This window comes from Leucoraja erinacea, chromosome 3, assembly GCF_028641065.1.
Source record: "Leucoraja erinacea ecotype New England chromosome 3, Leri_hhj_1, whole genome shotgun sequence".
NCBI classification, from domain to species: Eukaryota; Metazoa; Chordata; class Chondrichthyes; order Rajiformes; family Rajidae; genus Leucoraja; species Leucoraja erinaceus.
In genome coordinates, this window is record NC_073379.1 from 43,227,453 (window position 1) to 43,515,810 (window position 288,358).

Genomic DNA, 288,358 nt, shown 5'->3' on the forward strand with positions numbered 1-288,358 from the left:
TTGTTCTGACATTTTCTCCCCTCCAGTTTATCTCCCCCCCTCCCCTTTACTCTCAGTCTGAAGAAGGTCCCAACCCGAAACGTCACCTATTCTTTTTCTCCCGAGATGCTGCCTGATCCGCTGAGTTATTTTGTGTCATACTTGTTGGTTGGAATGTCTGTGGCCTTTTTCCACGGCACCCTGTGGCAAACTGTTCCATCAGATAGCCCTTTTGCCTAGAATAGGAAAACATATTTCCGATACCTCTCAAGGCTGTGATTTCTGCAGCGATTTCACAATATTAAACTGGAACATTAAATCCTGCAAGGTTGTATCAACATTCTGGCATGTCCATTCAAAATGGAAACATGTTACCATATAATGAGCAACATCCTTGTCACCCTGCACAAAATCCCCACACTGCATCTTGCCAGCACTGATTTACTCAAACTTTTCTTTTATTACTTTCAGCTTGATTTTTGTTTTAAGTGCTTACTAAAGTATGTTGCTCTATTAACCAGCTGTATCCCTGACATAATTTTTACTTCAGGGTAGATGGGTACAGATTTGGGAGGAACAGACAGAATCAATTCCATAACATTTAAGGATAAGGGGGAAATCTTTTAGGACCGAGATGAGAAAAACATTTTTCACACAGAGAGTGGTGAATCTCTGGAATTCTCTGCCACAGAAGGTAGTTGAGGCCAGTTCATTGGCTATATTTAAGAGGAAGTTAGATGTGGCCCTTGTGGCTAAAGGGATCAGGGGTTATGGAGAGAAGGCAGGTACAGGATACTGAGTTGTATGATCAGCCATGATCAAATTGAATGGCGGTGCAGGCTCGAAGGGCCGAATGGCCTACTCCTGCACCTATTTTCTATGTTTCTATGTTTCTATGATAGGTTATGCATGACTTGGTTTAATTCCTTATGGTTGACAACCAATTTTGTAAATAGCAACGATCTGTGAAAGATTTATTTCTGAAGAGAAATATGAGATATCTGAAGAGTTTCACACATGTGCTATACCTGGCCACTGGAATAGTATACAATGTGAAGTATACTGAAGCAGAACTGAGTGCTGGGCATTTGGACTCTTTTCATATATTTAATATCAAGTGACTGTACCACACCAGAACACAAACAAAATAGGAGCAGGAGTAGGCCACTCAGCCCCTCAAGCCAGCCCTGCCACTTACGGTCCAGATTCCCCCTCCCCCGACCTTCTTACCCTTTCCCTCTACCCTCAATCTCCCATTCTTTCAAAAAGGCTAGAAAATCTACCTCCACTTTATATATTTCTAATGATTACGTCATCACAACTCTCTGAGGCAGAGAATTACAGACATTCAGTATCATCTACAACAAGAAATTTCTACCTAATTTGATTGTCAATGACTTGTTCATGAAATTAGGATCCCTCAATGAAGATTCTCTCAAGACTGAAAGGATAATCTTAGGGGCCCACAGCATGAAACTAGCCCTCTGGCCCAACTTGTCCATGCTGACCAAATTTCCCATCTATGCCTGTCTCATTTGCCTGCATTTGACCCATATATCCCTCTAATGTTTCCTATCTATGCACCTATTCCAAATGTCTGTTGTCTAAAATGCAACAACTCACACTTATCTGAATTAAATGTTTAAGAAAGAACTGCAGATGCTGGAAAAATCGAAGGTAGATAAAAATCCTGGAGAAACTCAGTGGGTGAGGCAGCATCTATGGAGCGAACGAATAGGTGACGTTTCGGGTCAGTCTGAAGAAGGGTCTGCTATATTTAAGAGGGAGTTAGATGTGACCCTTGTGGCTAAATGGATCAGGGGGTATGGAGAGAAGGCAGGTACGGGATACTGAGTTGAATGGCAGTGCAGGCTCTATGTATCTATGTATCCATGACCTGAAATGTCACCTATTCCTTTGCTCCATAGATGCTGCCTCACCCGTTGAGCTTCTCCAGTATTTTTGTCCACCTTATCTGAATTAAACTCGATTAGTCACCCTCGATCCACTTGCCCAGTAGATCAAGATTGCTCTGTAGTCCTTGCTAACCATCTTCACTGTCCATGATTCCACCCATTTTAGTGTCATCTGCAAAATTACTAATCGTAATCTACTTTTTTATGAACCAGCTATTATTTTCAGTATGGTAACCGATAGACCATTGCATTCAGTTCAATCTCACACACACTGAACATGGAACAGTAGAAGATAGTATAGTACTGTACAGGTTTTAGGAACAATCCCTTTGCCCATAATATCTGTGCTGAACATGTTGCCAAGTTAAATTAATATTCTGCTTGCATGGAATCCATATCCCTCAAGAGATGATTTTATTTTATGATTAAAAAATATTAAATCAGATATTGTTGAGTCGAAAGGAACAGCTGTGCAATGTGGATTTTGGGTGATGCATGAGCAAGAAAACCCCAAGACATTTCCCCCCAAACAGCTGCATTGGCTGCCCAACCCTGAATTCCTGGAACTCACCAAACACATCAGTTGACTCCATGAAACCCGAGCCTGGAAGATCCAGCAGCATTTGTGTTCAATATCCCTTCATCTGAGTTCTGAAGGGTAATTGAGCTGAAGAGTTAACTGTTTCTCTCTCCATTGGTCATGCAATGAGACCTTCCTGTTTGTATTTGAAATTTCCATTGTGTGCACACTAGGAAAATCACCGGAACAAATCTATTGCAGCATTTTAGCGGCCTCTTTATCTGACATTTGCGTTGTATTGTCCACAGTATTTGAGTTCAAAGTGAAGTGGTGCATAATGAGGATTACACCTAGTTTTATCCGGTGACTCATAAGGTCATAAGGTCATGTGATAGTAGGTGATAAGTGATAGGCCATTTGGCCCATCAAGTCTACTCTGCCATTCAATCATGGCTGATCTATCTCCCCCTCCTAACCCCATTCTCCTGCCTCCTCCCCATAACCTCTGACATCTGTACTAATCATGAATCGATCTATTTATTCCTTTAAAATATTCACTGACTTGGCCTCCACAGCTTTCTGTGGCAAAGAATTCCACAGATTCACCACCCTCTGACTAAATAAATTTATTCTCATCACCTTCCTAAAAGAACATCCTTTAATTCTGAGTCTATGACCCCTAGTCCTAGACTCTCCCACTAGTGGAAACATCCTCTGCACATCCACCATAACCAAACCTTTCACTATTCTGTTTGTTTCAATGAGCTCCCCCCTCATTCTTCTAAACTCCAGCAAGTACCGGCCCAGTGCCGACAAACACTCATCATAGGTTAATCTACTAATTCCTGGGATCATTCTTGTAAACCTCACACTTGGAGGTTCAATATCACATCAAGTCAACAGACAGGTCCAGATTACGTCACCAACTTCCACTTGGACCTTCTCCAATAAGTTGTTTAAGTAAATAGTCATGTATAATATCTATATTTTCCCATTCTATGATACAACTCTCAGATACCTCCTCCTACTTATCCTTGGACCATGACCCCACAGACGAGCACCAGGCCACCATCTCGAGCACCATCACTAACTTCATCAACTCCGGCACCCTGCCCTCCCAAGCCACCAACCTCATCGTTCCCCAGCCCCACACAGCCTGCTTTTACCTTTTCCCCAAAATCCACAAACCTGACTGTCCTGGCAGACCCATTGTTTCTGCCTGTTCGTGTCCTACCAAACTTATTTCCACATACCTCGACTCCATCCTATTCCCCCTGGTTAAATCCCTCCCTACCTATGTTGAAGAAACCTCACTCGCTCTTCATCGACTCATCTTCACCATGGACGTTGAGTCACTCTACACCTCCAATCCCCACCAGGAGGGTATCAAAGTCCTCCGTTTCTTCCTCGACCGGAGAACCAACCAATCCCCGTCTACTGATACTCTCCTCTGCCTAGCGGAGCTGGTCCTTACCCTTAATAACTTTTCGTTTGACTCCTCCCATTTCCTCCAAATACAAGGCGTAGCTATGGGCACGTGCATAGACCCTGCCTATGCCTGCCTGTTTGTAGGGTACGTCGAACAATCCTTGTTCGAGATGTACTGTGGCCCTCTCCCCGAACTCTACCTCCGCTACATCGACAACTGCATTGGTGCTACCCCCTGCACCCACACACAACTCACTGACTTTATCCATTTCACCACTAACTTCCATCCGGCACTCAAATACACCTGGACCATTTCCGACATTTCCCTACCATTTCTTGACCTCACTATCTCCATCGCAGGCGACAGACTATTGCCCGAAATCTACTATAAACCCACTGACTCCCATGGCTATCTGGACTACACTTCTTCCCACCCTGCTTCCTGTAAGGACTCCATCCCCTACTCCCAATTCCTCCGTCTACGCTGCATCTGTACCCAGGACGAGGTGTTCCACACCAGGGCATCGGAGATGTCCTCATTCTTCAGGGAATGGGGGTTCCCCTTTTCTACCATAGATGAGGCTCCTACCAGGGTCTCTTCTATACCCTGTGTCTCTGCTCGCTCTCCCCATTCCCCCACTCATAACAAGGGCAGAGCCCCCTTTGTCACCTTCCAACCTACCAGCTGTCACATACAACAAATAATCCTCCGACATTTCCGCCACCTCCAACGTGATCCCACCACTTGCCACATCTTTGCATTTCCTCCCCTGTCTGCTTTCCGCAAAGACCTCTCCCTCCGTAACTCCCTGGTAAATTCGTCCCTTCCCACTCAAACCACCCCCTCTCCGGGCACTTTCCCTTGCAACTGCAAGAAATGCTACACTTGTCGCTTTACCTCCCCCCTTGACTCAAGGACCTAAGCAGTCTTTCCAGGTGCGGCAGAGGTTCACCTGCACCTCCTCCAACCTTATCTATTGCATCTGCTGCTCTAGATGTCAGCTGTTCTACATCGGTGAGACCAAGCATAGGCTTGGCGATCACTTCGCCGAACACCTCCGCTTGGTTTGCAATAACCAACCTGATCTCCCGGTGGCTCAGCACTTCAACTCCCCCTCCCATTTCGAATCCGACCTTTCTGTCCTGGGCCTCCTCCATGGCCAGAGTGAGGCCCACCGTAAATTGGAGGAGCAGCACCTCAAATTTCGCATGAAAGTGTGGCACTCGGAATTGTTCAATATACTCCAGTTGTGGCTTAAAAGGCCTGCTCCACTTAGGCGATTTTTTAGGCGACTACAGGCGACTAGGCTGTCGCCACATGGTTGCCGGGGTGTCACTTGTATGGTCGTGAGTAGTCTCCTCAGTCGCCCAAAGAGTCGTAGCGTTTTTCTGGTCGCCGCTGGATTTTGAAATGTTCAAACATTTTTGGCGACAGTCGGTGACAGTGGGCTTGACGCCAAAAAGTCAAAGTCAAAATATCCCAATATTTAATTCGTCACATGCACATCACATGCAGTGAAATGAATTTCACTGTATCACTCTATGCCAATCAGTGTAGCTTGACTTCTCCTGACGTAGGTGCTGTCGTAGGTTGTCGCCAGGATGACATAGGTTGTCGCCGGTGCTGACTTTGGTGAATTCCATTGGCGACCACCTATGTTAACCTACGTCAACCGGCGACAGGTACTGAAGACAAAATTGTCTTAAGTTGTCTTCAGTTGTCATCGACAGGGTCGTAGCTTGTCCTAGCTTGTCGCAGGTGGATGTAGGTGTGGTCGTAGGTGGACGTCCTAATGGGTCACCGGTTGTCGGTAGCTTGCCGTAGATTGATGTCGACTAGATGGTAGTCTTGTTGTAGCTTGTCATAGACATTGTCATAGACATTGTTATAGGGGGGGGGTCCAGTCTCCGGTTTCTCGACGACCTGCTACAATTATGACAGTCGCCAACAGCCAACTTGTAGGTACATGGAACTACAGATGCTAATTCGAAGAAGGGGCCCAACCCAAAATGTCTCCTATCCATGCTCTCCACACATGTTGTCTCATCCTCTGAGTTACTCCAGCATTTTGTGTCTTCAATTCCCCTTCCTCACCTAATTATAACATTTCTTGCCCAAAGTAGATGAATCAAGGACCAGAGAACATAGGTTCAAGGTGAAGGGGAATATATTTAATAGAAATCTAAGAGGCAGTGTTTTTATACAAAGGGTAGTGGGTGTATGGAACAAGCTGCCAGAGGAGGTAGTTGAGGCAGGGGCTATCCCAATATTTAAGAAATTGTTAGACAGGTACTTAGATAGAACAGGTTTGGAGGGATATGGACCAAATGCGGGCAGGTGGGACTTAATGTATTCGGGATATGTTGACCAGTGTGGGAAAGTTGTGCCTAAGGGCCTGTTTCCACACTGTATCACTCTATAACTCTATGACTCTATACCCAGCATATGGATCAGGATGGAGGCAACCATCTTAAAATTGTACCCTTTGATTCGTGTTACCTTTTCTCATTCCTCTTGGATGAAATAAATAATTTACATTTCCTGTGTTAAAATGTAATCTGTTCATCTCAATCCTCCTTCAGTCTTGTGGTCTCTTAATTGCAGATGAAATACACCCATGCACCATGCAATAAACTGTATCGTTTATTGAAATGTTGCAATACAAATAGAAAAGCAATAAAGTTTAAGTCTGCTTCAAGCATTGGAAAGGTGGGAGAGAGAAAGCAGGAAATTATAGAGAAGTTAGCCTGACATCAATGGTGGGGAAGATGCTGAAGACAGCATGGATTTACGAAGGGGAAATCATGCTTAACGAATCTTTTGGAATTTATTGAGGATGTAACTAGGAAAATGGACAAGGGAGAGCCAGTAGATGTAGTGTACCTGGACTTTCAGAAAGCATTTGATAAGGTCCCACAGAGGAGAATAGTGGGCAAATGTAGAGCACATGGTATTGTGGGTAAGGTACTGATGGATAGAAAATTGGTTGGCAAACAAGAAACAAAGAGTAGCGATTAACGGGTCCCTTTCAGAATGGCAGGCAGTGACTAGTGGGTTACCGCAAGTCTCGTTGCTGGGACTGCAGCTATTTACAATATACATTAATGATTTAGAAGAAGGGATTAAAAGTAACATTAGTAAATTTGCAGATGACACAAAGCTGGGTGGCAATGTGAACTGTGAAGAGGATGGTATGAGGATGCAGTGTGACTTGGACAGGTTGGGTGAGTGGGCAGATGCATGGCAGATGCAGTTTAATGTGGATAAGTGTGAGGTTATCGACTTTGGTGGCAAAAACAGGAAGGCAGATTATTATCTAAATGGAGTTGTTGGGAAAAGGGGAAGTACAACAGGATCTGAGGGTCTTGGTTCATCAGTCAATGAAAGTAAGCATGCAGGTACAGCAGGCAGTGAAGAAAGCAAATGGCACATTGGCCTTCATAACAAGACGAGTTGAGGATAGGAGCAAAGAGATCACCAGGTTAATTCCCGGGATGGCGGGACTGTCATATGTTGATAGAATGGAGCGGCTGGGCTTGTAAATTCTGGAATTTAAAAGGATGAGAGGGTATCTTATTGAAACATATAAGATTTTTAAGGGTTTGGACAAGCTAGAGGCAGGAAACATGTTCCCTATGTTGGGGGAGTCCAGAACCAGGGGCCACAGTTTAAGAATAAGGGGTAAGCCATTTAGAACAAAGATGAGGAAAATATTTTTCACACAGAGAGTTGTGAGTCTGTGGAATTCTCTGCCTCAGAGGGCAGTGGAGGCTGGTTCTCTAGGTGCTTTCAAGAGAGAGCTAGACAGCGCTCTTAAACATAGCGGAGTCAGGGGATATAGGGAGAAGGCAGGAACGGGGTACTGATTGTGGATGTTCAGCCATGATCACATTGAATAGCGGTGCTGACTCGAAGGGCCGAATGGCACCTATTGTCTATTGTCTATTGAAAGTTTATATAGGTATACGTTTCTTCTAGTGTCCCAAAGTAATAAATAGTAACATTTGGCATCTTTTATCAGCTCATTGTGAGGTTTGTGCCAAAGGAAAGTTGCTGTGGTCGTATGTTCCAGGCCAGTGCTTTGTTCTGCATAGCATAGATCTAAAAACATCATGTTGTGCCTATATCTGTTTAAATCTTTCCTTATATAGCATGCTTACCATATTTGTTAGAAATACAATTCTCTGGCAGTGAAAGTGGAAAATTGTGATTCTCTAGTCAATAATTTTTAGCAATCAGTAGGATACTGGGGGGAAAATTCCCAGAATTATTATTATGTGAATTCTGCGTAATTCACAGAACGCAAAGAGTTCCAACATTTTCAAAAGATGCATTACATGTATGCTACCTCCGGAGAAATAGCTAGAGGAAAAAGTAAGTAGAGATGATGGAAGAAAGGAGGCAGGTAGATCGATGGAAATAGAAATAAGAATAGTCATAGAGTTATACAACATGAAAATAGGAGGGCCTACCCTCTCACTAGTACAGGGCCTCGTGAGACCATAGCTGGAGTATTGTGTGCAGTTTTGGTCTCCAAATTTGAGAAAGCACATATTGAGGGAGTGCAGCGTAGGTTCACAAGGTTAATTCCCAGGATGGCGGGACTGTCATATGCTGAGAGAATGGAACGGCTGGGTTTGTATACTCTTGAATTTAGAAGGATGAGAGGGCATCTCAGATTCAGATTCAGATTCACATTTATTGTCACATGCACCAGTTAGGGTACAGTGATATTTGAGTTACCATGCAGCCATACAATTTAAAGACCACAACACAATTAAAAAAACCGATAGAACTTAACATAAACATCCACCACAGTGATCACTGTGATGGAAGGCAATAAAGTTCAGTCTTCCTCCTTTTGTTCACCCGTTTTTGGGGCTTTGACCCTCCTCAGTCGCCGCTACGGATGGCCGGATGTACAAGCCCTCTCGTCGGGATGATCGAAGCTCTGATGTCGGGACGGATGGAACACACTCCGCAGCTTGGTGTGCCCGAATCGGCCACTTTCTTACCGGCTTCTCGATGTTATAGGCCCCAGACAAGCCAGAGGTCGGAGCTCTTCTCCAGCGATCCCCGGCAAGGGATCCCAGGATGGTAAAGTCCGCTGCACGCATGCTGCTAGAAACTCCGCAGACCGTGGCTTCACAATGTCAAAGTCAGCAGGCCGGGAGTCGGAGCCTTTCTTCTGGCACCACGATGGAAGTGCATGCCGCGCCTGCTGCTGAAGCTCTGGGCCGTCTCCAGGAAAGGCCGCTCCAATCCAAGTTGGTAGGCCGCGAGGGAGGGTGAAAATACGACTAAAAGTCGCATTCCGCTGAGGTAAGTGACTGGAAACAGTTTCCACCTTTTCCCCCTCCACCAACCCCTACATAAAAACACACCGAAAAACATTAACACATACTTTTAGACATACTAAAAAAGCAAAATAAGTCGAAATGACAGATAAACTGCTGGCGAGGCTGCCGCACATGGCGCCACCCGATGACGTAACATATAGATTATTAAGGGTTTGGACACGCTAGAGGCAGGAAACAAGTTCCCGATGTTGGGAGAGTCAAGAACCAGGGGCCATAGTTTAAGAATAAAGGGTAAGTCATTTAGAACGGAGATGAGGAAACACTTTTACATATATAGAGTTGTGAGTCTGTGGAATTCTCTGCCTCAGAGGGCGGTGGTGGCCGGTTCTCTGGATACTTTCAAGAGAAAGCTAGATAGGGCTCTTCAAGATTAGAGTATAAGAGCAGGGAGGTCCTACTGCAGTTGTACAGGGTCTTGGTGAGACCACACCTGGAGTATTGCGCACAGTTTTGGTCTCCTAAACTGAGGAAAGACATTCTTGCCATAGAGGGAGTACAGAGAAGGTTCACCAGACTGATTCCTGGGATGGCAGGACATACATATGAAGAAAGACTGGATAGAGTCGGCTTGTACACGTTGGAATTCAGAAGACTGAGGGGGGATCTTATAGAAACTTTCAAAATTCTTAAGGGGTTGGACAGGCTAGATGCAGGAAGATTATTCCCGATGTTGGGGAAGTCCAGAACTAGGGGTCACAGTTTAAGGATAAGAGGGAAGACTTTTAGGAACGCGATGAGAAAATCATTTTTCACACAGAGAGTGGTGAATCTCTGGAATTCTCTGCCACAGAAGGTAGTTGAGGCCAGTTCATTGGCTATATTTAAGAGGGAGTTAGCCCTTGTGGCTAAAGGGATCAGGGGGTATGGAGAGAAGGCAGGGATGGGATACTGAGGTGGATGATCAGCCATGATCATATCGAATGGTGGTGCAGGCTCGAAGGGCCGAATGGCCTACTCCTGCACCTATTTTCTATGTTTCTATTTTTCTATGTAAGATAGAGTGGTGAATCTCTGGAATTCTCTGCCACAGAAGGTAGTTGAGGCCAGTTCATTGGCTATATTTAAGAGGGAGTTAGATGTGGCCCTTTTGGCTAAAGGGATCAGGGGATATGGGGAGAAGGCAGGAACGGGGTACTGATTGTGGATGATCAACCATAATCACATTGAATGGCGGTGCTAGCTCGAAGGGCTGAATGGCCTACTCCTGCATCTATTGCCTAATGTCTTTTGTCTATTGTCTCTTGCCTACACCAACCAACATGTCCCATCTACGCAAATCTCACCTGCGTGCGTTTGGCCCATATCTTTCTAACCCTATCCTATCCCTGTACCTGTCCAAATGTTTTTTAAACTTTATGATGGTACCTGCCTCAACTACCTCCTCTGGCAGCTCATTCCATATACCCATCACCCATTGTGTAAAAAAATAAATAAATAAATAGAGTAGAAGATTGGGGTTTGGCGTGAGATTTTTATTTATCAATCGTGAGAAGAATAGAGAGCTAGTTTCGGGTAGGATAAGAGATTTGGAGGGAATCTAATAGGCCTATCCCACTTTTTAGGCGACTGCAGGAGACTATGCGCCACATGGTTGCCACATGTTCACAGGTGGTTGTCGAGGAGTCGCCTTCATGGTCGCGAGGAGTTCCTGCAATCTGGGAACTAGTCACGACCTCATATTGGTCGCTGTGAATTTTTCAACATGTTGAAAAATTGGCGGCAACTAGATTGAAGACTCCAATGGGAGTAGCGAGATTTCTCGTGCCGTAGGTGGGTCGCCAGGAGGTCCTAGTGGATCGCCAGGAGGTCGAAGGTTCTCGATGGTTCTCGTAGGTTGTAGCCGGTGCCGACCGGTGAATTTCATTGGCTTATTGGGGGAAAAAAACGTAAGCAGAACGAAGGATACCGACCGGTAATGTTAAATGTCCTCCAAGTTTCACAGCCGTGTATCTCTGGCTTCTTAAAAGTTGTCTCCACTCCTACTCCCTCCTTCTCCCCCCTTCTTCCCCTTCTGCCCCCTTCCCCCTCTTCCCCCCTCCCCCCCTCTCTCCCTCACCCCCTATCTCCCCTCCCCCCCTCCTCTTCCTCGCTCTTTTCAAGGACATACCGTACGCTGTGCTTACGGCGCCAACCTTCCTGTTCATCGCGGTGTGTGTCTGTATCACATTGACTTTGCACCGTGTGAATTTCACTCAGACAGCGCTCCCCCGCTTGCCCTATCCCCTGCCTGCATAACGGGCTGGTGAAGTAAGCGATGTGTGTGCATGTCTATGTGTTCCACTGACAGTCGCCATTCCAGTTGCTGGTTTTTCAGGAGACTGCTGGAAATTTGACAGTCACCGGCAGTCTCCTGAAAAATCACCTAAGTGAAAGACAGGCCCATATGGGAGTCTTTTTTCATCCAAAGAATACACTGCTGGGAAGAGTGGTAGAAGCAGTCATTGCCAGTATTTAAGAAGTGTCCAGATGAATACTTAATTGACCTAGACATAGATGCTACAGGATAAGTGCTGGAAGATGGAATTAATACTGGTTGACATGGTCTGTGTGGGGTGAATGGGCTGTTTCCATGCCAGATGATCCTATGATTTCATAAAGAGAGGTGACTAAAGAGTGAAAGAAAAATGTAAGGGTGTGTGTGTGAAAGGAAAAGCCAGATAGAGAAAGAGCGAGATAAGGTAGAGAGAGAGAGAGAGAGAGAGAGAGAGAGAGAGAGAGAGAGAGAGAGAGAGAGAGAGAGAGAGAGAGAGAGAGAGAGAGAGAGAGAGAGAGAGAGAGAGAGAGAGAGAGAGAGAGAGAGAGAGAGAGAGAGAGAGCGAGAGAGAGAGAGAGAGAGAGAGAGAGAGACACAGACAGAGACAGACAGAGACAGACAGAGAGAGAATCAATTCCTGGGTCTATTTAGCTATAGTTATTAGTTGTGTGGAAATAAAACTGGACTGTAGTCAATTTCTGAAGATAAAAATAACTGACTGTTTTTTGTCGAGCAGCCATTTGATATTAATAGCTGCAATGACCAGACTCAAGAACTATTTACAACGCGCCCAACATAATGCTTACTGTCAATTGGATTATGATGCATTAAGGCACAGAACATGGAATTGCTCTGAATTCACACAATTGTTCCATTGTTACTGCACTGGTTTTTGGGACCATTTCTACGCATAACTGCGGACACTGTAAAACAAAAAGCATGCTGAGTTTAGAAACAAACCAGATAATTGCTGCCCAAAAGATTGATTCCAAAGTTAAAAGCATCATTGTCAGAATCGTCCAATCCAGTGTGAAGGAGGCAAGCGATAATCGGGAAGCCAAGCTATAATCTCTTGAGGGAGCACCTCATTCCCTCTGACACTGAGCGCACTTTGTAATGTTGTGCATCCTCCTAACCATGCAGGTCAACTACATGTGACATTATATATATATATACGGAAAAAATTATATAGACATATAATTTTTAAACATATTTATTTCTTCAAAGAATTTCCAAATAAATGCAGATAGATGGGGTTAAACAGTCACATATTTTTGATGACACTTTCTCTTCTGTATTTAGGGGTGCCATTTACTGAGACACAGGTCACCCACATAAATGTCACAGATGCCACGTGCATCATTTTCAACAATTATGCGAGAAGTAGGATGAACAGATGTAGAATTCCCTGAAGGAGGCTTGACCCGACACATTGGTGAAGGTGATTCCATGGTTAGTCTTCAGTGCTGGATTCATGGACGGAAATCCCGGGGGGGGAAGGGGGCCACATCCGCTCCATGTTTTGAGAGGTGGGGGACAATCCCCCCCATGTGTTGTAATCCGGATTTTGAAATTCAGTGAAATAATCTATTAAAAATCTCCGCGAAACAGTGGGGGTGGGACTGATTCAGATTCAGATTCAGATTCAGAAAACTTTATTGTCTGTCGTAACAGAAAATCTTCTTTGACGTGGCTCAACATACAGACAGGACAATGTACTGATAAGCAGTCATACAACACAGATTTCTGCGAGCACACACAGTGTGTATCGATCTTAAAAGCAAATATAAAGATTAAAAACTGTAAAAATAGACAAGATAAAAGTTGTGGATACGTGTAAAGTAACAATGCGTCAGGGTTAATTTGTCCATTGTTCATTTTTTATTTAAGCTGTTTATGGAAATGGGTATGAATGAGTTTTTGTGGATGTTTTTCTTGGATAGGGGGACTTTATATCGGCGGCCTGATGGCAGAAGTTGGAAAGACTTGTGCAGGGGGTGGGTGGGATCATGTGTAATGAGATTGGCTTTCCTTTTAACTGCCTGGGTGTGGAGTACTGATAATTGATTTTGAGTTTTGCCAGTTATTTTGCTTGCCTGATTGATGATCCAGGAAATCTTTGATTTGTCTTTGACAGAGATGAGGGTGAACCAGGATGTGATGTTAAAGGTGAGTACAGATTCTATGTGATTTATAGACAGCTGTTGAAATGTCCTGTCTGACATCAAAGCTCCTGAGTTTCCTCAGCAGGAACAGGCGTTGATGATCGAGGGCACCGATTGGATGAGAGAGACGTCGGTCAGCAGGCAGTAAGGGGGGGATCATGATTCAGAGCGATGATTGGAGGAGGGAGGTGTCGGTCCGAGTCGGATGTAGGGGGTGGGACTGAGGATAGAGCACGGTGATTGGAGGAGGGAGACGTCCTGGTGGAGCAAAGATCATAGAGCGGAGCTTGAATTGGCCCATTCGCGGGGCCTTTCATCGCCTGGTGTGGCTTAAAAACGTCCGTGGTATCTTCCACTGCCCCACGATGACTCAATCGCCTCGACGCAGCAATTTGACCGCGGGGCGGTGGAAGATCCCACGGCCATTTTTAAGCCATGCCGGGCGATGAATGGTCCCACGAACGGGCCGATTGTAGCCTTACGATTCGGGGTGGATGAAGCTGCTGTTGCTGGTGTTAGGAGCCAGTCACCAACCAGGTCAGCGCCCGATGTTACCGTCCACAGGGCCCACGGCTGAAGACTCCGAAGCCTCGCATGTGTGCGCATGCGCATGCGGGCACCAAGAATTTGTGTTCCTCCCCCCATGTTTTGATAGCGATTTCCGCCCCTGATTGGATTCCCCAATGGCCCCTTTAAAATGCAATCAGGAAAAGTATCACCACCTTCAGAAAGCCTGCTCCCGTATTCACAGACCACGTTACATCTTCAGCACCCATGCCTAAATCAAGTAAATTAAGTTCAAGTTCAAGTTTACATTTATTGTCAAATGCACCGATTGGTAGCAATGTTACAACATTTTGAGATTTTAAAAATTAAGTCTGCAATTTATCCCATCAGATAAAGCATATAAAGAAGTTTAATTTGACACCTAATTTCACATTCATATCTTCAGTATTAAAAACGTTATGGGCATTTTCATACTCGGAAATTAGCATCTTGTTCCCTATTGCTTTTCCATTGAATTAACACAAAAGCTGTGATTGAGGACAGTCAAAAGCCCATAACTTTCTTAAAAAATGTCCAGCGATTTTGTAATTAAAAAAAAATGGGAACGGAAGTCCGATCGATTTTTCTCCATCGACTAGCAGCCCGAGGAAATTCCTCTCCGACAAGTGATACAAACCTGCATTTTAATTCTGCCAACCCCCCCTCAAAGGCACCAAAGTCACGCACACGGCCAGTGGCAGAACTGCAGCGCCGCTGAAGGTAGGTTTTGTAAGATCGCTACAATTGGTACAGCAAAATTTGAGTTACCATACAGCCATACAAATAAAAAAAACACAATACACAATATAATTTAACATGAACATCCCCACACAGTGGAATCAATGTTTCCCACTGTGAGGGAAGGCAATAAAGTTCAGTCATCGTCCTCTTTGTTCACCTGCGGTCGGGTCCTTTTAAGCCCTCCGCAGTCGCCACTACGGCGACCCGATGTTCAGGCCCTCTCGCCGGGATGACCGGAACTCCAACATCAGATTGGAAGAACATTCTCAGCGGCCACTTCTTACCGGAGACCGCGGCTCCCGAAGTCCACAGGCCGTGCTGAGCAGAGAATCACACTGGCGGCCTCGGCAAAGGAATCCCAGGACTCCGCGATGTTAAAGTCAGCGCCGCCCGTGGATAGAAGCTTCACAGCCACAGCTCCACGATGTTAAAGCAGCAGGCCCAACACTCCGGAGCTTCAACACGGCGGAGGCATGTGGTAAGGTATCGCCCGGACCGTGATGGTAAATCAGTGCCTCGCCGCTGCTGAAGCTCTGGTCGGTCTCCGGCAAGAAAGGCTGCGCCAATCCAGATGGTAGGGCACGAGGGGGGGGCGAAGACGCGACTCGGAGAATAGTCGTATCCTTGACCAGGAAGTGACTGAAAAATGGTTTCCCCCTTACCCTCCTCACCTCCCCCACATAAAACGACTAAGAATCCTCCAAAAACATACTTTTAACCAGACTAAAAATAACAAGAGATGAAAAAACAGACAGACTGTTGGCAGAGGTTGCCAATCGTACGGCAATCCTGGTGGTAAAGTGTAACTATGTAGAGAAGTCAATGATTTTCCAGCAGCCTATGGATCGGGGCAATGAGTCAGGAAGTCATGTTGCAGCTTTATAGGACTTTGGTTAAGCTGCTTTTGCAGTATTGTATGCATTTCTGATCACTGCATTACAGGATGGATGTGGAGGCTTTGGAGCCAAGTCAAGTCAAGTCAATTCGAGTTTATTTGTCACATACACATACGAGATGTGCAGTGAAATGAAAGTGGCAATGCTCGCGGATTTTTGTGCAAAAGACAAACAACAAAACAACCAAAAAAATTATAAACACAATCATAACACACATATTCTTTTACATAATAAATAATAGAAGGAAAAACGTTCTGTAGAGTTAGTCTCTGGTGAGATAGGCATTTACAGTCCGAATCGCCTCTGGGAAGAAACTCCTTCTCAACCTCTCCGTTCTCACCGCATGGCAACGGAGGCGTTTGCCTGACCGTAGCAGCTGGAACAGTCCGTTGCAGGGGTGGAAGGGGTCTCTCATGATATTGTTGGCTCTGGAGTTGCACCTCCTGTTGTATAGTTCCTGCAGGGGGGTGAGTGAAGTTCCCATAGTGCGTTCGGCCGAACGCACTACTCTCTGCAGAGCCTTCTTGTCCTTGGCAGAGCAATTCCCAAACCAGATGGTAATGTTACCGGACAAGATGCTTTCCACCGCCGCTGCATAGAAGCACTGGAGGATCCTCGGAGACACTCTGAATTTCCTCAATTGCCTGAGGTGGTAAAGGCGCTGCCTTCCCTTACTCACGAGTGCTGAGGCTTGTGAGGGTGCAGAAAAGGTTTACAAGAATGTTACCTGGATTTGAGGGCATTAGCTGTAAGAAGAGATTGGACAAACTTGCCTTGTTTTCTTTGGAGCATCAGAGCTGACGGGAGACTTGACAGAAATATATCAAAGTATGGTAGACAATCAGAACCTTTTTCCCAAGGTGTGAATGTCAAAAACTAGAGGGCATAACTATAAGGTGAATGGAGCAAAATTTAAAGGAGATGTGCAGGACAGATTCTTTACACATAGGGTGACTGGAACGTGTTGCCATGGGTTATAGTGGAGGCAGATATTATGGCGGGCCTATAATAGGCTTGGATATGCAGGGAATGGAGAGGTATGGATCGTGTTCAGGCAGCTGAAATTATTTTAGCTTGGCATGATGTTCATCACGGATATTGTGGGCCGAAGGGTCTGGTCCTACGCTGTATTTTTCTATATACTATGATCTCTGCTCTATGCACGTGGGTGTATCATGGGTGCACAGGGTCGCTGGAATGGCATTTTACAAGATACCTAATGAAGGTCTAATCACATTTTACAATCAATATTCACCTTCAAATGAATTGCCTTGTGTATAAAGAAACATGCATCATTCTGTATAATTTCGAACTTATTCAATCTCACTTTAAATATTAAATGATCTGTTTTTATTTCTAACAATTTCATTTTTCTTTAAAATTAAACTACATGACAACAAAAGCCTTGTGGACCTGGGCTATTTTCTATTGTTGTGTGGTTGTGGGAATTGTTAATTATTTATTGGGCTCTAAAAAATATACATTTGATTAGAAAATATTGAGTTAAATATTAAAATGAGCAATTATGAATTAGTGACTGATTGCCAGGCAATGCATATTATATCAGATTCATTCTAAACCAGAGTACTCCCGAATATAGTGAGCCACGGACAAATATCAGTTAGTGATTGATCGCTAAGCAAAGTGTTATATCAAAGATCATATTGTATTAGTTTGCTACAGTAAATATTGATTGCCACTGTAAGGTGATTAATTGCTGAACATCTTGTGTTAGTTCAGAGGTAGCTGTATTGAGTATTATAGTGAATGTTTTGTGTACTTTCCTAATTAGAACTTGAAATATAATGAGTAATTTGGCATTATTTGAAAAGAATGAGTTGATTGTAAATTTGAATTGCTCTGCACTGTAGAATATACTACTAGGCATTCACTGTAATGGACGTGTAAAATCATTATTACTATGGTCATACAGGGTCGGCTTTGACAAAAAAATCCTTTTGGTCACAACTTATCGTGAGCTCACAAATGAAATTAAATTTTACCACCTTTTGACAGCTTTTTGTTGGAATTGTCACTCCAACTAAGTCTATACAAAATTTACAAAAATTTTACAAAACCACTTTACAAAAATTAATCTTCTCTGTTTTTAAAGCTGTGGTCTCGATCTCAGATAGTTCCTGAACCAAAGTCACCCTTGCTCCGAAGATACTTCACTGAATGGAATATATACTAACTTTTTACTTCCCTTTGTTATTGATGTTTTGAAATTGATATTCCACTTTCATTGGATCCCTACATTTTTGATAATGTGTGGATATTTTACACTATTAGAAGATTTGAGCAAGGAACTGGTTAACACAAAAGGACAAGTAGTGCTGGAATAACGCAGCGGGTCAGGCAGCATCTCTGGAGAACATGGATGGATGGTTTTTCAGGTTTATATGAATGCAAGTTGTTTTTTATCTATGTATCATTTATTCAGGATCTGGCCTTCACTGACCAGGCCAGCATTAATTACACCGCCCTAAACATCCTTGAGGAGACGGTGCTGAGCCGCCCTCTTGAACTACGACAGTTCTCCTGGTGGAACACTCTCACGATGATGCAATGTGCAGGGAATTCCAGGATTTAGCTTTAACTGTGATATAGGACTGGTAATATATTTTCTCGTCAAAACAGTGCACAACTTGGAGAGATTCCATATGCCTGCTGTCGTCTTGGTGGAGGATTTGGGAGGTGTGGCTTGAGTAGGTGAGGCGACTAGTTTTAAAGTATTTTTTAGTTTTGTTTATTGTCACATGTACCGAGGTACAGTGAAAAGTTTTTGTTGCATGCTGACCTTCAGCCTTCAACACGATAGTCCCCACCAGACTGGCCGGGAAGCTAATGGAATTGGGGCTCAACACCTCCCTGTGTGCCTGGGTCCTGGACTTTCTCACCGCCAGGCCCCAGGTAGTCAAGATGGGAGGGAATACATCAAAGTCCCTCATCCTGAGCACAGGATCGCCCCAGGGTTGCGTCCTCAGCCCCCTATTGTACTCCCTGTACACACATGACTGTGTGGCTAGGTTCAGCTCCAACTCAATAATTAAGTTTGCTGACGACACTGTGGTGGTGGGCCTGATCTCAGACAACGATGAGAAGACCTACCGGGAGGAGGTGGCTGGTCTATCACTCTGGTGCCAGGATAACAGCCTCCTCTTGAACATCAAAAAAACGAAGGAGCTGATCATGGACTTTAGGAGGTCACATCATCCGAGGACGTACACTCCATTGAGGATAAATGGGGATCCTGTGGATAAGGTGAACTGTTTTAAATATCTGGGAGTCCACATCTCCGAGGATATGACACGCCTCAGCACTCGTGAGTAAGGCAAGGCAACGCCTTTACCACCTCAGGCAATTGGGGAAATTCAGAGTGTCTCCGAGGATCCTCCAGTGCTTCTACGCAGCGGCGGTGGAAAGCATCTTGTCCGGGAACATTACCATCTGGTTTGGGAATTGCTCTGCCAAGGACAAGAAGGGTCTGCAGAGAGTAGTGCGTTCGGCCGAACGCACTATGGGAACTTCACTTGCCCCCCTGCAGGAACTATACATCAGGAGGTGCAACTCCAGAGCCAACAATATCATGAGAGACCCCTTCCACCCCTGCAACGGACTGTTCCAGCTGCTACGGTCAGGCAAACGCCTCCGTTGTCATGCGGTGAGAACGGAGAGGTTGAGAAGGAGTTTCTTCCCAGAGGCCATTCGGACTGTAAACGCCTATCTCACCAGGGACTAACTCTACAGAACGTTTTTCCTTCCATTATTTATTATGTAAAAGAATATGTGTGTTATGATTGTGTTTATAGTTTGTTTGGTTGTTTGGTTGTTTGTCTTTTGCACAAAAGTCCGCGAGCATTGCCACTTTCATTTCACTGCACATCTCGTATGTGTATGTGACAAATAAACTTGACTTGACTTGACTTGACCTGTCAGCTGAAAGAGTATACATGATTACAATCAAGCCATCCACAGTGTTCAGATACATGATAAACAGAATAATGATTAATAGTAAGATTAAACGAGAACTTGCCAGTTTGAAGTTTGATCTTGATTTTTATGAGGAATAACGTTGAGGGATTACGTGAAGAACCCCACTAGGACGCATGCGTGTCATTCTTCAAAGCAGTGGTGTGGAATCACAGATAACTATAATGACTAAACATAGTAAGATTACAGAAGAGATACCAGTTCAGGATATGATCAAGGGTGGGAGCGGAGGGCACGTATTCCCTCAACGTTCCTCCTCATAAAATAAAGATCAAACTTCAAACTGGTAAGTTCTCGTTTAATCTTACTATTTTACTTCGGAGTCACGTGAGTGACTATGTGAAGATTTTAAAGCTCTGTGATGCTATGCCGTGGAACGAGTCCATGCCTCACTTCTGCCTTGATTGTGGGGAGAATAGTGTTAACATCATTAGATATCAATACGATCTTGAAACAACAACAAACATTTTTTTTATTAAATCCAAATCATATTTATGGGTAAATCATATTACAGAACTTAAAAGTGTTTCTGCAAATGTTCCAGGTTCTATGCCCGGTTTATGATAAAATCGTTGAAACGTTCTTTCCGTTGACCATCCTGCAGTCTTGAGGATTTGGTCCATAGGAACATCCAACTGTTTTGCTGCTGATGTAGCTGCAGCCCTGGTGGAGTGAGATTTTAAAACGTTAGTATCTACTCCTGCCTTCATTAGGACCTGTTTTAGCCATCGTGAGATGGTCTGGGCTGTTACTTTTTTATGTGGCTGTTTGTGGCTAATTAACAGTGCCATTTCTTTCCCTCTGATGATTCTTGTCTGTTCAATGTATAATAGTAAATTAGTTACTACACAGAGGCGGTCATCCGTCGGGTAGGCCCTGAATTCTATTTTTTATCCTGCTGTTCCCGGTCTGTTCTGTTTTATTAAGTCATGGATAAGAAAAATCAAATTCCCAGATGAAGTGGTCAAGTTGTCCAGCCTTAGTTTTTGTAGCGACTGGACCCTTTGTGCCATGACCAAAGCCATCAGCATGACCATTTTCATAGTTAGTTTCTGTAGGGACGGAGCTTTTGGTGGAGACCAGTTTCTCAACATGGTCAATACAATGCTCACGTCCCAAATTTGGGCGTACCTGGTTCTTGGGGGATTCGTGTTGAAAATGCCCCTCATTAGTTTGGTTACCAGGGGGTGAGTCCCTACAGAATGCCGCTCTGTTCCTTGCCATAGGTAGTTTGACAGAGCACTTCTGGCACAGTTGATGGCACTGTAGCTGAGCCCCTCATCGTAGTGTAGACTGGCCAGAAATTCCAGAACAGACGGAATATTGTCTGCGATTTGTGTTGGCCGCCTGGGAGGTCCGTAGGGCTGATATTTTTTGCCGAAGTATGTTTTGGAGGCTGCCTTTATGAGCCCCAGCGTTTTCGCCTCTTTATCCAGTTCCTTAACTTGTTTGGGTAAATCCACTCCAAACAATAGAATTGACGGTTTGGAGGTTCCTGGTTTACAAAGGCTGGCAAATTTGGGGTCCAATGCTGGTTGGATTGCACTTTTTCTAATGTTATTCAACTCATACTGTGAGTTGCACAGGAGAGCCAGTGCATCCTGGTGGTCTTGGGTCATATCTTGTTCCTTCAAAGTACGGGCAAAAGCTGTTATTCCTGCCATTAATGCTTTTAGGACCTTTTGAATTTTTAAATCACTGGTTCGAATTGCTATCCCTACATGCTTCCAGATGCACTGGTTTACACTCGGAACATGTAATGACTTGCAGTTACCTGGAGGTAAATGCCGTGCCATGGTGTCTGATAGAGCCTGTGTCTGTAATTGATTAAAGGACATGTAATCAATGCTAGCCGCTATCTTAGGCTCCAGGTCTTCCCCGGTTTGGTCTGGTTGGAAGAACTGGGTTACCATGTCCAGCATATTTTCTTTCACCCCAGGCTTACTGGGGGTATGTTGTTCCCTGCCCTGTTCAGGGTCAGCCCAGAACTCATCCTCCGTGTTCTCCTCTGATGAGGAAGAGACACAATGCAGCCCACTATGCAGGGGTACCGCTGTGGGGCTTATTGATTGCCCACTGTGGCTAGCCTCCATCACCCGGAGTCTGCCACTTTGGAGGATCTCCTCCAGCAGCCGCTCCAACTGGCTCTTATGCTCTCGGGCATAGGCCACTCGCGGCTGCTCCAATTCCTGCAGCCGGTCCAACCGGCTCCAATGCTCTCAGGCACTGGCCGCTCCCGGCTGCTCGTTATCCTGCAACCGCTCCAACCGGCCCTGGTGCTCACGGGCACTGGCCGCTCGCGGCTGTTCCTCGTCCTGCAGCCGGTCCAACCGGCTCCAACGCTCTCAGGCACTGGCCGCTCCCGGCTGCTCGTCAATCTGCAGCCGGTCCAACCGGCTCCAATGCTCTCGGGCACTGGCCGCTCCCGGCTGCTCGTCATCCTGCAGCCGCTCCAACCGGCCCCGGTGCTCACGGGCACTGGCCGCTCGCGGCTGCTCAAAGTCAGACTCGTCTGAGTCTGGCATTCGATCCGTCTTTTGCTTCGCTTTCCCGCCCGGCCGAGGAATGGATTTGGCCGGTGCGGGAGCGAAGTCGGGCACAGCTGATCCCACGTTGGGAGATTGGCGTGCTGTCGGCTGCTGCTGTTGCTGCTGGCTGCCCGCAACTCCGCGGTTCTCCCCCTCCAGCTTTTTCGCAGCCTTCCTTCTAGTCGCTCTGTCCATTTTTCCACCTGCAAGGTAAGTTGGAAAAACGCAGTCCCTTACCTGCTGTTGTCGGCTTTTTGATTCTGCCGCTAAAGGGGACGTCCTCCCCCTGCTGTGACTCGTTGCAATGCGTGTAGCGATATGACATGCATGCGTCCTAGCGGGGTTCTTCACGTAGTCACTCACGTGACTCCGAAGTAAAATGCCAAATAAAGTCCAGTAAAGTTTGATTAAAGATAGTCTGATGGTCTGCAACCAGGTAGATGGTAGCTCAGGACCGTTCTGTAGTTGGCCATAGGATGGTTCACTTGCCTGATAACAGCGGGGGAAGGAACTGTCCCTGAATCTGGAGGTGTGTGTGTACCTCTTTCCTGATGGGGAGAAGAGGGAGTGACCAGAGTAAAGGGGTGAAGTGTAAATGGAGTCAATGGAACGGAGGTTGGTTTGTGTGGTGGTCTCTGTCCACAATACTCTGCAATTTCTTGTAGTCTTGGTTGGAGCTGTTCCCAAACCATGCTATCATGCATCCTGATAAAATACATTCTATGGCGTATCTGTAGAGGTTGATGAGAGTTGATGTGGGCATGCTGAACTTCCTAAGCCTGCTAAGGAAGACTAACCAGAGATGTAACTACTAGTATTAGGTCAGCTCTGCAGAATAAATTATTTCATTAAATAAATGTAACTAAAATAAACACGGATCAGCCCTTTGTTGCTTTTACCTTTCACTTGCCAGTCTCTGTCGTTATCTCCACCTTCCTCCTCCCCACCTACCACTTAATTTCTCCTCACCTGGATCCATCTATTGCTTACCAGGTCTTACCCCGACTCTCCCCCTTACCTTTTTATACTGCTTATCTCCCCTCTACACTTTTAGTCCGGATGAAGGGTCTTAAGCTGAAACATCGACCATCCATTTCACTCCACAGATGCTGCCTGACTCTCTAAGCACCAGAAGTTGTTTTTTTTGCTCCATGTTACAGCATCTCCAATCTCATGTGTCTCAGAGATTAGATTTAGTCAGAAATTGGTTTAAAAACAAAAATGGTGTGGTCTTCTGTACAAAAGAGAGTGCAAAATGAAGACTGGTGGAATATACTAATTGTTCTTTGGCTATGCAAGAGGCTATTGATAATATGGGTACCATACTCCAGTTCATTGGTCCATACTAATCATAACATTGTTGCAATATGCTGTCCACAGAAAACTCACTCAGTGAACCCAGTCAGATGGACTGGCTCCAAAAAATTGAAATGTCACAGTGGATCAGTTTGCGACCAGTTACTCGGACAATGCGTCCCAGCCTAGAAAGAGATGCTGGTGTCAGGCAGCACATGGATAAGGTGACGTTTTGGCTTGGGACCTTTCTTCAGACCCAGACCCAAAACGTAATTGATCCATGTTATCCAGAGATGCTGCTTGGCCCGCTGAGTTACTCCAGCACTTTGTGTCCTTTTGTGTACGCTTTTCTACGCTTCCAATCTTTGGAATGTTTGATGGTCATGCCGGGTGCTAAAAAGCAGGGAATATTCCTGCCCAGTGGAAATCAATCACTTTTCTTGTTCCTAATTGTTATTTGACCACTTCTACTGGAGAAGGCAAGTCTTTAGATGTTAAATGAAGACAGGAATAGCCTTTGGTGTTCAACAAACAAACAGCGCAACACAGCACCTCTTGATGGTGCCTTGCTCAGCAGAAATGCTGATCAATTGCAATAAGTAGAAAAGTGTGGCCATATCTGCAGCTGCCATAGAAACATAGAAAATAGGTGCAGGAGTAGGCCATTCAGCCCTTCGAGCCTGCACCGCCATTCAATATGATCATGGTTGATCATCTAACTCAGTATCCTGTACCTGCCTTCTCTCCATACCCCCTGATCCCTTTAACTACAAGGGCCACATCTAACTCCCTCTTAAATATAGCCAATGAACTGGCCTCAACTACTTTCTGTGGCAGAGAATTCCACAGATTCACAACTCTCTGTGTGAATTTTTTTTTCTCATCTCGGTCCTAAAAGATTTCTTATCCTTAAACTGTGACCCCCTTATTCTGGACTTCCCCAACATCGGGAACAATCTTCCTGTGAAGCTGTCAGAGTGGTGTTCTGCGAACAACCTGGCAATTAATTTCAGCAAAACAAAGGAAATGGTCATTGACTACAGAAGGCACAGAGCGGACCATGCCCTGCTCTACATCAACGGGGACTGTTTCGAGAGGGTTTCACCTTCAAATTCCTGAGAACGCACATCGCGGAGAACCTCTCCTGGTCTGTCAATACTTCAGCGGTGGTAAAAAAAGACCCAGCAGCGATTGCATTTCCTGAGAGTGCTAAGGAGGAGAAGCTGCTAGTGATCTTCTACCGCTCCACCATCGATAGTGTGCTGGCATATTGTATCATGGTGTGGTATGCTGGCTGCTCAGCAGCAGAAAGGAAAGCACTGCAGAGAGTGATCAAAACTACCCAGAAAATCGTCGGCTGCCCTCTGCCTTCCCTGGAAGACCTCCAACTCTCAGTGCCTCTGTCGAGCCAGGAAAATAATCAAAGACCCCTCCCATCCTGGACAGTTCCTGTTCAACCTCCTGCCCTCTGGAAGGTGGGATAGGTGTGTCAAAAGCTGGACAAACAGACTCAAAAACTGTTTCTTTCCCTGGGCCCTTTGAATAATTTTCTCAAATATCCACACAACATGAGAATTTCTTCTTCATTTTTAACTCTTTTAAAGTATTTATTAAATTTTAAAGTGCAATATTCTTCCAGTGCAATGTTCTACCTAGGTGTGATAATTATAATGTATCTACTATTTTAAGCAGTTAAATAACGTATTGAATGTATTGGATGTGTTTTTGTCTTGTTTAGACTTGTTTTGGTTGCACTGATCAGGAGTAGCTCTCCTAATTTTGTTGTATTTCTAAGTACAATGACTCTAAAGGCTCATCATTATTATTATTATTATTATTATTATTATTATTATTATTATTATTATTATTATTATTATTATTATTATTATTATTATATTGAAACCGAGGGAGGGCATTCAACACTTTAGACTTGTTCTGCCCTTCAATAAGGTAATTGGCTAATCTGTGAGCTACCTCCATTTACCCACCTATCTGTGGGTGGTTGTGGCCAGTGCAGGTTAATGAAAACTTATCAAACAGAGATGGTCCTAGAATATGTATTTCTTCACAGAAGGTAGTCATTAACGTCACTATTCTGTGGATGTCGAAGTGTTTCCTAAGGAGTTTTGCTCTAATTTTCAACCAGGACCTCTAATCTTAATCCTCCTCACCAGTGGAAGAAGTTTCTCTCCATGCACCATATACGAACCATCAATAACTTGAATCTGCAATCACTAATCTTTAATCCTTCCACATTCAAGGGAATATGTGCGTAGTTTTAGGATTCCGGCTCATAATTTAAACATTGGAGTTCATGCAACATTCCAATGAATCTGTATGCCTTTCTCCATGATTTTTTGAGGCACAGAACTAAAAAAAAATGTGAATGCCTCAAATGTGGTCATAATTATCTCCCTGAAAAAGTGCATGATGGGAGAAATATCCAAGTGGGGGATTAATATAAATATTGATAAGGTATTGGTCTTTTATGCTCTTATCTCATGTTCCAGCATACAAAAAAACATAGATGTTGAAGAAAAACTCAAGGAAACTGTGAGGTATTTTTTGCAATTAATTTCCAAGTTAATTCAAGTGATTGCTTAACAGCAAAGGCAAGCCGCCAGAATCTAATTCTATTTCTAAAAGAGAAAATTGTTAAAGGTTTCCAGTGCCTCATGTAATGAACAAATGGTATAAAAGGTCATTAAGTGACGTGCAATTCTATGCTTATTCTTCTCATCCCATACTGTATCCATGCCATCCAGTAATAGTGTAAGCAACCAAGAGCTAAAAGGAACATAAGGGGTCATTTTTCTCTTTGGAATTTGATCATAAAATTTGAACATTGGGACTGTCGGAACAAACCATGGATTATTATCCATTGAAACTGACATACATGCATTTTCCTGATATCTACTGGCAGTTAATGACATTTGCACCTTAATAATGCACAAGTGGTCTTCATGGAACATAGTACATAAAGATCAAATGTAACAAAATGTAAGGACACAAAGTGCTGGAGTAACTCAGAGGGTCAGGCAGCATCTCTGGAAAACATGGATAGGTGATATTTCGGGTCGAGACCCTTCTTCAGATTGCAGTGTAAAGCTGAAGGTAAATCTGAACTAACAACTCTCATATAATGCATCCCAAAAACTCAGATTTATAAAGGTATAAATCTAAATAACAACTTTGATATAATGCATACAGGTCAGTTAGTCAGTTACTCAGCAAAAAGACACATTGATGTTTCAGGCAAGGTCTTCTGAACATAAAGCAATCATGCATAACATAGAAATCAGGAAAGGGGGAGAGGAATAGTGTTCCAACAGTATGCACATAATGAGTTCAATCACAGTGCATCAAACACATGGACTGGATTTTTGACTTTTTGTAAATGGCAGCAAACTATGGCAACTCGTGCATGTATGATCTATGGTAAAATAATTTCACTGGGTGGTGCACAGCTGACAATAAAGCACCATAGAAGCATTGAAACACACAACAATTAAAACCATGTGTTGTTAAAGGATAAAAACACCATCCCAATTTGGAGGCCTTTAATAAAGTGATTATACAAATATCTAAAACAGTGAATTGGCCACGAAAAAAGGTATGAATGGAAAGTGAAAGGCTTGGAAGAGCTTGAAGACAGAGGTGTGAAGAGAACTGCTGGAAAATCAGGCCACATGCAGCGGCTAATGCCAAATCTGTAGATGTTCCCATACCATTTAATTCTGGGTCATTGCAAGAGCTATTAACTCCCACCTTGTGAAGTGCTGATCCACCAGAGCGCAAATGTAAAATGGGCAACAATCACTTTCTAATTCTAGTGCAGCGGATTGCGTTTGGTGGCTTCACGAATGCCTTGCAGCTGGCAGGTTGCTTTGGATAATTAACAGCAGTGGGTTGCTATGGAGTGTAATTGACTGGATCTGTTGGCCTCGAGGAGACACGCAAACCTTTGTGCTCTTAGAGGAGAGACTAAGAAGGCGGGTCAACGTGTGTGAGTGTATGTGGGAGAGTGTGAGGGTGTATATGAGTAAGCGGTTAGATGCATCTTCAGTCTCAAATGTGCCTGATTATTTCATTCAACGTGTTGCCATAAGGCACAACCCGCAAGTGTCAAACGACAAGAAATGGAATTCAATAGCACCTGAGTTTTTGAATAGAGCTGGTGGATTTTCATTTCCATTTGAGTTAGAAAGTATGTGAATATGAACTTTAGTATGTTCTCACTCCAACAGACCCAGATGTATCTTTGAAATAACCTGCTTATCAGGTTCCCAGTGGACCTTTTTTAAACCTAGTAGCGTGCATGAAGCCGGTTTAGTCAGATAAATTAATACAATATTGTGAAGCTTATTATCCGAGTTTGCACAATGCTTAAAGATATCTCCTGACAGGTTAGAAAAGGATTGGTTTGAATATATGGTGATGGCCTTGGAGCCCTGCCCTGCCCTACCCTGCCCTGCCCTACAAAATAAAAGAGAATAATAGGAAAGATAATTAGCAAAGGCAATCAAATCAAATAAAAGAATGAATAATTTACATTCCTTAATAATGCCATAGAGCCAATGCTAATCCAAACATTTAAGAAATGCAGCTTAGGGTAGCTTTTAATGTAGCTTTTAATCTGGATTTTTAACTTATAATTGTGTTTTTTTTTCCTAAATATAAATTATGATGGTTTTATAAGTGACTAGACCAAGTGCAAACCCATTGGGTCTGTTTCCCTAACGGTGTTTGCGGGGGGGGGGGGGGGGGGGGGGGCTGCGGCATCACGCTCACATTAGCCACCCCCCAAACACACAGGTGGGGGGAGGGGAGGTGAGAAGAGGGGAGGGAGGGGAGACGAAGAGGAGGAATCGGGACAGATTTGGGAGGGAAAGGAGAGCGGGGTAGGAGGTGAGAGAGGGGGATGGGGAAACATAGAAACATAGAAACATAGAAATTAGGTGCAGGAGTAGGCCATTCGGCCCTTCGAGCCTGCACCGCCATTTAATATGATCATGGCTGATCATCCAACTCAGTATCCCGTACCTGCCTTTTCTCCATACCCTCTGATCCCCTTGGCCATAAGGGCCACATCTAACTCCCTCTTAAATATAGCCAATGAACTGGCCTCAACTACCCGCTGTGGCAGAGAGTTCCAGAGATTCACCACTCTCTGTGTGAAAAAAGTTCTCCTCATCTCGGTTTTAAAGGATTTCCCCCTTATCCTTAAGCTGTGACCCCTTGTCCTGGACTTCCCCAACATCGGAAACAATCTTCCTGCATCTAGCCTGTCCAACCCCTTAAGAATTTTGTAAGTTTCTATAAGATCCCCTCTCAATCTCCTAAACTCTAGAGAGTATAAACCAAGTCTATCCAGTCTTTCTTCATAAGACAGTCCTGACATCCCAGGAATCAGTCTGGTGAACCTTCTCTGCACTCCCTCTATGGCAATAATGTCCTTCCTCAGATTTGGAGACCAAAACTGCACGCAATACTCCAGGTGTGGTCTCACCAAGACCCTATACAACTGCAGTAGAACCTCCCTGCTCCTATACTCAAATCCTCTTGCTATGAAAGCCAACATGCCATTCGCTTTCTTTACTGCCTGCTGCACCTGCATGCCTACCTTCAATGACTGGTGTACCATGACACCCAGGTCTCGCTGCATCTCCCCCTGTCCCAATCGGCCACCGTTTAGATAATAATCTGCTTTCCCGTTTTTGCCACCAAAATGGATAACCTCACATTTATCCACATTAAACTGCATCTGCCAAACATTTGCCCACTCACCCAGCCTATCCAAGTCACCTTGCAGTCTCCTAGCATCCTCCTCACACCTAACACTGCCCCCAGCTTAGTGTCATCCGCAAACTTGGAGATATTGCCTTCAATTCCCTCATCCAGATCATTAATATATATTGTAAATAGCTGGGGTCCCAGTACTGAGCCTTGCGGTACCCCACTAGTCACTGCCTGCCATTGTGAAAAGGACCCGTTTACTCCTACTCTTTGCTTCCTGTTTGCCAGCCAGTTCTCTATCCACATCAATACTGAACCCCCAATGCCATGTGCTTTAAGTTTGTATACTAATCTCTTATGTGGGACCTTGTCGAAAGCCTTCTGGAAGTCCAGATACACCACATCCACTGGTTCTCCCCTATCCACGCTACTAGTTACATCCTCGAAAAATTCTATAAGATTCGTCAGACATGATTTACCTTTCGTAAATCCACGCTGACTTTGTCCAATGATTTCACCACTTTCTAAATGTGCTGCTATCCCATCTTTAATAACTGACTCTAGCAGTTTCCCCACTACCGATGTTAGGCTAACTGGTCTGTAATTCCCCGTTTTCTCTCTCCCTCCCTTCTTAAAAAGTGGGGTTACGTTTGCTACCCGCCAATCCTCTGGAACTACTCCAGAATCTAAGGAGTTTTGAAAGATTATTACTAATGCATCCACTATTTCTGGAGCTACTTCCTTAAGTACTCTGGGATGCAGCCTATCTGGCCCTGGGGATTTATCGGCCTTTAATCCATTCAATTTACCCAACACCACTTCCCGACTAACCTGGATTTCACTCAATTCCTCCACCTCCTTTGACCCGCGGGCCCCTGCTATTTCCAGCAGATCATTTATGTCTTCCTTAGTGAAGACGGAACCAAAGTAGTTATTCAATTGGTCCGCCATATCCTGGTTCCCCATGATCAACTCACCTGTTTCTGATTGCAAGGGACCTACATTTGTTTTAACTAATCTCTTTCTTTTCACATATCTATAAAAACTTTTGCAGTCAGATTTTATGTTCACTGCCAGTTTTCTTTCATAATCCATTTTTCCTTTTCTAATTAAGCCCTTCGTCCTCCTCTGCTGGTCTCTGAATTTCTCCCAGTCCTCCGGTATGCTGCTTTTTCTGGCTAGTTTGTACGCATCATCCTTTGCTTTGATACTATCCCTGATTTCCCTTGTTATCCATGGATGCACTACCTTCCCTGATTTATTCTTTTGCCAAACTGGGATGAACAATTTTTGTAGTTCATCCATGCAGTCTTTAAATGCCTTCCATTGCATATCCACCGTCAACCCTTTTAGAATTAATTGCCAGTCAATCTTGGCCAATTCACGTCTCATACCCTCAAAGTTACCTTTCTTTAAGTTCAAAACCATTGTTTCTGAATTAACAATGTCACTCTCCATCCTAATGAAGAACTCAACCATATTATGGTCACTCTTGCCCAAGGGGCCACGCACAACAAGACTACTAACTAACCCTTCCTCATTACTCAATACCCAGTCTAAAATAGCCAGCTCTCTCGTTGGTTCCTCTACATGTTGGTTTAGATAACTATCCCGTATACATTCCAAGAAATCCTCTTCCTCAGCACCCCTGCCAGTTTGATTCACCCAATCTATATGTAGATTGAAGTCACCCATTATAACTGCTTTGCCTTTGTCGCAAGCATTTCTAATTTCCTGTTTGATGCCATCCCCAACTTCACTACTACTGTTAGGTGGCCTGTACACAACACCCACCAGCGTTTTCTGCCCCTTATTGTTTCGCAGCTCTACCCATACCGATTCCACATCCTCCAAACTAATGTCCTTCCTTTCCATTGCGTTAATCTCCTCTCTAACCAGCCACACTACCCCACCTCCTTTTCCTTTCTCTCTATCCCTCCTGAATATTGAATATCCCGGGATGTTCAGCTCCCAGCCTTGGTCACCCTGGAGCCATGTCTCCGTGATCCCAACTATATCATAATCATTAATGGCTATCTGCACGTTCAACTCATCCACCTTATTACGAATACTCCTTGCATTGAGACACAAAGGGAGAGAGTCGTTTAGCTTTTTATCGCCCTTGGTGGGGGGAGAGAGGGGGAGTGGGGAGAGAGAGAGGAGGGGGGGAGGGGAAGGGGGAGGGGTGATAGGGTGGGGAGGGAGGAGGAGAGGGGTAGGGGAGTGATGGAAGAGGGACAGAGGGGTAGGAGGAAGGGGGCGGGGGGAGAGAGGGAAGGGGGGGGGGGGTGGGGTAGAGAGGGAAGGGGGGTGGGGAGAGAGGGAAGGGGGTGGGGGAGTGATGAGGAGAGGGTGAGGGGGAGAGGAGGAGGGGGGAGGGAGGGAGGGGGGTAGGGGTAGAGGGGTAGCGGGAGTGGTGGAAGAGGGACGGGGGAGTGGTGGAAGAGGGGCAGAGGGGTAGGGGAAGGGGTGGGGGAGAGAGGGAAAGGGAAGGGAAGAAGAGAGAGGTGGAGGAGGAGGAAGAGGGATGGGGTAAGGGGAGAGAAGTGGAAGAGTGGGGAGGGAGGGGTAGGGGAGTGGTGGAAGAGGGACAGAGTGGTATGGGGAAGGGGGGGCGGGGGGGAGAGAGGGAAGGGGGTGGGGTAGAGGCGGAAGGGGGGTGGGGGAGTGAGGGATGGTTGGGAGAGGGAGAGGAGTGAGGAGGGGAAACATAGAAATTAAGTGCAGGAGTAGGCCATTCGGCCCTTTGAGCCTGCACTACCATTGAATATGATCATGGCTGATCATCCAACTCAGTATCATGTACCTGCCTTCTCTCCATACCCCCTGATCCCTTTAGCCACAGGGGCGACATCTAACTCCCTCTTAAATATAGCCAATGAACAGGCCTCAACTACCTTCTGTGCCAGTGAATTCCAGAGATTCATCACTCTCTGTGTGAAAAATGTTTTTCTCATCTCGGTCGTAAAAGATTTACCCCTTATCCTTAAACTGTGACCCCTTGCTCTGGACTTCCCCAACATCGGGAACATTCTTCCTGCATCTAGCCTGTCCAACCCTTTAAGAATTTTGTAAGTTTCTATAAGATACCCCCTCAATCTTCTAAAATCTAGCGAGTACAAACCGAGTCTGGGGCTGATTCTACGGGTGAGATGCCAGTTTTTTTTAAAATATTTGGTGGGGGGGGGGAAAGGATTTGATTAAAAATGTGTACATAAACACGACGAAATGTAATCAGGAGTTTCTATAAGATCCCCCCCCCCCCCGCAATCTTCTAAAATCTAGCGAGTACAAGCCGAGTCTATCCAGTCTTTATTCATATGAAAGTCCTGACATCCCAGGAATCAGTCTGGTCAACCTTCTCTGTACTCCCTCTATGGCAACAATGTCTTTGAGCATTGGGCATTGTGACATCACACAATGGAACGTTCACCAGGGGCTGGGGCTGGTGCTGCTTCTATGGGTGAGAAGCCAGTTTATTTTTGAAATATTGGGGGGGGGGGGGGAAGGATTTGATTAAAAACGTGTACTTAAACACGACGAAATGTAATGAGGAGCGGATACTTAGAAAGAAAAGTGAAATCTCTACCGAAATGGAAAAGATGTCGGCGATTCTGCGTCTGGTTTCGGAGTTGCAGTGAATCAAAGGAAGAAATGCAGTTGGAAGCCGTACATGTAAATGCATCCATTCCGATTGGACATCTGCGAGCATTGGGCATTGTGATTGGACATCTGCGAGCATTGGGCATTGTGACATCACACGATGGGAACGAATCAAAAGGCAGAAAGGCAGCCGGACTGCAGGCACACAGTTTTATATATTAATAGAAATAGATAGATAGATAGATAGATAGATAGATAGATAGATAGATAGATAGATAGATAGATAGATAGATAGATAGATAGATAGATAGATAGATAGATAGATAGATAGATAGATAGATAGAATAGATAGATAGATATACCAAGATTTTATATGTATTTTATGATATTTGATATGAAATGCATTTTTAATGTATGTTGCCCCTTGTCTGGACCTTGTCCATAACATAGTTTATTATTATTATTATTATTATTAGGGTATCTCAAGTTAATTATTCCCAGGCCTATAATCAAAATTACTGGAAATTTTAATGTAGTCACCGTTTTATAATTGTGTCTGCAACAGGCTCCCTCACACTAATATCAGAATATAATGAAGGCAACCCCCATGCTGAAACCAATTTCCATACTGCTTCTTCCCCAAAGGTCCGCAGCTATCTTTGTTTCATGTTGTCACTACATGTGGCAAGAATGCTACAGAGCCCCTCAATGGGGCAATGGGGCTGAGATCCTCTCTTCAGCTTTATACTTCAGCTCCAAAGGCCCTGGCTACAACTCAAGACATGAAAAGGTGCCTTGATCTGATCTTATTGCACACCATTAGCATTGTCCTTGTTTTGTTAATTAAATTCATTTCCCAGGGCCTGGGACATCACTGTTGAGGTCGGCATCTCTTTCTTTTAATTAATCAAAATGAACTTTACTATATATATATCTGATAAATAACTTTTTAATTGATTAGTTTTGTTTAGTTTAGTTTAGAGATACAGGAATGATACAGGCCCTTGACCCCACCGAGTATGCGGCGACCAGCAATCACCGTACACTAACACTATCTCACACACACTAGGGACAATTTGTAATTTTACCAAGCCAAATAACCTACAAACCTGTACATCTTTGGAGTGTGGGAGGAAACTGGAGATACCAGAGAAAACTCATGCAGGTCATGGGGAGTATATACAAACTCCAGACAGACAGCACATGGAGTCAGGATCTAACCCAGGTCTCTGGTGCTCTAAGGCAGCAACTCTATCGCTGCGCCACAGTGCAGACCCTAGTGGAGGTTTATTTTGGAGTTTACAGAGTTCTATGTTTACATATCTGTTGTGCTGCTGTAAGTAAGAATTTCATTGCTCTGTTTCAGAACATATGAAAGTAAAGAACTCTTGACTCTTTACTCTCTTAACTGCAGTGCATGTGATTGGTATATGTACAGCGTCCAGTGCTGGAGGGGTGACCGTTTAGTGTGGTAGATGAGATGCCTATCGATCAAGCTACTTTCTCATGGAACATAGTACATAGAACAGTGGAGCACAGGAACAGCCCTTCACCCGATGACCTCTACGCCAAACATGATGCCATGCCCAACTCCTATCTGATTGCACATAATCCATATCCCCCCATTCCCTGCATATCCATGTGCCTATCCAAACGTCGCTTAAATGTCCTTGTCGTATCTGCCTCCACCACCACTCCTGGCAGCGTTTTCCAGGCAATCACCACCCACTGTGTAAAAATCTTGCCCCACACATCTCCTTTAAACTTTGTCCTTCTCGCTGTAAAGCTATGCCCTCTAGTATTTTATATTTCCATTCTGGGGAAAAGGTTCTGATCATCTACCCTATCAATGGCTGATAATTTTATATATTTTCCCTCAACCCCTTACTGATGTGTCTCATAACCCCTACACTCCAGTGACTGTAGATCAGTATGGCACTCCTGAATTCTCTCCTCATGGTGGGATTCGCACTTGGAACTCACCACACAGACTCAAGGACTTCTGACCCTTGAATGTGTGCTGGGGCAAAGACAAAGAAGGAGTAGAAATTTCACCTTGCCGACAATTGGCTCTATGAGGAGAATCCTTTCTACCCACCGCTTACATCAAACACAGCCAGCCTTCGTACTCAGACGTGTGATAGGTTTGTTGTCAAGCCCCCCGTTCTCACTACAACAGATCCACTGCAACAGGACATTAATAAGGTCTCAATTATCATTGGTTTGTGCATCTGCTCTTTGTGGGAGTCTTTGGGAAGACAGCTACTGCTGATGTCGGTGTCTGCAGAGCTGGGGGAGGGACATTGATTTATACAGCACGGAAATAAGTCCTTTGGCCCAACTTGTCCATGTCAGCCAAAAGGTCCATCTAAGCAAGTCCTACCTGTCTGGATTTAACCCCTGTCCCTCTAACCATTTCTTATCCATGTATCTGTGCTGGTGACTTTTAAATGGTGTTATTGAACCTGTCTCAACCACTTACTCTGGCAGCTCTTCCACATACGTATGTTCCTCTGTATGAAAAAATTGCCCCTCGTGTTTCTATTTAGTTCTGGAGATACAGTATGGAGGTGGATGCATCTGACCATTCTATCCTCCTTGGACTTACAAGGTGTATGACTATAGATTCAAAAAGTTATACAGCACTCTTATACAGTAAACAGATCCTACAGCCCAACTCATCCTTGTCCCAACTGTATCCAGGGATGTTCTGCTGGTCATTGGGTCCAAGAACCAGATTTACTTCCCAAGCATATGATTTATTCATAACATTATACAGTGAGTACAGTCAGGTCACATCTTTCTCTATGTTCTTTGCACAATTAATCCAACATGTTTCTTTGCAATGCACCAACACCACTCCTCTGTCCTCAGTAGGCATAGCATCTATTAAGCGTTTTAGAGACTGTTGCATATCATCAGCCCCAACCTGTCGAGTGGCTGTAGGACCTTAGACTGTGGTCCTTCTCCGCAAAACATTTGCAGTGGCTTAATTGAGTTTTAGTGCATCCCTCAACATGTACCCTTGCACCCTGGAGCGTGCCAGTTAGAAGCTTTCACTTTCAGACATCTAACATGTTTCCCATATCTACAGTAGCTTCTTTGCTTTATGTTAGCTAGTGCTGGTGCATCTTGCAGGAGCTATTTAAGTGGAGCTATCCACCTTCATTAAGACCACAGTATATTTAATTTATTTAGCATTAATGTTTCAATTAAACAATGTCAGTTGATATATTTTAATTATTTTTTTATAAGTTACAATTTTTAAAACATATTTTTCAGTTGTTCCTATGTGTCATGTCAGTCATGATCATGTTTAACCACAATGAACATTTGAACGAAGTGCTGGTGGAACTCAATGGGTCAGTCAGCATCTGTGGAGAGAATAGAGAAGTGGCGTTTACTGCTGAAAGGATCGACGCTGTAACAAATGAATGAAGGCATAAATAACTGTGCGAATGAACAGGTAAATGAAGACAAGGATGACAGAATGAAGAGAAATGAAGAAAGAAACATGCCAATGAGCGCTCTGGTGATTATAATGAATGAAGCTATGAAAGAATTTTATGAACGAGTGAATTTAAGGCTTGTCGATTTCAGAGGGACATCTGAGATGAAGCACATTGGAGTCGCATGTTGACCAGGCAGGTAATGACAATGGAGTTACTCGCCTCAATGGACAATGAAAATCACTCATCAGAATGATTCAGTTTCTCCGAGAAGATGATTTGAGTGCTTCAAAGTCATTTCACAGCTGAAGAAGCCGCATTCATTGCAGCTATTTATCTCATCCCTCCAAAAATCCGAAAAACCCTTCAGCTCTAGTTAATGCAACGGGGCAGAGTCAATGAACACCACGAGAAGTTGCTGGAACACTTGCAACAGACTCCGAGAAATAGCCTGTCTCCCAGCGCCACCTGTTGTTCGCATGTTGGTCCCGATAGCATTCCTTCCACATTTCAGGACCGGAGCCCACGGTCTTCTGCCGCCTTCAGGCGCCTTTGAGAGTTATTTTTTTGAGCAGCGGTACTTAAAACATTCACCTACATCCATTGCTCTTTTCCAAAACGAATTCGTCCAAATGAACGAGTGAAAGACTGAACAAATGATAAACTAGATGAAAGAAGTATTAAATAATGTATCAGTCAATTAAATATCACGTAATGTATAAATAAATATATACACAACCATATATAAAGATGAGTAAATTAATGAACAAATTATATACATATAAATGAATAAACACATGTATGTATTGTTGAATGGATGTAAAGATGAATAAATTAATAATTACAATTTGTAAATAATTCGTGGGAAAGAATTATGAAGGGCCAATAGATGGATAGAAGGAAGACAATAAATAGGCAATAGACAATAGGTGCAGGAGTAGGCCATTTGGCCCTTTGAGCCAGCACCACCATTTAATGTGATCATGGCAGATCATCCACAATCAGTACCCTGTTCCTGCCTTCTCCCCATATCCCCTGACTCCACTATCTTTAAGAATCCTATCAAGCTCTCTCTTGAAATTATCCAGAGAACCAGCCTCCACCACTGAGGCAGAGAATTCCACAGACTCACAACACTCTGTGTGAAAAATAATTAATAAATAACATTGAATATATGAATGAATGAATGAATGAATGTATGAATTAAGGAACATTTTGCTCAATGAGTAGATGAATGGAATTATGAGTTAGAATACTGCTGATTAAATGAATGATATTAAAGTCCATGAACAAGTGAAATGGGGTGGGAGATTGCAACCTTCACCCTGTTTCGACGAATGCAATCAACCTGACGTGCACAATCAAATCAGATCAAATAGAATAAGTTGTCCTACAACTTTAGGCTGTGCACGCCATACGCAAGAAGAAGAACAAGTGAAATAAGAGGAAGAATGGTTAATTAAACGAATGAGTAAAGAAATTGCTTGATGATAAATGAATGAATGACTGCATAAATTGATTAATTAATGTATCAGTGAACATGTGGAATCCAATTAATCATTTCATATCCACATGACCAAATTAATGAATAAGTACATCATCATGCTGCTGAATGAGTGTGTATATGAAATTATCGGAACATATCAATGAATTAATGAACAGGATAATTAACCAATAAATAGATGGTTGAGCAAAATGTGGATGGATGGATGAACAAGTGAACTGATTGAAAAATGAATACTGGTATTGTCAGATGAATGAAAAAATGAAGTTACTGCCAAGAGAATAAATGGTTGAGTGGTTGAATTTGTCAATGACACTAGCCTCTTAACTATTGTCTTTATGAGCAGTCATAGCATAATTGGCCAGATTGATATTGGCCTCAAGTTCTTGGCCTCAAAATCTCAGTGATTTCTAATGTTATTTCATGTGATGTCCATTGTCAGCTGTGCCATCGAGCGCCACCATGCCGTTAACCTCCAATTGATTGTGTGAATTATCAAATGAATGATCATAGCCTTGACCAAATTAACTAAACTTAATTAAAGCATAATGATGAATTTTAAAATGCCAGAATGAATGAGTGAATGATAAAACAGGCAATCATAACAAATGAACAGAAAATAATTAAGTAAATGATTGAATGGGAAAAAGAAAGAATTGCCATGCGTGAATGAGGAAATGAAGGAAGGTAAGCAGGAAAAAGAAAGAAGAAGCAAGTAAAATAGTAAGATTAAACGAGAACTTACCAGTTTGAAGTTTGATCTGTATTTTATGAGGAGTTACGATGAGGGATTACGTGAAGAACCCGTTCAGCACGCATGCGCGGCATACTTCAAAGCAGCGGTGTGGAATCACAGATAGACACAGTTATTGAAGTAAACATAATAAAGACAAGGAGACAACAGTTTGTGAATTTGACCCATATTATTGAGGGTGGGAGTGGAGGGCACGTAATCCCTCATCGTAACTCCTCATAAAATACAGATCAAACTTCAAACTGGTAAGTTCCCGTTTAATCTTACTATTTTACTTCGGAGTCACATGAGTGATTCCGTGAAGATTTCAAAGCTCTGTGATTTCAAACCGTGTAACAGTTATTACTACATCACTGTCGAAGTCTTTGAGGGAGGAAGTGTGTTATCGTAATCAACCAATGAATCTGTGTTATGAAAAACAAAAACGGTATTTATTAACAATAACAATAAAAACAAAATTGCTCCCCCGGGCTTAAATTAAATATTTGCAGACTGTAAAATTGTTTCTGCATATAACACAGGTTTTGCCAACGGCTTGTGATAAAAAGTCCTGAACGTGGTTTCCCTTGCCCATCCTGCTGTAGCCACGATGTGGTCCATGTGGATGTGGTTCATTCTTTCCGCCTTTGACGTGGATGCTGCCCTGGTGGAGTGAGATGTATACAAATTAGTGTCAATCCCGGCAGCTTTTAGCACCTGCTTGAGCCATCTCGAAATGGTTTGGCTCGTCACCCGACCATGAGTTTTTTTATGACTGACCCACAAGGCGTTTTCACTCCCTCAAATATTGTTAGTTGTGTCTATATAAGGTAGTAGGTGGGTCATGACACATAACCGTGGTTCTGGTGGGTAAGCCCGGAATATCACGACTGGACTAGGCGTTCCTGGCCTGCTCTGTTTGATCAGTCCCTGGATCATAAACGAGATCTGGTCTGGAACTGTAATCATGTTGTCCAGTCGTAACCGATGTAGAGACTGGACCCTCTGTGCGGATACAAGTGCCATTAGCATGAGCGTTTTGAGTGTCAATTGTTCCAGGCTGAGGGATCTGGCTGGTGGCCATCCCCTGAGGTAAGTCAGGACCTCACTGACATCCCATATATGGGTGTACCTTGGTCTAGGGGGGTTGGTATTGTAAATGCCTTTCATTAATTTTACCACCAGCGGGTGAGATCCCATGGCCTGTTGTCCTGGTGCTAGTGTTAAGTAGGCAGACAGGGCACTTCTCACTGTGTTGATGGCACTGTAGCTGAGTCCTTCTTCATAGTGAAGTTTGGCCAGGAATTCCAGTACGTTGGTGACTGATGCAGTTGTGTAGGTAGTCCCTGTATCCAGGCAGTACTTTTCCCATTTTTTGATATTGGTCAAGTACTGTTTTTTGGTGGATGTTCGGAGGGATGCTGACATGGTGTCGACAGTTTGTTCTGATAATCCCAGTCCCAGCAATGGTCTGTTCAGAATCTACAACCCAGGAGTTTGATTTCTTCATGGCATGGGTGGCTTATGCCAGACACTGGGTGTTTTAATAATTCTGGGTCCCTGGGAAATGTCATCGGAGTTCCAACAACCATGTCATGGAGTATCGGGAACCATGGCTGCGTAGGCCAGTCGGGTACTATCAAAATACCTGAAGCAGAGTCCATTTGTATTTTGCGTAGTACCCGACTAATGAGGCAGAAGGGAGGAAATGCATAGAAGAAGAAATTTCCCCAATCCAGCGCGAACGCATGTACCGCTGCTGCCTCAGGGTCTGGTTCCCAGGCGACATACATAGGTACCTGGTGATTTAGCCGATGCGAATAAATCGATATCTGGCGTGCCATATTGCTTGACAATTTTTGCAAATATTTTGGGGTTTAACATCCATTCGATGTTGTCATTAAATTTACATGACCTGGTGTCTGCCACTGTATTTAGCTTACCTGGTAGGTAAGTTGCTGATAGCCAAATATGTCTTTCGACACACCATTGCCAAATTGTGTTAACCAACTTGTCGCATGATAACGACTTTATGCCGCCCATATGGTTAATGTAGGCCACCACCGTAGTATTATCTATTTGTAACCAAACATGCAAGTGATGCATATTTGATGCATATGCTTTTAAACCATAGAAGGCACCCAACATCTCTAGATAATTTATGCCCAGTGTAAGTAGTAATGATGACTTAGAGTTAGTCCATCTACCACCTGTGCTGGATATGGCATTATTTGCTCCCCAGCCTTGAGCACTGGCATCTGTTTGGATAACTAGCGTAGGGTTAGTGATGATAATAGGGCTGAAACTATGCCAAATGTTTTCTGCCCACCACTGTAGTTCTGATATTGCTTCAGTGGGTAACTTCATGACACGATCATAATGACCTGCATGTCGTTTTAGTGCCTGTACCTTTGCTATTTGTAAGTTTTGACAGTGCAAAGGTCCGAATTGCGTAGCCGGAAATGCTGCTACAATTTTCCCAATTACTCTTGCTACTTGTCGAATAGTTGGTCGTTTGTTGACCATTAGATTGTTGCATGATTGTGCCAATGCAACTGTTTTGTCTCTTGGCAAAGTTACAGTCATATGGACTGAATTAATTGTGAAGCCCAAGTAGTCCATAGTTGTGGATGGCTTCAACTTAGATTTATCTGGATATTAGACAATTCCCAAGGTTTCGAACAACTGTTTGGTAGCTGATACAGCTGACATAGTCAATTCCATGGTTTTGCCTACTATTAAGATATCATCAAGATATGCCATGACAATATGTTTTTGTCTTCTTTATATTGCCAAAGCTGGTTTTAGTATCTTGGTGAATAATCTTGAGGCTGATGTTAACCCATTGGGTAACGCTTTAAACTGCCATTATTGCCCGATCCAGGTAAACTTCAGGTATCTGCGATGATCCTTGTGAATAAGTACTGAATAGTAAGCATCTTTAAGATCAATGCTTGCCATCTAGTATCCTTTGGAAATTAGTTGTTTGGCAGTAACAAACGTTTCCATTTTGAAATGTATATGCTTAACAAACATATTTAGTGATGCTAAGTCAATGATGATGCGACATCCACCATCTTTTTTGGTTTTAGTGAGTATATTTGATACAAATTCCAAGGGTTCATGTTTTGTTTTTTCAATGATACCCTTTGTAATTAGTCTCATCAGTTCAACTTGTCCCTCTCGTTTTTCTTTCACTGAGAGGGAAAATACCCTTTGGGGTAAATGTTGAACTGGTGGCAATTTACCTGTTATGAATTGTATTTTGTATCCACTAATGCCATTGAGTATATACTGATCACTCGTGATAGACTCCCATGCTGCTTTAAACTGGTGTAATCTCCCCCCTGTTAGTATTAAGCCCCTTATTTCTATATGCTGGTAGGAACCAGACCCGCCTACCTCCACGGTTATGGGTATTTCGTCTGGTTCCCGCCGGTCCCACGAGGCTTGCGTGTTGTCTGATGTGGCATTGACGTTGGGGGGTGGCGCATTTTCTATGGGATCCGCTCTGGGCCCTGGTCTAAAAAAGACTTACGGTGATAGAATGCGGACCCCGAGCTTTCACCAGTCCTATATGGTGGACGTCGACTGGTGGATGTGACGGGGTGCTGCCACTTGGTGTTTATTGCTCTAGGTTTGCTCATCCCATGCCCTGCCTTCATGAGACCGTGAGTTTTTGAGGCCTCAGCCATATCCTTCATTCGCTTAGGGAGGTCATTGCCAAAGAGCAGTATGTCTGGCTCAGAGGCTGGGGTTTTGCACAACCCCGCAAATTTAGGATTGAGGGCAGGTTTTATTATTTCTTTACGCAGGTTGTTAATTTCAAATTGCGTATTGCACAACAGCGTGAGAGTATCCTGTTGAGTGGTGGTCATCTCGGTGTTGTCCACGGAACGAGCAAACGAAGTGATGGCCGACGTCAGGAGCCTGAGGATCCGCTGCAGTTTTAGCTCGTGCTGTCGGATGTTTGTCCCAACTTGCTCCCAGATTTGGCTGTTTACAGCTGGCACTTTGAGGGACTCACAGTTCTCTGGTGCTGTATATGTTTCTAAAGCATCATTGACCACCTGCTCCTGTAGAGCCCTGTTGGAGAGGTGGTTGATGCTGGCCGCTAGTTTGGCTTCTAACGGTCTTCCTGCATGTGGGGTTGCCACGTAGCGGTCCACTATACCAAGCAGCTCTTCCTGTTCCTGCACCCCTTGCATACTCCCGAGATCTTCAGCCATTGCCCCTCTTCTTGACCAGCCCAGTCCTGGTCACCAAAGCTATCCTCTGGTAAGGAGGAAGCAATGGACAGTGCACAAGGCACTGTGGAGGGAGGGCCTGACCTCCCTCTGCGAGAGCGCCCCTCCTGGGGCGCACCTCGCTGGAGCACCTGCTCCAAGAGCCGCTCCACGCGGCTCAGGCGGCTGTCTCTCCCCCGCCCGGGTGGAGAGACGTCCCCATCCGACGTGTCGGAAACCACCGGCCGGACTCTTTTCCCTGTAGCTTTCCCTCCAGCCCGCTGCTCAGGCGCTAGCGGGGCTGGGCACGGCACGGTGTCGGGGATAGCGGAGCGCTCGGTTAGCGTTCCTACCGCCTGTTGCTGCCCCCCCCCTGATGGAACGCTCCTCTGGTGGTCGAACGGGGGACAGATTTCTTTGAGAGTGCTGTGGATCATGGTCCATTCTGTGCTGAGAGAAAGAGCCAAAGGATGCAGGGTTCACAGTTTGGTTTTGTGGTGAGAAGACCACAAGGAATCAGAGAGGGGTCGACTATTTGGCCTTTTGAATATGTCCAACAATTCATTAAGATCATGGTGATCTTCCGTTTTCCAGCACCCTGCCCATCTCCTTTGATTCTTTAAAAATCCTTCTCTGTTTTGAATGATCTAATTGTTTGAGCCTCTATAACCTTCAGGGTAGAGGTCCAATCAGTCACCAGGCTCTCATTGAATAAATCTGTCCTCATCTCAACCCTAAACACCTTGTTTGTGCCTGTGACCTGGTTCTATATTACTCGGCCAAGAGGGACTAAGGGGAAAAAAATTTGTTCGGCATGGACTTGTAGGGCCGAGATGGCCTGTTTCCGTGCTGTAATTGTTATATGGTTATATGGTTAAGAGGCACATCCTCCCTAGAGCCAGCCCTTTAAGCCCTGTGGAAATTGTTTGTTTTCATTAAAACTTATTTTATTCCAGAGAAAACAAACCTTGATTATTCACTATCCCCTCATAGCAAACATGGCATACCTAGAATCAATCAAGTGAATCTTTCTCCCTCTGAATAAAGTCTAATGTTCCTTAGGTAAGAAACTTGCACTGTACAGAGTACTGTAGGTACAGTCTCATGGAGACCCTGTATAATTCCATTGCCCGGGAGTCCCCAGTGACTGACTCCACCAAGATGACATGTTCCAAGTTCTCTTGTAAAGATTCAAAAGGAGTGTTGCATGAAGAGTTACATCATTTTGTACATCTCTGACAGAGAAGGTGCATCCTAGTCCCAGGGGAATTGGCACCTGGGTACACTCAGTTAAATATTCCATGTGACATGAAAAGACTTGTGAGCGGTTGTTGTCGTGTTCCACTTGAGGAAAATATTGGGCAAGAGAGTCAAGTCAAGAGTGTTTTATTGTCATATTTTCCAAAAATGGAACAATTAGATTGTTACTTGCAGCAGCACAACCGATATGTAAACGCTACAGCAGATGACAAAAAAGTTCAGTGTGTATATATAACATTTATATATATATTTAATATAACCCAAGGCCCAGATTCGATCCTGACTACAGATGCTGTTTAATTCTATTTGCCATTTCTCGGCCTACTTGCTCAGCTATCCAAAATACCTCCGTAATTATTGATAATCATCTTCACTGCCTATAATATCACCTATTTTTGTATTGTCTGAAAACGTATTAATTAATTAAGCTTTATATATTCTCATTTAAATCGTTGACAGCAATGGGCCCAGCGCCAATCCTTAAAGCACATCACCAGTCACCGACCTCCAGCCCAAAAATCAAACCTCCACCACCACCCTTTGCTTCCCACCATGAAGCCTATTCTGTAGCTGGTTTCTAACATTCCTTGGATCCCATGCAATATGACCTTTCAGAGTAGCCTACCTTGCGGAATCTTATAAAAGGCTTAGCGGAAGTTCATATGTATTACATGTAGGGCCCTACCCTCATCAACCTTCTTGGCTACTCCTTCAAAAAACGTGATCAAATTTGTGAGACATGATCTCCCACACTCAAAACTACACTGACTACACTAATTAAATCCCATCCTTCCAAATACATGTATATCTTATCCATCAGAACCCCCTTACAATGGAACAATGAAAGTTCTCAATGAGGATAAATATTAATTGAGAACCTTCCCTATCTCCTGTGGCTATGCGTATAGACGGCTTTGGTTTCCAAGGCACCCTATTCTCTCTCTAAATCAGAAAATAATTATTGATGAAGTGTGAATGTGAGAAGGAGCATTAAGTATGAAATTCCAAAAATATTTAGCTCCAATTGTGGCCATGGCATCAGTTGAGGTTTATTCAGGAATTATAGTGCAGAAAGGAGGTATTTATTAAAATAAGAACCACTCTTCAATTGGCAAAACAACCTGTTCACAAATTAACTTGCAAAAATATGTTAAACCTAATGAAACCATTTATCAAGCGTGGGACATTCCGATCAGTATCACCAGTGACAATAGATGAATACTCATGTTAATTGCCTCCATGATGAGATCAAGAAAAACATTAGGTTGCCATCTCATGCATTACAAAGTAATTGAGGTAAAGCTTGGACTAGTCTTGAGAGTAAGAATGATGTAGGAGATGCTGGCAATTTGTAGGTTTGTAATGTGTATAACTATAACCCAAGAGCATACATACTGGGACGTATGATGGGGAAAGAAGCCAACATAGTGAAAGTAATCAAGAAGAAACTGCAGATGCTGGAAAATCGAAGGTACACAAAATTGCTGGAGAAACTCAGCGGGTGCAGCAGCATCTATGGAGCGAAGGAAATAGGCGACGTTTCGGGCCGAAACCCTTCTTCAGACTGATGGGGGGGTGGGGGGGGGAGAAGGAAGGAAAAGGGGAGGAGGAGGAGCCCGAGGGCGGGCGGATAGGAGGGTGGGAGGAGACAGCTAGAGGGTTAAGGAAGGGGAGGAGACAGCAAGGGCTAGCAAAACTGGGAGAATTCAATGTTGATGCCATCCGGACGCAAGGTCCCCAGGCAGAATATGAGGTGCTGTTCCTCCAATTTCCGCTGTTGCTCACTCTGGCAATGGAGGAGACCCAGGACAGAGAGGTCGGATTGGGAATGGGAGGGGGAGTTGAAGTGCTGAGCCACCGGGAGGTCAGGTTGGTTATTGCGGACTGAGCGGAGGTGTTCGGCGAAACGATCGCCCAACCTACGCTTAGTCTCCCCGATGTAAATCAGTTGACACCTAGAGCAGCGGATGCAGTACATGAGGTTGGAGGAGATGCAGGTGAACCTTTGTCGCACCTGGAACGATTGCTTGGGTCCTTGAACGGAGTCGAGGGGGGAGGTGAAGGGACAGGTGTTGCATTTCTTGCGGTTGCAAACCGCATAGTGAAAGTAAGTTAGGTGTCATGTTAGGACAGGCAATTTGGCACTTTCCGCGGAGACCGCGGCTTCAGGATGTTATAGGCCACAGGTCGGCGGTCGGAGCTCTTCTCTGGTGATCCCGGCAAGGGATCCCAGACCCCGGACGGTAAGTCCACTCCACGCCCGCGGCTAGAAGCTCCGCAGACCACATACCCATGATGCCAAAGTCACGAGGCCAGCGATCGAAGCACTACTCTCTGTCGACCCCCGGAAAGGGTTCGCCCGTTCCGCAATGGAAAAGTCCATGCTGTGCCTGCTGCTGAACCTCTGGGCCCAACTCCAAGGGAAAGGCTGCTCCAAACCAAGCTGTTAAGCCGCGAGGGAGGCGACACGGAAAAATTCGCCTCTCCGTCATGCAGGCGACCAAAAAGCCGTTCCCCCCTTTCCCCCCCCCCCCCCCCCCCCCCCACTACCTCCCACACAAGACACACCAAGAAGAGACACCTAAACTAACATTAGGCACACCAAAAAAAACTAAGAAAATCGAAATAACAAACACGCTGGTGGCCGGGCAGCTGACTCACTGCACTCCCACCGACCTCCATACTGACAATTAATTTACAGACAGGTTAAACACACAATTCACTCCAATAGAAGGTGTGGCTGAGGTGAAGCATAGAAACTAATCTGGATGGATGGACATTGAAGTGACTAAATGATATTGGTATTTAATTTTCAGTATGGTCTGAATAAATAACCGTCCAAGATGTATTCAGGAAGCATGATCAGTTACTAGATCACAAGATATTGTGAGCAATTTTGTGCACCATATCTGAGGAAGGAAATGCTGGCTCTGAAAAGGGTCCAGAGGAGGCTTACAGAATTAGTAGGTTACCACATGAGCGTTCGTCAGCACCGGGCCTGTACTCGCTGGAGTTTAGAAGAATGAGGGGAGACCTCATTGAAACACACAGAATTGTGAACGGCTTGGAGAGAGTGGATGTGGATAGGATGTTTCCACTAGTGGGAGATTCTAGGACTAGAGGTCATAGCCTCAGAATTAAAGGACGTTCTTTTAGGAAGGAGATGAGGAGAAATTTATTTTGTCACAGAAGGCTATGGAGGCCAAGTCAGTGGATATTTTTAAGGCAGAGATAGATCGATTCTTGATAGTACAATTGTCAGAGGTTATGGGGAGAAGGCAGGAGAATGGGATTAGGAGGGAGAGATAGATCAGCCATGATTGGGCGGAGTAGACTTGATGGGCTGCATGGCCTGATTCCTATGACCTTATGACAAATGTTCCAAATCTTTGAATTGAGCTCTGACGTTCTTTATTTTTGCTGCCGACTGATTATATTTGTGGAGGATTCCCTGCTGATTTCACCTGCCCTAGCACTCCTGCCAGCTTCCTCCCTCTTCATTGAGATACTAGATTACGCTCCTCCTTTCAAACTCCACCACCAGGACCTCCAGTGCTGCAGATAAAAACCTGGGTGCTTTATATCTCTCAATTAATTAAAAACAAATTCAAAATAGACTTTATTCAGGTAATAAATATATACAATACATGAACCGTGAGAAAAATTCATCCGACAATTTCGGAGGCTATACAAATTGTTCAATACAGTGTAAACATTTCTCAAATTTCACAAATCTGTCCCCCACCCGTGCCACTCATGTGGCCCCCTGGCGTGGGATACCTTCCCTTATTTTGAGGGGCGTCTCCACCATACCGTGCCCCCATGTACAGCAGCGGAAGGACCCTAGACTGTGGTCCTCCCCCTCCGACCCATGGCGCTGGCTGCACCGAGCTTCAGTGCGTCCCTCAGCATGTACTCCTGCAGTCTGCAGCGGGCCAGTCGGCAACATTCCCTGACGGACATCTCACTCTGCTGGGTGGTGAACAATGCTCGGGCAGATCAAAGGGCATCTTTCACCGAGTTGATGACCTTCCAGCAGCACTCGATGTCAGTTTCTGAATGTGTCCCTGGGAACAGTTGAAGACGAAGAAAATAAGAGCAGATGTGAGCATCCAGGCACCTCAAGCCTGTCCTATAATTTATTATGACCATGGCTGATCTAGGCTGGTCTCAACTCCTATTCTCTGTCTGTCTCCCTAGCTGTCAATTCCATGACCTTTCAAATATTTAACTATCCCCATTTTAATTACCTGTTCACCATCATCCTTCGGTAATGAGAATGCAAATATTTACTGCCTCTGTGAGAAGGAATTGCTACATATCTGTTTTAAATGACTGGCCCCTTACCTGACAACTGTGTCCTCTTTTCGCTCCCTTCACTCGTTCCAAGGTGAGTTTTAGTTGCAAAGTTCTCCCAGCAGCTGTTCAGGCTGTAGTGAATCTCTCCTCCCCTTTAAAAAATGCAGGCCAGCTTTAGGTAGTGGATAGACACAAAAAAGCTGGTGTAACTCAACGGGAGAGGCAGCATCTCTGGAGAGAAGGAATAGGTGACGTTTTGGGTCAAGACCCTTCTTCAGACTGATAGGAAGTGGATGTTGCTAATGATAATGGGGCTCCTGCTGATATGTGCAGCCAATGAACAGGATGAGTGGCACTAGCTGCCTGCACAAGTCAATTAATTTGAGCAGGTAGCACATAGTAGGTAAATTCCCACCATCACGTTGAAAGGAGACAAAATCAAAGTGCTGCAGAATTGAACAGGCCAGGCAGGAACTAGGACAGACGAGGTTTTGGGTTGGGACCCTTAATCAAACTGATAGAGCCGAATGTTTTTTTGTGGAAACAAGAAACTGCAAATGCTGGTTTCCATAAAAGAACAGAAAGTGCTGGAGTAACTCAACAGGTCAGGCAGCATATCTGGAAAACATGAATTGGTGATGTTTTAGCTCAAGACCTTTCTTCATACTGTTTTTACGTCCTTTTCTCTCCATAGATGCTGCCTAGGCTGCTGAGTTCCTCCGGCACTGTTGTTTTTTTTCTCTCCTCGCATCATTCTACGGTCCCTGGTGTCAAACTGAAAGGACAAATTTGCATTGCAATTCATGCCTACATTAAGGGCTTGTTCAACTAAACCGTCGCTACACTGATATTGCAATGACTGAAATAGATTGTGGGTTGAAAAAAATCCTAGTAATTGATTAATTGCAGCATCAGATCCTGATTACATTGTTCTTAAATAATACAAAAAAACAAAAGATGCATTTAAATACTTTCGGAAAAGTGCAACCGGCGAAAGTGTTAAACAGCTTGTTCAATGGAGCTTTGACTTAGACCAAACAAAGTGGTAATCTTGATAAAACACACAAAACACAGCTGTCTCAGTCATGCTGTCTGTTCTTCATGACCCCTAAACCAGTACGCTTGTGTCGTTAATTAGATGAAAAGCAATGACTCTCCCCATTACCACCCTGATGTAAAGCCATGAAGGTGTTGTCACAGCTCTGAGAGCACAGAGCTGGGAGGTGCTTTGATCTGCAGTTTTGCTGTTTATCTTCACTCCTTTTCCGGTTAGATGAGCTTTTTAAACTGGGAACCTCTTCAGGGAGGCCCCACACAGTTCTTGTGCTCAGCCACAAGACATTCTGATAAGCAACGCTATGTAAAGAGCTTCAGTTTTCCACTTGGCATATGTGGACTGCAGTGTCTGAAGTGACCTGGAGAGCAACGTCTTACTGGAGAGCTGTGGCAAAAGGTAAAACAAAACTTGGATCATATTTGTTAATAAAAGTTTCTCCTCTTTGTTGTATGGCAAAAAGCATTCTGTTCCACCAAGTTTAAAACTAAATGCAGAGCAATATAATGGGGTAAAAGAGTTTTATTTGTGTTAAGCAGTATTAATTCAAAGAGAAATTGGGTTGACCAGTCATTGTTTGTTGTGGTTGCTAGTCTCTCAATGTAATCTGTAGAAATCCTTCTGAAAGACGGAAGCTCATTTTAACAGCTACCTTCCAAATGAACTGAATGACATGGATTTAATCGACTGTGTATCTGATGGTGTGTGTACAGAAGGTATTTTTAAACAGTTACGTGTGTCACAATAAGTATTGTTTTCAGTTGAAGTACTTTGTTCGATGGCTTGGTGGTACATAAGTCTGGTCTGGGATGAGAAATATTTTAATTATATTGTGCTTAAAGTTATTACTGAGGAATTAAATCTTGGTTAATTGTGTATGTGTACAGGACTGTAATTTATGTGATTTGGATAAAGTCAAAAGCTATATATTTATTGTTTTGGGTATAAAGGAGGGTAATTAAGCAGCAGTGGGGGGTTAAATTTGATAGCCCCGGGAATGATATGGGGGTTAGTGAGACATGATTAACACCCTCCGTTGATTACAATGTAGGCAGTCTGCCAGCTTCATGCTGAATGCTCTTTTCAATGATTTCAATGTCCAGCCTGACTGGATGTATTAGCATCTGACATGGTGAGTAGTTGACTCCATTTAGCTTAAAGCCAGCCTGCATCTCTTAAAGCAGAAGTATTGTGACTGAAACAGGTTGCCAGCGACCGTGCTGATCTGAGAAACATTGACAAGTGGCTTTGTCAAAGACATTAAGAGACAATAAGACATTAAAATACATTAAGAAGACCCTCAAGAAATCATTTGACCTATCCTTGCTAACATAGATGAGAAGATGATCCAGATTTTCTACACAATGAACTAAAGGCCTTGGTTGATGAGATACAAAGTTGGGGAGAGCTGCTGTGATATAGGAGCTAGGATTCTCTCAAGACACATTCAGAAGACCATGTGATTAATTACCCATGAAAGTAAATGTCATGAGTTATGAGCAGAATTAGGCCATTCGGCCCTTAAAGTCTACTCTGCCATTCAATCATGGCTGATCTATCTTTTTCCTCTCAACCCCATTCTCCTGCCTTCTCCCCATAGCTCCTGACTCCCTTACTAATCAAGAATATGTCAATCTGCACCATAAAAATACCCAATGACTTGGCCTCCACAGCCGACTGTAGCAATGAATTCCACAGATTCGCCTCCCTCTGACTAAAGACTTTCCTCCTCATCTCCTTTCTAAAGGTACATCCTTTTATTCTGAGGCTGTGGCCTCTGGTCATAGACTCTCCGACAAGTGGAAACATCCTCTCCACATCGACTTTATCCAGTGCCAAGATCACACGTCATTATTTAGTGAGGGCAATTCTGATACAAGAGTAACAGTCATGCACCAAATGACCATGGGACCCTGGGATTCTTGTTGTCCCTGAATTCGTGATCAGTGATAAGTTCAGTGCAAACTGCAGAAAGAAAAGTAGAGATTCCTTTCCCCTTTCCCACAAGTCCTATCTCTCCCCTCACCCCAACCTATCCCTCACTCCCATCTTCCAAACCCCATGGGATAAGTCTTTGAAACAGTTGGCTGTTTTTCTGAGGCAACGTGAAGTGTAGATGAAGTCAATGGTGGGAAGTCTGGACTGGGCTCTATCAACAACCCTCTGAAATTTCTTGTGGTCTTGGAGTGAGCTATTTCCAAAGTTGGAAGCAGTTCACAAAATGTTTACTGCACTGATACCTGGAAGGGACAGTTTGTCTTACAAGGAAAGGTTGGTCAGTGTAGGTTTGTATTAAATTTACCCAACCTGATTTAGGCTCAGTTCTCAAAGGCTAATGGTTTACTTTCTTCCTGGGCTCCTATAGAGTCACAGATTCATACAGCATGGAGTCAGGCCCTTTCACCCAACTTATCTAACCTGATCAAGATGCCCCATTTTTCCTCGTGCCACTTGCCTGCGTTTGGCACATATCCCTCCAAACCTCTATCCATATCCCGGTATTTATTCTGCCTATAATAAACTGGACTCAGAAGAGGCAATAACTTGTAGCAATACAAGATTGACTGCACTCTTCGAAGATTATTATGCATGGTATAACAAGGCAAATTTAGCAAGAGGGAACATACCGTTTTCCCACATGTCGTGAATATTATCCCCTGCGCAGCGTTCTAATCCACAGTTGAAAGCTGAACAATTCCTCTTGATGTGAATGTAGTGGAAATGAGCCTGCAGTGCTTCTGGGATTATTGTTTGTTTTGATCATTATAATTAAAGTAGAAGTTCCAGTAAGTGTTCTTTAAATAAAAATAACTCCTTATTGCCTGGTATCATTTCTTTCCTTTCCTGAAGCCACTGAGCTTAATTTCCACCTTCAACTTCAATGGATTCAATAGAAAAACACTGGGGGAAAAGATGGAAACGGCCTACTCGACCGCACTCTTAGGCACCAAAGTTAAGAGCAGAAATCCTGTCAAATAAATCCCTGTGGAATTTCAGTCTAAAGTGTACACGAAACATTAAAGAGACAAAAACAAACAGAGGAAACTAAATTTAAACAAGCCGATCAGAGTTAATGATAATCCTTTGTAAATGTTTGATGTTTAAAAGAGATAATGATAGTGGAGCTCCCTCTTTAGCAGCACATCTGCTCTCAACTCTGAAGTAACTGTATTACATGACAACACAAAACTTCATTATCCCAAATCCTTGGGGATTCATTCAGTTCCAGTCCTGAGGAACTTGCTCATGCTCCTTATTTAAACAGAAGCTGGCTTCTGCTTCCCAGAAAGAAAAGTTCAAGTAGTTTGAGGCCCTACACAGATCTAGTTAAGATTTCATTTAGATCTTAAGAAAATGAGAGGTTGAAATATTCTACCTATGTGAATTTCTTTAGGGGAAAATTAGAATGAAAGTCATCAGTACCATCCAAAATGTCTCTGACTGTACTCATATTGATCTGCTTTCATGTGTGAAATAGCTCATCTACAACAATCCATTTGCCTGCATGATTATCATATCTTTCTGTATCTCATAAGGTCATAAGTGATAGGAGCAGATTTAGGCCATTTGCCCACCAAGTCTACTCTACCATTCAATCATGGTTGATCTATCTCTCCCTCCTAACCCCATTCTCCTGCCTTCTCTCCATAATCCCTGACACCCATACTAATCAAGAATCTATCTCTGCCTTAAAAATATCCATTGACTTGGCCTCCACTGCATACTGTGACAAAGAATTCCACAGATTGACCACCCTCTGCATAAAGAAATTCCTCCTCAGCACCTTCCTAAAGGGACATCCTTTAATTCTGAGGACCTCTAGTCCTAGACTCTCCCACTAGTTAAAACGTCCTCTCCACATCCACTCTATCCAAGCCTTTCACTATTCTGTAATTTTCAATGTGATCCCCCCTCATTCTTCTGAACTCCAGCTAGTACAGGCCCAGTGCTGTCAAATGCTCATCATATTTTAGTCCACTAATTCCTGAGATAATTCTTGTAAACCTCCTCCGGATCCTCTCCAGATCCAGCAGATCTTTCCTCAGATATGGTGCCCAAAATTGATCACAATACTCCAAATGTAGCCTAACAGGCTCCTTATAGAGCCTCACCATTGCATCTTGCCTATTTAAGTGTCGGTCTGAATGATTCTTAGGTTGGCACAATGGCGCAGCGGTAGAGTTGCTACCATACAACGCCAAAGACCTGGGTTCGATCCTGACTACGGGTGCTGTCTGTACGGAGTTTGTACGTTCTCCCTGTGATTGCATGGGTTTTCTCCCACACACCAAAGACGTACACGTAGGTTAATTGGCTTCTGTAAATTGTAAATTGTCCCTAATGTGTGGGATAGTGTTAGTGTACGGGCTGATCACTGGTCGGCGCAGACTCAGTGGGATAAAGGATCTGTTTGCACACTGTATCTCTATAGCCCATCTCTCAAACTGATCTAGATCCTGTTGTAGGCATGGATATCCTTCACTGTTCACTTTTGCACTAATTTTGGTGTCATTTGAAAAATTACTAATAACGCTAACCACATTGATGTCCAAATAATTAATGTAGATAACAACAGTGGACACAGAAGTGACCCCTGTGACACTCCACTGGTCACAAGCGTTGAATCGGAAAAAAACAACCCTCTATATCTACCCTTTTTTTTAGTCCACAAATCATGTAGTTCAATAGTGGGTAGTGCTGTATGCATGATGGACTAGGCCGAGTCCACCATTCTCTGCAGTTTCTTGCATTCCTGTGTATTGGAAATGCAAAATTGGTCATGGTGCAAGCGGACTGGATATTTTCTACAGCACATCTGTAGAGGTTTGTTAGAGTATTTGGTGACATGCTCAATCTCTTTAAACTTCTAAGTACACAGAGGAAAACTGAAATGAATGGGGCCACAATGGATGCTCCAGCAATGGCTGGCCTAAAGCTGGGGATCCCAATGAGGTGGTATCTAGCCACAAAGCTTCAGTTTTCATAGAATGTCCCTGAATTCAGTGCTGGAACTGAGTGGGAGCACTGGTGCATCAACACCTAACTTGTAGCGTCCTCAGTATTCAGCGATCTTCAAATGGGTGCAGATGTGGGGAATGCACAGATGCGCATGTTGCAGCAAGCTGTATTTTCCTGCAGACTTGGCTGCAGACATATCTGCCAACCTGTTCAAATCTATTCCTCCCATTCTGAACCAACTTCCGTTGCATATCGTAAGCTCTCACAGTTAATGAGATGGAGGTGGTGTTTTCAGAGACCTCCCGTTTCTCATTGACAACTTTCCTGAATCACTGCTGCACCTCTTATGACATTGCGCGTGCAGAGAGCAATATCTCCCACCTGCTGTGAGCCATATGAGGAAAATGCCTGACAATGCAGCACAAGGTCGAGATGCCGTATTTGCACACGGTCAGGCCACAGTGGTAAGTACCATCTCTCCAGAACAAGAGGTCACACACATCCTGCTCCACAACTGTTATTGAGGCATTTAATAGGATGTCCCACAGAGGAAGACTTAAGGGCCTGTCCCACTTGGCCATCATTCGCGCGCAATTTACGCAACCTGCTAACATGTGGGTAGCATGTGGGTAGCGTGTGCGTAGTGTGTGGGTAGCGCGTGGGTTGCGCGGGATGGGCGCATGGAGTGGTGTGGAGGAGTGTGGACTTCGTCCTGCACTAAATCCTTGCACGCCACCAGCCTGTCGCGTAACTGACGGCCAAAGTGGGACAGACCCAAGACCCTGGCGCGGCGCAACGTCTCACCTCCAACAGCAGCAGAAACAGGCAAACGATCGCCGAGTTCGGCCTGGGGTTCACGGCCGTTGGGGATCCGGATCCGCCCCCACTCCTACTCCCAGAGCTGATGATTGGAGATAGACACAAAATGCAGGAGTAACTCAGCGGGACCAGCAGCATCTCTGGAGAGAAGGAATGGATGATGTTTTGGGTCGAGACTCTTCTTCAGTCTGAAGAAGGGTCTCGACCCGAACCATCACCCATTGTTTCTCTCCAGAGATGCTGCCGGTCCCGCTGAGTTACTTCTGCATTTTGTGTCTATCTTCAAATGACGTCTCGCGCTCCAGACGGCTGTGCGGACGCGCATGGACACGCGCAACCATCGCGCATCAATCACTAATGGCCCGTCGTGTAAATGACGGCCAATTGGGACACGCCCTTTCGAGCTTGCCTGATGAAATCCATATAGTACCCGAGTGAAGATCTGAAAATTGTTGAAAGTAAGAGTGATTCCACTTCTTACCTTGCAAGCAAATGTGAAGATATTACTCCCAATGGTGGTCAGTTCCACCTCACTTGTGGGTGAGATGGCTAAAGTGTCATTGTCTATTGGTGCACAGGGATCACCTGCAGAAAATCTGACAGCTGTGCTCAGACTGCTGCCATGCAAACTCAAGCTACTGCTGTTCGTGGCTTGGTAAACATGCAAAGTATCGTTGAAGGTGTCATGGTGCAACTACAACCCACTCTCCATTAAATGACAAGGATTTCAGGGCTTCGGAAGCAGTGGTTTAATGGTGCGTGAGCCTTCTGTCTCCCTCAGGCCCATGATGTACACAATCTGGCACTCAGACATGAATGTAGCCTGAAGCTAACTCCCCACAGACTGGTGCTGGCTGCAAACCTCTCTGCTGGTGTCTTGTCCATCTTGGATAGTCAGGGGGGTAGCACTGCATAGAAACAACAATATATACATACACACACTCACAACCTGTCACACTTGCCATGCCTCCAGACTCTTGAGGCTCTTTCCACACACCTCTCCTGAGCTATTAGGAGTTACACCTGCATTTAATCTGCTCCCCTAATCTATCACTTGGTATAAATACCTGAGATCATCATCAATTGGGTGTTAACTAATCAGTTCTGTATTCTGTCGGTTCGATAGCAGCTCTGAGTTTGGTCGGTTCCAGGTCTATATCTTTCGGTTCCATTCGCGTTTGGATTTGGGGTTTTCTTCAGTTCTTCTCAGTGAGCCTGCATTTGAGTCCTTTCCATTTCTGAGCCTTCTGACACAACCAAAAACATGCAGAAACTCAGGCACACAACCCCTCACACTCTCTCACACACTCTCTCACACACTCTCTCACACACACACACACACACACACACACCCACACACACACACACACACACACACACACACTCCCACACACACACACTCCCACACACACACTCCCACACACACACTCCCACACACACACTCCCACATGCACTCACACTCGCACTCACACTCGCACTCCCACACGCACTCACACATACATTCTCACACGCACACTCTCACACACACATGGTCTCACACATTCACAGACACTCAATCACACAGACCTTTGAAAGATTCAAAGAATTTCCTTGAATTACCATGGACGAGACAGAGAAACAGCATATATTACTGAACCAATATCACCACCCTTTCCCAAGGCAACATCCCAGTACTGTGGCTCTAAGTACATGGTTGCATCTGACTGCAGGCTATATCATCGATATTGCAGGCATAGCCCATCCCAGAAGCTCAGAACAGACACTCTATTCTTAATTCTGTCATGGCCGGAAACAACCAGGGGGACAGAATAAAACACACCATGGATATTCCCATAGCCTCCTTAAGGGAAAAAAGGAACTATCCCACTCACTCATGGTAACCTTTAGCCTTTCAAAACAGGAAAGGAACATGTGGGATGGCACTAAAAACATGGGTCAGATGGTAACTCCATGAAAGGAAGGAATGCATCTCAGCTCCGCTGTATTACTCACCCGCCTGCTCTGTCAACCTCCGATTCCTCTTGTGGCTGAGCTAACAGGTTCCACATGGGCTCATCAATTATTCAGGTCCCATACCATTAGAGCCTTTGAGTCACAGAGTCATACAGCATGGTAACAGACTTTTCAGCCAAACTCACCCATGCCAACCAAGATGTCCCATCTACATTAATCACACGTGCTCGCGCTTGGCCCACATTCTGCTGAACTTTTCCTATTCATGTACCTATTCAAATGTCTTTTGAACTTGTGTTATGGTACCTGCCTCAACTACCTCCTCTAGCTGCTGGTTGCATAAACTGTGTGTAAAAAGTTGCCACTGGAATTAGCGTTGAAGCAAGCCATCCTCGACTTCCAGTGACTGCCCATTATTGGAGGATGCTCCAACAAAGGGGCTGGCATCAGAATGTAGAAACAAAGAACTGCAGTTGACAAATGGCAGATCTTCAGAAGATAGACTCCAAAAGCTGGAGAACGTCAGGCAGCATCTCTGGAGAAAAGGAATAGATGATCTTTTGGGTCAAGACCCTTCTTCTGACTCGGTTCAGAACCCAGTCTGAAAAGGGTCCCAACCTGAAACATCACCCATTCTTTCTCTCCACAGATGCTGTCTTATCTATGGCCTGGTACCAGATTCTGAAATTCACATGGAAACTCGTTCTTATTTCATTTCAAAATTAAACTTTATTCATAATATCTACATAATAAATACAATCTGTCCATCTCTTTTTCTCAGCTCAGCAATTCAGTACATTCCCTTGCAATGAGTCAAAGCCACTCCTGTTTCCTGGTTCTTTCCTTGACCTTCACGGTTGGAAGCTGTTTGGCTGCTGGTTTTGGAACGGCCACAATCTCTTTCAAAAATAAACTTTAGTCCGAAAATATAAACACAGGAAATACAATGCAATCACTGCATTTTTTTATTTGCATTCCTCGTGTCATCGTCAATACATTAATTCTGCCATCAAACCAATACTTTGGCTCAGTGCTAGTTTTGTACCCAAGACGGTGTATATCAACCAAAAATCAAGCTACATTCAAATCAAGAAACAATTTTCCATCAATATACCCCCTCTTCTATTTTGTTTTTGTGACCAATTAACTTATATTTTAATTAATAGAACAGTTGCACAGAGGTAGTGTTGCTACCTTACAGCGCCAGAGACCCAGGTTTGATTCCTGACAAAATTAGTATGTTCTCCCTGTGACTATGTAGGTTTTCTCCAGGTGCTCTGGTTTCCTCCCACAGATTTGTAGGGTAATTGACTTTGGTTAAATTGTAACTTGTCCTTAGTGTGTAGGATAGTGTGAGTGTACTGGGTGATCACTGGTCGGTGCAGGCTCGCCTGTTTCCGTGCTGTATCTCTAAAGTCTACACTAATAACTAAAGAGTATAAAATCAAATTATTATTTTTTTAATTGAAAACCTAGCTTTTAACTTTTTAGAAGTGCTGCACACATGCACTATAGGCGGTGTGTACCGTCACAAAAAAGCACTGCTTTCTCTTTACAATGTTTCTTTTATAAACCATATACCAATGAAGAATTTGAAAGGCTGTTACACAGGATCCAGCTCCTCAATGTCCAGTGACCACTGGACTCTAGACTGTCACCTCCCCCACAGATCCTTTGTGTTGGCCGTCCCTCAGCATGTACGCCTGCACCTTGGTATGTGCCAGCCGCCAGCATTCATTTACAGACAGAAACAGAATATGCTGCAAGAAGTCAGTCAAACAGCATCTGAACTCTGACTGAGTTCAACAGCATCTTTGGGAAGAGATGGTTTTGACTGACTGAGCTATTCTGAAGATAGACACAAAATGCTGTAGTAACTCAGCGGGACAGGCAGCACCTCTGGAGAGAAGGAATGAGTGACATTTTGGGTCGAGACCCTTCTAACTAGCCAGGGGAAAGGAAAACGGTTTTGTTTCAGATTCCAGGGTCAGTAATTGTACTTGTTTTCCTTCACTTGCACACAGCTTGCACACTGGAGAACCAATATGTTTCAGGCCCAGAAGCCAACGCATACTCCTGTTGCTACCAGATTTGTATATGCATCAGCCAAGACAGCCACTCAGGAGATAGATGGCATTTGGGAGACTAGAATAACAACCAAAACCCACGGAAAAAGTGAGGGCGGCTTGAAAGCATGAAAAATAGCACATACTGAGAATGTGTGTGTAGCCTAACATGATAACATGAGCAGCTTCCCATGACTTGGTGTAACAGTGTGAATGTACACTGGCTCTGGCGGGAAAATCAGTTGTAAATTTGCGGGTTTGCTAAAGAATTTGTGAGTCACAAGCTACTAATTTAACCCTGATGGTTTCCAAAAATACAAATTAAAGCTTTTGCACTTTGAAGTTTCAAAGCCTCATTGAACTTATACGAGGGGGTGTTTGCTAGTTATCTGTGAGTACACTAAAATTGTGAATGCCAGAGATGGTTACCATTCTACTGTGTTTGCCACTATGGTTTTCTTAGTTGATTTAATTCTCCTTTCTTTGTGTGCTGTTTCTTTCTCCACCATCCAACTCTCATCCACCTTATCTTTAGCTTTATCTCTTCGTTACTGATCTGGGAGTTGATTTGCGTCATAACCAACTTCTCAAAGCACTTTGTCACAATGGACATGAGTGCCGCTAGTCAGTCGTCATTGAGGCATATCACCTTTGTCTTCTTGGGCATCGATATTACGGATGTCTTTTTAAAGCAGGCTAGGACTGTTGATGCAGTATAGAGAGGTTGAAGATGCCCTTGAAAACTCCAGCCAGTTGGCCCACTTAGGTTTTGAGAATGTGACATTGCGGAATGCGACCATCAGGGCCGGAGGTTTTCGGAGGGCTCACCTTCATGAAGGATCTTCAGTTGTTGGCCTGGTAGGCTGAGATCACAGGGTTGTCAAGGTGCTGTGGGAGTTTGTGAAGGTACGTTGTTGCTCTCCCTTTTGAAGTGAGCAAGAAACCATTTAGAGTTGTATATCTTTATTGTCATTTCCTGAGTATTCACATACCCAGAGGAAACAAAAAAAACATTGCTCAACCAGTGTCCATTCAGTGTGCATTAAAAATAAATAGAAATAAAAATACATGTATCATGAACAAATTTAACACTCTACTAAACATTCAACAGGCGTTCCGATCGGCAGCGGCACAACAGTGGCTCTGCTGCAGTGTGTCCAGGTTGGTGGTTGGTGGTTAGCTCATCCAGGAGAGATGTGTTGTCACTTGAGCTACTCGATTTCAGCATTTCACCATGCAAGCCCTGCCACAGTTGCCAAGTGTCCATCTAAGCCTCCAGTTTAGTCTGCAAGTGGCCCTTGGGTTCATAATAGCTTTCTGGAGGCCGTACCTGGACTTCTTGTACGACTCTTGAATGCCTGATTTGAACCCCATAAATCTGATCCTCAGCAGATTGAAGAAAGATAGTCAATGAAATAATGCAACTTTGAAAAATTCTTCTCATATTCCTTATGGTTCTTGCTTGCAGTACACAGCCCACTAACCTTCCTCTGTCTTTCTGGATGAAAGACGCAGAACATTAAAGCCTAGGCTGAGGAAACCCGATACATAACAATTATGCCTATTGGTCCCCAGCACGTCTATCAGCATCAGCAAATGTTTTCTCTAATAGTCACCCATATAATTATCGTCTGTGTAATTACACTTGTTATTTCATCCTTGGATCTGAGGGAAGAAAACAATGGTAATCTTTAAAGGAAAATCCTCCAGTATACTGCTTTGAACCACCAGGAGATTTTTGGGCAGGAACCAAGACGTGGATTAAGTTGCAGAAGTCTATTTCAATCAGAGCTCCATTACCCCATGATGGGGAAGTTTTTGGTGTTCTTCCAGCTCGGGTGTCACATGCTAAACATGCACTAAAAGCTGTCCGACTGCACAGCAATTCAGCATGTCATCTTGTACAGGCTTGGGAATGATTTATCCCCATTCTCATTCCCCCTTCAGTTAGATAAATTATTAAACTTGAACTCTTAACTGGTTTTATCTAGCTTAATCTTAGATGTATTCTGTCATACCCTATTCAGTATGGCCCATCAAATTAATTGAAATAATTTAAGGGGAATTATCTTGTGCTTGATTTTGACATATATATCCCCGACATATGACAATAAAACATTAGTGAATTGAATAACATCAAACGAAACATAAGACTGATATGAGAGATAATTACTGAAATAATTACTCCATTACCTCACATGGATGTGCAGGGAATGGAGGGACATGAATCATCTGCAGGCAGATAAGATTAGTGCATCTGGGCATCATATTCGGCACAGAGTTGCGCTGAAGGGTTTCTTCCTATGCTGTACTGTTCCAAGGGCAATAAAAGAGAGGAACCTAATTTTGCCATTCATAGTAACGAATATATGTTCATACCTTGGACTTTTGAATTTAGTAGCGTCATGGGAACTGTCAGTCGTTTGTAACCCAGAGAAGGCCTGTATTTCAATTTGTTTGTCATCCCAACTTTATTCCAACTCCAATTATTCCCTTCAGAAAGATTATTGAAGGTAAACGGGAGCGTGAAGTTGAGCTTGCAATCAGATCAGTCTTGGTCTTATCAAATGGTGAAGCAAGTTCAAGGGGTCGAATGGCCTGCTCCAGTTTTGAATTTGTTTGTTTGCATCTTTTAATGGTCTGTGCATTGTAAGCAAGGACATCATGTGGTGCAGAGAGATCAGCAGTCCCATAAGATAAAGGAATGCTGGAGTGCAGGCAGTTGTGGGGACATTGGACCTTTGACTCAGGACATATCTTTGACGAGACTGCATCTGCTATTTCCTTGTGCAGTAATGCAGAGTTCTGTGACTGGAATTTGTTCTTGCACAATATACCGAACTGTGGTTTAATAGCTGTTTAGATTTTAGACATTCCTTTACTCTCTTCAAGTCAACCACCAGAAGAGAAATGTCTCCTTGTGAGACACAACTGTAAGAAAACTGTGGGTGAGAATTTACGATTCCAGTGATTACATAGCTGTACGTAAGTCCTCATCTTTCCAGAAATCTGTGGTGACTTCAGGATTGCGAATTCAGGATTTTTGCAAGGAAAAAGCTGAAGGTGGGTACCCAAAATTGGTGGTATTCATGCAGCGTCCCTTCACAGCCTTCAGTGCTCTCCTTCACTGTCAAGTTGAAACATTTTAACTAACCCATTTACAAACCGCTTCCATTGTAAAACAGCTTCAACAGCTTAAACCACCTAGACCTTTAAGGGTCTTCCTTCTCCTTTCAAATCAATATGAACTATTTCATTCACCTCCTAATAATAATGATTTCCAGGACAAGGGGTCACAGCTTAAGGATAAGGGGGAAATCCTTTAAAACCGAGATGAGAAGAACTTTTTTCACACAGAGAGTTGTGAATCTCTGGAACTCTCTGCCACAGAGGGTAGTTGAGGCCAGTTCATTGGCTATATTTAAGAGGGAGTTAGATGCGGCCCTTGTGGCTAAGGGGATCAGAGGGTATGGAGAGAAGGCAGGTACGGGATACTGAGTTGGATGATCAGCCATGATCATATTGAATGGCGGTGCAGGCTCGAAGGGCCGAATGGCCTACTCCTGCACCTAATTTCTATGTTTCTATGTTTCTATGATGCGCAGTTAGCTTAAGATGCAAAAATAGACACAACGTGTTGGAGTATCTCAGTGGGTCAGGCAGCAGCTCTGGAGAACACATATAGGTGACATTTCGGGTCAGGACCCTTCTTCAAACTGGTGGGGTGCAAAAAGCTGGCAGAGAGAAGGGGCAGAGCAAAGCTGGTGAGTGATAGGTGGACACAGGTGAAGGGGAGGTTTGATAGGTAGATGATGGTTGGACAAGGAAATGAAAGGACAAAAAGTGTGAGATAAAGATAGACGAGGTATGAATTGTGAAGCCAGATGAAGGAATATATGTAGAATGGAACTGGGGTCAGGTGGTGAAAGATGAGAAATGGGTACACATCAAGGTAGGGCACAGGGAAGAGAGGGAAGAGGAGGGTTGTTTGTAGATGAGTGAAACAACCCCTCATTTATCCCTCTCTTCCCATCTAAGTCTAGTTTAAGATGCAGGTGCATAGCAGCATTGGAGCACTAGCTGCGGACCAGTGGCAAACTATATGTATACATTAATGTGCAAGGTCTTCCTGACATTGCGTGCTACTATAACAGAGCACATGGCAGAGCTCTATTATAACAGAGTGCAATCGATCTTGCTCACGAAGAAGTACGTCTGCATCTGTGAAGTGAAAGCACCTGCTCTTACAATTGGAGATGCCGTCTGTAGCTGGTAAGATGCCATCTCACCACAGGCACTTCCAAATATGTTGTGAGTTTATGAATGTATTCAGAGCTGAAAAGCCCACCTGTACTGTGCTAGTTTTTATTCAGAGTTTGTTTTTTCTTCAAAAATAAACTTTATTCATAATATATTAAGAGGCAGAAATAAACCTGGCATTATAATAAATATTCGACAGGTCAGGCAACTAATTTTGTTTTCATTTCAGATTTTTAATACCTGGAGGTTTTCATTTTTGAAAGAAATAGAAGATAACATTTGGAAGTAGAACTGTGTAAGACTGGAATATATTCCTGAACATGATATATTGATCACTAATCTACAATTTGATTGAGATGAATTATAGAGAATTGATTAAACACAAAATTCAATATTTAATAATAGGCAATTGTTGATGAGTAGTTAATTGGACCTATCCTCTACAGCCAAAGATCATGGGTAAATTTGGATTCAATCTGTTTTTCTCTTTTCTAACTTCCCATGTGGTCCATCAACTTGTGTGAGCCTTTGTCCCACGGTCCTCACTCATCGGTTTTAACAGAGTCCGCAAATGCATTAGCTTCCTGGCGAGGACACGACTATTCTCCGAGTCGCATCCTCGCTCCCCTCTTTGCGGCCTGCCAACTGGATCGGAGCGGCCTTTCCTGCCGGGAACCCGGACTAGAGCTTCAGCAGCGGAGTCGCAGCGCTGGATTCACCGTGGAGCGGAGCAGAGTGATGCCTACCTGGATCGCCGTTTGAAGCTATTTAAAACCACAGCCAAGCTTTTAGCTCCATACTGTACACCAATTGTTTACTGTTTTCAAAAGTTCAAAAGTTGGCTTCTCTATCTGGTTAACATCTCTATCTGGTTTGGAAACAGCTCTGCCCAGGGCAGGAAGGCTCTGCAGAGAGTAATGCGTTTGGCTGAATGGGAACTACACCCCCCCCCCCGCAGGATCTATACACCAGGAGGTGCAGATCCAGAGCCTGCAGGATCATGAAGGAACGGCAACCCAGCAACCACCCCAGCAACGAACTGTTCCAGCTGCTGCGGTCAGGCAAGCACCTCCGCTGTCACGCAGCAAAAACAGAGAGGCTGAGACGGAGTTTCTTCCCACAGGCCATCAGGATTGTAAACTCTGATCACAACAGGGCGTAAATACTGTTGCGCCTTTTTAAAAATGCAAATACTGGTTCTGTTCTGTTATGTACTGTTCTCTTGTTTTGCACAATCCCGCGAGCATTGCCACTTTCATTTTACTGTACACCTTGTATGTGTATGTGACAAATAAAGTTGACTTGACTTTTGGAGTATTGTGTCCATTTCTGGTTACTGAATTTCAGGCAGGGTCTAGAGACTTTAGAGAGGGTGCAGAAAAGGTTTGCTAGGATGTTGAGTGAATTTGAATGTATCAGCTAAGAAGACAATCATAGATTGTTTTCACAGATTGTTTTTACAGGCTGAGGACTAACCTGATGGATAAATATAAAATTATGAGTCATATGTATGGTGGATGTTGGAATCTTTCTCCCAAGCTAGAAATGTCAAATACTACAGGGCATAGATTTAAGAGTTGAGGGGCAGTTCAAAGGAGATTTTTGAGGTAAGCTTTTTTATATTAAGTGTGGCAGATGAGGAAGACATTGTCAGGAAGTGTTGCAATGATTAAGGGGCATTTGAACAGACTCATGAACAGTCATGAATTGGAGGGAGATGGACTTTGTTCAGGAAGATAGAATTAGTTTAGAATGGCATCATGGTTGATGTAGACCAAGGGCTGAAGGTCCTGTTCTGGTGCAGTACTCTCCTATGTTCCATGTTCTAATAGAGTAGTCAACTCGTTAATATCACTAAAAGATAACTGCATATAAAAGCTACCATCCTTGTCTCTATTCAAATATCGTGAAATGCTAGAAAAACTCAGCAAGTCAGCAAGTCTGCATCTTAGCAATTCAGCCAGTTAGCTAGTCCAGGTCTGTGATATTTTGCCAGACTTCTGCTCATTTGTGGAAGGAGGAAACATGTTGAAGAACCTTCTGAAACGTTAACGCTGTTCCTTTTCCCACATATGCCACTTGACCTGCTGATTGTTTTCAACATTTTATGTCTTTGTTTTAAATTTCCTCTTCTGCACTTCTTTTGAAGTGCAGAAGATAGGAACTAGTTCTTCCCACTAGTTCCTATCCAGAGCTACATGTTCATGACCCAAACCTCCTTTTCCCTGCCAATTTAGTAACCAGATAGTTTGGTTCTGTTTTATTTCTAATCATTCTGAATAATAAACATCAGGCAGAGTGGGTCAAAGAGAAGTTGGCGTAGATCAGGTAGTCAGTAGGTTTATCATGGCACTCTTCATTTATTTATCCAAGCTACCTATCATGCCTTAGAATTACAAATTTACAACTACTTGCAAATTAAAGATCAGGAGGTGTTTATTCAACATCATGTGTAGAATCGATGAGCTCATTTCATGATCTCATTTGTTTTGCCACCATAAGTCTTCTGAGACCACTTGCTGGTGAGTGCAGACTAATAATGGCTGCATTCACACATGTACACTGCAGCAAAAGAGGTAATGTAATGTTTAATTCGCTATACCTAGCAATGTTACAACATTTTGAGATTTTAAAAATCAAGTCTGCAATTTATCCCATCAGATAAAGCATAAAAATAAGTTTAATTTGACACCTAATTCACTTTCATATCTCAAGTATTTAAAAAGGTTATGGCCATTTTCATACTCGGAAATTAGCAACTTGTTCCCTATTGATTTTCTATGGACATAACAAAAAAGATGTGATCGTGGACAGTCAAGGCCCATAACTTTCTTAAAAATTAAGAGAACTGAATGAAATTTTCAGTTATCATAGATTGAAGCATTCTGAAACAAATATAAAATAATCTTACTTGGATGACCTGAAATTAAAGCATATAATTAGTTAGTTACCTAATTGTAGCTATCCATTTCTTAATAAATGATTAACATTTTTAAGTAGCCTAAGTGTCCAAATAATATTCACAAACAATTCACAATAAAACATGATTTTTAAATCTCATTTACATTAATTTAGAGGCCAAATGGAAGGAATTTAGTGTTTAATTGCTGTAAATTAAGTCCATTTAAATCAGCTTTCTAGTGGGATCCTGTGAACGCGCTGGTTTAGAACGTTCACATTGCGGTAGATTTGTGCCCTCAAATGCCGAGAAAAATACTGCGGGATATAATGGACCCAAAATTAGCTACTCGCAACATTAAACTTTGTATAAAGGGATCTTAAGAAGCCCTTTTTAACGTAAAAATAAACAGCCTACCTTCCGTTTTCCCCTGTATGAGATCTGGCCCGTTGTCGGCGGTCGGGGGTTTAGAGGTTAATTTTTAACCTACTATAACAAGTAAATAAAGCTCTTAAAACTAATAATAGCTCAAGCGAGGGAATCTTTCAGAGATTTTTCGTTAATAATTAACTAGGCTGAAAAACCTCGATTTGAACAGCCTAGGGAAAATCGCGTTTTAAACCCGCCCCCCTCTAAACGGCGCCAAAATGCACACACGGGCTGGGACAGATTTTCAGCGACGCTTCAGGTACGTTTTGCAACATACCTACTATACCCACACATGCACATGTGTGAACAAGCACACCATTTACACACACACACACACAAACCCAAGCACACACTGACACTATTTTGACAGCCATGCCTGCAGTTATGCTAATTCACCCACAGTTCAAAGCCTCTTCATTATCCACAGTTTGCCCACACTGAAATGTCAACTGAGCCAAAGCAGTTTGTTGTTAAGGATGAAAGCAGAAAGTGCCGCAAACATTCAGCAGGTATGGCAGCATCTGTGGAGGGCAAAACCATTAATGTTTCAGGTATGAGACCATGTAATGAATCAGTTGCTATCTGGGAATTGACTATACATGTTGATCCACGTTTGTGTAGTCAAGTCGAGTTTATTGTCATATGTACGTATGATGAGGTACGGGGGGTTAGTGGGCGGGGGGGTTAGTGGGGCAGGGGGTGTTTGGGTGGGGGAGGGGGGGTGTGAGAGGAGGAGGGGGGTGGGACCGGGGGGTTGTGGGGGAGGGGCTGTGTGGGCGCGGGAGCGGGTGTGTGGACGTGGGGGGGGGGGGGGTTGTGGGAGGAAGGGGGTGTGTGGGCAGGGGGGTTGTGGGGCGAGAGGGGTGTGTGGGCGGAGGGAGCAGAGAAACGACGGGGGTCGAGTAATGGGGGAGAGTGGGGTATCACGGGGGAGGGGGGCAAGAGCCAGTGAGGTGGACCAGAGGGGTAGGGGTTGGGGAGTCACAGCGATGCGATGGGGACTCACAGCGGTGCATTCCTTCCTACACAAATGAATAAAATATATGCAAAAAAGTAATGATGATAAAGGAAGATGTTGGTATGCTGTCATTTAATTGACTGGTTTAATTTATTGATTTATTGATTCTTCTGCCATATTTTGGGACGTATTTAAGTAGGCTGCTGGCCAATCTTATATTTCATCGGGAGATTATGGCACTAAGTGCATTTTGTTGTATTTTGATGCACAATAACTGAGTAGAGAAAAAGAAGATACTCAAAACATTTCATTTTGACTCATTTTTTCTTTCAAACAGTGAGTTGCCAATGTTCCTTAAATGGGTGTGCAGTACTTATCTGTTCAGATGAATAAAGGCCCATTCAGTAATAATTTAACTTGGCCCTTGCAAAACTTCAAGAGTCTGTGCACACACTGATAATGGAAAAGCAATGAAGTGACTGAACCACCCCCCCCCCCCAAGCCCATCCTCCCTAGACTATATTAAGCCAGTCAAAGGAACTGAAAGAAGCAAGGGAGTGGGGATAAAATGAAAGATGATTGCCAAAGTAAAAGGCCTTGCACAAGCTGCAAACAAGTGAAAACATCTTCAGAATGCTGTTATCATAGGAACTCACAGGCTGGTCTCCATCCAGACAACTTGCCGGAATACCTCAGGAAAATAGTCAGACACAAAGCAGAGGCTAAGCAGGACATTAACTGTGTGGATGTGTGCACAAAGGGATCTGAAAGCAACCCTGAGCCGCAAAACAAGAATTTCTACCGTGCTGCATCAACAGATTGATGGTGGCTTTTATCTACTTACGCTTTTCACAGCTCGTATCCCATCTGTGTGAATTCCACATGTTTACTCCAGGTGAGACCTCTCAACATTCGGGAAAACAATCCTTTGACAAGTCTGCCCCGCAGTGAGGGCTTTCTGATGACAGCCCTGATCTGCAAGCAGGCACTACCTTTTGTAGTTAGCTGTGATTCTTTTATTCCTCTCTGCTGTGACTGTTTGCTGGGTGGGCCTTCAATTGTTTGACGGAAATATGAGACGTTGCCTTTAGATTTGTAGAACCTGAGGGACAACTTTTTTTGCACAAAGGGTGGTAGCCATATGGAACGAGTGGCCAGAGGAAGTTGTTGAGGCAGGTACTATCACAATGTTTAAAAAACATTTAGACAGATACTTAGATAGGATAGGTTTGAATTGATAAGAGCCAAATGCAGGCAGATAGGACTAGTGTAGATGGGGCATGTTGGTCAACATGGGCAAGTTGAGCTGAAGGGCATGTTTCCACACTGTATGCCTCAATGACTATAACTCTGGCATTGTTGCCATTAGATAGTTACCCAAATTTGTGAACTATAGCCATGTCTTGTCAATTAGTATTTTGGTGATGGATTTTGTTCCTTATGAACACTGAAAAGAAGCATGTAAGGTTTTACAGTGCTGTGTTCAACTATAGTCGGTAATGGCTTGTATCTTGTGGCATCTTTAATATAGGAAATCTTTGAAATCTTTACAAAGCATTCCACAGAGTGTTAACAAACAATGTTCGAGTTGCTGTCAGGAGCAATGCAAAGTAGAATTCAACGGGGGGGGGGGGGGGGGGGGGGGGGGGGGGGGGGGGGGGGGGGGGCGGGAAGGGCAGGGGGTTGATGGGGATATGGGGAGAATAAAATCAGATTACTGTAGGAACATACGGATTAGTATCAGATTAGTGTTCGGTGCTCAAACTGGGCCAAAGTGCTTGTGGGCCAAAGGGCCTGGTTTTGTCCTGTATGGTTCTATGACTACATTACTCTTGGGCTTTTTGTACATCTTGGTGAAATACAACACTATAGTGCATCTATATATGCAAGCATCCAGAGCTATTTCCCAATTGAAAGTTATAACTATATAGTCTTTCTATTCCTGATCATTCATTATTTGCCTAAATCTGTGAGCTCATAAATGTTTTGTAATGTTTTTTAAATAATGTTGTGGGATTATATTTTTATATCTGATACTTAAAAGTCAAACGCAATGAACTTTCTTCACATAAAATAGGATAACTGTTTCTAAGCCTTCTTTCATGTTTATCTCAGACTTTTTTTAACATAAAGTTCATTCAGAGTTCAGTTTGCATGATCATTTAAGTTAATGAATATAAATTGATAGTGTTGGCAGCAGTCTTTACGGAGAAAGAAAGTTGCCAGAAAGGTTACAGGAAAGTTGCCAGCATGTATATTTGACAAGGGTGGTAGCATTCAATGGAAGGTATCGTATTAGCCTAATGTTCAGATCCTTTGTTGTCAATGGAACGGAATATCAGGTGGGCAAACAACAAGAAACTAGTGTCTGGTTTTGGACAGTTACTGATGGTAACTTTGCACTAAGGTTTTCTTTAAAAACAAAATTAAGTGTTTTCACAATGCTGAATTTATTGAGAAATGTAACAGGAAGAAGCCATTCAGCCCATTTATGCCTCTGCTATTCAGTAACACCATGGCTAATCTTTCAGAACCAATCTCCTGCACTAACACCATGTTGACTGAATTGATTGAAAATCACAATATGGAAACAGGTTCCTAAGCCCACTGAGTCCATGCCGACCATCGATCACTTGTTCAGACTAGTTACATGTTATCCCACATCCACTCACTAGGGGCAGTTTACAGAGGCCATTTAACCGACAAATCTGTAAGTCTTTGAGATGTGGGAGGAAACCGGTGCACACAGAGGAAATCCACGCGGTATGAGGGAGAACATGCAAACTCCCCACAGGCAGCCCCAGGGGGTCAGGATTCTGGTATTGTGAGTCCATCAGCTATGCCATTGCACTGCCCCAAATATCCCTGATTCTCAATATTTAAAGATCTCTCCATCTCCGTCGTCTTGATTCTCAATATTTAAAGATCTCTCCATCTCCGTCCTCAATTTACTCGGTGATTGCACCTTCGCCGTCCCCATCGGTAGCAAATTCAAAATATTTACTAAGGTCAATGTGAAAAATGTATTTTCCTCTGGTTTTAATCTTGAAGGAGTAGCCACATGCATCTACCCATTCAAGCAAGAAAGTAAGAATGCTCTACATTTAAATGTAATCACCACTAGTTCTTCTGAACTTGCATTGCCTTGTTTCTTTACTCACTCAACATAGAACATCTACCATCTCATGAACAATTGGGTGAACCTTCACTGCACTCCACTACTGCAATGCATTATACATCCTTGTGATGTGGAGGGGCTGCTTTACAAGAAAAATGTCATATCGTGAACTTTTGATAAAATTTGATGATATATAATTGACGATATAGCAACAATCGATACGTTGGAGAAACGTGTCAGGCTGAGTAGCATCTGTGGAGAAAAGGGAATTGTCAGCATTTCAGGCCGAAACCCTGCATCAGGATTGATTTAATTTGTCCCACGCATGCTGCGCGAACCACTCAGTTTGTCCAAATGGTTGTTTGTTGTTCTAGATTCCAACATCTGCAGTCTCTTGAGTCTCCTTTGTTGTTCCTTTTACATTTTATGTTTAATTGGTTATTACTTTCTCACATAAATTCCATGCGAGTGAATTTTGAGTCTGTACCTCAGAGGAGCGCAGGTCTCATGGGTCTGGGGGGAGGATTCTAACCAACTAAGGGCTGCTGGTCAGAAAGTCCAGAAGCTAGTTGCAGATGGATAATCCAAGACCAAGATCCAGGAGTTTAGAGATGAGCATATTCAGTATTATGATTTTGAAGGTTGAGCTGTGAATGAAAGACATCCTGATATGTCAAAGGAACAGAGTAAGGCCATTCAGCCCATCGTCGACTATGCCATTCAATCATAGCTAATTTATCATTCCCTCTCAAACCCATTCTTCTGCCTTCTCCCTATAACCTTTGCATTAGATATTGTTATTGTCAGCATCTAGAGTTGAATGTAGTACAAAGGAGATATTTTCTTGTATACAAATTGCAGGGGGTCTAGATTGTCTGGAAGACTGGCGCAGATGTGGGTCATCACCAGCCTTTCAACGAACCTCATGATGATCAATGATAGTGCTACTGGGTAGTAGCCATTGGGACAGGTCGCTTTCCTTTTCATGGGGACTGGAATGATTGAGATTTCCTTGAAGCAAATGTAGACAGTAGACTGATGAAGTGAGATGTCATCGAAGGCTGTGGCTAGTTGATAGGTGCATGATTTCAGAACACGTACAGTGAGTCCATCCATGATGATCCGTGCTTTCCAGGAGTTTTCCCTCATGTATGCAGATCTGACTCCTGTCACCGAGATGTATAGGACAGAGCCAGCATGGGATGGGGGAAAGGGAGGGGATCACTCGTGCCTCATGGTACTTTGTTTGCCTCATCAAAACAGGTATAAACGACATTGAGCTCATCCAATAGAGGTGCACCATTGGCAGAGATCGCCCCTGATTTTGCGTAGTAGCCTGTGATAGTATTCAGGCCCTGCCACAGATGTCTGGCATCTACTTGTGTAGGGAACTGGTCACACCACTGGGTTGTAAGCTGATAGGTGGAACCAGGTGAGCAGGGGTTAATGGCCAGTTGGGGGTGGGGAAGGGTGGGACGTGGGACATGGCATCAGGGGCTGAGAGGTGATCAGTGGAGACAACAAGGCACTGCTGATAATTAAAGGTGAGAGGAAAGGAAGGTGGTGAGTGGAACCAGGTACAGGAGGGAAGATGGACATATGGAAATTGTGTGAGAAGAGGATATGGGAGTGTTTGGGTGCATGGGTGATAGGCAGAGAGAAGCAGGTGTGGGAGGGGAAAGAAACAGTAACAGAAGGCTGGGTGGGGGACTTGGAAAGAAAGGGTCTGAGTTGATCAGAAGGAGAGAGGAAAGGAAAGGAGGGTGGGCAGGCTACTTGAAATTGGATAATTCAATGTTCATGCCCTTGGGTTGTAGACTACGCAGGCAGTGTATGAGGTGCAGTTCCTCCCGTTTGTATTTGCCCTCACCCTGGCATTGGAGCAGGCTGAGTCAACGAGAGAATCAGTGTGAGGAATGGGAGGATGAGGGGCTAAAATGGCTGACAGCCTGGAGCTCAAGATGGCCATTGTGGACAGAACCCAGATAGTTAGCAAAGCAGATACATAATCTGTGTTTGGTCATACTGATATGTCATGTGACAGGATGAAGATGATCTGACTAAAGCCTGTGTTTATCACCCTCCTGCTTTATGTTGCCCGAATAAAGAGCTGACATTTCTATTACTGCTTTACATAAATTACACATTTTTCCCATTGACATACAAATTACAGTGTTGGTGTACCAAATGGCAGAAATCTCTCTTTGATTTCACTTAACTTGACTGCAGCAATTTCTTAAAGGAAATGAATTGAAGGTCACTATAATTTCCACCTCCTCAGTTGCTGTAAATAAATTAAATAAAATCGAACATCAGAAATTTTACTTGGTAGAATTTAGGAGCATGTTGTCTGAGCTGATTGATACATCGGAAGATGAGTGCAGAGAATCACAGTAGTTATTGGGATGTTTCCTCCCACCTGCTTGTTACTCATCCTCAATCCCTTGGAGATTTTTCTCTTTGAAAAATAAAAGTTATTGCTGCAAATGTGCACATACAAAGCACCATTGACTGCAGCCTGGAAACAGCTGGGTGAAATCATTAAGCTGAGTTCCTGCCTTAGAAACACATCACAACAAAATGACAATTAATTCCACTTTTTTTCAGGGCCAAAGAAACTTTCGCCTGAATTTGCTGAAGCAAATTGACTTCCAGGACCCGCATAAGTCGAGAGAAATCTTCCTCAGACCCTGCTGCACATTGACAGTGAATAACATGAATGTCAGTTTGTGAAGAACTGCGGGAATTTCAAGGTCTTATTACTGATGCTTAATTCTGATGTGATGAAGCAACGCTGGATAGACTCTACCTTCCTCCTGCAATTGGTTCTTTGGAGGTGCATCGCAACCTCTTTTGTTCAAGTGAATCATGATATTACAGTTCCCAAGGGCCTGTCTGTGTTCCTGTCAGAGAAGAACCTGGTGTTCAACATCCCGAAGGATAAGGACAGCTGCAAGGTGGAAGTGGTGATGAATGAACCAATAACACAGCGGGTTGGGAAGCTTACCCCTCAGGTATGGTATTGATGACGAAGTGATCCATTCCAATACGGTATCATCACCGTAATATGTCGAGCTTGGGGAGTTTGGTTGGTTCAAAGTAGTGGCTCACAAAAAATGGAAGCACAGATGCTGGAATTTGCAGCAAAGCACAATGTGGTGAAGTAACCCAGCGGGTCAAACAGCATCTGTGAAGGGATAGGTGCCTGTAAAAGAGTCCTGACCCGAAGTGTGGTGCATCCATTCCCTCCTGCTCTAACAAGGACAGGCTGTGGTGCAAAGGTAGAGTTGCTACCTTACAGTGCCAGAGATCAGTGTTCAATCCTGACTAAGGGTGCTGTCTGTATGAAGTCTGTATGTTTTCCCTGTGACCACGTGGGTTTTCTCAGGATGCTCCCTTTTCCTCCCACACTTCAAAGATGTCGAGCCTTGTAGGTTAATTGGCTTTGATTAGTTGTAAAATTGCCTCTAGTGTGTGGGATAGTGTTAGTGTGCAGGTTGGTCGGTGCAGACTTGGGCTGAAGGGCCTGTTTCTGTGCTGTATGTCTAAAGTCTAACGTCTAAAAGCAGCAGGAAAATATTTTACAAACTGAATGTTATGGAAATTTAACATCTATATTTGTTTATTGTACAAACTTTTTCAGGTTTTTGATTGTCATTTCCTACCCAACGAAGTTAAATATTCACATAATGGATGTCCAATTCTGGATGAAGATCAAGTCATGCTCAGAGCTTACAGGTAAGTGAAAAGCAGTGGAAGCAGAAACGTTTTTTAACATGGAAAGATAAGGCTAAAGCTTTGATGCTGGTCACCCAATTGATCATCTAAGGTCATAGCAATTTTAATGAATGGCAGGAGAGATTTTCTTCAGTTCAGAGATGGTTCCATTCTTGATTAGTTAAGGTTATTGTCATGTGTACCGAGCATTTTTGTTGTGTGTAATCCAGTCAGCGGAAAGACTATGCATGATTACAATTGAGCCGTTCATACTGTACAGATACGGAATAAAGGGAATAATGTTTAGTGCAAGGTACAGTCCAGTAAAGTTTGATTTTAAATAGTTTGCGGGTCTCCAATGAGGTAGATGGGAGTTCAGGACTGCTCTCTAATTGTTGGTAGGATGGTTCAGTTGCCTGATAACAGCAGGAAATAAACTTTACCTGAATCTGGAGGCAATCATGACGGCAGAGTGTGTGGACAATACACCTGAAAGTACACTGCAATAGACAGTGAAGATTTTTATACTTGCTAGGTATTCCAGGTTCCTTCCAAATCGCAGGTTCCTTCATCACCACTTGATCCGAATGTTGGAATCCCATACTCTACAACCCTATAGGTTTTAGGTGAGGGGGGAAATATTTGATGGGAACCTGAGGGCTGTAACGTTTTGGTGGGTGTGTGGAATAAGCTGCTGAAGGAGGTGGTGGAGGCAGATACTATTCGCAATGTTTAAGAAACATTTAGACGGGTACATGGAAAGGGTAGGTTTAGAGGGATATGGGCTAAAAGCAGGCAGGTGGGACTAGTGTAGGTGGGGCGTGTTGGTCCGTGTGGGAAGTGTGGGCTGAAGGGCCTGTTTCCACGCTGTATCAATCTCTCTCTAACCGTGTTGTACCTGAATTCCACAATATTACAAACATCCCATTTATTTCCTCAGCTTTTTTTTTACTTCCCCCACTCCTGCAACTTAAAATATACTTGTTTTTATTTTTCACTTTTCCACATTCAGATGAAGGGTTATTAAATTGGAATCATAACTCTGTTTCCTCTCCCTAATTGTTTGCAGAACTGATGAACTTATTCTAGATGTCCAGCATCTGCAGTTTCACTCGAAGGGCCACAGCAGTTGAAAATGTTTGACACCTTCCCCAGAATTAATGATCGGAGCAATAAATGCCGGCCAAGCCAGCAAAACTCAAATCCAGTAACATTCATGAATAAAATCTATCTGTAACATAGCATTAACTGACCAAGGATTGGTGTTCAGCAATTGCAACTGATATGGTTTAACCTATTCTGCATCGGACTAGGGGGAAAAGTTCCTAGACTCTTGCCAAGGCTAGTTATCACTGGCAAAATGATCTGTTAATGTCCTTAAGAATCTTTAATTGTTCCAGAATTAAGCATCAACTCCCTCCCCATGCTACTTTTCGTGCTTGCCATTGCAGGTTTACAGAGAATGAAACTTTTACAGAAGCATTCACCCTCCATGTCCGGTTGCTTGACTCCGACTGTAACATTGTCCAAGTGGGTGCAACAGCATTGGAAGTCCACGAATTTTATGGTGTATCCAATCTAGTCGACAGAAATGTACTTTCATTTGACTTTGATCAGTCTTCGAATCTGGACTGTATGGTGCGTGTGGCGACTCAAGAGACGTTTCTCCCAGCACATGGACGTCTCGTCATGGGGAAACTCTCCATGGACCAGGCACGTGGTGACAATCCACACAAATCAAGTAAGCTTCCCTTCGCTGTTATGTTTTGGTTTGCCTTTAAGCTGAAATAGAACACTAATGAAAATGTAATGTCTTTCTTTAGGGGAACTGTAACGTCTCTTTTTACAGAAAATATAATATATTTTCTCTGGAGAAAGGTTCATATTAACATGAGCATGACAAGCGTCCACTTTCAATTGTACTCCCCTCCCCATATTTATGTCCAATGGATCTGAATGTGTAGAAGTGAGTATGATCAATGGCTAATATCCTTGCCAACATTTAGCATTTTTACTGAACAGAAATTTCCTCAACAAAGAACTTGTGAAAATTATGATTTAAAAGAGTTACTGCAAAGAGGAAACTGAGACACTGCAGATAAGGAAACTATTTACCTAAATCCATGCATCAGGTGCGTGGAGTTCGATTTTTATGTACAAGCTCTTCCAATCCGCATTTACCCCATCAATTCCATGTTACCTCATTGCTTCGCTCCCAGTTTATTTTCTACGCTGCACATTTTTATTTGCCGCTTGTTGTCACCCCAATATTTCAGATACAATCCACTTTTCTCCTCAAACGCATGGTAAGTTATTTGTAGTTATTCTCCTTCATCATCTCTACACCGATAATCCCTCCCTCAGCACAACTGTAGACCTGACTGGAGGTTTGCACTTTTGTTTTAATTTTTACATGCATATTTGATCTATCCATTTATTTTCTCCCCTACCATCCATCCCTCTAGTAAATTGCCTAAGGGGGTTCGTAGTGTCATAGTCATATGGCACAGAAACAGGTCCTTCAACCCAACTCATTTATGCCTGTCAAGGTGCCTCATGCATGTTCAAGAGTTCAAGAGAGTTTATTGTCATGTGTCCCTGATAGGACAATGAAATGTGAGCTAGTCCCATTTGCCCACATTTCTTAACCATCCTATCTTTGCACCCATCCAAGTGTTCGTTGAATGTGCCCATGTATCATAGTCCAGTTTGTGTTATGAAGGATATTCTACAGCATTTAACCAGAATGTTTAAACAATTATCCTGTTCATTTGATCTATGTGTTTATCTAGCTTATACTGAAATGTGGCAATGAAATTCCTCCAATTGTTTCTTGGAGAATTGTTTGTTGCACATCCTACCAATCCAAGGAGAAATAAATATCTCATAGGTTCCACTAGATCATCTATATCACTGTTTCCCCCACAAAAGATTATTATGTATCTTCTAATCAAATTGATATGTGGTTATACCTGAAAAGAGGAGCAAATGGGGGGAAAAGATATTCATTTCAGACTGGAATTGGTACTGCATTTTTTTTCCCTTTTCAGAATCTTCTTATCGAGTCCACATTACAAGATTAGAAATTGTTCAGCCAGAGCTGAATAAACTTCTCAGCATCTGCATACAATGACATCTTGCGCTTCTTGTGCTTCTTCTGCGTAGTGGTGGAAAGATTGGTGGAAACAGTGCCGCAACGCGAACGCTCTTTCCTTGACCCCCTTTTCAGAAAAATGTTTTTTTTCCCCTAATGTCTAGTTTGATTTCATTCTTTGCCCATTCCAGTGCTACAATTGATCTCTGCAGTTGCACAAATAACTATGACAATCTTCTCACACAAACATAGCTAAAGTTAGTGGAATTATTCTACATCTTCCCTCCCCCCCCCCACCCCCCACCCCGCACCAGCTATTTGAGTGTATTTCTTCAGTCAGCAAGTTTTAAAGGTATGGATTTTAATCACCATATTTATCAGAACACTGTATTTGTTCTCATCAGAGTGGAATCTAGAAACGAACCAGGAAGATTTAAAGGAGCTGCACACTTTTAAAGTAAGCTGTGATGAGTTTCTTACAATGGGCCTTCGCTACCATCATCTCAGGCCCCCTTCTCCTGATGTTGACTACATCGCCATAAGATTGGAACTGATCGACCGCAGAAGCAAAAATGTGCACAAGGTACTTTTTGTTTGTCTGGAGGTTTGTTTTTTTTATTAGATTATTTTACCTGCAACCTTTTCTGTCTCTAATGAAGAATGGCAATGTTACTGTTATGAGTTTGGTTAATCATTCATTGGGTCTGTCTCCTTCAGCTTTATGGTTCACTGCCTTCCCTGTGAAGAAAAGCTTGCAATGTCTTTGCCTCCCTGAAGAATATAGGTTGGATTTTTTTTAATGCACTTTATTATGCAAATCATGATGAAATATGATAAACTTTGGAGAAAAAATATATTTCCTTTGAACAACACTTGTACCTGTTGAAGAAAGATAAAAAAAAGCTGGAGTAACTCAGCAGATCAAGCAGCATCTCTGGGGAAAAGGAATAGGTGCAGGCTCAAAAGACCGAATGGCCTACTCCTGCACCTATTTTCAATGTTTTTTATGTAACGTTTCAGGTAGGAACCCTTCTTCAGACAGAGCTCCTGAGTTACTCAAAATAGCATTTTGTGTCTATCTTTGGTATAAACTAGCATTTCACAGTTCCTTTGTACACATATTGTACTTACTTGCTTACTGTATCAACCAAAAACTCTTTATGCTTTTGTGGTCTTTGCAAATCAATTTAACAACATGATGAATAAAACAAAGGACTCTGGACCTTTAGTCTAGAAATTCATGAATGCCCATTCTGGGCGTACAGAGGGGAATACATATTCTGAAGATCCAGAATATTAAGCCTTGGATTCCTGTACAATAGAACTGGGGGAATGCTGTGATGGGGGAGGATGGTTAAATGTAAGACTGGAAAAATAATTCTTGACACATCAGGCTCCACATTTAATTATTAATTATCTTCTTGTTGTAAACAGCTTCTGTCTTGGAAAGTGGATCACCAATGAGCTTTTGAGTCCTATTTACAGTTGTAAAGACCTCAATACCTGTTGCTATTGCTAGTAAAATCTGCCTCTTCTTCAATAGGTCAGTTACTACAGTTCCAGCCAGATGCACCAAAATTTTGTATTTCTCAATGTGTGTAATTAGTGGATCAGTGCCAAAGAAACATGAACAATTTCTAATCTAAGTATTTTCAGCATCAGAAAAGTCAAACGGGGCAGTTCTGTTCCATAGATCAGCTTCGCACCAACACATTTACAAATGTAAATTAATGTAAATTTATACATCTCTGAACTTCTAACTATTGCTTGACAAAAGCCAGGAGATCGTATAATGGGCTGGATTTCTAAACACTTACATGTACAGGTTCACCTCGGATTTTCTGCCAACTGATGGTCTGGCGCCTCCTTTGATTTGGACAAAATCACGAGTGCAATTGAAATACCTCCCTCCCCCAACAAGTCCCCATGAAAATGTGGCGCTTAAACTCGCTGGAGTTTAGAAGAATGAGGGGGAATCTCATTGAAATATACAGAATAGTGAAAGGCTTGGATAGAGTGGATGTGAAGAGGATGTTTCCATGTGGGAGAGTCTAGGACTAGAGATTATAGCCTCAGAATGAAAGGACGTTCTTTTAGGAAGGAGATGAGGAGAAATTTCATTAGCCAGAGTCAAGTCAAGAGACAAGAATGTTTTATTGTCATATGTCCCGGACAATTAAATTCTTACTTGCTGCAGCATAACAGAATATGTGAATATGTAAACATTGTATATAACGGGAAAAAAAAGAAAAAGTTCAATAAATAACAAATATAGTGCAAATAACAAATAATAATATAGTCTGATGCAGTTCAGAGCTCATAGCTTATCGTTGTGTTTAATAGCCTGACGGCTGTGGGGAAGAACTGTTCCTGAACCTGGACGTTACAGTCTTCAGGTACCTTCTTCCCTTTGACGGTGGGGAGGTCAAAGCCGGTGATGGACTAGGCAGTTGTCACAACTTTTTGTAGTCTTTTTCGTTCCTGGACGTTCAAGTTGCCGAACCAGGAGACGATGCAACCACGAGGGGGGTGAATCTATGGAATTCTTTGCCTCAGAAGGCTGTGGAGGCCAAGTCAGTGGATAATCTTAAGGCAGATATAGATAGTTTCTTGATTAGTACGGGCGTCAGAGGTTATGGGGAGACGGCAGGAGAATGGAATTAGGAGGGAGCCATGATTGAATGGTGGAGTAGACTTGATGGGCCGAATTATTTAATTTTACTCCTATCACATGACCTTATGGCCTAGGCTTCATAAGCCAGATGATTTCGACCTCATCAGCATTTCCGCATCGAAAAGCAGGTTGATTTGCGGCAAGTTCCAGAGTCCTCTGGAATCCGGCCTGGCCGATGCCAGTAGATCTGTTCCCATAGCCGATTTTCAAGGCCAACCTTGCGGGCCGGTATCTCGATCCCTTGATGGCCTCGACACACCTCTCAAAGGCCATGACCTCTATTGGTCTGGAAAAATGGATAATCCAGAAAAGCTCTGGAACCAAGGGTGCCAGAAAATAGATGGTGGACATGTACATACTTTGGCCCTCCCTGAGCCTTCAAGAGTTCAGCAATCAGAATGTGTGGTGAATTCAACACAGTGCAAACATCAAAATACACTATAAAGACAACATGACCACACTCTGCATGAGCTGACGACATCAGTTTTTAAAGGCATCTCCCCCAAATTTAAGAACAAAAAGAGTTTCTTCAACATCCATTTCCATGTAGTGAGACAAATATAATGACTACAGTGAGGAGAACCTGAAAGGTCCCTGATCAACTACTTATCTGCTGTCAGCTCTCTGACAGTTTCTATTTTGTTGACTCACCATCATGTTATCCTGTGGTTATACACAAATAAAGCACATTTATTGATTAATGCTTTCATTTACTTTAGATAAATGATTCTTTCAATATTTAAGATGGGCAGGGGTTCTCAAAGAGACATTTGCCAAGCACAAGAGTTCCTGACTGTGACTTCCAGCTACAGTCTGTCTTGGCCTTTAGCCAGATTGTCAATTGGACCAGATGGCAGGTTTAGAAATAGAATAGAAAATGACAATGCTGTCTTGCTGTGAAATTTGGGGTCGGCTTTCTGTCCTTGATGCATCCTTGGTTATTTTTGGTCTTCTCCACCTCCCCGTAATTATCCAGTATTTCATGTCAAATGTTCAAATATTTAAGCTAATTCAGATTTACTAAAACCAATGTCAATGTAAATCAAACCCACACAAATTTGCAGGTTTCTAATTTGGAAACAAATTTAATTTAGAAGATCTAATTTAGCATAGGCCAAGCTTTTCTTTGAAACTTAAAGTTGATATTAGAAGAACGTTCTGCTTTGTAGAATTCATTCTGTTTTGTTTTAGGTTTAATATTGTCACGTGAACCGAGGTACAGTGAAAAGCTTTATTTTGCAAGCTATCCAATCAGATCAGATAAACTATACATAAATACAAACGTCAAACTCAAGTACAATACAAAGTGCAAAGAGTGCCCTCAGCATTGTAGCACAGCTGTTCCATAGACAGAGTTCAATGTCCAGGGTGGGGTAGAGCTGAATCAAACAGTACTCTAGTTTATGCAAGTACCGTTCAGAAGGCTAATTACATCTAATAGTGTAAGTTAATGTTAGTGAATGGTTATAGCATACATACATCTTTTTCTTAAATTAAAATGTGAGGTTGATTCTGAACATTCTCCGAAAAAAAGATGCAAACTTTCCTATCAACAATATTAGGGCAGCACTGTGGTGCAACAAATAGAACAGTTTCTGTCAATATTCAGTTGCGTTCTTAGGTATTGTCTGTGTGGGGTTTGCAGCTTCACTTCTGGCTGTGTGTGTTTTCCCATGGGTGCTCTGTCTTCCTTCCACAGCCCAAGGTCATATAGGTTGCAGATTTTGACTTTAGACTACTTTAGACTTTGGACATTAGAGATACTGTGCAGAAATAGGCCCTTCACCCCACCGAGTCCGCGCCAACCTGCAATCACCCTGTACACTTGCACTATCCTACACACTATGGACAATTTACAATTTTATCTTAGCCAATTAACCTGGAAACCTGTATGTCTTTGGAGTGTGGGTGGAAATCGAAGCACCGAGAGAAACCCACGTGGTTACTGTGAGAACATACAAACTCTGTACAGACTGCACCATAGTCAGGATCGAACCTGGGTCTCTGGCACTTTAAGACAGCAACTCTACCACTGTGCCATTTAATTGGCTGCGTAAATCTTTCCTTATGTGTTGGCAGGAAGTAGAATCTAAAGAAGTTTGTTGGAATGTGGGAAGAATAAAACGCGATTAGTGTAGGGTTCCTGTAAATGGGTACTGATGATTGATGTGGTCTCATTGGATTGTGCGCTGTGTCAGTCTATAACTGTGCATTTCTCTCCCAATCTCTTTCAGACAGAGAATGCCTGGATTCCAGTCAGAATCACAAATGCCTTTCCCAATCAGTCTCCTAAAGTGAGTTTTATGGCGATGTTCATCCTGGATGTAGATCAATTCATTCTGACCTCCATGACCACAGGGATCCTGGATGGAGAAGACAGCGAGACGCCAAAATCCCAGCTTGTGTTCAATGTCACCAAACCGCCTCAGGAGGGCTACATCACTCATTTATCTGACCACACCAAATCAATCACATCATTCACTTGGGTTGACCTGCATGACTTGCTGGTCGCCTTTCAGCCACCAAACAGCAGTCATACTGAAAGAAGGAACTATGAGGTATGTGATGCAACTGACTGATGAAGGCCAAAGTGCCAAAAGCCTTTGTGACTCGACCTTCAAGGAACCATGCACCTGTACCCCTACATCCCTCCCTGGAAAATTACCCGGGGGCCTACCATTTACTGTGTAGGTCCTGCCCTTGTTCGACATCCCAAAATTCAACACCTCACACTTTTCTGTATTAAATTCCATCAACCATTCCTTCATCCAACTAGCCAATCGATCCAGATCCTGCTGCAATTTTTCACAACCATCTTCACCATCTGCAAAACCATTAACTTTTGTATCATCAGCAAACTTGCTAATCTTTCCCTGTATGTTCTCAGCCAAATCATTGATGTAGATGACAAACAGTAATTGTCACAGCACCAAACCCTGAGGCACACCACTAGTCACAGGCATCCAGTCTGAGAAGCAACCTTCCACTATCACCCTCCGCTTCCTTCCACGGAGCCAATTTGCTATCCATTCAGCTATCGATCTAACCTTCCAGAGCAGCCTACCATGAGGAACCTTGTTGAACGCTGCACTGAAGTCCATGAGGACACCCTTCTTCCACACCTTCTCCCCACTCGGTTGCTCCAGTCCCTCACCGGGTACCCCCAAGGCCAGTGAACAGTGATCGCACAGCCTCCCCACTTTCAAAAATGCTACAATCCAATTTAAAGCATATATATTGCATTCAAGTGTAAGTTAAAAGACTCGCTACACTATGCACCATATTGCACAATTTCAAGCCGAAAAATGCAAATGTTCCATACCAATGGGAGGGGGCCACTCTCCTCCTCCCTCCCCCCCCCCCCCCTACCCCCCCCTCCCCCCCCCCCCCCCCCCCCCCCCCCCCCCCCCCCAGTCGCTATGCTCCCTCGGGCTTGGTCTCTCACAATTTCACACTCCCAACTCTCACCCAATGCTGGCAGCCCTGGTAGTAACCCCTCCTAGAGAAGGGGCAGTGCTGGACCTCCTGTTAGGAAATGAGACAGGTCAGGTGGCGGAGGTATGTGTTGGGGAACAGTTCGGGACCAGTGATCACAATACCATTAGTTTCAATATAATTATGGAGAGGGTCAGAACTGGATCTAGGGTTGAGACTTTTTTATTGGAGAAAGGCTAACTTTGAGGAGATGCGAAAGGATTTAAAAGGAGTGAATTGGGACTTTTTGTTTGATGGGAAGGATGTGGAGGAGAAATGGAGGACATTTAAAGATGACATTTTAAGAGTACAGAATCTTTATGTCCCTGTTCGGTTGAAAGGAAATAGTAAAAATTAGAAAGAGCCATGGTTTTCAAGGGAAATTGGACACTTGGTTCGGAAGAAGAGAGAGATCTACAATAATTATAGGCAGCATGGAGTAAATGAGGTGCTTGAGGAGTATAAAGAATGTAAAAATAATCTTAAGAAAGAAATTAGAAAAGCTAAAAGAAGATTATGAGGTTGCTTTGGCAAGTAAGGTGAAAGTAAATCCAAAGGGTTTCTACATCTATATTAATAGCAAAAGGATAACGAGGGATAAAATTGGTCCATTAGAGAGTCAGAGTGGACAGCTATCTACAGAGCCAAAAGTGATGGGGGAGATATTGAACAATTTATTTTCTTCGGTATTCACCAAGGAGAAGGATATTGAATTATGTGAGGTAAGGGAAACAAGTAGAGTAGCTGTGGAAACTATGAGATTCAAAGTAGAGGAAGTACTGACACTTTTGAAAAATATAAAAGTGGATAAGTCTCCAGGTCCTGACAGGATATTCCCTAGGACATTGAGGTAAGTTAGTGTAGAAATAGTAGGGGCTATGACAGAAATATTTCAATTGTCATTAGAAACGGGAATAATGCCGGAGGATTGATGTACTGCGCATGTTGTTCTATTGTTTAAAAAGGGGTCTAAGAGAAAACCTAGCAATTATAGACCTGTTAGTTTGACGTCAGTGGTGGGCAAATTAATGGAAAGGATACTTAGAGATAATATATATAAGCATCTGGATAAACAGGGTCTGATTAGGAACAGTCAACATGGATTTGTACCTGGAAGGTCATGTTTGACTAATCTTCTTGAATTTTTTGAAGAGGTTACTCGGGAAATTGATGAGGGTAAAGCAGTGGATGTTGTATATATGGACTTCAGTAAGGCCTTTGACAAGGTACCTCATGGAAGGTTGGTTAAGAAGGTTCAATTGTAGGTTATTAATGGTGGAGTAGCAAGATGGATTCAACAGTGGCTGAATGGGGGATGCCAGAGAGTAATGGTGGATGGCTATTTGTCAGGTTGGAGGCCAGTGACTAGTGGGGTGCCACAGGGATCTGAGTTGGGTCCACTGTTGTTTGTCATGTACATCAATGATCTGGATGACGGTGTGGTAAATTGGATTAGTAAGTATGCAGATGATACCAAGATAAGGGGTGTTGTGGATAATGAAGAGGATTTCCAAAGTCTACAGAGTGATTTAGGCCATTTGGAAGAATGGGCTGAAAGATGGAGTTTAATGCTGTTAAATGTGAGGTGCTACACCTTGGCAGGACAAATCAAAATAGGACGTACATGGTAAATGGTAGGGAATTGAAGAATACAGTTGAACAGAGGGATCTGGGAATAACAGTGCACAGTTCCCTGAAGGTTGAATCTCATGTAGATAGGGTGGTAAAGAAAGCTTTTGGTGTGCTGGACTTTATAAATCAGAGCATTGAGTATAGAAGTTGGGATGTAATGTTAGAATTGTACAAGGCATTGGTGAGGACAATTCTGGAGTATGGTGTTCAATTTTGGCCGCCTAATTATAGGAAGGGTGTCAACAAAATAGAGAGAGTACAGAGGAGATTTACTAGAATGTTGCCTGGGTTTCAGCAACTAAGTTACAGAGAAAGTTTGAACAAGTTAGGTCTTTATTCTTTGGAGCACAGAAGGTTAAGGGGGGACTTGATAGAGGTCTTTAAAATGATGAGAGGGATAGACAGAGTTGACATGGATAAGCTTTTCCCACTGAGAGTAGGGAAGATTCAAACAAGAGGACATGACTTGAGAATTAAGGGACAGAAGTTTAGGGGTAACATGAGGGGGAACTTCTTTACTCAGAGAGTGGTAGCTGTGTGGAATGAGCTTCCAGTGGAGGTGGTGGAGGCAGGTTCGATTTTATCATTTAAAAATAAATTGGATAGTTATATGGATGGGAAAGGAATGGAGGTTTATGGTCTGAGCGCAGGTAGATGGGACTAGGGAAGAATAAGTGTTCGGCACGGACTAGAAGGGCCGAGATGGCCTGTTTCCGTTCTGTAATTGTTATATGGTTATGACAGGAATGTATAGTTGGAATCGTTATCAGATCAAACATCATCTGAATATTCAGTTCCAGCTCCTCATTCATATTAGTTTAGTTTAGATTAGTTTAGTTTAGAGATACAGTGCGGAAACAGGCATTTCAGCCCATCGAGTCCACTCCGACCAGGCATCCCCATACATTAGCACAATCCTGCACACTAGGGACAATTCACAATTTTACTGAAACAAATTAAACTGAAATCCTGTACATCTTTATGGTGTGGGAGGAAAACTGAGCACCCGGAGAAATGCCTTGTTGTCACAGGGAGAATGTATAAACTCCATACAAACAACACCCGTCGTCAGGATCGAAAACTGAGTCTCTTGCGCAGTAAGGTAGCAATACTACCCCTGTGCCATCTTGCCGCCCTTGAACATATATTAATAACTAGTGGGACCCGTTGGGAGGCTTGGTCCCCCAACGCAATATTCCACCACTCACCCATAGCCCCCAACCGCACAGGCGCAGCTCATTTCCCTTCATCCCGTGCACTCTCTCCCCCTCCTCTTCACTCTCCCTCTTCTTTCCCCTCTCCTCTTTCCCTCCACCAATCCCTCCTTCACCTCTCTCTCCTTCTCATTTCCCCTGCCCTCAGTCACTCTCTCCCTCCCTCCCTCATAACTCCTCTCTCCTCCCTAACTCTCCCTATCCCTCTATCCCCCACCTCCCCCACTCCTCATCTCCCCCATTATCATTCCTCACCTCCCCCACAGCCCTCCCCTCCATCTATTCCCCCCTACCTACTTCCAATTACTCCCCCCTCCTCTTCCTCTATCCCTCTCCTCCTCCATTCTCCCTCCTCACCTCCTCCCTCTTAGTTAGTTTAGGGGGGGAGAGGGGGGGGGGGGGGGGGGGGGGGGGGGGAGGGGGGGGGGGGGGGGGGGGGGGGGGAGAGTGGCCCTCCCATTGGTATGGAACGTTTGCATTTTTCAGCTTGAAATTGTGCAATATGGTGCATACTGTAGCGAGTCTTTTAACTTAAACTTGAATGCAATATATATGCTTTAAATTGGATTGGAGCATTTTTGAAAGTGGGGAGGCTGTGCGATCACTGTTCACTGGCCTTGGGGGTACCCGGTGAGGGACTGGAGCAACCGAGTGGGGAGAAGGTGTGGAAGAAGGGTGTCCTCCCTCCCAGGGTAGGAACATTTTGAAATTTGATGTATTAAAATCATGTTTTAGTGCACTGTAGACGTATGATTTCAATGGTTTTTGTATGAAGTATTTTTAAGAGGTGATTTTTTAAGGGGTAACTTTATCCACACAAAGGGTGATGGATGTATGGAACAAGCTGCCAGAGGAGGTAGTTGAGGCAGGGACCATCCCAACATTTAAGAAAAAGTTAGACTGATACATGGATAGGACAGGTTTGGAGGTATGGACCAAAAGCAGGTAGCGTAGCTGGGACATGTTGGCGGGTGTGGGCAAGTTGCGCCGAAGGGCCTGTTTTCACACTGTATCACTCTATGACTACATTTTACCTCCACCATGCATGAATGCTTCAAAATCAAGTGATCGAGTTTTATTGCCATATACTCAAGCATAGAAACATAGAAAATAGGTGCAGGAATAGGCCATCAGCCCTTCGAGCCAGCACTGCCATTCAATATGATCATGGCTATTCATCTAAAATCAGTACCTCTTTCCTGTTTTTTCCCCATATCTCTTGATGTCGTTAGCCCCAAGAACTAAATGTAACTCTCTTGAAAACATCCAGTGAATTGGCCTGCACTACATTTTGTGGCAGAGAATTCCAGATTCACAACTCTCTGCGTGAAAAAAGTTTGTTCTCATCTCAGTCCTAACTGGCCCCCCCTTTATTCTTAAACTGTGACCCATGGTTCTGAACGCCCCCAACATCGGGAACATTTTTCCTGCAGTTACAGTAAGTGAAAATCTAGCAGGCAAGCAGGATGCTTTCTCCAACCACACCCATTTGAAGTCCACTATCTTCCACCGTTTCTACCCAGTGCTTGGTACTTACTTCCAGCAGCCACTGGTTAGGCGGTCTATAATACACCCCAATAAGTGTTGCTACACCTTTCCCATTTCTCAGTTACACCCAAATAGCCTCCCTAGACGAACCCTCTAATCTATCTTGCCAAAGCACTGCTGTAATATCTCCCCTGACAAGCAATGCAACACCTCCACCTCTTGCCCCTCCAATTCTATCACACCTGAAGCAAAAAAATCCTGGAATATTTAGTTTCCAATCACAGCCCTCCTGCAACCATGTTTCACTGATCGACACAACATCATGCTTCCAGGTGTCAATCCAGGCTCTAAGCTCATCCACCTTTCTTACAATGCTCCTAGCATTAAAATATACACATTTAAGAAACCCACCCCCTCGTATTCTCGGTTTATTATCTTTTACTTCTTTCTCCCCTACATTTTGTGTCCGAGTGCTACCCTTCTCTGCCTCCTGCCTCACACACTGACTACTAGCTTTCCCTATTTGAGTCCCTCCCCCCAACCATTCTAGTTTAAAGTCGCCTCAGTAGCCTTTGCAAATCTCTGCAGTCTCTGTCTTACTGCAGTAGACGTTCACCTCTTGCTTATCCTCTATAACTCTGCCTTAAGAATATTCAAAGATTCTGCTTCCACTGCCATTAGAGGAAGAGAAATTCCAAGACTCATGACTTTCTGAGAGAAAAGAAATTCACAAACTCTATTTGAAATGGCAATCCTTATTTTTAAACTGTGATCCCCAGCTTTAAGAAAAAATAAATAAAAACTAACAAACTCAGTGGGTGAAGCAGTATGTGTGGACGCAGAGATATTCAATGTTTTGGTTTAAATGTTGAATCAGGCGATTCAATTAATTGATTAAATAAAATAACTCATTGAGTTAGTTTCTAAGCACAAAACTAATTTCTAAATATAAGAGTGGAATTTTACAAATGCTTCCATTTTGAACAGAATCTTGATGTGCATTGGGGGAAGCCAGTTATAATTCAATTTTTATTTTATGAATGTAGAGCATGTGCTTAGATATATTAAATGCAGTGTGATAACTTTGCATTTAGATCATGTTAATTGCATAATGTATGCAATGTTTTAAGCTTGGTTCCTTCACAATGACGCAGCCTTTGGGAAGAGGAAATGACTCTTTAACATCTATATTCATCTTATTATTATTCTAGTGCACCGCACTTTGAGCTTTACCTTTGCATTGTTTGTGATTTTTCATCGACCTTGACCATATATTTGTAACAGGTCGAATTTGAAGTTCACGATTTCTACTTCAGGAACAGTGCACCAGTCACGGTACACATTTCAGTGAGGACAGCTGATACCAATGCTCCCAGAGTTTCCTGGAACATGGGTAAGCTTCATTCTGATAAATTGAATTGTTGGAGAGAAACTGAGTTGGAGCGAGTTTTTCCGACTGAAGGGCTTAGTTCACAAACGATACAAGCAAAGACTGGCAGATTATTTTTGCTCAATTATAATCAAACAAGCCTCTGATCAATTTAGTGATGCTTACATAAAGTGTGTGCAAAGTTATGATGTTAAACCATGCCAATGTTCATGAATATAGCAAATCCCATTTGTGAACTATTTGATTTATGGTTGAGGATTATCAAAGTCCATCTTCTCACAAATTTGAAAGTCTTTTTGTGTTTGGGATTTTTTTTAATATAAAAGACCTAAAGAGAATAGACACCAAGTTACCAAATGATTTCAAAAAACATAAGAAAAGGCACTTATGTAGGAAGGAACTGCAGATGCTGGTTTATACCCAAGATAGACACAAAATGCTGGCGTAACTCAGTGGGTCAGGCAGTATCTTTGGAGAAAAAGAATAGGACAAATGGGCGGCACGATAGCGAAGCAGTAGAGCTGCTGCCTACAGCGCTAGAGACACGGGTTCGATCCTCACTACGGCTGCTTGTCTTTACGGAGTTCGTACGTTCTCCCCGTGACCTGCATACTGTAGGTTTTCTCCAGGTGCTCCGGTTTCCTCACACTTTCCAAAGATGTGCGGGTTTGTAGGTTAATTGGCTTCTGTAAATTGTCCCCAGTGTGTGGGATAGAACTAGTGTGTGGGTGATTAATGGTCGGTGCAGACCTGGTGGGCCGAAGGGCCTGTTTTCACGCTGTATCTCTAAACATATTTATAGAAATTATGTCAATAAGAACATGTGGCTGTATCTCCTGTAGTGAACACTCGCATTTTAAAATCTTTCTACCATTTTCAAGGCACAAGTCAGAAGCATAAATAAATCATAACCATTTGCCTGGATGAGTGCAGTTCTGACAATTCTCCCCACAACTGCTTGATTTCCACCTCATTGCCACGCTAAACATCATTCCCTACTCCACCAGTGTACAGTGGCTGCAGTGTGCAACATCTACAAAATGTGTCACAGTTACACACCAAGGCTATTCTAAAAACACTTCTCAAATATTTGAAGATGGAAACAAAATAATGGAGCAACTCAACAGGTCAGACAGCATCTCTGGAAAATACGGGCAGGCGACATTTCAAGTCGGGGCCCTTCTTCAGATGAAAGTATAGGGTCTGAAGTAGAAGAAATGAAGAAGACTGAAGGATTTGAAGAAGGGTTCCAACCCATAACGTACCCCATTCTTATTCTTCAGATATGCTGCCTGACTGACTGAGTTACTCCAGCACTTTGTGTCTAGCTTAGTCTTAATCAGCAACTGCTGTTGCTTTCTTCATATCTCAAATATTTGACTTCCAATATTGAGTAGGACAAAGGAGGCAGGAACATGGGATATTGGCTCCTGCAGCTTTTCCTCCAAATCACCATCCTGCCTTGGTTCATCAATTGCATTGATTGTAAGGTACAGCATAGAAACAGGTCCTTCAGTCCACTGAGTCCATGTAGACCATCAAACATATATTAATGTTATCTCATTTTCTCATCCACTCCCTGCACACTAGAGGCAATTCATAGAAGCCAATTAACTTATAAACCTGTGTTCAAGAAGGAACTGCAGATGCTGGAAGATCGAAGGTACACAAAAATGCTGGAGAAACTCAGCGGGTGCAGCAGCATCTATGGAGCGAAGGAAATAGGTGACAGTTTCGGGCCGAAACCCTTCTTCAGACTCTGAAGAAGGGTTTCGGCCCAAAACGCAACTTATAAACCTGCATGTCTTTGGGATGTGGGAGGAAACCAGTGCACCATGTCATCACAGAGAGAACGTGAAAACTCCATGCAGTTAGCATCCGTGGACATGATCAAACTCAGGTCTCTGTGAGTCAGCAGCTTTATCAGCAGCACCACTGAGCTGCTGGTCTTTCATCATTATTGGGTCTAAAAACCAAGAACATTCTACCAATTGTGGGACTATCCTCACCTGAAGGGGTGCAGCAGTTTGAGATGGTGGCTCAACACCTCTTTACCAATGGCTATTAGGGTGAGAAACAAAGGCTGGCTTTGTCAGCAATGCCCAGATCCCAAAACATTAAGTTTGTTCAAAAGAGTACTCTCCTTACTGGCAAATTGTGTTTTCACATGCATCATTGTTATCTATTGGCTAAAATAAACAATATTTCATCACTAAATTTCTCTCAATTCTCTTTCTTTCTTTGCTTAGATTTTACCATCTAAAAATGATTTGGCAAATTATTTAATGATTTCTAATAATTTAGTCCGCACACAAAGATATATTTGTATCTGTTGAATATTTTGGAACCTGAGATTACAAATGAATAAATATACACGTGTAAGCATTTCATTGATTAGTTTAGTTTATTATTATTGTCACATGTACCGAGGTACAGTTAAAAGCTTTTGTTTGCATGTTATCTGGTCAAAGAAAATAATATACATGAATACAATCAAGCCATTCACAGTACACAGATAAAGGATACAGGTACCACACACATTATAGTATAACATAGAGTGCAAGATATAACATTGTAGTCCGAAAAAGTCTGATGAAAGATGGTTCAAAGGTCTACATTGAAGTAGACCTCATAGGCCATAAAGTCACCACTTTCAGCAATGATAATGAGCTAACATTCACCATGTTTGATTCTGTTTTGCAGGACTTGATCTATTGGAAGGCCAGTCTCGACCTATCACCTGGGAACAGTTTCAAGTCGTGGACAATGACGACATCACTGCAGTTCGTTTGGTTACGGTGGCCGGCTTACAACATGGACGGTTAACAGTAAGAGGTTAATATCCTTTCACCAAACTGGCGAATGGACGCCCTGAAACTCACCAAAGGAGAAATTCCTTTTCCCTGGTATAATTAATAATTTGATCCATAATTTTAAACTGTGGGACCCGGCTTGATGTCTTCTATTCCAAAGTAGAATCTACCAGATTGAGATGCAACACCGCAAAGTCACTGACTGTAATTCCCAATTTGTAGGTTGGTGGTTCTTGGCCAAGTGGGATTGGGAAGGAGAATTAAGGTGTTTAGCAACTGGAAGATCAGGTAGTTTCAGGCGGACTGAGCGAAGGTGTCCAGCAAAACGATTGCCCAGTCTACGTTTGGTCTCGCCAATGTATGAGAGTCCACATCTGAAATGTGCGTGCATATATATCGTGAGTCAATGGTCAAATATGATGTGCAAAACCATTTACATATAAGAACCCCAGTCACAGCCCTTTTTAAAATTAATTCCCAAGGGAAAGTATGATGTCATATTAATGCACAGAAGTAATCCAATTTGTGGACTAACCTGACTAATTTATGTTATTTGCAGGTGGAAAAGGCTTCATGTTTACAGTCAATGACATCAAAGCAGGTGTTGTCCGCTATCATCATGATGACAGTGACACTGCAAATGATTTCATTGTATTCAGAATTTTTGATGGTCTTCATAGCACCCGACACAAATTCCCTATCAAGATCTTACCCAAAGATGACAGTCCTCCATTCCTTATCAACAATGTAATCTTTGAACTGTGCGAGGACCACGAAATGCTGATTGAGAAGTTTATGCTTCAAGCATCAGACATGGACTCAAGTGATGACTACGTCTTGTTCAAAATCATCAAAACTCCACAAGCTGGAGAGATCATTAAAAGAACAGCTCCTGGTCTGACAGGTATCTTTTAACCCAGCCTGATGATTAAAACATCAATCACTTTCTTCTTCCCAGACTTTCAGTTTTGGTTGCTTCCTTTACTCTGGCTCCAAAATACATCCATATCCTTGCCTTAATTCAAAGTCCCTGTTGTATAAGTGTGACACTTTTTGCCATGGTAAGGCTGCATGATACTTGTTTTGCAAAAGTCACCAATATTGGTGGATGTGTTAAACACTGAGTCTACTTTAGAATTAAATTGAACTATTCACCAATAAAGCAGAAAACCTGCTGTAATCTGTAATCTTGAAACCAAATGCCAACAAATTCAGAAAAAAATCCTCTTCCCCGCTGTTATCTGACTCTCGAAGAGACCTCACATATGCTATGGATGTATTCATGATCTTCCAGTCTATTCCATTGCGGCCATTAATTTTTTTAACCTGCATTTTCTCTGTAACACAATATACTGCACACTGTTCAGTTTTTTGCACTACCTGCTGTGCTCATGTATGATATGATCTACCTGGACAGTATGCCGTAGCACATTTTTCATTGTATCTCGGTACTATAATAAACCAATACCCAATACCACTGTAGTTAGGTTAATTGGCAATTGTAAATTGTCCCTAGTGTGTGTAGGTGAGTGGCAGAATCTAGAGGGAGTTGATCAGAATGTGGAGGTAATAAAAATTGGGGTTAATACAGGGTTAGTGTAAATGGGTGGTTGATGGCCAACATTGACTCGGTGGGCTGAAGGGCCACTTTACACGCAGTATTTAACTTTGTGGGAGGAGGGTGTCCCTCCTCCCATTGGTACAGAACTTTTGCATTTTTCAGCTTGAAATTGCGCAATATGGTGCATACTGTAGCGAGTCTTTTAACTTACAGTTTAATGCAATATATATGCTTTAAATTGGATTAGCTATGAATAAGGTTAGACTAAATTACATTCCTAATTACATTCCACAGTAGAGCCCAGGCTCTGATCAACACGTGCAGCACATGAATGATCTTAGTGTATTCATGTATGGAAATCAGGTTATAATCAAACACTTGGCCTATGTTGACCAACCTAAGTCTCACTGCACACCTGGTACTACTGGCCCTGACTCCAGTTGCATACCTTCTCTCATTCCTATCCCTGAGTCCAGCCTTACACCTGGCCCCCTATTCTGCCCTGATCATAGCTGCTTACCTGCTTAGGTTCCCAGTGCTGAACACTCACCTGTTCCCAGCTTTGACTGCACACCTAGTACTATTCCAGACCTTGACTCTGGTTACACACTTGGCCTTACTCCTAGCCAATATATCTGGCACACACATAAAGCCCCATAACCTATTACGTTCAAGTCCACGGATGCTTATCTAATGCATTAATCCTTTATGGGGCACTTCACATACCAAATTATGGATAACAAAATTTGCTACATTCATTGGCTTCCTTGTTATCTAATATGCCCCGGTTCCACATAGGAAACCTGAACGGAAACCTGAACGGAAACCTCTGGAGACTTTGCGCCCCATCCAAGGTTTCCGTGCAGTTCCCGGAGGTTCCTGGAGGTTTTTGTCAGTCTCCCCACCTGCTTCCACTACCTGCAACCTCTGGCAATCACCTGCAACCTCCGGGAACCGCACGGAAACCTCTCTCCTCTCTCTATTTCCTTCTTCCCCCTCTCTCTCTCTCCTCTCTCTCTCTCCCCCCCCTCCCATCTCTCTCGCCTCTCTCTTTCTTTCCCACTCTCACCCTAGTATATCTCCCCCTCCCAAACTCTTCCCCCTCTCTCTCTCCCTCTCCTCTCTCTCTCCTCTCTCTCCCTCTCTCTCTCTCTCTCTCTCCCTCTCTCTCTCCACTCTCTCTCTCCCTCTCTCTCTCTCTCCCTCCCTCCCTCCCTCCTCCTCTCTCTCTCTCTGCCTCCCTTTGAGAGTCTCTGTCCTTTGGCACAGAGACTCTCACGGCAGCGGCGCAACGCTTCCGACGCCTCCGACGGCCCGGGAATCTTGCACTGAGGCTGCTCCATGGCCGGAGCTGCAGCGAGCGACTCGCCAGCCCCACAAACACTCGTCAACCCGGCAAACACTCGCCAACCCCAGCTCCCGGCATCTGTCCCTGCTGCTCGTTCTGCTTCCATCCCTCCCTCAGCCCCAGCTCTCCAACACCCGCGGCCCATGCAATTTATCTGAGTTTTGAAATTTTCGTAGATCACAGAATTTCTCGCGACAGAGTGTGAGAAATTTGTAATCAGCGTGAGAGCTTGAGAATTTGTTCAAATGCGTGATTCTCACACTCAAATCATGAGAGTTGGCAGCCCTGATGCTTGTACGAGGACCATTTTGGTCCATCGCCTTTGCCTGCTGATATTCTTGGGAGCGAACAAGGAAATTAAATCTGTAAACTCAGCATGGGTCATGAACTGAATCCAGAGCAGGACTCTCAAGATCTGTGTATTCAATGTGAATCAGTGTCACTATCTGGACCACCCGGCAACTAGTAATAATGATAATTTATGTTCTCTCTGTCATTCACTATTAAAATACTTTGTTTATTGTTACTTGCTTTTATCAGGCTATCCTATCAACAGTTTCCTTCAGAGAGACCTCTTCAATGGGGCAATCTACTATCGTCACTTGGGAGGAGAAATGTTTGAAGATTCCTTTGAGTTTATTCTGCTTGACAGTCATGACCCTCCAAACCTTTCAGAAACTCAGGTATCTGTCTGTATCCAACCACTGTGTGGTCACAGGAATTGTGATAATGTGATGGAAAAAGAGATGAAAACATCTCTCCTGAAAAACAGAAAAAAATAGAGAGGATATAATGAATGGTTTCAAAACCATGAAAGCTTTAGGAATTAAGAAACATAAAATTAGCTTATTGTTGATAATTGTAGACTGCAAAAAAATTCAAATAATGCCAGCAATTTACTTTTCTATGGCGGCTCTGCAATTTTCTCTGCATATATATATTCAATTCCCTTTTAAAAATACAATTGAATTGAAGAGAGAATCAATCAGGAAATTCCAAATGTAATTACAAATGTAATTGGCTGAAGAAGGGTTTCGACCCTAAACGTTGCCCATTTCCTTCGCTCTAAAGATGCTGCCTCACCCGCTGAGTTTCTCCAGCATTTTTATCTACCTGTAATTACAATAAGCACATTTTAATCTGATTTTCATCCCAAAATAAATTGACAAAAGTAATTTGAAGGATGAATTTGCAGAATGCATTTGAGAGAGTTTTCTATAACAGGATGCCATGAAAGCAATTAGGAAGCATCTTATCTCAGAACAAGTTGTTTAAGAGATAGAATTGATTGATTATCCGATCATTAAGGATCCTTGAAGGAAAAGTAATTAAAAATTAGACAATTCTACAAGCAGTCAGAATGAACCAGTCAGAGAATAGATTTTTTTAAATAATGTCAAAATGTTGGGTAAATTGGGTCAATTAAGAAATTAGATTAGATAGTTTTCTGATGTGTAAACAACAGCAAGCATTTAATGATACAGTTAAAAGTCTCAATTAATTTATGTTCCATTAAGCAGTAAAATATTCACCAGAAAAGTGGCCAAGTATGGAAGTTAAATATATTATTACTATAAGGGCAAAGTTATGCTGGCCTTGGTATGTATGCGGTGTGGTCACTGTTAATTACTGAAATGAAATAGTCACGCTGAGAAGTGGTTGAGAAAGAACAGCTCTGCTCATTACTATTTAGAAAAGTGAGTCATACAAGAATGCGGGCTGGACTGTGAGATTAGATGCAGGGGAGTTGTTTCCTTCAACTGCCAATCCATTACTACGGAATTAGATGTACGCTTTTAGGGGCCACACATTTTAAGTTGAAATGTGAAGAAATATTGTTATAGAGGTCACAGGTTATAGTCATGAAACCACATGTGACGTAAATAGGTCCCTTCGGCCCAACTCATCCATGCTGACCAAGTTGCACCATCTAAGCTTGTCCCATTTCTGTGCACTTGCTCCCCCATATCTCTCCATCCCATTCCTATCCATGTATCTGCCCAAGTGTATTTTGCATGCTGTTATAGTACCTACTTCAACTATCTCCTCTGGCAGCTCATTCCATATACACACTACTGTCTGAGTGAAAGAGTTCTGACAGAAATAAGATACTCTCATTTTATTTCACTTAATGTTTTTACAAAAACATGGACAGTCACATGGGACTAAAGTAGAAATTGATAAATATAAAATTAAATATATATATATTTTCATTATTACTGAAGCCATAAAATTTTAATATGTTGCTATGAGAAACTTGTGTGCTAAATATTTCTAATTAGTTTTCTGGTCTTGAGATTGTTCAGAAGAAATACTGTCTTATTACATTGCCATAAACACAATGATACCACTCCCTGGTTCTGAAAGGGAGAATTATGCTTAAAAAATAGATGTTGACATCAAATTATTAATTCAGTGATAACTGCACATGCACAGGTTGTGGAGAAGCAAGGGATTATGGTCAACAACCTCTCTGTACACTGTACAGCTCTACTGTCTGTGTGAAATTTACATGTTCTTCCTGTGACTCCGTGAGTTTTTTCTGGGTAGTCATGTTTCATAGTAGAAACATAAACACATAGAAAATAGGAGTAGGAGTAGGTCATTCAGTCCTTCGAGCCCAGCACCGCCATTCAATATGATCATAGCTGATCATCCAGAATCAGTACCCCGTTCCTGCTTTTTCATATCCATATCCTTTGATTCCGTTAGCCATAAGAGCGATATCCAACTCTCTCTTGAATACATCTAGCGAATTGGCCTCCACTGCCTTATGTGGCAGAGAATTCCACACTCACAACTCTCTGGGTGAAAAGGTTTTTCCTCGACTCAGTCCTAAATGGCTTACCCCTTATTCTCAAACTGTGACCCTTGGTTTTGGACTCCCCCAACATCGGGAACATTTGTCCTGCATCTAGCCTGTCCAATTCCTTAAGAATTTTATATGTTTGTATAAGATCCCCTCTCATCTAAATTCCAGTGATTACAAGCCCATTCGATCCATTCTTTCATCATATGTCAGTCCCGCCATCCCGGGAATGAACCTGGTGAACCTACGCTGCACTCCCTCCCATTTGTCAAAGAGGTGTGGGTTTGTAAGTTAATTGGCCTCTACAAAATGCCTATATTATGTAAGGAGTGGATGCAAAAGTGGGATAACATGGAACTAGTGCGAATGGGTTATTAATGATCGGCATGGACTCGGTGGGCCCAAATAACAACCTGTCAGGTTTAGCGAAAGTAAACACCAGCAGTGTCAGCGTCATTACAACAATGAATACCAGGGCCATTAGGGGGGGAACTCACCTTTGATTGCCAGCACAAAACAAATGCTGACAGCTTGTATTCACTTCCCTTAATTCAATTAAATGATTGTCGAGATCTTTGCAGATATTCAAAGCTAACCTGCAACAAAGAATGCAAGTCTTTCCTGGGTTATAAACGTCCGACTCATGGACACTATACATACGAATGAGCATTTTGGAATCTGGCAAGATGGACAGGGATGGATATACTAGCTGCTGAAGGGTGCAGGCATCTTTTTCCGGGTGGAAATGGAGCACTTCTGCAGGCCTCACTCCCCACCCCAATAACGAGCCGCAATAATCGGGTGCTGGATCGAGCCGAACAAAGGTGGGAAGCGTGGAGCAGACACACTCGCTCACTCACTAAGTCAGTGAGGCAACTGGCGGCCATTCTTCCTGTGCTTGCTTGCTCTCCCATTATAACTGTTTCTGTGATCATCTCCCACACACTTTTTTTTTCATTTCTGACTTACAAACAGTTCGGGTTATGAGCAGTTCTCTGTCGTAAACCTATGGACTGCCTGTACCTTTTAATCTTACCTGAATGACAGCAGTAGATCGTCTGACCTACAGCGATCTTGCTTTACCCCTCCACCCCTTAGTGTTTTGAAGATGTGATTATATTCTATCAAACTAATTCACCAAAGGAACACATAATTGACTCACTGAGCGGATGCGACCAGTGGTGTACCTCCCTCATGGCCAAACTTATTGAATAATGGGGACAGAACTTGCTGTGATTTCCCAAAAGTTCAATCATTGCAGAATGTTTCCCATTAACCACACATGCTTATTAGCATAGGCAGTGTTTTAAAAGTTGACCCAGAACCTGCAGTCAGCAGCAAGACATTTGTGTTAAAGTCTGAATTACAAAGGAATACAAAGGTGCCTTATGCAGTTCACCCCTGTTTGGAATTTACTGTGAGAATCCCAGCCCTATCCTTTAAACTTTAAAGATACAGCATGGAAACAGGCCCTTTAACTCACTGAGTTCGTGCCGACCAATGAACTTCCCGAAACATCGAACTATCCTACACACTAGGGACAATTTACAATTTACAGAAGCCAATTAACCTACAAATCTGTAGGTCTTTGGAGTGTGAGAGGAAGCTGGAGCACCCTGGAGAAAACCCACGCAGTCACAGGGACAATGTACAAACTTCAGCGCCCATAGTCAGGATCGAACCTGAATCTCTGGTGCGGTAAGGCACAATTATACTGCTGCACCACTGTGCAGCCCTGTGAAAATGAACATTAAAATTCACAATGTGCTGTGGTTTGTCGCCAACATAATCAAAGACTTGTCCCACCCTGGTCACTCCTTCTCTCTGCTCATGTCTGGGAGAAAGTACAGATGTTTAAAGGCCCGCATCGCCAGACTCATTAACAGCTTCTCTTCCTCTATTATCAGGCTTCGGCATGGTCCTTCCATAAGTTAGAGTACTGATCAATTCACCTCTACACCATTGAGGACAATGGACTTCGTCTCAGCAACTGTTGCATTACAATGCGCCACAATGTTGAGAACTATATTCTGCAGTCTGTAACATCCCCTGTGCTCTATCTAAAATGCTTGTGTTTGAACTAATTGTATCTATGCATGGTATATCTGATGTGTTTATTTAGCATGCAAAACAAAGTATTTCTCTGTACCTCAGTGCATGAGTCAATAGTAAATAGTAAATCTAAACCTAAACCTTAATGTTTATTTCCTCATTAATGCTATAAAACTCTTGCAGTCTTTTCTCACGGAGTTAAATTACTTGCAGACTGTAATTGTTCACATCACCCCTGTGGATGATCAGCTTCCCAAGGAAGCACCTGGAGTTGTCCGCCAGCTCGTCGTTAAAGAGACCGAGATGGCTCATCTGACGAAGAACCAGCTGCACTTCACAGACACCGAGTCTCCAAACGGGCAAATTGTATATACAATCACAACTCCACCCTTCTTTACTTCAGTATCTCGGTATGTGTATGCTTTCTCGACTACTTTGAACATTATGGCCACGCTGAACGATCTTAAGTATCTGGCAATGTATTTCACAAGATGTTGTTTTGAATTCCTTTGCAACATAATGATATTTGTAGGAATAATGCTTGAGACTGAGTGTGTCACAATTATGCAGGTTGAGACCTTTGAAGCAGCTGCTAAACAGGAGGTAGGGGTAGATTAGGAGGAAGCAAAGCAATACATGCAGTAACAAATGAAGCAGATTCAGCATCCTGCGATTAATACCTCAATTAAAATATGAAAGCCACAATGAGTCTGCAGGATCTCATTTTTGAGTAGCCACTATGTGATGTTAATGATACTTCCAAAGTATCAAAGCCATCAACGTATCATCATACCTGCCTCCAGATGAGATTAGTTTATCTTGGCATTATGTTTGGCAAAGACATTGTGGGCCGAAGGGCCTGTTGCTGTGCTGTACCTTTCCTTGTTCTATGTTCAAACCAATCCGGAGTGATGTCCAGAACCTACTGCATATGGACATGAATTGGTTCATTCTCTGTACAGCAATGACTTTGGTTCAGACCTCTACTCAATAAAAATGCAATACTTTTGGGCATTTGTTGACTGCCTAAAACAAACTATGCTCCTGAATCTTCTTAAGAAGGAACTGCAGATGCTGGAAAATCGAAGGTACACAAAAATGCTGGAGAAACTCAGCGGGTGCAGCAGCAGCATCTATGGAGCGAAGGAAATAGACAATGTTTCAGCCCGAAACGTTGCCTATTTCCTTCGCTCCATGGATGCTGCTGCACCCGCTGAGTTTCTCCAGCATTTTTGTGTACCTTCGATTTTCCAGCATCTGCAGTTCCTTCTTAAGAAGATTCAGGAGCATAGTTTGTTTTAGGCAGTCAACAAATGCCCAAAAGTATTGCATTTTTATTGAGTAGAGGTCTGAACCAAAGTCATTGCTGTACAGAGAATGAACCAATTCATGTCCATATGCAGTAGGTTCTGGACATCACTCCAGATTGGTTTGAACATAGAACAAGGAAAGGTACAGCACAGCAACAGGCCCTTCGGCCCACAATGTCTTTGCTAAACATAATGCCAAGATAAACTAATCTCATCTGGAGGCAGGTATGATGATACGTTGACGGCTTTGATACTTTGGAAGTATCATTAACATCACATAGTGGCTACTCAAAAATGAGATCCTGCAGACTCATTGTGGCTTTCATATTTTAATTGAGGTATTAATCGCAGGAGTAGGAAATCTGAAACAGTCAGAAATGGATAATGCCGGAAATATTTGGCAGGCCAGGCAGCCACAATGGAAAGAGAAGCAGAGTTATCATCTCATGTCAAAGACATTTACAGAACCAGGAAAAAGAAAAAAAGAAAAACAAGTTTGTTCTATGTTGCAGAGAAAGTGGAGGAGAGATGGATAAGGCACAGGGAATAATTCTGATAGGGTGAGGCCAGGCATGCTCGAATGATAAGCTGTTGATGGACCTATTAGTTATCACATTGGCAAATGGAGAGCATTTCATTCCATTCATGGCTTGTGCCGTGTAGAGGATGGGATGTCAGGCACAATTCTTGATGTTTGTGTAAAACGGGTCCATTAATCAAGTGAATGTTGTTAAATCGAGATATATGAGGTTCTAAAGGTGGGATCGTTCAAGGTTCTAACTGTATTTTTCCTTCTCTGATGAGGCTGCTTGATGCTGGGAAACTACTACTGACTGACAGCATGAAGAAACTGATTAAAGAGTCCAGTGCCCCAATGCTCAGGTCATTTACACAGGTGATTAAAATGCTTTACTTTCAAATTTCCCTTTAAGAATTAAGAGCAAAAAACGTCTTCAATCCTTCTACTCTCTTTCTGAATCAATTCAGAGCAGTATAAAAATAGAACCCATGTCACAAATATGCACATAAAAACCCATTGACCATTTCAAAGAGCCAGTTATTATTAATTAAAATAATCCACAGATAGATATAGCAGATAAGGCACCCATTCACCCCATTGTTTCTGTGATGGTTTTTTGAAAGACCTAATGAACTTGTCTAATCCACCACCCTTGCCCCGCAGTACTGTAAACATTCCCCTTCAGTAGCGCCACTTTGTAAGTTATTTTAAAGCTGCTTCTATCTTCATACAGTCCAGACCATAACAAGGTGGACAATGAAAGCTTAAAGAATACTGTGTTTCAGAGGAAAAATTATTAAATGTGTAGGATTTACAACACATTTCCCAATTGGGCTGATAGAGACATGAAATATTAGCTTTCAAGTGTAAATTGGGTAAGCATCTGCAATTGAAAAAAATGAAACCAATTGGGCAGAAACCTATGGAGATTTTCAAAAGCATCTTTGAAAAAACAATAAAGGCTTGATCAGCTGAATGCACATGCACGATTCCTCTCTGATATTAAATGTCTCTCTGCATTTGAAAGATCTTACACTACCCAAGATAGATCTTTGTCATGTGGGAACATGAGGGACAGTTGAAGTCAGAATGTGTAGGAAGGAACTGCAGATGCTGGTTTATTCCGAAGATAGACACAAAATGCTGAAGTAACTCAATGGATCAGGCAGCATCTCTCGAGAATAGGAATAGTTGAAGTTTCAGGCTGGGACTCTTCTTCAGAACGTTGGCTTACAGCAATGCACAATGTAGATGGTAAAGACTGCAGCTTTAATGTTGAATCCAGACTCCAATGTGAGGAGTACTATCTGCTGACGCTGAGGCGCAATATTGTACCTGCAACCCTCCAAGCCAATGGTGAACTTCCCAGCTTTTGCCAGAACTTTACTGAAGGTTGAAGGGATGGAAAACGAGCCCATTTTACAAGTCGATACCATTGTCACAGCCTTACGGTACACTGATGTTCAGATTTAGGGAACAACCGCAATAAAGTCAATTAATAGAATCATATGAAACCACTGAGTCTGTTATGGCGTTATGGCGAGAGTTATGGCGAGCTGAAATTGTTAGTACAGGGCTCTTACTGATTTTGTTTTTGTCAGTGGCCTTCTGTGATTAATTGTAAGCGTTCTCTTTTGGTTTGTTTCAGGATGCCGTGAACCACCTGAGAGTGGCCTACATGCCTCCTCTGCAGGATATAGGGCCCTACCCACACCAGCTGCAGTTTCATTTCTCAGTCAGTAACCAACATGGTGGCACGTTAGTTGGCCTCTGCTTCAACATCACGGTTCTCCCGGTCAACAATCAAGCTCCTGAGGTAATGACCTACAAATTGGCACAACGTCAGTTCTGACTTCGATAACTGGCCTGGTGCCAGCTGATCCCTTTCTTCGGAGGTAGTTACATTTTTGAATGGTTTTGGACCTTTTTGTTGGCAGGAGTTCAAAACGTCATGGTTCGGCTTATCAATATTTTGTAGAAACAAGTCCCTTCAGATGCTGGTTGAGAAAAAAAAAAGAAACAAAGTGCTGGAGTAACCTAACAGGTCAGGCAGCATCTCTGCAGAACATGGATGGATGACATTTTAGGTGGGACCCTTCTTCGGACTGTCTGACTGTCTGACCCAAAACGTCACCTATCCACGTTTGCCAGAGATGCTGCCTGACATGCTGAGTAACTCCTGCACATTGTGTATTATCAATATTTTGTCGCCTGATCTGCCAAGAAACTAGTTGCTGCAGATTATGGTAGCAAAGTATCAGAGATTGGAGTAGCAGTACTTAAGATCACTGTGTGGATGTCAGTAAGTACTTTTCATTTCAAATTTCTATTGTCCGGATCTCTTATCTCCAAACTCTCATAGATAATGTTGGAGGTAAGGGCAATGGCAAACTGAAATGGTGTTGGTAAGCTCATACTAGAGGACCAGTGTATTCATTGCAAATGTTTCTGTTCAGAAATCATAAGTAATGCCAGCAAAAAACCAACTGCTGAAGAAATACAGGGTCAGGCAGACAAAGGAATAGTTGACATTTTGGGTCAAGATCCTGTCTTGCTCCAGATATCACCATCTACAGTCTCCTGTATCTCTGCAAAACCAATGCCATATAAAATAATGAAATACAACCAGAACATGCTGGAAACATTCAGCAGGTCCGTACGCACACGTGGACAGCGAAATAGTTAATATTTCAGGTTCTAGAACTTTTGTCAGAACATGGAAAGAGTAAAAAAAGCTTTCTTTTTCAGTTCTGATCAAGAGCCGAGAACCTGAAATGTTGTTTCAATCTCCACAGGTGCTGCCTGACCTCCAGAGTGTTTCCAGCATTTTCTACTTTCATTTTGGATTCCCAGCATCTGAAGATTTTTGTTTATTTGAACAAACCCTCACATTGACCATGCTGGACTCCATGTAGACAAAAATGCTGGAGAAACTCAGCGGGTGAGGCAGCATCTATGGAGTGAAGGAAATAGGCAATGTTATGGGTTGAGAATCCAGGATCACTGGTGACTTTATAGTGCAGCATAGCAAGAGAAGCTAAAGACAGACATAAATAAAATAATGTCACTGTGGGTCAATAGGATTAGCATGTGCAAATACTTGATTGTCAGCATGGACATGGTGGGCTAAAGGCCCTGTTACTGTGCCAGATGACTCATCAACTCCAATATAACTGATGACAAGATTACACTGTTCAAAAACAACTGGGTTCTCTGATATCATCAAGCTACAAGGAACCCTTTTTCACACAAAAGGTGGTGGATGTATGGAACAAATTGCCAAAAGAGGTAGTTGAGGCAGGGACTATCCCAGCATTTAAGAACCAGTTAGACAGGTACATGGATAGGACAGGGCTGGAGTGATTTGGACCAAATGCTGGCAGGTGGGATTAGTGTAACTGGGATATGTTGGTCAGTGTGGGCAAATTGGGCCGAAGGGCCTCTCTCCACACTCGTATCACTCTATGGCTATGACTCTAACTAATCAATTCTTGCATTATTAACATTGAATGTGAATGCCTCCTCCTGTTATAACTCGGGTGGGAAATTGTCACCACTATTTCTATCACCCTCAAACAATGGTCCCTCTTAGACCCTTGGCACTTCTTAAGAAGTTTCCATCAACCCTGCACTGACCAACCACATGGAAATGTGAGGCTTTTTTTCCCCATTTTGCTCCAAAAGCAGCTGATGAAAATGAAGAATTATTTTCCTATTTCTATATAGATATACACAAATCAATTGACTGTCAAAGAAGGAGGAGTGGGCCAAATTACCATGGATCATCTGCTGGTAACTGATGTTGACACACTGGAGGATTACATCAAGGTTGTGCTGCAGAAGAAACCAGTGCACGGAGAAGTAGAAGTGAATGGAATTCCGATGATTGAAGGCAACATGTTCACTCTAGCAGATCTCAAGAAACTCAGAGTTAGGTGAGGAATCTTTTGTAGCAAACAAAGTATAATTATGGCGGCATTATTGCGGCACAGTGGCACAGCGGTAGAGCTAGTGCCTTACAGAGCCAGAGACCCAGGTTCGATCCTGACTGCAGGTGCTTGTCTGTACGGAGTTTGTACCTTCTCCCCATGACCTGTGTGGGTTTTCTCCAAGACCCCTCACACACTCCAAAGCCATGCTGAAGGTTTGAAGGTTAATTGGCTTGGTATAAAAACATTTGAAAATTGTCTTTAGGTCGCTGGCCGGTGCAGACGCGGTGGGCCGAAGGGCCTGCTTCCGCACTGTATCTCTAAACTAAACTGAAATGAACTACATAACTGGACAACTGTAAGCGGAGATATACAAGATGGAAATGGTTTGAGGAACAATAGGGTCCATGTCGCCTTCATGTATGAAAGATAGGGTTTGACTATGAATGATGGGATGTAAATTCTTTCTCTTGGCTGATACAATGTTATTCAGTAAATCTCATCTCATCTCAATGTCATTCAGACATCCTCATCTCATCTCAAAACAGTTATTTAATAATGGCTCATTAGCCAAAGTTCCTAATCTGATTTGGGTTCTCAACCCATAACATTGATAATTCCTATTCTCCCAGAGATCCTGCTCGACCCACTGAGTTCCTCCATCAGTTTGTTTACACGAGCTTGTATCTTTGAAAGTGACAGATTGGGATAATGATAAAAACATAAAGGATCCTATCTTCATCAATAGAAGTGTAGAGTTCACCAATATGACATTTATTATTAGCTGCAATCCTTTTCTTTACCCATGATATGTGATGGAATTTATCCTGGAATAAACTTTGTTGGCAATTTTTTAGTCTGATTACAAGATACAAGATACATTTAATTGTCATTTGGACCCCTTGAGGTCCAAACGAAATGCCGTTTCTGCAGCCATACATTACAAATAAATAGACCCAAGACACAACATATTTACATAAACATCCATCATATTGCTGTGATGGAAGGCCAAATAAACTTATGTCTCCACTGCACTCCCCCCCCCCCCGATGTCAGAGTCAAAGTCAAAGCCCCCGGCTGGCGATGGCGATTGTCTCGCAGCCATTAAAGCCACGCCGGGTGGTGCGAGGTCGCACACCGGCCGATTGATTACACCAATCAAGAGTGTTATCCAGATTCTTCCTGTTGGGAAATCCCTAATGTCATTTCTACGTCACTCCTTTGGAGCGTTACAGGAAAACAGACAACAAATATGTCCAGGAGGTGCACATTAAAAAGGTCTCCAAAGATAAAATGGACCAAATCATGCAATGTGGAACTTGGGTAAATCTATAGGCAAATGAAGTACTTTCCTAAAATTGTGTGCCTCTTCACGTGTCCCCAAGCTGACACTGGCTCCCAATATTCCCAATGTCAGGAGGTACCCAATAAAAAACAGGATTTTTTTTGAGGAAAAGTTACTTATTGGAGGATTGTGAGGCTAATTGATAGGAGAATCGTCTAATTTACTCTGGTAAGGAATAACATTGAACGTCGTCTAGTAGTTCTCCTAGTTGCTGTGGATGGTTGGGTAAGCTACAGTGATGGTTAACGTGATGCCGATAATAGCCAAGGATAAAAATCATCTTATGTTCATAGGTACCGGCATGATGACTCTGAGACAATCTACGATGAAGTCACCTTTTTAGCCACTGATGATTCAAATTCAGCTGAAAATGTCCTGGAGATCAAGGTCTGTGAGAATTCATTGATTATGATCTAGTGTTTTGCAAGAGCAGAGTTCTGAGTATTTGCATTATAAGGGTTTGTTCCAACATTAAATGCCGTAGGAGACAAAATGTTCTATTTTCAAATACTTCTGGTTTTGGATTTACAATCCGACTCAACTGTTGAATGTCAGATTTAAAAATCTCTCCCAGAATGCTGATTATCACATCCTAATTTCCTGTGGGCTTTCTTACTGGACTAGTGATATCTCAGTCCTTATTTTGCGGCATATGGCTACTCAGAGATTTCCTCATGGACCCTGCTGACCAGGCAGGGAAGCAATAACAGTGGCAACAACAGCTAACATTGATACCACCTGGCTTTGGATTGCCAAGGTAAATATTGCCTGACAGGTAACAACTCCATCAACTCCACAAAGGTGCTGGTATGAATATCAATTAAAAATTGCTACATTTATCAACAATTTTTCCCATCAATAAAACCCCCTCTTCTGATTTAATTGTGTTACAAATCAACTTCTAATTTAAGAACTAATAACTAAGAAATATAAAATTAAAGTATAAAATAAACACGTTAAAAATGTCAAAATCTGCTTTTTATATTTTTAGAGACGTTGGTATGTTGCGGTGTGACGGTGTGAACAAAAAAAACCCCACTGGATTTTCCCTTGCAGTTCACATACTTCTTTATCTTCTTCTATTCCATGCCTTGGGAACATTATTTTTAATACCGCTTTGCATTCAAGAGGTTAAGTTCCAAGTTGCTCCATAACAAAAAAAATCTTTGGATATACTTCCTCAAAATCATTGTAACATGGAAGTTGCCAACTTTGAGTAAGCACTTGATGGAGTTGGTACCTGTCAGACAATACTTGCCCTGCCCATGCAAAGCTACGAGGTGCCAATGTTGGCTGTTGTTGCCTCCTTTATTGCTTCCTTGCCCAATCTCGAGGGGGAATCTCCAAGCTATCATGTGCACCCTTAAAGGAGAGCTAGAAGAGGTTTGTCAACATGTTCCTCTCCCACTTTGCTGCATCAACCTCCTCCTTTTCCTCATCCTACAGGAGATTTTCAGACCAGGCCTGATCCTTCATTATGATCAAATTGTAGAACATGTAACAGACAAATATTATATATTATATATAGTGTAGAATCGGTGCACTAGTATCAGGCACAAGAGTCTCATCAGGTGGACCCTAATTTCACTTTCCACATCAAACATAGAACAGTACAACAAAGGAACAAGCCCTTCAGTTCACAATGTCACTGTGCAACCTGATGCCAAGACCAGCTGTTATCTGCCTGCACATAACCCATATCCCTCTATTCACTGCATATCCTTATGCCTTTCCAAAAGTCTCTTAAAGGACACTAATGTATCTGCTTCCACCACCACCACCACAATGCACACACACCACTTTTATTTTTTTATATCGTGCACTGCACATCTTCTTTAAACATTTCCCCTCTCACATTAAAGCTACGCTCTCTAGTATTTGATATTTCCATCCTGGGAAAAGGTTTCTGACTGTCTACCTGTCAAGTCAAACTGTAATGAAAGGACTAATGCTAAATTAAAATCACAAGCGCACAATAGTGGGAAAAGAGCATATACCGTACAGGTGAAATGGAGTTAAAAGGGGAGTAGTGTTAGGTATGGGATAATTAGGATAAGTAATTGGTGTCTTGTGATGTCTTGGGCAAGTACACATGAGCAGGGGGAGACTGGAGGGTGGCGTCCTGTAGTAAAGAAGCTTGTATGATTCTCCCGTGTCCGAGCCTTTATTCAAGACTGTTCAAAGCATCCGAATACACAACAATTGGCGATGAGGATAAAAGAATGAAGATAAGAACAAGGCCAGCAAGAAGAATCGAAAACAAAAGTTAAAAATAGAAGTAGTATTTGGAAACAAGTGGAACAGCACCAAGCCAAATGGTTTTGAATCGGCGCCAAAAAGAAAAAAGGTATGAATGGGAAGCAATAGCTCAGGGAAGAGCTAGGAAAACAAGTAGGGACAGTAAGGGTCACCAAGCACTGTGTCAGCTTACCTGGAATGTATCCAGGGCAGTGCAGCCCACAGCCAAGCCCAAGCAGCAGCCACAGACGTCAGGTGGGGGCCTAGTACCATGAACGCCACGGACAGGTCCAGAGAAGCCACCGACAAGAGGACCGTGTAGCCCACGGCCAGCCCCAGTAGCAGCCACAGACGTCAAGTGTGGGCCTAGTACCATGTATGCCACGGACAGGTCTAGAGAGCCACCGACAGAGGCTGAGTCTTCAGCCCAGCCGGGAACAGTCAACTCGGTGGGGGGAGAAAACAGAGAAAGCCCAGTCGGGATCAGAGTCAGCCCGACCGTGAACAGAAAAGCGGACAGGCCCGCGAGAGAAGTTGTCTTGCGGCTAAATCTTGAACAGTATAATCTAAGAGACTGTCCTTAAAAACTGTGACGATCGCCAGCAAAGGCATGCAGGACTGATTATCTACAGCACCCGATTAGCAGCCGGTTTTTCACCTGCTAAAAGACTAAACTGTTAAATACCTTAAGACCTACAACATCCAAATGCCTTCAAAGTAATGGCTGAAGCAATAAATCAACTGGAACTGTAAATTAATTGCTGAATCTGCCAAAATAAAAAGGGAAAAAAAAAAAAAAAATGGAAAAGAAGTGTTTGGTCATTGAGTGAAATCCAGTTCATCATTTTGGGGTAGATAAATCAGATCCCTTTCAAAGCGGGGAATCTGCACAAAAACATTAGAAGACTTGACACTACCCTTTCTATGCCTCATCATTTTAAATACCTATCAGGTCTCCCTGCAAACTCTGGCATTCCAGTGAAAATAATCCCAGTCGCCAATCTCCCCCTAATCCCGGCATCATTCTGGTATACCCACTCTACACCATTTCCAAAGCTCTCCACATCCTTCCTGTAATGGGACGACCAAAACTGCACGCAATACATCAAGTGCGACCTAATCAAAGGTCCTATAAACCTTCATTATGACTTCCTGACTCTTATATAAAGAGGCTCGACCAATGAAGGCAAACTTACCATATGCCTTCTTTACAAGTCTATCTACATGTGTTACCACTTTCAGGGAGTTATGACTATGGCAGTGCTCAGCTGAACTAACAGGAGTGTGGAGGGTGAATAGGGAAGGAATCCCCCTTGATCCTTGATACCCACCATATTTTAGCTGGCCATGCAATACAACAGCCAATATATAGACAGGTTTTACAGACTGTAGGAGAATAAAGATGACGTGTGTTTAACTGAAATATGGTATTGACCAAGAAAAGTTCACCTCATGAATGGATATCAGTGAGTCATCCACGAGTGACAGGCCTTATAACTCATGTAAAGATCTGGGTTCACCTGGGGATTCTGTGGTACCAAATAAGTCCAATCTCTCTATTCCCTAAGAATGATGAAAGGCTGCAACAGACACAATTCTCCAGTCTGAAGAAGGGTGTTGACCCGAAACATCACCCATTCCTTCTCTCCAGAGATGCTGCCTGTCCCGCTGAGTTACTCCAGCTTTTTGTGCCTATCTTTGGTTTAAACCAGCATCTGCAGTTTCATCTTACAAAATCCTCCATTGTTCCTCTCAGCGGCTCCATTTAGAGGAGAGGTAGATACAATCTACTTTTTTGAGAGGAGTAATGGAAAAGTCTTCATTGCCGGGAGGAGCAGCAGACTGATGTGTGCTACTGAATCAGCTGACTCATCCTGTGATGATTTGGAAAGCAAAGAAAGTCAAAGACATTCTCCATTTGCATGGCTGAACTGTGTAGGAAGGAACTGCAGATGCCAGTTTACACCAAAGACAAGCACAAAATGCTGGAGTACCTCAGCGAGACAGGCAGCCTGTCTGGATAGTAGGGATGGATGATGTTTCAGGTCAGACTGAGAATCAGGGGAGAGAGAGAGAGACATAGAGCTATGACTATGATTGTAACAATTGTAACTGATTGTTTGCAGATCCATTCTACCCATTCCTGGGGCTTCATCCCCTTTGATCTCTCATTTTCACACCTTCCCCTTCCATATCTCCATGTCTCCCTCTCCCCTGACTGCAGAAGGGCCTCAACACAAAACGTTACCCATTCCTTCTATCCAGAGATGCTGGCTGAACTGTACCTGCAGAGGTTTATTGATGTCAGTAAACACTGCTTCTGAAAGAAAGGGAAGTTGGGGGGTGACAGAGCAAATAAAGTGCATTGCATAAAAGGATTTCTAGTTCCCTGTAATTTTAGATTTAAAACTAAAATGAGTTTGAATGACCAAAAGTATTTCTAAAGCCATAGCCAGGTTAAACTCGGACTTTAACATACCCGTGGACAGTGACTGCCTCGCCCTCTGAGTTTCTCCAGCTTTTTTGTCTACCCTCTTTAAGGAGAAATTAGGTAGGAGGAGAAAGATTTAAAGTGGATCTGAAGAACAACTTTTTCTCACAGCAGGTAGTGGGTAGTGAAATGAACTGCCCAAGAAAGTGGTCGAAGCAGATGCAGAGAAAAAAATAGACGGGTTAGTTTATGTTTAGAGGGAGACAGGTCTAATACAGGCAAATGGGACTTTCTGAGGTAGACAACTTGTTCAGCATGAACCAGTTGGCACAAAGGTTTTGTTTCCATTCTGTATGACTCTATGGCACTATAACTATCCTCAGGCTGAGGCGAGCAGGATATCATGCCCAAACTGTGTCAATATGGTTGGAGAATTGCATACTTTACAGGAATGATGTGCTGCCATTTGGAAGGATATAGTGTAGAATTTCAAGGGTGTTGCCGAAAGTGGGAATTTTAGCTTTGAAGAAAGGTGACCTTGTCTGAGGCTGAAGGGAGATAAGTCAAGCTGATGGAATTGCTTATTTACCAAAGTGTAAAGTGGAAGAATCTTATTCTCTCAGCCAAGAAGTCAATTAGTAGGATTGAATAGGAGCTGAAGATAAATATTTTCAACCAAAAGCTTGGATTCAGGAACACTCTGCCTAAAGGGAGAGGAAGGTGGCAGAATTTTTTCGTTCACTTATTTTGGCAGACACAGGCAGAATAGCCTTTGTTTGAATCGTAAATTTCTATTGTTCGCTAATTAATTGCAAATATTATATCGAAGTGAACCTATTTATGTATATCTGGTGAACTGAGAAATGGGGCTCAAATTGTAGACATGTGCACAATTTCAAAATCTGGCCCGATGTGACTAATATAGTGTTCTGATCAATTCTTACTAACTGGAGTTGCCTTTGGTACCTTGTTATACCTGAACTTTAACCTTGTTTCAAAGTTAACCCCCGATAGCCTGGTAATCAGGCATTAGTGCAGTAACGCACGTCTTTACTGTGTTTGCCCACTAGGTGACACCAGTGAATGATGAACCTCCGGCACTGAAGTCTGGTTTGAACCCCATGCTCTACTGCCTTGAAGGGGGAGAAGTTGTCATTTCGACAGAAAATCTCCATGCCACTGACATTGACAGCAATGATGAGAAGCTGTTGTTTATAATTGCAAGGCAACCATTACACGGGGTGGTACAGAAGCGCAACCAGATTGCTGATCACTTTACTCAGGCAGAAGTTATTGCTGGAGTAGTGAAGTATATACACACAGGTAAGCAGTTACTCCTTGGTGCCACTATAGTCTTGGCAAAGCAGCACATCTGTGCTAACAGCCCTGAATTGAAACATTCATGGGCCTGTCCCACTTAGGTGACTTTTTTAGGCGAGAGCAGGAGACTCTGCGCTCGTCACATGGTTGCCACATGTTCGCTGGTGGTCTCTGGTAAGTCTCCTTCATGGTCGAGAGGATTTCCCACATTCTGGGAACGAGTCGCAGCCTCAGTATGGTCGCCGCAAAGTTTTCAACATGTTGAAAATGTGATCAACAATTGGTCGCCATGGAGCTAATCGATAATCCTGTAGTCGTAGGTGCAATTGTAGTGGGGTCGCCATCTAGTTGTAGGTAGTTGAGGTAGTCGTAGGTAGTTTTAACTAATTACCTTTGCTGACTGGTCATTTTCATTGGCTCATTGGGGGAAAAAAAACGTAAGCAGCAGTTTTCAGAACCAACGATAACCGACTGGTAAAGTTAAATGACCACCGAACTTCACAGATGTGTAACTCTGGCTTATTAAAAGTTGGCTGGCTTCCTAAAAGTTGTCTCCACTCCTTCTCCCCCCCCCCTCCCCCCCCTTCCCCCCCCCCCCCTTTTAAAGGACTTACCGTACATTGTGCTAGCCGTCTTAATTACAGCACCAACCTTCCTGTTCATCGCGGTGTGTATCTGTATCTCCTTGGCTTTGCATCGTGTGAATTTCACACAACGCTCCCCCCGCCTTTGCGATGTGTTTGTGTGTTTGTGTTCCACTCTGGCAGTCGCCGTTCCAGTTCCCGATTTTTCAGGCAACTGCCAGCAACTTGACAGTCATAGAAACATAGAAAATAGGTGCAGGAGTAGGCCATTCGGCCCTTTGAGCCTGCACAGCCATTCAATATGATCATGGCTGATCATCCAACTCAGTATACTGTATATGCTTTCTCTCCATACCCCCGATCCCTTTAGCCACAAGGGCCACATCTAACTCCCTCTTAAATATAGCCAATGAACTGGCCTCAACTACATTATGTGGCAGAGAATTCCAGAGATTCACCACTCTCTGTGTAAAAAAATGTTTTTCTCATATCAGTCCTAAAATATTTCCCCTTTATCCTTAAATTGTGATCCCTTGTTCTGGACTTCCCCAACATCGGGAACAATCTTCCTGTATCTAGCCTGTCCAACCCCTTAAGAATTTTGTAAGTTTCTATAAGATCCCCCATCAATCTTCTAAATTCTAGCGAGTACAAGCCGAGTCTAGCCAGTCTTTCTTCATATGAAATTCCTGCCATCCCAGGAATCAGTCTGGTGAACCTTCTCTGTACTCCCTCTATGGCAAGAATGTCCTTCCTCAGATTAGGAGACCAAAACTGTGCGCAATACTCCAGGTGTGGTCTCACTAAGACCCTGTACAGCTGCAGTAGAACCTCCCTACTCCTGTACTCAAATCCTTTTGCTATGAATGCTAACATACCATTCGCTTTCTTCACTGCCTGCTGCACCTGCATGCCTACTTTCAATGACTGGTGTACCATGACACCCAGGTCTCGTTGCATCTCCCCTTTTACTAATCGGCCACCATTCTGGTAACCGTCTACTTTCCTGTTTTTGCCACCAAAGTGGATAACCTCACATTTATCCACATTATACTGCATCTGCCATGCATTTGCCCACTCACCCAACCTATCCAAGTAATCTTGCAGCCTCCTAGCAGTTGCAGGCAGTCCACTGAAAAATTGCCTAAGTGTGACAGACCCATAAGGCAAAGTACAGGATTGTCAGAAAAGTAAGAAACTGCAGATGCTGGAATTTTGAGCTAAGCACAAAGTACTTTCGGAACTCAATCGCTCAGGCAATATCTGTGGAGGGAATGGACAGGCCAAATTAAAAGTTCTTACTTTTAATGTAAAACCCCACCCGGCTTTAACTGCTGGGTACACAGCTTCCCCTGTGAACTAACATAAACTCGAAATGCTGGAACTCTGGAAGAAAAACAGAAAATGCTGGAAACACTCAGTTGGTCAAGCAGCATCTGTCAAAAGAAAAATAGTTCATGTTTTACAAATTGGTGAAGGTCTGTCATTATATTGTTTATCTTTCCACAGATGTTGCCTGTCCTCAAGAATGTTTCCAACTTTGTTTTTTTACTTGTATTTCCGTTAAACTTTGCAATGCCCCTCCTCAGATAAGATGAGCACACATACTTCAGCTTTCTCCTTCTTTCCTGTCTTGGATCTATGTTGTGGTTTAGATTTAGGGTTAGGTTTATCATTATGGTCACGTGCATTGATACAGCAAAAAAAAGACATACCATGCCAAGGAGAAAAAAAAAACACAGAATGTGGCATATAGTTTTACTGCTAATGAAAAATTGCAGATTTTTTTTAAAGTGCAAGGGCCATGACAAATTAGGTTGAGAATTATAAAATTGATCTTGGCTTGTGAGAATACCATTCATGAGTCTGATGATGATAGATTCCCTAATGATAGATGCCTCCTTCTTGAAGAAGCATCTCTTAGAGATGTTTTTGATGAAGGAGAGGGCTGTGCCCATGATGGACTAGGCTAGTTCCATCACTAGCTGAGGCCACTTGTGTTCCTGTGCATTGGAATTGTCATACCAGGCCATAAAACAACCATTCAGGATGCTTTCAACAGTGTCCTTCTTCTCTCTGCGAATGGATCCAGGAGCAGAGCTGGCATATTCCTGGTATTCTTTCCGCAGTGTGCAGGTACCGAGATCCAGAAGGCACCGCTGGATTTTCTGCACACAACGCTGGATTTTCTGCACACAACACTGGATTTTCTGCACACAACACTGGATTTTCTGCACACAACACTGGATTTTCTGCACACAACGCTGTATTTTCTGCACACAACGTTGGATTTTCTGCACACAACGCTGTATTTTCTGCACACAACGTTGGATTTTCTGCACACAACGCTGGATTTTCTGCACACAACGCTGGATTTTCTGCACACAACGCTGGATTTTCTGCACACAACGCTGGATTTTCTGCACACAACACTGGATTTTCTGCACACAACGCTGGATTTTCTGCACACAACGCTGGATTTTCTGCACACAACGCTGGATTTTCTGCACACAACGCTGGATTTTTCTGCACACAACGCTGGATTTTCTGCACACAACGCTGGATTTTCTGCACACAATGCTGGATTTTCTGCACACAACACTGGATATTCTACCTCCAACCAAAGTTTCTCCTCACCAGCAGCACATTCCGGTCAATATTGTGAGGTGCCAGTTTCATCAGGACTTGATCCACCACTTTCTGAATTTGAGTAGAAATGTGGAGAGGCTAGAATACAGGAAGTTTTAATCCAACCTTCAATGATACTTTATTGTCACATGTACTTAGGTACAGTGAAATATGTTGTATTTGCATACAATCCGGTAAAATCATACAGCAGACCTCGCTTAGACAGTACATAGAGAGACTCCTCGGGAGCTCTCCCCGCTCTTGGTAGCCCACCCACTGGGTTGTTTGGTTCTGCGGCCCATCTCGGGAGCCTGTGAATTGAAATATCATTCTTAATCTAAGAATTACATAAAGCAAAACCTCATAGAATTTGATTCTCATCTTGTTTCTTTCCCTTAGGTGGTGAGGTGGGTTTAGCACCCTGCTTTGACACCATGACGTTTGTCGTCTCTGATTGGGATGCAGGCACGCTTGGACACTGCTGCAATGAAGAACCACTTGTTCCTCCATTACCTCTGCACGATTCTCTCCCTGTCTACGATCTCAACATCTCTGTCATGCCCATCGACAACCAACCACCAAAAATTACTATTGGTAAGAAAACAACATTTCTATGTTCAATTAGTATGAATGTACACTCAATGACTCAACACTTTCACTGGTACAGCTTTGATGAGACCGGCCGGTGTCACCACTGTTTACCTTTGCTTCTGATGATCTGTGTAGTCTCATTTCAGAGCTTTACCAGGTAGGCACAGCCCTGGCATGTTTTTTTTTTCAGTCCACATTACTGGACCAAGGTTCATCACCTAGATTAGTGGCTGTGGTGGACATGGCTAGTTCATGTTCAGAGGCTGGTTTAATAGCCTAATGCTGGGACATCTCAGCACAATGACTGCCATGTGAAGGAAGGAACTGCAAATGCTGATTTAAACTGAAGATAGACACAAAATGCTGGAGTAACCCAGCAAGACAGGCAGCATCTCTGGAGAGAAGGAATGGTTGATGTTTCAGGTCGAGAAAGGTCTTGACGTGACCCGACGGATCTCGACCTGAAACGTCACCCATTTCTTCTCTTCAGAGATGCTGCCTGTCCCGCTGAAGTACTCCAGCATTTTGTGTCTGACAATTATGCTGTATTGATGAGTTATGGGTGCATTATCATCCAGTGTGCCTTGGACTTAGCAGATCCTTGTTAGTCCCAAGAAACAGCTGAATGTTGCCAGTTCCTTTTAAAGCCAGAATGATATCACCCAACATGTTGCCTATGTAGAACATTATGTTGCAACATATGCTGCAAGGCATCTCTAACCCCTCATTTTCTCCAAACAATAAACAAAACTGGTTTGCTTTAAAACATTTATTAATCATAAACCATGTTGAAAAGAGATGTCTTTAGTGCAAATTATTAACACGCCGCCTTGTTCTATTTCCTATAAATATGGTGTTACTACCAATATGCTCAGAAAAAGAATGGTTTATTCATAAAAGATAGACAAAAATGCTGGAGAAACTCAGCGGGTTAGGCAGCGTCTATGGAGTGAAGGAAATAGGCACTGTTTCGGGTTGAAATCCTTCTTCAGACTTCTTTATTCATTTTTCAAGTTACCAGAGCAATATAATGCTGGGCTTTTTAATACAGACTTCTGTGTTATAATTTGAAAAGTATTCTTCTCCCATCTGATGATGTCACTTTCCAGGTGAACTATTTGTTGTTGATGAGGGGTTTTCAGCTGCCATCACTGTCGACCACTTGTGCGCTAGCGATCCAGATACTGCAGATGATGAACTGTCTTTCATCCTGTGGTCCCCACCTATGTTTGGTTACATAGAGAACACATTACCATCGCCAGGGCACGAGAAGAGCAACATGGGCATCAGTATAGGTAAGATCAATTGGAAATGAATCTGAATCCTTCAATCCACTCAGTATCTTCGCTCTATTAGCTGTTAAACTATCTCTCTATAATGAAAGATTAGTCTATAAAATGCAGTTTATGGAGCACAAAGTTGCCCCATTATCAAGAATAAAGTGAAATTTTAAAAAGAGCATCTTACAATTATTATTCCTTAACTAAAAAGAATCGTGTTGCAAACTACGCACTGGATATGCCAATAGTAGAAAACACTGTATACTTTGATGGCAATTTGCAAAAATGTATGCTCAGAGAATTGAGTTATTGTCTCCAAGTTATTAGGATGCAAAACAGCAAACAATCTCAAAGAATGAACCCAAAGCTCAAACCATTGTTCAGATAGGATTTCACACCTCTACAAATTTTAATCAGGCAAGAGACTGCTGAAGGTACACAAAAATGCTGGAGAAACTCAGCGGGTGCAGCAGCATCTATGGAGCGAAGGAAATAGGTAATGTTTCGGGCCGAAACCCTTCTTCAGACTGCTGATGCTGTAATCTGAAGCACCAAACAATCTGCTGGATAAACTTAGTAGTTGAACAGCATCTGTGTAGGGAAAAGATATATATGACAATTGTTGAAACCCTGCATCAGGATTACGAGTGGAGAGGGAAGAGAGACAGTTTAAAGAGTCTTGGTGAGATATAAGAGACTGCAGATGCTGGAATCTTGAGCAAAAACAAACGTTGAAGGAGCCATCTGACCTTTTGAGTTCTTTCAGTAATTTGTTGTGTTCTGCAGAGTCATAATATTGTGCAACACAGAAACTAGTCCCTCCGACACATAATGTCCATGCTGACCATTCCACATATCTGTACTAATCTCATTAAACCATATTTGATCCACAGCCCTTTAAAGCCTTGCCAATCTCTCTTAAATGTTGTGTGAATCTCTGCCTCTATCACCACCATCAAAATTCTAGATTCTAGCCACTCTCTCTGTGTGAAAAAACTCCCCCTCAGATGGCCTCTTAACCTCCTGTCTCTTGCCTTAAATTTTGTGTCCACTTTCCTTAGATACCATCACCATAGGGAAAAGATTCTTACTACCTGATCTGTCCACCCACTTCATTAAATCTAGTGAGTTAATGTGCTGTTTTCTCTCTGACAGCACAGTTCACATACAACTCAGGCAAAAAATCTATATACTTCACCGATTACGACGGACTCGGCATGCTGTGAATTTCAGCAGCCGAATACTATGTCTTATGATCTCAGTGACACAAAATTAATTGCCATTTGATTTAACTTTAAATTGGTAACATCATTAATAAAACCATAAAGATGTGGTGGCAATAGAGAACACGGAGAAGAGATTCTCCAGCACGTTGCCTGAATTTGCAATTGTTGCTTCAGTTGTAAAGAGTAATGGGATTTGTCTGGGGTTTTTCTCACTGGAACAAGGGAGGGTAATGGGTGATCTAATAGAAATTTATAAAATTACTAGACCAACTGCAGACACGATTCCACCACTCACCCGTTCCCCCAATGCAAGCCGTTCCCCAACGCATAATTGCACCACTCACGCATAGCCCCCAACTACGCAGGCGCGGCTAATTTTTCCTCATCCCCCAGCACTCACTCCTCCTCCTCTTCCCCCTCACTCTTCAATTCCTAGGGAGGGAGGGGGCAGAGAGGGAGGAGGCAGATAGGAAGTGGGGAGGCAGGGAAGCGGGGAAAGTTAGGGAGTGGGACAGAGAGGGAGCAGTTGATATGGATAGCGGACAGAGAGGGAGGGGGAAGACAGGGAGGCGGCAGAGAGGGAGAGGGCAGTGAGGGAGGGGGTAGAGAGCGGAAGAGGGAAGAGGGAGGGGGTAGAGTGGGGGGGGGGGGGGTTGAGGAGAGAGAGAGAGAGAGAGGAGGAGGAGGGGGGAGGAGAGGGGGGTTAGAGAGTGGTGTAGAGAGGGGAGGGGGTAGACAGGGTGGGAGTGAGGGTAGATAGGGAGATCCTCCACACACACCCCTCTCCATCTCCCTCTACCACCCCTCTCCCCACCACATCTTCCTCCTCATTTCCCTCATCCTCCTCCCCTCACTCCCATTCCCTGTCTCAGGATCTACCCAGGTCGTAGAGCAGTGCCAGGGCCTGGAACTCGATCTGGTTCTTGTCCCGGCCCTAGCTGTAGCCTCCAGCCATCAGCTCGGCCGCTGCCTGGGCTATAGAGCAGGCTACGAATTCATCTCTGAGCTCGTCCCTGACCACGGACCCAGGCTCGCCCTTGGTTCCAGCGGCAGCTTCTTTTTTGGCTTCGGTCACGGCCCCATCCCAAGCCCCGGGCTCGGCCCTCACTCCAGCTCCAGCACCACCCTCCCCACCGGGCATCGAGCATTGGGCACCGGCAGCCACCGCCACGTGAGCGTTGGAGTGCCCCTCCCTCCCAAAGTGTCCCATCCTGCCTTGCGAGTGCATTGTGACGTCACTCAGGTTTTTTTCCCCGAAATGGGTGTGTTTTCAGGCTGTTTTTATAACTTTAAACAATTAATAAGTTCGGAAATAAAGGTGGGAATGCGGCGGGAAGATGTTTATTGCCTCGACGGGCAAAATGTGATCTATCATTCCCTCTCAACCCCATTCAGCTGCTCAATTCCCAATGATATATACTCTTCAAACATAGATGGCACATTGATAGGAGGGAATAAATGAGACTTTCCTCCCTCAGGCTGTGGTGTTAACAGGAGTTGGAGGTGCAAAAGGTCGATAATGTTCCACCCTCCCACCCATTCTAATATATAAAGTTCTTCTCAGTCATTTCCATTCTTTTTCTATTCCTAGGTTCATTTGACCTAACGCACATAAAAGAGTTGCACATAAACTATGTTCAGTCACGACATCAACGGATTGAACCAACAGCGGATCAGTTCCTTCTGTATGTTACCGATGGGAAGCATCGGTCCATGGAAGTTCCATTTTATGTCATAATCCGACCTATAAATGATGAAACACCAAGTTTCCTGGCCAGGAATATCACTGTAAGTGTCTGTATGTTTCTCCTAATTGTTGCATCTTTATTAATGTAAAGGCTGCTTCATTCTCTTCTCACTGTGGCATTCAGGGAACATCATGGGCTTGGTATTGGCCATGAGGTAATTTTGCACAAAGTGTGGTAGGTGCCTGGAATGTCAGGGGTGGCGATGGAAGCAGATATTATAGTGGCATTTAGATTGGCACATGCAGGGAATGCAAGGATATAGTTCATTTTCAGGCAGAAGGAATTAGTTTAATTTGGCCCTGTTCGCCACAGACATCATGGGCCGAAGGGCCTGTTTTTATGCTGTACTGATCTACATACTATATCTCCAGGCAAATAGAAAACAATCGGAACATAAGATGATGAAGTAACTCAGGGGGTCAGGCAGCATCTCTAGAGAGCATGGACAGGTGATGTTTCAGGTCGATTTCCTTCTATAATCTGAAGAAGACTCGAAACATTACCAATTCATGCTCTTCAGGGATACTGGCTGTGCAACTGAGTTATTCCAGCATTTTGTGTCTTTTTCTGTAAACCATCATGTGCAGTTACTAGTATCCAGAAAAAAATAGGGGTTTGTTTGAAATTGCAAGATTAATGGTATGGTTTTGATGTATTGGTTCATGAAAAAATGAAAAAAACAAAACAAAATGCAGATACAGCAATGAATTGTGAAGATAAATAGGAACTTTATTGCAGGGAAGTATGAAAGCCTAGAAATATTGCTGCTGTTTTATTGGGGAGGAACACACTTGAAGGAAAATGCAGTTTTAGATTTCATTTGTTAGGAAGGATAATAATGCTGTAACAAGGGTAGACAAGTGTCAATGTAATGCAAATTCATTAGATTGAGTTTAAGCAATGTCCTCAGTAAGCTTGTCCTATAATCCCTGCAGTGTGGAAGAATGAGGGGCTGAGAGCAAATAGATTCTGAGCAGTGTTTAAGAAGGAACTGCAGATGCTGGAGAATCGAACCGAAGGAGCGAAGGAGCGAAGGAAATAGGCAACGTTTCGGGCCGAATTCGGCCCGAAACGTTGCCTATTTCCTTCGCTCCATGGATGCTGCTGCACCCGCTGAGTTTCTCCAGCTTTTTTGTGTACCTTCGATTCTCCAGCATCTGCAGTTCCTTCTTAAACACTGTGTATAATCCATTGCGTTATCTCTTCAAGATATGCCTACCTTGAAGAAGTTCTCCTCTGAAGGGTTTCGGCCCGAAACGTTGCCTATTTCCTTCGCTCCATAGATGCTGCTGCACCCGCTGAGTTTCTCCAGCTTTTTTGTGTACCTTAGATTCTGAGCAGGATTGACAGGAACGTTGCTTTCCTCAGCCTGGACTATCTCGAACCAGGATTTGGCCTTGGGTGATGAAGGGAATAATTTGCATCTCAGATTTGGAGAAAACTCTTTACTCAGATGGTTTGTGAATTGTTGAATGTAACCTAGTGATGTTGAGGTACACAACTGAAGATGTGTCTGATTGTTAGCAAATTCACCTAGTGGCCATAACCAAGAATGTCAATTGTAGTGAATTCTTAGGGATTGTAACACCCAGTCCTACTAATCAATCTAACTTGGAGACTACCTGCATATTCAAGGTGCGGATAACTTAGAGATGTTTAGTACGGGGACAGTAGATAAGGCATTTGTCCTGCCATATTCCGACTGAATGATGGCACATTTTAGGGTGATTGAATGGATTATTTTTCATTATTTTCCTTTGTTGGGAAGCCTTTCACAAGCCACTTTTATGTGCCTTTTCTTTGCACTCTGCCACTCATCCACTGCAGATATTCCAAACAGCAGAGCTATCTGAGGTGCATTGTTTAACTAAACATTATTTGGGCATTTACACACTGAAGCCCATCATTCAATCTAGTGTATCTTTCTCTCATTGCATGGAGAGTGCATTTGACCATTTATCTGCATGTAAAGTTTCCCAAGTCCTACATGTTGTGTGAGCTCTCAAAGTAACTCCGACAACAACTACATGAGGTAAAGTGGATTAAATGAGCCTCGGTACAAATATTGTAAAACCCTATTGTTGCTTTATCCAGGTGTCTGAAGGCCAAATGTGTGAATTAGATCCATCGATAATAAATGTGGTGGACCTCGATGTGCCTGCGGACAGCCTCACCTTCACTGTGAGCCAGCAACCGCGCCATGGGATGATCAGAAGTGGGATGCACGGGAATGACGTTGTTCTTTACAAGCGACCGCCCCTCAATGATCAGGAGCTCCCTGTGCATGACTTCACCATGGATCAGCTGATGCATGGTATTTGTCCTGCTATGATATACGACAAGTAGGAATAGTGTATTAAAGTACAGACCCAGTATTAGCAGATAGGAAAGTACAGGTGTCTGAGCAAAGTCTCAGTTGCAAGGATACTGTTTAGTTTTACAGCCATCTCTGCTGCATCTTTAAACTTTAGAGACACTGGGTCCACACTGACCAACGATTACCAATTGACAACTGTTTTTATCCAAAGCCAATTAACCTACAAATCTGTACGTCTTTGGAATGTGCTTGGAAACTGGAGCACTGGGAGAAAAACCACGCAGTCATAGTGAGAACGTACAAACTCTATACAGACAGCACCTGCAGTCAGGATTGAACCCGGGTCTCTGGCGCTGTAAGGAAGCAATTCTACCACTTTCTGGCTGCAGATTGGGATTCCTACGCTGATCTACTGTGAAGTTGCATTCAATATATTTGTATTTTATGACTTGCCGGTAAATAATAATCTTGAGAGTTTGTGAATTGGTGTAAAAATAAAACTGGTTCAACCCAATTAAGATATATTCAAATTTGTCACTCAACTATCAGGCATTGATGTTAATCAATTCTCACAAAACCTTAAATATCTTTCGGGCAACCGTGGACGAACAAGAAACAAATATTAAAAAGTAACCAGAACTATTATGTAACTGAACTTGCTTTCTTTGTGATTCCTAGGGGCCCCAATTCAGCCCATCAAATCTACTCCACCATTCAATCATGGCTGATTTACCTCTCCCTCCTAACCTCATTCTCCTGCCTTCTCCCCATATCCTCTGACACTTGTACTAATCAAGAATTTATCGACTGTAAATCTACCTTAAAAATATCCACTGTCTTGGGGTCCACAGCCTTCAGTGGCAAACAATTCCACAGATTCACCACCCTCTAACTAAATACACTTCTCCTCATCTCCTTCCTAAATGAATGTCCCTTAATTCTGAGGCTATGACTAGTCCTAGACTCTCCCACTAGTGGAAGCATCCTCTCTAGATCCAACACATTTCAATGGCCATTTTGGCTTGTCATTAGCAGGAAGTCAAGTGGTGGGAAGGTTACTGGCATTGTGGTAAAGGTGCTTTTCAGGCAGTTGTTCATAGTGTTTAATGATAGCTGGAGATTATCAATAATCTGATTTATTGACCTAATATTTTCTCAATGAATGATGAGGATAGAGAAATCTGAACCCCCATCATCTCACTGCTGATCTCAATGTCCCCTTCGGCACAAAGTACACATCAGAATCCAACCAAGGCAGCATTCCACTATCATATAAGAAAGGGAAATGGAAATAAGTCCCTTATTGCCTGCTCCATTGAGCAACAAGTTTGTGGTTGATCTTCAACCACTTTACTTTAAAAATCCTTGATTTTCCTGATATTCAAATATGGTTATACATCCATTGAAGATTGAAAACACTAACCATTAATGTTTAGGCACAAGGGCATGGAGGGGTTTCGACACAAACGTCACCTATCCATGCTCCCCAGAGATGTTGCCCAATCCGTTGACTCATTCCAGCACTTTGTGTCAACCATTAACATTTGACCATTTCCTTGGTGTCTATATTCCATGTCACTTCCCAGTACATTTCTGTTGAATAGTCATTAACCTTTTTCTCCCACCGCTGTCTGACCCGCTGAGCATTTCTATTACATTCTGTGAGAGAATAATAGAGAAAATGTGGCCAACGCACTAGTCAAAATAAGGGAAATGCAACTGAAACACGTTTGAGGTTTGTTTAGAGGAAGATATTAATCTGGTTTCTGATCTTTTCTACTCCACTTACAGGCTTGAAGCTGATGTATGTGCACGATGACTCTGAAAGCACGGCTGACAAATTCACTGTTCAGTTGTCTGATGGAAAGCATAAGGTCCGCAAAGTAATTTCAGTCCAGGTTCTTCCAGTGAATGACGAGCGGCCATTTTTGAGCAGGTAACTTCTGGAGGTTGGCAGGTGATAACACAGAATGCCAGGTGAATTATCAAAAACCTGTTGAACGACGTGGCAAAAGGATTATTTTGTGGTGGGTTAAAAGGCAGTGCCCATGAGTTCAACATATGCTTCATGTGTGAGCCCATCATAGTACAATCGTAGAGGGCAGCAGAGTCGTACAGTAGCAGAGTTGCCGCCAAAACCCCCTGTCCCACTTACGTGTCCTTGGTATGCTAATTACGCGACCTTGTGGTCGCATTGAGGCGCGATGGTCCCGCTAAGGTCGCATGCGACTTCATGCGTCCGCACAGCCCTATGGAGCGCGTGACGTCATTTGAAGATGGACACAAAATGCAGGAGTAACTCGGCGGGACTGGCAGATTCTCTGGAGAGAAGGAATGGGTGATGTTTCAGGTCGAGACCCTTCTTCAGTCTGAAAGAAGAGTCTTGACCCGAAACGTCATCCATTCCTTCTCTCCAGAGATGCTGCCGGTCCCACTGAGTTACTCCAGCATTTTGTGTCTAACCTCAATTTTCTTGCCGCGCTCTGGGAGTAGGAATGGGGGCGGATTCGGACCGCAACATGCGTGAGCCCCAGGCTGAGCTCGGCGATCGTTTGCCGGCTTCTGCAGCTGTTGGAGATGAGACATTGCGTCGCGCCAAGGTCTTGGGTCTGTCCCACTTTGGCTGTCAGTTACGCGACAGGCCAGTGACGCGCAAAAATTTTGTTCACTACAAAATGTTGGAGCGCCACGTGATACTACATACGCGCACAACTACATACCCCTCCGCACTTCTCAGTGGGACCGGCCCCGCGCAGCCACACGATGCCCATGCGCCTCAACGCAACGACGAGGTTGTGTAATTTGCGTGCCAAGGACACGTAAGTGAGACGGGGCCTTTACAGTGACAGAGACCTGGCTTCAATCCTGATTATGGGTGCTGTCTGTACAGAGTTTGTATGTTCTCCCTGTGACTGCATGGTTTTCTCTGGGTGCTCTGGTTTCCTCCCACATTCCAAAGACATGCAGGTTACAGGTTAATTGGCATCTGTAAATTGTCCCTCATGCGAAGGATTGAACTAGTGTATGGGTGATCGCTGGTCGGCAGGGTCTCCCGGGGTTGAAGGACCTGTTTCCATGTTGTATCTCTACACTAAAAGACTGAAGTAGAGTCCTCTGTAGTCCTCTGATATCCTGGGCAGTGTTGTTATTTATAGCCCATCCCTATTTATCCATGAATTGAGGCAATTAAGACCCAGCCACACCCATGTCATTCCAGTCACATGTAGACTGGTGGATGGCCCAGATTAGTATGAAGGCGGTTTTCTACAACAGTCCAGTGGTTTCATGCTTGTCATTATGCAAATTGGCACTTTAACAAAACACAGGTTTATTTAATGATTTGAATTTAACTTCTGGTGAGATTGAAACCACCTTTGGCCTGGTATTCTGACTGTCAGTTCAGCATCTCAATCACTATGTTAGCAATCTCAAAATTAATTGGGTGTAAATTCACCCATCATTGTGGTGAGATTAAAATTATTGGCCCAGGGTTCATGAATACCAGGCCAGTGTTAGAACCACTACCTGAATGAGCTTGGTTTTAAGGATTAAATAAATAAGTAGATGGGTTTATCATGGTAATCTCCTACCACATTATGGTCTCACCATTCCGTGCAGCTTGGACATAATCAGGGCTCAAATCAATGTTCAATCTTCTTTAACTGGACAGAATGGTACACAATTAGAAGGCACGCAAACACAACACATGGCCAATGGTATAGGCGATATATTCCTTGCATGGAATATAGGTCTAAGGGGGAAATTTCCTCCACTTGTCTTGCCAAGGCAAATTAAGGTAGGTTGTGGGTGGATTGGTTCTAGCGGATAGGGGCATCATAATGTGATAAAGACCCAGAACATTGGGACTTGGAGGACGACATAGATCTCTGTGGTGGGCTTGAACCTCAAGGTTAGGTCATGACACTGGGGCAAATATTGAGATGAGGTAGGGGGCAGTTGATGTCATGAATGGTTGGGCAGTTTCAGGGTAAGGATCTGGAGGGTAGGTAGGTTTACATGTATTCAGGCCAGTATGTTGTATGGTGATCTGAGGGTGACTTGATATCAACCTTGTGAAGTACTGTTTGGTTGCTGTGGGATGTTGAAGGTGTTTCATAAATGCATGTTCCTGGAACAGAATATGTCACATTTTTTTCAGTGATAATTCTTAAGGGTTTTTTGTGCAAAAGCATCTGAAATAGCTAAAGTATGGTCCTGTAGATTATGTAAAGTATGGTCCTATAGATTATGATGGGATGAAAACTTCAGTGGTAACTAAAATCTCTCGCTGGCAAACTTTGCTAGGGTTTATTTGTCACCTACATTTTACTCCTCTATTTCAGAAACAATGGACTGGAGGTAGAAATGGGCGATATCAGAATAATCTCCAGCATAGCATTGGAGGCTGAAGATAAAGATACTCCAAAGCAGCACCTTTATTATGTGATGGACAGTGTCCCCAAACACGGAGTGCTCCAGCTCAAGGTCAGTGGCTAAATTTAGATTGAAGCTTTGTGAAGATCAAGTGTGTTTTATTGTCATATGTTCCAGATAGAACAATGAAATTCTTATTTGCAGAACAACAGAATATGGAAACATTATACACTCTAAACAATATAAAAAACGAGAGAGGGCGGAAAAAAGTTCAGTATGTGAAAATATACACATACTCACAAATACACACATATAGATCATACATATAAATACACACACATGTACTAACACAAAAAACATTTTCCTCTTCACTCTTTCTCCCCACATTTGCATGAACTTTCCTCAGATTCCACCACCGACTGGGAACAATTTACAGTAATCATTTAAGCTACCAATCTGTACACCTTTGGAATATGGGAGGAAACGGGGGCAAAATGTGTAAACTTCACAGAGACAGCACCAAAGGTCAGGATCAAAACTGAAGCACTCTATTTGTGAGGCTGCTGCTTGACCAAATGTCTGTGTGTGTCGTACCATGCAGTCATGACAGAAAAAAGCAACAAAACACACAATGAACACAATTTAACACAAACATCCATTATAGTGAATCTCCAGGCACCTCCTCACTGTGATGGAGGGCAAAAAGTCTTATCTCTTCCTTGCTTGTTCTCCCACTGCTTCGCGGCGATCGAGGCTCTCAATGTTGAAGCCCCCGTCGGGCGATCGTAAATCCGCGGCCGATTTTATGCTCCGCAAATGGGCCGATTCAAACTCCGTGACTTGGGGCGGACGAAGCTGCTGCCACGGGAGCTCCCGAATATCGGTCACCAACCAGGGACCTGCGAGCTCCCAATGTTACCGTTCACAGGGTCCGCGGCCTAAGCCTCCGAAGCTCTGAAGTCGGGTCGCAGCCACAGCACCACCACAGGTATGGGTGAGTTGGGCTGATGAGCCTGTTTCTGTGGTAAATTACCCTATGGCTCTGATTGCTGCTGGTTTTCAAAGCTTACTTTTCAATGCCCTGCCTTTTCCGTTACAAAAGGTTATCTTCTCCACATTTACCACCTGTTCTTCCATCAGGAAAGCATGGAGTGGCAAGGCCTGTACCCTGGCATGAACTGCAGTCAGGAAGACATTGACATGAACCGACTGAGATATGTGCACACAGGAGCGATTGGCACAAAGGGCCAAGACCGCTTTCATTTCCACCTCATGGATGGCGAGAACACATCGCCACAGCAACATTTCCACATCTCCATTCGAAACATTGAAAAGGGTACGATAATAAAAATAACCCTAGAGTTAAGATGCAGCTCCAAACGCAAAGTTCAGATCATTTTTTTAAATAAGTAAATATTATAGCAATTATTTTAAATATGTTATTGAATTGTACTAGTTTACTGTGAATGTATTTAGTACACAGAATTTACTACTGTTTAAAATAATGATTCGGATACCTTTTTCATCTACTCTGGCCAATATTGGGGGCGGCACAGTGTTGCAGCGGTAGAGTTGCTGCCTTACAGCCCTTTCAGCTGCAGAGACCCGGGTTCGATCCCGACTATGGGTGCTGTATGTACGGAGTTTGTACGTTCTCCCCGTGACCGAGTGGGTTTTCGCCGAGATCCCCGTGACCATGTGGGTTTTCTCTGAGAACTTCGGTTTCCTCGCACACTGCAAAGACGTGCAGGTTCGTAGGTTAATTGGCTTGGTATAAATGTAAATTGTCCCTAGTGTGTGTAGGATAGTATTAATATGCGGGGATTGCTGGTCGGCGTGGAATCGGTGGGCCGGAGGGCCTGTTTCCGCGCTGTATCTCTAAAACTAAAAATTAAAACTAAATTTGATGACATGGAACCTTAAGGCCTCTCTACTTTCAGTGATGTTATGGGGAGGTAGCAACCTATATTTGCTCAATACAAGGTGTTTTTACATGAGAGGATGGAATATTTTAATTGCTTTTTATATACTTTAAATATTCAGTAAATTTTCCTCTTAAATCTTTCCCCACACTTGCATTAGCTCCCCCCAGATTCCACTACTTGACCATGGACTGGGAATAATTTTTAGTAACCAATTAAGCTACCAATCTGCACATATGTCAGATATGTGAGAAAATAGGAGAACCTGGGGGAAACAGGCAAAACCGGGGTTTTTTTAGCTACATGCCATCCAGAAAATTCCCATTGTTACATAAATAGCACTATTCCAAGATAGCACTATGATTTATTTCCACCTCCCACCCCACCCCCACAATCAGTCTGAAGAAAGATGCTGACCTGAAACATCAGCTATCCATGTTCTCGAGAGATGTTGCCTGACCTGCTGAGTTACTCCAGAACTTTGGCTTCTCCAGCATTATTCCAAGATCAATATCCACTCAGATTCTGATAGCTATGGGCCTATCTGATAGTCATATTGAATCTTGCAAATTCTCTGATAAATGTGCATCATAGAATTCCAGGAATGCCAATATGTATAAATTAGCTCCAATGACCCACAGTGCATGTCACAATTCTCATTCCCTGAAATAATATAACCTAATGGTATAGTAAGATGCCATACCACTTGGAACTAAAAGAGGGCTATCTCACCTGGTTTAATTAAATTGCAAAAGCAGCCTAATTTAACCTAGGAATGGCCAGACTTGAGTCTTGTCCCAGAGAAAAAAAAATTATTGACCGTATAGTACTGGAAAAGAACCAGACCATTCCTTCAGATTTCTGGGCCATTGCCTCACGATGTAACAGTCTTTCCTTCCAGCCACAAATAAAGCTGAACAAATGAATTTGCATATTATTAATATTTGTAATGGAATGCTAATTTATAAATGATACAATATAATACACATTTTTTTAAAGTTTAATCAAGGAGCTGAAATTACATTTAAAGGTGTTTGACATGAATGAGGCAGCAAATGACAATAAATTTGCTAAAAGTACAAGATAAGGAGCCTGATGCAAATAAATTGTTGTAGTTATTAAAAAGCAATTTCATCCTCCATCTTTTATAAAGTGATGTTATATTATATTCACTCCTTTCTCTCCTGACTTTAACATATTGCTAATTCTAACTATATGGCGTAAATGGCTTTAAGTTTTTGAATCTTTAACATGTTCTTTGTCTTGAGAAAGTGTTTACTTATTCTTTTCTCTAGGTGAAATTGCAGTTTTAACAAAACCACTCACCATTGTCAAGGGGGACCGAGGTATTTTGACTACAGCTGTTCTTCTTGCTTCCGATGGCACGAGCAAATCTGAGGAGCTGCTTTATATCATTATAATCCCACCAAATTATGGACAAATAGAATATGTCAACTACCCTGGAGTAGCAATAACCAGCTTTAGTCAGATGGATGTAGCAGCTCAGACAGTTTCTTACACTCACAGGAGCAAGGCTGTGACCATCAGAGACTCACTGAGGTGAGAATAGATACATAAATGTTTCAAAGTATTGTTAATAAATGATATAGCAAATCTTATCATTTTCATGCATGTGCTGCAGGTTAGTTACACACTGAGAGAAATTATTTCTCTTTTAATTGTAGCCAGTTACATGTCAATCAACCAAAAACAAGTATAATTGATTCTGAATTGATGTACTCATGATTCTTAAATAATACTGAGATTGCTGCCGCAAACTTGGGATTTTCCTTCCATTCCAATAAATCAGAAAAAAACATTGGCTGACTATTGCAGAAGACACCTATACCAGCCACTGTGTGGATTTATAATTCTAATGAATGCAAGGGTTTATGGTTAAGGCTAATTAATATTTTATGGGTATGCTAACAGGAAAACAGATGTAGCAAGGAAACTGAAATTGATCATGGATCAAAAAGGAAATGTACTCATGTAAGTTCATGCACTTTGTTAAGAGTTTGCCTTTAGATTTATTTTATCTATATGGAGAAAAATTGCAGATGGACAAAGTACTGAGTGATATAGGTGTGCTGTATGAATTTTCAGGCAGATGTGGCAGATAATTCTGGAAAATGAATGGCATTTTGGTCTTTAGTCGAAGAGGGTTGGAGCTTGGAAATTAAGGATCACAATTATAATTGCACAGGGTGTTAGTGAAGTCACACCTGGAATACTGTGCAGTTTTGGTCCCCTCATCTAAGAAGGGATATATTGGTATTGGAGGGCAGAACAGAAAAGTCACTAAGCTAATTACTATGATATGAAAGTTAACCTATCACTGGCAGAAACATAAATTACATCTACAGAATAATGAGAAGCGTATCATTGAATCTTTACATTGAATGATCCTGATGAGCATGACTAATTGGATATTGAGATTTATTCCACTAGGCCTACACAAAGTTATAATGCGAGGAAGTGGTCATTTACATTTTTAAATCATTATGAAATTCCAAAATGTTTGTATGGGATACTCTTTGCCTTTAAATTAGTGTAATCATTTTTAACAGAAACTCTCAGCATTTGTAAATCAAATATATCAAAAAAATTAAATTGTTTTCCCAATCATCAGTTTAAAATGATTATGTGATGAGATAACTATTATGAGTTTCCTCAGCAATGGTATCTAGAAAGTAATGGATAGATTCATCACAACTTTTTGGCCATTCTCTCATGTATTTGGAAAGTGCCTGCCAAAGCTCCTGTATTCTATCTGTGTTCTTTCCAAGAGATTCAGTCTGGAACAGACATAAATCTGTCTATGTTTGTTTGCATGAGTTTACATCAAAGGGGAGGAGTTCCAATATCCCACAATCCCAAATTATATCTATTTGATTCTGTTGTTGACTTGGCAAATGCAACTCTCTGATCTTTAGCTCTGGGACCTAGCTTTGTGTGTGGACTATGCCAAGCTTGTTGACATAATTGATCATTTCTAACCTAGATTGAAAATGAATAAGAACCACGAAGAGCCTTGGCTGAGTCTTGAGAAAAATAGGAGCCGAGTTAGGACACTTGGCTCTCCAAGCCTGCCCCACCATTCAATATGATCATGGCTTATCCACCAAATGAAAAATGCCAAATTTTCCAACATTTTGGAAAGATAGCCACTTATGTGTGTGGGGCCAGATCAAGGCCCATGCACAAAACTGGAAAGATTGATGACCAATGGGCAACAAACACATTGACCCAACATTGTCTGACATTTTTAATAGTAACCATGATTATTATCTTGAAACTAATGTAGTTTTTATTTTAGAACAAAACTGGGATTAAGCCAAAGATTTTCCCAATAAATGTTTTTTTTTCTAATATCCAAGTACCCCAGAAGTGAAGTCTGACTCTCCCTTCTCCACACCCTCCCTTTCACCCTGGCCAGCCTCAGCCACACTCTCCAACTTACAGTGAAAACTGAGGCGTTTCAAGTCCCCCTTCACAACCAAATGTATTTAAATCATGGAACCTTTGATATAGATCCACAATGGATGTATCTTGCCCACCATGCTAAGGTGCATCACTCTAAGAATTTTCTGGATGCTGAATTTTCAAACAAGATTCCTTCTTTTTTAACTTTAAATGAGTTTTAAAGCTAAAGTGGCATCTCTTTTCTCATCAATGTTTCCTCAATATATCTTTACTTTGATGTAATAGAACAGGAACTACATGTTATAAGTTCATAGGTCAGAAGAGCAGAATTAGGCCATTTGTCCCATCAAGTCTACACCACTGTTCAATTATGGCTGCTCAATTTTTCCCTCTAAACCCCATTCTCTTGCCTTCTCCCCATAACCTTTGACACCCTTAATAATCAAAAAAATGTCGGTATCTGCTTTAAAAATACCCTATCAGGGCCTCCATGACAACTTGTGGCATTGATTTCCCAGATTCACCACCCTTTGACGATAGAAGTTTCTTTTCATCTCTTTTGTAAACGTGCACCCTTTGCGTTGTTCTTTACATCTGGGGATCTACAGAAATAAATACAAATCTTCCTAGTGTTCCAGAAGCATTTTATGAAGGCAGGTCTTTTAATTTAAGGTGGCAACATTTTACAATGTTAACTGAATGTTAAAAATCAGCTGTAAATTCTGGTGAAATCTAAGGATTAATTCTTTGTAGAACTGTAAATGTAGAACTTTGGGCGAGTCCACAACCAGGGGCCACAGTCTTAGAATAAAGGGGAGGTCATTTAAGATTTGAGAAAAAAACGTTTTCAGCCAGAGAGTTGAAAATGTTTGGAATTCCCTGCCACAGAGGGCAGTGGAGGCCAAATCACTGGATGGATTTAAGAGAGAGCTAGATAGAGCTAGGGGCCAGTGGAGTCAAGGGATATGGGGAGAAGGCAGGCACAGGTTATTGATAGGGGACGATCAGCCATCATCACAATGAATGGTGGTGCTGGCTCGAAGGGCCGAATGGCCTCCTCCTGCACCTATTTTCTATGTTAATTTGCATAACAATTTAAAGCTATTTTGGAACTCATTTCTCCGTGCCCATCCAGAACACAAAGTGACATATCAGTGTACTCTGCTTTTTTGGCAATGTGTTGACCAATGCATTTTAAATTAAGACAGTCATAGTGTCTTACAGCATGAAAACAGCCCCTTTGGCCCAACCTGCCTGCGCTGCCCAAAATGCACTAGTCCCACCTGCCTACTTTTGACCCATATCCTTCTAAACCTACCCTTCCATGTACCTGTCCAAATGTATTTTAAATGTTGCGATAGTATCCGCCTTAGCTATCTCCTCTGGCAACTCATTCCATATACCCACCATCCTTAGTGTGAAAAATGTTGCCCCTTAGGTTCCTATTAGATCTTTCTCCCTCACTTAGACTGATGTCCATAACACCATCACTGACTGCCTTACAAGGGATAATAATTAAAGTATTGTTTCACTCATAATGACTCTAACTTTGGGAGTTTTACTGCTAAAAGAACACAATTTTTAGGCCACATGACAGCTTATTTCTGAGCTTGGGCTGTAGAACCACTAGGACAAGAATCCCTGATAAAGGTGTGTATTGTTTTATTATTTCATTTCTGTAGACGGTGAATCAAGAACACTTGCTGAAGGCTGCCTTGCCTCTGACTCTCTTTGCTAGATTCATTGTCAGCAACGGGCTGTCCACAAGAAACGGAACTCTAGATATCGTCATTGAAAATACGGATCGCCTGCTCCCCGAGCTGTCCAAAAACAAAGGGATCAGATTGGTGGAAGGTTCCATGATGTCCATTTCGCCGGATGTGTTACAATTATCCGACGCTGACTCTCCACCACAGAATCTCACGTACATCGTTACTCAACACCCTCAGTATGGACAACTGTACTGTAAAGGGGCAGCTCTTCACCAACATAACTTCACGCAGTTGGATGTCAACAACATGGATGTCGCTTACAAACACAATGGAGGAGATTCGCAGATTGACAAGTTTATGTTTGTTGCCACTGATCTAACTAATCGTGGCTTTCTGATTGATGGGAAATTGCAAAATGATCCAATTGTCTTCACAATTGAGGTGAGTGGATGGGAATTTTCTGATTTATATACTTGGGCATGATCAGAAATATAGTCCGATTGGTGCTTTTGATTGTCAAGGAAAGGAGAGGTGAATCTTAGGCTGAGGAATTGCAGATGATGGTATCTGTTCAACCCTCTCATTGTGCGATTTCTGTGGCCTTAGAAGTAAGAAAATGATTCCAGCTTGGTTTAAAACTTGGTGAAATGTACGGTAGGATTTAGCCCATTGATCAGATAATTGGAATTGATGTGGATTAGAGATCTATTATTTCCTTAACATGGCTGACATAATAAAAGATTAAATGGATGAGTAAACAGACATGTCTTCAATTCAAATCATACCTGCTGAAAATTTTCAATTCAATTAATGAAGTGATCTCAAATAAAAACTGGCAATAGTATTGGTGATGTTAACTACCAGATAATTCTAAAACACCAACATTGCCAAAAAGGACACAAAGTACTGGAGTATCTCAACGGGTCAGATAGAATCTCTGGAGAACATGGATAGGTGACACTTTGGGTCAGGACCTTTCGTCAGACTGATTGTAGGGGGGAAGAACAAAGCTTAAAAAAAAAGGAGAGAGGCAGGACTAAACATGACAGATAATGGGTCGACAGAGGTGAGGGGAGGGGGGGATTGATAGACAGATGATTAGAACAAGGGCCAGATGAGAAAGGAAGCTGTAAGACAGGTTTTAAGAGTGGTGCGATTGTAAAGCCAGAGGGAGGAATGTGGTGATGGGAGGGGGAAGAAATGGGTGGGAGTCCAGGTAGGGCACAGGGGAGGGAACATGGAATGCAGGGGTGGGGTATGAGGGGGAGACTACCTACTCAATCTACCCAACCTACCCAGCCTACATGTGTTTCAGATTCAGAACAATGGGAATGACTCTTAAAATGTCTAAGGAAGATATTCATATGTTTCAAAGCTGTGTGAAATAAAACATTGTCTTGCCAAAGCAATTTGGCTTATGCAAAGGTACAATAAATCTGGGTGACTTTTCAAAAGTTCTCCCCACTAAAATTTTTAATTTAAATTCAGAGAACTGGTCCATAGGTGACTCAAATATAAGCCTTAGGCATTCCTGTCACAAACAAATTCCCAAATGCGTTATCATTATCACTGAGAACAGAGATCCCACCCAGAGATACTGACAGTCGGCCACAGTGGGACACAGTGGGGAAAGCTCCAAGTATCCTCTACTTTGGTTCCAACGGTGATTAAAACAAACAGCAGCAAGGAAATGTGCCGCTGAAGATTACCCCCTTACCAGACTTCAACCTTCCTCAATTAAAAAAAAAAAACACGTATCCATGTTGAAAAGCATTTGGAAGAAGCACTGAGGGTCACAATAGCACAGAATACACCCAACATGGAGGCCAAAGTCCAGCTCCAAGAGTAACTCAATAGCACCAGTATTAGCTGATTTGGAAAGGACAGGTGTTACACTGGGTGTGCAGCAGCTGGTGAGCACATCAGCACAAGGGAAAATCATACTTGACCTTATCCGAGCCATTGTTCAATACTCCATTGTCCTCTCCATCCCCCCCAACCCCCCCCTGCTCCTATACTCAGTTTTGCTATGAAAGCTAACATACCATTTGTTTCTTACTGTCTGCTGCACCTGACTAAATGACTAGTTCATGACTCCCAGGTCTTTGCATCGCCCACGGCACCATGACATCAGTCTGATGAAGGGTCTTGACCCGAAACGTCACCCATTCCACATTCTCTACAGAGATGCTGCCTGTCCCGCTGAGTTACTCCAGCATTTTGTATCTATCTTGTCCTTGCCAATTTACCCACCGCATATACTTCTAACCATAACAGTCTTGATAAGTGCGAGCACTGTCCTGTTTCACTGGGGCAAAAGTCCTACCTGCCACTGTGAAAAGGACCTGCCTACTTGCTTATGTTTGTGCCAGCATCCACATCAATATTTGGAACGGGCTTTTAGATTTTAGAGAAACCAGCATGGAAAAACAGGCCCTTCGAAATCCACTGAGTCGGCCGATCACTAAATTAAAAAAAAAAAACACGTATCCATGTGCTAAAGCATTTGGAACAATTTTAGGGTCACAATAGCACAGATTAACCCAACATAAGGCCAAAGTCCAGCTCCATAGTAACAATAGCACAAGTATTAGCTGCAGGAAAGTAGGCCACACTGGGTGGCCCAGCTCGTGAGCACATCAGCACAAAGGTCATTCATACTGACCTTATCATGGCTCTCCATCCTCCCATCAGTACCCCCCCCTTCCCCTTCCCAGTTCTCCTATATCCCCTGTCTACGACTAAATTTTATCTTTAAGAGCCCTATCTAGCTCAGTCTCTTGACCCGAAACGTCATTCCTTCTCTAGAGATGCTGCCTGTCCCACTGAGTTACTCCAGAGGTATCTATCTTGTCCTTGCAGACTTACCACTGCACTACTTCTAACCATAACAGTGAGAAAGCGAGATGTCCTGTTGTCTCCGTTCCCACCTTCAAACTGGGAACTGCTTCTTGTATCGTGTTAAAAATGTGGAACCCTTTAGATTCTGGACAGCATCCCCCCACCGAGTCGGCCGAACATGTTTCCTGCCTCTAGTGTGTCCAAACCTTAACAATCCTATATTTCAATGAGATTCACTCTCATCCTTCTAAACTCCAGAATGTACAAGCCCAGCCGCTCCATTCTCTCAGCATATGGCAGTCCCACCATACCGGGAATTAACCTTGTAAACCTACGCTGCACTCCCTCAATAGCAAGGATGTCCTTCCTCAAATTAGGGGACCAAAACTGCACACAATACTCCAGGTGTGGTCTCACTAGGGCTCTGTACAACTGAAGAAGGACCTCTTTGCTCCTATATTCAATTCCTCTTGATATAAAGGCCAACATGCCATTCGCTTTCTTCACTGCCTGCTGTACCTGCATGCTTACTTTCATAGATTGATGTACAAGGACCCCCAAATCCCGTTGTACTTCCCCTTTTCCCAACTTGATGCCATTTAGATAGTAATCTGCCTTCCTGTTTTTGCTACCAAAGTGAATAGCCTCACATTTATCCACATTAAACCTGCCATGCATCTGCCCAATCCCCAAACTTGTCCAAGTCACCCTGCATTCTCATAGCATCCTCCTCACAGTTCACACTGCCACCCAGCTTTGAGTCATCTGCAAATTTGCTAATGTTACTTTGAATCCCTTCATCCAAATCATTGATGTATATTGTAAATAGCTGCTGTCCCAGCACCGAGCCTTGTGGTGCCCCACTAGTCACTGCCTGCCATTCTGAAATGGACCCGGTAATCACTACTCTTTGTTTCCTGTCTGCCAACCACTTCTCTATCCATGTCAGCACTCTACCCCCAATACCATGTGCCCTAATTTTGCCCACAAATCTCCTATGTGGGACAAATGCTTTCTGATAGTCCAGGTGCACTACATCCACTGGCTCTCCCTTGTCCATTTTTTAGTTCCATCTTCAAAAAATTCCAGAAGATTAGTCAAGCATGATTTCCCCTTCGTCAATCCATGCTGACTCAGACCGATCCTGCTACTGCTATCCAAAACTGCTATCTCATCTTTTATAATTGACTCCAGCATCTTCCCCGCCACCGATGTCAGGCTAACTGGTCTATAATTCCCTGTTTTACTTCGGAGTCACGTGAGTGACTACGTGAAGAACCCCGCTTCCAACGCATGCATGTCATATCGCTACACGCATTGCACGAGTCAACAGGAGGGGGGAGGACGTCCCCCATTAACGGGTGAAGCCAAAAGGGCCAGCAAAAGGCAGGTAAGGGACTCTGCGGTTTTTCTATCCCACAGGAGAAATGGACAGAGTTAAAAGAAAGCGGTCTGCAAGGAAGCTGCCCACGGAACACAGTGAATGTATGAGACAGCAGGGCAGAGACAGCAGCCGTCGGCACTAGACACCTCAGTGGAGGAATCAGCTGTGCCAGAAATCTTTCCGGCACCGACAAAAGTTACTTCGCAGCCGGGAGGTAAAGCTCTGAAAAAGACTCACCATCTGGAAGAAATGCCCGACTTGGAGCAGCAGCGGGCGACCAGTCCGTACGAATATCGCAGCAGGACTGAGCGGGTGCGAGAACAAACCCGCTATGAGTGCCTGCATACGGAGGAGCAGCCCGGACCAACAGCTGACCGGGTACAGCGGTGGACCTACAGACGGGACCGGTATGGCCAGCGGCGGGATGAGGAAAGCCCGCAAACCAGTGCCCGTGAGTACCAGGGAAACAGGAAAGAGCAGCAGTCTGCTGAAAGGCTGCAGGAATGGGAGCAGCAAAAAACGGCAAGTGCTGCTGAACATAAAGACCGTTTAAGGGAGCTGCTAGAGGAGCTCCTTCATAGTGGCAGTCCCATGAATGTGGAGACTAGCCACAGTGGGCAGGCAAGCCCCACATGGGTACCCCGTGAGGGACCCCTAGATATCTCAAACTCTTCAGAGGAGAGTGGGCAGGACCCTGATGGGCCAGACCCTGATCATACAGGATTACATGATCCTGAATCTGGAGAAAAGGATAAACTGCTGGACATGGTGGCTGATTTTTTTCAAACCAAGTCAAACTGGGGCAGACTTGGATTCCAGGATGGCAGCCAGTATCAATTACATGTCTGGCCATCAATTACAACAGCAAATTTTCACGGAGACACTGGCCAGACATCTGCCACCTGGAAACTGTGATGCCTTACAAGTACCCAGTGTTAATCAATGCATTTGGAAGCATATGGGGAAGGACATCAGGAACCATGATCTTAACATCCAGAAAGCCTTAAAAGGGCTTACGGCAGGGAACACAGCTTACACCCGCACCCTGGACAAAATAGAGCTAACAAAAGAACACCAAGACGCACTAGCCCTGTTTTGTAATGTTCAATATGAGCTAAATAGCATGCGGAAAGCTGCTATTAAGCCCGCACTGGATCCAAAATATGCAGTTATTTGCAAACAAAAAGCCATAAAAACACCAACCCTTTTGTTTGGGCAAGACTTGTGTAAACAGGTCAAAAAACTGGACGAAGAATCCAAGACACTGGGGCTCATCAAAGCCAGTGCAAAGGCTTATTTTGGACAACGGTACCAGCCGCATGGAAGACCCAAAAATATGGCTAATAGTAGTAGCAGTGCGAGATCCCAATATAACCCATAGCAGCCTTTTTTATGGTATGGCCAGGGACAGCCACCCTGGAAGATGTGGAAGCCTCAACCTCCAGCACAACCACGAACTCCATCAGCAAAAATAGAACCCCCCTTTTTCAATAAAACAACCACTAGTAACCATGGAGGTAGGTGGGTCTTGTTCTTTTATAAAAAAGGGGGGCACGACAGTGGGGGGGAGGCTGTAATACTACAGTAACGAATGATGTAAAATCACTACAGACTCGTATATTCTAAGCAGTATTCGGGGTTATCTGATAGAATTTATTCATTTCAATAACCCCCCCAGTACAACATACACCAGAAAGGCATTTCGTCCTTAGGGAAACCGAACAATCTAAAGCTCACATTGAGCTGCAACGATTGTATACAAAAGGGGTAATTGAGCATACTATACGCGAACCATTAGAATTTGTATCAAACATATTTATTAAAAATAAAAAAGATGGGGGTTGCCGGATTATCATTGACCTGTCAACCCTAAACACATTCGTTCAATATATTCATTTTAAAATGGATACCTTTATTACTGCAAAAGAATTAGTGTCAGCTGGGTTCTATATGGCAAGCATTGACTTAAAAGATGCATACTATACAGTACCCATCAGAGGGGAACACAAACGGTATTTGAAATTTAACTGGATGGGAGAACAATGGCAATATACAGCCTTACCAAATGGGCTAACATCAGCCCCCAGATTATTCACAAAAATTCTGAAACCAGCTTTGGCATTGTTACGTCAACAAAGCCATAGGGTGATGGCATATTTAGACGACATTTTTATTGTTGGCACAATTTATGAATTGGCACATCAAACAGTATTTGCCACAAAACAATTGTTTGAACAACTAGGGTTTATCATCCATCCAGTTAAGTCTAAATTGATACCATCAACTAATATGGATTATTTAGGATTCACCATTAACACGGTCAATATGTTAGTAACTTTACCAATAGATACAGCCGCAGCCCTACAGGAGGATTGCAGCATGCTTCTTAACACCAACAGACCCTCCAGTAGACGGGTAGCCCGGATAATTGGGATGATTGTGGCCACATTCCCGGCCACACAATTTGGGCCATTACATTATCAAAATTTGCAAAGAGCAAACATTAGAGCACTCAAATTTAACAAGGGTCATTTTGATAGGCCTATGGAGCTACCTACAAAAGCTATAATTGAACTACAGTGGTGTGAACATAACATTAGGTATTGCTCCAACCCAATCATCATTGAAAACCCGTCTATGGTATTACAAACAGATGCCAGTGCCATTGGTTGGGGAGCCACTAATTCTGTTTCTAGTTGTGGAGGAAGGTGGAAGACAGAGCGAGGCAGTTGTGAAGCATGGACCCGTTCCATGGCATGAGGTCACAGAGCTTTGAAATCTTCACGTAGTCATTCACGTGACTCCGAAGTAAAATAGTAAGATTAAACGAGAACTTACCAGTTTGAAGTTTGATCTGTATTTTATGAGGAGTAACGTTGAGGGAATACGTGCCCTCCGCTCCCACCCTCCTACGATCATATCAAAAACTGTATCTCTTTGATAATCTTACTATGTTAGGTCATTATAGTTTTCTGTGACCTCACACCGCTGCTTTGAAGAATGACACGCATGCGTTGGAAGCGGGGTTCTTCACGTATTCCCTCAACGTTACTCCTCATAAAATACAGATCAAACTTCAAACTGGTAAGTTCTCGTTTAATCTTACTATTTTCTCTCTCCCACCTTTCTTAAAAAGTGGGATAACATTAGCTACCCTCCAATCCACAGGAACTGATCCTGAGTTTATAGAACATTAGAAAATTATCACCAATGTCTTTGGAGTGTGTGGGGGGGACTAGAGCACCCAGAGAAAACCTACCCAGAGAATGTACAGACTCCGTACAGACAGAACCCGTGGTCAGCATCAAACCTGGGTCTCTGATACTGCAAGTCAGCAACTCTACTGCTCCGCTACTGTGCTGTCCCTAAATGGGCATCAATAATGTGCTGAAGGTCACCAGCAGTGGCCAAATTGTGCTCTGTCATAATCTGTATTTTCATGACCTGAATAATCTTCTCACTGCTGCCACGATGTAGCCAGAGATTCATTCCCAATGGAATGGCAGGTGTAGATATACGTGGCAGAAGGGACATCGGCAATACCTAATAATGTGGTGCCATTCTCCTGAGACTATAATTAGGACCACATCCATGCTAAACAGCAAAACAAAATGTGCTTGGCACTGCTACTTTATCCCACCATCATTGGGTCAGACCAAAAAACGGACTCGAAGTGCAGGAGTAACTCAACGGGTCAGGCAGCATCTCTGGGCAATGTAAATAGGTGGATGTTTCTGGTTGGGACCCTTCTTCAGATCAAAACTCAGCTGTCCTATCATGTCTAGACATGTAAGTGATTAACAATTCAACAGTTACCAAGAGGAGGAGGCATCCCCTGTTCAACAGCTTGGGCTCACCATCTTTGCCTACTGTTAATATGGCTAGATTTAATATTTGTTAATAATTGTACAATGTTAATTTCTATTCAGAATTGCTCAGAAAAAAAGAAGCAGTTGAGGAATGCATGAAATTGCTGTTGAATATTAGTTTCAATATTCCTTTAAAATTAACTTGACAAAGCAACTAGAAACTGAATTGTTACCTTTGTGCAGGTGGACCATGTGGACAAGGATGCTCCAAAAATAGTTTACCTACAGTGTCCTTCAAATGTCAAAGTCTTCAAAAATGGTCAATATGGAATCTACATTTCCTTTCGAGAATTGAAAGCATCAGACATGGACAGCAAGGATGAGGAGCTAATTTTTCACATTCTACGTCTTCCACACTTTGGTTACCTGGAAAATGTCACCACTGGTACGGAATCTAAATTATCAGTCAGTTTTCTGTTATTTCTTTAAAATTTACAATTACAGTACTTCAATGTTTTTATCATTGATTAGTTTGTTCTTTCTCAACTATGACTGCTTGCTTTCTTCATAATATCCTTTTGTGTGGTCATTGGTTGATAACTAACTAAACAAGATGGCAAGTGTAATAGCACAGTTCAGCTTCAACAAATATTCCTTGGGTAACAGGTCATAACAAGTATTAGTATTCGAGTGTAAAAAGAACATTGAGTTTGAAGGTGCTATCTTTTAATTGAGATGTCAGGCCAAGTTTAGTTTAGATTTACAGCGTGGAAACAGGCCCTTCTGCCCACCAGCAATCTCCATTGGCAGGCAGTCCCGGTGGCGCAGCAGTAGAGTTGCTGCCTTACAGCGAATGCAGCGCCAGAGATGCGGGTTCGATCCCGACTATGGGTGCTGTCTCTTGTACGTTCACCCCATGACCTACGTGGGTTTTCTCTGAGACCTTCGGTTTCCTTCCACACTCCAAAGACGTACAGGCTTGTAGGTTAATTGGCTTGGTAAATGTGTAAATTATCCCTAGTGAGTGTAGGATAGTATTAATGTACGGGAATCGCTGGTTGGCGCGGACCCGTTGGGCTGAAGGATATGTTTCTACGCTGTATCTCTAAACTAAACTAACCTATCCTACACACTAGGGACAATTTTACGATTTTACCAAAACCAGTTCTCCTAAAACCCATGCGTCTTTGGAGTGCGGGAGGAAACCGGAGCACCCAGAAATAAGTCCGGGGGAGAACATACAAATTCCATACAGGCAGCACTTGTAGTCGGCATCGAACCCAGGTCTGGTAAATAAAGTCAGGGTTTTACAAACTAAGTTTGTTCTTTTAGCTAACTCATTGATGTGCTGATCTAGACACAAGGGCCTGCAGATTCTGAAATGTTGAGCAAGGAAGAAAGTGTTGGAGGAACTCAGTAGGCCAGGCTTCATTCATGGAGGGAATGTATGGGTGATGTTTTGAATCAGGACCCTTCTAGATAGACAATCAGAAATGTCATCTATCCATTCCCTCCTCCATAGATGACGCTTTGGGTTGGGACCCTTCTACATGGATGACCTGAAACATTGTCTATCCATTTCTTCCACAGGTGCTGACTGACCCGCTGTGTTCCACCAGCATTTTGCTTTTTTAATGTGCTGTGTTTATAATCATCTAGCTATGTTTATGGCCAATGATGAGTTTCACATTTGGATTAATCCAAATTACGTAAAAAGTAGGTATAGATGCCAAAGATAATTCCAGATATTGGTTTCATTTGTTACTGATAGAAGGTAAAGCAAGTTTTGCCTTTACGAGGACACTATCCTTCAGGTCTTTTGATTCTAACCAATCCAGAAATGCTCTCAGCACTGAATCTGTCGATAGTGGAAAGTGAGTATATTTATACATTTCAAAGGCCAGGTATGGAGTTCTCCAAAACGAATGAAATGTGAGATAACTGGTGTGTTATTTTTGACTTGCACACAACTACATCAATAGATTGGTGTTGGTTTATTATTGTCATGTGTATCGAGATATAGTGAAGAACTTAACGTATCTACCTGTCAAATCATATCATATGACTGTGAACTCTCGAGCTGCCTGCTCGATTGACACCATATTCACCACAGAGGAACGTGCATCCACTGCTGCCACTGTGAGTTTATTCTCATCTACACCCACCCCCACCCTAGAATAAGGATTTACCTTCCATTAATTTCCAAACCCTGGCTTTATTTACATATTTGGTATTCTGACTGTATTTCACTCAGCATATTCAACGCCACTTTAACTACATCCGTATTCCTTGCTGTAATTTTTTTCCAATGGTCCCCACAAATTATCAGTTTGTTCCATTCTGTCTCTTTGAACTCGTCCACCTCCATGATCTCCACATTTGTTTAATTTTGTTCACCAGTCCAATTGTAGTTTCACTTCCAACTTCTTTCCCCATTGTGGGGTTGCTTCACCATATTGCACACCATAATTATTGAACCCATAACTGCAGGAGAGATCTCACTCAGGGCAACTGGTGTCGGGCAATAAATGACCATTTCTGAGCACAGAGTGCACAACTATTTTTAGAACACAGAGTAAAACCACATAGTTTGCTGTTGCTTCTCAAGATACAACTCTGACTGAATTGATGTTCTTGTGCATTTCATCATGTTTTATTATTTGTTAGGAGGATTCATTCACGATAATTTCACACAGCAAGACCTGAACAGCAAGACCATCATTTACATTATCGCCCCCTCCTCAGAAGTGACGTCAGATAGTCTGGAGTTCCTGGTTTCAGATCCCACAGGAAATTCAGCTGCCCCTCAAACGTAAGATGCCTGTGTAAGATATCAAGAAACTTCAGCTCCATTTCACGAACAATGGTTGAATACATTAAGCAGCAGGCTTCAAAATATTTTGCTGTGTAAAATCAACTCTGCATTAAACTGTGTAATAAGGCCCAGTTGCAACCTGCAGACAACACACCTAGTAAACTAAGAGTAGATACAAGGAACTGCAGATGCTGGTTTACAAAAAAAAAACCAACGTGCGGGAGTAACTCAGTAGATCGGGCAGCATCTCTGGAGGATATATATAGGCAACAATTTGGGTCGGGACCCTTCTGCAGACATAGAACGATCGAGAAATATTGCTTAAGTTTGGAACACAAAAGTTGAATAATTCCAATCTGTCTAAGAATAGTGTTTCCCATAAATCCCTCCACAAATAAATGGTATTAAAAGGTTTGCCTCTCGAAAGTGTCCTGCAAGCATAGGACATTTGTTAGAATTCTTGGTATTATTTTTTAATGTCCTTCTGAACACTTAGACTCCAATTCATTGGAATTGAATTATTTGCATGGACTTAGAGGCTTGCAAACTGGCATTTCATTTTGGAAAGTTCTCCACAAGCATGTTGACAGTGACCATTGCCTGTCTAGAGGAATGGAACATGGGTGATCAGTTAGGGCTCTGGTGTTATCTATAGTGTTGATGGGATAGATGTGAAGCAGATTAAACTACAATAAATTCACATCTGGGGGGGGGTCTATTTATATAACACAATTATCAATGAATACATGTGCAGGACGGAACTGTGGTTGCTGGTTGCATCTGTGGAGAGAATGAATGGGTGACGTTTCGGGTCGAGACCGTTCTTCAGACTCCAGCTTTTTGTACCAATGATTACAAAATGAAGTTTAGGAGACAATCCTTCACCCAAAAAGTGGCTACAATGTGATTCTTGGTGCCATGTTAGGGTCGTTATATAAATTAGTTTTTGAGACAATCCATTAGCTTCATGGTCAATATTATTGAGACATGTTTTGTTTATAATAAAATATAAGACAGATTATTGATTTAATGGAATGTACGTTTGAGTTTACTCAGGTGAGACGTGAGCTAATTTAACCATTGCATCACTATTCCTAGTAAATGTGAAAGTAATCAGAGCTTTATTCCTCTGCTAATTTTATTGACCTTGAGTAAAGATATTAATTTTGTTCTCTGCTGATTTAATCAACAAGTGGGACTGGCTCATCATTCTCGCATTACCTTTTCTCAACTCTACTTTCCACTTTTGTCAACCAAACTCCTCCTTACCCATGTCTCAATTTGACCCATCCAGCTACTTGGCTCATTCCTTCTCAAGTCTATCCATCCACTAATGGGAAAATAATTGGATTTACCTATTATTGTAGGACTTGGACTTAAAAAAAAAACAATTGCTAATGCGCACTGACTACATTTCACAATGGTTTTTGTTATGTCCTACCGATATTCTTTTTGCGCATTTTAAATTCCTTCGTCGTCCAGTTGGACTTGATTTTGGGAGAAAATAAATAATTTCTCTAAATGCTTTAAGTGTATAATATTTTGTCAGTAAGAGAAATGTGTTTAATTTACAGGCTTGAATTCAAATGGTCTCGTATAGAAATGCTAGTTTCAGAGTACCAGGTGTGCGAGGATGCTGGTGTATTCTCTGTGAAAGTCATAAGAACTGGATACTTGGCGGAATCTTCTTTTATTGGTATTAAGGTAATCTTCTCTCAGTTTATCCTTACCCATATTCAGGAACAGCGTTTGGGAAAAAACCACTCTGACCATAACCTGGAAATTCTCACAATTTGGCAGCGTCTCCAGTAAATTATGCACTTTACTTTAATCCTGGGGACCTTGCAGAAAATCCTCATCAGTCTTGCCAAATAAAGGAACTATCCCCATTTCCTTTATGATCACTTTATCCATTTGGTCTGCTTTCTCCAAAGATATGTATCTGCAATGAGCTGACAGAGAAGGCTACAGAAGTGGCTACAGTTATGATTTTTAAAATACATTTGCACAGATATATGGATAAGAAGGGTTTAGAGGTGCTCTGGAAATACAGGCAAATGGGGACTAACCCTAGATGCCAACTTGGTTGTCGTTGATCTGGTGGACCGAAGGGCCTGTTTCTGTGCTGTAACTCTCTGACTCTCGGTTATCACCGAAAAGCTAAGGTCTGGATCTCCCCAGCCCGTGTACACACCTGATCACAAAGCTTCTCTCCTAAAACTGACCTCATGCCTTTAGCTTCACATGCGATGGGCTCATGTATACATTGTGATTTGAAGCCTCCCTCCCCCAACTGGGGAACTACTCCCCCAAGACTCCAACTCTAGTAACCCACCTCTTGCCATCAACGGTCTTTCCATTCAGCCCTGGTCCCTGTGTTTTTCTCTCTCCTCCAATGTTGACCTTATTGCCGAGCCTCGATTTCCATCTTCTTCTGCCCTGCAATTGGAGACCACCTCATCCTCATGCATTAAATTTGAAGAACTTCCCTCCCATAGTTGCAGCTATCCCTGAGAAGGTTTAATTTCCTTTATCTTGTGGTTATTGAGTACTCTCCAAGCCCAAATCTCCCATTCCCTTCCGTGTTGCGAGCAACAACTTCCGCTGTACAGAACTCTCTTCACCCATTAGAAGATTTAAAAGATGTGGAAGTGTAGCTTTAAAGAGATCAGGGCCAAACACAAGCAAATGGGACTAGATCTTGGAGGCACCTTAGTCGGCATGGATAAGTTGGACTGAATGGCTTCTTTCCCTGCATTATAACTCTATGACTCTTTTGCAACCTATCTTCCCCCATAGCACCAGTCTTTCGCTCCCACTCTTCTTCAAATGATGATTTCACTGTCATACCTAAGTTCAAGCTCCCTCTCCTTTAACATCCTTTCCATCTCTTCACCAAACTTGTTGACCATCAACATTTCCCAAAGGTCTTCATTTCACATGTCACTATGTTTACCACTTGGAGACAGAATAGACGATTAACTTGCAAGAAGATTTCGCCATTAAATTTATCTGCACCTCTGCTTCTGCAGTGCTATTTTCTCCAACCCTTCATCTGTAAATACCAAGGATTTGATGTGTGGCTTATATGAAACACTTTCATGTACATATAGACATCATCGGCAGTCACTCGAAATGAGTATGACTGTCCTCTCCATAGGGTCGTCTACTTGTGGGTCTGTAGAGGCCGATATACGATCCACACACCTTGGTGCAACGTGGGCATTGGAGACTGGCGGTGGTTGGTAGTCGTCGAGCCCCCTTCTCTCACTCCTTACGGTGCTGTCGCTTTGTCTCTGCGATACGGCGTAGTTCCCTTTCATGAAGTGCAGCTCATAAAATGCACTTTGTGAGCTGCACTTATGAATGGATGCACATAGACTATCCATCAGAAATCAATGGTAAATTTTCAGAATTTAATTTGCATCCATTCTGAGATTCTTAATCTCAAACGTGACTGCCACTTGATTTCAATTTGTAGGCAGTCACTCATTGATCATTATTTTAAATGTAATTACTCCTTGTATATGTACTGGTGTATCCAAATGTTTCTGTTGTTCACCATTCTCTCTTCTGTTTAGGTTAATAGCATCACAGCCACTGTTGGAAAGGATTTTACTCTAAATTCTGTCAACCTGCTTCAATTTGATCCAGGTAGATTATAATTATTAAAGATTAAATATGTGAGATGTCTCTGTACGGCATTGCAGTTGGTTCTGATCGTTAGCTGTGAATTTATAACTTATGTGAAATGCTACCTGTTGATATTGACAATGAAATGTGCAATCAAAGGCGAGAAGCAGTTGTTCAAAATTAGTGTAGGTTGCACTATGAGTGTATTACGTGACATTAGTATTGACTCATGGTGTTTATATGGATTGGTGAGGAGAAGCATCTTCACCAGAGTAAAATAGATTTGCTCAGAGAAGTACTTGAGCTGCTGAGGCAACAGGTACATGAAGATGTATAATGCACTGTGAATCTGCTCTATTGTTGGTCTATTATTCTGAGATAGCTTATTGTAAGCAATGTGATAAACATAAGACCTTTTGTGGGAACACAGAGGCACAAGAGACTACAGATGCTGTAATCTTGAGTAAAATAACAAACTGCTGGAGGAACTCAGCAGACCAAACAGCTTCTGCGGAGAGAAATGAATGATGTTTTGGGTTGGACCACTTCTTTGGACCATTCTGGGAGGGAGGGAGGGAATATGCACTGGTGCATGGATTACACAGGCATAAAGAGCTCAACTTTGTTCCCACAAGGTAAGAAATGGCCAGTGTAATTGATCTTCATTTGCTCAGGAAAAAAATATCAGGAAATCAACCACGTCTAAAACATTACAATTCTTTTTTGTCCATGTACCATCTCTACCCACCAGGAAGATACACATTATGTAATCTTGTTTTATACTCATTGTCCCAGCAAGTGAGGTTCCACCCAAGAAACCAACATCTGAGAAATCGGTTTGACTGACCACCATGAGTACTATTTATTACTTGCCCATCGTTTCAGAATTAATTTCAATATAATTGCATCAAATGTCTCAAAAAGGAAACTAGCATCATCAAGTGCCCACACCATCCTAGCCATGCTCTCACGTCACACCTGCCACCAGAAAGAATGTGTAGAAGTCTGAAAACTGTAACATGCAGGTTCAGGAACAGCTTCGTCCCAATGACCATCAGGTTATTGAACACTACAAACTCCATCAAACTACAGTACAAACTGCCTTGGTTGCACGAGGGACTTTGGGCTTTTTTATTTTTTTTTTATTTCTTGAACTTTTTTTTAGCTTGTTTATCATATTCTCTATTGAGTACTGCGATTACAAACCTGTCGTGCTGCTGCTGCAAGTGAAAATTTAATTGTCCTGTTTCAGTGCATATGACAATAATATACACTTGGCTCTTTTGACTCTAGCCATAGGTAACTATTTGAATCCTTTTTATAGGTGTATCAGTGAAGAGCTGGAATATAGTAATTGCCAATGATAGATTGGAGGAAAATGAGGAAAAGTTTGAAGTATTACTTGTATCTCCAGTGAATGCAGTTCTTGGTACCAAGACAAAAGCATTGATCAAAATCATTGATGCAAGAGGAGGTAAAACTCTTGAAAATTCTAATCACCTGATGTGTAAAGTCCAAGTCACTTGTCATTTGCCGTGTTCCATATTCTTTCTTTCTTGTGTTTTAGGAGGTTGTGGAGTTACAATCGGTAAAAGTGAAGAGAATCTGCCAGTCAAGGTGTTCAGTGACAGGGTTTCCCCAGATGTTGCAATCCTACCAAATCTTGGAAGTGACCCTGTCCACGTTAAAGAAATCCCAGTCACTTACTTGCACAAAGAACCGAAGCAGCCTCAAAGAGATGTGTCACAGGAATTCCCTCAGCAGCCTATCCCCAAGAAGAAACTCGCAGTGATAAGAAATAAGAAAATGGTAGGAAATTGTCAATACAATTGCATTAAAAGGGGGGGGGGGATTTGATATCCAACACCAAGAATTGTGCTTCTCCTATAGCTGACATGAAAAAGGAAGTTTATTATTTTGGATTGCAGGCATTTCATAGAAATTAGTTTATCTCATTTTGGACTGGTGATTGGTTTCCACTGGGTAAACTGAGCCTGATTGGACTAATAATAGGTTTTTGAAACCCTGTGAGAGAAATGTTATTTTATACCTCCTTGGAAATTCATATGAGAATTAAAGTTGACAATAAAATTATTCTGGTCCCTTGTGCCAACTGCTTAATTATGACATAGCACAAAAACCTTTACACCCGATGTAAAGAATTAACTTTGAAGTTCATTTCATTCATCTAATCTCCCGCTTAATGATTTCTGCACCACCTCTACCGTGTATTTCATGGGAGCTGCCGCGCTCCATTGAGCTGTGGGAATTACTGTATAATGAAAATCACTGGTCGAGGAGATTTCAGTGCAGGTCTAACTTATTTCTGCAGGCAACAATATGGAAATGGAAACTCCAAATAAATGTTATTCTGTAAGGAAAATGAAACATTCCCTAGCAGCAGAATAATGATTATACGGTTGATCCTGCTTATGCATGGACTGAGGGGAAATTAATTTCTAAGAAGCACTCATTCCTTTGTTATGGCAATTGTCAGTCCACCTCGGCCTACGCAATTACCCAATAGCCATACACTTTAAATCTCCTTCCCGTTTCCATAGTGACCTTTCTGTTCTGGGCCTCCTCGCTCCACAGTCGGAGTGAGGCCATACCTAAATTGGAGGAACAGCATCTCATATTTCGCCTGGGCTGTTTACAACCCATCAATATGATTACTCATATCTCTAATCAGTAAATAACCTTTGGATTCCCTCTTTCTTTGTCCCTCCCCCACCCTAGTCATCTTGTTAGTTTCACTATTTGTATCCCCTCGTTATCATCTACTCCACAGCCAACAAGTAGATTCATTATGGGCTCCACCTTTCTTTGGTCATCGGTGCTGGCACTGATTAGTTCTGTACCTATTCGTGCCTCCAGTTTCCCTCTCGCCTAACTCTCAGTCTGAAGAAACGTCTCATCCAGAAACGCCACCTATTCCTTTTTTTTGGAGATGCTTCCTGACCCGCTGAGTTACTCCAGCATTTGGTGTCTATCTTTTGTTGTGACTGTCTGTTTCATAGCACTTGTTACTTATATAAACTTAGTCTTCAAATACTGGCCATCTGAGTGGTGGGGTAAGCAGTCTTGAACACTGATTGTATCATATTCCAGAGAGTTGGCAATATTTAAACAAAAATACTTTGGTAAAAATCTATCTGAACTAATGACACAATTTTAAAGAGATTACCCGCGGACATGACCTCAGAATTAAGGGACAGAAGTTTAGGGGTAACATGAGGGTGAACTTCTTTACTCAGGGAGTGGTAGCGGTGTGGAATGAGCTTCCAGTGGAAGTGGTGGAGGCAGGTTCGTTGGTATCATTTAAAAATAAATTGGATAGGCATATGGATGAGAAGGGAATGGAGGGTTATGGTATGAGTGCAGGCAGGTGGGACTAAGGGAAAAGTTGTTCGGCACGGACTTGTAGGGCCGAGATGGCCTGTTTCCGTGCTGTAATTGTTATATGGTTATATGTTATATGATTATATGGTTATTACCCCTTGAGTGATGTTGAGAAGGAATTGTAAAAAAAAGGCATTGGAGAAATGTCATATAAGAACGAGCTGTACTAAATTGTTATTTTAAAAAAATTGGTGAGGTCTCAGCTGCAGGACAGTATGCACTCGGGGCACCACAGTTTAACAAAAACAATTAGGTATTTGGAGTCGAAATTTGTGAGAATGTTACCAGAGATAAGAAATTAATGGGGGGATATTGTAGAGGTTGAATTCAATTGATCATGACATTTGAAATAGGGATTGGTTTTGATAAAGAGGCAGAAAAATAAATAAACACGGGATGTGGATTTAGGGTGAAAGGCAAAAGGAATGACATTAAGGGCCTATCGCATTTTGCGATTATTTTCGGCGACTGCCAGCGTCATTGACTGATGTAACAGGTCGCTGAAAAACTGTCAAGTTGTACGACAAGCTACGACAATTTACATAACCGGCGTCACAATTTTTCGGGACCTGGGACGACCACAACAGTGACAACATATGACATCGGGCGACTGCAACAAAGTCAAACAACGACAACCAAGGTCAACATAAGTCAACCTGCGTCGTGATACGGCAAGATACGACACTGTCTGCGACATCTGAAGGCAACAGAAGACAAATAACTTCACTGTGATCCGTATCTTGATGCAGGCATTGTCGCCGGTTGACGTATGATGACCTATGATGACGCAGGTTGTCGCAAAAGGAATTCGCCAAGGTCATGACCTTGTGACATCATACGTCACCTGGCGTCATCCTGGCGACAACCTACTACAGTACCTATGACAGCAGACGACAGGCAACGTCAAGCCCACTTTCATAGAAACATAGAAACATAGAAATTAGGTGCAGGAGTAGGCCATTCGGCCCTTCGAGCCTGCACCGCCATTCAATATGATCATGGCTGATCATCCAACTCAGTATCCCGTACCTGCCTTCTCTCCATACCCCCTGATCCCCTTAGCCACAAGGGCCACATCTAACTCCCTCTTAAATATAGCCAATGAACTGGCCTCAACTACCCTCTGTGGCAGAGAGTTCCAGAGATTCACCACTCTCTGCGTGAAAAAAAAGTTCTTCTCATCTCGGTTTTAAAGGATTTCCCCTTTATCCTTAAGCTGTGACCCCCTTGTCCTGGACTTCCCTAACATCGGGAACAATCTTCCTGCATCTAGCCTGTCCAACCCCTTAAGAATTTTGTAAGTTTCTATAAGATCCCCTCTCAATCTTCTAAATTCTAGAGAGTATAAACCAAGTCTATCCACTCGCTGCAACCTTTCGCTGCAAGGTTTTGAACATTTCAAAATCCAGCGGCGACAAGAGGAAAGTGATGCCACTTGTGGAGATGGCTCACGACCACACAGGCATCAGCCCACGTAATGCCACGACCATGAGGCAGGCGACAGCCTATTTTTCGGCTGTCGCCGGAAAAAGTCGCCAAGTGGGAGAGGGGCTAAAGGTAGCAATTCTTTGCATGGAAATCTGGGTATAAACTGTTCCACTAGTACCTGCTCCACCTAGACTCAATCATTAGCACTCAGCCAGAGACTGCAGATGCTGGAATCTGGAGTAGCAAACAATCTTCTAGACAAACTCAACAGGTTGAGCAGCATCTATGGATGAAAAGTCTGTGCATCTGAAACATCGACCATTTCTTTTACCCACAGATGCTGCTCAAATCACTGAGCTCTTCCAGGAGATTGTTTGTTACCATGTTGTTGTGGCTCTTTCCACTGACAAAGGCATCATCACAAATGCTTAATATAAACTTAGAAACTCTTCCAAATGTTTTACAAGCTTGAACAGTCTCGGCTGGAAAGCCTGCCAACATATCACACATTTATTCCTCTTTCTCTATAAGTATTCTGCAAGGATATGGCCCTTGAGGTATGACATCTGTTTCCAGCACATCAGAGCTTAGAACCTCCTGTAATTCAGATTCAGATTCAGATTCAATTTTAATTGTCATTGTCAGTGTACAGTACTGACAATGTACAATGACAAAGACACTGTAATGTAGTCTTTCCACAGTCCTTGCTATTAAGATGCATGTCACCAGATGAAAGGCTAACTATCCTAATCAAATCCGCTTAAATAGAGATAGTAATTGCACAGTTGGCGTAAATCCTGCCGCAATTACCCTCTTAATGATTGGCCTCTTCCAGGAGAATAAAAAGTCATCATGCTGCTGTGTAATCTTGCAGGAAGCTCAAAAGCAGGGAGAGCGTGAAGATATGTGTTTGCAGTGTTAATGTAAGGATTGGTTACAAGTATGATTATGCACATGAAGCTCTTTAATTGATTTGATAGTAATAAAGCGTGAGTGTTGTAACCAATACAGCCGAGCGAGATGATGTACTGTCCTACATTGCTGGATCCCGTCTTTGACTAGCAGTACCAACAAATTCCAACATCCTCTACTATTATTCTATGTATGTGATTTATACATTTCCAACCTACAAACAAATTGGAGATTTAATGTTCAATTTTACGCATTATTACCACTATTAAGGAAGCGGCCGTTCCAGGCAACCCAAGCCGCTGAGAGGGTTCTCCCGACGCCGGAGCACCATCACCTGGTAAAGAAGGGCCTGTAACATCGGCCCCCATAGTGGTGACTGTGGAGGCCTCAATAGGCCCGACTATAGGTGGACATGGGGATGGGGACTGGACTTTGTGCCTTCCCTCACAGTGGGAACCATTGTGGGGGGATGTTTTTATGTTTATTGTTAAATTCTTTAATCTTGTGCCTTATCTTTATTTGTGTGGTGTATGGAAAGTCAAATTTCACTACACCAATTGGTGTATGTGATAATAAATGTCCTTTGTATCCTTGTTTGTATCCTTGTTGTATTACCATGAATCGATTGCTGGTTATTTATAATTGCTGAAATCTTTGTCCTTTCCTTGACTAATGTAAATAATAATCTTGGCCTTCTTAGGATTATTCAACCATTGCTTTTGGAAAACGATGCACTCCCATCCTCAAAGGTCTCCTATTCTATGATGAAAGTGACCAGAAACTGATTCGATGTAACGGAGTTTCTTGGAAGTCTTGGAATCTGACATTTGAGGTGTGATGGAGAATTGAAGTATTCTATTTAAAGTAATACTGTCAGGAAGGGGCAATCCTGGATCTAATCACTGCCAATACTGATCTATCTGTTGGCTCCCAAGAAAAGTCATTATGGGTATCCCAGTCTTGTTGTATTGTAAAAAAAATCTGCTGATTTGTGCCATATTTGGGGGGGGGGGTGGGGGGGGGGGGGGGGGGGATGGGGGGGGGGGGGGGGGCAATGTGATTTTTATTCTAAGTAGCTTACAATATAGCAGCTGTGTGTTCATATTTGTGCAAGCTGTTTCAAGCATGACCTGTAATTGATTAGTAATGGGTGTCAGGGGTTATGGGGAGAAGGCAGGAGAATGGGGTTGAGAGGGAAAGGTATTTAAGAAGGAACTGCGGATGCTGGAGTATCGAAGGTAGACAAAAGTGCTGGAGAAACTCAGCGGGTGCAGCAGCGGGTGGAGATCAGGTTGGTTAATGCGGACCGAGCGGAGGTGTTCAGCGAAACGATCGCCAAGCCTATGCTTTAATCTCGGCTAGTGGGGTGAAAGGTGAGGACTAGGGGTACTCTGCCCTTGTTACGAGTGGGGGGATGGGGAGAGAGAGCAGTGTTATGGGGTATGGAAGAGACCCTGGTGAGAGCCTCATCTATAGTAGGGGCGGGGAACCCCTGTTCCCTGAAGAATGAGGACATTTCCGGTGCCGGGGTGTGGAACACTTCATCCTGGGGGCAGATGTGGCGTAGACGGAGGAATTAGGAGTAGGGGATGGAGTCCTTACAGGAAGCAGGATGGGAAAAAGAGTAGTCTAGATAGCCATGGCAGTCAGTGGGTTTATAGTGGAAACCTTCTTTTGTCTACCTTTGATTTTCCAGCATCTGCAGTTCCTTCTTAAACACTGCCAGTTAGTACCTGTCATTTAACATATTCCTTTTCTCTACCTTTGAACTCCGCTCCATGCGGCGTTTAGAAGACGATAGCTAGTATCAAACATTTAACATACTCGCTGTTATTTCCATTATACTTCCAATACACACAGATTTGCCATTAACACATTTGTGTTCATTACTTTTGAACTCCACTGCGTGCGAAGTTCAGAGGACATCAGCTAGTATCAATTGTCCCATCTGATTCCCGACCAAAGATCCTATAGCAGAGGATCTTTGCTGCCGACCTCTCTGGCCACCCACGGGGGGGGGGTACTCGGGAGGGGACAGGACAGTGCCAGAGAGCCGGCCGGGATCGATCCTGGCTGTGGATGAAGCTCAGGTCTGTGCCACGTTTCCCTCCTACAATCACCGCACTCTATACTCAGTCCCACACCCCCACCCCCCCACTCCTCCATCCTCCAATCATCGCACTGAATCATCATGTCCCGCCCCCATTGCCTGCCGACCAACGTCTCTCGTCCAATGGGCGCCCTCGATCATCAGTCCCACCCCAATATCTCGTGGACAGCGGAGATTTCACCGGGTTTTAAAACCGGATTACAAAAACTTGGGGGGATGTCCCCCCCACCTCTCAAAACAGAGGGGGGACGTGTCCCCTCAAACCCCCCCCCTGGGTTTTCCGCCGCTGCTCTAAAGGACTTACCGTGCTCTGTGACAGCCGTTTACCTTCCTCTTCATTGCGCAGACAGCGCTCCTCCACTGCCCCTGGCCCTCACCTTTGCGGTGTGTGTGTGTGTGTGTGTGTGTGTGTGTGTGTGTGTGTGTGTGTGTGTGTGTGTGTGTGTGTGTGTGTGTGTGTGTGTGTGTGTGTGTGTGTGTGTGTGTGTGTGTGTGTGTGTGTGTGTGTCGCAAGGTCACCAGAGGTTTCCATTCAGGTTTCCTAAGAGGGACAGGGGCATAAGGGTGCACTTTGCCTGTAGTATTAAGTAAAGTCAAGTCAATTTTATTTCTATAGCACATTTAAAAACAACTCTCGTTGACCAAAGTGCCTTGCATTGGTGCAGGTACTAATGTGCCACAAACAGTAGTACATAGACCAACAATACATACATAGATGCATACATACAGCGCTCCCTCAACAAAGACTTGAGAGCGGAAATAAGTTTTAAGTCTAGACTTAAAAGAGTCGATGGAGGGGGCAGTTCTGATGGGAAGAGGGATGCTGTTCCATAGTCTAGGAGCTGCAAACACAAAGGCGCGGCCCCCCCAGAGCTTATGCCTAGACGGTCAGTTACCCCAAGACGGGTGGTCAGTCACACCAAGTCGGCCGGTCTGAGGGACCTGGAGGTGGTATGGTTGGTAAGCAGATTTTTGATGTAGGTGGAGGAAAATCCGTTAAGGGCTTTGTAAACATAAAGAAAGAGCTTGAAATTGATTCGGAACCGCACAGGGAGAGAGGCCAGAACCGGGGTGATGTGGTCCCTTTTCCGGGTGCCCATCAGGAGTCTCGCTGCGGCATTTTGGACCAATTGCAGGCGGGACAGGGAAGATTGGCTGATGCCAGTGTAAAGGGAGTTACATAATCAAGGCGGGTGGAGATAATACAATTAAGGTACTACATCAATCAATCAATCAATCAACCTTTATTGTCATCTTGCAAGCAACAAGTACAGTGCAAAATGAAAAGACGTTTCCCAGTGAATAGCGGAGCCTCGCACATGAAATTTAAAAACACTTCACGCATAATAACACTAAAAAAAACAATCCAGTCCCTGATGGAACAATATAAATAGTTAAAATCAGGTAAAAAACACAATGTTAAAATACAGTAAACCAATCATAAAAAATGTCCGGGGCCACTGATTTGAGTGGCCAGTGCCAGTTATTAAAGTGTCCGTGCCAGCCGCAGAGTCAAGTCAAGTGACTGTGAGTGCAGAGTGACTGTTTAGCTGCCTCACAGCCTGTGGTAGGAAGCTGTTTAGCAGCCTCGTAGTCCGGGCTTTGATGCTTCGATATCTCTTGCCTGATGGCAGGAGATCCAGGTGTGTGTGGAGGGGGTGCAGTTTGTCCTTGGCAATTCTCTGTGCTTTCTTCAGACAGCGGCTCTGGAACAGTTCTTGTACCAAGGGTAGGGAGACGCCAATGATCCTCTCTGCTCCCCTCACTACCCTCTGCAGAGCCTTCCTGTCTGAGCAGTTGCAGGTGCAGTACCACGTATTTATGCAGTACGTGAGTACAGACTCCACCGTGCCCCTGTAGAAAGTCCTGAGGATGTTGGTGGGGAGTGAGGCCTGTTTTAGTTTCCTCAGGAAGTGCAGTCGCTGATGGGCCCGTTTGACGGTCCCAGTGGTGTTCCTGGACCAGGTGAGGCTGTCCGTTATCTGCACACCGAGGAACTTTATGCTCTCCACTCTCTCCACTGCAGTGCCACTAATGTTGAGCGGTGTATGCTCTGGCTGCACCCTCCTGAAGTCGACAACCATCTCCTTAGTTTTGTCGACATTCAATTCCAGGTTATTTTTGCCGCACCAGTCCACCAGTTGTTCTACTTCCTCCCTGTAAATGAGTGGATGATCTTTTTGAGGTCGTCAAATTGGAGGAATTGTTTTATTTCAGCTATCGTCCGAAGCTGGAAGAAGCTAGCTTTTACCACGGCATTGACTTGTTTGTCAAATTTCAACGCTTCACTTTTAATTTTGCAGTTACTGCTTCTATCACTAATGATATTAATACCCTCAGTTAAAATATATCAACACTACTTTGCAGTTAGTACAGTACTTCCACTAGTTACAGGGACCATCCAAACTGAATGGTATATCTTTTCTAAAACTGGATTTCATTTGGCTATCTGCTTTCAGGAAACCCTAGCACCTTGCAGGAAGAGGTCCTCTCTACTTCTCTCCATTACATTGACCAAGACCTTCAGATTCATATCAGGAAATGAGTGTTGTCTTTAGACTTTACTTTAGACTTTGGAGATACAGCTTGGAAACAGGCCCTACACCGAGTTCAGTGATCACCCCGTACACTGACATTATCCAACACACTTGGAACAATTTTTACAATTTTACTAAAACCATTTAACCTACAAACCTGTACGTCTTTGGAATGTGGAAGAAAACTGGAGCACTCAGTGAAAAAAAACCACACGATCATAGGGAGAACATAGTCAGGATCGAACCCAGGTTTCTGGTACTGTAAGGCAGCAACTCTACTGTTGCATCACTGTGCCACAACTTCTCTTGTTATGCTCTCTTCTTTTAACTGCTGAAGCCTCCAGAATGATTCTACTGTCAGTTGCAATCACGTCCCCCTTTAAATGGTGCAAATGGGGCTTAATTAGTGCTATTTAGTTCAATCTGCTTTTCGCTCCTCGTAAATTACTTTTCCTGTGAATATGTATTATGACACTAACAGTGTTGATTAGTCCATGCTACTTTCTGCCCAAGAGGCATTGTTTAATTACAATCCATCTCCATCTAATTTAGTTGACTAGGCTCTTTGAAGTCGATATTTTAAATATTAAATTGTAAGCTGGTAATAGATTTACATTTTTTGCAACATATTTGACAGAACATGGATCCTTCAGTAATCATAAATTGAATATTTAATGACAATCTTTAATTTTAGGAACAAAATGCCAAAAGGTGTCCCTTTGGTTGGACCTTCCACAACAATCACTGCTACTATCTGAACACTGAGCACAAGGCAACCTGGACACGAGCAGCTCGAGCCTGCAAGGAGATGTAAGACTTAAAGTTAATGTGTTAATTTATTTAATTTGATTGATATCTTGGCTGCATAGGTGGACTGTTCTGGTACCGTTGGACTCCTCTCTGAGGCCGTGATCTCTGTTGTCCAGTAAAAGGGATAGTCCAGAAAGGCTCTGGAATCGAGGATGCCGGAAATTTGGAGGTGGACATGTATTTTATTAAATTTCAAAATAGCCTTTATTCAAGTAATAAATATATACAATACAGGAACCGTGCTAAAAATTCATCCGACTTTCTCGGAGGCTATACAAACATTCAATACTGTTTACACACATTACCCAAATTTCACAAATTTCTCCCACATCCTTGCCACTCATGTGGCCCACTGGCATGGAATCACTTCCCTTATTTTGAGGGGTGTCTCTACCACACCCTGCTCCCCATGTCCAGCAGCAGAAGGACCCTAGACTGTGGTCCTCCCCCACAGAGCCTTGGCGTCAGTGCGTCCCTCAGCCCGTACTCCTGCAGTCTGCAACTGGCCAGTCGGCAACATTCCCCGACGGACATCTCGCTCCGCTGGGAGGTCAGCAAAGCTCTGGCAGACCAAAGAGTGTCTTTCACTGACGATGACCTTCCAGCACCACTCGATGTCAGTTTCTGAATTTGTCCCTGGGAACAGCCCGTAAATTACAAAGTCCACTGTGACGGAGCTGTTCAGAATAAATCATAACAGGGACCCTTGCAAACCTCTCCACACTTTCTTTGCGAATCCACACTCTGCAAAGATGTGGGTAACCGTCTCCTCTCCATAAAGCCGTCCCGAGGGCAGCATGCGTTGGTAGTGAGGTTCCGACGGTGCAGGAAGGATCTGACAGGGAGGGCTCCCCTCACCGCCAACCAAGCCAGGTCTTGGTGCTTGTTGGTGAGTTCTGGCAATGAGGCATTTCGCCAGACAAGTAGGGCAGTCTGGGCTCTGGGAACCATGCCATGGGATGCATGGAATCATTTCCCTGCAGTGCCTGCAGAACAATCCATGCTGACCACTGCCCGGTGAACTTGTGATCAAAGTTGTTGGTCCTGAAGAACCTTTCCACAAACAACAGATGGTGTAGCAATGTCCAGCTGACTGGCACATTGCATGGCATCTGTGCCAGGCCAATCCTTCACAACACCGGGGACAGGTAGAACCTCAGCATCTGGAATACTATTCAAGAGATATGAGTCCCAGTTAGAATTATTTGTACAAGGTGGATCATCTCACCTCTGCTTGCAACTCATTCTAACATTCAGTTGGGTAATGTTACGCACATCGAGAATGGATCATCTTCAGTTTGAGAAGCTATGTATTTGTGGGTGCAAACCTATTTTATCTTTCCATAGTTCAGTGCAATTGCAATGGATGGCCTCATAAGTGAACACAGCTTTTAAAATGTTAATTCAAAAATTCCTCCTCACTGAACAACATTTTGCAGCATCGCTCATGCCCATTTTATATGTGAATTATTAAGTCTCACTTTCAACAGGCACCATGGCAACCTTGTGAGTGTCATCTCAAAACAGGACATGGAGTGGCTGTGGGATTTCAGTGGAAGGCGGCCTTTCTGGATTGGTATGTAAATACCTTCTTTCATGAAAATTAATGTATGAATGTTGGTGTGTGCTCAGTTTCTGCATGACTGAATTTATAATTCCTCTTCAGCAGCTGAGATAAGGAACCTCATGACTATCCCCAGAACAATCTCCTGCCGTATATTACTGTCTAGTACAGGGGCCTCCAAACCTTTCAGCATGAGGGCCATATTATATACTTGGCATATTTTTGCGGGCCATAGGAAAAAATAAAGAAATGTCACACAGACACACACTATGACACACACTATGACACACACAGCGGAGCAAATATATTTCAGTTTAGTTTAATGATGCAATGCAGAAACAGGCCATTCAGCCCACCGAGTCCGTGCAAATCAGCGATCACCTTGTCCACTAGCACTATCCTACACACTACGAATAATTTACAATTATACTAAATCTGCATGTCTTTGGAATGTTGGAGGAAACCAAAGCACCCAGAGAAAACCCACGTGGTCACAGGGAGAACAGACAAACTCCATACAGACAACACCCGTTGTCAGAATTGAACTGTGGTCTCTGGCGCTGAAAGGCAACAACTTTACCGCTGTACCACTGTGTAATTCTGAGCAATTTCACAGCAGCAACTTTCCACGGCTAACGTTCTCCAGGGCTAATATTCTCTATGGGTGATACGGTTGTGTGCGTGAACTGACCTTCCTTCCTGCAGCATACTGTATACACAATGAATTAAATTGTATTTATCATGGACCTGATACTTATGGAGAATGGGGAAGGTATGAGTGGAGCCTAAAACAATGGGGGAGAGGGAGTTGCATAAAGATCCTGCCACAGTATCTCATCATTGCCATGGTTTGTGTGTTTCATCCTTTGGTTGGACAAGCTGACCAACATAGGCAGAAAAAATCCTTGACAACCAGAGGTGTGTGGTAATAGACTCCAGTAATCAAGAGTGAAGGAAACTAGATTGGTGCCTGGACAAGTGTGATTCTGATCTGGGAGTACACTCCAGCTCAGGCTTTAGTATTTGGGGTGCGGGGCATTCGCACCCTGACCATGGCAGATGAGTTGGCTGCTGATTGGGCTCAAGGAAGATCAAGCATGATCTGTGAAGAAGAGCAGATGCTGGCCACAGATCGAGGCTTGGGTGGCAGATGATGGGGGACTGATGGCTAGGATCATAGGAAAAAACAGGGGAGTGATCCAGGGTGGTTGGGGGTCATGGGTAGCGAGCATGATGTGGGTGAAGGACAGGTAAGGCAGGCCAAAGGCTTTCCTAGAGAGCTGGACAGCATCACTGCTACTGCTCCTGGCCTTCAAAAAGTGGTTTGCAGCTGGATTGCCTCAGGCTTGGGTAACCCACACACCAGCAGTTAAGATTAGTTCAGACGTGATGAAACAATTTGATTAAATTAAATATTTTAAATGCATATCCTGTCTTCCCAAGACTCACATGAGCTGCTCTGTGCTGATATAAAAATGGCAATAGGCCCACATATGTTAGATTGGGGTAGATTGGGATAGCATTTGCACTTCCTAGCGCTTAATCCATATTGCAACTGTTTAGGAAGTGTAATATTCAGCTCCAGATGTTTCTGCCCAACCATTGCTGTAGAAAGGCACAAAATGATGGAGTAACTCAGTGGGTCAGGCAATATCTATGGAGAAAAATGATGTGACATTTTGGGTCAGAAACCTTCTTTAGACTGAGAAAGGTCGTCATTAGACTCCTCTATGGCAGGTAAACTGCTCATTGTTTTTTTGTGCAAGATTGCTGTTTAACTTTATGTTCTATTATAACTCATTGCTTCTGCAAAAGGCAAATTAATTGTCTGTTATGTGAATAGTGTCATGGTAAATGTAAAATTATAGAAGCAGTTTATAAACTAATTGTTTCATTGACATTAATATTCTTCTTGATACTCACTATTTTGTGTTTAATCTTTGCTGCCATTCAATAATGAATTCTCTTACCTAACGATCAATTAATGATTAATAATTTACTCTTGGTCATCAGCGACTCAACACCAAAAGCCTATACTAGCACAGTCATTCACATTTTGAGTGATCTTTCAAATATTTTGTAACATCGTATATCTGTGGCAATCTTCTTAGAGATTTGCACCATAGTCTGGTTTAATTGTGAGCCATAGCTGTGACAGTGTGGATGAAGTTATGACAAGTTCCATTTACATTATTCCTCTGTTGTAACCACTTTTGTTGCATCATACAGAAAGCCGTAGAGTCGAGATGTCATGCAAAAACCAACTGAATTTTGGAAAGCTCTGATAGAAACAATTAATCGATGTCCAATGTGGTTGTAGAATATCTTTAAGCTTAAGTATGTCCTCTCTGTATGCACAGGTACAGTGCCCTCCATAATGTTTGGAACAAAGACCCATCATTTATTTATTTGCCTCTGTACAATTTGAGATTTGTAATGGAATAAATCACATGTGGTTAAAGTGCACATTGTCAGATTTTAATAAAGGCCATTTTTATACATTTTGGTTTCACCATGTAGAAATTACAGCAGTGCTTATACATAGTCCACGCATTTCAGGGCACCATAATGTTTGAGACACAACAATGTCATATAAATTAAAGTAGTCATGTTTAGTATTTTGTTGCATATCCTTTGTATGCAATGACTGCTGAAGTCTGCGATTCATGGACATCACCAGTTGCTGGGTGTCTTCTCTGGTGATGCTCTGCCAGGCCTGTATTGCAGCCATCTTTAGCTTATGCTTGTTTTGGGGGCTAGACCCCTTCAGTTTTATCTTCAGTAGATAAAAGGCATGCTCAATTGGGTTCAGTACATGTGATTGACTTGGCCACTCAAGCATTGACCATTTCTTAGCTTTGAAAAACTCCTTTGTTGCTTTAGCAGTATGTTTGGGATCATTGTCTTGCTGCTGAATGAACTACCGGCTAATGAGTTTTGAGGCATTTGTTTGAACTTGAGCAGATAGGATGTGTCTATACACTTCAGAATTCATTATACTACTACCATCAGCAGTTGTATCATCAATGAAGATAAGTGAGCCAGTACCTTCAGCAGCCATACATGCCCAGGCCATAACACCCCCACCACCATGTTTTACAGATGAGGTGGTATGCTTTGGATCTTCGGCAGTTCCTTCTCTCTTCCATACTTTGCTCTTGCCATCACTCTGATATGTTAATATTTGTCTCATCTGTCCACAAGACCTTTTATCCAGAACTGTGGTTGCTCTTTTAATTACTTCTTGGCAAACTGTGACATGACCATCCTATTTTTTGCAGCTAACCAGTAGTTTGCATCTTGCAGTGTACCCTCTGTATTTCTGTTCATGAAGTCTTCTGGGGACAGTGATCATTGACAATTCCACTCCTGAAGAATGTTTCTGATCTGTCGGACAGGGGTTTGGGGATTTTTCTTTATTATAGAGAGAATTCTGTCATCATCTGTGGAGGTCTTCCTTGGCCTGCCAGTCCCTTTACGATTACGCTCACCAGTGCTCTCTTTCTTCTTAATGATGTTTCAAACAGTTGATTTTGGTAAGCCTAATGTTTGGTTGATGGCTCTAACAGTTTTATTCTTGTCTCTCAGTCTCATAATGGCTTATTTGACTTTCATTGGCACAACTTTGGTCCTCATGTTGATAAACAGCAATAAAAGTTTCCAAAGGTGATGGAAAGACTTGAGAAAAGATTAGGTGCTGAGATCTCTCTTATACCAGCATTAAGGGGGCATTTAAACACACCAGAGCAATTACAAACGCCTCTGAAGCCATGTGTCCCAAACGTTATGGTGCCCTGAAATGGGGGACGATGTATAAGCACAGTTGTAATTTTTACATGGTGAAACCAAAATGGATAAAAATGGCCTTTAATAAAATCTGACAATGTGCAATTTAACCACATGTGATTTTTTTAAATTACAAATTTCAAATTGTGGATTACAGAGGCAAATAAATAAATGATGGATCTATGTCCAAAACAATATGGAGGGCACGGTATATTCATATTACCATCCTGTGGTGCTGGAGTGTCAAATTGTGAGAGAACACAAGATAAGGAAGCAGGCGTGCGCTAGTCAGCTCCTCTTGACCAGTCCAGCGTTCAGTAAGATCATAGCTGATCTTTTATTTCCATGCCACTTCATTGCACTGATTCCAAATCCCTTGATGTCCTTAATTTCTAGAATTCTGTTATTTTATTTGTAGAGTCTCACAGCGTGGAAACAGGCCCTTCGGCCCAACTTGCCCACACCAGCCAACGTGTCCCATATTACCTGGCCAATATCCCTCAAAACCTATCCTATCTATGCACCTGTATAAAGTTTCTTAAACATTGCAATATACCAGCTTCATTGAGATAGTGTTGTGGTTCAATGTTCTTAAACAGACAAAAACGCAAATAAAGTGATTATAAAGAAAAAACAATTAAAAAATTATTCCCAATTCTCATCCAACAACTTAATCTGAATTTCACATTGCCAGTGCGTAATTCAGATCTCTCTTGAATTCAATTCAAAAGGTAAGAAATAGAAAGAAAGCAAACTTAAAATGCCGACAAGGTCACCAATCCTAATGCCAGGTTATGCGGCAAAGAAAATGAACAGTCTCTTTGCTGAGCCACGTCCCCTGTTTAATAAAAGTTGAGAAGACAGAGAATACACAGTTAATTTCTACATAGTTAATATATTTCCAAAGAGCAAAGAAGAAGAAAATAAATTTGTCCCAGGCTCAACGTCCGTACAGCTGCAACTTCTTAAAGAGACACTACCTTTTAAAACACATGAGATTCCACAAAGATTTATCACGTAAATGAGCAAGCTCATTCTATGACATCCTCTTTCATCTTAATTATATGATTCATTCAACATTCACCCAGAACTGGTTCCACAATCAAGTAACAGTCTTTAAACTAACTAATCCCTTGTCAGTTTTTTTTATGTTGGGCATATACATCGTGCCTCAAATATTATAGAAACTAGATTATTGCAAGTCCTTCAAGTCCCACCATGTCTTTCAATTCCCTCCATGAATCTCAGACCTTTTGTATCGCATTAATCTTTGACTTTAGTTAACATCAGAGGCACGTTGTTTTAATCTACACTTAATGAACTGAGAACTCTTCATCAATCAGAATGTTAGTTGTACATCCCTGTTAATTAGCCATTATTGGTCAAATGGTTCATTGTCAAAGTACATGCATGAAAAAACCTTTTTGCACTCCTGCAAATGATGTAAAAAAAAGTAAGTAATTCTTCCATTAAAGGTCTATCATTTATGCATTTAATAGAAGTTAGTCTCATAGTATCTGTGCCAATTGGATCCAGTGAATTACTTGATTTCCTTCAAATCCTTAGGCCTCAGTGACAGGATCAGGCCAGGCAAATGGGATTGGGCTGGAGGAGAGCAAGTGTCATTCACAAACTGGAAGCGAGGTTTCCCACCTGCATTAAGGAAGAAAGGCAAGAACTGTGTCCTGGTGCGGAGAAGAGGAAAGTGGCAAGTGAAAAACTGCAAGCGGGGCAAGCCACATTACTACATGTGCGTCATTCATTAATAAATCAACGGTTATTCATGTTGGTGTCAATATATGCACGTTGTAATCATATAGTATTTATTTACTACATTTGGAAGGGCACCCAATACAGCATTTATATTTTTACTGGTCTTATCATGGATCTTGGATACAAATTGTAGCAGAATATAGAAATGCAATCAAATTAGTTGTAACTAATCGTAATGCATTATACAATGTATTTCCCATCAATAATTGTAAAGGAAGTAGATATTGGCTTATACCGAAGATAGACATAATACTGGAGTAATTCAGCTGGTCAGGCAGCATCTCTTGAGAAAAAGGATGGGTGACAATTTGAAGTAACCCCTGCATTCTGTCTCTTTCCTCCCCCCCCCAACGTAGTCGTCCTACTAGTTCCCCTGTTTGCGTCCCTGTATTCCTTCGATATCACCTCTTCCCCAGGCAAAAATAGGTCCTTAAGGCTCCACCCTAACTTGGTCATCTATTACTGGCTCTGATTAGTTCTGCCTTTTTCCTACCTCTAGCCGCCCCCCCCACCCCCCACCACCACTCTACATTCAGTCTGGAGGAACGGTTCTGACCCAAAATGTCACCCATCCTTTTTCTGTAGAGATGCTGCCTGACCGCCTGAGTTACTCCAGCACTTTGTGCCTATGCCAGCAATAATTTTTGAATTAAATTGCTGGACCAATTTTGGATTTACTGGACCAATTGTGAAATTTAGTTGGGGATTGTTCTTGACAGATTTTCAACATGTTTTATTCTCAATTATTACATAAGAGATGTATACATTAACACATGAGAACTTGTGAGGGTCATAAAAGGCACAGTGGGGATACATTTGAGTGTGGCCAGTATTTGAACAGTTTACTAATAGTTTTAATAAGCCACATTCACAGATGAGTTCCATCCCTTCCATAAGGTCTTTAAAGCATGAATCGCATGTGGTGCTCTGACAGTGATTTATATTTCCAGGTCAGTAACTTGGTGTGTAACTATAAAACTGTACAGTGCCTGGTCATAACCATCACTGACACCCTTACTGCAGCCAGAATATCGAGACCTATGTTTTTTACAGTTCTATCTTCTTCTTCTTGCGTCCGGCATGCACAGCCTAAAGTTGCAGGACAACTTGTTCAATTTGATCTTATTTGATTGCATTCGTCGAAACAGGGCGGACCATGTGAAGGTTGCAATCTTTCCACCCCTGCAGTTCCATAAACAGTCAGGGAGACTCAATTATTATTTTCCCTCTTTCCTGTAATCATACGTATATCTAGGAAAACACATTTATTTATTGGTGCATAAATATATCATTTTTATCACTTGACATTGCAAACGTTCCTGTCGCAAGACGTCAGATCACACTGAACCATTCACCGCTGCGTATTTTCTGCACCTTTGGGCACACATTTTTTTCTGATAAGAGGTGATAAATCAGGAGTCATGAAAGCGCAATTTTTGATGATGGTTTTGCCGCAAGTGACGCGGTGCACCAGGATTAGTTCCCGGGATTACACTTAGTATTCTGTAAAACTTCCCATACATGACACGCAAGAGCCAATACAATCCAATCCTATCAAAAACCAGGGGTGGCACCAAATCTCTGCTACCTAGTCTCTACAAAGATGCAATCAAAGAACAAATTATCCAATGAAGGATTGTTTTAACGCGTCTGTTCAATAACTTCAGTGTCTGTCAGAGTTTTGCAAGTAACCTGTCTCCACTTTTCTTTAAGCAGAATTTATGTAATCTGTATCCTAAAGCCAATGTCTCTAATTCAATGACTATTTTTTATTATTTTCCATTTTTCGTATATTTAAATAAAATTTTGATGAACTTTACAACTTTTTCTGTATAATTTACTGCATAATTATTTATTACTAGAGATTTAATCCCATCATTTACAATAACAAAGTCTACCAGCATTATTGAGAGTTGTAGAGTCACAGAGCTATACAGCATGGAACAAGCCCTTTGGCCCAATTCATCCATGGCAAACAAGTTGCCTAACTAAGCTGGTCCCATCCGCCTGTGACTGGTCTATATTTTTCCAAATATTTTAAAACCATGTACCTGTCCAAATGTCTTTCAAATGTTGTTATTGTTCCTCTGGCATTTACCTCCATAGATTTACTGCCATCTTTGTGAGAAAGTTGCCCCTCAAGTTCCTTTTTAAATCATTCCTCTCTCATATTCAAAGTATGCTCTCTAGTTTTTGACTCCCCTACACTGGGGAAAAGACTGTGACTACTCACTCATGATTTTATATCTCTTTATAATGTCACCCCTCATCCTCCTAAGCTTCAGAGAAAAAAAATCCTGGCCTATCAACCTCTCCTTATAACTCATGTGTCATATTTGGTATCATCCTTAAATTACTTCCCCACCCTTTCCAGCTTAATGGCAGTATTCTTAAACAGGTTGACCAGAATTGTACATAGTACACCAAATATGGCCTTATCAACAAATTGTACATGTATAACATGACTTCCCAACTCCTGCTTCATCTGAAGAAGGATCTTGACCTGAAATGTCACTCACTCCTTCTCTCCAGAGATGCTGTCTGTCCCGCTGAGTTACTCCAGCATTTTGTGTCTATCTTCGGTTTAAACCATCATCTGCAGTTCCTTCCTTCACATCTGTCTATCTCCAGCTTTTAAGTTACTGATTCATCCTCAATGGAATTGTGGTGGTTCTATGTAGTTAATAACCTTTAACCATTGATTTGACCCAAAATCTGTGTGTGAAAATATAAGCAGGAGTCAAAAATATGGTCTCTGGAGCTTGCTTTACCATTCAGTAAAATTATGTTTAATCTGATATTTTGCCTCAAACCTAATCCCCATAAACTACTGTGGTCCAAAGTGATGCTAAATGTTAAATTAAAGCTGTGACAGATCCATATTCAGTTCCAAAGCTGTGCTAACCTCTTCTTAAATATGTCAAGGGATTTTTATTTCTGCATAAATACGCAATTATCTTCTGAGATGTCTGTGCAGATTCATGGGTGATTTTAGGTAGGTGATTACGCAAAAGAACCAGAGGAGAAATTTGGTAAAAATGTCTTAGATCCTGTGTCTGTAATGAAAGTGAGACTCTTGGCTTTCAATACTGTGTAGTCAACAGACATAGAAACGTAGAAAATATGATCGTGGGTGATCATCCAAAATCAGTACTCCATTCCTGCTTTCCCCCCATATCCCTTGATTCCTTTTGACCTAAGCGCTAAATTTGCACATGCCCTATTTAAAACTGAAACCCCAAAGTTGCCGGCAGTAAAACAGTGTTTCCATTGGTTGCACTGTTTGTAGCTGCTTTCACCCCTTCCAGTGGAATCACTCACCAATGTGATGTTCTTATGATGTAGCTCCTCTGTGAAATACTCTGGTAATCTGTGCAGTGCATCGTCTAAGTGAGATTTTAATACCAGTCCTTCATTGTATACATCACTTAACATGTATAGATTATGACCTGTAGAGAAACTATTCTGCTCCTGTTTGTTTCTTGCAAATCTTCCCATAACCTCCAGTTGTGACCTAAGTTCAGATCAGTTTCACAGTTCTGTTACTGAACAGCTTCATTTTGGCTTCCATCCAGGTGTCCAACTTAATGTCCAATTTAATGCCCCCTTTTGGATGGCAGAATGTTGACATGAGAGGCTGCAGTCTGGAGAAACTGAGCGGGTGAGGCACTTCAACATTTTTGTCTGCCTTCGATTTTTCCAGCATCTGCAGTTCTTTCTAAAATAAAGACACATGTACACCACAGGTTTTGTTACAATGCATGGAAAATCACAATTCTATTTCCCCTGCAAGTAAAAGTTGCAAGAAATTGCCAGATCTTGCAAGCTTCTTGTGTCAAAGACTGAAAATGGACATGCAGGTAACTCAGGTGCATCAGGCAGCGTCTCTGGAGGACTTGGATAGGTGATGTTTCAGGTTGGGATCCTTCTTCAGATGCAGATACTCCAGTTAACTGCTACAGGGACTTCCATATAGTGTGGTTTCCATCCAAGAGGTGAAAGCAAGAATGTTCTTAAGCGACTAACAATCTGCTCTGCAAAATGCCTCTTCCAATTATAACATTGAATGATCTGTACCTCCCAAAGCCACAACCTTCACTACAAAGAAGCACAAGAGCAGCGAGTATGTGGAGATTCCAAAACCTGTGGGTTTCCTTCCAAATTACACACTATCCATAATCATACACATATTTTGCCTGTCCTTCATCCCCAATAGTTTAAACCTCAAATCACCTACTCAATAGCACAGTGGGCCTTCACCAGATGGACTGCAACAATGACAAGGGGTGATTTACATCTGCCTTTTTAAAGGCAATTAGGGTAGACAATAAATGCTGGCTTTGCCTGTGATATCTACAAGCCTAAACCAATAAAGTAAAGATGGTTGCAAGCATAGCGAGTACATGAATCAGAGAAAGAGAAGGTGTCCAGGAATGGAAAAAGAATATATGGAAGGGTGGGAGCTGTGTGCTCTCAGTAAGTTGGCTGAAAGTTGTGGAGGAATAACATGAGACAAAGATACCAATATTCTTACCTTAACAACCTTGGGGCATTAAAGTTCCTTTGGTATTTCAGCTCTGTCCTGGATTTCGCTCCTTAAGATTTGGAATCTGCAACCAGCAAGCACCTCTCCAGGGTGGGGAAAGGCATCTTATAGCAGCGATAGATAATGCATGTACACAGAGCAGACATGACTACTGCAAAAGGTTGATCACTCTCGCGATTGGCATTCTGTGGCCTGGCAACCCCTGTGTTTTGAATCTGTGGTGAAGATCTGTACTAATTAGCTAATTCTAACTGAGATTGAACTAAGATCTAACTAAGATCTAAAATGAACTCAGATCTGTACTAACCTGTAGCTCATGAACTTACCAGTTGGCATAGTCACAGAGCAATCGGGTGATACAGTGTGGAGAAAGGCCCTTTGGCCCAACTTGCCCACACCGTCCAACATGTCCCAGCTACACTAGTCCCACATGCCTGCATTTGGTCCATCTCAGCCAACAGCATTTAACACATAGAAATTTAAGGTTATAGATATTTTTCAGAACACTTATGTGACCCAGGGGTGGTCTACACTTAAAAAGAACAGTTCTCCAGCTCCAGGAAGATGATCAAGGGCAATTTCTGTGATCCAGATACTCTGTGGTCTAGCATTTGTCAGGCCTCAAAGGTACCAGATGAGAGAGTTCTATTGACCATCCTAGTAACACATGCATTACATAATTGTTTTATATCTGCATCCATTCCAGATATGGTCGAACAACAAATGAGCTGCTGGAGGGACTTGGTAGGTTGAGCAGCATCTTTAGTCTAGACTTTGGAGATACAGTGCGGACAGGCCCTTCGGCCCACCAAGTTGGCGCCAACCAGCGATCACCCCGTACACACACTATCTTACACACTAGGGACAATTTACAATTTTACCAAACCCAATTAACCTACAAACCTGTACGTCTTTGGAGTGTGGGAGGAAACCCACATGGTCACAGGGAGAACATACAAACTCAGGCTACAGACAACACCCATGGTCAAGATCAAACCCAGGTCTCTGGGCTTCTAAGACAGCAACTCTATCGCTCCACCACTGTGCCACCCAGCATCTACGTGGAGAAACTAATTGTTGATGAATCAACACGAAACCCAGCATCAGGAATTCCTTCCCTATTTTCGGTCCCAACGTAGGATTTTGACCTGTTAGTTCAACAGTTCCTTCCCCGTGGCTTTTTTAAATTTCAAAAATGTATTTGTAATAAAAAATATACATAATTCAGCCCCGCAATGTCCAGCAGCGGAAGACCCTAGACTGTGGTCTGCCCCCACCAGGCTTTTGCATTGCCTTTGCACCGAGCCTTCAGAGCGTCCCTCAGCATGTACTCCTGCAGTTTGGAATGGGCGTCGGCAACATTCCCTTAAGGCCATCTTGCTGTGCAGGAAAACCAACAAGTTTCGGGCAGACCAAAGACCATCGTTCAGCAAATTGATGTCCTCTATTGCACAGTCTCGGGAGAGGCCGTGGATGTCGGGCGCTCCAACATCACGGAAGGTTCGACCAGCCCCGATGTGGGGTCTGATTGACCGGCATAGGTGAGCTAACATCCTCCCCGATGCAGGAGCTGATCACCTCGACGCGGAGGGCCCTCCGCCGGCTATGGGAGTCAAGATCATCCCGTCAACAGAGAAGTCCCCGACCGCGGGAGAGAAAAGGGAAGAGATTGGACTTTTTTTCGCCTTCCATCACAGTGAGAAATGTGGAGGAGTCACTGTGATGGATGTTTATGTTAAAATGTGTTTTGTGTGTTCCGTTGCTTTTTATTTGTATGACTGACTTGACAAATTAAATTTCTCGTATATAGCAAAACATACTTTAGGTATGTTTCAAAACCTACCTTCAGCGGGGCTGCAGATCTGTCCCAGCCCGTGTGCATGATTTTGGCACCATTGAGAGGGGGGCAGTTTAAAATGCGATTTTCCCCAGGCTATCCAAATCAAGGTTGTTCAGCCTACTTAGTTGCTGACGAAAAATCGCTGGGACATTATTTCGCTGGAGCTATTTTTAAACTAAATGGATTAATTTAATTGTTATAGTAGGTTAAAAATTATCCTCTAAACCCGCGACCGCCAACAACGGGACGGATCTCATACAGGGGACAACGGAAGGTAGGTTGTTTATTTTTTAATTAAAAAGGGTTTCTTAAGATCCCTTTATATAAAGTTTTATGTTGCAAGTAGCTAATTTGGGGCCCCATTAAATCCCGCAGTATTTTTCTGGGCATATTGAGGTACAAATCTAATGCAATGGGAACGTTCCAAACCAGCGCGTTCCACAGAGTTCCACAGGATCCCACTCGAAAGCTGATTTAAATGGCCATTAATTTACAGCAATTGAACACTAAATTTCTTCCATTTGGCCTATAAATTAATGTAAATGAGATTTAAAAATCATGTTTTGTTGTGAATTCTTTGTGAATGTTATTTGGACACTTTGGCTATTTAAAAATGTTAATCTTTGCTTAAGAAATGGATAGATGTTTAGATCTAGTTTGGAATTAGCTACAATTGGATAACTAACTAATTATCTGCTTTAATTTCAGGTCATCCAAGTAAGATTGTTTCATATTTGTTTCAGAATGCTTCAATCTATAATAACTGAAATTTTTATTTCAGTTCTCTTAATTTTTAAGAAAGTTATGGCCATTTCACTGTCCTCGATCACAGCTTTTGTGTTAAGTCAATGGAAAATCAATAGGGAACAAGATGCTAATTTCCGAGTCCGAAAATGGCCATAACTTTTTTAATACTGAAGATATGAAAGTGAATTAGGTGTCAAATTAAACTTATTTTTGTGCTTTATCTGATGGGATAAATTGCAGACTTGATTTTTAAAATCTCAAAATTTTGTAACATTGCTACATACTTGGCTAATATTGTGATTGGGACGTACCGTGACAAGGACCCTTGCATCTTTCTCCAATCCCTATCATCAAACCCATGCTCTGCAAAGAAATGAGCAAACATCTCCTCTCTGTTGTAGGGGCAGTGAGCATTGGGCTAAGACTACATTGGTACAAGAATTATCTCTCTGGGAGGGCCCCTCTCACTGACAGCCAAGCAAGGTCTTGAAGCTTGCAGATGACTTCTGGCGATCAGGCATATTTCCAAATCTGCTCATGGAACCACGCCAATCCATCGTCCTTCTTCTGCAGTACCTGTTGGATGTTCTGTGCTTGTCCATGAAGGATGGGTGATAGAAACATAGAAACATAGAAAATAGGTGCAGGAGTAGGCCATTCAGCCCTTCGAGCCTGCACCGCCATTCAATATGATCATGGCTGATCATCCAACTCAGTATCCTGTACCTGCCTTCTTTCCATACCCCCTGATCCCTTTAGCCCCAAGGGCCACATCTAACTCCCTCTTAAATATAGCCAATGAACTGGCCTCAACTACCCTCTGTGGCAGAGAATTCCAGAGATTCACCACTCTCTGTGTGAAAAATGTTTTTCTCATCTCGGTCCTAAAAGATTTCCCCCTCATCCATAAACTGTGACCCTTTGTTCTGGACTTCCCCAACATCAGGAACAATCTTCCTGCATCTAGCCTGTCCTACCCCTTAAGAATTTTGTAAATTTCTATAAGATCCCCCCTCAATTCTAGCAAGTACAAGCCGAGTCTATCCAGTCTTTCTTCATATCAAAGTCCTGACATCCCAGGAATCAGTCTGGTGAACCTTCTCTGTACTCCCTCTACGGCAAGAATGTCTTTCCTCAGATTATGAGACCAAAACTGTACGCAATACTCCAGGTGTGGTCTCACCAAGTCCCTGTACAACTGCAGTAGAACCTCCCTGCTCTGTACTCAAATCCTTTTGCTATGAATGCTAACATACCATTCGCTTTCTTCACTGCCTTGCACCAATGCCCAGCTGAATGGTGCTAAGTCATAGTCACAGTCATAGAGCGATACAGTGTGGAAACAGGCCCTTCGGCCCAACTTGCCCACACCGGCCAACATGTCCCATTTACAATAGTCCCAACCTGCAGGCATTTGGTCAATATCCCTCCAAACATGTCCTTCCTTCATATGCTTGACAGAGACACCCCCTCAAACAAGGGAATGGACACCACCCCAGGGGCCACATAAGTGCCATTGGTGCTATCTGTAAGGGAAAAGTAGGTGCTAACACTACTGAGTACAATACTGGCATTATTACATGTAGAGACATACTAAAAATGTATTAAAAGTTTTGCCCTTTTTTTTGTGTTGTATCTACTTTTCATTATTTTTGAAAAGTTACAAAAAATCTGTGGAGGAAATGGACAAACTACATTTTTCGGGTCGTGATCCTTCAGTGGGAAGAAGGGTCCCAACCCATCATACAGCACCGGCAGATGCTGTATGAGCTGCTGAGTTCATCTAGCCTTTTGTTTCTTGCTCATATCACTTGACTTGTCTATATCCCATTTGAAATCTACCTGCATCTTCTTCACAACGCACGCGGTGAACTTAAGAAATACGTGTATTTGCCATTTGCAATGTCACTGTACGTGGTGTAGCAGCGCCTGCTGGCGTACTCAGGTATCGAACCCGCCGTTCGGAAGCCGCGGCCACGTGACTTGGGAGGGGCTGCTTGTTTTCGCACGGTTTTGCTTTCGCGCGGCAGTTCAGTGCTGACCACCGTTGTGGCCATATGTGTTGTGAGAACCTGTGAACTGAGAAGTTATTTTGTGAATAAATATACATTTGAAAACTCAGTTGTTGTTCTTGTAACCACCAAAATTTGTGACCCCGACCTGTCTAGCTGTCGTTAGAAAAGCAGATCATGCAGGAGGACGACGTTCCCACAGAATCGGCCGGCACGCGGCAGGACTCACCGGGTTTCAAACTTCCATCTCTTTTGGGACGATCAACAAAAGGCATTCCTGGAGCAGATGCCCGATGAAGTTTGCCAGATGCTCACTGGGGCTGATTTCAGTGATCCCCAGCACTTTGCGGAGACAGCTGACGAATTGTGGGCACACAGACGGCGGGGACGTTTGTGCTTTCACCTGCTCCCCTGTCGCAGCGCGGGTGCAACTGAGATGACGTTGGGAAGACGAGGAAGCCCAGCCCAGCGCCGAAGAATCATCACCGCTTCCAGTGGTCTACAGCCGACGGCAGGTGCTATTACCACCAGCGCTAAGGCACTGAAGCCCGAAGATGCCGAAGCCCCTGTTTGTTTCAAGGAAATGCCTCGGCCGATCGTCCATTGAGGCGAATGTGGTCGGCCCGAACAAACATGGTACCCAAAGTGTACGGGGGCTGGAGACCTTGCGGTGTTTACAGGCGTCTTAACGCCATAACCACGGCAGATCGGTACCCAGTCCCGAACATCCAAGATTTCTCGGCTCATCTCGAGGGCGCAACCTTTTTCTCGAAGGTCGACCTCATTCGCGGGTATAATCAAATTCCGACTATCCCGACGACGTCCTTAAGACGGCCTCCATCACCCCTTTTGGCCTTTTCGAATAGCTATGAATGCCTTTTGGCCTGTAGAACGCTGCCCAGGCATTCCAACGGCTAATGAATCAGGTCGGTCGGGGTTTGCCGTTCAAATTCATCTACCTCGGTGGTCAGCAGCTCGCAGGCAGAGCACGTTAAACACCTCCGCCTGCTCTTCGAACGGCTGTGCAAACACGGGTTGGTGATCAACCCTGCGAAGTGCCAGTTCAGATTGGATTCCATTTCCTTTTTGGATCACAGCATTAGATGTCACGGTGCACAGCTGCTGCCCAAGAAGGTCGATGCTATCCGTCGCTTCCCAAGGCCTCTATCCGTCAAGGGCTTGCAAGAATTTATTGGAATGATCAATTTCTGCAAACCGTTTCATCCCGTCAGTTCTGCGGTCGTTGTTCCAGTGTCTAAAGACCTGGTCCAAGGAGGCCGAGACGGCTTTTTGAGGGGGCTAAGACAGCACTGGCCAACTATGCTAGTTCACCCTAGGGCGTTGGCCCAAACGGCCCTCACCGTGGACGCATCCGACATTGCGGTGGGTGCTGTCCTCAAACAACGAGTCATTAGCCGCTGGGTGCCGCTGGCAATTTTCAGCAGGCAGCTGTGAGCCCCCAAGGTTAAGTACAGCGCTTTCGACCGAGAACTCCTCGTGCTTTACCTAGTGATCCGCCATTTCTGTTATTTCCTGGAGGGGCGCGCGTTCACTGCATTCACGGACCACAAGCCACTCACGGTCGCTTTGACCAGGGTGTCCGATCCCTGGTCCGCCAGGCAGCAGAGGCACCTCGCCTACATATCTGAATTCACATCTGATATTCGGCATGTGGCGGGAAATTGAACGTTGTGGCTGACGCGCTGTCTCGTACGGCAGCCCCCAAGGTTTCCGCTTTAAGCCTAGGCGTGGATTATAAGGAGCTGGCCGCTGCCCAACAGGTAGATGTCGGTATGGAGGTTTACCGCAATGCTGAGTCGGGCCTTAAGCTGGCTAAGGTGCCCTGTGGCGCCACCAGCGTGCGGGTCCTTTGCAAAGCCCGCCCCATCGTCCCTGGAGGTGTCGGATTTTCGACACCATCCACAGCCTAGGCGCGCACCTTCGCCTCACGTGAGTGACTACGTGAAGAACCCGCCTCAGGACGCATGTGCGGCATACAGCGGGAGACAGGGCTCCCGCAACAACAGAAAAACTAAGCTTTAGGTAAGTACTCCATTCGCGCTACCTCTGCTGGCATGAGTTACGAAAGCAGGTCGCAGCATGGGCCCGGTCTTGCACCCCCTGCCAGACTTCCAAGGTACAGAGGCATGTGCGCTCGCCCGTGCAGGATTTTGCTGTTCCAGACGGCAGGTTCCTGCACATCCATGTCAACCTGGTAGGTCCCTTGCCGTGTTCGGGCGGGGCCACTCACCTACTGACGATCGTGGACAGGTTTTCCAGGTGGGCGGAGGCGATACCGTTAACCGATACCTCCGCTGAGGTGTGTGCGCAGGCTATCGTCTCACAAGCTAGCTCGTTTCAGGGTTCCTTCCGATATCACTACTGATCGAGGGGCCCAGTTCACATCCTCCCTGTGGAGTGGTATGGCGCATCTGTATGGTGCGAAACTGCATCAGACCACCGCATATCATCCAGAGTCCAACGGTTTGGTTGAGCTTTTCCACAGGCACCTCAAGTCGGCATTGAAATCTCGGCTCACCGGCCCCGATTGGGTTGAACAGTTATCTTGGGTCCTCCTAGGCATCAGAACCACGCCTAAGGAGGACATCAACTCCTCCTCGGCTGAGCTGGTTTACGGCTTGGTTTTACGGGTACCTGGAGATTTTCTGCACGTTCCCCGGGATCAGAATGTCCCGGCTTCAGCGGTGTTAGCTGATCTTCGCAAGCGGGCGTGTGCTTTGGTCCCGGTTCCCAATTCCCAATACGGGTCGTCTGCGGTGCATGTGCCTACTATGTTACGCGATTGTGCTTATGTTTTCCTTCAAAGGGATGCTCACTGCTCGCCGTTGCAGCAAGTGTATGAGGGCCCGTACAGGGTGTTGAGGACTGGTGCCTCGACGTTCACATTGGACATTATGGGTGGGTGGCAAGGAGGAGTTCTTCTCCATCAGCCGCCTCAAGGCAGCACACATCGACGAGGATAGCCCAGTGGCGGTGGCCACTCTGCGGCGTAGAGGATGTCCACCGGCCGTTTTGCCACCCTCTGCACCTGTTACCCCCAGTTATGTTTCACCGGTCCCCTCTGTTACGTCCGTTCCTCATTCGCATTTGTCTCGTCCTTATGGTTCTGATTTGCTGGCCCCTACTGTTATGCTCGCCCCGCTGCCTCGGACTACGCGTTCCGGTCGAATCGTCCGGTTACCCGTGCGTTTCTGTACAGCGGATTCTGGGGGGGGGGGCTATGAGTTTGACAACTTAGTTGTCTTCTTGCAACCGCAAAAGCGGTCTCTTTAAATTATGTGAGAAGTGCTAAAGTGTCAAACAATCTCAACACATTGGTCCGACATCTGTGGTCCTTTGTGTCTGCCGGATAGCTATGACGCCAACGAACAATACATGTAGTACATGTGGTTAGACTTGAATTGCCAACCTATTTGTGTGGTCTAGATTTCACCAATAGTTGAACTGTAAGAGGAAGATTTTACATGCCAACAGCGAGGCAGGTGGTTTCAAGTCGTGTTTTTTTTCGAAGGAGTTCCCGATGTTTAATCTCCGAGGAAAGCTTTTATTTTTAAACACCTATATCTTGTGCAACATTATTTAACTAATTTAATATTTTTTTAAATGAGTAGAATCAAAATAATAAGAAACAGAAACTGCAGTGTCGTTCGCTTTCAATACGTTTTGCAGAATGTAACACACAAGCTCCCCACCCCAGTCTAAAGGTGAGCTAATTTAACCTGAACAAGGATTGTAATTAATTTTAAAAGCTCGGGAAATATTGGGAAACCTGAAAGATAAAAGGCAAACGCGCTTCCCCTACCCCGGCTCCACCTTGTGTTCGTTCAGTCGCGTAGGTTGTTTGTTTGAGTGCAATGTACATGCATGTGATTACCTGCAGGATGAACAATCTTTGTGGTGTTTTTGCACGGTTTTTGATTCATTTTGCACTATTTTGGTTTTGTATACATTTTCATTACGATAAAAAAAATTGAAATAACAATACATCCCTGCCACGAAATACCAGCACACCATATCACTAATATCGGAATTGTTTTCTTGCATACCCAAAGTGAACGTTTGGTGATGGGGTTGGCGTCAAGTCTCCAATGAACACGATTTGTCGGCGGGGATTGGCAGACCGCGGGGTAAGGCAGCGTTCGCGCTTCCTGTCGGTTTCTTGCTCGGGGCCAGTTTGCAGCGGTGAGCAGGAAGTGGGGATGCGCCGCTTGTCTCCACGGCAGCCATACACAGAGAGAGACATAGAAGGGAGAGGGAGAGAGAGCAAGTGTAAGTGTGTGCCGCGATTGTCTTAGCGTTGCCGGGAGCGGGGAGGTGGAACGCGAGCCCGGGAGCAAGCGACGCATTGCAAGCGGAGCCGCCGAGCCGACCAGTCGCTTCGCCGACAACCCTGACACGCAAACAGGAAATCTTACAGAGGTACAGCTGCTGCGAGCGACAAAACGAGCAGTTTTATATTGCCGTACGTTAAATGAGTTCTGGCTCCAATTTTTATGGCGATATATGTTTTTTTGTTAAATGGTTGTGCGCCTTATTCAGGCACAGTTTCCCTTGGTGCTGTCTGTGATACTGAACACGGGAAGATAATCAGAGTACAAATACTCAGCTGGTCAGGCAGCAAACGAGTAGAACGCAAGTGAATGTCTAAAGTCGTTTTCGTTGGGCAAACAATTCGGAATTTAATTTTCAGCGATTGCTTTTAATGGGATACAGTGGCAGTTTTAACCAAGGACGTTTCTACATTTGACTGAAAATCTATTGAACACATTTTAATATACGGGGCGGATAGGATAGTGCCTTGGATTCCTGAGAGCTCGCCTCCGGAGAGTCCCTCACTAAAGATGAGAAATGATTGCGATGGGAGTAGATGCAGATAGCTGTGTGAGACTCTCCTGCTTCCTAATGCAAACGCCCGAAAGAGGGAAGACGGATGATTCTTTCGAATATCATTGCGATGCTTCCCAAAGTCGTTGACACGTTTGTACCGAGGATTGGTTCAGCAGTAAGGGGACTGAGGATGTAGAATCCTCTCCAAGTTGCAATTATCTCATCCACAAGACTTTCGACCTGAAACATCACTTTTCCATGTTCTCCAAAGATGTTGCCTGACCCGTTGCGCTACTCCAGCACTTTACATCCTTTAACTGGCATCTGCAGCTCCTTGTATCTACTTGTCCCACCACAGTCATTCCTCCTTCTCCCTGCTCCCCACCAGCAGAAGGTAGAGCATGTTCCATATCGGGATGTGCGTGCCTATATCTAGAGCGGAAAACAAGACGCGAATTTAGTGTAAACGCTGCCATGGCAACATTTAAATTGCTCTATAGCTACGTGTTGTTTTTCCAAGCAACCTGACAATACAGCTCCAAAGGCTGTTTTCAGCTGCCCGCTGCCAAGCATTGGAGTAGAAATTTGTATTTTGACTTAACTACACGACGTTAAAAAAAAACAGCTACTCGGGTCTGCTCTGCCAATCAATTAAGTTGATTGGGTTAACACTGGATGAGCGTTTGACGGCACTGGGCCTGTACTCGCTGGAGTTTAGAAGGATGAAGGGAGACCTCATTGAAACCTACCGAATAGTGAAAGGCCTGGATAGAGTGGATGTGGAGAGGCTGTTTCCACCAGTGTGAGAGACTAGAACCAGAGGCCACAACCTCAGAATGACACGATGTACCTTAAGAAAGGAGATGAGGAGGAATTTCTTTAGTCAGAAGGTGGTCAATGTATGTTTGTAAGGCGGAGATTGCTGGATTCTTGATTAGTAACAATGTCGGGGGTTAAGAAGAGAAGGCAGGAGAATGAGGTTGAGAGGGGAAGATAGATCAGCCATGATTGAATGGCGGATTAGACTTGATGGGCCGAATGGGCTAATTCTGCTCCGATAAATCATGAAAGCAGAGCGTCCAGAGTAAGCCCACGTGCTCCCAGGGAGAATGTGGAAGTCACGGGAAGTCATCACAGTTCATACCCAAGGTCAGGATCAAACCCGCATCGCTGGTGCTGTGAGACAGCGGCTCTACCATTGCGCCACTGTGACTTGTGTGAGTTTGATTACTAACAGCTTTTACTAGCAATGTTACAAAATTTTGAGATTTTAAAAATCAAGTCTGCAATTTATCCCATCAGATAAAGCATAAAAATAAGTTTAATTTGACACCTAATTCACTTTCATATCTCAAGTATTTAAAAAGTGAAGGCCATTTTCATACTCGGAAATTAGCATCTTGTTCCCTATTGATTTTCTATGGACATAACAAGCTGTAATCGTGGACAGTCAAAAGCCCATAACTTTCTTAAAAATTAAGAGAACTGAATGAAATTTTCAGTTATCATAGATTGAAGCATTCTGAAACAAATATAAAATAATCTTACTTGAATGACCTGAAATTAAAGCATATAATTAGTTAGTTACCCAATTGTAGCTAATTCCAAACTTCAATTACTAGATCTAAACATCTATCCATTTCTTAATAAATGATTAACATTTTTAAATAGGCTAAGTGTCCAAATAATATTCACAAACAATTCACAATAAAACATGATATTTCAATCTCATTTACATTAATTTATAGGCCAAATGGAAGGAATTTTGTGTTTAATTGCTGTAAATTAAAGTCAATTTAAATCAGCTTTCTAGTGGGATCCTGTGAATGCGCTGGTTTAGAACGTTCACATTGCAGTAGATTTGTACCCTCAAATGCCGAGAAAAATACTGCAGGATATAATGGGCCCAAAATTAGCTACTCGCAACATTAAACTTTGTATAAAGGGATCTTAAGAAGCCCTTTTTAACGTAAAAATAAACAGCCTACCTTCCGTTTTCCCCTGTATGAGATCCGGCCCGTTGTCGGCGGTCGTTGGTTTAGAGGTTAATTTTTAACCTACTATAACAATCAAATAAAGCCCTTAAAACTAATAATAGCTCAAGCAAGGGAATCGTCCAGCGATTTTTCGTTAATAATTAACTAGGCTGAAAAACCTCGATTTGAACAGCCTAGGGAAAATCGCGTTTTAAACCCACCCCCCTCTAAACGACGCCAAAATCGCGCACACGGGCTGAAACAGATTTTCAGTGACGCTTCAGGTACGTTTTGCAACATACCTACTTTTACTATATCATATTTGATCTTATCTAATCTATCATTTTTTATCATAATCTGGCAACAGGCGTGAGCCCTCATTTTTCGTCAGTACCCAACCCCTGTCAAAAATAAAGCATCTACTGGATTGGTCACCTGTGAAACACTCCCATTTGATGTCATGCTTCAGTGGTTTTGCAGTTGCAACTGGTTTCCTGTACAATACCTTTCTGTTTGCAGATCTTTGAGTTTCACTTCTGTTGCATTCCTTGTGTTCCCCAGTTTGACTTAAAAAAAATTGTCTCTTTCGCAACTGCACTCTTGTATTAGTTACAAATGAGCATAAAACAAGGCAAATGACACAATAAATGTGACGAGTGGGGATTTTAAATCTTCCAATTAATCAGTCACAAAATGCAAGCTTCATGTGGTTATCGCGACTGTTCATAGTGTATTTGTATGGACCTCATGTTACACCAATCATTGGCTCAGTTCCCTGGTTAGCATTAGCATGGCATAAATATGGCAACTTTGATGTGTATAACGGGTGTATATTTTAATGAAAAAGTGGCTAAAGCCTACTTTTTTTATTCATCAACTTTCACTTCTGCATGTATAGACCACAGAACAATATAGAATGCCAACAGGATGCCCAGCCCACCAAAGCTGCACTGACTATGGCACAAATCAAGCTCATTTTATCTATCTGCACGTGGTCCATGCGTCTCTGTATCCTGCCTGTTAATGTGCCTGTTTAAATGTCTCATAAATGTTTCTATCTTATTTGTTTCTCCCACCTCCTCCTCCCAGGCACATATAAAACATGTCCTTGAACAACTTTAATTTTTTTCCCCCCATCTTAAATTTATGCCCAATAGGGGGGAGACTCTGACTATCTAAGTCTGAATATCTGTCTACTTTATCTTTATCCCTCTCACAATCTTATATAGTTCTATCAAGTCTCTGCTCAACCTTATAGCTAATACATTCCAATTTGGGCTGTGTCTTGGTTATCTTGCTCTTCCTGATCCCATCCCCAACAGAGAATGTGGGATAGACAGAAGTTTGGATTGGGGATCCAGAGATAAATACACTACACTACATCAATTTTCCTTGAAGTATAATTGCAGCAGACAGTGTCTTTCAGATCAACACTTGCCTTGCAGGGGCGAGTGTGGCAGAATCATTGTCAATTGGAATAGACTGCCAGAAGGCATTACTCTTTCCATAACTTTAATGAGGAAGAAGAGGCAGTTGGCCATGATTGGGGAAGTTTCCACAGCAGTGCCTGTATCTTAAATCTAAACCTTCACCTACCTACTGCTCTATTTCGAGGGTGTCAGTATGTACCTCCTTTGTTGCTCATGCCACTCTCCACCTCCCTCCTTCCCCTCAGTCCCACTCTCACTCTGCCTGCACACTTGTGGCTTTTTGCTTCCAGATCACCATGAACTCCTACTCTGCGATTTCCTGACTGTTGATCTCCAAGCTATTGTAATAAATCTGACACTCACACTTGGCACCGCTCTGCTTGCTGTAGAATATGTTTCAGAGGCAAGATCTGAATGACTAGCCATTGATGAATGATGGATTGAGTACTAACTTCCAAGTGAATAAGATGAGGTATGAGTTATCCCTCAGCAGACTCTGGTGAGGGTTTGGATGGAACAGCCCAAAAATCAAAGCGTAATGGACATTTACAATGAGGTGCTTGGAGTGCTGGTAAGCTGCCTGAAATCCCCATGTGGAATGTTAAAGGGCCATGTGTATCCATCTTCAGACTTGCACGAGGCTTTGCACAAATTGTGGATCTAATTCGGCCAGCACTGTGGTACAGCCTGTAGAGTCGCTGCCTCACAGCTCCAAGTCCAAATCTAACTGCTAGTGCTGTCTGGGTGGTGGGGCTGCACATTCTGCATATCACTGGCTTAGGTTCTTTCAGATGCTATGGTTTGTGGAGAGTAATCTGTTATCTCTTCCCACCAATCCCCCCCAATCTGCTGAGTGTTTCCAGCATTTATTTTTTCAAATCTTCACCATCTGCAGTATTTTTGATATTTTTTCATTCCCATCTGCCTGTTGTGTCTGCTTGTTTCCATGTGCATGCTACTCTGCTGTTCAGTCTGAGAAGGGATGTGCAATGGCTTCAATTGTATGATCTGGTATTGCAATCCGAGTTAATTAACATTAGTAGCACTGGAAACAATTCTACTTGATCTGTTTTCCAAACCAAGATTATTATTGTTCAAGGGTACTATCAAATTGTGAGCCAGCTTCCAAGTATTCTGATGAAAGGGAGTGACTTGAAACAGAAATACTATAGTGTGTGGAATATGGACAGGGGAATGTGATGAGACTCAAAATAATGGACACAGTCTGATCAATCTTATGTCAAAGAAGAGGGGGCATAGCTTTAAGTCGAGATAGGCAAAGGTTAAAAAAGTTGTGCAGGGCAAGATTTTTTTACACAGTGTTGTGGGTGTTATTTTAGTTTAGAGATACTGTGCGGAAACAGGCCCTTCGGTCCACCAAGTCCGAATAGACCAGCAATCCCCGCACACTAACGCACACCACACACAAGAGACAATTTACACATAAACCAAGCCAATTAACCTGTAGGTCTTTGGAGTGTGGGAGGAAACTGAAGATCTCGGAGAAAACCCACGCAGTCACGGGACAAATGTACAAATTCCGTGCAGACAGCACCCTTAGCTGGGATCGAACTCGGGTTTTTACATTGCAACTATATATATCACTGCGTCACCAGGCCTCAGGCAAGGGTGCCTGAAATATGCTACCAGGGATGGTGCTGGAGGCAGATATGATAGTGGTGTTGAAGAGGGTTTTAGGCAGGCACATGAACATGCAGGGAATGGATGGATATGGATCATATGCTGGCAATAGTTTATCTTGGCATCATTTTCACCATGGGCATTGTGGACCGAAGGGCCTGTTCCTGTGCTGTACTCCTCTTTCTATTTCTATGTTCCTTTGGAATATTTGATTAATTCACCTGTTGAATTGCAAAACTTCTATAATAATATTCCTCTTATAATGTAAGCATGATAACATTTTAATCAATAATTAACAATGAATGTGTGACAAGTTTAAGAATGCTTCTAAAATATACGTTTATACAATGCACTGAAATATTCTGGCTAATTATTAAAGAATGTAGCTGATGTGCAGGGAATCATTCATGTTTTCTTTTTTCTCGAGCTAGATGTCTGTGGTTTGACCTTTCTGCAATGAATGAGCAGGTATGACAGATATACAATGATGAATAATGTGCATGTTTGTTCAAATAAAACAGGCTATGTTTATATAGACTGAAATGCTTTGATTTTTCTCATATAACTTTTCTTACTAGGAGCGAGGTGTAGCACATGTGAAATTCCAACCGACAACCAACCAGGTGACGTTTTTGTGATGGGTCTTCGATTTCATTTTGTCTATGATCCTCAAGGCTGGTCCTGCGTTGGAATAATCACCTTCATTTGGCTGTACAATACATACTGCATCCCCAAACTTATACTCTACCCTCACTATGAAGAAGAACATGTCTCAGCTGCTGTAATAGTCGGTAAGTAGCAATGCTTTGAGTGAAGCACAAACTGCTGGAGTAACTCAGCAAGTCAGGTAGCATCTCTGGAGGAAATAGCAGGTGACATTTTGGGTTGGGATCCTTCTTTAGACTGATTTTATTAGGGAGGATTAAATGGACAAGAAGCCGGGGTGGGACAGAGCCTGGCAAGTGATAGGTGGATACAGGTGCGGGAATGTGGAATTTGATTGGCCAATGGGTGGACAAAGGCTAGAGATAACACAGAGACAAAAGAGTGTCAGATAAGGAGCAAAGAGGAGTGGAATGAAAAGTCAGTGTGAGGGTTATAAGGGGAAGGGGAGAAAAAGGGAAAGAGGGGTTGGATAGTAGAAGATATAAGTGCGCAACAGGATGGGGGAACATTGGAAAGAGGGGTCTTGTGTTGGAAAATAACTGGACATTTATTGTTGCGCACTTGTGTTGGCAATAAATGATATGCAATGCAAAATGATGAGGAGACTTCTCCATTCAGGTTGGTCCTGTGTTGGATCTGCTTGTAAGTGTATGAATTCTGAACATTTTGTAGCACTGATGACATTTTACCAAGAATATTGGACATGATCGTTTTATTTTTCAAGTTGGTGAATTATTTATCAAAAACATAATTACAAGTGATGAAGTAAGATGATATCAGTGAAGCCTTTTGCTTTGCAATTATTTGATATCTGGATAGTTGCCAGCTCTGACTGAATGGTTCAATTGTGCTTTATTTGTCACATATGCTACTGCCCAGTGAAATTCTTTTAGCATATATCACAGATGCATGATTGTTGGTGGCATTATTCAAAGTTCAAAGTCCGGTCGGCCCACAGGCCCAATGTACTGGAGCAGTTCCCACGAACCAACTCCCTCTTCTCTCCTCATCCAGCCATCCTTGTGTCCCGAGGGCACTTCCTGCAGCTGTCCTTGAGGGCGCTGGAGGCATTACCCCGGTTCACCCTCCATACTGGCCCTTGTTTCTAACACCTGATGTCTCCAGCTTCTTCCCAGTTACCCCATCCGATGGGACTTCAAGTGGGTTCCGGTCCTGCCCACTGACGAGCCTAGGGTAGGTTCTCAGTCCCACTGAGCGATGAGTCTTTGGGTTGGCCCAGACAAGCCTTCGGGTGGGGACCCAGTCCCGTTGACCGAGCCTTTGGGTGAGGCCCCGCCAACCAATGAACCTTCCTGGTGGGCACCACAACACCTATGGGAGCCTCAATACAACTGCATGTTCCTATTTGTACACCGTGTTTAATGGTAACACAGAATGTGGGAGATAATGATCTTGATGAACCTGGTACTGGAACTGACCTGAGAATGTTGGTAAATTGTCAAACGCTTGAGCACACCTTTTAAAAAAAAAAAACCACAGATTGAAAACAAATAATGATGAATAGTAATTGGCATTGGAGTGATTTTGGATCTTTACTTAAACAGAAAGATGATGACTCGGTGGCAAGAGCTCCATTTAATATAAACATGCAATAAGCTGAAAACTAGAATGCTGACTTTTAAAATAAAAGACAATGGCATTTTAATTAAAATAAGTTCAAAACGAATGTCTCTATCTTTTCAGCCTATTACTTGGTGTCATTTTTCTGTGTTGCATCTCTGGTGAGAGCCTCCACTGCCGATCCAGGGAGACTGCCACAAGACCCAGAAATTCCATATTCAGGTAGGGCCCGTCGTATAGGTTCTGCTGTGTCAGCATGGATGAGTTGGGCTGAAGGGACTCTGAGCTGAATAACTCTGACTCTATCAATGCTGTTCATTAAGCACATATTACACCCTGGCCAATATTTTGCTTCAAATTAAATACACATTACTTTTGTTTGATTCGCGGTGCTGCTCTGCCTCTGGTGCCTCTGTTTTAAATTACAATAAAAGCTAACTGTCCTAATGATTTAGCATTTCCCTTTTCATTTGACAGCACAGCAATGGAATTTTGTTTCATCCGGTGAATTCTGACGCAGTTATTTGTGAAAACTACATAGCTAAATCTATTATGGGCATCTGCCATATGCAGTGGTGAAGTAAACGTACATAGAACATAGGACTGCACAGGAGTGGAAGAGGCCCTTCGGCCCATAATAACTGTACTGCAAGATAACTTAAACCAAGTTAAGTTAATCTCCTCTGCCTGCACATGATCCATATCCCATCATTTCCTGCATACCTTTAAGTCTCTTTAACACCATTATTGTATCTGCTTCCATCACCACTCCTGGCTGCGAATCCTATTTGTGATTGGAGGGAAAATGCTTATCGCATATCTCCTTTAAACGCTTGTCGCATATCTCCTTTATTTTTTTCACCCATTTAACCTTAAAGCTTTGCCATCTAATCTTTGATATTTTCACCCAAGGGTATAGGTTCTGTCTACCCTATTTTTGCCAATTGCCATGGGTTTGGAAAGTGCTGTCTGAGGATTCTTACGGAGTTGCTTCAGTGCATCTTGTAGATGGTACAAAGTGCTGCTGTCTGCAGCTCTGTGGTGGAGTGAGTGAAAGGCTATACATGAAGTGAGTAAATGGCTATACATGGAGTGAATGAATGGCTATACATGAAGTGAGCTGCAGTGTGGTGTAGTTACATTGAATGCCGTTGAAGCTGCACTCATCCAGCCAAGTGGACAAAGTTCCATCACACTCCTGACTTGAGCCTAATAGATGGTGGGCAGGCTTTGGGGAGTTCGAGGATGAGTTACTTGGTGCAGGATTCCTAGCCTCAGTTCTGCTCTTGTAACTGCATTGTGCGTATGGCCACTCCAGTTTAGTTTCCAGTCTACCAAGCACATCCCCGATTAGCAAGTGTACAGAAATAGTCCACCGATCATAACATGCACGAGGTGTTAAGTTTTGTCGCCGTTTTCCACGCTTTAGTTGTTATGACCTTTGCCCGTTCCAGGCAAGCCCCAAACTGCTGGGGGCCACCAGCCTCACCCGTCCACTTTTGTTTCCCGGAGCCAATCTCGAGGGCTCGGTGGGCCAGATCACAGTTCCCTCTCCTCTTCTACTGATCTCACACCTCGCCGTCATGTCCGACCTCATCACCGGCTCCATCCTCCTGGTCTCTGGTCATCAGGGGACAAGCAGGGACTGGCTCCCCGAGCTTCCCCTTCCAGGCCGCTATCCGCAAGCTCCTCTGAGCAGAGGAACTACCTCCTGCAGGCCTCTCTGTCTGCCATGTTGTGTTCATCCATGGGGGAACATCAGCGGCTTCCACCTGTAAGCTGCTGCCCTCTGGGTGCTTCAGCCATGCGTGTCTCGATGTTCAGAGGTGGGCGATGGTGGAAACAATGTATCGATGTTCCCTGAGTGTGGTAACAAGTTGATGAGTTTCAATTGATGGCAGGCTGACTGGAATGTTTCAGTCCCCCATGAGAGTGGGTAGGAGCTGTATAAAGCTCAAAGAGTCTGTGATGTCCTATTTCTTCAATAGACCTGCTTTCTGGCTGGAACACATTTTATTGAACGCAGTCCATTTTTTAAATTGCAGGTGGAAACCTGGAAGCCCAGTAGCTGGGCCTCATTCTAACTTTTGTTGGCTTCTGATGCTGGAGATCAGATTCTATGTCAGCACCTTCCAAGCATGCAGTGTGACAAGAGAGCCTGGAGTTAGTGTGTCCAATATCTTCATAACAGCAGCAGTTCGGGCTCAACCATGAACTTTTCCCATGCTTGAAATACAGCCAGATCCCTTTTAAGTTAATATGTTATAGGAGCAGAATTAGGCCATTTGGCCCATCGTCTACTCCGTCATTCAATCATTGTAGTATCCATTTGGCTTGTTTTGCGTGTCATTAATTATGGCATGTGTCTTTAAATTTTAGACTGCCCGTTATTATGTGGGTGGGATTTATGACGTATTCTAGGGTGTGTTTGGAGCTAGGTTTCTTGCGCAGAAGCTTAGTTTTTAGTTTTAGTTTTGGACTTGCAGGAGGAAGGCATACCCTTTGACCATGCGAAGTGTAATGGAGACACGAGGAGTTTTCTAACCTTTAAAGCGATATGCTGGAGTTCGATGATGATTAAAGTGTACGAGTCGGAGTGTAAGGTTGGATGTACATGATTGATTTTCATCAACAATAAAGAATCTATTAATCAAAAGACTGTGTTATGGAGATTTATCTGTGAAGAAGCTCTGAAGGTCTCACGGAGAGCTCACATGCATATTACGACATTCTCCTTAATCATGTAGTCCACAGTGGCTAGAGGGAGTAATCTCTTGAACGATATAAAATTCTGCCGCTACAATCATAGCTGATCTATCTTTCCCTCTCAACCCCATTCTCTTTCTCCATTCTTATCCATTCCAAGTGGGTAGCCTTTATAAATCAGAGCATTGAGTATAGAAGCTGGGATGTAATGTTAAAATTGTACAAGGCATTGGTGAGACCAAATCTGGAGTATGGTGTACAATTTTGGTCGCCCAATTATAGGAAGGATGTCAACAAAATAGAGAGAGTACAGAGGAGATTTACTAGAATGTTGCCTGGGTTTAAACCGCTAAGTTACAGAGAAAGGTTGAATAAGTTAGGTCTTTATTCTCTGGAGCGCAGAAGGTTAAGGGGGGACTTGATAGAGGTCTTTAAGATGATGAGAGGGATAGACAGAGTTGATGTGGACAAGCTTTTCCCTTTGAGAATAGGGAAGATTCAAACAAGAGGACATGACTTCAGAATTAAGGGACAGAAGTTTAGGGGTAACATGAGGGGGAACTTCTTTACTCAGAGAGTGGTAGCGGTGTGGAATGATTTTCCAGTGGAAGTGGTGGAGGCAGGTTCGTTGGTATAATTTAAAAATAAATTGGATAGGCATATGGATGAGAAGGGAATGGAGGGTTATGGTATGAGTGCAGGCAGGTGGGACTAAGGGAAAAAAGTTGTTCGGCACGGACTTGTAGGGCCGAGATGGCCTGTTTCCATGCTGTAATTGTTATATGGTTATATGGTAGTACATATTAAAAATATAATTTATTGGTTGGACAGTTCTGCTCAACAGTTGGAATGGATAAGAATGGAGAAAGAGGATTGTGCCCCCTACGATCTAGGAGCGATCATTTTTTCCCCAATAAAGCTGAATAATATGTTATATAAGAAGAATCCAATTATACAAAATACAATACGAATCTGGAAACAAATAAAATTAACTTTAAAATTAAGAAATTTATCAGTGTTAACACCAATAGTGAATAACCCAGTATTTAAACCATCTGGTATGGATAAAACATATAAACAATGGGAAAAAGTGGGAATTAAAAAGGTAGGTGATTTGTATGAATTGGGAAATTTATTATCATTTCAACAACTAAAATCAAAATTTAAATTGAATAACAATCAATATTTTAAATACCTACAGGTATGTGACTTTATGAATAAATATATACCAAGATTCCAAAGTACAATTTTAGACCCACTGGAAGAAGTAATGAATATCAATGCGGAGTCAACAAAATTAATATCATACTTGTATAACAGTATTTTAAATATAGAATTACCATCAACAGAGGCAATTAGAGAAGACTGGGAAAAAGAATTAATGATAAAAATCTCAAAAGAAACATGGGAAAAATATTTGATACATATACATAAATGTTCGATCAATGCTAGACATAACTTAATTCAATTTAAAATATTACATAGATTATATTCCAAAACTAGGTTGAATAAATTTTATCCAAATATTTCTCGCACTTGTGATAAATGTCTTTCTCAAAATGCCAATATTACGCACTCATTTGTCTCTTGTTCAAAACTTTATAAATTTTGGTGTGATATATTTGATATATTCTCAAAGATATTTAAGACAAAAATGGAACCTAACACTGAAATGATTATATTTGGAGTAAGTGGAGATGGGAACAAATTAAATACACACCAAAACTAATTTTTCAATTATGGGTTAATAACAGCAAAAAAACATACACATTTTGGAAAAATGCTAATATACCAACATTTAAAATGTGGATCAGTAATATGCTGGATACAGCACATTTGGAAGAAATGAGACTCCTCCTAATAGACAAACAAGACCTATTCTTAAGGAGTTGGTCCCCATTTATTGATTTCTTGGATTCATGTGGTGACATAGTATCATGAAAACCAACAGTTTCAGGTATGGGTGAAAGATGATTTAGAATATTAAAAAAAACATCTCACTGTGGCAATGGAATAATCTCCCTCCTGCTTTCCTTCTTCACTTATTCCTTCTCTTTCACTTTTTCTTTATTGGTTTTTCACCCACGCTCACTAATCGATTCTTCACATTTCACAACCTCTTTTTCTTCTCTCCTTTCTCACTTCTCTCTTTAAAAATAAAAGGGAAGTTGTACAGAGAAGGTAATATGTTAACATCGTTTTTGTACCAATGCATTGTACTCACTTCTAATAAATAAAATATATATTTTTTTAAAAACCCATTCACCTGCCTTCTCCCCATAATCCCTAACACCCGTCAACCTATCAATCTCCACCTTAAGAATATCCACTGATGGCTTCCACAGCCGTCTGTGGCAATTAATTTCACAGATTCCCCACCCTGTGACTAAAGATCCCTGCAGGAAGTGATAATTTCGTGATTTCGAAGAATAACGTGATTCAAAATTAATTTCATCATGGCTGTGGCTGGGACATGGAGTTGAGGATATACTGTGTTGTCGAGTTTTGTCTGAGGTGACTTTGTCCAAATAATTCTATTTTAGAAATATTTACTCAACAATATTGTGCAAGGAATGCTGGAAATGAGAAGCTGTATTCTGGACTTGTATATGTATTTTTTGTTGCAGTATAAAGGAAGGAGGACAGGGTTGGGGGTGGAGTAGACCCATTTAATTGGAGGCTCGTTATCAACACCTACCATAATGTTGTCAACAAACAACATAGTGCTGAGGTAGTCCTGTAAAATTGTACAGAAGGAAAATTCTGATATTGAAGTTATTAGGGGGTCCTGGACACATAATCGACGCAAGATTCAAACTTTGATTCTAAATGTCCTCTATGCTGATTGCTAACAAGGGGACACACTTGAGTCTGTAATGTTACACCTACCTCATTGTTTGTGGTGATCTTTTTACTTTAGTGGCTCTGGTGGCCGGAGAAGCAAGAAAGTTTAACAAAATCTGTTTGGAGATAACTTGGAGATAAGGTCATCCTGCCTGCATTGATTTGTTAGACTGGAAATAATCTTTACAATCTTCAAAGAAAAATTTCAACCATGATTCAAATATTTACCATTTCAGACATTGGTAAAAGTAAGATGTTAGTTTGCCCTCATCGTCCAGTTTCATTCCCCTACCCCAACTAGTTTTGGTTTAGAGACAGAGCATGGAAACAGGTAATTCTGCCCACTAAGTCCACACCGACCATCAATCACCTTGCTCACACTAGTTCTATTTTACTCTACTTTCTCATCAGCTCACTGCAGATTAGGTGATTTTTTTCAACCTACAAACCTGCACATCTTTGAGATGTGAACAGAAACCGGAGCACCTGGAGGAAACCCACGTGGTCACGGAGAATATGCAAATTCCACATACACCGCACCCAAGGTCAGGATTGAACCCGGGTCTCTAGTGTTGAGAGGCAGGGTCTCCACCACTGCATCACTGTGCTGGCGTAATTACGTATCATCTTTCGATCACTCGCTGATTATAACTGGTACTCCTATCCCCTCCAGTACTGGTTCCACCTTCCCATCATCCTTCCCTTGTTTGGTTCCACTTATTACCTTCACAACATCACATTCCAACATCTTGGGTATCTATATTGCATTGGAGCCTCAGCATCTGTGTCTACTCCTTTGCTTCCTTTCCCCAACCTTGCTGTATCTGGGCCCTTTTCTCATTCCTTGTTGGTCTCTATGGTAAGGAAGGCAAATGCAATGTTAGCATTTATTTCAAGAGGACTAGAATATAAAAACAGGGATGTAATGCTGTGAATTTATAAGGCACTGGCCATACCACATTCGAGTATTGTGGGCATTTTTGGGCCCCATATCTGAGGAAGGCTGTGCCGGCTCTGAAGAGGGTCCAAAGGAGGTTTACGAAAATGACCCTGAGGATGACAGAGTTAACACATGATAAGCGTTTGTCAGCACTGGATCTGTACTCGCTGGAGTTTAGAGGAATAGAAGGAAGATGTAGATCAGTGTCACTCGTTATGAGTCGTGCTTTTGTAGTTGTGCCCACTTGCTTTTACAGTAATCCTCCCTGCCCGTTTCCCTTAGAATTAGAGAAACGTGCTAGCATGAAGTTATGTATGCTATGTAGTCAATAAAGTCTTTGGACCTTTATCATCGTGTAAGGCTTCAGTTATTACCACAGCCATAACACAACATGGTGTCAGAGTGTACGGATCACTCCTTGATTAATTCTGTTGCTTTTATTTTAGTTTTTTGTTTTGCAATGGCTTCTGCTCTCAGAAAACCAGAGATCTTGGTGTTTGATGAAGATCTCACAGAACAATGGCGTGTATTTGAAGAGGATTTTTCAATCTACATTGACGCGGCACACCCTAATGCTGATCCTGGTGTTCGAGCGTCAATCCTTCTTAATTTGGCAGGCACAGAAGCTGCTCGTCGTGCCAGAAGATTTTACTATGAACCGACTAGACTTGACGCGGCTGGTGTCCAGATTGCTGCAGAATCCATCTGTGACTTCCTGCATAAATTCCTACAATTATGTGAGTTACGGACTAATTTGAGTATTGAGTGGCATCTGTTTTTTTCAGGGTGCCAGAGACAGGGAGAGCCTGTGGAGTTATACGTTAGTGCACTGAAGCATATCGCAAGTCGATGCTATTTCAGAGATATATATGATAGCCTAGTTCATGACCGTTTGCTCCATGGCAGTCGCAATGATAAATTACGCGACAAGCTACTGCGAGATGTTGACCTTACCCTAGAGGCTGCTGAAAACCACTGTCGCATTGCTGAAATGGCTGATGCTCACATCAAAATTCTGGGGCACTCTACTGCTCGTGAAGTTAATGCTGCCGGTATGTCTTATATGGAGGATTTAGTTGCCCACACAGCTGCTGACAGTACCCTACAATCGCTTACCTCCGTCATGAAGCGCGGCTGGCCAGACAAACACTACAACGTACCGCTGCCAGTCCAGCCTTTCTTTGCCGTCCATGATGAGCTTGTGTTGTAGGATGGCATTTTTTTTTAAAGGACACAAGGCTGTGGTTCCTGCTTCACTGCACAACTAGTATTTTAACGCTGTCCATGCAGGGCACCCAGGCACTGATGTTACCATCCTACGGGCAAAAAGCATGTTTTACTGGCCTGGCATGGCCGACTACATCACTGAGAATGTGGCATCCTGTGCAGTGTGCAACAGCTTGGCACCTCACCAACAAAAGCAACCACTTCTTTCACATCCGTTACCTGCACTCTCATGGTCTACAGTGGCTGCTGACATATTTGATTGGCATGGCAAGCAGTACCTGGTTCTCATGGATTCGTATTCAGGATGGTTTGACATTGATTTTCTTAGCAGCCCCACTTCCAGCGGCGTGATTAAGAAGTTATCTCGCCACATTTCAGTACACGGATCTCCGGGCATACTGCCGGGCTAACTGACGACGGCAGTCAATTCACCAGGTAGCACGTCAGGGAGTTTGCTAAACGCTGGAATTTTCACCACATTACCAGCAGCCCTGAATATCTACCATCGAATGGGTTGGCTGAACGAGCTGTCAAAAGTGCAAAACAGCTCATGGAACGTTCCCACAGAGCTAAATCCGATGTATTCCTAGATCTGCTGAACTTACACAACATCTCCCGGGACCCCATCTTGGGTTCACCTGCTCATGTTTGCTGTCGAGGCAGATCTGTGCTTTGGTGCCTGTGGCAGATCAGACATTGTTCCCACAGGTGATTCCACCTGAGGAGGTTCAATCTAGGTTGCAACAGAAACGTGACAAGCGAAAACAATGGTTTGACAAAACTAGTAGGCCACTGCCACCATTGGTCCGTTTACAGACTGACAAAGGCCATGACCGCATTGGAGTGATTTCTGGAATTGCTTCTGAGCCACGCTCGTATATCGTCAGTGCCGATGGCGGCACCTACAGGTGTAACAGGCAACATATCCTGCCTGTGAACGAGCCAGTTCCTCCTCCTTATTATTCACACCGTACAAGTACGCATCCGTCTGTGTCTCGTGGCACTCTTACGCCTCCACCAGCACAACAACCCATGTCTGCAACGGCTCCTCTGCCCGTGACGACTTCGCCTGCGCCACAGTCTCCTGCTTCGTCTCCAGGAATGCTGGTTCAGTCTCCCTCTCCTGTGCAGCCACCTGCTCTCTCCCCGGGAGGAAAAAACGGAGATGGTCTCTATCGTACACGTGCTGGTCATGTTTGTATGCCGGTTGTGAAGTACCCGGACTATGTTTGACTTTCCTCCAGTTTATTATCAATTGCGATGTATGCCTTACTTAGTTAATGGGTTTGTACTGTTGTTGATTCTTTAAGAGGGAGGATGTAGATCAGTGTCACTTATGTTATGAGTCGTGCTTTTGTAGTTACGCCCACTTGCTTTTACAGTAATGCTCCCTGCCTTTTTCCCTTAGAATTGGAGAAACGTGCTAGCATGAAGTTATCTATGCTATGTTGTTAATAAATTATTTGGAACTTTGTCATGGTGTAAGGTTTCAGTTATTACTACAGCCATAACACAACAGAAGGGACCTCATTGAAACTTACCAAATAGTGAAGGCTTGGATAAAGTGGATGTGGAGAGGGTGTTTCCATTGGTAGGAGAGTCTAGAACTAGAGGGCATAGCCTCAGAATAAAATAACATTTCTTTTTAAAGGAGAGGAGGAATTTCTCTAGTCAGAGGCTGGTGAACCTGTGGAGTTCATTGCCACAGATGGCTGCAGAGGTCAAGTCATTGGGTATTTTTGATAGATAATTGGTAAGGGTGTCTAGGGCTCCAGGGAAAAGGGAGCATGGGGTTGAGAGGGTTGATTAAATGGCAGAGTAGGCTTGATGGGCCACATGGCCTACTACTGCACCTATGTCATGAACTTATGAACTATCTATCAACGTCAACCACTGCTACCTAACTCCACCCTCCCCTCCAACATCTGACTTAATCTGGCTTCATCCCACCTCAACTGGATCCACATTTCAAATATAAGCCCCTACTCACCCTTCTGGCTCATTTCTTTATATTGGTTCTCTCCCATTTCCACTGTTTATCCTGATCCTGTTATCAATATGAAGCGTTGATTGTGATTGTGTATGTACACCCTCAGATCCTGCTTGACCTGCAGAGTTCCTCCAGAAGTGTGTTATTTGTACTCAAGATTCCGGCATCTACAGTTTCTTGTGTCACCACTGATGGTTATTGAAATTGCCAAGCAATTGCTTCTATTGACTCTGGTGCAATAATATTCTGAACAATGTAGCAGAGCCTGTTGTATTTTTAAGCTTGCGATAACAAAAATAAACTAGCATCTATTTAAATAAAATCTTATTTTTGAAAATCCTGCTTGGAAAAATAACGTTGCTGTAGCGTGTTTGAAATGCTCTAGCCCCTAACCCAATTTTCCCCTTTTGCACAGTTGTTTTTACAACATGACTTTCTATAGCTCGCGTTTTTTTGGGGAATGCAACTATTGTTTAATAGTAGAGCTACCTGTAGTTCTACATCTTTACCTTGTCTGTGGGACGATTCACCATTTTCTTTCGGTTAAACAATCTGAATGATGTTTTCAGTCTTTCAAAGGATGGCAAGATGGAGAACACACGTGGTATTCAATGTGACAGAGTGTGTGGAAGGACGGTTTAATGGCAAGGCGAGTCATCGGATGAGCAGCGAGCTGTGCGAGTTCACTGGTTACCCATTTGCGGAGCATGCTGCTGTAGTGCGTGGGTCTCAGAATGAGGCAAGTAGTCCGCAGTTTGAGAAGCACTATACTTTATTTCCTCCCGGTTCAGGGGAAGACGAAACCAGGGGAAGATGGCACCCAAACCCTGCCTTTTATACCCTCCGGCTAAGGACCGCCTCCGGACTGCACCACTCCTGTGCCGAGGGGTTCGGCAGTATAATGGGACGACCCTTAGGAGCCGCCACAGGACCCCCCCCCAGAACCAGAGGCACAAAACGCACCGGCGGGCGCACGACCCGGCCGGCCCGCGTGCGGAAGTCAGCAGATCCCGGGGCTTGCGGGGGCGTAGGTGGAGGGACAGGTCGAGGGGCCGGCGGGAGGACAGGTGGAGTGACAGGTGGAGGGAGTCGTGAGGGGGGACGCCCTCGGGGCCGAGGTTGAGCAACCAGCACCGGCTGGTCAATGTCCAGGTGCGCCGGCTTCAAACGGTCAATCGACACGGCCTCTGGCCGGCCCCCCATGTCCAGGACAAAAGTCGACTGCCCGTGTTCCAGCACCCGGAACGGGCCCTCGTATGGCCTCTGAAGTGGCGTCCGGTGGGCATCACGGCGCAGGAAGACGTATGGGCAGTCCGTGAGGGCCATTGGCACGTGTGGTCGAAATGTCCCATGGCGGGATGTCGGGACGGGTGCGAGCCTGCCAACTCGCTCGCGAAGACGTTGAAGGGCGGAGGAGGGCGTTTCCTGATGCTCCGGCGCCGACGGCACGAACTCCCCGGGCACTGTGAGTGTTGACCCGTACACCAGCTCCGCCGATGATGAGGCCAAGTCCTCTTTGGGAGCGGTCCGGATGCCCAGCATGACCCACGGCAACTCGTCCATCCAGTCCGGGCCGGTGAGCCGTGCCTTCAATGCCGCCTTCAGCTGCCGGTGGAACCTCTCCACCAGACCGTTAGCCTGCGGGTGGTAAGCCGTGGTGTGGTGCAGCTGCACCCCCAGCAAGCGAGCCATGGCTGACCACAGCTCGGAGGTGAACTGTGGCCCCCGGTCGGAGGAGATGTGCGCCGGCACCCCGAAGCGAGCAATCCAGTGCGCGGACAACGCACGAGCACACGTAGCCGATGAGGTGTCAGCCAACGGAATGGCCTCCGGCCACCGCGTGAAGCGGTCCACCATGGTCAAAAGGTGGGTGATGCCCCGGGACGGTGGAAGGGGCCCCACAATGTCCACGTGGAGATGGTCGAACCGCCGGTGAGGTAGACCGAACTCCTGGAGAGGTGCGCGGACATGGCGCTGGATCTTTGCTGTCTGGCACGGGATGCAGGTGCGAGCCCAATGGGCAACTTGCTTGCGCAGACCGTGCCACATGAAGCGAGCTGCCACCAGTGCCGTTGTCGCCCGGATTGATGGGTGAGCCAGTCCGTGGATGACCTCGAACACTCTCCGGCGCCAGGTGGCAGGGACGATGGGGCGCGGCTGACCGGACGACACATCGCACAGGATTGTCATACCCCCAGGACCGAGAGGGACATCCTCAAGACGGAGTCCGGAGATGGCAGTCCGGTAGGTGGGCACCTCGTCGTCCGTGAGCTGTGCCGCCGCCAGAACAGAATAGTCCAATCCGGGCGCCACCTCGAACACGGCATTTATAGCAGGGCGGGACAATGCGTCGGCCACCCGGTTCTCTTTCCCCTTGACGTAGTGGATGGCTGTGGTGTACTCGGAGATGTAAGCCAACTGCCGCTGCTGACGTGCGGACCAGGGGTCGGAAACCTTCTGCAGGGCGAAAGTGAGCGGCTTATGGTCGGTGTAGGCGGTGAACGGGCGGCCCTCCAGGAAGTAACGAAAATGGCGCACAGCCAGGTACAGAGCCAGGAGCTCACGATCGAACGCACTGTACTTGGTCTGCGCGCGGTTGAGGTGCCGACTGAAGAAGGCCAGAGGCCGCCAAACTCCGCCCGTCAGCTGCTCCAGCACAGCACCAACTGCCGACTCCGAGGCATCCACAGTGAGAGCAGTCGGGGCATCTTCCCGCGGGTGCACCAGCAGCACGGCCCGAGCAAGGGCTTCCTTCGCGCCGTCGAAAGCTGCCTCCGCCTCGTGGGTCCACTCAACGCTCTTCTGCTGCCCACCCGCCAGAAGTTGATACAGGGGCCGCATGATGTGGGCCGCGGATGGCACGAAACGATGGTAGAATGCCACCATGCCGACAAATTCCTGCAGGCCGCGCACCGTGCGTGGGCGGGGAAACCGACGGACTGCGTCAACCCTGTCAGATAGGGGAACTGCGCCTAGCGCAGTCACGCGGTGGCCGAGAAAGTCAATTTCGTTGACCCCAAAACGGCACTTGTCCAGGTTGATGGCCAAAGCATGCTCGCTGAGCCGCTGACAGAGCTGTCGAAGGTGAGCGCAGTGTTCCTGCTGCGAGCGGCTGGCCACCAGGATGTCGTCCAGGTACACGAACACGAATTCGAGGTCCCGACAAACCCCGTCCATGAGGCGCTGAAAGGCCTGTGCAGCGTTCTTGAGGCCGAACGGCATCCGAGTAAACTCGTAAAGCCCGAATGGCGTGATGATAGCCGTCTTGGGTACGTCATCCGGGTGAACCGGGATCTGGTTATAACCCCGCACCAGATCCACTTTAGAAAAAAATGTGGCCCCAGCCAAATGGGCCGTGAAGTCCTGGATGTGGGGTACGGGGTATCGATCCGCTGTTGTTGCAGCGTTCAGCCGTCGGTAATCCCCACAAGGTCGCCAGCCCCCGCTTGACTTAGGGACCATGTGGAGTGGGGACGCCCAAGGGCTGCTCGAAGGGCGGACGATCCCCAAGGCCTCCATCGTGCGGAATTCCCGCCGTGCCAGACGCAGTTTATCTGGTGGCAGTCGTCATGCTCGTGCATGGAGGGGTGGGCCGCTAGTCGGGATATAATGTACAACTCCGTGGCTGGGGGTTGCTGAATGAAACTGCGGAGTGAGAATGTCCGGGAACGCAGCCAAGATTCGTGCGTATCGGGAGTCCACGGACGCCAGTGGCCGCCCCACCGATTGACCCAAGCGCAATGTGATCGGCTCCATTGTAGTGGCGTTGACCAAACGCTGACGCCCGACGTCCACCATGAGGGAATGCGTCCGGAGAAAATCGGCCCCGAGCAATGGTTGGGAGACGTCGGCAACGGTAAAGTTCCATGAAAAATGGCAGGAGCCGAGCACGATGGGAACCATGCGCAGTCCATATGTGCGGATGGGGCTGCCGTTCGCCGCGGTGAGGACGGGCTCCCGCTTACCGGAACGAAGGTCGGCCAGCGATGGGGGCAGGACGCTGAGCTCCGCACCTGTATCCACGAGAGAAAGCGAGTCCCGGAGCGCCGATCCCAAGCGAAAAGGCGGGGAATTTGGCCGGCCACCGCGGGGGGGACTATTGGCAGCCGGCCCAGGCGTTTCCCGGGAACGTGCATGGCTGGCGGCATTGTCGTGCTGCAGCACCCCAGCGCTGATGGAAATAGCACCAGCTCCTTGTGTTCGTGCTATTTTGAGCTTGCCTGCCCCTGCTGGTGGTGCCTGCAGCTTGCTGGCGCTGGACTGCAGGTGCAGTACCCCTCACTGCCGCTGGGGGTAATCGAACGGGCCGTCGGGCTGGAGCTGTCACTCCTTCCACAGCTCCCCCGCCCCACCGGAGGAAATCGGGAGCTGCTGGGCTGACGTCATCGGTGTGCCTGCCGACGGCCAGCGCGTTGACGTCACCGGCGTGCCTGCCGACGGCCAGCGCGTTGACGTCATCCCGGCGCGTCGACCTCAGCGCGACCTCGTCTCTGCTGACGCCCAGCGCGCTGACGTCATCAGGGCGCGCCATCCACATGGCGTCGGCGCGCCTCCCGAGGGCCCGAAGATCAGCAAACGAGGTGTCGGTGAGTTGCAATCGAATGTAGGCCGGCAGCAGATGCAGGTAAGTATATTCAAACAACAGGCATGGCGTGTGCCCGTCTAATAACGCCACCATTTCCTTTAGGAGCGTAGATGGCCGCCGGTCGCCCAGGCCCCCCATATGCAGGATCCTACCTGCCCGCTCCATCCTACTTAGTCCGTAAATTTGGAGCAGGAGCTGTTTCAGGCCGAGGTATTTGTCATTGTCCGGGGGGGCTGCGAGGAAGTCCGATACTTCTTCCACCGCATCCTGGTCGAGGGCTCCCACCAGGTAATAGAAGCGGGTGGCATCGACCGTGATGCCCCGCAGGTTGAAGTGGGCCTCCGCCTGCTGGAACCAGATGAGCGGCCGTGTGGTCCAGAAGCTGGGCAGTTTTACGGAGACCGCGTCCAGAGACAGGGTCGGGCTGGCGTGTGAGGAGGTAGGGCTTTGTTCTGTCTCCATCATGATGCCAATGGAGCGTCGGGGGTCACCAATGTAGTGCGTGGGTCTCAGAATGAGGCAAGTAGTCCGCAGTTTGAGAAGCACTATACTTTATTTCCTCCCGGTTCAGGGGAAGACGAAACCAGGGGAAGATGGCACCCAAACCCTGCCTTTTATACCCTCCGGCTAAGGACCGCCTCCGGACTGCACCACTCCTGTGCCGAGGGGTTCGGCAGTATAATGGGACGACCCTTAGGAGCCGCCACACTGCTGCTTTAATGTAACAGGCTACGGGGATCTGGTTTCCAGCCGACCAGTGAATCTCTGCCCAGCATAGGCAGCAGTATGGTGCAGCTGGAAATGTCACTTCTCCAGCAACCCAGGTTCAATCATGACGTTGGGTGCTGTCTGCGTCTAGTTAGCACATTCTACCTGTGGCAGTGTACGTAGGTCTCTTCTGAGTACTCCAGTTTCCTCTGATATTCCCCATGGCACGTGGGTGGTAGTTTAATTGGCCACTGTAAATTGTCTCTAGTGTTTTGGTAGTTGTAGAATCTAGGGTGATTTGATGGGAATGTTGTTTTCCCTGTGACCGTATGGGTTTCCTTCATGTGCTCTGGTTTCCACCCACGTCCCAAAGACATGCAGGTTTGTAGATTAATTGGCTACTGCAGATGGCTGGTGGAAACTCAGGGAATTGATGAAAATTTGGGGAGAACAAAATGTCATGTGTAGAATAGGCGGTACAAACTCACTGGAGCATAGAACCTGTTTCTCTGTGTATCACTCTTTGGAGTCAGTTTAATTCAATGTCCCGGGTGTAAAAAGGAACTGCGTATGCTGGTTTAAACCGACGATAGACACAAAAAGCTGGAGTAAAACCCCTGTCTCATGGTGCGAGTTGACACACGAGGTACCCAGAGTTAAAACTCATGGTAATAACATACGATTAACGTAGCTGTAACGTCGGAACTCGTGGACGCAACTTAGAGTCTCGTGGTGCTAACGGCAGGTACTCGTGAAACTTGTCAACTCTTGAGAAAAATCAAACATGTTTAAAGTTTTCCATGAGTCAAATTTACTCTTGTGGTTAAGAATTGAAACATTTTAACTCGTTGTAAGAACGTAGTGGCCCGTGTGTTTACCTTAATGTATCGTGAGTCTACCGTGGGAACTCTTTAACTCAGCGGGCAGGCAGCAGTTGATTGTTGCTCCCTTCAGTTTCCCAGGGGGTCGGGGTGTGTGTGTCTCTCTCCCTCCCTCCCTCTCACACAGGCTGAGAGATTGCCTCTGTGAGTGTACTTCTCTTTCTCCCCCTCTCCAACACAGTAAGACCGAGGTACTGTGCTCAGTCCATCTGTGTCTCCGACATACACAGTAAAACTCTGCTTTGTGTGTGTATATACGTCTCCCCCCATTTCTCTTTTTTTTCCCCCACTCCTCTTTCTTTCTCCCCCCACCCATGATGTATTCTGCTTAGTCTCTCTTCCATCCCACACACACAGATAGACCTAGGTCCTGTGCGCTCTTTCTCTTCCCCCAGTCACCCCGAAGTACATCACACTGCCTCTGTGCCTCTCTGTCTCTCTCCCCTCTCTCCTTCCTACACAATCAGAGGTCCACACTGTCTCTGTGTCTCTCTCTCCCCTACACCCACACAGACAGAGGTACACACTGCCCATTGTGTGTGTGTGTGTGTGTGCGTCTGCCTCTCTCTCTCCCACACATGCAGTTAAAGGTACTCCACGTTGTGTGTGTGTGTGTGTGTGTGTGTGTGTGTCTCTCTCTCTCTCTGTCCCACACCCACACACAGACACACAGACAGTCAGTCAGATGGATGGGGAGGTTGCAATTATACTTCTGATATGGGGAGTGGTTAGTAACGGTGAGGTCACTATATTAAAGGTACATGCACATGTCATCTACATCCACGATGTTGCTCTACCTGCAATAGCCTCGCTCCCCATCAGCAACGCCAGCCGCTTCTGCAACAGCCTGCCCCTGAACTGCCCTGGATGGCTGTCGCCACTGACATTTTCGAGTGGCATGGCAAGCACTTCCTGGTCCTCGTTGACTCGTACTCCAGCTGGTTCGAGTCGACCAGCTGCACTACCTCACCTCTTCGGCCGGCATCGGGAAGCTTCGCCGCCACTTCGCCACTTTTAGCTCCCCGGCGAGCCTCCAATCTGACAACGGCAGCCAGTTCACCAGTGCCGAGTTTCGGGGTTTCGCTGCCAGCTGGAACTTCCGACACTATACCAGCAGTCGAGAGTACCCACAAAGCAACGGCCTGGCGGAGCGCGCTGTCCGCAGTGCTAAGGACTTGCTGGAGCATTGCAGACTGTCCGAATCCAACTTTTACCTGGCCCTCCTCAATCTTCGAAACATCTCCCGCGACCCTGCCTTGAGCTTGCCAGCACAGCAGCTGATGGCTCGCACCACGAGACCTCCACTCCCTGTGACCCAGCAGTCCCTCGTGCCCTCTGTTCTCCAGCCTGCTGCTGTCCAGGAGCGCATTGCCCTCAAGCACGCAGTGCAAAAGCGCTCCCACGACCAGTCCTGCCATCCCCTACTGCGTCGGTTCCCCGGCCAAGTCATCCGGATGCAGTCCCCCTCCGGTCACTCCAAGCTTGCCACCGTCGTCGGTGATGCTGGTTCGCCGCGGTCCTACCTGGTCGACCACGACAGTACCATCTACCGCCGGTCCTGCCAACATCTGCGGCTTGTCAACGAGCCCCCACCACCGCCTGCCGACCCTTTCTCCCCTCCGTTGTCCGCCACACTGCCCGCCGCCCCACGCATGCCTCGGTCCCTGCCATCTCAGCTCTTCCAGCCCCGCTCTCCGCCTGGCAGCCCTCGTTCCCCTGCCCGTCCACCCGCTGCGCCTGCATCCCCTCCTCTGACTCCGCCTACTCTTTCTCCTCCTGGATCCCCGGTTCGGTCACCCGCTCCCGCTCCGGCCCCTGCTCTTCCTGCAGTGGGGGGAGATGGCGAGCTGCGTACCCGGTCCGGGCGGCTGGTTAAGCCGCCTGTCCGCTATGGTGAATTTGCTTAGCTGTTTGCTCATCTGTTGTTTAACTGTTTGCTTACCTGCTCATAGCGCATGAGCCGTGGTCGCCCCGTCACTACTGTATTGCTTTTGTTTCCAAGGGGAAGGATGTAGATGACATGTGCATGTACCTTTAATATAGTGACCTCACCACTACCATCCACTCCCCATATCAGAAGTATAATTGCAACCTCCCCACCCATTGATCTCTCTCTAGCTCCTGTGACAGACCACGTACAGCTAGGGCAGTAACGTTTGTGTATTATCAATAAATAGTAGTAAAGACACAGTGTGTTGATGACTCCTCTTTACAAAAGGGTGTTATACAGATATGATATTAACTTGTTTGACTCCGAGTTTATATTCATACATTCGTCTAGTATGTCTAGCAACAAAGATTGGTAGTCTTGGGCGTATGATTTCAGATAGTCTCGAATTTGAAGATATCTAAAATATTGATTACCTTTCAGGTGATATTTCGACTGTACTTCTTGAAATGAGAGAAGAGTTCCCATCTCATAAAGATCTCCTAGTTTTTTGATTCCTAAACTTTCCCAATATGTGAACGTTTTGTCTAAAATAGATGGCTTGATCAAAGAATTATTGACAATGGGTGAAAGAAGAGATAAATTTCTCAGTTTAAGGGTTGACTTCACGTCTCCAGGTCCGTACGGTACTGTGGATAATCGGATTTTTCTCATATACTGTTTTCTTCAAGTTTATTGGAGAGAGAAGAATCGCGCCTATATTAAAAGGCGAACAATCCTCTCTCCATTATTAACCATTTTACCTGTTGGCCTGTGTTGTCCAACCAATAAATCACATTTTTAATATTCATTGCCCAATAATATTATAAGAAATTGGGGACAGCCAATTCACCAGTTTCTTTAGGTTTACATAGGTGCCGTTTATGGATTCTATGTGTTTTATAATCCCAAATAAAGTTTGTAATCAGAGAACCAAGTTTAAAAAAAAAAAAAAAAAAAATGTTAGGAAGGTATATCGGTATTGATTGAAATGTACAGAATTTGTAAGAGCCCTATCCAGCTCTCTTGAAAACATCCAGAAAACCTGCGTCCACCGCCCTCTGAGGCAGAGAATTCCACAGACTCACCACTCTCTGTGAGAAAAAGTGTTTCCTCGTCTCCGTTCTAAATGGCTTATTCCTTACTCTTAAACTGTGGCCCCTGGTTCTGGACTCCCCCAACATCGGGGACATGTTTCCTGCCTCTAGCGTGTGCAAACCCTTAACAGTCTTATATGTTTTAATGAGATTCCCTTCCATCCTTCTAAACTCCAGAGTGTACAAACTCAGCTGTTCCATTCTCTCAGCATTTGACAGTCCCGCCATCCCGGGAATTAATCTTGTAAACCTGCGCTGCATTCCCTCAATAGCAAGAATGTCCTTCCTCAAATTCCTAGATGAACAGCATCTCCTATTCCGTCTGGGCAGCTTACCAAGGTATGAACAATGAATTCTCAAAGTTTAGATACATCTTTGGATGTCACAACACTCCACAAGAGAACTATCAGGACAACCCAGACTGGACATCAAAGCCCCACAATGGCAGTTTTTCAAGTGACCATGTCTCTGATATATTTCTCTTTATTGCCACCAGCTAGGCTGCAGCTCTAGTCTCCCTTCTGTCTGCAGGTAGCTCCTTCAAAAGAATATATTTATAGTTATCTGAAACAGAACTCCAGTTCTAGCATTGAGATTTTCCATGTCTGTGTTAAAACTTAGCAGGTCAGGCAGCATCTGTGGGAAGAAGAACAGTAAAGGGCCTGTCCTACTAGGCGATTTTTTAGGCGACTACTGGCGATTCATAGTCGTAGCAGGTCGTCGAAAAACTGGCGACTGGACTAATGGGTCTGTCCCACTTAGGCAATTTTTTAGGCGACTGCCGGTGACTGCGACAATGGAATTCACCAAAGTCAGCACCGGGGACAACCCATGCCAACCTGACGACAACCTACAACAGCACCTACGTCAGGAGAAGACAGGCTACAACAAGCCCACGGTCGCTGACTGTCGCCGAAAAGTTTTGAACATTTCAATATCCAGCAGTGACCAGAAAAAAGCTACAACTATTTGGGCGACTGAGGAGACTACTCACGACCATATATGCGACACCCCGGCGACCATGTGGTGACAGCCTAGTCGCCGGCAGTGGCCTAAAAAATCGCATAAGTGGGACAGGCCCTTTAGTGTTTCAAGGTGGAGATCTGAACTGATGAATGACCTCTGACCTGAAATCTTACCCCTTTTTCTTTCCATGGATGCTGCCGGCCCAGCTGAGTGTTTCCATTATATTGTTCTTTTATTTCAGTTTGGCAGTTACTTTGATTTTTCACAGCTGCTTTTTATTTTGGTCTCTTTTGATCATGACAACCGCTATTTAATTGTCACTCACTTTTCTTTCGCTCAAAATCCCCAGCTTCTCTAGTCTGACCTTGTGACTAAAGTTTCACATCTCTGGAACCATTTTAGTATATCTGTTCCTCTACAAATAACCTTCCATCATTGCTAATATATCGCGATTTGAATTGTGTAAATTACCGCAGCTATGACCTAACCTATGTCACTGACAATATCCCTACATTTGTAAATGGCATCGCTGTTTATGAACCCGAGCATCTCGCATGTCTTACTCATTGTTCACTAAAATATTTATGCTCAGATGTGCCCAGGTCCCACCATTCTTGCACATCCTTCAGAACTGCCACACAGACTATATTGCCTCTCCCGTTTAAGAAAGAACTGCAGATGCGGGAAAAATCTATGGTAGACAAAAAAGCTGGAGAAACTCAGCGTGCGAGGCAGCATCTATGGAGCGAAGGAATAAGCGGCGTTTCCGGTCAAGACCCTTCTTCAGTCCGTGATCTGTGATTAGAATGGAGACGAGGAAACACTTTTTCTCACCGAGAGTGGTGAGTCTGTGGAATTCTCTGCCTCAGAGGGCGGTGGAGGCAGGTTCTCTGGATGCTTTCAAGAGAGAGCTGGATAGGGCTCTTAAAAATAGCGGAGTCAGGGGATATGGGGAGAAGGCAGGAACGGGGTACTGATTGGGGATGATCAGCCATGATCACTTTGAATGGCGGTGCTGGCTCGAAGGGCCAAATGGCCTACTCCTGCACCTATTGTCTATTGTCTCTTAAACTCCATACAAATATCTCACTGTTCAATACACCTGAACTTCTGTCACATATGGGTTCCAAAGTTTTATCCTGCCTCCTGCATTGAAATCATGAATATATATTCCTGGAGAGTACCACTGTATATATTCATCTGTATATATCATATAGGCTCATATGATATGACCCTACTTTTTTATCCTTAAAACAATTTCTAAACCATATTAATTGACCACCCTTAGTTGCTCCTAGCATGTAAGTGTGCCGTAGAATTGGGGGAGTTGATAAAAATGACGGGGAGAATAAGAGAAGAAAACTAGATTTAATGTAACATTAATGTTAATGGTGGTTAATGGTCGACGTGAGCTAAGGGCCTGTTTCTGTGTTATATTTTACTATGCCTTTGGCTCCGTTACCACAACTCCTTATATGTACTTCCCTCTTGTCCTACAACACTCCAAGATGCTTACAGATTTCTGACCTTGTAAATATTCCTAATTTTAGATGTCGCACAGTTGACGACTTGCCGTTAAAGGTCAGATGCTGATGTTTACATTTCTTTGCCATTTAATATTTTATGTGTCATTCTCAACTGTCAATGTATGTCATGTTGTCACTTGTGGGCGGAGCACCAAGGAAAATTCCTTGTATGTGAATACTTGGCCAATAAACGTATTCATTCATTCATAACCTCTTGCCCTCTGCCTCCATTCTTTTTAGATTGTTTATTATCACTTCAGATATCGGTTCTAAGCTTTCCATCTGTGACGACGGAGGTTATTTTACCCAGTTCAAATGGATGGATTTTAGTTTGAAGCCAGCCATGGCTGTTGTCAGCCATTACATGAATGAAGTTTCTGGGCAGTGGTCTGGAACAGCAACGGCACCAGATTTCCCTTTTGTTTTCCAACTTCGTCTCATTCAGGAACCTTAAAAGCAACCACAGCTACATTATCTGAGATTAGAATATTAGCTTCAGAACTTTAGCACGTGATAATTGTTCACTTTTTAACAGAGGCTTCAGAGGAATATCTAAAATTAAATGTATAATTTGGCATCATGTTCTGACTATGTATATAAAAAAAAAAGTACAAAAATTCTATCCAGTCAACCCCCGCATTCCAGAAGGGTTTGATTCCCAGAAAACCGTTGGTATTGCAGTTTTCCATAATGCAAAACCACATCATCTGCACATGTTAAGAAATGGCAGTTGAATTGAATTTAAAAAATTGGCACAAATTTTGCGAGTGAATTTTTATTCCGCATCTCAGAATTTTTGCCAGTGATTTGTAAATTCCATAAGTGTGAACCTCCGTTGCTGTAACACAGAGGTTGCCTGTATTGTAATAAACTGTCTTTGCCCTAAATTATAAGTTATTTGTCACAGATAGTCATTGTTGTCCAGAATTAACTGCACATTAACTGCACATTAACTGCACAATTAACCGCTAAATTCTTTTAATCTCTTTTAAAAATATATTTATATTCTACTATTAACTGTACATATGTGCATTGGTGTCGTGTTGTATTTCTTTTAATGGAGGAGAAGCAAATGGAATTTCGTTGCTCAGTTTTGTGCAATGACAATAAACATATTCTATTCTATTCTACAAGGAGGCAGTGAATTCAAATACAATTGCTATGATTCAGAGGCATTTAGAAATACACTGGGTCCCATGTTTACACGGGAGAGCTGGACCTCCAATGCAATATTCTACCTCTCCACAAATTCCAGTATTGGTGGCCAGTTGGGGGGGCTTTCTGTAACGCTAGTATGGGTGTTGTGGTCTGAAGGGACTGGTTTCCAGAGGGCTAGTATGGACATTGTGGGCTGAATGAGTTCTTGGACTGACAGCTCAGTCACTCAGGTCTGGTGGGCTGGCAGTTCAGTCACTCAGGCCTGGTAGGTTGGTAGCTCAGTCTCTCAGGGCTGGTGGGCTGGCAGCTCCGTCACTCAGGGCTGGTCTGCTGGCAGTTCACTCGCATCTATTTCTTGAAATTCCATTTTGAGCAGAGTGCAGGCCATCAAATTCAATTTCATAGCATTTCAATCAGAGCGCAGGCCACCAAATTCAACCTCATAGCATTTCAAGCAGAGTGCAGGTCACCAAATTAAATTTCATAGCACTTAAAGCAGAGTGCAGACCACCAAATTCAATTTCATTGCTTTTCAAGCAGAGTGCAGGTCACCAAATTGCCAAACAACTCATTGCATTGTCATTAAGTACTAACAATTCATTTATTGCAAGTACATTGGAGACTCACAGTTTAGTTGATTCACAGCTTAGAATCACAGTTGTAGACTCTCCCTCGCGATCTTCCAGAGTGACTGACTCATGTCCAGGCATCCGGGGTTTATAGTCCTGCCCCCACTTCCCCACCCCAGAAGGGGTGTTACCTTCACCGTGGTGATTGACAAGCGAGAGGACCAATCGGCTAATCTCAAGATTTTCTATATACTCATAACTTTTTTCTTTTTTATCGAACAGAAAAATCCTCAGGGCTGTGCAGACAGGAAGTGGTCAAGATGAGACTTTTAGTTATATAGATTTAAATAGATAAGACATAGAGGTGGATGGTCCTAATGCAGGCAAATGGGTTTGGTGTAGATGGGTATGAAGGATTGGTGTTCACGAGGTAGGTCAAAGAGCCTGTTTCTGTGCTGTACAACTATCATATGATCATGTGAAAGGAGCAAAATTAGGCCATTCGGCCCATCCAGTCTACTCTGCTTATCTACGGCTGATCTATCTCTCCCTCCTAACCCTTTTCTCCTGCTTTCTCCCCATAACATCTGACACCCGTACTACTCAAGAATATATCTATCTCTGTCTTAAATATATCCACTGACGGCCTTCTGTGGCAAAGAATTCCACAGATTCACCACCCTCTGACTAAAGATATTCTTCCTTATCTCCTTCCTAAAAGAACGTCAGTAATTCTGAGTATGACCACTAGTCTCTCCCACTAGTGGAAACATCCTCTCCACATCCACTGACTGAGAATAAATAGTTAATCTGTGGACATTGAGCCCTATGGCAGAAGTCTGTTGTTGTGGTGATTGGTGGTTATTGCAGTTGGCTTTAGCTCTTTACTGAATCCTTCCATTCTTCAGACTAAATGTAAGGAGCGAATTTGGAAGATGCGCAAAAAATTGGCCCTCTGGTTGCTCAGCAACAGAGCACACGACTTAAAATTATAATGTTTTCAGGAAATGGTTGAGTTATATTTGGATGGTGAGCCATCTGTATTTAACGGATGGAATTATGTAATCAGTATTTTTTACAATATTCCAAAACTTGAACTTCATGTAGGGAAAAAATAATCAGATTATGGTTGTGTAAGAAGGAACTGCAGATGCAGGGTCTGAAGAAGGGTCTCGACCTGAAACGTCATCCATTCATTCTTTCCAGAGATGCTGCGTGTCCCACTGAATTACTCCATCTTTTTGTAATCAGATCAGCGTTGGTTGTTATGGATATAATCTCAGCATCATTGGGTCATGTTGGTTGCAAAGGAATATTAGTGGTCTATGTTATTTGGCTTATTTCATCTAGCTGGCAATAAATGTCTGCAGCTTTCCCCAGGGTAGGTTTATATTGCATTTAGTTGATATTTGGTCTTTGTATAAATGACATCCTGTGTTTTTTTAATGTTATGCCTATTTTTCCTTATGACATAGAAGGAGACTCTTTGGTCCATCGGATCCATGCTGGCCCTTGGATCAATTCCACTATCTGCCCCATTTATTACGTAACATATTCTATCATGTGCATAATAATTCTCACTCCTACCTCACCTTTTTTCCTCACACCCATCTACACTCAGGGTAAGTTGCAGCTGTCAGTTAACCTGCCAAACTGGTGCACGTGAGTGTGGATGTGTGCGCATGGGTGTGTGCGCATGGGTGTGTGCACATGGGTATGTGTGCATGTGACAAGGACCTGCTGATGCTGGAATTTTGTGTGGAACACAGTGAAGGCATAACTCAGCGAGTCAGGCACCATCTCTGGAGGACAAAGATAGGTAATGCTTCAGGATCTTTCTTCAGACATCTTTAAGATGTGGGTGGAAATTGGAGTGTCAGGGAAACATCTGCACGGTCATGCTGAGGATATGCAAACTACACAGCTGAGATTAGAACTGAGAACTGAGATTTGTGATAGCAGCACTATCCTCTGCACCACTGAGTTGCTGTTACAGTTAGTCATAGAATCATACAACAGCAAAACAGGCTCTTCAGCCAATTTAAACACGCTGAGCAAGATACCCATCTATACTCATTCCATTTGTCTGCATTTGACCCTCTAAACCTTTCCTATCCATACAACTGTCCAAATGTCCCTTAAATATTTTATTATGAAGCTGTCTCAACCACCTCTTCTGCCAGAACATTCCATATGCATAGGTGTGATATACAAAGAAGACTTTATTGCCTTCCATCACAGTGAGAAATGTGGAGATGTGGTGGATGTTTATGTTAATTTGTATATAGTTATGTGTCTTGTTGCTTTTTCTTAGCATGGCTGTGTGGTAATTTGAGATTCACTGTACCTTAATTGGTACGCGTGACAATAATCAGACCTTTGAACCTTTGTAGTAATAAAATCGCAACTCGGGTTTTTATTAAATCCTTCCCCTTTTACCTTAAACCTACGCCCTCTAGTTTTTGATTCCTCAACATTGGAAAGAAGACTAAGCTTTTATCCTATCTATGCACCTCATTATTTTATACATCTCCATTAGATCATCCCTCAATCTGCTCAGGTCCAAGGAATATAGTCCTAGCCTGTGCAACCTATCTCTATAACTCAAGTCCTGGCAACATCCTCGTAAAACCTTTCTGCACTTTTTCCAGCATAATGGCATCTTTCCTATAGCCATGCGACTCAAACTGTACACAATACTTCAAGCCTTGTACTATTGCAACTTAATGTCTTAACTTCAATAATCAATTCCATTAGTGATTGTTCACAATAACTGAGTAAGGGTTGATTGGAGCGATTGCTTATCAATTTCAATGCCTTGTCAATTTCAATAGCGTCTGCAGTAAAACGAGCAGTCTGTGTTCTTAAATTGACAGTCTGCTATAACCAAAATCTGTTCTAAAGAAGTCTATAATAACGTGGGTTTACTGTACTTGTACTCATATGTCTTCTGTTCTGGGGAGAGTATTGCGGGACTGTGCAGACCAGTTAGCGGAGGTTTTTAGCGACATCTTTAACCTCTCTCTGTCAACGTGCACTGTCCCTAAATGCTTCATGACTGCTGTCATCATGCCTGTACCCAAAAAACATCCATTACTAGCTTGAATGACTATAGACCTGTTGCTCTCACTTCAACGGTGATGAAGTGTTTTGAACGGCTGGTCCTGGCCCACATTAAGTCCTCACTTCCATCTACCCTGGATCAGCATCAGTTTGCATATAGAGCTAATAGGTCAACGGAGGATGCCATCAACATAGCTCTACATTCTGCACTGACACATCTGGAGCGCCCTAGCTCATATGTGAGGATGTTATTTGTAGATTTTAGTTCTGCATTTAATACCATCATCCCCAGCAGAATGGTGGACAAACTGTCTGATCTGGGTGTTAAAGCAAACACATGCGGATGGATTAAGGACTTTTTAACAGACCGCCCACAGACTGTCTGTGATGGGGATGGGGTCCACTTACTCCCCAGTCCTGACGCTCAGCACAGGAGCGCCACAAGGTTGTGTGCTGAGTCCCATCTTGTATACAATATAAACTTGTGACTGTACACCAACACACAGTACAAACAGGATCATCAAGTTTGCGGACGACATGACTGTGGTGGGACTGATAAACAACAACGACGAGTTTGCCTACAGAGATGAAGTCCAAAAAATGACTGGTGTACCAAAAACAACCTGGTACTCAACCCATCAAAAACAAAAGAACTGGTCGTTGACTTCAGGAGGAAGAGGAGAGAGGAACCTGCTCCTTTATACATCAAAGGAGACATGGTGGAGAGGGTCAATGGCTTTAAGTTCCTGGGAATAAACATCTCCCAGGACCTCAAATGGCAAATGATCACCGTCACTCTCGTGAAGAAGTCACATCAGCGGCTGTATTTCCTGAGGTCTCTGCGGAGAGCAAACGTCTCTCAGCCGCTGCTGCTGTCCTTCTACCGATGCGCCGTGGAAAGTATCCTCTCCTATGGCATCCTGGTGTGGTTTGCTAGCTGCACTGTGGCTGAGAGGAGGGCGCTGCAGAGAGTTATAAAAACTGCACAGAGCATTACAAACGCTCAACTGCCCTCCTTGGATGATATATATAGGGCCCGATGCTTGCGCCGGGCCACAAACATCAAGCAGGACACATCCCACCCTGCCAACCACCTTTTCACTCTGCTACCCTCTGGGAGGCGATTCAGGTCTCTGAAGGCTCGCACCGACTAAAAAATAGTTTCTACCCATGTGCGATAAAATAACTTAATTCCAATAGAGAACACTGGGGAAGCAAAATGTAATTCCAAGAAATGCAACATTCTTTTAAAATTCTTTTTAAATACTTATTTATTATTTTTATTAATAAGTGTACGTATGTGTCAATGGTTGTCGTGTTTGTATTTTTTAACCGGAGGAGATGCAATGGAATTTTGTTGCACAGTATTGTGCAATGACAATAAACGTATTAATTCATTCATTCTATAACACTCCCCAGGGGCTTACAATTTATGATGAAAGTCCACACTTGACTTGAGAAATAAGAATTTCTGAAAGATGTATGACAGATTTGTGCAGTCACTGTGCCAGCTGAGGTTGATGAGATTAGATACTGCACAAATATGACACATGGTTGTAAAGATATGGGGTGGTGCTGCATTGTACAAGAAGCCGTTAGCTGTGTATGATGCCTTTTAGAACCTTGGGAGCAATGGATCTTATTAAAGAAGAGCGGTCTCTTACTGGAAATGAAATGCTGGTATTTTGTGCAGTTTTCTGTTTCAATCAATTTATATTGAATTACTCTCTGGTACTTATTGTTTTCTTGGCTGAAAATTAGAAGTCTAGGTTACATGCTGACTAAGGACCCATGGCACATTTCATTTGTAATCCTGTGGAAGGGCCAATATCCTGAGCCCCCGCTTGTCAGTGATGTTTGAAGGGATAGGGATCTGATCTGCACGTTCAGTGAAAGGTTTTTTTTTGACGGATATGTAATACCTGTTCCATTCTCAGGACATTTTTGTTTTTATGCAATCTAGTTTCTCTCACTAGCATGTCTTCTACATCGCTACATGTCAAGAGGACATGTCATGTAAACTTCTAATTAAGTAAAGGCCAGCACAGTGGCACAGTGGTAGAGCTGCTGCCTTACAGCGCTTGCAGCACCGGAGACCCGGGTTCGATCCCGACTTCGGGTGTTGTCTGAATGGAGTTTTTACGTTCTCCCCGTGATCACGTGGGTTTTCTCCGAGATCTTCGGTTTCCTCCCACACTCCAATTACGTACAGGTATGTCATACAGATATGTAGGTAAATTGGCTTGGTATAAGTGTAAATTGTCCCTAGTGCGTGTAGGATAGTGTGCTAATGTGCGGGGATCGCTGGTCGGTGTGGACTCAGTGGGCCGAAGAGTCTGCTTCCACACTGTATCTCTAAAGTAAACTAAACTAATCATTCAAAGTGATCAGATGGAGCCTGAGATGCAGTGACCTGGTGCCAAATCACATCATCTAATTAGTCATGATGATTGGCATCTCTTTAAAATAATACCTGTTGCCATTCTAATGGTTGTTGTCCATCATTGTATGAGATTGTATACTATTATATTATATTTATTATTATATTTATACAATATTTCATAGTCATTGCAGTTTAATAACAGTGGCACCACTGTCCGGAGCAATAACTAAAAAATTAGTTTAAAAAATAATTAATGGTTATTGTTCTACAGAGTTCTAAGTAACAGGTTTAATTTGTTTTCCAATACTACTCAATCAGGGATTAATGACCTATACTCTTAATTCTGTAGATTAAAGTCACCAAAAAGTTCTGACAATGGGTCTTTGGCCTGAAATGTTACCTCTGTTTCTCTTCCCTCAGATGCGCTTGCTGAGTATTTTCAGCTCTTAGTTTTCATTTTAGATTTCCAGATCTGAAATTTTCTTAAGATGAAAATTACTTTTCTTCAGATGACTAGGTGAAAGTGGGGGGGGAAATACTAGGCGTTCACTAGGTGTCCTGTGCAATTTTATAATTCCTCACAGCGGTCACAGGTTTTGTTGCTTGTCTCCTCCCTCTAGTGGTACAACAATCCAATTACATGTACCTCTGAAAAACCAAGTCGGGAGTCAAGAGTGTTTTATTGTTATCTGTCCCAAAATGCATCATTGAAATTCTTACAGAAATGTAAACATAGTACTCTGTAAAACCCATAATAAACATGAAAAAAGTTTAGTATTTATAGAGAAAAAAAACAAATGAATAAATAAATAAATACAAAATATCCAGACAAATAAATAAGCAATAAATATTGTTTGCAGTAACATCACAGGCACATACAGAAAAAACAAAGTGTACATAAATTCTGTTTAAATTGCATATACAATTTTAAAATAAAGCAGACTGCAAAAAGTAAGAGATAAGTGCAAAACATCAAACAAGAGGAAAAAAAAACAAGTCCATAGTTATGCTAGAGATGATCCATAGTTTTCTGTTGTCAAGGTAGGGTTAGAGTTGTGCAGGTGATTCAAGAACCTGATATTTGTAGGAAAGTAGCTTTAGACTTTAGAGATACCGCGTGGAAAAAAGCCCTTCGGCCCACCGAGTCTGTGTCAACCAGCAATCACCCCGTACACCAACACTACCCTATGCACTAGAAACAATTTACAATTTTTACCAAAGCCAAGTCACCAATAAACCTGTATGTCTGTAGAGCTGTTCCTGAACCTTGTGGTATAGGAACTCAGGCTTATGTCCCTCCTGCTTGATGATAGCAATGAGAAGGGGGTATGACTTAAATGTTGGGGATTCTTGATGATCTTTCGAAGTACAGTATATCTGGGATGTAATGATATGAACAGGTCGGGTTACACTCCCATTCATATTCACATTGTTCCCAGCTGCATTTATGACAATGCCTGTCAAATAAGTTAATTGGCAAAGAGCACAATGTCATGAGTAGTAGCATTGCTTAAAGGCAGCCTGTAACTAATTATTTTGAATGGTTGCATTGTGACTGGAAAGCATGGTGGGCATTATGTCCGAATTGAACTTCTATTCTACTACTTGACTGGATATCAAGAAAGCCTTCTGCAAAGTCTTCTGATTCGAAGCATGTGTATAAGGTGACAAACAAGATAGGTGTCTTGCTCCTGTGAGAGATCGCATTCCCGTGTATACCCACTGGAGGTGCTAAAGGTAACAGTAGCTCATGTCAATGCCAAGAGATTAGTCCCTTATATCCAATTGTATTGCATGCTGATATGTTGATCCGAGTTGTCATGGGGCAAAGAGTTCATTGCAGAGCCTAACGCAGCTTCACCAACACCTAGATTTATTGCAGCCCTAACAAACCTCTCCTAAGAATAGCTAGCAGTCACAAACATTGCCTCCGTTTGTAGCTCCCTCATGCAGGCACCTCTTTAAAGGTACAAAAAACATACTTCAAACATAACATAAAATAAAAAAAGATACCGGACTGAAGGCGGAGGCAGCCAGTAACAGCGCCACTGGATGTACATCTGACCAATACAACCACCTGGTCCTCAGCAGAGCTCTGACTGCCACCTTGGTGTTTCTGATTGGCTATGGTTGGCAGAGTCTATCACATTGATGTTCTTGAGGGTAATATCTTTCTTGAATCAGAAGATTATGGTATTGAATCAGAATCCAAATGCTATTCTGGAGATTTGAGCATCCATGTTTGGGCTAGCTCTCCAGAGCAGCACCTTTGAAGGTGTACACAGAGGGAGTACGGTATTTTTGTGGGTACTGTAAAATGCCGTGAGACGTCTTGAAAGGGGTGTGAAAGGAGCTATTGTTTTTCTTCGTTCATCGGAATTGTTGTGGTGCTGGTCATAGATTTTGCCTCCAACACAGGATCATACTCTTCCAGGATCACTCCTATCTCATTCCTGTGTACCCCGGGCAGGTTGCTGCGACCTAGCTCTGGGGTGCAGCCAGAGGGTGTCTCTGTAGGCCCAGATTGACCTCATCTCAAAGGTCTTTGAGATCTCTTCAATTGTTATATACTGTAAGTACTCTCGTTTAGTTTACCGATACAGTGAAAAAAACAGGCCCACCGAGCCCGTGCTGACCAGCGACCCCCCTACACTAGCACTACCCTACTCACGAGGGACAATTTACAATCTTTACCGAAGCCAATTAACCCACAGACCTGTACATTTTTGGAGTGTGGGAGGAAACCCAAGTGGTCACGGGGAGAATGGAGAAACTCCAAACAGGCAGTACCCGTAGTCAGGATCAAACCCGGGTCTCTGGCGCTGTAAGGCAGCAACTCTACTGCTGCGCCACAGTGCCAATGATAGAAAGACAAACGGCTCATTAGTTTAGTTTCCGTAACTGCAGTAAATTTCATGACCGCAAACAAAGTATATTGCAACCACTGAAGTCCATTTGATGCATGATCACTGTTCCGACAGGGAATGCAGCAACCAATTTGTTCAAAGAAAGTTGTTGTGAAGTGAAGTGTGCTAATCGTCAGATAAACCTTATCTGTTGGTTGAGACTGGTGAGGACCAAAGGACAGTGGAGTGGCACAGTTAACCTTGCATTACTAGCGACCTTGCTGCAGTCATGACTTCCGGCGTTGTCTGTATGTAAATTTATGTTCTCCCTCTCCCCGCATGGGTTTCATCTGGGTGCTCTGATTTCCCCTCGCATCTGAAAAACATACAGACTGGTGGGCTAATTGGTCACTGTAAATTGTAGGTCAGTGGTAGAATCTGAGGGGGAGTTGATAGGAATGTGAGGAAAATAAAAGAAAGTGGGATTAATATAGGATTGGTTTAAAACAGGTGTTAGATGGTCAGTTTGGACGTGAGAGCATGTTTATTTGCAGAAACTCTCTGAAACTATTGCTCTGATTCACTTGTTCTCACATTTGCTTCTGATTGTACAGCACTCCCTCAGTGTTCCACTAAAAAATCAGTCTAGATTTTGTGCCCTGATTGCTAGAATAATTTTTAATCTACACTAATTTGACATGCTCTGCAGTTCAGTTGGTGCATTAGATGCACAAACATATTACTGGTCCCAACTAGAAACATTGCCTGTCCAATTTAGGAGATTGAGAGGGATCTATAGAAACTTACGAAATTTAGATGCAGGAAGATTGTTTCCCGATGTTGGGGAAGTCCAGGACAAGGGGTCACAGCTTAAGGATAAGGGGGAAATCCTTTAAAACCGAGATGAGAAGAACTTTTTTCACACAGAGAGTGGTGAATCTCTGGAACTCTCTTCCATGAGGGTAGTCGAGGCCAGTTCATTGGCTATATTTAAGAGAGGGAGTTAGATGTGGCCCTTGTGGCTAAGGGGATCAGAGGGTATGGAAAGAAGGCAGGTACGGGATACTGAGTTGGATGATCAGCCATGATCATATTGAATGGTGGTGCAGGCTCGAAGGGCCGAATGGCCTACTCCTGCACCTAATTTCTATGTTTCTATTCCCTCCAAAGATGCTGCCTGACTCGAGCACTTTGCGTTTTGCTCAAGATTCCAGCATCTGCAGTCCTTTGTGCGTTCATATCACTCAGATATTACTGTATGTCAAACATCTCTCAATTGAATTTTCCTTATATATATTGGAACTCATTTTGAATTCTTAAGTGGCTGAGTAGCAACAGGCTTTAAGTGGTCTAATTTAATTCCCCTCTCATTCGCTCTTCTAAGAAACTGGAAATAATAGCCAAATTAATCAGCAACAATGCTTCATTCATTAAATTTTTTTTTGAGCCTCCCTGTATTCTTGCATTAGCTTTCTTTTTAAAAAATCGTCATCTGCAGCTATTATTTCCAAACCTTATAGCAACACTTGCAGGTAGTCATATGAAATGGTCCACAAAGGAGGAAAGAAACATTTTTTTGTGGATTATTTTGCAACCTGCACATGTTATGTATTGCTTATGCATTGATATTGTTTCAATAATTATGATTAATAATATCTTGCTTCAAGTCATGCCCCAAGGTTGGGATAAACAAATGGGGTTTCTGCAGAAATACAATTTCTTAGGAAGGATTGATCATGAGATTAAGGTCCATTTATCTTTAATTCTCCAGAAAGCCAAAACTGGGAAACCTGTAATAAATGTAACAAGATGAGACCAAAGCGATCACATCACTGCAGTCGGTGTGGACACTGCATTCGTAAAATGGATCATCATTGCCCCTGGTAAGTTTTTACTAAGCTTTGTATTCTGGAAACAAAATAACATGAAATAAAAACGACACACACACACACACACACACACACACACACACACACACACACACATATATATATGTGGCATCTTATTTCACGTTGCTTGTAGAACTTAATACGTAAAGTTTGCACTAGTTTCTGAAATGAACGTGGCTACAGTATGGGGTCGGGACAACAGTTTTGTTCCAAAACAAATCATAAACATAGATCTGTGTCTGGAAACATTATCCCTGGTTGGATGTGATATGGGCTGTAATATCGCTATGGTAAGTGAAAAGAATTTTGGAAGCAGAATTCAATTGGAAATTTTTCCTTAAAATTCTGACTTTATGAGCCCTACCCTTTTGAGATTCGCTTCAGCACATTTAAGTTTCCAAGCAAACATTGTGGTCATCTAATCAGGAACGAAAGCAATCTTAATTTCACACGTGTATGGTTTGTATCGCTAACGTTGCAGATTTAACCCATTGATGTTGATAGAATCGGTCACTGCTCCTGGTGCACTACACTGTCTTGTACCAGCTCAGTCTCAACTTTGATCTAACTTTTCCTATTGTATCTAAGTATATTAAATTAAGCCTAATAATGCTCCTATGGCCTCTTCTATTTCTTCCTACTGCTTTCTGTAATGCCCCAAATGAGTAAGGTCTGCTTAGTCTCTCAGTATTTTACACACACAGATAGACCTAGTGACTACGCGCTCTTTCTCTTCCCCCCAGGACGCCCCATGTCATATCGTACACGCATTGCGAAACAGTCACACAGCCTCTGTGCCTCTCTCTGTCTCTCTCCCCCTCTCTCCCCTACACAATCAGAGGTCCACACTGTCTCTGTGTCTCTCTCTCCCCTACACCCACACGGACAGAGGTACACACTGCCCATTGTGTGTGTGTGTGCGTCTGCCTCTCTCTCTCCCACACATGCAGTTAAAGGTACTCCACGCTGCCTGTGTGTGTGTGTGTGTGTGTGTGTGTCTCTCTCTCTCTCTCTCTCTCTCTCTCTCTCTCTCTCAGCTCATACACACACCACACACACACACACACACACACACACACACACAAATAATTTTGGAAGCAGAAGACAAATGGAAAACTTTCCTTAAAATTCTGACTTTATGAGCCCTACCCTTTTGAGATTCGCTTCAGCACATTTAAGTTTCCAAGCAAACATTGTGGTCACCTAATCACGAACAAAAGCAATCTTAATTTCACACGTGTATGGTTTGTATCGCTAATGTTGCAGATTTAACCCATTGATGTTGATAGAATCGGTCACAGCTCCTGGTGCACTGCACTGTCTTGTACCAGCTCAGTCTCAACTTTGATCTAACTTTTCCTATTGTATCTAAGTATATTAAATTAAGCCTAATAATGCTCCTATGGCCTCTTCTATTTCTTCCTACTGCCACTGTAATGCAAAAAGAGTAAGGTGTGCAATTGCATTCAGTATTTTACTTCGGAGTCACGTGAGTGACTACGTGAAGAACCCCGCCAGGATGCATGTGTGTCATATCGCTACACGCATTGCAAAACAGTCAGGTGGGGTGGAACGACGTTCCCCGCAGAGGCAAGTTTAAAAGCCAGAACCTGCAGGTAAGAGATACTCTGCGGTCTTTTGTGTTGTTCCCATACTGTTTTACAGGTGGGGAGTCAATGGACAAGTCCAAGAAAACAACGAGGGCTGCAACAAAGCTGGCGGGGGAGGACCGTGGAGTTGCGGGCAGCCAGCAGCGGCCAGCGGCACATGAATCACCCGTAATGGGAACAGCTGTGCCCGACTTCGCCCCCGCACTGGCCAGATCTACACCGCGGCCAGGCGGTAAGGCAAAACAAAAAACCAACAAAGTCGTTGACTCAGATGAGTCCGACTTCGAGCAGCCGCGAGCGGCCAGCAACCGTGAGCGCTGGAGCCGGATGGAGCGGCTTGTGGAGCAGATGCTCCAACGTGACAGGCTCCGGGAGATGGAGTCCAGTTACTGTGGGCAATATATCACACCCACAGCAGCCTCTTGTAGGGCTGCACAGTGCATCTCCCTCGTCAGAGGCCAGGTCCGTACTGGGGCGCAATTCTGGGGGGGCGGGTTGAAAAGGGGGATTTTACAGAACAGAAATCAGTGTTCAAGGGGTGTAAACGTGAAAATCGACTGGACATGGGGCAAGACTTCATCAGCCAGGTACCAGACTGGCTGAAACCTGGAACAAAATGGCTTATAGTATAGATAATATGTCTCTGATTCAGCTACAGGAACAGGCTGTGATGGACACCACGGCAAACACTTAAAGGTAGGAAACTGTATATCCCTGAATGTTCCCATTGTAAATAATCTGCATATGGAAACATGTCGGAGCAGGAGTTTTGGGGCTTGGATGTCAAACTCCAAAAAATTTTTAAAGCTCATAACAGCGGGCACTAATCCAGCTTTCGCTGTCACAGTAGATGAAAAGGAGATGTCGCAGGATCAACAGGATGCACTGCACTGCTTTGCAACACACAATATGAAATAAACAGCATCAGGAATTTGAGTGCCATTACCGACCTGCTCTAAACCCGAAATTCGCAGGTCTGTGCAAACCTGTGAAACACTTTGGACCACTTTTACTATTTAAAGGTTAATCTATCCAAGCAAGAAAGGAGCTTGATGATTAGGCCAAAAACCCAGGGGCTCATAAAAGCGACTTCATTGAAAAAATACTACGGCCATAAACAGCACCCTTACGCACCCACGAGTCGAACAAGACAAACTGGTGAAAGCTCAAAGTCCAGGTACAGCGAACATTGGTCTTTTTTAGGCCATGGCCCAGACCGGCCTTTTTGGAAGATACGCAAACCTCCAACACCAACCCAACCACAAACCCAGACACCGGCGCCTCAACCTCCACGAAGGATTTACAAAAAGAGGTAAACCTCCATGGTAACCATGGAGGTAGGTGGGTCTGGTTCCTTACAAATTGCAGGGAGTATGGAGGTTGGGGGGGAGATTACACTTCTTTCTGGATGCATGGAGTATGTTAACTACCGACACTTATATTTTAAGCAGTATCCAGGGATATACCATAGAATTTATACACAAATATAGCCCTCCAGTTCAGCATGTACGTACTTTCGTACTTTCAGGTAAAGAAAAATCAGAAGCACATGCTGAACTGGAGCTGCTTTACGCAAAAGGGGTAATTGAAAAATCCCAACACGAATTGCTGGAATTTGTGTCCAATATCTTTACCAAAAACAAAAAAGATGGTGGTTGTCGCATCATCATAGATTTGACCAATTTGAATACATTTGTACAATATATTCATTTCAAAATGGAAACCTTTGTTACTGCTAAACAATTGATTCCCAAAGGTTACTTCATGGCTAGCATCGATTTAAAAGATGCTTACTATTCAGTGCCTATACGAGGTGACCACAGATGTTACTTAAAATTCAACTGGATGGGACAGCTCTGGCAGTATAGAGCGCTGCCAAATGAATGAATCTCTTTATTGTCATTGCACATAGTACAACGAAATTTAAAAGTTAATCCCACGGTGCGATTCACAAGAGCAATTTTAAATATATAAGAAAAGGTAAAAATATATACATATTAAAAAAATGACAGATAAATAACAATAGCAGCTAGGTAGAACCATTCAGTTGAATGTGAGTGTTATTTCTTATTTTGCATTGTTAAGTTCACGTATGGCTATGGGGTAGAAGCTGTCTCTGAGTCTGTTTGTGCGAGTTTTGAAATACCTGTACTGTCTGCCAGAGGGCAGCAGGTGGAACAGGTTGTGTCCAGGGTGGGAAGGGTCCTTCAGGATGTTGGCTGCCCTGCCAAGGCAGCGAGAGCTGAAGATGTCCTTCAGGGAGGGCAGTGGGCAGCCAGTGATTTTTTTTGTGCGGTGTTGATGACCCTTTGAAGGGCTCTCCTGTCCGCTGCAGAGCAGCTGGCATACCATGTGGTTATACAGTACGCCAGCACACTCTCGATGGAGCAGCGGTAGAAGGACACCAGCAGCTTCTCCTCCAGCTTGTTTTTCCTGAGGATCCCCAGAAAATAGAGTCACTGCTGGGCCTTCTTGACTGCTGTGGTGGTGATTGTAGTTCAGGAGAGATCCTCTGTAAATGGGTTAACATCAGCCCCCAGGCTGTTCACGAAGATTTTGAAACCAGCCCTAGCGTTTCTGCGGAAACGAAAACACATGATCATGGCATATCTAGATGACATACTTATTGTGGGCAAAACTTTGGAATTGGCCAAACAAACTGTAACAGCCACAAAACAATTATTTGAAAAACTGGGGTTTATTATCCATCCAGTTAAATCTAAATTAACGCCTTCCACCACAATGGATTATTTGGGGTTCACCATTGACTCAGTTCACATGTCAGTGACTTTGCCAAAGGGAAAGGCTATAGTCTTAATAGAGGCTTGCAATAACCTCATTGACATCAGTAAACCATCCATCAGATTGGTAGCAAGAGTAATTGGCAAAATGGTGGCTGCTTTTCCAGCCACACAATTCGGACCTTTACATTACCAAAATTTACAGAGGGCAAAAATACGAGCACTCAAAATTAATGCTGGTCATTTTGACAGACCAATGAAGCTACCAATCGAAGCTATAATGGAACTAAAATGGTGGAAAGATAACATTCGGCATTGTTCCAATCCAATCATTATCAGCAACCCTTCTATGGTGCTACAAACTGATGCCAGTGCACTTAGTTGGGGTGCCACCAATTCCATCTCCAGCTGTGGAGGTAGATGGAATGAACAGGAGGCATCATTATTACAAACACTAGGCATAAACTACCTGGAAATTTTGGGTGCATTCCATGGCCTAAAGTCATATTGTTCTGGGTTATATCACCAGCATGTTAGACTACAGATTGACAATACCACTGTGATAGCATATATCAACCACATGGGTGGAAACAAATCGACATCATGCGACAATCTGGCTAATATAATTTGGCAATGGTGTATCCAGAGAAATATTTGGATATCAGCTACTTACCTACCAGGTAAACTAAATTTAGTGGCAGACACCAGGTCACGCAAATTTAATGAAAACACCGAATGGATGTTGGATAAAAAAGTATTTGCTGATATTACAGCATGGTATGGAACACCAGATATCGATCTATTCGCATCCAGACTTAATCACCAGTTATCAAACTATGTTTCATGGGAACCAGACCCTGGGGCAGCGGCGACAGATGCATTTTCGCTGCATTGGGGGAAATTGTTTATTTATACATTCCCTACTTTCTGCCTCATCAGTCGGGTATTAAGGAAAATCCAGCAAGACTCTGCGTCTGGTATTTTGGTAGTACCCGATTGGCCTACTCAACCATGGTTCCCTGTGATACTGGACATGGTATTAGAACCATGTATCACCATCCCGAATAGACCAGATTTATTGGTTCATCCTGTAACAAGGGATAGCCACCCATGTCATAACTATATGAGCTTATTAATTTGTAGAGTCTAAAAATACCTCTACTACAGCGGGGACTGACGGACCGAACAGTGAACATTATTTCTGCGGCCCACAGACAGTCCACCCAAAAAACAGTATCTGGTCTATATCAGGAAATGGGAGATATATTGTCACAGAAACAGTATCACCTACAGATCAATGAACATCCCGTCTGTTCTGGAATTCCTGGCAGGCCTCCATTATGATGAGGGGCTCAGTTATAGTGCCATCAACTGCGCCAGAAGTGCCCTGTCAACATATCTATGGCAAGGAACAGAGCGGCATTCTGTTGGGACTCGCCCCCTGGTAACAAAACTTATGAGGGGAATTTTTAATATCAATCCCCCAAGAACCAGGTACTCTCAAATATGGGATGTGAGTATTGTCCTGACTATGCTAAGGAATTGGTTTCCAGCAACAGCTCTGTCCCTACAAAGACTGACACTGAAAACAGTCATGCTGATGGTTTTGGTCACGGCACAAAGGGTACAGTCGTTACATAAATTAAGACTGGACAACATGACTTCTTCATCTGGGAATATAACGTTTTATATTTATGAATTAGTCAAGCAGAACAGACGGGGGTCAGCAGGCCTCAATATAGAATTTAGGTCTTACCCGACAGATAATCGTCTCTGTATAGTAAGACATTTGTTGTTATATATGGAGAACACAAAAATCATCATGAGGCAATGAGATGGCACTTCTAATCAGCCACAAGCAACCACACAAAAAGTGCTGGTCCAGACCATCTCAAGATGGCTGAAACAGGTTCTAATACAGGCTGGGGTGGATACTAACATTTTAAAATCTCATTCCATCAGGGCTGCAGCTACATCGGCAGCTATGCAATTGGATGTACCAATGGACCAAATCCTCAAGACAGCAGGATGGTCAAGGGAAAAAACATTCCAACTATTTTATCACAAACCAGTAATTAAACCTGGAACGTTTGCAGAAACAATTTAAAGTTCTGTAATATAATTTCACCCCATAAATAGGGGCTATAATTTGGTGTTAATAAATTTATCATGGATTTCAATGTCGGATTCATGTCTAAATTATGTTAACACAATTCCTCCCACAGTCATTAAGGCAGATGTGATGCATGGACTCGTTTCCACGGCATGAAATCACAGAGCTTTGAAATCTTCACGTAGTCACTCACGTGACTCCGAAGTAAAATAGTAAGATTAAACGAGAACTTACCAGTTCGAAGTTTGATCATTATTTTATGAGGAGTACGTTGAGGGAATACATGCCCTCCGCTCCCACCCTTGATCATATACTCAACTGGTATCTTCTTCTCTAATCTTACTATGTTCAGTCATTACAGTTATCTGTGATTTCACACCGCTGCTTTGAAGAATGACATGCATGCGTCCTGGCGGGGTTCTTCACGTATTCCCTCAATGTACTCCTCATAAAATAATGATCAAACTTCAAACTGGTAAGTTCTCGTTTTAATCTTACTATTTTCCCCAGAAGAATAATCTTGAATATTAGGAGATTATCATTTAACCGAGTGGGCTTTTTCTGGGTACGCCAGCTTTTCCCACATCCCAAGGACATGCGGGTTTCTAGGTTAATTGGCCTCTGTAAATTGCCCCTAATGTATAGGTTGCAAAAGTGGGATCACATAGAACTAGTCTACATGTGATTGATAATCTGCATGGACTCAGTTGTCCAAAGGCCCTGTTTCCACACTCTATCTCTAAACTAAACTAATCAAATTGATCTAAAATACTCTGTTCAGTATATTTCTGTTTTACTTTATTGATCTTGTTTTTTCTCCTGTGCATGTAAAGCTTATAACTTAGTTTGCCTTTCTATATCCACCCCAATTGGGATCCAATGTCTTCAAACTTGTATGTGAAATCTTTCTTTTAGGATAAATAATTGTGTTGGAGAAGACAATCACTGGCTCTTCCTACTGCTGTGTTTCTACACACAGTTTTTGAGTCTCTTCACATTGATTCTCAATTTCTGCCAATATTACTACCTCCAGCCTCTGACAAAAGTAAAAGAGGTAAGATGAATGGTTCAAACTGTAATTTTTGATGTTTTTTAAAACATTTATTGATGTTTTTGTTATTTATGTGTACAATGTTTACAGATCTTTTATGTAGGTCTAAGTAAGAATGTATTCTATATTATTAGTACACATGACAATTAAACACTCTTTCTCTCTTAACTCTCTTGGCATAGTAACTTTGAGTTGCATATTTAAAATGTCTATCTTACACAGAAAGATACACCAAAGTGCAGTTTTTTGGATTAAAAGTATATAAAATTATGATAGGTATATCAAATTTAAATTACTGGAAAGACATTAGGTGCAAATAAAGAAGCAATTCTGTTCTTTAAGTCTTGGTTGCTAAATTTGTTAACTCGAGATTTTTAAAGAAACTAATTAAAAGCATTAATGATCATCAAAAAATGAGTATATGTAACTTGGGCAAACACCGATATTATTGTTTGCTCCACAGTCCTTCCAATCTTGCCCAGATGCCAGTAGAAACAAGTGTAGATACAGCGATAGAGTTGCTGCCTCACAGTGCCAGAGACTTGAGTTCAATCGTAACTACGGGTGCTGTCTGTATGGAGTTTATATGTAATTCCTGTGACCTCATCGTTTTTTTCCAGGTGCACCGGTTTCCTTCCACACTCCAAATGTTTGTAGGTTAATTGGATTTAGTAAAAAAGTAAAAAAATTGTAAATTGTCCTTAGTATGTGGGATAGTGCTAATATATGGGGGTGGTCGCTGGTTGGCCCGGACTCGGTGGGCCGAAGGGCCTGTTTCTGTGCTGCATCTCTAAAGTCTAAAGATGGTCAACCACCCCAAATCTCATCTTACTGCTCCCATCTTACAATGGCATATCTTCCTTCAACCTCTGTTATGGAAAATAATTACCTTGCAATGGTCCCTAGTCTTCAGACAGCTTGCACTTACTGCACAAATACAATATGCAACGGACTTACTCCGTCCCAATCCCCATAATGCATGGTTTTCCTTCAAAGAGCAATGGGCCGGGGACTGGAGATTTGGAATTGCTGCTAGGCACCAAATTGTGATCGACATTTCCAATTCAGAGTGTTTGTCAAAGTATTTCATAGTTTCATCCAAGAGAGTGGGTGTGGTCTTCCTGACTCTGTAGCAGTGCCTGTCCAACAGAGCAGATTTCAATGACCAGCTCCTTCAAACATTTAATTGGGTTTTGAATGCATTAACATCAAAATCTTATTTTAGTCAAAAGTGAAATAAATCAGTAACTAAAATTGAAATTAAATGAGATTAGTTCAAACTTCTAGTCTTGAGTACACAGGTTTGTAATTGAATTAAAAGGTAATGACATCTTCATTTGATTTAAAACTAGACAATGTTCTGATTATATTCTGCAAGCTACATCTTGAAAGTCTTTTAATCTTTACCCAGATGTATTTTCCTTTTTTTTAATGAAGAAAATCTTTCAACATTTATCCAGGTCCAAACGAACATGGATCAAAACATTACGAACAGCGAACATTTATTTACTTTCATACAGACACAGAAATTCAGCACTATGGATATGTATTTTAGAATATGGAATGGACAAATCAGTGAATGATAAAAAGTTGAATGTTCTCATAATAACCATTTTTCAATCCATGGTCTCAAGGTTCAAACTTGGATTATTTTCTCTCGAACGTTGGAGGTTGCAGGGAGATCTGAAAGAAAGTATATAAAATGATGAGAGGCATACAGTAGACAGTATTATCTTTTTTCCAGGATAGAAAATACTGGAGGGCACATCTTTAAGGTGAGAGGGACAAAGTTTAAAGAAGTGCAGGGCAAGTTTTTTATTAGAGTGTGGTGAATGTCTGGAATGTGCTGCCGAGTGTGGTGGTTCAAGCAGATACATTAGAAGCATTAAAGAGACTAGATAGGCAGCGGGATAGGGGTTATATGCACGTAGATATGTGATGGTCTTGAAATCATGTTCGGCATAGACTTTATGGGCTGAAGGGCCTGTTCTTGGGTTGTTTGGTTTAATGTACTACATATGTTCTATGTTGAATGAAGTTGCATTTTTGTTTCCTTTCCAAAAAGGAGCTCTTTATATTTAGGCATGAACTAGCCTTGCTCCGAATATCTACCTTAATGGCCTTAGTGATGATTGGAGGGATGTCTGGCCTCTTTTTCAGTCAGCTGACAAATGTTCTGGCAGTAAGTAAAGTTCCTGACATTTTACTGCATAATCTAGCTTGTTTCATTACATTAATGTTACAATTTGACAAGGTCCAAATCTGTACTGAGGCATTGTGCTTTTGGAAACCAAGATACTCCTTACAAGCTTGTGTTTATTATTGCACACTAAACATGTTCTACCTGCAATATAAAAACCTTATATTTAATTTGTTTGTATACATCTTTCTCTGTGAATGATAAGGAACGTGATGATACGCCGTTGTTCTATTTCACATTTAACACAGACAAAACAGATTAAACAGTGACGCAGCGGTAGAATTGCTGCCTTACAATGCCAGATATACGGGGATTTGATCCTGATCTCCGGTGTTGTCTGTATGTAGTGTGTACACTTTTCCTGTGATCAAATGGGTTTTGGTGCTCTGGTGTCCTCCCACACTCCAAGAAGTAGGTTAATTGGCTTTGGTAAAAATGTAAAATTGTCCCTAGTGTGTAGAATAGTGCCAATGTATGAGGTGATCGATGGTTGGCGTGGACTCGGTGGGCTTTACTTGCTGAAGGCGAGAATCATGTAGATGCATCCAAGGGATTTTTTAATGAGCAAACAAGAAAAATGCTGGGAATTGAGGGAGCAGCATAGGCCATTCCATTATAAAAATGGAGAAGTAGTGTGCCTGATAGTTACAGCTGAGGATAAGGAGTTGTGCATTTAAACAGAAGGTGTTAATGAAAGTTAAGCAGGTGTGATGAAAGTGGCAAGTAGAATGCACTTGTATTATACAGAAAGAGAGCTGGATTGCCAGGTTATGGGGGAAACTCAGATTTGTCTCACCTTCTCTCTACTCAGATCTCTGATACCTTTGTGCAATTTGCATTTAATGTGTTTCTGCTCATTGCTGTAAAAGATGGCTTCCAACCAATCGGTCACCCAGGGATGACCCTAACTGAACATTTGCCTGCCTTCTAGCCATCCCAAGTATTATCCTTCCAAAGCCCTTCCTCTGTTTTATCTCTGAGCTATGCTTTTAACCATATAACCATATAACCATATAACAATTACAGCACGGAAACAGGCCATCTCGGCCCTACAAGTCCATGCCGAACAAATTTTTTTCCCCTTAGTCCCACCTGCCTGCACTCGTACCATAACCCTCCATTCCCTTCTCATCCATATGCCTATCCAATTTATTTTTAAATGATACCAATGAACCTGCCTCCACCACTTCCACTGGGAGCTCATTCCACACCGCCACCACTCTCTGCGTAAAGAAGTTCCCCCTCATATTACCCCTAAACTTCTGTCCCTTAATTCTGAAATCATGTCCTCTTGTTTGAATCTTCCCTATTCTCAAAGGGAAAAGCTTGTCCACATCAACTCTGTCTATCCCTCTCATCATTTTAAAGACCTCTATCAGGTCCCCCCTTAACCTTCTGCGCTCCAGAGAATAAAGACCTAACTTATTCAACCTATCTCTGTAACTTAGTTGTTGAAACCCAGGCAACATTCTAGTAAATCTCCTCTGTACTCTCTCTATTTTGTTGACATCCTTCCTATAATTTGGCGACCAAAATTGTACACCATACTCCAGATTTGGTCTCACCAATGCCTTGTACAATTTTAACATTACATCCCAGCTTCTATACTCAATGCTCTGATTGGCTAGCATACCAAAAGCTTTCTTTACCACCCTATCTATATGAGATTCCACCTTCAAGGAGCTATGCACGGTTATACCCAGATCCCTCTGTTCAACTGTATTCTTCAATTCCCTACCATGCTATTTTAAATTGCTGAGAGGTAGTGCTGGCAAACATCAAATTTGCAAAATCTGAAAGTTCGATGATAATAGGTTACCCTCATTACAATCTGACATTCCTACTCATCCATGATGCTTTCGTTAGCTTTCTTGTCTGTTTTCCATGTTACTGGTCATGGCATTTATATATTGTACTATTTATGAGTAACGAATGGTGAAAAATATTATTTAAATGATGGTAAAAAACAAAGAGTGAAAGCAAGCCCTTTTTCTATGGAAGTGATACAGTCATCCCACAAGGTGGAGCCATTTAATTCTCAGCACTGTATACATATAACAAGATCGAAAATGTTGCCAACTGTTTTGGCAAATGCAAACTGTAGACTATTAAGTCTGAATAACAACCCATCTGGGGAGAATGTTGATCTGGGTGTCCATAAAAAGCATAAATAAATGTAAAATCTGAAACCGAACTATCATACAAAAAACTGAGTAGAGATACAGAAGAATGCAGATACTGGAATTTGAATTAAAAAAAAACTGGAGAAGCTTAGTGGATCAGGCAGCAACTGTGAAGGGAAAAGGGAGGTACAGAGATACAGTGGAAGAGTTACTCCCTTGCAGCATCAAAGACCTGGGTTCGATCTTGACTATGGGTGCTGTCTGTATGGAGTTTGTACGTTCTCTCTGCGATCACGTGGTTTATTCCGGGCTGCCTTTTACAATCTGAAGAATTGGCTTTGGTAAAATTGTAAAGAGAAATTACAAACTCCATACATCCAACACTCATAGTAGGATAGTGTGCAGGATAATGCCAGCATGGTGACCGCTGGTTGGTGTGGGCTTTTAAGGAGCTGAAGGGCCTGTTTCCACTCTGTATCTCTATCTAAAGACATTTTGGGTCAGAACACTACTTCTGGTAAACTGAGTAGCCTGTGCATCCCATGAACAGAGGATGTACATTCTGTTCAATTTGTGAGAAATGTGACTTTGATTAAATTGGCCATAAAAATTGTGAAATGTGAGAGTATTTCGAGCCATGGTATGCAGTGTATAAAAAAGACAGGATATTTGGAATGTGATCATCTTTATCATCGTGTGTGAGCAAAGAACATGGAATAGGACTGCCAAGGAACAGAATATAAGGCCCAGAATATTTTTGCCAACATAATGCATAATGTCAAGAAGCCTGGTACGGGGCCTCATGGGTAGAAGCCCATTGGGCCTGTCCCACGAGCATGCGACTCCATGTGGCAAGCGCGACCTAAGAGACTCCATGCGGCTAACGTGGTCGCTTGAGCCGTACGGCCTCGCAGGACCGGTCCCACTTTGATCGCCGGAGCCGTATGGAGTTGTGTGGAGCTGGTCCCGACATCGCGCGGGGCTCCGAAAAACTGACCCTGTTCAAAAATTCCATGCGGCAACGGCCTGCCGGCCCACAGCTGCCTCGACACCGTACGTCACGCGCGAACTTCTTGCGGACTTATGTCTGGCGAAGCAGCCGACAGAGCCCATGACTGGAGCCGAGGTCAGCGCCATGGAGACGTGAAGTGGGGCGTCGACAGGGCGACGCCCCACTTCAGCAGCGGCGGTGAAGCCTCGCGATGATGGGGCCTCGGCGATGGCAGCAGTGAAACCTCGTAACGATGGGGTCTCGGTGGTGGTGAAACCTCACGGCGGTGGCGATGCCTCGTGGATCGACCCGCGGTCGATGGTCGATGAGAGCGTGGAGGACCATTGTGAGGGGGGAGGGAAAGAACAATGGAGGACCCCGTGTGGGAGGAACACTGAGGGAAGCGGGGAAGAACAATGGACAATGGGGGGGGGGGGCAAATGACAATGGGGACCAGGTGTTGGGGAACTGCTGTCGTGGGGGAAAGGGGGGACAAAATTGGGAGCCGGCGTGCTTTGTAACTTTGTCAGTGCCGTAGGTGGCTGCTATTTGTATACATTGTGTATGCAAGCAAAGAATCTCACTGTGCTTAGTCACATGTGACTATAAAATATACCTAGTTCTATTCCTAAACTGATTTCATCTGCAGCACACAATCCATAACCTCCCCATTCACTGTATTTCAACCAGGTTCTTAAACTCATTGCAGAATCCATCAGCATGGGAATCAGTAGCTGCAGACGAGCACGGCCCACCACCCAGATGATTTAAAAGGGCATCAATTATACCGGTGCCCAAGAAGAGCAAGGTTACGTGCCTCAATGATTATCGACCAGTGGCACTATCGTCTGTGGTGATGAAGTGCTTTGAGAGGTTGATCAGGGTGCAAATCAACTTCTATCTCGACACCTGGACCCACTGCAGCAATCTCTCCTCGTCAGAGGATGAGGTGACCTTAAAGTTCCAACGACGAAGACAGGAAGAAAACGGGAGGAAAAGAGAAAGGCCACGCCGATTGTACCCCAGCCCGAGGAGACCAAGAGCAGAGCAGCGGCCGAGGGGATCCAGCCCCAGAACATCGGGAGCAGTGCAGTGCAGCGGCCAATGGGCCCCAGCTCCGGGATACCAGGAAGAGTGAATCAGCCACCCCAGCTACAGGAGACGGAGGGGGTGGTGCGCCCAGAAGGAGGTGGAACAAGTAGGTCCCCCCCAACGACACCTCTGGTTACGCCACAGGAAACCCACCTCCTTGAGGATGCCGGCATCCAATACCTGAGCCCAGGAAAGGTGAGGCAATTCACCAAAGCGGTGGGCATGAGGGGACAGAGAATGGTCAATGGAGCTGGAACTGACATCCTTAAACGTGTGCAGTGTGAAGAACACTGCCCGATGTGTAAATGCCTTGCAGTACCTGGCCAAGGTCAAAGCAGACTTTTCTCTAGGAGTGCGGGCTGTCACACCTCCGCTGCTATCAGAGGTGGTCGCGATGGTGGCCCCACGGACTGTCGCGCTTCCGGCCTGGGGATCTTGCTGCGGGGAGGGAACTTCACCATCACTGAGGTCAGGGAGGTGGTTGGGGGGGCGTCTCCTCGTGGTGGATGTTATGTACCGTGTTTCTCTGCTCCGGCTGATAAATGTGTATGCCTCACCTGTGCAGAGCGAGCGGCTGGCCGTTCTCCAGCAGCTCCCAGTGCTGTTGGCCACGTCCCGGCAGCTCGTTCTGGCCGGTGACTTCAACTGCATCATTGATGCGGCTGGACGATCCGGCAGTGCCGTTAACAGACTGGACAGCACCTCCAAGCTCCTGCTGGAGACGGTAAAAGACGCAAAGCAGCACAACGCCTTCAGCGACCATGCAGGTGGGTTCCAGCCACGTTTCACCTGGTCCAGATCGGACGGTTCAGTCCGGTCCCGGATCAACTTCGTCTTCACGACAAAGGCCGTCACGGTGAGACACACCGACCTCACACCAGTGTTCTACTCTGACCACTGCCTCCTTCAGGCTTCCTGCCACCTACAGTAGGACCAGAAGGCAGGCAGAGGGACGTGGAAGTTAAATATGAATCTGTTGACCCCAGAGAACGTTGAGGAGCTAAAGAGGGACTACGCATGTTGGAGAACGGTGAGGCCCCTCTTTGACTCCCCGACACTCTGGTGGGAAGCAACCAAGGAGAACATTAAGAGGTTCTTCATAGTTAAAAGGGTTCAGAGAGCAAGACAGAGTCAGAGGGAATTGTGCCAACTCCAGACAGATTTGCAGCAACTGCTCCTTCTGCCGTCGAGGGGGGTGGTTGTGAGGGAGGAACTTAGAGAGGTGAAGGACCGGCAAGCTCGGCTCTTTACCTCTGAATCCTCCAAGATCATCTTCCAATCCAGGGTCTGGAGCAGGATGAGACGTGCTCACGCTTCTTCTTCCATAAGGTTCACAGGGGGAGCTCTGTGATCAACAGCCTTAGGGAGGAGGACGGCTCGGTAGCATCCTCACAGACAGACATGCTGAGAATCTGCAAATCCTTCTACACGGATTTGTATGACACAAAGGCCACAGACAGCACCGCCTCCCAGAACTTCCTGTCTTCTATCACGGAGGTCTTGGAGGACAGCAAGCGGGAGAGTCTGGACCAACCACTGACCCTAGAGGAGCTGACTGGCTCCATCCGTTCCTTTGATTCGAGTAAAACTCCCGGAAGCGATGGCTTACCGGCCGAGTTGTATTCGGCTCTGTGGGACTGGGTGGGCCCGGACCTGCTGGAAGTGTACAACGACATGCTTCTAGCCGGCAGCATGTCAGACTCCAAGAGGAAGGGCAGCATCACCCTAATCTACAAGGGGGAGATGAAAGATATAAAGAATTGGAGACCCATCACATTGTTGAATGTAGATTACAAGTTCCTGTCTAAGGCCATCGCCAACCGGGTCAAGTCTGCTCTGGGACAGGTGATCCACCCGGACCAAACCTGTGCTGTACCTGGCAGGAAAATCTCAGACAGCCTAGCGCTGCTGAGAGATACCATTGCCTCCGTGCAGGACAGACGGGTGGATGCCTGCCTAGTCAGCTTGGACCAGGAGAAGGCCTTCGACAGGATATCGCACACGTACATGAGGGACGTGCTCTCCAAAATGGGTTTTGGGGAGGGAATCCGAAATTGGATCAAACTGCTCTACACCGATATCTGTAGTGCAGTCCAAATCAATGGGTGGGAATCAGACAGTTTCCCTGTAAGGTCTGGAGTCAGGCAGGGTTGCCCTCTCTCCCCTGTCTTGTTTGTCTGCTGTATTGAACCTTTTGCCGAGACCATCAGGAAGGATGCGAGCATAAGAGGAGTGACATTGCCAGGCAGTGTGGGGCACTCGTCAAAACCTCCCTGTACGTGGATGATGTCGCCGTCTTCTGCTCGGATCCAAGGTCAGTCCGCAGATTGATCAGCATCTGCGACCAGTTTGAGTCGGCCACGGGAGCCAGGGTGAACCGCAGGAAGAGTGAGGTCATGCTCTTTGGCAACTGGCCCGACCGATCTTCCGTCCCCTTCACCATCAAGCCTGACTTCTTAAAGGTGCTGGGAATCTAGTTTGGGGGGGCTGAGGCGTGTAACAAGAATTGGCTGGAGCGGATAGCCAAGGTGGGGAGGAAGCTGGAGCTGTGGAGGCAACTCTCCATAATGGGAAAAAATTCATCAGGTGTGAGGTGCTCTCGGGGCTGCTGTACTTGGCACAAGTGTGGCCTGTCCCTCCCTCCTACACCACAGGGGTCACCCGGGCCGTCTTCCAGTTCATCTGGGGGTCGAGGATAGACCGGGTGCGACGGGCCACAATGCACAAGTCAGCAGACAACGGGGGTAAAAGCGTGCCCAACGTCGCCCTCACCCTGATGGCCACCTTTGTGTGTGGCTGCATCAGGCGGAGTGTAGAGCCAAGGCATGTGGGCACTAAGTGTCACTACCTGCTGAGGTTCTACCTGTCCCCGATGTTGCGAAGGATGGGCCTGGTGTAGATGCCACGCAATGTGCCAGTCAGCTGGACATTGCTGCCCCATCTGTCGTTTGTGGAAAGGTTCTTCCGGACCAGCACTTTTGACCACATGTCCATCGGGCAGTGGTCAGCACGGAACATCCTGCGGGCACTGCAGGGAAAGGAATTGATGGATCCGGTGTCATGGTTCCCAGAGCAGACTGCCAGAACTAACCACCAAGCACCAAGACCTGGCTTCGCTGGTGGTGAGGGGAGCCCTCCCAGTCAGATCCTTCCTGCACCGTCGGAACCTCACTACCAGCGCACGCTGCCCCCTTGACAGCTGCTATGGAGAGGAGACGGTTGCTCTCCTCTTCGCAGAGTGTGGATTTGCAAAGAGAGTCTGGAGAAGTATGCAGGGATCCCTGGCACGCTGGTTGTCGAGAGATATTAACTTGCAGAGTGTTGATCATTATCTTTCGCATCTCCTTGGATACTTTGCCTCCAGAGGAGTTTTCAATAAGTAGAAACAGATAAATATCACAAGTAAAGCAGGGAAGAAATTAATATTTTTAGCTGCCGGGGCAGGTACGGATTGGTACAAGCACAGATGTGGTTGGCTCTCCACTCCGCTCTGGCCCACTTGCAAGGTGAGGGCATATTGCCCTGTAGCTATGTGGCTGGCCTGACTATTTGAGAGGGCATCGTTGGGTCTGAAGTCATGCATAGGTCAGACCATGTGAGGATGGCAGATGTCATCTGTTGAAGAACATTACAGAACCAGAGGGTATATTACGCCATTTCATCCTTACTGTGGTCATCTTTTGTTTTAATTAACCATGATAGGTATCCTACTCGTCTGAAGAAAGAACCTGACCCAAAACGTCACCAATCCATGTTCTCCAGGGATGCTGCCTTTGCTGCTGAGTTACTCCAGCTCTTTGTGTCCTTTTGCATAAGCAGCGCCTGTAATTCATTGTTTCCACTGCCGGAGCAGCTCTCTGTCCTCTTGTAAGCTGAGCTGCTTCCAATGAGAAGTAAAATTGTAAGCTCAGGAAATTGTGTGTGATAATGACACACAATTGTGTTGGGGGTTGGTGGGAGGGAGTGTTGGTCTTTGAAAAGGGCAGAACAAGTTACCCAATAGGCTCATGATTTGGTATCTGCAGCTTTATAAATACAGGAACATTTTCATTTTACTCAGCAGCTTTATCACAATAAGGGGGTTCACAAAAGGCTTGATGGCCAATAAGTTCCCAGCAAGTTACATGTTTGGGCAGATTATTAAAATGCTTGTGAACAGCCAAGTTTGAAGGAGCAGATGAAAGGAGGTCTGACATTCAGAAAGGTATAGGGAGGGGACTATAGTGCTTCGCCTACTAGTAGCAGATGTTGACCAGCATTCAGCAAGGCCTTTAAAGTTCTACATGATAGGCTGTTTTGGAAGATCAGATCACATGGGATCCAGGGAGAGCTAGTTAATTGGTACAGAATTGGCTGCATGGTGAGAAGCAGTGAGTGGTGGAAGGATGTCTATTTTGGATTGTTTTGGAAGTGCTCAGGATCACATGGGAATCTTGAGGTAGAGGACTCAGTTACATTCAAAAGTTTTTTTTTCATACAGAATTGGCTTTTAGTATGGTTAAAAGCTGTTTTTAGTGGTGGAAGGTGTGTTTGTGTGGGGGGTGGGGGGTTTTGGATCCCCCAACATCGGGTGGCAACTTCTTTTCAGTGCTTCGAGGACTGCTGTGCCTTGGATCGCAGACCTAATCTTGATGTAGAAGGACCGGCACCTGAAGCATGTCAGTGTTGGTACATTCAACTGAAGTTTTGTGGATTTCCCCTGGAGGGGAGCTTCGACCGCAGACTGCGGTGCTTCCGGCTGCGGCACGGCAGGTACTTTTTTTTTGCGGCCTAGAAAGCCGCGGTCTCTTTTCTGTAGTATGCTTTAATTTGGACGCCCGCAGCAACGGCTGCAGTAGAAAAAATGGAGGAGGACTGGCCAAGTTGCCTGTGATGAATGCTGATGTTAAAATTTTAGCGGTCTGCTGGCAACCCCAAATTCCACCGACCTTGGTTGTGTGGCAATTAAATTATATCTATCTATCTATCTATCTAACTGAAGTTTTGTGGATTTGTAGAAATTGCAGGAAGTTTTTTTTTAGAAGAGTTTTCTGTAGTATGCTTTAATTTGCTGCAGTAAAAATTAATTTGCCTGTGCATGGAGTTAATTATAGCGGTCTCTCCAGTGGGTTGGTGATGCAGTTGATGGAAATACTGCCTCATTGCTACACAAGCTGGGTTATTCCTGACCTCCACTGCTGCCCATGAGGAGTTTGCAGGTTCTCTACAATTGTGTAAGTTCCATTTCCCTCTCAAATCACAAAGATATACAGGTTGGTAGGCGAGTTGTACTTAGTGGTAGAATCGGGTTTGGATTTGATGGGTATATGAGAATATTAACAAAAAATAGTAGAGATGGGTGTTTGATGGTTGTTTCTGTGCAGTAATATTCTATGGCCATGATATTTTAGCTCTACAATGAGGACTAGATAGGAATGGTACATAAAAGCATTACCGAAGAGCTGCCTGAAATTGATTGATTGAAAGATACAACATGGAAACAGGCCCTTCGACCCACCAGGTTCATGCCAACCAGTGATCACATCGAAATAGTTCTATGTTATCCCACCTTTCACATCCACTTCCTATACAAAAGGAGCAATTTATAGAATCCAGTTAATCTACAAACCTGCTCATCTTAGAGGTATGGGCAGAAACCAGAGCACCTGGAGGAATCCCATGTGGTCACATGGAGAATGTGTAATCTCCACAGAAATGCACCCAGGGACAGCATGGAACTTGGGTTTTGGGCGCTGGGAGGGACCAGCTCTACCAACTGTGCATCGTTAAATACATTTGGTATTTGATGGTACGAATTGTGAGAGCAATCTAAGAAGATAATATCTGAACTGCAAGGCTATCCGATGTGATTTTTATTTAATCCATTTATTTATTCAGCCTACCATCATATGGAAGCTGAGCATTGTAAAACGATAATATTTGGAAAATAAACTATAGAAACAGTTCAACAACACCTAAGTTATTTGTTCAATGTAGGCCTATCCCTATTTTACTATGGATGTATAAATGACAATCTTAAAATTATGTTTTCTGAATGCATTCTGATATCTTGAATTAGTGACGCTGTCTACTTTATTTTTATCAATAGGATGTGACAACGATAGAAAGAATGTCAAGTTGCCCAGATGAGATGTGAGTACAGAATAATGTTATGCTTTATGTCTGTATGGTGAAATAGTAATATATTGAATTGGTAGAATATTGAACATGAATAATATCTTTAATTCAAATGATTTTTCATACATTACTGTTTTAACTACTTTGCTTAAATTACGCTTTTGCACGTTTGCTGTCTGGAAATGAATTATCCAATTATTGAAATTAAACCACTTTAAATTAACATTAGTATTTGGAGGGTTTTGTGCAGTTCCAGTCATCTCATTATGGGAAGGACATGAAGGCCATAGTGAGGGTACTGATGAGGTTTACCTAAGATGCCATCTGGATTAGAGAGAATTGGCTACAAGGAGCGGTTTGACTAATTTGAACTGTTTACTCTAGAGAATTGATAGCTGAGGAAGATCTGATAGAACTTAATAAAATTACGATAGGCATAGATACGGTAGATGGTCAGAATCTTTTTTCCCAGGCTGGAAATGTCAAATACTGCAGGTTATAGCTTTAAGGGAGAAAGCTTAATAAGATGTACAGGGAGAGTTTTTAACACGGAAATGTACTGTAGGTGCTTGGAAGCTTTCAGATTGGCACATGAATTTGCAGGAAATGAAGGGATATAGATCACGTCCAGGCAAAATTAGTTTGATTTGGTACCATGTTCAGCACATACATTGTAGGCTGAAGGGCCTGTTCCTGTGCATTACTGTTCTATGCTCTATTATTGGGCACATTTGGATTTCTATGTACAGTTAACTTCCAATTAATCAGGAACGGAGTACATCAGAGAATAAACTAAACTCACTGCCTATTGCTGAAATAATTTGCAAAGAACAAGGGAGACACAGTGGTGCAAAGGTAGAGTTGCTGCCCAACGGTGCCGGAGCCCCGGATTTGATCCTGATTGTGGGTGCTATCTGTACAGAGCTCATACATTCTACTGTGACCACGTGGGTTTTCTCCGGGGGTTCCAGTTTCCTTCAACACTCTAAAGACGCGTAAGTTTGTAGGTTGATTGGCTTTGACAAAATTGTAAATGGTCCCTAGCGTGTAGGATAGAAGTAGCATACGGTGCGGCACTTTGATTATAAATGAATAGAACATCCATTTTTAATGTATTTCTGCGTTATTAACAAACTCGCTGCCATTTATCATGTAAAAGCCCAGTATATTAAAAAGCTACTGTTTTGAAATATGCAACTGTAAATACTGTACTTTTATAACATATATGGAAAATATATTATCAATTTTGACGCACAATTTTGTTTCAAATTAAGAATCCCAGCTTGTGGAAATGTTAGGATTTAATTTTAAATACATATGAAGTCATGATGAGCCAGTGGCTCTGTAATGGTCAAACCATTTTTCTAAAGATAGACCCAAAAAGCTGGAGTAATTCAGAGGGACAGAAGGAATGGGTCGAGACCCTTCTTCAGACTAGACCCGAAACATCACCCATTCGTTCTCTTCAGAGATGCTGCTTGTCCCGCTGAGTTACTCTAGCATTTTGGGTCAACGGTTTAAACCAGCATCTGCAGTTCCTTCTTACACAAACCATCGTTCTAATCTGACTGCAGAGCTCAGTGGGTGTGCTGCCTCTTACTAATGCTGTTATCTGTAGATTGAAGCCCAGAAAGCCTTGGCAGCAAATGTTCTCAGAAGTGTTTGGCACGCGCTGGAAGATCGTGTGGTTCATCCCATTCAGGCAGAGGCAACCGCTGCGAGCCTCCTACCATCACGCCAATCACGTTTAATAGATGGAAGCTGCAAAGAGGAGTCCTCCTGTGTCGAAGTACTTAGCAACCTATCAGCAGTACTCCCATCCTCTCATTCGGTTTTGAAACCTGACACTTATTTTCCTAGCAACAGTAATGCCTTCTAAGTAACATTCCTGACAGCATTCTTTCTCTGTTAATGGCCACTGTAGATTATATTTCAAGGTCGTCAAGAAGTACTGGACACAACCCTTTGAATGTACCACTATTGTCTTGGAAATATTTATAGTTAAAGTGGGGATTATGTTTATTAAATAGGACTTCTCCCACCAATTTTGGGCTGATTTGTATCAGAAGATTACTCGGACGACCATTTTGGTCAAAACACAAGAAAATGACTGACTTTCATTTTCTTCTCGCGTTTTCTTTAAAATATGAATATTGAAATGTTTTTGGTCTGTGTAAGATTACAGTAATATTGTAAAATTTGATTTATACTGAATAATAAGTCTCATTTTGGATGTGGAAATTATTTTACTTGAAGCAGTTGCAACCTATGCATTGCTTACACTATGCAGGCCACTAAACTATGTTTTAAGGTCACATGCTAGACCAAGAAATATGTTTTAGATTACAAGTTTGGATGCTTTCTTAAAAAAAAAAAATTAGTTCTGGTTTTAAAATATATATTTTTAAAATGTGTCGCTTCACATGTTGTTTTTAATGTTTTGTGCATTATTTCTGCAGTTCATTTTATACCAATATTTAATTATTGTGTGCAGTGTTGTTAACCTGGCTGTCTACTGTTTGTTACTGTTGAGTGTTACAAGGTAATTTCTTCTGTATAAAGGAAACACACAATTACTGGAGTAAGAATCTTAGTGTATTGTAATTAATAAGGATGATGTGATGTCGGATGTATCAGATTGGGTGGTTAATTATTATGTAACATGGCCAATCCTGTGGGAAGTAGGTTACAAGGTAGCAATTCAAAGTGAAAAATTGTTTTATCAAGTGCCTATAATTTAATGACTTTTATCATTTGGCTTGTTCTGAACAGGACCAAAGATGTTATTTAACTTAGGACAAGCGCAAATGGTAAATCAATATTTTTTAGCAAAGCCTGCTGTAACTTGTTGCCGTGACTGTTGTATCCTAATGATTGGCCTATAGATCAATTGTGATGTTTCTGTAATAATCGTGTTTTTTTTTAATTTGTGAAAATTGTGATATATCTTTGTTTGATTATGGAATATGGAGTAAACACTCTTTACAATGTTGTGTGTACTGCGGAAGAAAATTAATTCCCATCCTCTAAGTGGTAAATTCTTGAATGAAACTAAGATATACTGATTCTAGGCATAGCAGTGATACTGAGAAAACCAGGAGTTAAGGAACAGGTCAGGATAAGCAGGCAGGTCAGTCTGCTCTGCAAACTGTGTACAATCTCGACTTTGTTCACAACTTCAAAACGTTTATGTTAAAACACTTTGGTATTTGATTAAAACACCAGTAACTAAGAGTTTGATATAGCTAAGCTAATGGAATCAAGAGATATGGGGAGAAAGCAGGAACGTGGTACTGATTTTGGATGATCAGCCATAATCATGGCCATGCTGGCTGAAGGGCCAAATGGCCTACTCCTGCATCTATTTTCTATGTTTCTAAATATTGAATTAGGTCATGTTTTTCCTATATTTCCAACTCTTATGAAGGTGCTATTTTGAGTTGAGGAATAGATTACAGGTAGCAACAATTCTGCTTCTTCTTCTATTCGTGTCCATCTTGTTACAAATGTAACACTGTCACTGTCATCGTCTGTCCAGAAAAGGACACAAGCTTCTGCTGACAATCAGTGGAAGCCATCACTTGTCTCAATAGATGATGGTGGTAGCAGAATTAGCTCAGGATAATTCCAGCCCCGTGACGTGGACGCTTCTGCTTTGGGGCCAGCAATTCTGTTGAATCACTCTTCACAAAACCTCACCCCATTTGGCCCATGCTTGAGTACCAGGTTGGCTTCATGATATACATTCCTCCACGTGTATGAGAATTGAAGTGAGGACCAAATGCAATTGATTCTGCTCACCTATTTTGTTCAGTGACATAAATATAATTTGCTTATATTTATGATAGATTGTGCATCTAATTGTGAACCACCTGGTCCCGACGGTTCTGAGAGTGTTGTTCCAGATTTACTCACCGGAGTCATCCTAGGCATCGGCTTATCTGAAACAGTCCGTCTCAGTCAGTGATACAATTGCACAAATTGCACCAGCTAAAAGAAGACATGAGGTTGCTTTGGCAAGTAAGGTGAAAGTAAATCCAAAGGGTTTCTACAGCTATATTAATAGCAAAAGGATAACGAGGGATAAAATTGGTCCATTGGAGAGACAGAGTGGACAGCTATCTGCAGAGCCAAAAGAGATGGGGGAGATATTGAACAATTTCTTTTCGTCGGTATTCACCAAGGAGAAGGATATTGAATTATGTGAGGTAATGGAAACTAGTAGAGTAGCTATGGATACTATGAGTTTCAAAGTAAAAGAAGTACTGACACTTTTGAAAAATATAAAAGTGGATAAGTCTCCAGGTCCTGACATTATATTCCCTAGGACATTGAGGGAAGTTAGTGTAGAAATAGCCGGGGCTATGACAGAAATATTTCAAATGTCATTAGAAACGGGAATAGTCCCCGAGGATTGGCGTACTGCGCATGTTGTTCCATTGTTTAAAAAGGGTTCTAAGAGTAAACCTAACAATTATAGGCCTGTTAGTTTGACTTCAGTGGTGGGCAAATTAATGGAAAAGATACTTAGAGATAATATATATATATATATATATATATATATAAGCATCTGGATAAACAGGGTCTGATTAGGAACAGTCAGCATGGATTTGTGCCTGGAAGGTCATGTTTGACTAATCTTCTTGAATTTTTTGAAGAGGTTACTAGGGAAATTGACGAGGGTAAAGCAGTGGATGTTGTCTATATGGACTTTAGTAAGGCCTTTGACAAGGTTCCTCGTGGAAGGTTGGTTAAAAAGGTTCAACTGTTGGGTATAAATGCAGGAGTAGCAAGATGGATTCAACAGTGGCTGAATGGGAGAAGCCAGAGGGTAATGGTGGATGGTTGTTTGTCGGGTTGGAGGCAGGTAACTAGTGGGGTGCCTCAGGGATCGGTGTTGGGTCCTTTGTTGTTTGTCATGTACGTCAATGATCTGGATGAAGGTGTGGTAAATTGGATTAGTAAGTATGCAGATGATACCAAGATAGGGGGTGTTGTGGATAATGAAGAGGATTTCCAAAGTCTACAGAGTGATTTAGGCCATTTGGAAGAATGGGCTGAAAGATGGCAGATGGAGTTTAATGCTGATAAATGTGAGGTGCTACACCTTGGCAGGACAAATCAAAATAGGACGTACATGATAATTGCTAGGGAATTGAAGAATACAGTTGAACAGAGGGATCTGGGAATAACCGTGCATAGTTCCTTGAAGGTGGAATCTCATATAGATAGGGTGGTAAAAAAGCTTTTGGTATGCTAGCATTTATAAATCAGAGCATTGAGTATAGAAGCTGGGATGTAATGTTAAAATTGTACAAGGCATTGGTGAGACCAAATCTGGAGTATGGTGTACAATTTTGGTCGCCCAATTATAGGAAGGATGTCAACAAAATAGTGAGTACAGAGGAGATTTACTAGAATGCTGCCTGGGTTTCAACAACTAAGTTACAGAGAAAGGTTGAATAAGTTAGGTCTTTATTCTCTGGAGCGCAGAAGGTTAAGGGGGGACTTGATAGAGGTCTTTAAAATGATGAGAGGGATAGACAGAGTTGACGTGGACAAGCTTTTCCCTTTGAGAATAGGGAAGATTCAAACAAGAGGACATGGCTTCAGAATTAAGGGACAGAGGTTTAGGGGTAACATGAGGGGGAACTTCTTTACTCAGAGAGTGGTAGTGGTGTGGAATGAGCTTCCAGTGGAAGTGGTGGAGGCAGGTTCGTTGGTATCATTTAAAAATAAATTGGATAGGCATATGGATGAGAAGGGATGGAGGGTTATGGTATGAGTGCAGGCAGGTGGGACTAAGGGAAAAAAAGTTGTTCAGCACAGACTTGTAGGGCCGAGATGGCCTGTTTCCGTGCTGTAATTGTTATATGGTTATATGGATTCTCTTTCAAACATGAGCACTCTGTTGCAAAACCGGATTGCAGTTTTAATGCTGATTTTCTCAGTTATTCAGTCTGACTTTTCGTGGAATTATATAAGGGTAACTATTTTTGGCATTGTCAGGAGCAGAATTCTCTTTGATTTGTTAACCGTTAAACATTATAACTTAAATAACATCCACTATTCGTAGCAGAATCTTCATGGTTTACAGTTCCAAGTGACAATTGCATAGATTCAAATTGACCATTATTTACATTGTTACGTGTCCAGGGATAGTAAGGGTGACAGTCCATCAGCAATTAGTTTTGGAAGTTCCAAAATGATGTTAGCAGAATTCCCTAAATATTCACTCAGAAATCTGCAAGTCTTTTGAGTTCTCTTTCTCAAAAGAGAAGCAAATAGAATTGGTGAATATGTTCAAGGCAGAGTTGGACGCACTTATGGTTAGGAGATTCAAGGTTACCATGGGTAGACCGGAGTGACAACCATTTATCCTTATTCACTTTTTCCTGTTAGCCCCCAAACATCTTTTCATGTTAACTCCTATACTTTTAGCTTTTATATTCTGATTTTTATAAAGGAGACAGTATTTTCTTAAAGTTTTATTAATAAAAGTGTTAGTTGGTTCTTCAAGGGAACACGATCATCATGGGAAGCATTTGGTGACCTTTCGGTTCAGCACACAATAATCTAAATTGTATTGAAATACGTTATCTTACATCTCATGTCCTATAAAAATAACTATTATTGCCTTCTGTTTCTGCCCTAGCATAAGAAAGATCTTTACATCACCTGGGACATTGTACTACTGCAAAGAAAAAACAGCAAGCTGGCACAATGTTAAAACAAATTTTGTATTTGTATTTTAACAGGCATTAAACCCATTTGATTAAACTGAGAGGTGTGCCTAATGGAATCCAACAGTAGAAACACTGTTTGTTCCTCAGCCCTAATATCGATCTGCTTGATTATTTTTATCATTTGTTGAACAGAATAGTAATTGGAGTTGTTAAGATATTAAGATAACTCTTATTGTTCTGAATCGTTGTTACTGCACATCACAAGGCTGCTCTCCCACCAAATTCCTTTCTATGTGGCCTACAGGGCATTCAGCTCTAGATTGCCCTTTGTATTATTTGCAACTGAGCAATTTTTAATTTGCACAATAGTCATGTTGGCATGCCTTTTAAGTGTGCTTTAGTCTTGAAAGTGCAAGTTGATTTGCTCCTGATCAAAGAGCTTGCTGCCTTCAAGCTGCACCATGGAAAAAATTGGCCGAGCTGAAATTATAAACTTGTCTAGAACTTGTGAAGGCCTGAGTTGTGGGTGCACTCAAAAATGGATATCAAGCTAACAAACTCTTCCTTTGTTTCTGTTTCAGTTTTTTTCATTGTCATGTGTACTGAGGTACGGTGTACAGCTTTTGTTGTGTGCTAACCATTCAGCGGAACGGCAATATATAATTACAATCAAAGCAAAGCAAGCATTTTGTTGTCCTATCTGGGACACATGACAATAAACTCTCTTGAATCTTGAATCAATCGAGCTATTCACAAAGTACAGATACATGATAAGGGAATAACGTTTAGTGCACGATAAAGCCAATAAATTCCAATCAAAGATAGTCTGAGGGTCACCAATGAGGTAGATAGTACTGTAGCTCAGGATTGCTCTCCAGTTGTGATAGGATGGTTCAGTTGCCTGATAACAGCTGGGAAGAAACTATCCCTGAATCTGGAGGTGTGCGCTTTCACACTTATATACCTTTTTCCCAATGGTAGGGAGAGGGAGGGAGTGACCATCTTTGATGAAGTAACAAATGCCATCTTACAAACGTTCAGCTTTAATAATGCTGTTTGCCTTGTGGAAAATGCAAAACACTTGAACAAAAGCTGAAATCATCATTAATCCTGTAAGTTTCATGCCACTTTTGCAGCAGGTGACTTGCATTAGTAAAGAATGAGAGTACATTTTCAAAATGTCAGCATAAAATATTAATAATTGTAATCCAATGTTCTGTTTTTTTTTTAATTGGGTATAGCAAGTGTTCGGATGTGGAACCAATATTTCTCATTGCTTCATCATATTCTTATGGGGGGGAATTGCATCAAAACACTGGTTATTCTCCCAAACACACTTTATTTTTCTCTGAGAAACTCTGCTTTATTGCCATGAAAATGTTTTCACTGAGCAAAACCCAGAGCTGGAATCACATGTTAGATCTAAGACATCGTAGGTTTGGCCATGATAATTTGTAATGATTCAATCCAAAGCTTCAAAGCGTTTGGATTCTTGTTCAGAATATCCATTTATTCTGGAATTCCAATGGATTTTTCATTTATAGTTGGAGGATATTCTTGAAAAGATCAAAGATTGTAAACGGCCATGATTTTTCCACTTGGCAGTAAAAGAACAAAACAAAAAGAAAGTATCAGAGGAGTTATTATAATGCAGTGCAAAGCCTTAGTATGGGCTCATGTTATCTATTAGAACAGTACAGCACAGGGATGCCTCCATTCCTTGTCTATCCATGTGCCTATCTAAAAGCCTCCTAGCTGCCTCTATTGTATTTGCTTCCACTGCAAACACTGGCAGCGTGTTCTACACTCACCACTCTTATGTGTGTAGAAAAATACTTGCCACGTACATCTCCTTCAAACTATGCTCCTATCACCTTAAAGCTATGGATGCTAGTCGTTGACAGTTCCAACCTTGGAAAAATTGTTCTGATTGTCTAACCTATAATTGAATAACGTAATTTTATGTACTTCTATCAGATATCCCCATGACCTCTGACGTTCCAGAGAAAATAATACAAAATTGCCCAACCTCTCCTGATAGCTAATGTCCTCTAATCCACATAGCATTTTAGTAAACCTCTTGCACCTTCTCCAAATGCTCCATATGCTTCCTGTAAAAGGGTAACCAGAAATGCACACAATTCTCCAAATGTAGCTTAACCTAAGTCCAATAAAAATGCAATTTGACTCCCTGACTCTTGCACTCGATGTCCAAATCGATGAAGGCAAGCATACTGCATGCATTCTTCACCCTCTATCTGACTGTCTGTTCCTGACATGTACCAGTTATGTTGAATCACTGTCCAGAAAAACATCCTGTTACAATTCTCAGATCCCTCCTTGAGATACATTTGTAATTTACAATGACTTCAATGTGTTTTGGGGCAATTTGTGATTTCATTTGTAGTTTCACTTCCAATTTGGCTGATTCTGTTGGATATCTGGGATTCTCCAGCAGCACAGTTTACTTCGGTTCAGCACAGTTACTTTAATAGCCAGAATAGCCAAGTGGAACAGAAGTGCTTCAGGACATGCTCACTGTTTCCAGCATTTTCTCTTTGTACTTGAAATAAATAAAGGATGTAAGTTGCACACAAAACTCAATGTGAAACTATTTGAGCTGTTCAGACTCTCACACCGTAACTTTATGTAAATATACAACATAGAGGACTACACACAACTACAGACCCATCAGCCCACAATGTCAGTGCTGAACGTGATGCCAAGTTAAACTAATCTCCTCTGCCTGCACATGAACCCTACCCTTTCATTCCCTGTACGTCCATGTGCCTTTCTGAAAGATTCTTAAATGTGCTGTCATATCTGCCTCCACCAAAAAAAAGGATTTGCCCCACACATCTCCTTTAAACTCCCACCTTAAAGCTATGTCCTCTAGACCTTAATACTTCCATCCTGAAGGGAAATGTTCTGACTGCCCTATCTATGCCTCTCACAGTTTTATGCGCTTCTATCAGGTCTCTCAACCTCCAATGTTCCTGAGGAAATAAACCAAATTGTCCAACCTCTCCTAGTGTAGCTAATACCCTCTAATGCAGGTGTGGTTGGTTTCTTTCGGTATAGCAGGAATAGTTTTACCAGGAGTGTGATGGTATGTACATAGTAGCTGCACAATGTACGAAACGCCTGGATGACATCAAGATCTGGTTCCCTGGTGGCTAGCTTGGTATGATCCATCGAACAGAAGGCACAAAACTTTTCCTATTGGCATTTAGTCCAATATGCAAGATGTTTGCACCCATAACTGGGTGAACTCGAAAGGTTTATTGACTGGTCGCAGCAAAATCCATGTTGTGCACAGGATAAAGTAATGTCAACACCAATTGTTAATTTCAGAAGAGACGAAAGTTGTTCATATATGAGGCAGGTCCCGCATCATTAACTACTCTGTGATCAAAGTTAATTTCACAAAGCATGAAGATAAATCCTGTGATAGTGCAGTCTTCAAAAGACTATAAAAGTGTTGGCTGTGGAGGTATGTACCCACAACACCATTTTAGTACATAGGAGATACAGTGTGGAAACAGGCCCTTCAGCCCACTGAGTCCACGCTGACCAGCGATCTCCCTGTATACTATACTACATACTGGGGACAATCTACAATTTTCCAAAGCCAATTTAACTGCAAACCTGTGTGCCTTTGGAGTGTGGGAGGAAACTAGACACCCGGAGAAAACACACGTGGTCACAGGGAGAACGTACAAACTACGTATAGACAGCACCAATTGTCTGGCTCAAACCAGGGTGTCTGGTGCTGTAAGGCAGCAGCTCTACAACTGCACCACTGTACCGCCCACCAAGACCAGATAGTATTTTCCTGAAGTGTTAAGGGGCTGTCCCACTTGGGCGACCTAATTGGCGAGTTTAGAAGAGTTTGGAAAAAATGACATGTTGAAGACATCTTTCGACTATGTAGAAGACCTCCTTCGACCTCCTTCGACTATGTTGAAGACTAGCTTCGACTAGCTACGACTAGCCAAGACTAGCTTCGGGAAAATTGGACACCGAATAGTGAAGAGTGAAGCCGACTTCCTTCGACCTCCCTTCGACTATGATGAAGACTATGTACGACTACCTTTGACTAGCCTCGATTACCTACAACTAACATGCCGACCTACTACGACTAAACCTACAAGTAAAAAAAGTATTGATTTTTTCCATGGCGACCTTTTTTTACTCGCAGGCATTTTTTAACATGTTGAAAAAAACGACGCGACCCAGCTGAGGCCTCAAGTACGCGGAGACCACTCTCGAGCATGAAAGAGAGTTACGATGACCTCCTACGACCTCGTGTCAACCATGCTGCGAGAATGAGTCGAGGGCAAACTCGCCAGAGCTCGCGGATTAGGTCGCCCAAGTGGGACAGGCCCTTTAGGTACTATTTATACTCCACCCTACTTGTCTCATTATTGAAACCTGCAAACTCCTATCGTGCCTGTATTTGGTGTGGGAATACAGAAAAGATCATGGCGAAGATGATTTTCATGCCAATGCATTGAAGGCCTTGGATTGACTGCTGTGAAATGGGATTATTATGGATTGTTATTTGATGGTAAACATGAACATGGTGGGCTGAAGGGCCTGTTGCTCTGCTGTTATGACACCATGTCTCTAATTTGACTTTTGTGGTAAAAAGTTACACTTTGGGCTTGATTTCAGGAAGTCTGACCCTGTTTATTCCACTGGATGCTGGAGAAATTTTATTTCATACACTATTATAATAATTATTCTGTAACAACAGAATAAACAGCACAGATATAAGCACTTAAACCCACGCTGTCCGTGCTGACTATGATGCTGATTTAAACTGTAAATCTCCCATCTCCATGCATATGATTTATATCCCTAAGGTCCCTGCATGTTGCTGTCTCTGTCTAAATGCATCTTAAACTTTGTTATCGTATCTATCTCCAACACGTTCCCAGGCAGCATGTTTCAGGTACCTATCATATTCTGCGTTACATAAATACGTGCTACATAAATATATTTCAAGTATTCCCCCCTTAAAACTATGCCCTCTAGTATTTGACATTAACACCCTGGGGGAAGAAAAAGACTCTGACTCTTTTCCCCATCTATGCTGTTCATAATTCTATGTACTTATACAAGATTGTCCTCCAACACTCCCAAGATTGTCCCACCTCTCCTTGTATCTAACACTCTAATCTCTTCTCCACCCTCTCTAAAGTCTTCACATCTTCCTGCAATTCACAAGTTAGAGACCACCTATGGCATTTAAATGTAGCGACTCGTTACATTCTTCTTCTTTCTTTAAACAGAATATATCAGAAATACTGCAAGAAAGTAAAGGTCACTATTATTTCATCTGGAAGATTCAGCAAGAGACTGATGTACCGCCACTTAATTCTGCCTTCAAAATATGTCTATTTATGGCTACATGAAATGTACATCAGAGAAACAGGCCATTCACATTTGTTTCTTCAGACTCGAGGCCTGTGACTAATGGTGTGCCTCAGGGATCAGTACTAAGCTCATTGCGGTTTGTCATCCATATCAGCTATTTGGATGAGAATGTATAAGGCATAATTAGTAAGTTTACAGATGACACTTAAATAGATATAATCATAGATGGTGAATATGGTTATCAAGAATTACAGCAGGATATTGATCAGCTGGGCAAGTGGGGAGAGAGATGACTAATGGATTTTAATTAGGTAAGTATGAGGTGTTGCATTTTGGGAAAGTGAACAGTGGGGCCCTGGGAGTGTTGGAGTGCAAGAACATAATTCCCCAAAAGTGGTGTTGCGTGCAGATAGGGTGGTAAAGAAGGATTTTGGCAAGCTGACCTTCATTGAGTATAAAATTTAGAACATTATGTTACAGTTGTACAAGACGTTAGTAAGGTCGCGCTTGGAGAATCGTGTTCACGTTTGGTCATTTTGCTATACGCAAAATGCTATTAATCTGGAAAGAGTGCAGAGGATGTTGCCAAAATGTGATGGCCAAAGCTATAGGGAGAGGTTGGGCAGACTAGGACTTTATTCCTTGGGGCAGATGAAGCTGGGGGGTGATCTTACAGAGGTGTATAAACTTATGTGGGAAATAAATGGGGTCACGCACTTGTTTTTTTCCCTAGGGTTGGGGATCCAAGAACTGGAGGGCATAGGTTTAAGGTGATTGGCCATCAATTTAATTGGGACCTGAGGGGCAACTTTTTCATACATTGTGTGATGGCTATGTGGAAGGAGCTACCAGAAGAAGTAGTTGAGATAAGTACAATAACAAGATTTAAAACACATTTGAACTTCTACATGGATAGGAAAGGTTTAGAGGAATAGGGATCAAACACAAACAAATAGGGCTAACCTAGATGGTGTTCCTTGGTCTGCATGGATGGGTTGGGCCAAAGGGCCTATTTCCATGGTCTATTGCACTATGACATTAATTTTATATATGCGATACTCCACATAGATCTCACATTTTTAAGTTGTGAAGTCAAAGTGGTATTATGTACACTGAACGGTACCACTGGATATCACTGATATATTACTGTATAGCTTTACGTCCATAAGAAATAGGAGAATTAGGCTATTCAGTCCATTATCTACACTATTCAATCCTGACTGATCTATCTTTCCCTGTCAACCCCATTGTCCCGTCTTCTCCCCGTAACCCCTGACACCCTTACTAAACAGGAATCTATCAATCTCTGCTGTAAAAATACCCAACGGTTTGGCCCCCATAGCTATCTGTGGCAATTAATTCCACAGATTCACCACCTTATGCTAAAGAAATTCCTTCTCATCTCCATTCTGAAGGTATGTCCTTTTATTCTGAAGCTGTGCATTCGGGTTCTACACTCCTCCACTAATGGAAACATCCTTTCCACATCCACTTTCTCTAGGCCCTTCATTATCCGGTAGGTTTTAATGAGATCCCCCCTGATTCTACTAAACTCCAGCGAATGCAGGCCCAAAGACTTCAAACGCTGTGCCTTCTACTGTAATGGAACTGTTTCTGCCATTACAACAATGTCAAACTTCTACCTGTTTTCCTAGGAATGTCTGGAGAGAATAAAGTGTACCCGGTAATTGCAGGTTCTTTACTTTCTTTGACGGTTGCTTGTTTCCTTTAATGAAACTTTGGCTTGGTTTGAGAAAGGGTTTCATACCACTGCATCTCTCCGATAGAGTTTGTTTCCCAGGTAATATTCCCCCAGCGTCTTTCAATGGTCTTTTTGTGTCCGCGGTTAGCAGGCTTTGAAAATCGAGCTGGAGAATAAAGGGAATTATTGTCTGCCGACTCTTCCTCCCAACCTGTGGGAAAGACCTTTTCCCCGTTCACCATTTTGCATCAGTCCAGCCAAGACGGGAAACTTCACAGGGAAACTACAAGCGCATAAGATTGCCACCTATGACCCCCATGGCACCTTAGTTTATTTAAAACTTGACTTACTTCTTTAGGCAGTGTACCTCCCAATGATTCAAATGATAAATTTACAAAGGACCCCTGTGTTCAAACGTCACAAAAAATGCACTATCAGTGAATTGTCTTTAGATGAATACATCAGAATGCCATCATTGAAAACCTAGCTGAGGAGGAAGATTATATTTCAAAGGTAGTAGAGTTTCAAAACAAAGGATCATTTGGAAACCTTTAATGAAATTAATATTTTCTAAACCTGCCCTATTTGATCATTTGATTATCCCATGCTACCTGCTGAGATGGAATGATTTGTGGTAATTATTTGAGCACGGTGGTGGAGCTGTTTTATAAAAAATAACCAAAGGAACCATGTTGAATGGTTCTTTCCAGTGCATAACTAATTTATATGCTCTGCTGTGTTCTTATTTTTTACTGATATAATAATGTCTAGGTTCCAAAACAGTTACGTTCTGGGATAAAGACTTCAAAAAATAAATAAACTTGCATATTTTTCAGAAAAGTAATAATTAATCTGGAGGTATTCAGACTTTCTGGAATTGGTTTCATCTACCCAGAATATTAATTTAATGGTTTATGATTAATTCCAAATCCCAAAGCGATAAGCCATGGTGAGGTCCAAATGAGTAATGTTTGTATCTATAGTAATATATTGTTTAGGGTTGGGGGATGGGGGGGCTTCATGTGTGGTATGTATTGAACACCTTGCTAGATATTTTTCATATACATCTGAAATTTCTCACCTAATGAGGTTTTGGTCAATATTTTCAGTTGGAAGATAAGAATAAAATAGACCAATGTAGCAAATCACAATGAGGCTTAGAAAAATATTTAATTCTTGTTTAAAATTGTATGCAATTTGTGATCTTTTTAACCACCAAAAAAGTTATTACAGTCTTGAAGAGATTATCAATGTAAAAATATGGCTTTAAAATATCTCAGTTTATTGCTCTATCTTGTTCTGATTCAGCAACATCAGTAAAAATTGGCATCATTCGTTTTTAAAACATTAGAATTCTTTATGTCCATTTTCAATATTTAGTTACTGTCAGGTAAGAATTATAAGTGCACAATTCTGCTGGGAATAATGGATAAAATAATATTTTAGTAAAAGTTATGTAACAAGTTAATATTGAGTAAGGTACACAAAAATACTGGAGAAACTCAGCGGGTGCAGCAGGATCTATGGGGCGAAGGAAATAGGCAACGTTTCGGGCCGAAACCCTTCTTCAGACTGAACTCCATAGATGCTGCTGGAACCGCTGAGTTTCTCCAGCATTTTTGTGTACCTTCGATTTTCCAGCATCTGTAGTTCCTTCTTAAACAATATTGAGTAAGATCATGCTTTGCTAATACTCTCGAGAGAAAATATTGGTCTCAAGTAATCTTACAGATTGATGTTGGATTTCATCACCCGTTCCTTCTCTCCAGAGATGCAGCCTGTCCCGCAGAGTTACTCCAGCTTTTTGTGTCTATCACCTGAGATAAACCTCTGAACTAGGGGATTGGCCATCTTGGAGTTTTGTGGTGTGGGATTACATTTTCAGAAGGGCTCAAGTGTAGTGATCATGAGGTTCACAGATTTTGGTTGTCAAATGATTTGGTACTCTGGGAGCAGGTATAGGAGTCTGAAAAAAATGACCACCAGGTTCAAGAATAGCTTCTTCCCAACACATTTCTGTCTCTTAAAAATTGCACAACACAAACTTCAACTACGAACTTCTAACTACCTTTCTGGACTGAGGTTGCAATCAGAACTATCATTTTTTTGTACTGTGGTTATTAATTTATTTAAATTGTTGTTATCATGTATTATCTGTGTGTAATGTGTTCACCGGCTTGCTAAGATGATGCAATTAAGAATTTCATTGTTCCATTGGACACATAGGACAGTTAACCCTCTTGACTCTCTCAGGTCATCTTGGGGTGAAATCCATGGAATTATGAATCTATGAGGATTCTTAATTTCTGGGAATCCCTAAACTGGGTAGTGGATCGTTCTCTGAGATATCACCAATCTTAGAGTATTTGCTGGTTCAAGAGGATGCTGTATCCAAGGGATCACGAGGTTACTTCCAGGGATGGCGGGAGTGACATATGATGAAAGAATGGATCAACTCGGCTTATATTGGGCTGGGCTTTAGAATAAGGGGTAAGCCATTTAGAACGGAGATGAAGAAACACTTTTTCATACAGAGAGTTGTGAGTCTGTGGAATTCTCTGCCTCGGAGGGCAGTGGAGGCCCAGTTATCTGGATACATTCAAGAGAGAGCTAGATAGGGCTCTTAAATATAGCGGAGTCAGGGGATATGGGGAGAAGGCAAGAACAGGGTACTGATTGGGGATAATCAGCCATGATCACATTGAATGGCGGTGCTGGCTCGAAGGATCAAATGGCCTACTCCTGCACCTATTGTCTATTGTCTATATTCACTGGAAGTTAGAAGGATGAGAGGGGATCTTATAGAAACATATAAAATTGTTAAGGGATTGGACAGACTAGATGCACCCTTGGCCCACTGAGTCCACGCCGACCAGCGATCACGCAATGCACTAACACTATCCTACACACCAGGGACAATTTACAATTTTACTGAAGCCAATTAACCTACAAACCTGTACATCTCTGGAGTGTGGCAGGAAACCAGGGAACCAGGAAATCCACGGGGTTACGGGTAGAATGTACAGACAGCACTCACAGTCGGGATCGAACCCAGGAGTCTGGCACTGTAAGACAGCATCTCTACTGCTACACCACTGTGCTGCCCAAAAGCTATCAACTATAGACCTGTATCAATGTGCTCAGAAATGTTGGGTTAAATAAGAACATTGACTTGCAATCCCGAATCTTCAGAGAGCATGTTGCAAGCTCCATACTTTATTGAACCTGATCTGTATCACAAACATAACAAGTAATGGCTAAATGTTCAGTCTTTTATTGCTCATCAAAACATTTCAACAATGATTTCCTTTTAAGGCCCCCATCCAACCACAATATTTAATGCGTGAGCAAGTAGAACATAACAGAGAGATCTCCAGAGTACCACAGCAAGATGGGAGCCAGCTGCCAAAATAAAAGTAAACTAGTCTTCCAGTCATGGTGCATGCAACAAAGGGTAATTGGCTCTTCGGTCTCTGCAACAACATGACAGCAGCTAGTAGATACTTGCACTCCACTACAAGGGTTTACCAAGACCTGTAAACAAGAAAACCTGCAAACAACTTTCGTCAAGAGAAAAGCTCTGCTGGCATCTGGCAAGGCCTTCACCTCCCTTCATATTTATACCTTACAAATATAAATATACATAATTCCATTCTATTTACATTCAGCTCCATGGATGTAATAACCAATGCAGGACAATCTGTGTTTTCCTATCATTTGTCACAATGCTTTCATCATGCAGTGTGTAGCAGATCCATCATAGCAGATGGATCTTGGAGTACAAGTACATTGTTGCCTGAAAGTGGTGTCGCAGTTAGATAGGGTGGTCTTCATCAGTCAAGAAATTGTGTATAGAAGTTGGGACAATATATTACAGTGGTACACATTGGTGAAGCTGCACTTGGAGTATTGTGCTGCGTTTACCCTACCTATAGGAAAGATGCCATTAAGCTGGAAAGAGTGCACATAAGATTTACAAGGATGTTGCCGGGATTGAGCTGTAGGGATATGTAGGGCAGGCGAGGACAGAGTGCAAAAGACTGAAGGGTGATCTCATAGAGGCGTTTTAAAACCATGAGGAGAATAGATAGAGTGTAGACATAGGTTTATTTTCACAGGGCAGGGGAATTAAGGGCATATTTTTAAAGAGAGAGGGGAAAGATTTAACAGGAATCTGAGGGGCAACCTTTTCACACAGAAGGTGGTGAGTATATGGACGGAGCTGCCAGAGGAAGTAGTTGAGATAAGTACAATAACAACATTTAAAATACATTTGGACAAGTGCATAGATAGGAAAGGTTTAGAGGGATAGGGACCAAACGCAGGCAAATAACAGTTCAATGGTACTTTGTTTGTCACATTTGCAACTGCACAGTGAAATTCATTTTGTATTTTTTACACATGCAGGCACCACCATTTTTAGCACCATTATTCAAATAACCTACCGACTCCCACAGCTATCTGGACTACACTTCCTCCACCCTGCCTCGTGCAAAAATGCTATTCCCTACTCTCAATTCCTCCGTCCCGCAACATCTACTCCCAAGCTAAGACTTTCTATTCTAGAACTTCAGAGATGTCCTCTTCTTTAGTAAACGTGGTTTCTGCCTTTCTGTCATAGATGGATCCCACACACACATCTCTGTGTTCTCTTCTTAAATAAAGGAACAACATTAGCTCGCTATCTTCCAGTCTCTTACACTTCAGGGCGTATTCAGCTACTTCCTTCAGTGTTCGAATTACAACTTGGGATAGAGATTATCCTGTCCTGGGGATTTATAGATCTAACACCTCATTCTCCTTAAAGCTAATATGATAAAACTGAAAAGCAAATGATTGGAGTTTATTGTATTGTGAAACTATGTATCTAAATTTGCCTGTGTCTATCTATCTCTATGTTCCTGCTGGTATTCGTAGTTGAGGAAATTTGGGAAGTTTTGAATTGGTCAACACAAATCAGAATATCACAATTCTTTTCATGACTTTTACTTGAAACTTTTATAAAGGTATGTGTATACAAAGCCTACTATAATTTTCTAAGACACTATGGCCAAGATATTCAGGTGAAAAACAAATCTTTGTGCACCATATAAACATGTTCTTTGGGGCCAAGTACAAAATACAGCAATTGACCAAAATACTTTTCAATTAGTAACTTTCACATTGGGGAAAAAACATTGTAACCAATTTCACCAAACCCTCTCTATCCATCTACCCCACCACTATCACTTGTTAAATATGTTCTGATGAATTCCATTTTGCTTTCAATATGATATATGAGCCAAAGACTGAATATTTCATGGATATTCATTAGCAAACACGTCCCAGACACTTAGTAAAATATACCCAGTGACCAACGTTTAAAGAAAGAGATTAAAAAGACTCATCCTTTATCAGATTATATAAATAAAGATGTCTATACACGAGCCTTTTCATGAAATATTCAATAAAACAAAAATATCCAACAGATGGCTCAGAGCTAATTAACCATATGTTTGTATAACCCTTTTAAATTTGTGTTTGAATTGTTAAGAATAGCGGCAAAAAGAGAGCATACTTTTTGTTCTCAAATGCTTTAAAATAATCTGAAATAACCTTACAATGGGTTTTTACATGAAGAGTCAGCCCTTTGCCTATTAAATAATTATTAACCCATTGAAGGCATTATGCTTCAAATGATTTACACAGACCCGATTTGTTGATGGGTCACATACACAGTTAAAACTAAGGCATCCTATACTTGCAGATAATGACATTTCAGAAATGACAAGTTAGTGTCATAGAGTTAAGCTATGTCCCACTGTACGAGTTCATTCAAAGAGTTCTCCCGACTTTGCCCTGATTCGAACTCGGAGATTTACGGTAATGGTCGCTCGTCGGTACTTAGGGCTCTCGAGGACATTTTTCAACATGTTGAAAAATCTTTACGCGTCTTCCCGAGCTTACCTGTCGTTAGTGAGTCTTCCCGAGTACCTGCCGTTAGCATTACGAGCTGCTAAGAGACGTCCCCGAGCTCCGACATACCCGCTACGTTCATTCTCCGTGCTTACCACGAGTTTGATTTTTTTTTAAACTCGGGAGAGCTCTTGAATGAACTCGCATCATGGGACAGGGCCAGGGCAGTGTCTCCAAATTGTTGGGCAGGTTGTATATAAAATTGGAGTGAAATAGCAGACTGGAATTTGTTGGGAAGTGGTAAAATAGGTCCTGACCTCATTGGCGTGACTTTGCCAACAGTTTACTGAGTGCACTCCAACTTTAGATTCTGCTCATTCACATAAATACATAGGATTAACTGTTAGAGGAAAGAGGGTAACTCACTTTTCTTTGCTTTAATGTCTTAAATTGTTTAATTATTAGAACTTGTTTGAGTGATATATTTTTTTAAATTCCATTTGATTTAGTTGATTTTCAAAACGCAAAATCATTTCCATATTTCAGGGTCATTTGAGTTCAACAACAAACGGATGGCAAAGCTGGGCAATGACTTTGGTGGCCATCAATGCATTTAGAAGTTAATACAGCACAAAACAGTGTTTCCAGCATTTAGTGGTGTTTCCAGGTTGGGGTTGCTTGTGGACGATCTGCATGATCTCCATGTAGTGCTTCATATTTAAATTTGGAGTGTACTATTTTGATACTTTGAGGTAACTTGTAAAAGTTATTTGCATTTTCTCTCACTATATTCTGTAGTCTGTTTCCTTTCTCTTTTTGCACTACCCGTTGTAGTCATGTGCAGTATGTACATAATCATGCATGGTATCATTTGCCTAGATATAAGGTGGTACAATGGTAGAGTTGCTGCCTAACTGCGCCACAGACCCCAGTTTGATCCTGACTAGTTTTGTCCTTGATGCCCATTGACTTCAGTTTTACTAGAGCTCTTTGATGCCACACACTCAATAAAATGCTGCCTTGATGTCAAGCGCAATTACTCACGACCTCTGCAATTTGGCTTTTTGGTCCATGTTTGGACCAAGGAGTAGTCGGGTCAGTAGTCGTGAACTATTCAGCCCATTGAATCCCCTTCTTTCAGATCATTGCCATTAGTCCCATTCCCCCGTCTATGTGCCCTCTCTCTCCCCCTCTCCCCCTCCAACTGTCCTCCTGGCTTCACTCCCTACACATACACTTGCACCAAAGAGTAATCCTGATGAGCCCCCCGCACCTGGGTTCCACAAGCAGGATGTTATTCAATAAGCACTGCCTGATTGCACTGTCTTTGCTGATGAGTGAGAATAGACTGATTTAGCTGTAATTAATTGGACTAGATTTGTCCTGATTTTTGTGAACAAGATACACCTGGGTCAATTTACACATTTTCAGATACAAGTGGTGCAACTGAACTGAACCGGCTTGGTTAGAGGAGCATGGAACATGGAACATGGATGTCCATTACTACAGCTGCAAATGTGATCTGGTTTACTAGCCTGTCCTGATTTCAGGGCTCTCAGCTATTCCTCGACATCATTGGAAATGAATGCAACTGGCGGTGGTGGGGGCAAATCAATGGTGCTGTGGATTTCAGGTATAATCCGACATACATTTGATATAGTCAGTCACTTATGCCAATGTTGGGCACTGTGAATATTGATGTGGAAATAGGGTTATCTAAAATATATATATATATATATACGCATATATATACGTATACCAGTAATTCACTGCTCGGTCAGAATGTGTGATGATGTACAATGGTTGATCATAGGTCAGGTTTCAAATCAGTTATCATTAATCCATGGTCTCGGGGTATCTAAATCTATATTTTATTAGTTATTTATGTTATGACATCGGATGGAAGCTGCATACCCAAATCTCGTTGTGCTTATGTGCAATGACAATAAAAGATTTGCCCTTGTGGCTAAAGGGATCAGGGGGCATGGAGAAAAGGCAGGTACGGGATACTGAGTTGGATGATCAGCCATGATCATATTGAAGGGCGGTGCAGGCTCGAAGGGCCGAATGGCCTACTCCTGCACCTATTTTCTATGTCTATGTTTCTATATTATTAATATTATTATTATTATTATGAAAGTTACAATGATGCTGTTCAAAGCTGAAATCTCCCATACCCTCTGTCATTAATTCTGATACCTTTTTTAATTGATCCACATATACAACAGCAACATACTTCATCCCATTTACAGATGAAGTATGGTGACGTCCGTTTCTTTGACACCATGCTGCAAGTTTTACATTTCATTTATACTATATCAGATCATCGTTATAAAATGCTGCACGATTTCTGAAGGATGACAGCTGCTTGGATCCAGCTGAATTACTCATGTTTGGGTTGAGTCGGTGGCCTCAGGTTTATGCCACTCATATGCACTCCAGCTCTAAACCAAGAATGGTATGGATTTCAGTGGCCCTGCTCGACTTCCATTGTCCTGATGCTTGAAAATACCCCTCGCATGCAACAGTCAGTTAACATCTATCCCTGCAGACTGAGTTTAATTTTTTTAAACTGATGGTCATTTTTGATTAGACCCTACGCTCCACATTTAAAACAATCCTTTTGTTCTCCACATAAAAGATGACTTCAGGGATTATGAATTTAGCTTTGATGAGACAAAAAGCAACTCTTTTTTTAATCTTAAACAAGCAGCATTTAGCACAATGTCTGCAGTCAGGGCAACAAAGGAGCCCTTATCCATTGAGTCGCTGGCAAGCTTAAAACGGCAGCCTGAGTAATAGGGGAAGGAAGACGTTCTTGGCTAAGTGAAATAAAGAAATTTAATAAGTGAACAGTGAGTAGGAAGTTTAAACTAAAACCTGCCCTTGACCTCGACGAGCAGGTATTCCGTTTCGAAAGATGCAGTGGTAATGGAATTCATTACCAATTCTATAGAATGTTGACAGTTAAAACATCTTTATTCCCCTTGTACATTCGTAAAAGCCGTTTAAACTTTCCTTCCATAGTCAGGTGGAGGAGATTGATTTGTGACTCAGAGATAGTACACCTATTGCTTACGTTCCATATCCTACATTTAAAAACGTTCGGTATGAGCAGGTGATCAATGGTCCGTGTAGACTCGATGAGCCGAAGGGCCTGTTTCCATGCTATACTGTAACTTTCATTCAACTCAACTCATTTACCAATGAATTGTATCCATATCCCTTTGTAATCTCACCTTGGTATAAAAGAAAAGTCAATGAAAGAACACCATCAAGAGTCAAGAGTCAATTTAATTGTCATTTGGACCCCTAGAGGTCCAAACGAAATGCCGTTTCTGCAGCCATACATTACACACAAATAGACCCAGACACAACATAATTACAATTTTACATAAACATCCATCACATAGCTGTGATGGAAGGCCAAAAAAAAACTTATCTCTCCACTGCACTCTCCCCCCCCCGATGTCAGAGTCAAAGTCAAAGCCCCCGGCTGGCGATGGCGATTGTCCCGCGGCCATTGAAGCCACGCCGGGTGGTGCGAGGTCGCACACCGGGTCTTGTTGTTGGAGCCCCCGGTGTGCGCTCGCAAGTACCCGCGGCCATTCCAGCCGCGCGGGGCAGTGGTGCTAAGCCCCGCTCCAGGAGCTCTTCGACCCCGCAACACGGGCGGGAGAATTCTCCGTTGCAGGAGCCCCGAAAAGCGGTCTCTCTCCAGGGAGCCGCGGGCTCCCGGCGCCGCTGTCCGCAGACCCGCAGCAGCAGCCCCCGACTCAGCAGCGGCATCGGCAGCAGCAGCAGCAGCGTTCCTCCACTGCTCCGGTCTCGGCCAGCTCCGCGACGGCAACGGTGAGTCGGCACCTGAGTCCCCGGCTTCTTCCTGTTGGAGGCCGCTCCTCGTTGCGGCCTCAACGACAACGGAACCCGACGAGAAAAAGGTGGTGTCTCCAGTGCAGGGAGAGATTTAAAAAGTTTCCCCCCCCCCTCCCACCCACCCCCCCCCCCACACACCCCAACAAAAAATAACAAAGACTAAATTAAAACACAGACATAAAATAATAAAAACGCGGACAGACTGCAGAGGCCGCTGTTGGCCAGAGCCGCGCAAGAGGCAAAATGAAATGTGTAACAATCAGATACAGCAAACTTCATATGTATTTGTTGGATTGTTTTTTGAGGGAATATCAATGCTTGAAACATAAACTTACATTCAGAGATTCACACTTTCTGTTCTTATTTCTGGCCTTTGTGCCAACCATCACCTATCTAACTCTCCCCTCGCATGTGTCCACTTATCACCTGCCGCACTTCGACCTGGCTCTCCCCTTTTTCCAGATTTCTTCTCCCCCCACAATCAGAATGAAGAAGGGGCTTCAACCTGAAACGTCACCGATCCATGTTCTCCAGAGACGCTGCCTAAAGGGCCTGTCCCACTTGGGCGTCATTTGCACGTCATGCAGGTGGCGTGCGAAGATTTTGTGAATCCCAAAATCGTGGGGCACCGCGCGTCACTGCCTACACCACCACACGCCATACGCGCGTAATGCACGCCATGAGCGCGTCACATGTAAATTATGTCACGCAAATGACGCGCAAGTGGGACAGGCCCTTAACCTACTGAGTTACTCCAACCCTTTATGTTCTTTTGTGTATTAACCAGTGTCTGCAGTTCTGTGTTTCCACATTCAGATATGCTGATAGACTTTTATAAGTTCCTAGCATTTTGTCAGGCTTTGCTGGAGTTTATTCAATCATGTTTGATCTATCTTTTCCTCTCAACCCTATTCGCCTGCCTTTTCCCCATAACCTTTGACACCTTTGCTAATCAAGAATCTGTCAATCCCCACTTTAAAATACCCCATGACTCGGCCTCCGTAGCCATCTGTGGAGATGTTGAACAGCGGGACCTTGGGGTGAAAGTACATGGTTCCCTGAAAGTGGCAACACAGGTAGACAAACAGAGTGGTGTCAGAAGTTATGGGGAGAAAGCAGGAGAATGGGGTTAGGGGGGGAGAGATAGATCAGCCATGATTGAATGTCAGAGTAGACTTGATGGGCCAAATTCTTGATGACCTTATGACAGAGTATGACAGAGTAGTGAAGAAGGAATATAATATGGTATATAAGGCATGTAATCTTCTAGAAGGGGTTGGACAGGCTAGATGCAGGAAGATTGTTCCCGATGTTCGGGAAGTCCAGAACAAGGGGTCACAGTTTAAGGATAGAGGGGAAATCCTTCAGGAACAAGATGAGAAAAACATTTTTCACACAGAGTGGTAAATCTCTGGAACTCTCTGCCACAGAAGGTAGTTGAGGCCAGTTCATTGGCTATATTTAAGAGTTAGATGTGGCCCTTGTGCCTAAAGGGATCAGGGGGTATGGAGAGAAGGCAGGTACGGGATACTGAGTTGGATGATCAGCCATGATCATATTGAATGGCGGTGCAGGCTCAAAGGGCCGAATGGCCTACTCCTGCACCTATTTTCTCTGTTTCTATGTTAATATGCTTACTTTCATTGTTCGAGTCATTGAGTGGAGGAATTGGGATGTCATGTTGCAGTTCTGGACACCAATTGTTTGATTAAGATAAAGAGGGTCCAGAAAATATTCACAGGACTGTTGCTGGACTGGAGCACTGGAGCTAGAAGAAAATATTGGACAGGCTGAGACTGTTTTCCCTGGAGTGAATGAGGCTGAGGGTGACCTTATAGCAGTTGAGTTCTCCCAGCCCTTTGTGCTTTGCTCTTGTAAACGTTTTTTCTTTTTTTGACTTAAAAATAAAGTTAATTCACTCTAGTTGTTATTACATTTAATAAAGACTGCATCTGCGTCACTGCTCTTCCTGTAGTCCCAACAAGAATAACCTCTGTCATCGCCCCCTAGAGCCCATGTGTATTAGTGGCAGAGGAAAGTTGTTCAAAATTCAGGAAGTTGCTGCCTCGAGAACAATTAAGAAACAAATGACACATTGAAAATAATCTGAGCCATTTAACAGCTCCACATATATATATGATATTAAACATTGATACTTTAAAGAGGTTTATATATTCATAAATCTCTCAACTTTCAGGGGGCAAGTTGAGAAAGTGTCTACCAGATGTCTGTAGTTTTATACTTATTGCTTGTTCAAAATAGATGATGAAATAAAACAGTAAGACATACTGAATTACCTTTGGACATCAGAAGTTAACATCACTTCAAATTAAACTAACCTTTATTGAGATAGTAGGACTACAGTAGGCAACATTCCCCCACCTTAAGAAGAGAACGGGGGAGAATAAGGGGAGATTTAAGATCAGCAATGTTATCATTCAACCGTATTTACACTGGAGAGAATGAAGAATCACATCTTTGATCTGCCACTGTAGTGATCAAAGATACTCCTCTAGTATTTTTGGTAGTGATGTACCTCACAGCTGCTGTTGGTAAGGTCCCAGATTTACACACTGCTGTGTGCAGAGAATGATCACTCAGGCCATGTATGGTCAAGAAAACTGTTTAGTCTTGATGGTATTGAGTCTTTTGCTGGAGCTGCATTCATCTATTGGAGAATATTCCCATTGACCATTATAGGAAGCATGTGGAGGCTTTGGAAAAGGTGCAGAAGAGATTCACCAGAATACCACCTGTATTTGATGGTATTAGCTATAGGGAGAGATTGGACAAACTTGGATTGTTGTTTTTTTTTGGAGCATTAGAAGCTGAGGATAGACCTGGTAGAAGTAAGTACAATTATGAGAGGCAAAGATGGGGTAGAGCTTGGAAGAGCTGGGATAGAGACTCAATTAGTTCTGGAGTTTTCAGCATTGTAACCAGAATGTTAACAGAGTGTATTGGGTGCTTCCAGCTATTACTTGATATCATGTGGAGTAAATGGAATTTGATCGAGCCCGACTTCTGCATGGTGGGGGTTTCAGGAAGGAGCTGAGATGATTCCACTTGACACTTCTGGCTGAAGGTGGTTGCAAATGTTTCAGCGTGCTCTTTGGAGTACTGACATGTAGGATTCCCGCTCTGCTGAGGTTTGCAAGGCTCTTCGAACCTCATACTCTCGTTAATTTTCTGTCGCCATTCAAAGCTGGGTGGTGGAGCCACACAGCTTAGTTCTGATCCACAGGTAGTTGCTGTAACTACGACCCCTAATGAAGCAGCTGGTGTAACTACAACCGAAAGAAACAGTGTGCTATTAACTCTGTTAAGAGGCAAGCTGCTTCATTAGGTCGTGGATACACCAGATGTACACTTCATTATTAGCTATACAACAATGCCTCTTGGTTGGCTTTCTTTCTGTTGAATAGGTCCCGCTCCTTGAATCTTAGCATGAAGGTAATCGTAGAGTGAGGACCATAGGTTATAGTCTGAAGAAGGGACCCGACCCGAAACATCATCTGTCCATTTCCCCCCACAGATGCTGCCTGGCCCACCGAATTCCTCCAGCAATTTGTGTTTTTTTTTTTAACCATTGGTCAAATATTATGGTGGGATACAATCCTGGTGCACCAGTTTTTAGATGCTAAGTATTGCACTTTCCTGAAGTACAATGGATTTGTCCTTAGGGTGATGACATGCCTTTATCTCCACTGCGCCAATGCAATAGTCACCCTCACCAAGTGCCATTGACAAGCTCAACTGCAACAGATGGATGTGTTAAGATGTGTTCATACTGGTTCATTTTTCCTGTATCTGATCACTCACTATCTGCCACAGACTCAGTCCAACAGCATTGTCTTTCGGGGCTCGGGCAACGTGTTAGTGCTATGTTATGCACCCCACCTATAGTACATTCTGTATCCTTGCTACTTTTGGTGTTTTTCTTCAGGGTGTTCAACTCAGAAGAGCAGATTCAACAGCTGTGAGGGAGAGGTGTTTGATAATGAGCAGGAGATTTCCATTCTCATGTCTCATTTGATGATATGAGGATCCAGTTAAGGCTTTTGAGAGGAACCCCCCATCCCAATTATATACCACTGTCCCACGACCTCTGTTCAGTCTGACTTGCCATGATACAATATGCTTGAATGGAATTGATACCCATATTATTAACCTAAGACCTCTGGATTATCAATTTAGTACTTAAACCACTATGATACTCTGCCTAACAAACTGTTTCCACGAACTACTGCCCTGCTTCCTACTCTACTTCTATCAAATGCATCCACTCCTTTATGCACCTTATTCCCCTTCTGAAGAGCTACATTCTAGTGCCCATCACATTCCTGATTTAACATAAATCCTGCCAACCACACAAGTGAATCTCCCTGTGAGAACATTGTTCCCAATATTGCCAAGATGCTATCCATCTTGAATGTGGCTGTCTTGCCCCAGACCTCAATGGTCTCAATGGCCTTTTATCCTGTGCCAGGAGACTAGCTGCATGTCTCTACCTGTGATTGATTAGTGAGGGTATCAGGGGTTATGGGGAGAAGGCAGGAGAATGGGGTTAGGAGGGAGAGATAGATCAGCCATGATTGAATGGTGGAGTAGACTTGGTGGGCCGAATGGCCTAATTCTGCTCCTATCAGTTATGAACTTATGAAGAATGTCGATATAGTTCTTATGGTAAATGAGATAAAATGAATGGAGAAAAAACAGCAACAATATGTTTTGGATGATGAGTCATGACCATATTGAATGGCAAGGTACATTTGACAGGTGTTGATCAAACCCCATTTTGCTGTTTCCTGTATCCAACATGCCTCCTGATCTCTTGGCTGTGTGGATTGTAATGCTGTTTCTTTGAACAGTCAGTCAGACATTTTAACTGCCATTATTTCAGTCTGACAGAATATATAAAACCACCTATATCACTTCTGTTTGTAGGTCATGCTTTCTGTTAAAGAAAACATGAAAACACCCCGATCTTTGATGAATTCCATACTTTGTTTTCACCCGCAGACACCATGGTAATGTACACCCTTCTTCCTTTCTGCTTTACTAAAGTCAGATACTGAAAATTAAACAGATGATCCTCTATCTAAACAAAGGCAAAAGCAAATCTATAATAGATTATATTCAAAACCCTTTCTTGTTAAAATAATTCAGCTAATTGATCTTGATAATGTAGAAAATTAATTGTTTTTGGAAGACTAAAGACTGATCTAAAATACACCATTGCATTTTGTTTTTATTTCACCAGATAAACAAAACAGTTTTTTTAATTGTTTAAATCTATTTAAGCTTGCTTTCAGCTTTGTAATAATAACCTTTGTCATACCCACCCTAACACTGCCCTGTAACTTTTTCTGGGCTATTAATTTTAATATTTAAATAATTTAAAGTAGTAAAATAAATAGTTTGTAACCCATCTGAAGATAATTAATTTCTACACCTAATGCTTTTTGGCCTCGATACCATCTATTAAGTCAGTGTTCAAATAGATTATGTGATGGAGCTTAGAGTGGAGATCACTGAGGTTCATTATTTACACTTTATACTCCTTCCTTGCAACGATTTGCCACTTTGCTGAGCACCAGATTGGCTCCACATCGCACAAACATCTTAATATAACAGGTACCCTGCTGGCTGCTGTTGGTCATCATTGGGAAATTAATTCTTACAGCATTATATACTTGTTTTTTTTTTTGCTTTGTCTATCACCGCATCAAAATGTTACCCACCAATAATAAGATAAATGAAACTCATTAGCAAAGTCATGGTTAAAGCAAACTAATTAGCTTAATTGGACTGTGGACAGTCGCTTTAGTGAAAGGATAAGACTGTTATGCTTTAGCATCTGTAAAATAAGACAAGAAGTTCAGGTCTGATCACTGCATGTGAACTTCGGGAATAAAAGGGAATCCGTCCACCATCTGCTAGGGTCCAGCTGCTCTTTCTATTTTAAGCAAAGCTGTGAAGGAATTGAATACTTACAAACAATTAGACTTATTTTGAATGCATATTTAACATTTGGAAAGTTAACTTGCAAAGAATACACGCACAAAACTGTTTGTGAGAAATGAAAAGCATCTTGATAACTCACATGCATGCAAATACTCACACACAAAATACACCCCTCTCGGGTTTTTTTGTGTGCGTGCAGGTATCCAGAAGCAGTGCTGAGTCCAAACGTGTGATAATTCTGTAGCCACAGCCTGAGTAGTTGATCGTTCCTTCCACCTTATTTTAACTTCTGCTCAATCTAGTTCTATTTCACCGTAAATGCAAGAGCATTAGCCTTTGGTGAAACATCGTAGAGACCAGCTGCAGGCTCTACCTGTGTGTTCTGAGCTGAGTATATGCTATGTCATCTGAAACGTGTTCTGCCTGTGTCACAGTAACCCGTGAGCAATCCCAAAGAGATATTACTTTCAGGCAATTAAGGACTCCCTTTTGCTATGTTGCTTGGACCTCACAAAACATCTGACAATAAACAACAAGACGTAGGCAGTTTGTCTTGAAATGCAATGAGCCACCCACTCACGAGAATTTGTCCTTGTACACACAAAAAGCGATTGCCAGCTCTCCTACCACACATCTCCCTGGCTCACCACACCTCACCACCACCTCAGAAAGTCACGTACTTGCGAATTTTGGGGTCAGTGGTAATGACAAAGCCTTTCCGCTGCTTCCATGAAGCTGCCTGATACGGATTGGCCTACAATGTAGCCCAGCATGCCACGGCTGATATTTTCTTGATTAGGTGTCTTATCTTCCACAAGCTGCATCAGATGAAGGCTGCTGACAGCGTAATGGCTGGGAAAGCATCGGACGGCTCCATAAAATGGCAGCTGTGTTATGACATGTCTGCCAGGACTTGGTGGATGGTGAGTTGGCAGTGATTAGGTTTTTTTTTTGTAAAAATGATTCTCCTCACCCCCCTCTCCCTAAAACTCGTCTCGGAACAATCGAAGTCTAATCAGTCGAACAGCAGAAGTGCACAATTTCTGGACAACTTTGAGCTACTATTCTGTAACACATTCCCCAAACCACTCGCACAGCCAGTGCACGCTATTGCTTTGTTTTCTCTTGTGCAGAGGCACAGACTCTTGTCTGTGTTTTATTTTCTGAAATGGCAGACAAGGCTAAATCTTTTTTGAAAACGACTGTAAATTTATCAATGTGCTCCAAATTGGCTTGTGCAAATGAGTGGGACTGACCCAATGTCATTTTTGATTAATTGTTTCTGACTACTTCAATGTATTTTTGGGGCATTGTTCTTACTTTTGCTTTCATTGTTTATTATCTTCCTCACTCTACTCCAACACTCTTTCTTTCTCTTTCACCATCCCCTCCCCCCTCCCCAATCTCTCTCTTTCCAAACTACCACAGTTTACTGAACTTAACCGAGATGGTGCTGTACAGCCAGTCATTCTCTATTCCATCATGCAGCCCCACGCTGCAACTAATTTAACGTATTTTCCTTTATAATAAGGATGATATTCCAGCCATCGCTAATTAATATGCTGTTTGGCCTCATTTTTATCTGTTAATGAGGGCATGCATATTCATCTGGCTGCAGGGTAGCTTTAATTGTTTTGAGCTCAAATAAGTCGCAGATCAAAGTCTCGTTTTTCAGAAAATGGCAAGTTCAATTTGAACAGTAGTCAGAAGCAGCAAAACTTTCCTTCTTCACAAACAGTATGTTATATTTTCTGTGTGTTTCCATTTGTAACGGAGACAATAATCCCCTGTATTCTCTCTCTAATCGTGACTGAAAACCTTCTGCTGGCTGATACCCTATTATGAATATTAATTTCACTGTGGCTTGCTTTGTCCAAAGGAGTAACTTTCCAATTCCTTCCCATTGCAGTTACTTTTTTGTCTGAATAATTATTATGCTTACTGCATTGCCTGTGTTTTCACTAATACTAATGCGTTGAGACAATGAGAACTTTATTCCTGTCCAGCGGGTAAGGAGAGTGGCGGTAGGCTGTGCAGCCTGGTGGAAAGAATCTCTCTCCATGTTATCTACCTATCTTATTCTTGCAAAGATTAGACTCGTTAAATTGAATGATGGACGCTGGTGACTTAGTGTCTCGGGATTTTAGTGCATGGAGTTTTTGACTCGATGCCTCGACTGTACCAGTGCAGTTCTATAGAAGATGTGGAGTGGGGGGACTCAAGATGCCTGTTACCATTTGAATTTCTAGGACAAGTAGTTATTGTTCAAGACAATGTTGTGGAAGTGCTCAAGTAAAAGCATTTTTTCCAGGATAGAAAATTGTTCCTAATCTTGCATCCCATGTCCTACAAGGTTTGTTAAGTAACTGAGCAAATGCTCAGAGTTTATTGTTTTCTTTTTACATTGTTTGTCTTTGGATGCAGTGGGTTTTTCTGAGTTATTTGAAATATTAACAATTTTTTTTTAATGTACGTGTTTATACAAAAATGTCATCTGCGACAAAGTTGTTAATAAGTTGATTACTTGATCAGGTGTGATTTATCATTTCAGAATATATTTTAAACTAGTTTTGATTCCTGGCAACTTAATGCAAAAAAATTAATGTAATCTTTCAGAATATTTATTTATCAAAGATCCGTTGCATGTTTGTGCTATGAATGTTAAGTTAACAGTGAACAACCTGTTTAATTCAGACTTCCTAATTTTATGTAAGCTGTGGAAAGTTGATGAATTTTTAGTTTTATTTTCCCAAATTTATTATGTTTTCTGGTATTGAAAATGAATTCCTAAGAATAATATAATGCTGTATGTAGAATTTGAGATCTGCCCACCAGATATTGTTCGATCTACTGGAAATTACGTGTTTTATTCATATGCCTAGTTGCTGCTACATTTTTGAAAAATGATTGCTATTAACATAATAAATCATAAAACAAACCTCATGTAACATTTGCTCATGTGTATTAGTAACAAATATATATCAAGTTCTGAAGGTGTGTATGGAGGTATTCCATAGAATTGAGTTCTGTTTTACTTTTGTTAGTTCATGAAGTTCATGAAGCATATTTGTTGAAATTAGTTCCGTTTTGTATTATATTAAATAGTGCCAGAAAGAGGATTCCTTTTATTATCAAGTACAAAAATACACTTGGAACCAATTCCCCTGTGGCAAATTAACTATGCCAATCTTTTTCTAAAAATTAAAAATAAACAGTAATCAATTACTATGCACCATCGTTAAATAATCAAAGTTTCTGATCTTTCTGAGATAGTTCCTCATATCCTACCTGGCAGGTTTTTGGTAACTTTCCCAATCTTTTTTCTACAATATATTATTAGCTGGCAATGTAAGAATCCAGAGTTGGATAATGTCAGTAGGAACACAAGGAGAACAATTATTATTTCAAATTACAAGCAATAGAGTCGCAAATACTTTGCTGGTAGAGTTAACTAATGTAACTAAATGTTTTGTAGGGTACAAATTCAATGTGTTTCATTGGGATGAGGGGACAATGAAGGTGCTTATTGAACAAAGTTTAACATTTTCTTTCTTGGTACAATCCATTATCATTTTAATATTTATAGTTGATGCATAGCTCTGAATTGTCCATGTTGAGAGGTTTATTTTTCATACTTGTAGAAATAAGTTCTATAAAATAAGCAACATTCAGATTGTAATTTGCTCACTTGGATTGAAAATAAAATCTCAATATTTACTTGCCTTCTATGACTGAAAAGCATGATATATACACATTAAGTGTTTGGGAGATTATGAAAATTATATAATTTATTTGCATTTACATTGTCTTTCAACATCAAAGCATATTCAACAATTTACACAGAATTAATTTTGAGCCATGGAGATGATTGTGCAGGGTTCTCTTCATATAACGAGGTATTGCAATGCTAAAAAAGAATCAATGTGTTAAACACAATTTTTATTCACATCTTCGCACTTGACCCTTATGTTTTTGTTTTCACTCGGAATTGAACCATTAAGCGGAACAATATTTCACAAATTCCTATCAATCAGTTCTTTATTTATAAATTAGTTATGATTGGATAAACAGCTCTTGACTGTAGTCATGTCACAAGTTCATTTTATTCCATTACATCAATAACCAGGCAGATAAAACATGTATTTATTTTCCTATTTAAGCTTGTTGGTTTTAATGGCATCATTTACTCTACAAACATCCAAACATCTTTTTAGAGAGTTTATAAAGTTTGGGCTGATTTTATTTTGATTTCACAAAGATAAAACATGTTTACCAATTCATCAAAAAAAATTCCCATCTAGATAATAATAATAGGCAATTCTTCAACTATTTGCAAAGTCTGTCATACTTCTGGTTTACTGTTGTTGGAAATGTAATGCAAAATATGTACAATCATGTCATCCAAATCTATAACAGATACAGTAAATCCCAAAATAACTATAAGAGAACTCCATAAGAACTGTGCAAAAGCTGATACAAAGTCTTGCAAAGTCTTGCAAAATCCAATTATACAATATCCCATATTAACTTAATCATTAACCGTTTTAATTATGTTCATTATTTAATTATGTTACTTTTCTCCACCTATTACAGAAATCTTTAAAAAAAAAAAGTCACTTGTCTTGAAAAAATACTTTCTTTCTTCAAGCACCTTCTCTAAACATTTAAATTAACTTCTTGTCAATCGTGCCTCGTCATTTAATGCTACATCTTACCCCAAATCAATTTAAATTGCAAAGATCCACTGAAAAGAATGAGAAACTAAATAAAGTCTTTCTTAATTAACAAACGTTACACTGGCTGATTCTCGAGTGGATTATTTTCTCCAGAATAAAGACCAGCATTTTATAAATTTAATCGCACTCTTGTTACCCTGGAACTGAGTATGGTGTCATATGGCATCCTCCCACGGCATTAATGCTCAAATTCATGAGTAGATCTTGTGATAACCCTCAACTGTTGGTAATTGTATTTGATTATTATGCCTTTAATTGATTGCTTTGGTTTGAGAACTTCAACACAAGTAATTTTATTGAATTTGAGGCTTTCTTAAAGACGTTTTGAGAAATTCTCTGGAAACCCAGCCATCTGCAGTTTAAAATTAAGCCTCAATTATATCACAAAGCAATGCATTCATCAGTGCAAGTCCCATTGCATAAATGTACTGTTACAGATATGATTATTGCAGCAGAAACTCAAATTCTGCTGCCTGCACGCCATGGGAGTATGATTTCCCCCAGATATGTCAAAGTGCACCTTTTGTTTATAGACCCAAATATTTCTTTAAAAAAAGACACAAAGTGCTGGAGTAACTCGGGAGATAAGGGAGCATCACTAGAGGACATGGATAGGCAACATTCCGGGTTGGGATCAATCTTCACTTGCCTAACCATGTTTCCCAGAGATGCTGCCTGACTCACTGAAGTTACTCTAGCAATGATGGGTCTTTTTATTTGTTAATAATCATCTACTGTTATTTTTGTTTATATTTTAAAGTACCTCACACTATAAAATTTGTCCGGGGTACCGTGTAATGTCAACAGTGTCAATGCAAGCAAATGCAGGGGTTAATTTATATTTTTTTAAGCCTGTAGGTTTAGGGAGAGGCTCTTTGAAGAATTTTATCCCTTCTAAAGAGTTAGTTAGTTAATTAGTTAAAATTAGTTAAGACCAAAGTTGGATCCTTGAAGACTGAAAAAGGTGAATTTATTATGGGGAACACGGAAATGGCAGATGAGTTGAACAGGTGCTTTGGATCTTTCTTCACAAAGGAGGACACAAACAATCTTCCTGATATAGTAATGGCCAGAGGATCTGGGGTGATGGGGAAACTGAATGAAATCCACATTAGGCAGGAAATGGTGTTGGATAGACTGATGGGACTGAAGGCTGATAAATCCCCAGGGCCTGATGGTCTGCATCCCAGGGTACATAAGGAAGTGGCTCTAGAAATCGTGGATGCATTGGTGATAATTTTCCAATGTTCCATACTCAGGATCAGTTCCTGTGGATTGGAGGGTAATTAATGTTATCCCACTTTTTAAGAAAGGCGGGAGAGAGAAAACAGGGAATTATAGACAAATTAGCCTGACATCAGTGGAGGGGAAGATGCTGGAGTCAATTATAAAAGATGAGATAGCCGCACATTTGGATAGCAGTAACTCGATTGGCCAAGTCAGCATGGATTTACGAAGGGGAAATCATGCTTGACTTGTCTTCTGGAATTTTTTGAAGATGTAACTAGGAAAATGGACAAGGGAGAGCCAGTGGATGTAGTGTACCAGGACTTTCAGAAAGCATTTGATAAGGTCCCACTTAGGAGATTAGTGGGCAAAATTAGGGCACATGGTATTGGGGGTAGAGTGCTGACATGGATAGAGAAGTGTTGGCAGACAGAAAACTAAGAGTAGGGATTAACGGGTCCCTTTCAGAATGGCAGGCAGTGACTAGTGGGGTACCGCAAGGCTCGGTGCTGGGACAGCAGCTATTTACAATATACATTAATGATTTGGATGAAGGGATTCAAAGTAACATTAGCAAATTTGCAGATGACACAAAGTTGGGTGGCAGTGTGAACTGTGAGGAGGATACTATGAGAATGCAGGGTGACTTGGACAGGTTGGGGGAGTGCGCAGATGCATGGGAGATTAAGTTTAATGCGGATAAATGTGAGGTTATCCACTTTGGTAGCAAAAACAGGAAGGCAGATTACTATCTAAATGGCGTCAAGTTGGGAAAAGAGGAAGTACAAAGGGATCCGAGGGGTCCTTGTACACCAGTCTATGAAAGTAAGCATGCAGGTACAGCAGGCAGTGAAGAAAACGAATGGCATGTTAGCCTTTATAACACGAGGAATCGAATATAGGACCATAGAGATCCTTGTGCAGTTGTACAGAGCCCTAGTGAAACCACACCTGGAGAATTGTGTGCAGTTTTGGTCCCCTAATTTGAGGAAGGACATTCTTGCTATTGAGGGAGTGCAGCGTAGGTTTACAAGGTTAATTCCCAGGATGGTGGGACTGTCATATGCTGAGAGAATGGAGCAGCTGGGCTTGTACACTATGGAGTTTAGAAGGATGAGAGAGTTTCTCATTGAAACATATAAGATTGTTAAGGGTTTGGACATGCTAGAGGCAGGAAACATGTTCCCGATGTTGGGGGAGTCCAGATCCAGGGGCCACAGTTTAAAAATAAGGAGTAAGCCATTTAGAACGGACACAAGGAAACACTTTTTCTCACAGAGAGTGGTGAGTCTGTGGAATTCTCTGCCTCAGAGGGCGTGGAGGCAGGTTCTCTGGATGCTTTCAAGAGAGAGCTAGATGGGGCTCTTAAAAACAGTGGAGTCAGGGGATATGGGGAGAAGGCAGGAACGGGGTACTGATTGGGGATGCTCAGCCATGATCACATTGAATGGAGGTGCTGGGACAAAGGGCCGAATGGCCTACTCCTGCACCTAGTGTTTATTGTCTATAAAGAGTGTCTTGAATCCTTCTGCATTTAATTTAACCATAATCTAAGAAATAGATGCTTGAAGAAAGAAAATATTCTTTGCAGGCAACTGACCTTTTAAGATTATAATGATTATCGCAAAACTGCAAATATTTACAAAATTGAAAAGTGTTAATTTTTAGAAAATGAATAAATGGGACTTGGTATAATTGAATATTGTCAATTTTATTGTGATGCTCTTAATGTACAATTTAAAACATTTCATACTCCCAAATGAAAGATTAGTTTACGTGTCAGTTAAGCTGGAAAGAGTACAGAGGGAATTGATGAGGAAGTTGCCGGGACTTGAGGGCCTGAGCTATAAGGAGGGTCAGGCAGGCATGGTCTTTATTCCTTGGAGTCCAGGAGGATGAGGGGTGAGCTGATAGAGATCTACAAGATCATGAGGGGAATAGGTAAGGTAGATGCACAGTCTTTTACCCAGAGAAGGGGAATCAAGAACCAGAGGATATACGTTTAGTGAGAGTGAAATTATTTAATAGGAACCTGAGGGGCAACTTGTTACCACAGAGGGTGATGGGTATATGGAACAAGCTGCCTGAGGAGGTAGTTGCAGCAGATACTATTTAGAGGGATATGGGCCAAATGCAAATGGTGTGACTAGAGTAGATGGAGCATCTTGGTTGGCATGGGTGAATTGAGCTACATGACTCTGGCTCGATGAGCTGGAATTATAAAGATTTTGCAGGTTTTATCTGAATATACAACTTTTATTCCTGATAACTATCATTTCCATCCAGGAAGACAGGATTGTCTTTAACATCACATAAAAATATTACCCACTTCAGAGAAAGCTGCACTCCCTCATCCAACAAAATGGTCTCAGTTCAAATTATGCATTATGCAGTCAGTTGGTTTCTTGAGTCAAACATATTGTACAAGCTGCAACATTGCATTTAGTGGTAAGTAATTTATTTTTGTGTTTAAAAATAGCATGTTTTTTCTGAAAGGACCCGAGGTTATAGTTGGAAAAATGTTGGAATTAATTATAAAGGAAATAATAACAAACCATTTTGAAAGTCAAAATTTCATCAAGCAAATCCAGCATGGCTTTATAAAGGGGAAATTGTATCTGATAAATTTGACGAAGTATCAGCTGGAGTAGATACAGGAGAACCAGTGGATACAATATATCTGGATCAAATATCTTCAACAACGTGACACACAGAATGTTATTTTATTGTGTTGGTGGTAATATATTAAAATAGACGGGTTAACCAAGAAGCAGCAAGCTGTGATAAAGGGGGTCACGTTTAAGTTGGTGACTGGAGGTATGCTGCCATGATCAGTGCTGAGACTGCTGCTGTTTACAATGTGTATTAATGATTTGGTGGTAGGATGTAAATACAGGTTAACTAATTTTACTGTTAGTACAGAAGCCAGTGGATTGGAGGAGGTGTGGAAAGAGGCAATGTGTCAGGAGAATGCAAACAGTTTACAGGTGACAAAGTTGACAAATTGAGTATAACGTGAAAAAAAAAATGAAGTTTGGAAGGAAGCATGATAAAAAGGAATCATTAATTAAATGGATAGAAAGGAACTGCAGATGCTGGTTTAAACCGAAGATAGATGCAAAAGGCTGGAGTAACTCTGCATGACAGACAGCATCTCTGGAGAAAAGGAACGGGTGACGTTTCGGGTCGAGACCCTTGTTTAGACTAGTCAGGGGAAAGAGAAACAAGAGATATAGATATGTAGAGATAAAGAACAATGAATGAAAGATATGCAAAAATGTAACTGCACTATTTGGAATACATCTGGAGGAATGTGCAAAATTTGGGTCCCCTTATTTCTGAAAACATTAAATGAACACTGAATGCATTTTAGATGGTGTTCACCTAGGATGATCCTGACAATAGCTGGAGGAGTTTATGGTGGGCCTGCACTATTTAGCACTGAAGTACAAGAGGGAAGTTTACTGAAACACATGTGATTTCTTTGGGATTGGGTAGAGAAGATGTTGGAAGGATATTTCCCTTTATGCAGGACTACAGGTCATAGTCTTTGGAGAAGGAGGGGGACTCACCAATTTATGATTTGGATGAGGAATAACTTCTTTGAAAGAGATATGTAGAGGATGCATCTTAAAATATATTCAAAACTGAGGTACACTTTTAATATAGGAAAATCAAGGGTTAATGGAAGAGGGTGGAAAGGAGACCTGGGGTAAGTTAGATCAGCATTGATTGAATGGTTGAACACGTTTGAAGGATGTATTCCTTATGGTCTTCCACTGACATTTAAATTGATCCACATGCAATTAATGTTGAAAGATACAGTAATACTGGCATTAGTATTAAAAAAATGTAAATATTAAGAGATTCGCAGACCAGCTTACACATGACGTGGCCACTGAAAATCTTTCACGTGACTCCCCTGCAACTTTGGATGGACATGAGCATTAAGCTGCCAATTTGCTATGTCAAAGTATGGTCTGTTACTGTAGTTACTTTCGCTTTGTGAATCAGAAACAATGAAGTGTGTTCATAATTGGGGTATTGTGTTCATTTTGGTCACCCTGCTAAAGGAAAGATGCCATTAAACTGGAAAGGGTGCAGTGAAGATTTATCAGGATGTTGCCAGGACACAATTACTATGGTATAATTGCTGGTGAATATTCACTCAGAAGTTACACAAAGCCTGTTTTTAGACTAAAGCAAGCAAGCATATTCCCCAGGTCTAAATAGAAACAATATCAATTAATGAAGTGTCGGGGTTGTGATTTTCTTTTACTGCATAGTGTCTTGTACAGCATCTTTAGGAAGCAAGCATTGTTTTTGTATTTAAAATAATTTATTTAATTACGTAAAACCAAAAAAACCCCAAACTGTGGTGACACACCCACCACCATATTACAAAATCACCAAACTATTCAGACATTAAATTACAAACAACTATGTTACAAATAACACCACCCTCTCGAACACCACCCGGGCGCGGACGAAAAAGGGACACTTTAGGAAGCATTACTCTTTGAATGAAGCTTCTCCAATCTGCGTAATATCAATCTATCACTTTGAATTGAAAGGTGGGAATATTAGTTATTTGGTCTCACACAAAAACGTTGCTGACCAAACGCTTGTCATAAGCTGGAAAGTGTGCGGAGAAGATTTACAAGAATGTTATAAGATCATGTGATAGGAGTAGATTAGGCCATTCGGCATATCATGTCCACTCCACCATTCGATCATGGTTGGTCTATCTCTCCCTTCTAACCACATTCTCCTGCCTTCTCCCCATAACATCGGACTCCTGTACTAATCAAACATGTATTTCAGCCTTAAGAATATCCGCTGACGGCCTCTACAGCCTTCTGTGGCAAAGAATTCCACAGATTCACCAGCCTATGAGTAAAGAAATTTCTTGTCATCTCCTTCCTAAAAGAACATGATTTGATTCAAAGACTATGACCTCTAGTCCTAGACTTTCCCACTAGTGGAAACATCCTCTCCACATCCACTCTATCCAAGCCTTTCACTATTCTGTATGGTTCAATGAGGTTTCCCTTATTCTTCTAAACTAAAGCGAGTTCAGGCCCAAATGCTCATCATAGGTTAACCTATTCATTCCTGGCATCATATAACCATGTAACCATAAAACCATATAACAATTACAGCACGGAAACAAGCCATCTCGATCCTTCTAGTCCATGCCGAACACGTATTCTCCCCTAGTCCCATATATCTGCACTCAGACCATAACCCTCCATTCCTTTCCCGTCCATATAACTATCCAATTTATTTTTAAATGATAAAAACGAACCTGCCTCCACCACCTTCACTGGAAGCTCATTCCACACAGCCACCACTCTCTGAGTAAAGAAGTTCCCCCTCATGTTACCCCTAAACTTCTGTCCTTTAATTCTCAAGTCATGTCCCCTTGTTTGAATCTTCCCTACTCTCAGTGGGAAAACCTTATCCACGTCAACTTTGTCTATCCCTCTCATCATTTTAAAGACCTCTATCAAGTCCCCCCTTAACCTTCTGTGCTCCAAAGAATAAAGCCCTAACTTGTTCAACCTTTCTCTGTAACTTAGTTGCTGAAACCCAGGCAACATTCTAGTAAATCTCCTCTGTACTCTCTCTATTTTGTTTACATCCTTTCTATAATTAGGCAACCAATATTGTACACCATACTCCAGAATTGGCCTCACCAATGCCTTGTACAATTTAACATTACATCCCAACTTCTATACTCAATGCACTGATTTATAAAGGCCAGCACACCAAACGCTTTCTTTACCACCCTATCTACATGAGATTCCACTTTCAGAGAACTGTGCACAGTTATTCCCAGATCCCTCTGTTCATCTGCATTCTTCAATTACCTACCATTTACCATGTACGTCCTATTTTGATTTGTCCTGCCAAGATGTAGCACCTCACACTTATCAGCATTAAACTCCATCTGCCATCTTTCAGCCCACTCTTCCAACTGGCATAAATCTCTCTGTAGACTTTGAAAATCTACTTCATTATCCACAACCTCACCTATCTTAGTATCATCTGCATACTTACTAATCCAATTTACCACACCATCATCCAGATCATTGATATACATGACAAACAACAGTGGACCCAACACAGATCCCTGTGGCACCCCACTAGTCACTGGCCTACAACCTGACAAACAACCATCCACCATTACTCTCTGGCATCTCCCATTCAGCCACTGTTGAATCCATCTTGCTACTCCACCATTAATACCCAACCATTGCACCTTCTTAACCAACCTTCAGTGAGGAACCTTGTCAAAGGCCTTACTGAAGTCCATATATACAACATCCACTGCTTTACCCTCATCAATTACCCGAGTAACCTCTTCAAAAAATTCAAGAAGATTAGTCAAACATGAGTAACTTCCAGGCACAAATCCATGTTGACTGTTCCAAATCAGACCTTGTTTATCCAGATGCTTATATATATTATCTCTATGTATCCTTTCGATTAATTTGCCCACCACTGACGTCAAACTAACAGGTCTATAATTGCTACTATAATTTTACTCTTAGACCCCTTTTTAAACAATGGAACAACATGCGCAGTACGCCAATCCTCCGGCACTATTCCCGTTTCTAATGACATTTGAAATATTTCTGTCATAACCCATGCTATTTCTACACTAACTTCCCTCAATGTCCTAGGGAATATCCTGTCCGGACCTGGAGACTTATCCACTTGTATATTTATCAAAAGTGTCAGTACTTCCTTTTCTTTGAATCTCATAGTTTCCATAGCTACTCTACTTGTTTCCCTTACCTCACATAATTCAATATCCTTCTCCTTAGTGAATACCGAAGAAAAGAAATTGGTCAATATCTCCCCCATCTCTTTTGGCTCTGCAGATAGCTGTCCACTCTGACTCTCTAATGGACCAATTTTATCCCTCGTTATCCTATTGCTATTAATATAGCTGTAGAAACCCTTTGGATTTACTTTCACCTTACTTGCCAATGCAACCTCATATCTTCTTTTAGCTTTTCTAATTTCTTTCTTAAGATTATTTTTACATTCTTTATATTCCTCAAGCACCTCATTTACTCCATGCTGCCTATAATTATTGTAGATCTCTCTCTTTTTCTGAACCAAGTATCCAATTTCCCTTGAAAACCGTGGCTTTTTCCAATGTTTACCATTTCCTTTCAACCGAACAGGGGCATAAAGATTCTGTCCTCTTAAAATGTCACCTTTAAATGTCCTCCATTTCTCTTCCACACCTTTCCCATAAACCAAACTGTCCCAATTTACTCCTTTTAAATCCTTTCGCATCTCCTCAAAGTTATCCTTTCTCCAATCAAAAATCTCAACCCTAGGTCCAGTTCTGACCCTCTCCATAATTATATTGAAACTAATGGTATTGTGATCACTGGACCCGAACTGTTCCCCAACGCATACCTACGCCACCTGTCCCGTCTCATTTCCTAACATGAGGTCCAGCACCGCCCCTTCTCTAGTAGGTACTTCTATGTATTGCTGCAAAAAACTATCATGCACACATTTTACAAACTCCAACCCATCCAGCCCATTTACAGAATGTGTTTCCCAGTCTATGTGTGAAAAATTGAAATCTCCCACAATCACTACCTTGTGCTTACTACTAATATCTGCAATCTCCTTACATATTTGCTCTTCCAATTCTCGCTCCCCATTAGGCGGTCTATCATACACCCCTATAAGTGTTGCTACCCCTTTCCCATTCCTCAGTTCCACCCAAATAGCCTCCCTAGACGAGCCCTCTAATCTATCCTGCCAAAGCACAGCTGTAATATCTTCCCTGATAACCAATGCAACACCGCCACCTCTTGCCCCTCCAATTCTATCACACCTGAAGCAACAGAATACTGGAATATTTATTTTCCAATCACATCCTTCCTGCAACCATGTTTCACTGATCGTCACAACATCATACTTCCAGGTGTCAGGCATCATTCTTCCAGGCATCATTCTTGTAAACCTCTTCTGGACCCCTTCGAAAGCCAACACATCCTTCCTCAGATATGGTCCCCAAAGTTGCTCACAATATTCCAAATGCGGCCTTACAGCGCCTTATAGAGTCTCAGCATTATATATACAAGCCCTCATTATGTATACAAGCTCTCTTGAAATAAATGCAAGCATTGAGTTTGCTTTCTTTACTATTGATTTGACTTGCAGATTAACTTTTGGGGAATTCTGCACGAGCACCTCCAAGTCCCTTTACACCTCTGATTTCTGGATTTTCTCCCCATTTAGAAAATAGTCTGCGCAAGGACTTTAGGGGCTGTTTATCGGGAGAGGATGGGCAGGCTTGGACTTTATTCCTTGGAGCACAGGTAACTGAGGGGTGATGTTAGGGCGGTGTATAAAGTCATGAGGGGAATAGATAGGGAGAATGCATAAAACCAGGGATGGGCAACCATCAACAAAGAGGACATCTGTTTAAGATGAGAGGGCCAAGATTTAATACAATCCTGATGGGCAACTTTTCACTCAGACTTTGCTGAATATATGGAACAAGCTGCTCAAAGTGGTAGTTGAGGCAGGTTACTATAACAGCATTTAAAATATACTAGGACAGGTACATGGATAGGAAAGGTTTAGAAGGATATGGGCCAAACGTGGGCAAATGCGGCCAGCATAGATGCAGCACCTTAGTCGGCATGGACGAGTTGGGCCGAAGGACCTGTTTCTGTGCTGTACGAGTTAATGACAGCATTCATAAAAGGTTGATTATTATGAATGACAGATGAATGGTCTGGTACTGGGGATGGGGAAGCAGAGGCAGGAAGAATTCCTGTAACAATGGATGATATTTAGTTTCTTACTTGAGACGAAGGGGTTGATTTTATCAAACATGTGAATTTAAAAGTACCAAGCAGTAAACCATGGCTAACGTCTGCAATGGAGCCAAGCTACAAACAATGATGAGTCTGTCTATTTTATTAAAAGCAATATACATCCTTCATAAAAGTTACAAATGCATAAAGCACAATGCATTTATATGTTGCCATTCATAGTACGGGACATTTGCACACAAGATTTACATCTATATGCATGGTTTCCACTTTACTTTCACATATATTCTATGAGTGGTAAGCCCAAGAGATTTTTAAGTAAGGCCCAGCCCCTTAAAGTGCTCTGTTTAATTTAGCTTAGTTTATAATTGTCATATGTCACTCTTTAGTCAGAGGGTGGTGAATCTGTGGAATTATTTGCCACAAAAAGCTGCGGAGGCCAAGTCAGTCGATATTTTTAAGGCCGTGCTAGAAAGATTCGTGATTAGTGCAGGTGTCGGAGGTTATGGGGAGAAGGCAGGAGAATGGGGTTAGGAGGGAGAGATAGATCAGCCATGGTGGGCTGATGGGCCGAATGGCCTAATTCTACTCCTAGCCCTTATGACCTTATGACTGAGGAACAGTGAAAAGCCTTTTGTTATGTGCTCTCAAGTCAATGAAAAGACTATACATAATTACAATCAAGCTGCCCACTGTGTACAGACACACGATAAAGAGTATAACGTGTAATAACCATATAACCATATAACAATTACAGCACGGAAACAGGCCATCTCGGCCCTACAAGTCCGTGCCGAACAAATGTTTTTTCCCCCTTAGTCCCACCTGCCTGCACTCATACCATAACCCTCCATTCCCTTCTCATCCATATGCCTATCCAATTTATTTTAAAATGATACCAATGAACCTGCCTCCACCACTTCCACTGGAAGCTCATTCCACACCGCTACCACTCTCTGAGCAAAGAAAGTTCCCCCTCATATTACCCCTAAGCTTCTGTCCCTTTATTCTGAAGTCATGTCCTCTTGTTTGCAGATATAAAGTCCAGTACAGTCTGATTAAAGATAGTTCAAAGGTCTCCAATGAGGTAGTTAGGTGGTCAGGCCTGCCCGCTAGTTGGTGAGAGGACAATTTGGTTGCCTGATAACAGCTCAGTAGAAACTATCCCTGAATCTGAAGGGCAGGAAAGCCTGAATCTCTGGCCTTTGTTTACGAAGACTGGTGGTTGCACCAAGAATCAGGGCATCTCTCGGCACATAGTTCCTGCACCTTGCAATTTAATTGTGGGCGGATCCCTGCATTGGGGGCCAGCACATTTCAGGCAAACCAAAATACACCTTCAACTTGATTATCTTCCAGCAGCATCCTGTAAAATTTGGCCTCATTGTTCCACCCAGGTAGCAGCTTGCAAAGCAGTCTTTGATTTAAAAAAAACTGCTGCAGCCCTTTCCCAACCTTATTGCAAGGGGGAAGGTGATCTATAGTCTTACGCCCATTGCCACTGCCTCAAAAGAAGTAA

At 43.0% G+C, this 288,358-nt stretch overlaps 2 protein-coding genes and 1 long non-coding RNA gene across 12 annotated transcripts; 2 read left to right on the forward strand and 1 right to left on the reverse strand.

Moving 5' to 3' along the window:
- Positions 1-46,720: 46,720 nt before the first annotated feature.
- LOC129695541 (uncharacterized) lies at positions 46,721-68,854 on the reverse strand. Its single transcript, XR_008723180.1, has 3 exons — positions 68,675-68,854; positions 48,482-48,585; positions 46,721-48,201 (listed from the first exon to the last, which is right to left on the reverse strand). It is a non-coding gene; the product is annotated as an uncharacterized LOC129695541 (long non-coding RNA).
- frem1a (Fras1 related extracellular matrix 1a) lies at positions 49,694-169,734 on the forward strand. 4 transcript variants are annotated; one of them, XM_055632557.1, is made up of 35 exons: positions 49,699-49,886; positions 73,556-73,962; positions 74,592-74,686; positions 76,117-76,406; positions 78,164-78,342; positions 82,668-82,991; positions 89,526-89,634; positions 92,335-92,466; positions 93,004-93,348; positions 95,894-96,036; positions 100,428-100,624; positions 102,329-102,419; positions 103,693-103,860; positions 105,771-105,979; positions 107,612-107,705; positions 113,058-113,310; positions 116,919-117,113; positions 118,220-118,405; positions 121,208-121,404; positions 123,459-123,678; positions 125,473-125,617; positions 128,025-128,166; positions 129,196-129,391; positions 131,273-131,537; positions 135,142-135,556; positions 143,393-143,594; positions 145,817-145,961; positions 147,539-147,668; positions 149,546-149,618; positions 150,922-151,071; positions 151,165-151,406; positions 156,040-156,171; positions 160,681-160,796; positions 162,287-162,372; positions 167,713-169,734. In XM_055632557.1, exons 2-35 carry the CDS (start codon positions 73,714-73,716, stop codon positions 167,910-167,912), a joined length of 6,315 nt encoding a protein of 2,104 aa, XP_055488532.1. In that variant the 5' UTR covers positions 49,699-49,886; positions 73,556-73,713; the 3' UTR covers positions 167,913-169,734. The 4 variants fall into 4 exon arrangements, with proteins under 4 accessions (XP_055488530.1, XP_055488532.1, XP_055488533.1 ...); XM_055632555.1 differs by having other exon boundaries at positions 49,694-49,886; positions 150,922-151,406; XM_055632556.1 differs by lacking the exon at positions 49,699-49,886 and adding an exon at positions 68,341-68,725 and having other exon boundaries at positions 150,922-151,406.
- An 11,482-nt stretch (positions 169,735-181,216) lies between these two features.
- On the forward strand, positions 181,217-245,541 carry zdhhc21 (zinc finger DHHC-type palmitoyltransferase 21). 7 transcript variants are annotated; one of them, XM_055632577.1, is made up of 10 exons: positions 181,217-181,354; positions 185,609-185,889; positions 187,391-187,427; positions 187,538-187,750; positions 189,330-189,428; positions 222,394-222,505; positions 229,891-230,029; positions 232,092-232,208; positions 242,521-242,564; positions 244,168-245,541. In XM_055632577.1, exons 4-10 carry the CDS (start codon positions 187,597-187,599, stop codon positions 244,298-244,300), a joined length of 798 nt encoding a protein of 265 aa, XP_055488552.1. In that variant the 5' UTR covers positions 181,217-181,354; positions 185,609-185,889; positions 187,391-187,427; positions 187,538-187,596; the 3' UTR covers positions 244,301-245,541. The 7 variants fall into 7 exon arrangements, with proteins under 7 accessions (XP_055488552.1, XP_055488555.1, XP_055488556.1 ...); XM_055632576.1 differs by having other exon boundaries at positions 181,246-181,504; XM_055632579.1 differs by having other exon boundaries at positions 181,246-181,504; positions 185,609-185,790.
- Positions 245,542-288,358: the final 42,817 nt, after the last annotated feature.

Bases quoted from the DNA above. Each gene is read 5' to 3' on its own strand.
- zdhhc21 (XM_055632575.1), top strand. From the start codon at position 192,703: ATGGTAGTACATATTAAAAATATAATTTATTGGTTGGACAGTTCTGCT.
- frem1a (XM_055632555.1), top strand. From the start codon at position 73,714: ATGCTTAATTCTGATGTGATGAAGCAACGCTGGATAGACTCTACCTTC. The intron at 73,963-74,591 runs GTATGGTATTGA...AAACTTTTTCAG, and splicing joins TTGGGAAGCTTACCCCTCAG to GTTTTTGATTGTCATTTCCT. The intron at 78,343-82,667 runs GTACTTTTTGTT...AATCTCTTTCAG, and splicing joins GAAGCAAAAATGTGCACAAG to ACAGAGAATGCCTGGATTCC.